At 36.1% G+C, this 246,724-nt stretch overlaps 39 protein-coding genes, 1 long non-coding RNA gene, 1 other non-coding gene and 2 pseudogenes across 50 annotated transcripts in view; 18 read left to right on the forward strand and 25 right to left on the reverse strand.

Moving 5' to 3' along the window:
- LOC105967025 (protein EARLY FLOWERING 3) overlaps nt 1-618 on the reverse strand; it is a 2,879-nt gene extending 2,261 nt beyond the window's left edge. Inside the window, exons 1-2 of the mRNA XM_088818177.1 lie at nt 287-618; nt 1-53 (exon numbers count right to left, since the gene is read on the reverse strand). The exon at nt 1-53 is cut by the window's left edge and continues 717 nt beyond it. Coding sequence (XP_088674303.1) covers nt 1-53; nt 287-481 — 248 coding nt within the window. The 5' untranslated portion in view covers nt 482-618. The remainder of the gene's footprint in view (nt 54-286) is intronic.
- A 2,216-nt stretch (nt 619-2,834) lies between these two features.
- Nucleotides 2,835-5,458, reverse strand: LOC105967066 (protein neprosin). The gene is made up of 7 exons (XM_012991629.2): nt 5,212-5,458; nt 4,992-5,078; nt 4,628-4,903; nt 4,352-4,513; nt 4,223-4,276; nt 3,989-4,135; nt 2,835-3,307 (listed from the first exon to the last, which is right to left on the reverse strand). Exons 1-7 carry the CDS (start codon nt 5,305-5,307, stop codon nt 2,927-2,929), a joined length of 1,203 nt encoding a protein of 400 aa, XP_012847083.1. The 5' UTR covers nt 5,308-5,458; the 3' UTR covers nt 2,835-2,926.
- A 989-nt stretch (nt 5,459-6,447) lies between these two features.
- LOC148770838 (uncharacterized) lies at nt 6,448-9,462 on the forward strand. Its single transcript, XR_016031210.1, has 3 exons — nt 6,448-6,697; nt 8,255-8,325; nt 9,323-9,462. It is a non-coding gene; the product is annotated as an uncharacterized LOC148770838 (long non-coding RNA).
- Nucleotides 9,463-11,141: 1,679 nt separating this feature from the next.
- On the reverse strand, nt 11,142-16,588 carry LOC105967047 (uncharacterized). Of its 2 annotated transcripts, none has more exons than XM_012991609.2 (8): nt 16,337-16,588; nt 16,118-16,213; nt 15,844-16,037; nt 15,642-15,748; nt 15,059-15,506; nt 12,566-12,899; nt 11,604-11,681; nt 11,142-11,479 (listed from the first exon to the last, which is right to left on the reverse strand). In XM_012991609.2, exons 5-8 carry the CDS (start codon nt 15,436-15,438, stop codon nt 11,429-11,431), a joined length of 843 nt encoding a protein of 280 aa, XP_012847063.2. In that variant the 5' UTR covers nt 15,439-15,506; nt 15,642-15,748; nt 15,844-16,037; nt 16,118-16,213; nt 16,337-16,588; the 3' UTR covers nt 11,142-11,428. The 2 variants fall into 2 exon arrangements, with proteins under 2 accessions (XP_012847063.2, XP_088674306.1); XM_088818180.1 differs by having other exon boundaries at nt 15,642-15,722; nt 16,337-16,482.
- A 789-nt stretch (nt 16,589-17,377) lies between these two features.
- Nucleotides 17,378-20,789, reverse strand: LOC105967045 (vacuolar-processing enzyme). Its single transcript, XM_012991607.2, has 9 exons — nt 20,455-20,789; nt 20,044-20,208; nt 19,814-19,970; nt 19,499-19,584; nt 19,201-19,400; nt 18,753-18,801; nt 18,308-18,517; nt 17,878-18,084; nt 17,378-17,778 (listed from the first exon to the last, which is right to left on the reverse strand). Exons 1-9 carry the CDS (start codon nt 20,665-20,667, stop codon nt 17,596-17,598), a joined length of 1,470 nt encoding a protein of 489 aa, XP_012847061.2. The 5' UTR covers nt 20,668-20,789; the 3' UTR covers nt 17,378-17,595.
- Nucleotides 20,790-22,661: 1,872 nt separating this feature from the next.
- LOC148770839 (small nucleolar RNA R24) lies at nt 22,662-22,753 on the reverse strand. The gene has a single exon (XR_016031472.1). It is a non-coding gene; the product is annotated as a small nucleolar RNA R24 (small nucleolar RNA).
- A 2,681-nt stretch (nt 22,754-25,434) lies between these two features.
- LOC105967046 (ferrochelatase-2, chloroplastic) lies at nt 25,435-29,074 on the forward strand. The gene is made up of 9 exons (XM_012991608.2): nt 25,435-25,721; nt 26,209-26,506; nt 26,599-26,742; nt 26,832-26,933; nt 27,049-27,152; nt 27,253-27,379; nt 27,494-27,646; nt 27,781-27,881; nt 28,473-29,074. Exons 1-9 carry the CDS (start codon nt 25,660-25,662, stop codon nt 28,792-28,794), a joined length of 1,413 nt encoding a protein of 470 aa, XP_012847062.1. The 5' UTR covers nt 25,435-25,659; the 3' UTR covers nt 28,795-29,074.
- A 355-nt stretch (nt 29,075-29,429) lies between these two features.
- Nucleotides 29,430-34,824, reverse strand: LOC105967044 (uncharacterized). Its single transcript, XM_012991606.2, has 6 exons — nt 34,309-34,824; nt 33,569-33,855; nt 33,287-33,379; nt 33,135-33,206; nt 32,866-32,982; nt 29,430-30,596 (listed from the first exon to the last, which is right to left on the reverse strand). Exons 1-6 carry the CDS (start codon nt 34,601-34,603, stop codon nt 29,595-29,597), a joined length of 1,866 nt encoding a protein of 621 aa, XP_012847060.2. The 5' UTR covers nt 34,604-34,824; the 3' UTR covers nt 29,430-29,594.
- Nucleotides 34,825-50,866: 16,042 nt separating this feature from the next.
- On the reverse strand, nt 50,867-51,847 carry LOC105967056 (abscisic acid receptor PYL2 pseudogene; annotated as a pseudogene). Its single transcript, XR_016031211.1, has one exon. The product of XR_016031211.1 is annotated as an abscisic acid receptor PYL2 pseudogene (transcript).
- An 11,155-nt stretch (nt 51,848-63,002) lies between these two features.
- Nucleotides 63,003-65,568, forward strand: LOC105967113 (calcineurin B-like protein 10). Its single transcript, XM_012991688.2, has 9 exons — nt 63,003-63,164; nt 63,279-63,459; nt 63,576-63,658; nt 64,181-64,240; nt 64,630-64,738; nt 64,858-64,910; nt 65,027-65,107; nt 65,207-65,319; nt 65,446-65,568. Exons 1-9 carry the CDS (start codon nt 63,141-63,143, stop codon nt 65,474-65,476), a joined length of 735 nt encoding a protein of 244 aa, XP_012847142.2. The 5' UTR covers nt 63,003-63,140; the 3' UTR covers nt 65,477-65,568.
- A 1,404-nt stretch (nt 65,569-66,972) lies between these two features.
- LOC105967110 (rhomboid family protein) lies at nt 66,973-69,193 on the forward strand. The gene is made up of 6 exons (XM_088818181.1): nt 66,973-67,168; nt 67,357-67,427; nt 67,533-67,585; nt 67,674-68,138; nt 68,214-68,304; nt 68,881-69,193. The coding sequence occupies exons 1-6, from the start codon at nt 67,027-67,029 to the stop codon at nt 68,965-68,967; spliced, it is 909 nt and encodes a 302-aa protein (XP_088674307.1). The 5' UTR covers nt 66,973-67,026; the 3' UTR covers nt 68,968-69,193.
- Nucleotides 69,194-69,345: 152 nt separating this feature from the next.
- Nucleotides 69,346-71,316, reverse strand: RTE1 (protein REVERSION-TO-ETHYLENE SENSITIVITY-like protein (DUF778)). The gene is made up of 3 exons (XM_012991687.2): nt 71,030-71,316; nt 70,092-70,481; nt 69,346-69,844 (listed from the first exon to the last, which is right to left on the reverse strand). Exons 2-3 carry the CDS (start codon nt 70,398-70,400, stop codon nt 69,422-69,424), a joined length of 732 nt encoding a protein of 243 aa, XP_012847141.1. The 5' UTR covers nt 70,401-70,481; nt 71,030-71,316; the 3' UTR covers nt 69,346-69,421.
- A 913-nt stretch (nt 71,317-72,229) lies between these two features.
- On the reverse strand, nt 72,230-74,041 carry LOC105967029 (YCF36, putative (DUF1230)). The gene is made up of 4 exons (XM_088818184.1): nt 73,422-74,041; nt 73,273-73,301; nt 72,655-72,711; nt 72,230-72,578 (listed from the first exon to the last, which is right to left on the reverse strand). The coding sequence occupies exons 1-4, from the start codon at nt 73,921-73,923 to the stop codon at nt 72,354-72,356; spliced, it is 813 nt and encodes a 270-aa protein (XP_088674310.1). The 5' UTR covers nt 73,924-74,041; the 3' UTR covers nt 72,230-72,353.
- Nucleotides 74,042-74,111: 70 nt separating this feature from the next.
- Nucleotides 74,112-79,900, reverse strand: LOC105967114 (putative serine/threonine-protein kinase SIS8). Of its 2 annotated transcripts, XM_088818182.1 has the most exons (13): nt 79,088-79,900; nt 77,888-78,328; nt 77,496-77,599; nt 76,495-77,312; nt 76,040-76,080; nt 75,796-75,864; nt 75,580-75,680; nt 75,391-75,469; nt 75,209-75,307; nt 75,038-75,106; nt 74,842-74,891; nt 74,568-74,744; nt 74,112-74,395 (listed from the first exon to the last, which is right to left on the reverse strand). In XM_088818182.1, exons 1-13 carry the CDS (start codon nt 79,457-79,459, stop codon nt 74,302-74,304), a joined length of 2,514 nt encoding a protein of 837 aa, XP_088674308.1. In that variant the 5' UTR covers nt 79,460-79,900; the 3' UTR covers nt 74,112-74,301. The 2 variants fall into 2 exon arrangements, with proteins under 2 accessions (XP_088674308.1, XP_088674309.1); XM_088818183.1 differs by lacking the exon at nt 74,112-74,395 and having other exon boundaries at nt 74,504-74,744; nt 79,088-79,736.
- Nucleotides 79,901-80,517: 617 nt separating this feature from the next.
- LOC105967084 (glycine dehydrogenase (decarboxylating), mitochondrial) lies at nt 80,518-86,536 on the reverse strand. Its single transcript, XM_012991644.2, has 15 exons — nt 84,985-86,536; nt 84,336-84,581; nt 84,161-84,238; nt 83,971-84,071; nt 83,684-83,879; nt 83,446-83,571; nt 82,860-83,045; nt 82,653-82,766; nt 82,198-82,350; nt 81,912-82,100; nt 81,733-81,810; nt 81,506-81,631; nt 81,298-81,396; nt 81,003-81,120; nt 80,518-80,853 (listed from the first exon to the last, which is right to left on the reverse strand). The coding sequence occupies exons 1-15, from the start codon at nt 86,176-86,178 to the stop codon at nt 80,759-80,761; spliced, it is 3,099 nt and encodes a 1,032-aa protein (XP_012847098.2). The 5' UTR covers nt 86,179-86,536; the 3' UTR covers nt 80,518-80,758.
- Nucleotides 86,537-90,429: 3,893 nt separating this feature from the next.
- LOC105967197 (bromodomain protein (DUF761)) lies at nt 90,430-92,059 on the forward strand. Its single transcript, XM_012991786.2, has one exon. It carries the CDS (start codon nt 90,846-90,848, stop codon nt 91,746-91,748), a length of 903 nt encoding a protein of 300 aa, XP_012847240.2. The 5' UTR covers nt 90,430-90,845; the 3' UTR covers nt 91,749-92,059.
- Nucleotides 92,060-93,172: 1,113 nt separating this feature from the next.
- LOC105967100 (ATP-dependent zinc metalloprotease FTSH 4, mitochondrial) lies at nt 93,173-97,105 on the reverse strand. Its single transcript, XM_012991671.2, has 7 exons — nt 96,894-97,105; nt 96,471-96,534; nt 95,863-96,135; nt 95,519-95,764; nt 95,276-95,403; nt 94,687-95,163; nt 93,173-94,201 (listed from the first exon to the last, which is right to left on the reverse strand). Exons 1-7 carry the CDS (start codon nt 96,918-96,920, stop codon nt 93,323-93,325), a joined length of 2,094 nt encoding a protein of 697 aa, XP_012847125.2. The 5' UTR covers nt 96,921-97,105; the 3' UTR covers nt 93,173-93,322.
- A 1,852-nt stretch (nt 97,106-98,957) lies between these two features.
- On the reverse strand, nt 98,958-103,564 carry LOC105967099 (ATP-dependent zinc metalloprotease FTSH 4, mitochondrial). 2 transcript variants are annotated; one of them, XM_012991670.2, is made up of 7 exons: nt 103,253-103,564; nt 102,722-102,806; nt 102,070-102,342; nt 101,473-101,718; nt 101,231-101,355; nt 100,213-100,689; nt 98,958-100,029 (listed from the first exon to the last, which is right to left on the reverse strand). In XM_012991670.2, exons 1-7 carry the CDS (start codon nt 103,277-103,279, stop codon nt 99,151-99,153), a joined length of 2,112 nt encoding a protein of 703 aa, XP_012847124.2. In that variant the 5' UTR covers nt 103,280-103,564; the 3' UTR covers nt 98,958-99,150. The 2 variants fall into 2 exon arrangements, with proteins under 2 accessions (XP_012847124.2, XP_012847123.2); XM_012991669.2 differs by having other exon boundaries at nt 101,231-101,358; nt 103,253-103,563.
- A 121-nt stretch (nt 103,565-103,685) lies between these two features.
- On the forward strand, nt 103,686-105,395 carry LOC148770840 (serine/threonine-protein phosphatase 7 long form homolog). Its single transcript, XM_088818067.1, has 3 exons — nt 103,686-103,743; nt 104,302-104,814; nt 104,898-105,395. Exons 2-3 carry the CDS (start codon nt 104,302-104,304, stop codon nt 105,393-105,395), a joined length of 1,011 nt encoding a protein of 336 aa, XP_088674193.1. The 5' UTR covers nt 103,686-103,743.
- Nucleotides 105,396-117,179: 11,784 nt separating this feature from the next.
- On the forward strand, nt 117,180-119,234 carry LOC105967101 (beta-fructofuranosidase, insoluble isoenzyme CWINV3). Its single transcript, XM_012991672.2, has 5 exons — nt 117,180-117,554; nt 117,640-117,798; nt 118,245-118,483; nt 118,565-118,652; nt 118,806-119,234. Exons 1-5 carry the CDS (start codon nt 117,213-117,215, stop codon nt 119,016-119,018), a joined length of 1,041 nt encoding a protein of 346 aa, XP_012847126.2. The 5' UTR covers nt 117,180-117,212; the 3' UTR covers nt 119,019-119,234.
- Nucleotides 119,235-119,669: 435 nt separating this feature from the next.
- LOC105967030 (ubiquitin fusion degradation protein 1 C pseudogene) lies at nt 119,670-120,521 on the reverse strand (annotated as a pseudogene).
- Nucleotides 120,522-121,383: 862 nt separating this feature from the next.
- On the forward strand, nt 121,384-122,219 carry LOC105967230 (Rubredoxin-like superfamily protein). The gene has a single exon (XM_012991830.2). It carries the CDS (start codon nt 121,514-121,516, stop codon nt 122,090-122,092), a length of 579 nt encoding a protein of 192 aa, XP_012847284.2. The 5' UTR covers nt 121,384-121,513; the 3' UTR covers nt 122,093-122,219.
- A 1,359-nt stretch (nt 122,220-123,578) lies between these two features.
- On the reverse strand, nt 123,579-124,502 carry LOC105974909 (ubiquitin fusion degradation protein 1 B). Its single transcript, XM_013000070.2, has one exon. It carries the CDS (start codon nt 124,500-124,502, stop codon nt 123,579-123,581), a length of 924 nt encoding a protein of 307 aa, XP_012855524.2.
- A 1,198-nt stretch (nt 124,503-125,700) lies between these two features.
- LOC105967032 (mechanosensitive ion channel protein 10) lies at nt 125,701-130,169 on the reverse strand. Its single transcript, XM_012991594.2, has 6 exons — nt 129,951-130,169; nt 128,070-129,514; nt 127,087-127,207; nt 126,602-126,895; nt 126,308-126,510; nt 125,701-126,144 (listed from the first exon to the last, which is right to left on the reverse strand). Exons 2-6 carry the CDS (start codon nt 129,503-129,505, stop codon nt 125,883-125,885), a joined length of 2,316 nt encoding a protein of 771 aa, XP_012847048.2. The 5' UTR covers nt 129,506-129,514; nt 129,951-130,169; the 3' UTR covers nt 125,701-125,882.
- Nucleotides 130,170-133,752: 3,583 nt separating this feature from the next.
- On the reverse strand, nt 133,753-134,994 carry LOC105967033 (protein BIG GRAIN 1-like A). The gene has a single exon (XM_088818289.1). The coding sequence runs from the start codon at nt 134,890-134,892 to the stop codon at nt 133,867-133,869; it is 1,026 nt and encodes a 341-aa protein (XP_088674415.1). The 5' UTR covers nt 134,893-134,994; the 3' UTR covers nt 133,753-133,866.
- A 2,394-nt stretch (nt 134,995-137,388) lies between these two features.
- Nucleotides 137,389-140,981, reverse strand: LOC105967193 (omega-amidase, chloroplastic). Its single transcript, XM_012991784.2, has 10 exons — nt 140,658-140,981; nt 139,987-140,103; nt 139,655-139,879; nt 139,323-139,416; nt 138,883-138,957; nt 138,604-138,682; nt 138,502-138,517; nt 138,233-138,313; nt 138,036-138,118; nt 137,389-137,935 (listed from the first exon to the last, which is right to left on the reverse strand). The coding sequence occupies exons 1-10, from the start codon at nt 140,931-140,933 to the stop codon at nt 137,857-137,859; spliced, it is 1,125 nt and encodes a 374-aa protein (XP_012847238.1). The 5' UTR covers nt 140,934-140,981; the 3' UTR covers nt 137,389-137,856.
- Nucleotides 140,982-143,295: 2,314 nt separating this feature from the next.
- LOC105967034 (nuclear transcription factor Y subunit A-3) lies at nt 143,296-145,894 on the forward strand. The gene is made up of 6 exons (XM_088818185.1): nt 143,296-143,625; nt 144,110-144,486; nt 144,577-144,665; nt 144,782-144,853; nt 144,978-145,145; nt 145,322-145,894. Exons 2-6 carry the CDS (start codon nt 144,189-144,191, stop codon nt 145,670-145,672), a joined length of 978 nt encoding a protein of 325 aa, XP_088674311.1. The 5' UTR covers nt 143,296-143,625; nt 144,110-144,188; the 3' UTR covers nt 145,673-145,894.
- Nucleotides 145,895-146,371: 477 nt separating this feature from the next.
- Nucleotides 146,372-149,017, reverse strand: LOC105967210 (uncharacterized). Its single transcript, XM_012991805.2, has one exon. The coding sequence runs from the start codon at nt 147,546-147,548 to the stop codon at nt 146,526-146,528; it is 1,023 nt and encodes a 340-aa protein (XP_012847259.1). The 5' UTR covers nt 147,549-149,017; the 3' UTR covers nt 146,372-146,525.
- Nucleotides 149,018-149,019: 2 nt separating this feature from the next.
- LOC105967266 (17.3 kDa class II heat shock protein) lies at nt 149,020-149,818 on the forward strand. Its single transcript, XM_012991869.2, has one exon. The coding sequence runs from the start codon at nt 149,198-149,200 to the stop codon at nt 149,672-149,674; it is 477 nt and encodes a 158-aa protein (XP_012847323.1). The 5' UTR covers nt 149,020-149,197; the 3' UTR covers nt 149,675-149,818.
- Nucleotides 149,819-151,016: 1,198 nt separating this feature from the next.
- Nucleotides 151,017-151,924, forward strand: LOC105967183 (putative WRKY transcription factor 51). The gene is made up of 3 exons (XM_012991771.2): nt 151,017-151,377; nt 151,503-151,644; nt 151,764-151,924. The coding sequence occupies exons 1-3, from the start codon at nt 151,119-151,121 to the stop codon at nt 151,891-151,893; spliced, it is 531 nt and encodes a 176-aa protein (XP_012847225.2). The 5' UTR covers nt 151,017-151,118; the 3' UTR covers nt 151,894-151,924.
- A 117-nt stretch (nt 151,925-152,041) lies between these two features.
- On the reverse strand, nt 152,042-155,670 carry LOC105967182 (protein PLASTID MOVEMENT IMPAIRED 1-RELATED 2). Of its 2 annotated transcripts, none has more exons than XM_012991770.2 (3): nt 155,367-155,670; nt 153,139-155,028; nt 152,042-153,054 (listed from the first exon to the last, which is right to left on the reverse strand). In XM_012991770.2, the coding sequence occupies exons 2-3, from the start codon at nt 155,001-155,003 to the stop codon at nt 152,265-152,267; spliced, it is 2,655 nt and encodes an 884-aa protein (XP_012847224.1). In that variant the 5' UTR covers nt 155,004-155,028; nt 155,367-155,670; the 3' UTR covers nt 152,042-152,264. The 2 variants fall into 2 exon arrangements, with proteins under 2 accessions (XP_012847224.1, XP_088674312.1); XM_088818186.1 differs by having other exon boundaries at nt 153,139-155,171; nt 155,367-155,554.
- Nucleotides 155,671-155,995: 325 nt separating this feature from the next.
- On the forward strand, nt 155,996-158,493 carry LOC105967133 (ran-binding protein 1 homolog b). Its single transcript, XM_012991710.2, has 4 exons — nt 155,996-156,345; nt 156,585-156,736; nt 157,161-157,286; nt 157,978-158,493. Exons 1-4 carry the CDS (start codon nt 156,176-156,178, stop codon nt 158,196-158,198), a joined length of 669 nt encoding a protein of 222 aa, XP_012847164.1. The 5' UTR covers nt 155,996-156,175; the 3' UTR covers nt 158,199-158,493.
- A 216-nt stretch (nt 158,494-158,709) lies between these two features.
- LOC105967132 (uncharacterized) lies at nt 158,710-164,726 on the reverse strand. Its single transcript, XM_088818187.1, has 14 exons — nt 164,633-164,726; nt 164,439-164,598; nt 162,694-162,868; nt 162,254-162,337; nt 161,644-161,885; nt 161,291-161,534; nt 161,098-161,177; nt 160,792-160,876; nt 160,430-160,561; nt 160,237-160,350; nt 159,980-160,030; nt 159,737-159,821; nt 159,215-159,265; nt 158,710-159,119 (listed from the first exon to the last, which is right to left on the reverse strand). The coding sequence occupies exons 2-14, from the start codon at nt 164,579-164,581 to the stop codon at nt 159,025-159,027; spliced, it is 1,581 nt and encodes a 526-aa protein (XP_088674313.1). The 5' UTR covers nt 164,582-164,598; nt 164,633-164,726; the 3' UTR covers nt 158,710-159,024.
- A 1,282-nt stretch (nt 164,727-166,008) lies between these two features.
- LOC105967241 (RNA-binding protein 2) lies at nt 166,009-168,128 on the forward strand. The gene is made up of 8 exons (XM_088818188.1): nt 166,009-166,081; nt 166,121-166,280; nt 166,602-166,723; nt 166,815-167,109; nt 167,320-167,381; nt 167,551-167,632; nt 167,788-167,906; nt 167,981-168,128. Exons 2-7 carry the CDS (start codon nt 166,214-166,216, stop codon nt 167,871-167,873), a joined length of 714 nt encoding a protein of 237 aa, XP_088674314.1. The 5' UTR covers nt 166,009-166,081; nt 166,121-166,213; the 3' UTR covers nt 167,874-167,906; nt 167,981-168,128.
- A 3,175-nt stretch (nt 168,129-171,303) lies between these two features.
- LOC105967036 (U-box domain-containing protein 52) lies at nt 171,304-174,861 on the forward strand. Of its 4 annotated transcripts, none has more exons than XM_088818189.1 (7): nt 171,304-171,779; nt 171,924-172,071; nt 172,201-172,322; nt 172,409-172,591; nt 172,659-173,013; nt 173,126-173,524; nt 173,969-174,861. In XM_088818189.1, the coding sequence occupies exons 1-7, from the start codon at nt 171,616-171,618 to the stop codon at nt 174,692-174,694; spliced, it is 2,097 nt and encodes a 698-aa protein (XP_088674315.1). In that variant the 5' UTR covers nt 171,304-171,615; the 3' UTR covers nt 174,695-174,861. The 4 variants fall into 4 exon arrangements, with proteins under 4 accessions (XP_088674315.1, XP_088674316.1, XP_088674318.1 ...); XM_088818190.1 differs by having other exon boundaries at nt 171,304-171,775; nt 171,977-172,071; XM_088818192.1 differs by having other exon boundaries at nt 171,308-171,779; nt 171,977-172,071.
- Nucleotides 174,862-176,343: 1,482 nt separating this feature from the next.
- LOC105967218 (conserved oligomeric Golgi complex subunit 8) lies at nt 176,344-180,589 on the forward strand. The gene is made up of 12 exons (XM_012991816.2): nt 176,344-176,733; nt 176,827-176,979; nt 177,366-177,514; nt 177,607-177,684; nt 177,783-177,876; nt 177,967-178,041; nt 178,153-178,449; nt 179,088-179,155; nt 179,245-179,299; nt 179,405-179,543; nt 179,843-180,027; nt 180,115-180,589. Exons 1-12 carry the CDS (start codon nt 176,593-176,595, stop codon nt 180,412-180,414), a joined length of 1,734 nt encoding a protein of 577 aa, XP_012847270.2. The 5' UTR covers nt 176,344-176,592; the 3' UTR covers nt 180,415-180,589.
- A 6,961-nt stretch (nt 180,590-187,550) lies between these two features.
- Nucleotides 187,551-190,206, forward strand: LOC105967085 (eukaryotic initiation factor 4A-2). Its single transcript, XM_012991645.2, has 5 exons — nt 187,551-187,780; nt 188,555-188,624; nt 188,696-188,802; nt 188,896-189,326; nt 189,419-190,206. Exons 2-5 carry the CDS (start codon nt 188,557-188,559, stop codon nt 190,052-190,054), a joined length of 1,242 nt encoding a protein of 413 aa, XP_012847099.1. The 5' UTR covers nt 187,551-187,780; nt 188,555-188,556; the 3' UTR covers nt 190,055-190,206.
- A 347-nt stretch (nt 190,207-190,553) lies between these two features.
- On the reverse strand, nt 190,554-192,893 carry LOC105967086 (hypersensitive-induced response protein 1). Its single transcript, XM_012991646.2, has 6 exons — nt 192,715-192,893; nt 191,997-192,194; nt 191,781-191,901; nt 191,391-191,482; nt 191,192-191,288; nt 190,554-191,095 (listed from the first exon to the last, which is right to left on the reverse strand). The coding sequence occupies exons 2-6, from the start codon at nt 192,183-192,185 to the stop codon at nt 190,731-190,733; spliced, it is 864 nt and encodes a 287-aa protein (XP_012847100.1). The 5' UTR covers nt 192,186-192,194; nt 192,715-192,893; the 3' UTR covers nt 190,554-190,730.
- Nucleotides 192,894-193,800: 907 nt separating this feature from the next.
- LOC105967087 (eukaryotic initiation factor 4A-2) lies at nt 193,801-196,605 on the forward strand. The gene is made up of 5 exons (XM_012991647.2): nt 193,801-194,069; nt 194,565-194,634; nt 194,755-194,861; nt 195,149-195,579; nt 195,678-196,605. The coding sequence occupies exons 2-5, from the start codon at nt 194,567-194,569 to the stop codon at nt 196,311-196,313; spliced, it is 1,242 nt and encodes a 413-aa protein (XP_012847101.1). The 5' UTR covers nt 193,801-194,069; nt 194,565-194,566; the 3' UTR covers nt 196,314-196,605.
- Nucleotides 196,606-197,474: 869 nt separating this feature from the next.
- Nucleotides 197,475-198,084, forward strand: LOC105967222 (uncharacterized). The gene has a single exon (XM_012991820.2). The coding sequence runs from the start codon at nt 197,605-197,607 to the stop codon at nt 197,953-197,955; it is 351 nt and encodes a 116-aa protein (XP_012847274.2). The 5' UTR covers nt 197,475-197,604; the 3' UTR covers nt 197,956-198,084.
- Nucleotides 198,085-198,353: 269 nt separating this feature from the next.
- Nucleotides 198,354-201,589, reverse strand: CLPS3 (CLP-similar protein 3). 2 transcript variants are annotated; one of them, XM_012991821.2, is made up of 10 exons: nt 201,143-201,589; nt 200,639-200,707; nt 200,414-200,506; nt 199,868-200,109; nt 199,595-199,733; nt 199,436-199,492; nt 199,212-199,346; nt 198,889-199,124; nt 198,725-198,769; nt 198,354-198,629 (listed from the first exon to the last, which is right to left on the reverse strand). In XM_012991821.2, exons 1-10 carry the CDS (start codon nt 201,356-201,358, stop codon nt 198,542-198,544), a joined length of 1,320 nt encoding a protein of 439 aa, XP_012847275.1. In that variant the 5' UTR covers nt 201,359-201,589; the 3' UTR covers nt 198,354-198,541. The 2 variants fall into 2 exon arrangements, with proteins under 2 accessions (XP_012847275.1, XP_088674319.1); XM_088818193.1 differs by having other exon boundaries at nt 199,206-199,346; nt 201,143-201,564.
- Nucleotides 201,590-205,280: 3,691 nt separating this feature from the next.
- LOG8 (Putative lysine decarboxylase family protein) lies at nt 205,281-207,508 on the reverse strand. Its single transcript, XM_012991817.2, has 7 exons — nt 206,979-207,508; nt 206,650-206,747; nt 206,530-206,560; nt 206,304-206,403; nt 206,134-206,204; nt 205,899-206,042; nt 205,281-205,557 (listed from the first exon to the last, which is right to left on the reverse strand). The coding sequence occupies exons 1-7, from the start codon at nt 207,093-207,095 to the stop codon at nt 205,468-205,470; spliced, it is 651 nt and encodes a 216-aa protein (XP_012847271.2). The 5' UTR covers nt 207,096-207,508; the 3' UTR covers nt 205,281-205,467.
- A 24,387-nt stretch (nt 207,509-231,895) lies between these two features.
- LOC148770841 (protein ETHYLENE INSENSITIVE 3-like) lies at nt 231,896-232,959 on the reverse strand. Its single transcript, XM_088818290.1, has 2 exons — nt 232,797-232,959; nt 231,896-232,615 (listed from the first exon to the last, which is right to left on the reverse strand). The coding sequence occupies exon 2, from the start codon at nt 232,497-232,499 to the stop codon at nt 231,921-231,923; it is 579 nt and encodes a 192-aa protein (XP_088674416.1). The 5' UTR covers nt 232,500-232,615; nt 232,797-232,959; the 3' UTR covers nt 231,896-231,920.
- Between the last annotated feature and the right edge of the window lie 13,765 nt (nt 232,960-246,724).

Below are 246,724 nucleotides of genomic sequence, written 5' to 3' on the forward strand. Positions count from 1 at the left end.
TCCGATTGATGTTGAGTAGGTAGCTTATTGGAGAAGAACATGTTTGCAAACTCCTGCAAGTACATTTTGCTAAGTTTAACTATCACATAGTTAATAATAGCCAATCTCGTTATCGAGAGATTTCCGAAGCAACAAATGGATAAATTTCGAAATCGGGTATTATGAAGATCATTTATCTTCGTTGATTTTAAATGAATAATAATATACGGAAATGCCAACACTATAATCTTTTTATCGGAAATATTGAAATCATATGCGGAAAAAGAAAAAAGAATCGAAAAATCACCTGTGGTCTCGGCACGGGATTTGAAGAGGGGGTAGTGAATCTCTGAGAAGGGATACTGAGTTGTTCGTAAAGAGCCATCTTGTTTCTTGGAGGTGCTTTTGGCCCTCCTTTATCTGTATCGTTTACATGTAGCCTCGGAAACATCGGCCCCATTTTCATCATTTTCTCTTCATCTTTCCCTCTCTTCATGCTCATTCTTTACTCTCTACAATCTCTCTCTCTAACAAAATCACAGAGAAATTCTCTCTCTCTCTCTCTCTCTAACAAAACCACAGAGAAATTCCAACTCTCTCTCTCTCTAACAAAATCACAGAGAAATTCCAACTCTCTCTCTCTCTGAAACAAAATCACAGAGAAATTCCAACTCTCTCTCTCTCTAACAAAATCAGAGAGAAATTCCAAATCTCTGTGTCACTCAATATAATAAATGTATGCCCAGAAAAATATCTACTTCAACTCGAACATAGAAAGCTGACAGTCCCCCCACAGAGAAAAATTCTCCACTGAAATTGATTCTTTTCCCCTTTCTCGCAAAAGACAAAGAAGAAAAGAATACACACACACAAACGATTCTTCTACAGACAGTAGCAAAAAAGCATGAGCAAGCAGAAATACCTTTGTTTTTTTCTTTTTTCAACAGGATATCAAGAGCATAATCATATACGATTGGTAGAGTAGTTGCCGTAAACAAACTAAATCATACAATTGAAAAACACAAAAAAAAAAAAAAAAAAAAAAAAAAAGAAAAAACAGAAGCAGATAGTGTAATGAAGATGGATACTTGGTAGAATTTTAGGGAAAACAAAGTGGCTTTTGGAAAGGGAAAGGGCTCAAAAGCGCAAGGTTCGTGGACCCATATTTATTTTGGATAGAACAGAACCTATGTAAGAACGGCTGTTTATTAAGGTAAATTTACGACCGACGTCCCTGAGGTAAGGTCAAATTACGAAAAAATCCTCTTATGTTTGAGTAATTACAATAATCACTCAATTATCAATCTTTTTACATGTCCACTTTTGCGGTGTCGTATTTAGTGGAATCTTTTAGATTCTGTGGAATATTCTCCAGTTTGTATCTGTTTTACCCATTCAAGCTCCATATTTTGAAACAAGATCAGATGATCATAAGATGTGTCTCTTGACTTGTTAACATCAGATTGTGTTGTGCATCAGAAACTGCATTTTTGCATACAAACTAGAGAACATTCCACGATATTTAGAAGATTCTGTTGAATTTGACACCGTAAAAGTCGATGTGAAAGAAGATTTATAGTTGAAGGATGTGGATGTAATTATCCAAACATGAAGGAGGTTTTCGTAATTTGACATTAATTTACTCTTTTTTTCTTAATAAGTATTTTTACTACAAGATGACATGGACAATAGAGTAAAATATTAGATTCTTTAAAAAGAAGCCTTTTGGGAAATGGTATTTATATAATTAAACTATTAATTTTTATTTTTTTATGAATTTAGCAGGAGAAGGGGGAAGTGATTAAAGTACAAAAAGGAGTGGCTTGTCACAATCAACTATCAGTTTACTAATCATTTTTTTAGCTCTACTTATTTCGCTTTGTCTCGTTGCCAATACAATTTAATGTAATATAATTAATTATCTTCATGGTTTTAATTTTAAAACAAACATCTTGATTCATTGAACAAGTCAAAATCCCAGATTATTAATTAAAATATATATGAGGGGACCATTCTCAACTCGATTCTATTTTTTCAAATATGAAAAGGTTTTATCTATCCTACACCCGGTGAAGGTTACACCGGGTGATTTTTCACCGTTGATCTACACACACCAATGTGGGTGTGTGTGTGTTTGTGTGTATATTAATGGTAAAGATCTACCCGGTGTATTTCACCCGGTGTAGGATCTCAAAAGCCATATGAAAATGGCTTAATAGTTAATAATAATAAGATACCATTTTTTTTTTCTTCTGATAATATTATTATGAATCGTGTATTATATAGTACAATATTGATTCTAAACTCATACAATGATACAAATTTAGGGTAAATTACGAAAATCCCGATGAACTTAGGCTAAATTACAAAAATACCCTTACTTATCCGTAATTATCAAAATCCACCAACGTTTGTTTTTATCTGACACCAACCCCCCTATGATGTGATTTTTCATGAAATCTTTTTGAGTCGAGAGGTTATTTCTGAAAAATACTGATTCTACCCTGCAGATGTGACATTTCTTTATGCTTCTTTTTAAAGACGAAGATTAACCTTAGGGGGTCCTCTATACGGAATATTTATTCTTCTTAAGTAACACATTCACAGCTTTTTAGTATTAGGGTAATTTTGTCTTCAAACTGTAGCATAAAGAAATGTCACGTCTGCAAGTGAAGAATAAACCTTTTCTCGCAAAATATTCACTGGAATAAAAAAAAATTCCATGAAAAATCGCACCGTAAGGAGGCCGGTGTAAGACGGATACAAATGTCGGGGGGTTTGGTAATTACGGATACATGGGTGCGTTTTTTTATAATTTAGCCTAAGTTCAAGGGGTTTTTCGTAATTTATCCACAAATTTATAACAAATTCAAAATATATTCTTGCAATTCAAAATTTATAAATTGTTAATGATAAAATAAATAATTAAAACAGCATCATACAAAATCTAAGGGCACCTTGGATTCTGCCCGGGCCCACCATAGAAGAACTGAGGGTCAGGCACATAATCACTAATATAGTAAGTACTATAACAATCATATTCATCTGTGAAGCTAAATACCCATTGTGGAAACCTTAAAATCATGTTGTTTTCCAGCACTCTGATCCTCTTCACGCTGCCCGACATGCCCGAAACCCAGTCGGGAAACTGCCCGCTGCCCATATCGGTAGCTGTATGAGGATGAGTTCCTACTCTTGTGCTGTATACTTCACCACCCCATTGAACCGTCTCGGCGTGCGATCTCAGCCATCCAAATAGATCGGACGGCCAGTATCCGATGTTCATCCGTTCCCCGTATTGCACCCACCAATTGCTTGTATTTGGATCCTAATTAATGCCCACCAGTTACACGTTTAGTTGAACTCGTTCGGTTATCATTAGAGTGAAAATCAGACGGATCAGATCGAAATTTTGACACTTTCGGAAAAAAACAAATTCCAATGTCGTTCTAAAAAACAATCAGAAAAATAAAAAATCGGAAGTTGGAATAAGAAAACTTGATCCAAATCAAAAATGACAATTTTGTAAAAATCCTATTTTTTTTCAGAAGTGAAAAGCAAATTCCAATTTTGTTCCAAAAACTAAAGAAATCGAAAATCGCAATGAAAAACTTGATCCAAATATCGGATTGTTTTTGGATTAGTATTCAAAAAAAATTCGTTCTAATTTCCAACCTCAGTTATCATAATACTATTAGTCAAAATAAAATACAGTCAAACAAATACTCCCTCCGTTCCTAAATTTGCGTTGTTTTTCATCTTGACACGAGTCTTAAGAATCTCAATTAATATGTCTTGATTTTAGGAAAATATATATAGATAGACCAAAATACCCTTGTTTACTAATTAACGCGGAAAGAGTGTCGGAGAGTTAATAAGGATATAATTGAAAAATATGTAATTAATGCAGCATTGGAATCATGAGATATATTACTAACCAATTAATGAAGCAAAAATAAATAAAATTAAGTCGACTAATATATATATTATAAAAATGGTAATTACATACTCTGTGGATGAATATAGTAATTTGATAAGGGAGTCCAGAGAGATTTGAAATAGGATAAATTGCAGCACCAAGAGCTAACTCATTGCTTGTCTGAACAAAACCTGGACAAGTTAAGTCAAAGCACCCTGTTTCCTTCGAAGCATCACCCTATATATATATATAACATAAATCAAACAATTAAATTTTATCAAAATATTCATAAAATAAATCATTAGTGCATAAAAAATTACTTACAGTCCAATAAACGAATAACCGAGTCTGCCGGTCTCCGTACACCCCGGGATTTACCTAGTACAAAAAAATTAATTCCGGTTTTCGTTAACAATCAGTGAAGTTTTTATTTTATATATATATATAACTTACGGCCCATCCGGATTCAATGGCTTCGAAGTTGTAATACGGGCCGCTTTTCAGAGCCACGTGAGAAGTCGAATACTCGTCGTCGGATTCGACTAGTGGGTTCCATACTTGTATATCTCCCTTTGCCCCTAAATAAGCAAACCCTTCTGTATGCAAGAATGCCAGCTGTAATAATTTCGAATAATAGTTAGATTTTATATTTCCAAAAAAAAAAACACACACACATCCACATGTGTGTGTGTGACGAGACACTTCGTGACCGTGCATGAACGGACTTACGGAGTGATTCTTGAGTTGAAGATAAACAGTTTCGTTCTCGTTTGATTTCTTGTCGTAGTGCGATTGCGAATGCATGGGGGGTTTTCTTCCGTGGTTGCGCGTTGGATGTTGCCGTTTGGAAGCAAGATTCTTCGGCATTGTATTCCTCCGAATGGGAATCGTGCCCTTTGGACAAGTTCCACTTTTGTGCCATTTCTGTGTCGTCGTCGTTGTCGCCGAATCTTGTTTCTCGCCGTCTGATGTTATTTCCATTTTTACATCATAGCTAGGTTTCAACTGTCTCAGTAAAATACATTTTTTTTCTTAAAACATTCGTTTCGACAATTTTACACGATTGTTACGTTGTCGGGAAAAAAGAAATTACCTGGATTTTGTGATCCTTTAAAGCAGGGTGATCAAAAGCTGGTTGCTTGTACATATCTATGCAATCTATAACATCTCCATCTTCACTCTTTAATAAAAAATAAAAAAAATTGATTTTTTAATTTAATAAAAAATAATGTAAAAATTTTGTTTCAGTAATTAAATATAAAACAAAATTAATTACATGTGTTAGAATAAAAAGGGTATTTATTAGCCATTACCTGAATGGTCCTAACTGTTGCATTAACCACCAATCTGCTGCTAACTATGGTCAAAATAATTTCCAATAAAAACACAATCATCCATTTGGATTTCATTTAAGTAATATATTTTTTCTTCTTACACAGGAAAACTTTGTATATATATGTATGTATATATAGTTTTGTTGAATGAAATGTAGATGTGTAAATTCTAAGTTATTTATGTGGTGAAGACAAGAATTCCCAGTAAAATGTGCTTGAAAACTGTATGCATATTTGAAACAGTTCACTCTTTGTATGACTTACTTTCCTGGTCATCTGAATCTCATTTGGACTTTTGAATTTTTTTCATGGGTCGGTTTTATCCGACAACCAACCCATTATCTGTCTGACCAGGACTAGGACTATTCTGGTAGATAATTGCTCGCCAACCGACTCGTTTTGATCGGACCGATAATTTTAACTGACTCATGTATATTTGGGTTGGGTATAGTTCTAATAAGTAGAAAAGTCGATTGCCCGATATTACCATATAATCCGTGCATGATGTAGTGTAGATCTATTTACTATAAAACTATTCGGTATATTTTACCGGATGTATCATCTACAGGCCGATGTATAAGATGACAATTGGACATATGTATTATTAGGGCTGAATTTGGATCCGGTTCTATGGATCTTATCAAATTCGGTTCGATCCACATGGATTCGGTTTGCACTAAATCAAATTTTGAAATAAACGGGATCGGATCAAGTGGACGACTTGCCCTAAATTAATTAAATACATAATACTAATAATAAATAGGGTAAATTACAACCAAACCCCCTCATGTTTGGTTAATCACAACCACCCATCAACTATAAATTTTCTTACACGTCCACCCTTGCGGTTTCAAATTTAGTGGAATCTTCGAGGTTATATGGAATATTATCACTTTTGTACTCGCTTTATCCCATTCGAACTCCATATTTTGAAGCAAAATGATCATAAGATGTGTTTTTTAGCTTGTAAATATCAGATTGTGGTGCATCAGAAACTGTATTTTTACACAAATTAGAGCACATTCCACGAAATGTAGATGATTATGTTGAATTTGACACCATAAAGGTGGAGGTGTTAGAAGATTCATAGTTGAGGGGTGTAGATGTAATTATCCAAACAACAACGTTTTTTCGTAAATTATCCATAAAAAATAATAATAATAAACTTGTCCAAAATCAAAATATAACTAACGATTTTAGTTGCCAATTGAGAATTTGCAAGTAGAACACCCGCGTACAGAATTTTGAAAAAGGGGAAAAAAGCGTGGGCATTGGGCAAATACACAGAGTGAGGAAAGCGATGATGCGAAGCATAATTTGCGAAAAATGGTGAACTGCTTGTTGATGATCACGGCGGAGATCGAGACTCGATAATCCGACGGATCTTCTTCAGCCTCGAGGCGGACCGCTGGATACGACGATCCTAATTTCACCTTCTACTTCCAAGTATTTCACCATTTTTAGGGTTAGTTTTCTCGATGCAGTATTTCATGATTGTGTAGCTTTCTGCGTTGATTTCAGCTCGTATTTGCTATAATTGATGGCGTTCCAGTTTTATTTTTAGGGTTTTTGACTTATTCAGCATCATTTTAATTTTATCTCTCTTTTCTTGGGGTAATTAGACGGGATTGGTTATTTTTTGGTTGCCATAGTTGAAAAATGTTCAATATTGCTTATTCAAATTTCAACGAGTTTTCGTGTGTTGTAAGTCGATGTTCTTGTCATTGTATTCTGATGGAGAATATGGTGTATCAGTACGTTTTCTCTATTTCGGTTTCTACGTTTCTGTTCACTTGAGGGTTTTTTTTCCCGAAAAGGGCGTTTTAAGAACATACCGACTCTCTATGTTTTGGCCTCGGTTTTGAATTATGTATGGTGACTGATGTGGTTTGGATGAATTCATTTTTCTTCGAACCTTGTTGAGGGTATTAGAGAATTCTCCTCGTCAGCTAATCATCATCGTTTATCGGTCCTTATAAATGTACCCGGGAATGCCCCTCTAGATCTCAAGTCAGCAAATGCAGGAGATAAAATAATATTAAAATGAAGGTATATTTAGTTTTTGAATGGAGAGTTGGACCTTACAACCATTTTTGTATACTCTAGGACTCGTAGAATTATTTCGTAATTAGTTCAACTTGTTTGGATTTTATGGAATTGAACTATATGACTGTTGATTTCATTAATTGGATTGGGATCAGATCCCATCACTGAATTTGTTAGTTTTGGCGAGATTTGGTGGATGAGATTTTACTGCATTGAAGCGGCATCGGAAGTGATTGTATATTTTATTGTAGTAATTATACTCCAAATGACTCTCTATGTTTCTTCTGATGTTTGATTTTGTCGCTTCATTTTCTGAACCCATACGTATTGGATTTAGTTATTGTTTTCCGTGAGTGGAGGTGCATTTTTTCTCTGAAGCAGCATTTTGTTTTTGTATCAACATATTGATTATCCAATGTGGTTTTGTTTTAAGTGAGTTAAAATTTGCTTAAATCTAAGATATTCGATTATTGTTTCTTGTTTTTTATGAGTGTGTCTTGTTACCAGCATTTCGGCTCTTTCTTTGCACTTTTCGTGTTTCTTTCTTCATGATTCGGCACTTCTTTAATTCTATTTTCTGAATTAAATGCCATTTGAAATTCACGGCTTCGTAAAATGGGTATGACCGGCCTCATCTATTTCTTCGGTTCAACTCATGTTTTGTTTACTCTCCTATTTGGGATTTCAATTTGGTTCGTTCATCAAATTTTAATTCACTGTTGCATACCATATATTCCTGGCTAGGAATATTTCATAAGAACTGAGTTTTTTGGACGTATTTAAATCAGATGTTGTTTCTGACCATATATCAAAAGGGGTTTATATGCTCAATTGTTATCTTCTTGAGCATATAAAAAAACAGGACAGGCTCCTCTGGTAACTATGAATAAAGCCAACTTGTTTCCGATCGATAATCTGGTGTAAATATCTCAGTGATCTACTTTTTGCTTCTACTTATTTTGTTGCATTTGTGCAGATCAAACGTGGAAAGGTCACCCGGAAAGAGATTTGTGTCACAGCTTGAATCAGACTGATCTTGCTCAAAGGGTTAGTCCTCATCTTTCTCTCTCTCAACTATTTATTCATTGAGTGTATCCCGTTTTTTTTAGAGCTTCGCATATTTGAGTAGTGCTTGCCTATTACTTCGTATAGATTATATATAGGATGGAAATGTTTGTCTCCACTCATAAAAATTTTGCAACAAATTTTTTTAAATTTTTTTTTTGAAAATGAGAGTCTCTATAAGAAGTAGCCGTTCGGGTCTTATTATGGACAATAGAACTGTTTATCATAAAGTATACTAATATTTATGTAGTTTTTATTATTGGTCCCTCTACTGTTATTCGACTGCAGAGGTTGTGTTCTAATCTGTAAGTCTCTAAATTTGGTTTCTAGATCAAGAGAATTATTTCCTCTCGTCTGATTTTGAAATTGGAACAAAATTTTCAATTTTCGAACAATATTTTTTCTCATTTCAAATTCCGAATTCCGAAATTCTGAATTCCAATTTTTTTTTTATTGGAATTGTGGTATTTATAAGATTCTGATTTCCAGTCCGTTTTATTCCGAAAAAATTCGGGATCCAATTTTTCTTCTTCTTCTGATATCTGTCGATTCAAATCCGAAATTATCCGATTCTGGAAGTTATTTAATTCCAATTTCCGAAACTTCGATCCCCGAATTCTTCGATATTTTCGGGACATAATTGTAATTAGTTTTTCAGTTCCAAAAAATCAGAATGTATCCGAAAGTGCCAACTCCGATTCCAATTCGATACGTCTGATTTCACTTATTCGCCAGCATGCCCGATTTTTCTCCGTCACACAACCTTTAACTCTTCTGATTTTTTTTTTTTAAATTTGAAATTGGAAATGGACATTTCACAACAAATAGAAATAGAATAAAGACATGGTTTACAACCATGTGCCACACTCATCACACAATAGAAGGTTCTCGAGAGTTGAGAACATGTCCTGCTCAACAAAACAAAAAAGTAACATGTCTTTTACACCTCAAGTTTGACCCATGTCTTTCATTCGTCCAGTTGACGTGTCGAGTCCTGATTCGTCAACTGCACGTAATCCGGAGCCAAATAACCGCACCCAACCCAACGGATACCAACAGCTGGAAAGGCGTTTTCTTTTCCGTTCTGCTAATCATTCCTTAAATCACTCACATTATTATATTCCGGAAACTCAAAAATTACTGATTTAGTAACGCCCCACTGATACGCTGTCGTATCAATCCAGCTGTATATTACTCCCCCACTCGCCAGTCTGTTTATATTCATATTCGGGCAGCTGCCCGTACAACCTAGCATCTGCCCGTAAACTCTCTTTGTATTATTGTATATAAATCCTCACTCACACAGTCTCTTAACCCTTAGCTCTGCCATTAGCTTCACCCACTTCATTCTCTCACACTCACTTGAAAAACTCCACTCCGAGTTCAGAAAGCAGCAATGGCGGTGACTCAGTCCAGATCTGTGCTTTTTGCGGCGGCGATAGTGGCGGTGCTCGCACTCATCGGAAGTGCAGCCGCGCAGGAGGCGCCGGCGCCGGCACCTGCATCATCCGCCGGAGTTGCATCACCGTCGTTCGCCGTCGGTTGTGCCTTCGCCGTGGTTTCCTTCGTCTTCGGATCTGCGCTCAGGATCTGAGGTTCCTAGGGTTCCACGTGGGAGTGTGTGTGTATAGGATGCGCGGGTATTTGTAGGTGTTTTATGGAGTTGGATTTTGTGTTTGATTTTCGTGTGTGTTTTGTGTTGAAATTTTATTTTTAGGGCATTTGAGTTGGGATAGATACATTTATTTTATCTACCGTTTTGTACTTATTTCACAATTTCATGTTCATTTTATTATATTATGGGGTTCCTTCTTCTATTATATTATGGTTTGAATTGTTTGTTTATTTCTCTTATTTCTACTTTTCATTAGTTCGCAATTTAAATTAAAAAAAAAAATACATAGTTTAGCAGTAATTCTGAACCTTTTGTGGTTCAGAGAAAAATATATTATATCTAAACTGAATTTTCTAAAGATTAATTTTCATACCTGTTATTGCGAACTTCCAATGGGTGATATTCTCCGCCTTATGCGCAGTCGAAATATATAGATCTGCGTCATCTCGACTTGCAATGCATGTGTGTTACTTTATCTGAAGACCATCTTTGATCTTGCATATTGTTTGAAATGTATAGTAACTCGAATTTAGGTACATTGCGTCTTGTTCGGCTTGCAATCTTGTTCTGCATATATGTACTGCTGCACACATTCTTGTACATTTATGTTAATTATATAAATTAGGGGGGTGATCGAATCAAGTTTAATACATAACTGATCAAATTTCTTTTAGTCGATTTTTTTGAAGTGGTTTTTTTTAGCTTGAGTTTTGATATAGATTTTATAAACTAAGGAGTAGAAGAAGTTCAAAAAGATCAATCACTTCATCAATCAGCTTCTTGTAAGTGTCAAAAGAATATATGTTGTGAATTATTCTTTGTGTAATAATAATTTCATAAAAAGAAGGAATTTTCGGTGTGGCAACGTCATTTCGGGTCTGGTCCAAACCAAATGGACTGTATCTCTTTCAAATCCACTAGGTGCATGCGCACACACATTGCACACATTAACACTAAGCACACTCACACAATGTAATGCGTGATGTGTGTGTGCGCGCAGCGTTTGTGCTTCTATGTTTGCATGAGAAGTGTATTAACTAGTGCGTGTATTCAATGTGTTTGTGTGTGTGTGTGTGTGTATTGAAGCCCAACTTATTTAGGTAGTTTGAAGTGGTGTGTATTTTATCAAGTTATTCAATTGTTTCATCCAAATTGGGCGCACAGCACACACCCGCACAAAATATTAGATTGTAAAGTCCCCGAAACGATATAATCAAAGGGTGTATACGATGCTACACCTGGTGTAATACACTGGGCGATTTTGAACAGTTGATCTATATTAATAATAACCCACTAAGCACATGCACATAGTATGTGTGTTGTTGTAGAGATCAATGGTGCAAAATGACCGAGTGTAGCATCTATAAAACCCAACACTCAAGGCTCCAACTTCCATGAAATTTTCAACCTCTCTTTTTCTTCTCTCTTTCAATTTACACACTTTTGGCTGTTTTCCTAACAATATTCCTCCTATTCCGAGTCTGATTCCATATTTCCCATAGCCTTCAACCCTCTTGGTCTCTGAGAAAAAAAATTAAGGCCAAAATTTTATATTGTGAAAAAAAAAAACCTAATATTATTATTATTATTAATATTATTATTACATAAGAAAATAGTATATCCCAAAGAAAAATGGACTCAGTACCTTCTTGGTAACCTTCTTCTCTCGGACCTCGTAACGTTCAAGTGTCAAATCACATAGCCATGCACCCGGACTTACCAGCTGTAAATGTACAATAATCAAAATCACTAAATTGATTTATTTATTTTATGTATACAATATATTTGTTTCCATGTATTATATTATTGATTTTTGTAAATTAAAGTTTATTGATTTCGTAAAGCAGCTCAATGATCCCCCCACCCACTATATATATGTAATATGATTATGACCCCAACAGAAACCTAAACAAATGTGGTGTCGTCTGTCTTGTTTATGATGATGAGCATGTGCGGTGTGCCCTCCACTAACAAAAATAAGAAACAGGAGGATATATACTTATTCCTGCCATAATTATTCGCTTCAGAAAATGCAATATCGAATCATCTTTTTTTATTCGAAAAATATATATATTTTGTGATATCCTTCCATACTAAACATATAATAAATTATTTCATTAATAGAAAATAAATTCATAAATAGCCTGTCAACCGGGTCCAGTTACACCAAATGGACACGTGTAAGTCGGATCTATTAACATCGCAGCCCCCACCACATGGCTTCACATATAATAGTTTTCCAACTTTTACTTTAATTCCACTTTTATTAAATATCACTCCATTATTGAAATTTCTCCACAAGTGGAGCCTCATAAAAGTTGCCTATGCAATGGGTTTTCGTATTAAATAAATATTGAGATAAAAAAAAAATAATAATAATAATGTCTTGAAATCATGGACGAAATATGCATGTATAAAAAGCCAAAAGCAAAAGAGAAATAAAACATATTATGACAGGAAATATTCAATTTATGCTATTTTAATTTGTAGTAGGTTATTCCTTAATCTCATTTAATTAAATATATGATTAGTAGATGCTGATTAGATACGCATTAACTTAAAGAGGAATTAAGGAGAACTGGAAAGAGAAGAAAAAAAGGAACTTACATTGAGTGTGCGTTGAACAAACTTGGCTCGCTTTTTGGGTCTTTGAGGAAGTTTCGACCCTTTAATTGCCATGAAATCCTCTTCTTTTTCTTTGTTAGTCAATGCTATCACAAACTTCGGCGGCCACACGGCGGCGATTGTTTCTCCGCCGGATGACGACCCCTCTCGGGCTATCTCCGACGACCCAGAACCACCGCTTCCGCCGCCGCTGCCGTGGTGGTTGTCATTACTATTGTTGGTCTTGTTGGGTTTCCTATCACCTCTATCCGGAGAGGTCAAACGCCTCACCACTCCATTACTATTTCCTTTCATACCAATTGAACTCTCTGGATTCCTACAAGATTTAATGACAAATACACACAACAAACAAAAGCAATCAGAATATCACATCACATCACATCCAACATTTCAAAATACAGAACTATTTAAATATGAACAAATAAAATGGACAACAGAAAATAAATAAAATTACAATAGTAAAAGATTATCATGTAATTATTTAAAAATAAATAAATAAATAAATAAAAAGAACACAGGAAAAAAAAAAAAAAAAGGGATTATCAAGTGAAATTACTGGATTACCCTTGAACTTTTGGATCACCGGATGGGCGAGTGGTGTTTGCGTAGAAAAATGGAGGAGTTGTTAGTAGGGGAGAGAAATGTGGTTCTAATAAATCCAGTCTGTTTTTATTTCTAATAGGTCAGGATATTTGACAACTGTGTGTTTGTGTGTGTGTGTGTGTGTGTGTATTTTAAACCTAACGTGTGCAACTACAGCTTAGAAAAAGAAACACTAAATATGGAGAAAACTGTGTGTATGTGTGTGTATATAAAGCTAACGTGTCCTAATCATAAATATACAAATGAGATGTGTATCTAAAACAATAACAATTCATGGGAAAGGAAGGGGTAGAGGACAAATTGGTGGCCCACATTCCCAAGTCCCCCAAAATTACTATCGCCCATCCAATCTTAAAATAAAGGGAGGTTTGATGAGTGATGGAATATTAGCCACCACAAAAACTTAAAATAGTCAATTTAATTTGTTGAAATTAACATTAACTATAAAATTACGCAATAAACTGATTAAAAAAATAGATAAGCATTTTTTTGGTTGTCAATGTAAATAATATAGAAAATAGGCCCACCCACCCACCTACTCTCTCTCTCTCTCTCTCTCTCTCTCTCTCTCTCTCTCTCTCTCTCTCTCTCTCTCTCTCTCTCTCTCTCTCTCTCTCTCAATAAAGGAGGGTAAAATACAATTATATGATGTGGAACAAACAAATAGATAATGCAAATTGGACAGCTCTCTTAGGACCCAATAAAATAAAATATATTATATGTCAAAAGAAAATCAAATAAACGCAAGAAAATAAAATTTTGTGGGGGCAAAAGTTAGATCAAAAGAAATCAAATCGTAAGATCAACAAAATGCCTAAAGAAAAGCCCACCTACCCGGAAATGCCAAAAGTAATTAGGGATGCGAATGGGGCGGCGGGTTTCGCAATCCCCGTCCTCGCCCCGTCTCAAAATCCCCATTCCCGTAAAATTCCCATCGGGTATTTCTATCCCCATGCCATGAACATTATGCGGGTACCCGTCCCACCAAAATCCCCCAAAAATTTATACATATATATTTATATTTTTCAAATCATTCTTTGTGAAAACAAGCTTAAAATAATAAAAATTTAATCAAATTTAATGAAAATAAGATTAAATGAAAAATCAATTCAAAATAATTGAACAATTAAACATATATATATTAAAATGAATTACAATCACGGGGGCGGGTAATAGTCGTCCCCGTACCCGATTTAAAATTTCGAATTAATTCCCATACCCGCCCCATATTTTTTCCGGGCGACAGATACCCAATGGGGCTTGCCAAATTGTCATCCCTAAAGGTAATAAGGAAATTAACATTTTAATTCATAGAAAGCTTCGCCCCTCGGCAAGGTGACGATTTGTTCGACCCTACACCCGTGAAAAACACCGGGTGGGTCTTCTGCTGCCACGTGTCTCTTTTTTGTATTTTATAATAGATTCCCCGCTAGGGTTTACCTTTAGGGGTTTTAGAAAAATAAAAAAAAGAACACGTGGCAGCAGAAGACCCACCCGGTGTTTTTCACCGGGTGTAGGGTCGAAGGAACCGCAAGGTGAAGCAATTGGATGCCCAAGAAACGACCCTTCTCAATTAAAAAATAGGGATGAAAAGAAAAACCAAATAAGAGAAAACACACACACACACACACACACACATCTCTATTCCACAACATTTTCAGATCATTAAAGTTGACAAAATTAATTAAAATCTTAAATATTTTTCTCAATAGCATTCGAAACATCCCCATTTTCACCTCAAAGAAATCACATTCACTTGAGCTTCTTATTTTATTTTATTTTAGCTAAAATCTTATCCCACGTGCCACTCACATGATCCAAACATTAATAAAACGATTTAAGAGAGAGAGAGAGAGAGAGAAAACACCTTACCTCAAAGTCCGATGAGATGGAGAAGCCGGACGCCGACGGAGGTTCAGATAACTACTACCACCACCGCTGCTCCTAACAACATTATTATTGTTCTGCTGATTCGGGTTCGGATCCTTACTAGCATCACAATTAAGAACCGATCTAACCACCCGCGACCTAACTACCCGACTATCTACTCGGGTCGTTGCCCGATGAACCGCTCCGGAGCGGGTCGGGTCGTCATTATTAATGACGTGGTCCTTCGTGTGGACCTTAAAGCAGCGTAGCCTTTTCCGGTTCCCCCACTGCAACCCGAAATCAGACGACGTCGTTGCAGCTGACGTGGACACGGGCGGTAACAACCCGTCTCTATTGGTGGAATGAGTATTCTTCCTCTCCATCTCCCCTTTTTTTATGCACCGTCAAAAGTGGAACGACCGTCAAATCGGGATTAACGGACGTTTGTGCTCTGTTAGATAAACTCTAGTTAAGTTTTCAGCAAAAAGTAGAACACAATAAACAAATAGAAAAAATACACCAGAAATAATTCAGATTGGGGCAAAATTGGGTTGAACGATGAAACAAACAAAATCTATTGCAGTACCTGCGGATGCGGAATTCTACAGTTTCTTCTGCAGAGACGAGCTGGATTTTCCTTCTCGCTTTCAGATTTTCCGATAAATCGCTGCAATAAAGCCGAACCGTTTGAATCTGAAATTACAGAAACGAGAAAAAAAATTATCACAGTGTAACGTTGCGAATTCAACGCTCGTTTTCTGATCTTCTCCGAATGAAGAATTAATTACCTTAATTTTTAGGCCAAACGTTCAGATTATCCTCTAAAATACGAAGAATACGCAAAAATTGCGCTGATACAGTCTTCAAACGCAGCGAATACAGCTCACGGTGGAACGAGAACAAATCACCGGTTCAACTAGGTTTCTGCATCCGATTCCGATCGTTTTATCCAGGAAACTGATCTCGATTTTCTCAGATGTACCTGGCAAAGAGAAAATTGAGGTTAATCGTGAAAAAAATGCAATAAAAACCAAAGGAAGTGGAAATTTGAACGAAGATTACCATCCTGAAATCGAATCTGAGTTCATCAATCTTTCACGATTCCGCCAGACAGAATAAAGCATCAAAAATCCTCTCAGAAGAAATTTTATAATGCGCCTGTAAATCAACGATTAAACATCGGAAATTTCACAGTTAAAATCCTGAAACTAAGAGTTTTCCTGAAGAAATAAGAGGTCGATATCGTTTGAAATTTTCCGATTCTATCATATTTCCACTCACCAAATGTTACTGGTTTCTGTTTCTTCTTATCAATTTCTCAAAATTATGAGAGAGAGAGAAAGAGAGATGAAGAGAGAGAGAGGGGGGGGGGGGATTTGTTCGTCTTTTTCTTGTGAACGATGAATTGAAAGAAAATACAAAATAAACTCTCTTCTACTCTTCGGACCACTATTTGTACCTCCATTTTTTTTCATTTTTAATCTGCTACCGTTAAAAGGTAATCGACGGTCCAAAAAGGTTCTCGTATTAGCTGTTTAAGCCGGCGTTTCTCTTGCCCCACATAAAGACCGGATTTCAATTCACGGCGTTAAGTACTCTGACGGAATCTTTTTTTCTTATTTTTTTTTCCCTCGGTTAATGTAATGGCCTTTGAAATTTAAACAACATTCTCATTTGTAACATTTTTATATATGAATAAAATTGAAATACGAAATTTAAATAATTATATAAGAAAAAATAAATAATTGGAAAATTGAAAACTGCAGGTTTGGTATTCTTTTACATGTCATACTACATTATTATGAAAGTTTGATTCTAAATATCAAATTAAATTCAAATATGTATGTTTAAATTCGTTTAGAAGATTCATAATTACAATAAAGGATAACTTCTTGAATTAGTTGGATTCACTGCACTCGGCTCTGATACCATGTTCAATGACCACCTCAATTAAAAGTTTAAATTGTTTCACTCTGATACCATGTTGAATGACCACCTCAATTAAAAGTTTAAATTGTTTCACTCTGATACCATGTTAAATGACCACATCAATTAAAAGTTTAAATTGTTAGTGAAACGTATTATTTAATATTAATATTTTCAATATAATTACACTTATATTATATTTATATATATAAGTGGTGCTTGCGGAAGTTTCTGAAAAAAAAGTATATATTTTTATTTATTTATTAAAATTTGAAATAATTAATCAATTAATAATTAAAATTTTGGATGTTAATAAATATGTCGTTAAAAATCAGATTTCCTTATATGAATGAAAAAATAAAAATAATAATAAACATGTTGAAGATATATACAGAGTTGAATCAAGTAAAAATATAAACAAGAACTATAAGAAACTTAATACATTATTATATACAGATAAGATAAACAAAATAAACAGAATTTTGCTTCTGAACTGTACACTGAAGCAGTTGTTAAATAGGAGCCCTATATTAAAGGCCAACAATCCAAGATATATAGAAACGAATCGAAACTCGATACTCTCCATAACGGAAATTTTTTATTTACCACAAATATTAAGCGCTGAAGCCTCGGTGGAGAGAGCTCCAAGAACTGGAAGGGAAACTAGAGCAGGCTTGGGCAGATACCTCAGCCATTTGTTCTATACTTACGCCTGCGTTGCATATGTTGGCAATCGAGCGCATATGTTTCATTCCGTATTGGGATAGAGAACCGCAATGAGTTTCGAATGTTCTTACCTGTAGCAGAAGTTAAGGTGCATGTTATTTTCTTAGACACGGAATTTTATGGTAAATAATTGACCTTAAAAATTAAAAAAAAATTGAATGTTATGTTACCAGAGATTTAAGGCAGGTCCAGTCATCAACAAGAGGTTTTCCAGAAGGTCGAACGGTTTTCAGCACTTGAGAGCCTTTCTGAAATCCAAAGAGGAGTTTTCCAATAAGTTTAATACTGTTGTCGATGTGAGTTCGGTGGGCCATAGCTTCGGCAAGGTCCTTTTGAGCTTCATATTTCCTAGTAGAGCCTTGAGGGGCCTTACGGAACTGCCACAAAGTATCAAGAAATGCCTTCATCAACATATATATATAACATATATACATATGTGTGGTGTGTGTGTGTGTGTGTGTGATATGTGTGACCCCCAAAAAAAAAGGGATTAAATGTACTAATATATAACCAATCAAATTGATTTGACTGGTCTATGTTTTGCTAATTTATTTAGATAAACCACTGAATAACTTATTTAGAAATAAGGGCTCAACATACCTTATCCCAAAAATGTACGAGATCAGCGTCTCGTTGATTAACAGTTTTTGAAGACGGCCGCAGAGAGTTGCTAACCACATAAGTAAAGTTATCGTTTGCAGGATTCGTACCCATATACATGAAAAGGTTATCGACACTTAGCTTCAGATCACCAAATTGCATGACATGGGAGCCATAATAAGAATTCTGATTAGCGGTTCTCTGCTTGACCTGCAAAAGCCAACGTCATGCATTCATTCCTGAAGTAAGAATTAGATTAAAACGGGAGTTTTAGGATTTGTTTTCAATCAAGACTTAGAGGACTATAATACCGTGCATGCTTGCTCATTTTAAAACAATATTAAATAGTAAGTTTAATTTGAAGCAAGACCATTGTTGAATTTCAAGCTAAGGTTCTGGTTTCTGACAGACTGCTCAATACATCATGATTTAATAAAGATCTTACCAGCTGATATTGTTGCCTCAAAGTTTCAGTCCGAAGGTTGTGTACGTCACTGTTAGAATGGCAATGAAGAATGTTAATTAGCAGAGATAAAACAAAAGGTATTTTAATCAAAACTAGATCTAAAACTGCAGTTAAGTAGCTATTTGCAATCTTATTTACGCTCATACAAAATTCCCTAATGAGCGTAAATAACGGATTAGAGAAAAAAAATTGGGACGGTCTCAAGAGTTATTGAACTAACCAAAACACCAAATAAAGCCCAAATATTAAATTAATTAATGGCATATCTTCCCAAACAAATGAAGCCTTAAGGTAATAATCTTTGACCGGTGATCAGACAAATTTCAACAGGCGACTCATTTGGTCAAAATTGTAAGAAAGATTTGCCTGAAGAACGACGAATAAAATGAGATTCATGTTAGAAACAATCACCATTCAGCATGCATACCTGTCTTCCATCCAGGCAACACTGTACAGATCACCTAAGCAGGTTTCGTATTCTGGGGGAGGACTAGGATTATCTCCTGGGCAGTAAGTTCCCCAGCTACTCTCTTCTGCATTTGATGCAGTCGTTGCATATATATTTAAGCCTTCGGGAAGAAGACCTTCAAATATACTTCCAGACTCACATGCTTCAAGGTAAAATACCTAAAAAAATATAGATCATTGGGTTTGCCTATTATAAGATATTGCTTGACAAATTAAATAATTTCACTCGGGAACTGAAAAGCCAACAATCGATTTACCAAACTCTTATATGTTCCAGACGCATGCTTTGTCTTCAAAACATTGATCAGATCATTCGCATAAAGATAAGGACTGGTAGGCATGCCTGAATATATATGTAACAATGTTACGACTAAGTCAGTCAGTTTAGATAGTATCAAGAACCGCGAAACAATAAACTCGAGATACTAGTGGCAAATGCTGACGAAAAATGTTGAACTAATATTCTTGCAAACGAACACATACTAGCATCAACTTGAAAATTGACGGCATTCTGAGAATAATGAACAGAAGGAATTTAAATATAGATAAATGTCACTAAGGAAGTCACTCACCGAGCACCCCAGGACCACCATGATCAGAATAGTACACGAATATATGATCGTTCGGGCCGCTGTCTACGACTTTCCCGCTACCTCCTTTAACTGCCGTTTTGTTTCCAAGGAGAACGGCGAAAAAGTTGTCGACGGTAACATCATCTCCAACGTAATCCTGTTCAATGAAAACTCAGCAAACAATTGCATGTTTCAAGTCAAGTTAACCAAGGGATTTGACAACAAAAAACCTTCGGAACACCCTTATATACATCCTCGCCGTGTGGACTGTTGATGATGACTCCAGGCCTCGGATTTTCTTCGTTGTTAGCAATGTCGTCGTACATGAAAACGACAATGTTTTCATCTTTCAGACCGCCTCGTTTGAGGATTTGATACGCGTGGCATACATCAGCCTATTATATAAGCACAACCTTATTATACTACAATTTAAGAGATTACAGCATAAAAATCAGCTGATAGCTAACACATTAGCAGGTTGTAAACCTGCAATATAATCATCAACATAATGAAAATACGACAATTGAAAAGCTGATGATTTCAAAAAACAACAAAAATACCAGGCGAAAAAGAAAAAAAAAAAAAAAAAAGCTGATAAATTCGATTTACAAAAGTTGGAAAAAATCGTGATTATTGGTCACCTGGTGTCGGTAATTCCAGTAACCGCTTGATCCGGCCAATAAGACAGCCCATCTGGTTCCGACGGAATCATCGCCGGCTTCACCGTTGGCCTCCTCTGATCCGGCGAAGAATCGGCGAGCTTCGGAAGGAAGCTTGATCAAATCCCGGCCATTGGCGACGGTCAGGATGGAGAGTGCAAGGAAGAAGAATGTACCAGCGGCGTAGCGAATCATCGTCACCGGTGAGAAGAAATATATTAATACGGGAAGTTAATTGAATGGATTTGGGATCAATTTGATGATGATATTTAAAAAGGGGGAAACAGAGACACTTATATATTTGCTTTATCATGCGGTTTGTGCAGTGTGCTTAATTAGTTGTACCTTTTTAGTATGGTTTGAGCTTTAATCATTGAACTAATTCTTAAATATATTAGTTCTTTAAATATTATTATAAGATTATTAAAAAAATAAAATAAAAATATTATAGTGTACATGTATATCATGAAGAGTCGTATAAACAAAATAAAAGATTCTTTTAATATGAATATAAACTAATATTTTGTACAAATAGTAGATGCAAGTATAATTTTTAAAGAACAAAAATTTATTTTGTCTGGAAAAAGTATTCGTAATTTATTTATGGGATGTGATAAATGTCGTTCGAGTTTTAATAATACCGTTACGACTTCAAATGTGATTTTGATCATTTTTAATTCCAAATCTTGCAAAACCCGAAAAATAAAATTTGTAATATCCTGAGTAAGTTTTCTAATCCAACTTGAATCACCAAAATTGAATGTCGGACGAGAAAGATATACATGAATCAATGGATATTGCCTACAACTTTGATGTATTGAGGTATTTAAAATTCAAAATGTGACTCACTAATGCATAATTTTGTCACCCGGCATCCAATCTAGCGGATTTAAGTTGGATTAGAGAGCTAACCCAAATAACTACATTTTTCGTGTTTCGAATTTTGCCAAAATCAAAATAGAAATATGTCAAAATCAGGTTCAAAGTCAAAACGACATTAGTAAAACTAAAACGACATTTAACATTTCAGTTTATAAAAATAATTATAACAATAGAATACTTCATGGATAAAATCAGGTTTGAAGTCAAAACGACATTAGTAAAACTAAAACGACATTTAACATTTCAGTTTATAAAAATAGTTATAACAATGGAATACTTCATGGATCATAAGAGATACATTATACACATCGAATGATAAAAATGAGACACTAATAGCAGAAACCGCCGAAGCACAAAAGACTAGGCTTTCGCAAAACACCGATCGACCTTCACAATCACGAACTATTATGCGGTCTCCAAATCTTTCGTACTCGGGGAATAATGGACAACCAACATTATAGCCTTCAACATGTTATGTGGAAGTTTTCGCCGACGTAGTTGTAGTCTTCAAATTGAATCGGCTGATGATGGTGTATCAATTTAGCATCGTCCACTCATCGAGAGTTTCTTGAGCGACACGTTTATTCACAATGAAATTACAAATGCGTTGCAACAGCTATCCAAGTTTACAACTACAGCGTAAGAAATCCTACACCATGTGATTTTAATCCATAAATTTACATAAACAACTACCCACTAAACATACATAGTTACTGGTGTATGTAATTTGTGTAAATCAATAGTGTCAAACCAAAATTTGATGTATTTCACCAGACATATGTTCTTCAAAATCTTGATTTACTTATACATTGAAGAGTTCGATTTATTATTGAACTAGCTTATCCAATTACAAGTGTGATTTTCATAAAGAAATTAATATAGAATTACAATTGAATTAATTGAGTCGGTACACAATCACTACTATTAGAGTAGATGTTTACAATTCAAATCATGTTTCCCTCACCTTGCAATTGACTCTCTCAATAATATTTAAAATTATACAAATAATATTTTTACATTGGGTCCATATTTTAATTCAAATGGTTAAATAATGAATATCTATTTAAATGTAAACGTTAGTTTTTTTATGATGTAAAATAATATATAAATAATAATAAGAATATCTTACATGTAAAAATAAAATTATTATGATGATACTCTAAAAGAATTTCGTAATACATATAATCTTATTTAATAATTACAAAAAATTAAATAAAATAAATCCAATTCAGGTATTCGAATACATATCAATAAAATCATTTTTTTTTGAAAAATTAAGAATTAAAAAAATTAAAAGCAGATTGTAAAAAGCTCAGAAGCCAAGCGTAACAAGAAGATTTCATCGAGTAACCACCACATAGTTGGTTACACTTACGTGTTAGCACCTCATCACCGCAATTCAAAAATCAATATTCAATCGTTTATTTAAATAAAAATCTTTAATGAATTAAATAAATATATTTACTTAAATAGATAAAATAAAAAATATATAGCTACTATTAATTTGAAGAAAAGCGAATATCAATCAGTAAAACTTCCTCCAATCGTGATAAGTAGCTTCTTATTGGCACATTGCAAAAGGTGATTTCTCTTGTAAATTAATACGAAATCCCCGTGTCTGACTTAAATGCCTTCCATTTTTTTATATTTATATATATATAATAATAAATAAAAATAAAAACAGAACCAAAAAAAACCCCTGTGATTAAAAATCAAAAATTTAACCAATTTATTGTATCACGAAACTACAGAAATCGAAATTTCGTGGATCTTCAAACGGGTCGAATAGTTTAGGCTCCAAGCGGCAGACGGGTTGCCATAGGAAATGGGCACCTGCTGCTGACTCGAAATGGAGCCATCAAACGAATATTCCCAAACACAAACCCTAATATTTTGATTTATAGATTAAAATCAAATTAAAAGATGAGATCGAAGAAGCTGAAATCGAAATTACACCGGAATTTACTGTTTAATTTATGCAGAAGATAAACGCGGCCGCCATGGATATAGACTGTGAAATAGAGTGGTGAATAATAAGCGTGGAGATGGAGGTATATATAGTGGAAATGGGAACCCTAGGGCTGAACTGAAACTTTAAACTTTTATGGGTATTTACATATGAAGGACTCTAGTTTGTCGTAATTCTATTTCGAACCACATCACTGGTTTCTAGAAGCTTTATTATCACTCAATTATTTATTTTTTTTATTTTTTTTTATAAGAAATTATTTATTTAGTTATTACACACATAAAAGTGCAGAGATTTAATTCATTTCCTAGTTTAATTATTTCAATTTTGTTTCTACTAATTTTAATGTTGGATTATTTTTATTATTTTTTGGTATTTTTATTATTTAATTTAAAAATGCAATTTGATTGGCTCTAGCTGAAAGAACTATAAGATGAAGCCCAAATTCCTTATTAATGGAGGCCAGCCCACTTAGGCTAATCAAATCTAGTTAACTCAAGCCCACATTAATTTAGTAAAGAGTATAATTACTTTTAAATCTTAAAATTTAGAGGTAACTCTTGATTTTTTTTTATTAATCACATTTTTTGAAGCTTCTTTAGAGTTTTTCTCTTGATTTGAAGGTTGATTCGATGTCGGACGGTTTTCGACGAGACCAAACTCAGGCATTCTGACGTTTGTTTGTGACGCAAATAGCAGTACACGTACAATTTAGAATTTGGGATTATCTATATCAATTTAGGCTGCGGCTATATGCAAAACTAATTCCACTTGTGCAAGACCAAATTAAAATTTTCAATGTATAAATACTATAATACCCTTATTTATTAAAAAATAAAAAATTCCAAATATGCAAGACCAAAAATTCAAAAACACAAAAAACCCTATCACAAGACCACAAAACCACAAGACCAACTCTCATCTTCTCCATCTTCCAAAACCCACAAGACCTTTCTCCTTCCTCCTCCATTAACCCACAAAACCTAGAAATTCAAAATCATCAAAACTCAACAAATCTTACAAAGATGGCAAGTATGGAGTCAGAAGACATCAAAATAGAAGATTCTACGATGGAAGAACCCAATAATGTATGCATATATGGGATTTTTTAGCTAGAATATCGATTTTCCAAAAAAAATCCCGCGCAAACGAATTCGACATGTACAGGTCGAATTTAACAGGTAAAAATCGACATTTAGATGTCGATTTTGAGGTATAAAATTCGACATTTGAATTTGTGCTATAAATTCGACATGTCAATGTCGATTTTTACCTATGAAATTCGACGCTTAAGTGTCGATTTGTAGCATAGTTTTTCGACACCTTGGTGTCGATTTTTGTTTTTTTCTCATTATTTGTATTTGGTCTTACATGAGAAAAAAAAGCCAATTTAATTTATGGGCATACTTGTCATTCCATCTTAATAAAATAGAATCTTTTGGAATCTTCCTTTAATTTGGTCTTGCACAAGTGGAATGAGTATTGCATATAGCCGCAACCATCAATTTATTGACCACAAAATAATAATAAACACTCCCACTATTTGTATTTCTCGGAGTTTGAACATAGGCCGGTTTCTCTTTCTTGTTAATCTAATGTGATTTCGAAGTGGAAATCAAAATCGGAACGACATTTTCGAAACTTAGTCGATTCTAATTCAAAATTTTATGATTTTTTTATTCTTTTTTTAAAGTTTAGAACGAAATTGATATTGAAAACCATAACCGAAAGGACATTTTTCTTATATATGAGAAACCGGAACCGAAAATCGAAAACCGAAAACTGAAATCAAAATCAACTGAATCCGAAAACTGAAAACCGAAACCAAATTTGAGCATTAGTTTTACTACTACTACTACATTGAGTCGGTAGGTTTAAACTAATAATGTATTCTTTTTTTTTTTTTATGAATTAAACTAATAATGTATTCAACCACTATTATCAATTATTATTAATTTTTTTCTACAAATTGAAATTGAATTTATAACAATTATTAAATATTAAATTAGGTTACAAGTCAATAAACAGAGAATTAGGTGAGGGGGTGTTTGGTTACATGAAAGGAGCAGCTGAGTTGAAAAAGTCCCAAGCCTCCACTGCTGAACACGTCTACCTTTTTGACCAAACTCTTTATTTTATTATTAATTTATTATTTATTATTCCTTCTCTTTCCATTTACAGAATCTCTCTCAAGCACAAAACCCTTTAAAATAGTTTTATTCTCATACAAGAAAAATCTCCCCAAATCTCCAATTCTTCAGTCTTTTTTATTTTTTATTTTAGTATTGATTGATTAATTAAGATATTGAGTTTGGAATTTTTGAAAGCTGTACGAGATGGAGGCCGCAGCGGGCTCGCGAATTGTTTCCCAGATTAATTTTAATCAGAATTCGGCATCGTAAGATCAATTTTTCGCTTCTTTGTTTTTCTTTATTGTTTGTGATTATGTATGCTATCTGTTTGTTTATATGCTTCATTAAGCTCGTCAAAGTAATCGCCATAGGGGTTTATTATGCAGTAACCGTTTTTCATTGCATATCTGAACTGGATCACGGTTCCTTTTGTTCTTTGTGTGTGTGTGTGTGTGTGTTTCAGAGGCAGGAATCTAATCGGCTCAATGGTTTCAAAAATCAAAATTGCATTTTTTTTGGGGAATTTTGTTAGGGTGGTGGTTGATTTTTTTTTTTTGTTTGCATTTTTGTGGATTTTAGAGAATAATTTCGTTTCGATAACCGATGAATTTATGTATGATTGAAGTAGGAAAGTGCTAGACTAAGGTAGATTTAATTAAGCTGAAAATTAACCCGTTATGAAACATGGTATTCATTTGCATAAACAAAAACATTTTGGTGGATTTAGTCTTATAATTTCCATATGTTTTGCAGGTTCCGTGAATCTAAATCGATGTCAACTTTGTTTAATGCATCTAAAATTTCTGTGCGTTCGAATTCAAACAACAAGACAAAAAGTATTGCGAGAGGACTGTCTCTAAACTGTTCGGTGCAAAAGGACTTTGTTGGTAGAACATTTGCCTCGACTGGAGTATGCAATTATCCAAGTGGTGTTATTGAATCAATTTCCCATACGGCAGAGGAAAAAATAGGAGTGATTCTTTTGAATCTTGGAGGGCCCGATACGCTGCAAGATGTTCAGCCTTTCTTGTTCAATTTGTTTGCTGATCCCGTATGTTTTGTCCCACTAATTCATATTATAGGATATAGTTAGTGTTATTATAAATTTTGCAGATTAATAATTATTAATTATCATTTTTCCAGGATATTATCCGGCTTCCTAGGATGTTCCGGTTCCTTCAACGCCCCTTAGCACAGCTGATTTCGACTTTGCGAGCTCCCAAAAGTAAAGAAGGCTATGCTGCCATTGGAGGCGGTTCACCTCTGCGTAAAATAACAAACGAGCAGGTATTCGTTGTTTTAATTGCATTAATTTGTTAATTATTTTACGGTGGTTATTTCATGGGCTAACATTCATTTGATTGCTTTCTCTTTAGGCAAATGCAATAAAATTGGCTCTGGAAGCTAAGGAAGTTACAGCTAGCGTCTATGTGGCAATGCGTTATTGGCACCCATTCACCGAGGAAGCAGTTCATCAGGTAATTCATAAGAATGAAACGAAGTTTTTACTTAATTAATTTGGAGAATTGTTTTTATTGCTTTGTCATTAAAGAATTTTGAACCAATCTCGTTTCTCGGTTTTTTTAATTATAGATTAAGAGAGACGGGATTACAAGGCTTGTAGTATTGCCACTTTACCCTCAATATTCTATCTCAACCACTGGATCGAGCATCAATGTCCTTCGAGACATGTTTAGGTAAAATTTCAATTGGATTCATTTCTCTATCACTAATTTCACTTTCCTCTTTCTTTTATTTTATTTAATATGCTAATATTAAATTTGGGTTCATTTTCAGGAGTGACGCATCTTTGTCAAAACTACCTGTTGCTATCATACAGTCATGGTATCAACGGCAAGGCTATATTAACTCTATGGCTGACTTAATCGAAAAGGAGTTAGAAACTCTCCCAACCCCACAAGAGGTGGGTTACTAATTCCTTATTTGATGCTCGATATGAATTATGAAGTATATTTTATCTCTATGATTTGATTTTTGTTACTGTTGATGTAATGATTACTTCTTGTTTGGTTTTCAGACCATGATATTCTTTAGCGCGCATGGAGTTCCTGTCAGTTATGTAGAGAATGCAGGTGACCCGTATAGAGATCAGATGGAAGATTGTATTTTTTTAATAATGCAAGAACTTAAATCAAGAGGAGTTAACAATGATCACACTTTGGCTTACCAGGTTGGTTATAGTTATCGGGCGCTTCTGTTTTATTTTTTTCCGTTGTTAGAAGATAAATGAGAGATGTGTTGCTAAGTATTTGCATCACTTGGTAGTGGTTCTAAGTTATTTTTTTTTTAAATTATGTGTACCAGAGCCGTGTGGGACCCGTGCAATGGTTAAAGCCGTACACCGATGAAGTTCTTGTTGAGCTTGGCCGTCAAGGGGTGAAGTCTCTCCTCGCTGTTCCAGTGAGGTATGCTTCTAGGACATACAGTCCCTCTCTCTTTCTATCTCTCTCTCTGTCTCACACACACACGCGCAGATGCACATTTTGCCCTTTACTGCCTATTCTCCTTCCTTCAAGATCCACGAATATAGATTGTTTTACCTTGCCAATGAGATATCAAAATTAGCGAATTTCAAAACTCCACCTATTCCGATCCGATAATTTTCGGATTTGAAATATTATTCCGATTTTTCTGGATTTTTGTGGTACGTAATTGGAATACATAGATAATAGATTCCACTTCTAGTTCTAAAAATATTTTTGATTCTTTCAACATCAATATTGTTATGTATTTTATATTATAGGTGACTAGTAAAATGGAAATTTCGAACCCCGCCAATTCCTATCCGAAATTTCCCAATTATATTATAGTTTTTTTCCGAACGGAATTGGAAATAGTTTTTCACTTGCGATTTTTTTTTCCACGTCTGTTGGTCATAAAGATGACATTTAAAGGCACAACGGAATCCTTTCTTACATTTTTGGTTCAAAATTTGTAATACATATGAACTTTTCCATGTATATAAACTAAAGACACGATAACTTCTGAATTTTCAGCTTTGTGAGCGAGCACATAGAGACACTAGAAGAGATTGACATGGAGTACAGAGAATTGGCACTTGAGTCGGGAATTGTTAATTGGGGCCGTGTCCCTGCTCTAAACTGCACTTCGTCTTTCATAGCTGATATGGCTGATGCAGTAATTGAAGCATTGCCTTCAGCACTGGCAATATCTAACCCCTCTGATACTACCACCTCCGAAGAAACCGACAATGACTTATTAGGTTATGTTGTCAAGATATTTTTCGGTTCGATCGTGGCATTCTTTCTGCTTTTATCACTAAAAGCTGCATCGGCATTGAGGAAGTACGTTATATGAAAAAAGACAGATTACTCTTAAGATGAGTATCGACACTGTTATACTATAGAGCCCTTTTAAAAAATGCTTTTGCAGATTACACTTTTGATGAAATGTAGAATAGAGATAGGGAGGGGGCATAATCCTTCGTGCAAGCGCTTGTTTATTTCTGGTGAAAATTGTTGGTTTTTTTTCTCTGTTTTTTTTCTTTTTCTTTGTTTTCTTCTGGAGATGTTGTATTTGAGAGTTGGTTCGATAATCTGATAGAAGATATAATGGAGGAAAATATAGAAAAAGCAAATGCAGTGTTCAATTTAGTATTGATGCATTATATGTTTATTGGTGAAATGTTATAAAATAATAGCAGCAGTTCAATACATATTCCTTATCGTGTGGCATTTTGGACTAGGGGTACCGAATACATTGTTTAAATTTGTTGAATTTTCTAACTCGTACAAATACAATTAAGTATGGATTCCCCCATAAATAGAAATGGCTATCGCATGAATCCAAGAACATTCTCCACATGTATGAGAAATTTATTAAAAACCTTACACTAATGTTCGAAGATAAGAATCTAATCACCATACGATATGAAATGCCATACAACACCAGAATTACGAGGCCCCCAAGCATAAGAAAATCGAAACAGAAAGTACAACAAAAAGCAAAAATCAAACTACAGCAAAAAACGTAACAGGAGTTACCGAACAAACAGATTCCATATCCCAAAACTAAAATACCCAAAATACTAAAACAAGCCTACAGCAAACAGCAACAGCTGTACTACCACACAGTAATACGAAATACCAAACCACTAATCAACTAGGGGGCGAAGCTTTGGCAGGACCACCAGACTGCGCAGATTGTGGCGGCGGAGTTGCATCATAACTACCATGCGCATTACCACCGGCAGCAGCACCATCGGCTGAGTAAGCTGGCGGCTGAGAATATCCACCACCATAACCGCCATACGAAGGAGGCTGCTGTTGCCCATAGCTAGGCTGAGAAGGCGGTGGTGGACCACCGTAAGGTGGTGCCCCATACCCTTGCTGATAACCTGAAGATGGCGGTCTTTGAGCACCAGAATCCGGCTGTGCATAGCCCGTCTGCGAATGAGCATAACCAGGCTGAGCATAGCCGCCACCACCACCTTGAGCAGCACTAGGCGACTGTTGAGGCTGAGCATACGCAGGCGGCTTTTGGGGCGGAGGTGCACCATAACCAGTCTGTGAAGTAGCTTGCGGTGGATAATTCTGACTAGGGACAGCTTCACCCTGTGCTCCATACGAAGCTGCTGCTGAGTGCTGCGAATCGGGTGTTGGGTTGGATACACCACTACTACCATAGGCAGAAGAATTATATCCCTGCTGGTTATCATATCCTGAAGCGGGATTGGATGGCGGCTGATTATAACCGGATTGATAACCGCCATATCCATCCTGGCCATAGCCTTGGTTGTAGGCTTGTGCCTGACCATAACCATATCCAGAAGAACCATCTGCTGGAGCAGTTTGCTGTTGTTGCTGTTGGTTGTAGTAATCATAAGCACCCGCCTGAGGAGCTTGCTGATTTTGCTGAGGAGCGGCTGATGGGTCCCACGTGGTGGGGTACCCACCAGAGGTGGGTGGTTGAGGGGGGTAACCAGAGTAGGGGGGCTGGTTCATGTTGTACTGGGGTGGCTGGGTAGGGTATGCACCGGGTTGGGTGTATCCATATCCGGATTGCTGAGGTGGCCCTTGCGGGGCCCAGTTGGTAGGTGGTCTAGCTTGATAGCCTTGCTGAGAATATCCTCCAGACATAGATTGATTTCTAGGACGATTCTGCAACAATTATTATGACAAAAATGAACCAGGAACTACTACTAACTGATATATTTCGATTTACATACAACATGATCCACATATCAAAAAAAATATAATACAGATGAGTAAGAGATACAAGATACACCTAACATATAAATCCTAATAAGCACAACTATACAACAATACATATAGCATTGCATCAAGACAAAGATTAGACGCCTACATACCGTTATTGTTGGGTCGTATTACCGGATTACTCCTGCCGAAGCAACATCCTCTCCCTATTCGAAGTGGCATGGGTACAAAAAGAAAATTGCAAAGACTAGACAACTATAGCAATAAAAACAAGACTAGAGATCCATCATATGCAAATGTACCATGTCCCGACCATAATATTCTCCATCCATCCACCCAAACCAATAACTAGCTGTCGCATCAAAATTTGCAGGCAAAAAATTGGATACGAGTCCATTATTTAAAACTGTAAACACCTATAGTCTAATAGTGATACCGAAAGGATTCAAAAGATTCAAAATCTTGAAGTGGAAAATATAGCATAAAAAGGGTCCTAATATAACAAAATTATATTCATACTACTTCCCTTCCACTTGATATCATTAATTAATCGCCAGATGGACATTTAACATGATAAGAATATACTTGTACGAGAGAGAAATTCCAATATATTGAAAGAAAAGAAGGTGGTCAAAGTTGACAAGTGCACAACGAGACGACTCCAATCAATGTTAAATAATAGAATATAAACTCATAACTGCTTATCCTAAAAGCAAACCTGAAAGTCTATAGCAAAATGATAATAAAATCTTTATTATTCTTCATGTAATAGTATACATTAATTCCTTGTCGCAATACAATTGGCACAATCTAGGTCATCATTTATCTAAATAATCACACACATCATTAAAATTGGCATATGAGCGAAAGTTCACATATTATAACACTCCCCCTTGGACTTAACACTTTGAAGTTACTCGAATTGGATGAAGCAAAATGACTCAGTTAAAAATATTATGAATAACTTGGATTTTAAGTTATGAACCGATGAATCAAGTCAAGGGTCACCCTGTTCTTTCTACGACCAACTAAGGTTAAAATTTACAAACTTTTCACTCACCGATTCTATCATGTGAACTGATGAATCCAACTTAACATTTTTACAAGGCACACTCTATCTATCTAATCTACAACAAAATTAGTGATAAATCCAAGGAAGGGTATTATAACAAATGAACTTTAGCTTGCAAATATAATAACATGTGTAATCATTTAAATTAACCAAAATTATGTCAAGTGATGGCAAGAAATTAATATATATGACCTCGTAATAAATGATGAAATATCTATTATCTTTGTAATTCACAATTGCTTTGAGTGATATCTTCTTCAAATACACATTCAGGATTATTATTTTAAATGATATAATACAATATTTTGGAAAACAGCAAGATCATTAAGTCACAATTCCTTAAAAGAGCAGATATACCCAAGATTATATACGCGTAAATATACAAATAACTGTGATATTTAAGACCTATTCTGCAATGGGACATAATTGTGTTAAAAAGTTCAAATCAAACCAGATCTCCCTGCCACGGAAATGGAGCAGCAAAAATTGGACTCCTCCATCAAGAGATTGGCTTGACTGTGGGGACAAAAGATATCTGCAAGCCTCTATATACAAAATGGCAAAATCGGGGAAGAAAAAATTTGCAGTTTTTATAAAGAGGGAATCCACCGACAAAGTGATTGGGAAAGGAGAGATAACAAGAATAACTCAGTTTGCAAATTTAATTGTTGCATTTTAAATGGGAAATAAAATATGCTGAAGAAGTTCCAATAACTAAAAGGATGAGAAGTTCTAAAATGATTAAAGAGAAAAGAGTAAATTAGTACCTCAATGGGAAGAAGCTGTAAGAAATGAAATAACATCAACAGTTCAGTTAAGTCAATACAGTATGGGGTCAATCCAGTGTATATCATTACATCTTAATGGGTGCCAAATTGCTATAACTTAATGTGGAGCCTAATTGCTACAAGTTCAAAATAATGGATGTCAAAGTATAAGAACCAATTTCCGTAAATTGAATAGTAACCAAAACAAAATAGAAAACATCTGAAACAGCACATATTCCAGAACAGATAAGATGTTGCATGAAATCAAACAAACCCAATAGAAGTAACACGTAGTAATTTTCATCCAGACAAAAAAATTATGCTAAAACCAGATAAGAACAAATGAACAAGCATGTGCAACAATTGAACAAACCTCACTGGTGACTTCCTCCACTAACTGTTTGGCGGCCTCAATTTGCTCACTGGTTCCATCAATTTGTACAGTCCTTTCTTTTGACGTATCACCAGGTGGCAGGTGCAGAGGTATAACCTGAAATATTGGAATACGTTTTTCTATTTAAAACTGCAATGACTATCACTTTTACAGAATAATGTAACCAAACATAACAAGGAAAAACACGATTGACAGAACTCTTCAGAAATCTACACAGCAGAATAGACGAGGAAAAAAGTGAGTCCAACCTGAATACGTGCTCCAGTCCTTGCTTGCATATTTTTAATGGTTTCACCTCCTTTACCGATAACAAGCCCCACCTGAAAATTGTCATCAACTAAGTGAAAACAACGTAGATAGATGACCACCAGATAGTCAATTAAACCAATACATATTTTACTTTATTGTTGGCGACCATCATCACAAACTGCTCTGATCCAGATGGTTGCCCAGTCACCCGTCGAGAAATTATGCCAGAACCACCTGCCTCAGCCTGTCCGAACAATAGCATACAGTTAATATAAGAACAACACATTAAACTGAATACAACACCATCAGAGGGGTTAAAAATATCTATAGATTTAACTCAATAAAAGCATACTACCCATGACGAACAAGTAAAAGAACTTCAGAGAGATGCATGGCAAGGGTATTGATTAGCATTGAAACTTAAATTTCGTACCTCAGAAAGAACATCATTGATCAGCTGCTCAGCCTTGGCTATTTGTTCAGGAGTACCCATGAGATCAACACCTCTAGTAGAAGAATTAGGGTCTGCATCCATGTCCCTAGTGACCTGAATCTTGGCCCCCGACTGTAGCTGGAGGTATTTGATAGTCTCCCCACCTTTGCCAATTATCACTCCGACCCTGCCATTTGGTACCTCGATTTTTTTGCTTGGACCCGGATAACCAGAGGATGGAACTTGCGGTGCAGCACTAAAACCTAAACCCATAGGTTTCTGACTACCTGCATGCAAGCAAAGTATAAACAGGTTTAGCACGTCTCGTTATACTTAACACAATTAAAACCTAAACCTAATCTGCCCTAAATATGTACACATTTAATCACAGATGGGCGTACATAATCTTGCACATAATCTTTCGTTCTACCACACTATCTATTTCGAAGGTTTAACATAGTAATCTTCGCTGTTGCACATTGGCCATTTCGTTTTTCGAGGCTCGCAATCAACATACCGACCAGTATAGTAATGATATAGAGGTTCATCAATGGTTACATGCTTGGTGCTTGTCATAAATGTTTATAACATAGATGCAAAAATTCATCAAAACCTCACTACTCTTAGTAATTACAGGGATTTAATGTAATTGTATACGCCAAGAAGTCGAATACCGTGTTTACTGAAAGTTAAAAAAACGGGGTTCAATCAAAAATTAAAAAATCCGAATAAACCCTTACCGTAATTGCTTGAATCAAATCCTCCGTCACCGCCTCCTCCGTTCTCAACCCTAGCTCTTTTCAACGGATCGGAGTTATTCAAAAGCCTCGCCGCGATCTCCTGAGCCTTCTGCTTCGCCAGCTCGATCTCGTTCATCGGAGGAGGAACGTTGTTGTACGCAGACGGAGGCGCGGACGAATCCGGCGCCGACGAGAACCCAGTGGTTCTCCGCCGCGCGGGCGAAGGTGAATCTTCGTACTTCCGTTTGTTCGACTCTCCTCCGCCTACAGATGAGTACAGTACTTCGTCAGCCATTAGTGCGAATCGAATCTGTTGGGTTGATACAGAAGCGTAGATGGGGGGTTGTGAAAAACCCTAGATTGAGAATTGGATAGAAATAGATATCGAGCTGCTATTGAGAGAGCTTTTATAGTCGGCTACTCTGAATTACCGAACTGGGTATATTTGTAATTTGAGTGGGAAATAATACGTGGAAAATAAACGTACATAAGACTTATGTGTCTCATTTTCGGTTTATTTTATTCTTCACCCGGTGAATATTTAAAAATTATTAGTTAAAATTTATTCGATAATATTTCACCCGGTGTAGCATCTCAATAATCTATGACTTACATTGTCATCCCAATTATTTAGTCAAATTCGCATAAACTCGTAATTTTTTTATAAAATCACCCACGTATAGGGAATAATTTGTTAAAATGGCTAAAATTATGGGAGTAAATGAGCTGAGCCTACTTGTGAGCTTGGCTCGATAAAAACTCAATTTTTTTAGTCCGAGCTTTCCGATGAGTCGAGTCCATGCTCATGTTTAGTTGTCCGTGAGCTCGCAAGTTTTTTTCAATTTTATTTTAAATATAATTAATATATAATTAAGTAATAAATTCATATAAATAATTTTAACTTAGTATAGGTGTAAATTAAGAGAAGCCAGAAAATATTATTATGGGCTATTAGCGTATACAATTTTAACTTTGGGGGCTAAAGTACATAAGCTAATAGATAAATTCCTGGAGGGGAGGGGGCCCCGGTCACACTGTGAGCCCGCCGCCCCCGGGAGTACGTGAGTTCGAAGGTCGACGATCTCATGAACTGAGCCCGACGAGGATCCATATGGTCGACGACTTTTGGGCTAGCCTGCTGCGCCGTGGAGAAGATGCACACCGGGCCGGCGCACTACGATTTGGATCGGTTTGGGATCATTTTCCGGCCCGGGCCAGCCCACGGTTATTTAGTTTACTTGGAGTAAATTCAAATGTAAAGGTTATTAATCACTTTTGGAAAAAAAAAAATTTTGTGTATGCAGAGTGAATGATCAAATGCCTGAACCAAGATGGGTGATCTCTATGGGAAGTTGCGCAAACGGCAACGCTTCAACTTTGCTTTGTTTTATTACATACGGAAATGATCGATTTTTCCCACAGAAAACACTAAAATTTCGATTTGATTTGTCCAACCTTCGCCCGCCAAATGTAAATCCATTTTCACAAATTTTACTTTGAACAAAAGATATTTACATATTCAAGAATCAGAGCTAGAATCTTAACAAAGAGGAGTTAATATCCAATCACCGAATATAAATCGAGAAATTCTCGATAAGCCAGTGTCATATATGTATATTGATGATGCTAAAGTATAGCTCACCGGAATAGTATAGGAAACGAGCTGGGAGAGCAAAGCTGATCAGTAGCTAGTCAACTCGATGATCCTGAGGTCCCTACAAAATAAGCACACGTGAACTAAGCCGGGGGTTGATCCGGCGGAAACCCCTCCGACGCTCAAGTCAGATGTACGGATCGTAGAGATAGTAGAGAGAATAAAACTCGTAGTTGATTGTGAATGATTAGAACGTACCTCTACGAATAAGTAAACTATCTATTTATATATCGTTCAACGGGTTGGGCTTACTTTGTTGGGCCCAAGCCTTATTTTGAATGTATTTGGGCTTTCGTGTAATGGGCCTAATTAGTAGATAAATTTGGGGGCCCATTGGGCCGGCCTATTTAGGTATATCATTAAGCCCCCCAACTCTCGATTCGAGACGGGGACTTGAGTAGAGGGATCCGGGTCGTGTCGAGAGTTAATTGCGTCGTGGATTAATTGTTTCTGTTGGTGGTGAATTAATTCCTTAATTTAACTAAGGAATAATTATATTTATTTGGCAGCGAGGTATATGTTTAAGGGTTTTAAATAATATACCAGGGCCAGATAAATAGACTCCTTCTGCGGTGGAAAGAATTAATCTTCAACTCTCGCGTAATAAATATGGGTATGTACTTTTAACTCTAGGTCTTCTTTTGTGCTATTCTTCTCTTGAGAATTATTTTTTGTGGTAGAGTAGAAATTTTTTCGCTTTTCCTCCGGATAAAAATATATCATGTCGAACCCGAGTAAGTCAAAGTCTTTGCGTATTAAACTTCGAGATCCGGTCGAAGGGGGTGAGAAAAAGTTTGGTACGGTGGGTATGGAACGCGAGAAGGTAGTAATAACAGATGCGGAATTCGGATTCGCGTCGGCTAGTAGGCGAATCGAAGCGAGAAGGAGGGTGGTGGGTAGGGTTGGTACGGCTGACGGCTCGAGCCGCGGAGCCAACCCGCCCAATCTGTGTGTGGAGCCGAGCCGAGCCGCTGTTGTGGGGGCTGGCACAATTTCCCACGATAGGAGAGAGAAGAGGGCTGTTGAGGTGGGCGCGTCTGGCACGGATTTCGAGGGACGCATGTGCGCGTCGGTGGAGGAGAGAGAAGAGGGCGCGCGCGCGTCGGTTGGTGGGTTAGGTGGACGCGCGCGCGCCATTGGTCCACCTGTCGAAGTTGAAGCGCGCGTGGCCGGGCAGAGTAGGCGACGACGCGCGCGCGCGTCTGGTGGGAGGAGTGGAACGGACGCGCGCGCGGGAGCTAGTGGGGAGGGAGCACGTGGCCCTGGGCTGGCAGGTGACGCGCGCGCGCGCGTGGATCCGGCCCTTTAGGGGCCACGCGCGCGCGTGAGGGCGCGTTAGAAGCCGGTTTTGAGCCCGGTTCGGGCGGAATCGACGGGCAAATTTCCGAGGGTGCTGATTCGCGTGTTGTTTTAAACGGGGGAAGTTTTGGTCGGCGAGAAATTATTGAATCGTGGAGCGACGATGTAGAAGCGAATGATAATGTTAGTGAGCAAGTAGATGGAGTTGTGGCTAGTAGGCGTTTTCCTCGACACCAAGTTGTTGATTTTGGAAGTGATAGTGATGATTCTAACCAATCGCCTTCGCCGAGTGAACATGCGGTGGCGAGTAGTGAAGGTGAGCCGATGGTCGAGGAGGAGGAGGAAGATGATATTCCGCTGGGTGATGTTGAGGTTGATAGTAGAAGGCAAAAGAAAAAGAAGCTAATTAATTTGGACTTAGTTGATTTTGATAGTGTGTTGACGGAAGAGCATCTGCACTCTATTCGTCGTTTATCTGGAGCGCCAAGTAATGTTGAGTTGTTGTTGCCTCAGAAGGGTGACCGTTTGTATTCGCCACCCGATGGATTTCATACGGTGTTTTTGGGTTACTTGACGTGTACCTCTCAGATTACACCGCATCCGACCTTGTTGAAGGTTTGCGAGGAGTTTAAGATAGGGTACAGTCAGTTAACGCCGACTGCAGTTCTTACGTTCGAGGCGTTTCACCATAGGTTGTCTTTAGTTGGTTTGCCTATGACCGTGAGTATGTTCAAGGCGTTATTTACGTTACATCGTCCCAATATGACGCCTTTCTTTTGTTTTCATCCTCGCGTTCCTTATCGATTCGTGAAGAGTGTGAAGTTATCTTTGGGGAAATGGAAAACCCATTTTTTTTATGTGAGGGCTCCCACTTTTGAAGTTCCTGTTGTTTGGAATCCTTCGTGCGAGAGTTTCACGATAACGGCGAATATGGCGAAAAGGATTGAAGAGTCGGGATTGTGTGACGTGGAATTTGACCCGAGGGTTTTAATACCAAAGCCGAAGGGTCAGCGCTGTATATCCTTTTGTTGCCTTGACTTGTGTTTTTTTTTTTTTTTTTTTTTTTTTTTTTTTTTTTTGTAGTTCTGTGGTAGTATATACCTCATGTCTCTTATGTGTTTGTTATCTTTTGTAGATGGGGGAATCACTTTTGCGGCACTTCAAGCTAAGGCGAATGGGACGTCGAAGAAGTCATTGAAGAAGGTACCCTCAGCGATGGGAGGTTCTTCAAGTGGTTTGCCTCGTGAGGAGGTTCATGTAGAAACTCCTCGAATAGTCGCAGATGACCGTAGTAGTGCTGGTGAAGTGGAGGGGCGTCCACCGAAGAAGGATCGTGGCAAGGGAAAGAGGGTGGATACCGAGTATGTGGCTATGCCTAAGCGTCCCCGGGTAGACCCAGAGGAGACTTATGCTTTCCATGGTGGAGGAGGGAAACAACTGTTTACTTATGGCGTGAACCGCGATGGTAAGGAATCGTACTGGGATGTATCGGACTATGATTTGCCGATGTTGAGTACCGATGGATTCGTTCGAGAGTATGACCGTGCACGGATGTCTGGTAAGGGTCCTTCTCACATGCTAGAGTTAGCTGGTGGGGACATATGTCGGGTGAGTACTTGTCTACTTAAGACAATTTTTTATGTTTTATTCCTTCTTGATTTGCGAAAAATATTGTTATTTATTATTATTTGTTTTTTTTTTTTTTTTTTTTTTTATGTAGTTGGTGGCGACTTGGAGATATCTCATGGAGCACGGTAGGAACGTGGAAGCTATGAAGGAAGAGGAGCGGGCTCGAATTCACGCGCGTGAGGATGATCTTCTAAGCCAGTTGGAAGTAGCGCGGTCCGATCTTGCTCAACGCTCGGAAGAGCTTGCTCGGAAGACAGAGGAGCTTGCGCAGAAGACAGAGGAGCTCGAGGTTATCCGAGGTGATGCGAAGGCGTATAAGGATGATGTTCACAAGTTGAACGAATGCTACGACCAGCTCAAGGAGAAATACGAAGTTGAGAAGGCGACGGGGAAGAGGTTTCTCACGACATCAGGTGGTGCGGCTTATAAGGAGTCCATCGTGGAGGAAACCAAGCTTAGTTTCCGAGGTAGTGATGAGTGTGCTGCTATGATTGAGGAGCATGCGTTGGCTGTGGTCTATAAGCCATTAGTGCGTGCTTGTCGCAAATATATTCGCGATGCGGGTGGTATCAGTGAGAAGGTGATTCGAGGGATGGAGGCTGGTATCTCGGATGGAGAGGATGATGAGGTAGATGTTGATGGGACAGGCACAGAGCTTGTGGCTGATATGGTTGCTGATGATCCCACTGTGGGGACGTCTTCCGCCCGCAGTAGGGGAGTTTAGATTTATTTGCTAGGATAGTTAAACTTATATATATATATTTTTTTTTTTTTTGTGTTTGGAGTCTTATTTTATTTTTCTCGCTAATGTAGATGGGTATGCCCTCTACTATTTCGTTTGAATTTTTTCCTTGTTCGACATTTGAAATTTGGTATCTTGAATTATTTGTTTTGACATTGTCAAGAGTTAATGCGCTGCTTATATGTATTTAAACTTAGCATTGTACGCGATGTACTTGAGGAGGGGATCAGTCTCCCAAGGTTTTTGTTAAGGGTCGTGCCCTTTGTTCGGACCGCTTGGGTCTTAAATATATTTGTCCGTGGCCACGTTTTAAAATTAACACCTCGTGAAACAAATAAAAGGACTTAGCTAATCCAGCTGGCCAGGCTATACGGATTATCTAAATCTCTCTAAGTGTTTGTAGGGTGATATTGACTTGAACTCATGGTAAGAGGTAATTTGTATAGACGTAAAGGCGTAGATAGTAAAGCAAAAAGTATTCTTTATTCAACGATAGCAAAGGAGAATTATTACATGCCTATGTGAGGCGAATGTAAGTAAATGACTAATGCGATGGGCCTACGTGAGGCAAAGGTAAATAACTACTGGTGGAGCGAGAGAGAAAAAAAAAAAAAATTTTGACTTGATAAAAATTGTTCTAAGTGATTGTACTACACTTGTTCTTCTTCTTCCACGTCTTGCTTGTACTCGTTCGTTTTGCTGTGCTGATGGTAAAATGAATTCCTTTGGCGTTTCTACGCCTGTCAAATATAATTGAGAAAAAAGAGTTTTGTCTAAGCATTTGTATTGAAGACTTAGTAATTTAAGCTGAGGGGATGCGCATTGCCGATCTACGTACCATGCTATGGGGATGTTTTTTTTTTTTTTTTTTTTTTTTTTTTTTTTTTTTTTTTTTCTTGCACTTCGAGATATGAAATCAAGTCGTGAGTTGCTGCGAGTTACTATGCGATCATGCCTGCTGGTGGAATTATTTTTTCACGTTAGTAGGATTAAATAAGATCATCCGTGTGTTGAATGCGAGTGGAAGTATAGTTACCTTTGGCGATGTGGTATGGAGTGTTCTCGCTCTTTGGGCCGTTGCTAGAGTAATATGCATCCTCTCATAATGGATCTCAATCTGTAATAAGATGGTGGGATGTGATGAGGAATTGCTGGTGAAAATAAATTTACTAGCCCCCCAGTTTAGGTGGGATGTTAACGCACCTGGTCATGTAGTAGAAAAATTTCTAACCATCTAGGAACAGCTTACAAGACGAGTTACGTGGAAGGTCGTGGAGCCTGCAGATGCAACAATTTGTAAGTAACTTTCATATAGAAAGGGTATGGATGGTGATCTTAACTGATCTGAAGTAAGGTAGATGTATACCTTAAGCGTAGAACCGCTTGAGGTTCCCTATATTCCATGTTCTGGGTATAGGGCGTCCATCAATGTTCTCGAGGCGATATGCTCCCGTGTTGACCACCTTTGTGATTTTATACGGTCCTTTCCACTTTGGGTCGAGCTTACCGATGGGATGAGAGGCTTCAGCTTTTCGGAGGACTAAATCTCCGACTTGAAAGGAGCGAGGGCGGACTTTTGAGTTATATGCCTTGGCCATGCGTGATTTATACATCTGTTGTCGGATGTATGCGATCTCACGTAACTCATCTACGAGGTCTAGGCTTCCCCGCATAGCCTCTTCATTAGCTGTTGGGTCATAGTTAGTGATTCGCCAAGATGGTTCTCCTATTTCGACAGGGGCGATAGCCTCTGTTCCGAAAGCTAGATTGAAGGGCGACTCTCCGGTTGCTGCTCGTGGGGTTGTGCGATAAGCCCAAAGTGCGTTAGGCAATTCGTCCACCCACTTCCCTTTGGCACTTCCAAGTCTTGTCTTAAGGTGTTGGAGTATGGTGCGATTCGTGACCTCCGTCTGGCCATTAGCCTGTGGATTTGCTACGGATGTGAAGAATTGTTTGATGTCTAAGCCGAGGCACCAATTCTTCACTTTGTCACCGCAAAATTGGGTTCCATTATCTGAGATAATGGAACGTGGGATTCCAAAGCGACAGACGATGTTCTTCCATAGGAATTGGATGACTTCTTCTTCTCGGATACGTGCTAAGGGTTCCGCCTCCACCCATTTGGTGAAGTAGTCCACTGCTACAATGAGGTACTTACGTCCTCCTGTGGCGGGTGGAAATGGTCCAACTAAGTCCATCCCCCATTGGGCGAAAGGGATGGGGCTGTCAATTGGTTGCAAAAATGCCGCTGGTAGGTGAGTGATATTTGCATGCTCTTGGCAGGGCCTACACTTCCGGACTAACTTCTTCGCGTCTTCATGCATCGTTGGCCAATAGTAGCCTTGCCTCAGTAGTTTGAGAGCTAAAGTTCTCCCGCTTAAGTGATTTCCGCAAATGCCTTCGTGTACTTCTCTAAGTACGTAATCCGCTGTGGTTGGGTCGAGGCACTTGAGGTAAGGAAATGAGAACCCTCGCTTGTATAATTCTTCTCCCACTATGACGAAGCGAGCGGCTCTCGTTTTTAACTTTCGTGCTTCGGTGGATTCCGCTGGAAGTTCTCCCTTCTTGAGATACTTCAGGATTGGAGTGAACCAGCATGGTTCATCCTCCTCGGTGTACTGTACTTCTGTGGGTGAAGTTATCTCTGGCTGAGGTGAGGTGAGGAGCGTCACCTTCCGACTTCCGATGCTAGCCATGGAGCTTCCAAGCCTAGCTAATTTGTCAGCATGGATATTATTGGAGCGAGGTACTTGTCTTATCTCGTAGCTCTCGAATTTAGATAAGAGAGTGTGCGCGAGAGCTAAGTATTTGGCCATGGTGTCTTCTTTAGCCTCGTAAGCTCCAAGTACTTGGTTGACGACGAGCTGAGAATCGCTTTGGATTAGGAGCTTGCGCGCTCCGGCTGCCAGGGCGAGGCGGATTCCTGCTATCAGTGCTTCGTACTCAGCGACGTTGTTCGAGGCTGTGAATTCGAAGCGTTGAGCATACTCGAATTCGTCTCCGTCGGGGTTTGTTAGTACGATGCCCGCTCCACCTCCTGTTGTAGTAGAAGATCCATCGACGCTGACGGACCAAGTAGGTAGAGAGGTGCTTTCTTCTACTGTGGTCATTTCGACTAGAAAGTCAGCCAGTATTTGCGCTTTGATAGCTGGGCGGGGTTTGAATTCTACTCCGTATTCACTTAGCTCTATAGTCCATTTTGCTAATCGTCCGGACGTTTCGGGACTCCTTAGTATTTGCTTCAGTGGATAATTGGTGAGAACCACTACTTGATGTGACTGGAAGTAAGGTCGAAGCTTTCGGGCAGCGTTGATGAGGGCGAGAGCGAGCTTCTCCATATTGGTATAGCGTTGCTCGGCTCCTTGAAGAGCGCGACTTATGTAGTATATGGGTTGGTGACCTTTTCCTCCATCTCGAATGAGGACCGCGCTGATGGCATCAGCCGAGGTAGCTAAGTATAGCATGAGTGTGTCTCCCGGCTGAGGTTTTGTGAGCAAGGGTGGTGAAGCGAGGTATGACTTTAGCTCAGTGAAGGCTTTTTGACATGCCTCATCCCACTCGAACTTTTTTCCTCCCCTTAAAATCTTGAAAAATGGGAGAGCTTTGTCCGCTGATCTTGAAATGAATCTATTCAGGGATGCCAAACAGCCGTTGAGTTGTTGAACTTTCTTGATCGATGTTGGCGGAGCCATGGAGGTGATTGCTTCGATTTTAGCGGGATTAGCTTCGATTCCTCGCTGCGAAATCATATAACCCAAAAATTTGCCTCCCCTAACTCCGAATGAACATTTGAGGGGGTTGAGCTTCATCTTATATTTTCGCAGGGTGGCGAAACACTGATCCAGATCAGTTAGGTGGTTCGAGACCTTGACACTTTTGACGAGCATGTCGTCGATATACACCTCCATATTTTTACCGATCTGATCTGCGAACATTTTGTTCACTAGACGCTGGTAGGTGGCTCCTGCGTTTTTTAACCCGAAGGGCATGACTTGATAGCAGTAGATGCCTTGGTCAGTGATGAAACTAGCCCTCTCTTGATCTTCTGGTGCCAGTAAGATCTGGTTATATCCTTGGTATGCATCGAGGAAGCTGAGGAGTTCGCACCCCGAGGTCGAATCGATGAGCTGATCGATTCTGGGTAGAGGAAATGGATCCTTAGGACAGGCTTTGTTGAGGTCAGTGAAGTCTACGCATAATCTCCATTTTCCTCCGGGTTTGGGAACGAGCACTACGTTCGATAACCATTCAGGATACTGAACTGGTCGTATATGACCCGCCTCTAGAAGTTTAGCCACTTCTGCCTTGATATGCTTGTTGTGTTCGGGTCCAAACGTTCGTTTCCTCTGTTTGACTGGCTTCATCCTCTTGTCGACGTTAAGCCGATGTAGGGCTACCTGAGGGAGAATGCCCGACAAATCTTGGGCTTTCCATGCGAACACATCTCCATTGTGTCGCAGGAAGTTGATTAGCTGTTGCTCCGTCTCAGGATTTAGATCAGATCCGATGCGCAGGAGTTTGGAATCATCTCCAGGTGTGAGCTCTATGAACTTAAGCTCTTCGACAGCCGCTAGCTTGATGCTATCGTCTGGTACACTGATGAGGATTTCTTTATTGTCCTCAATGATTGCATTGACCCACTTCCGTTTGTCGGATTTTTGGGTATCGTCTCCCTTTCCGGGCGGTTTAGGCTTCTTTGAGGGTTCTCGTAGGGCCCTTGCATAGCATTCTCGAGCGAGACGTCTATCTCCAAGCACTTCTCCCATTCCATAGGGAGTAGGGAACTTCCACTTCTGATGGTAGGAGGAAGGTACTGACTTGAATGTGTGGATGGCTGGCCTCCCTAGAATGATGTTGTAGGGTGATGGCCTGTCGACGACGAGGAACTTGATTAGTTTCGTGATTCGACAGGGGTCTTCCCCTAAAGAGACAGACAGCTCCACTTCTCCCATGGATAAGATGCCTTCTCCTGTGAATCCTTTCAGGGGTGTGGAGACGGGACTAAATCGGGCATTATCTATACCCAGCTGCTTAAAAGCGTGGAGGTACATGATGTCAGCCGAACTTCCACCGTCCACTAATATCTTCTTGACCAAGAAGTTGGCCACCGTTGTTGTTACTACCAATGCATCGACATGGTCTTCATCTGGACCTTCGAGGTCGGAGGAGTGAAGACTATGCTGTGATCAGGTCTTCGTATTTGATATATGCGTTCGGATGGAGAAGCGCGTTCTTGATTCATGCGCGCTGATCGAGCGAGTGTGCGTCTTGCATTCTGTGAATCGCCTCCCGCTGGTCCTCCGGAGATGAAGGAGATGATTCCCCGGGTAGGCTGGTTATCATTGTTATCTAGGTCACGTCGGTGACCCCCATCTTCTCGTCTTTGTTGTTGATCTCGATTGCTATCTCGGCGTGGAGGATCATCACGGCGTTTATTTCGCGGCTTATCGACGTATTCGCCTAAATGGCCCTGTTTGATCAGCCTCTCAATCGCCATTTTAAGTTGTGCACATTCCTCCGTAGTATGCCCTTTGTCTTTATGGAATCGACAATAGCGATCCGACTTTTCTCGCTTTGCATTCGGCTGCATAGGACGTGGAGGCTCCGCTAAACCCCTCTGTTCTATCACGTGAAGGATTTCAGTGAGGCGAGCGTTTAACGGAGTGAACCTATTGTAGGAAGAGGAGGGTTGGCTTGGAGGTGGAAGTGGTGGACGTCGGTCATCACGCCTCCTATTGTCCTGACGGTCATCTTCCCTTTTCCTTTTAGGGGGAGCGTGGGTGGAAGCTTCCTCTATCCTGACGTACTTTTCGGCTCGGTTTAACAACTCCTCTAGGTTGCCTGGTGGTCTTCCGGCAATAGATTCCTTGAATCTACCCGGTTTCAAGTTCTGTTGCATAATCCCTGAGAGCATGTCTTGCCCCACACTGGGGACTTCATGGACGGCTTCTACGAAACGTTTGATGTAGTTGCGGAGTGTTTCGTTATCTCTCTGCACTACAGAGAAAAGATGAGCTGGGGTCTTGGCGTATTGTTTGTTGATGGCGAATTGGTTGGTGAATCGGGTCGACAACCGAGCGAATGTGTCAATGGACCCTATGGGTAGGGAGTTGAACCAATTCATTGCCCTCTTGGAGAGAGTGGTGCGGAACATCTTGCACATCGCCGCATCCGTCGGGCCGTATAAATCCGCCATGGCACTGAATTTCTCAATATGTTCCTGTGGGTCGGTGGTCCCTTCGAATTGAGGTAACCCCGAGATCTTTACTCCTTGAGGTAATACCTCGTTGAGGATCTCTATGGTGAAGGGACTGCGTCTTGCTGGGAGAGGCATCCTCTCACCCATTTGATTATTTGGTTGGGAGAAAAGGTTTTGGCGAGATACTCGGCTGTTTACCTCGCCTTCTCCCTCATTAAAGAGAGGGATTCTTGGTGGCGATGCATTCCCCCGTAGGGGTGAGCGCCGACGTTGTTGTCTAGGCTGTGCTCCTCTGTGATTAGTAGATAGCTGCACTCGGGACCGTGGGTCCGACGTAGAGGAAGAGACGCTTATTTGATTCTGGATCGGCGGTGGGGCCACTGGTGGTACTATAGGTGGAGCTTGTGCTGGTATCGCATTGGGAGCGTTTGCTCCCATCGTGGCGATATATTGAGTTACGGCCTCCGTGGCGGCGCGAGTAGAAGCTTCCGCTATCATACGTTGGAGTGCGTCCTCGGTTATCTGAACCGTTCGAGGAGCAGGGAGTGGTGGATCGGCGAGTGGTGGGTCCCGAGGGGGGATCACCTGAACCTCGCGAGGTGGATCTGCAGTACGTGGAGGAGCTGGCTCCGTGGCACGTGGAGGAAGTTGCTCCGCGGTGCGTGGAGGAGGTGGGATGCCAGATCCTCCACGGGCGGGGAGGTTATTAGCTGTGTCGTTTTCTCTCCGAGCTGATGCCTCAGGAGGATCTTGTTGGCTACGTGATCTGGTTTGCATCGTTCCCACAGACGGCGCCAAAATGATGATGCTAAAGTATAGCTCACCGGAATAGTATAGGAAACGAGCTGGGAGAGCAAAGCTGATCAGTAGCTAGTCAACTCGATGATCCTGAGGTCCCTACAAAATAAGCACACGTGAACTAAGCCGGGGGTTGATCCGGCGGAAACCCCTCCGACGCTCAAGTCAGATGTACGGATCGTAGAGATAGTAGAGAGAATAAAACTCGTAGTTGATTGTGAATGATTAGAACGTACCTCTACGAATAAGTAAACTATCTATTTATATATCGTTGAACGGGTTGGGCTTACTTTGTTGGGCCCAAGCCTTATTTTGAATGTATTTGGGCTTTCGTGTAATGGGCCTAATTAGTAGATAAATTTGGGGGCCCATTGGGCCGGCCTATTTAGGTATATCATATATACATACACATTCGCCCATGATGGTCATTACCTTGTAACTAATCTTCCATTCTCGAAACGCATGTGAGTTCTATGGCTTCCCTGAGTTTCTGCATTATTGCTTCGACGTGCTTTTCTTCTGTTCCTCTCTGCATACATTTCCTCTATCATCGGTTTCCATACACGAACAGGAGCATTTATGATTTATGGACCAATTCGACACCTTGTAATAACAAATATGGTCTTAGATAATATATATTAAAAATAAATGAAAAATCATCAAAGCAATGTCACATTATTCACATGCTTCCTGGTAATCTATCAAGTAAATAATTAATAATGAATAAAGATAGGAAAATCGAAATTTGAAACAATAAATTTGAAAACCAAGACGGAAGTTTCCGGAAGCCCTCTTTGAGGCCTCATGATCATATAACTATTGCTTATTATCTGCTGTAGATCAGCCAACTGCTTCTCAATAAAACATTTCTCGAAGAATTATCTTCTCTCTCACTAATTAAACGGGATCCTTCAAGAATGTGGCTGTTGATTCTCTATCTAAGATTTTTGTCACGAAAGATATCGTTGTGAGTGCAAATCGAGCATGCAAATTAGGATCCAACTTTGTTGCTAAATGAAACGCATGCAGATGTCACCGTGCCTATTTTTTCTATGCATCGATTGTATCTTTCGTCGACCTGTATATTAATGAAAAATCAAGATTCAAACACAAATGAATAATAATAAAAAAAAATTATAAATATATATATATATATAAGATAAAATGTATATGTATTAATTACTATACCACTTGTAATAAATTCAGCAGACAATTTTTCGTTGCTATAACAACTTCCTTTTCTTGCATGCAAGTGGATGTTTCCATGGTCGCCGCTATAGGAATTGTTCGATGGATAGATTATCGGTTCGATATTTCCGAGTGCATAAAAAGCAAATTCGATCGGAGAGTATTTCTTGCATGGCTTGGGCGAATCTCAAAGAGTGGGTCCCGCTACTAGTGCAAGAAGGTTCCGAAGTGGCGAGGCTTAGCGACAAATACATGTTGCTAAATCTAGAGCTCGAGTCAAATGGCGGTACCGGTAGGGTTTCATTATTATAAGCATGATTAACAAAGGGATAAGCAAAAGGGACTGAATTTGTCGTTGAATTCTCTTGATTTCGAAATTAAAATTGTCGAAAGCTTCTCGAAGAATCGAAGGCGTGGTTAAATTTGGTTGAATAATAAAACCAATAAAAAGAAAATAGAGCATGCATTATGTATTATTGTATACTCTTTGATTCTGCACTTCCACTCTCTCTCTCTCTCTCTCTCTCTCTCTCTCTCTCTCTCTCACACACACACACACACACACAGAGCACACATTTCATTATTTCTGGCTATCCAGAAATAATGATCATCTCAAATAAAATATCTAATTCATTCTGTAAAAAAAGAAAAACAGATATGCTTGAAGAAACTGAAGGATAGATCTTTGAAGAATTTTTTATCTCAGTGCATGTATTTACAATAATGCCACTGCACATATATATTATAAGGCCTCCTTAATTACTTGGGCGTTGGGCCGTAATATGACCCAATAAAATTTTATAAGTTGAATGGATCCAACTTCAAGAAAATATATCTAATAAAATAATAATATTCTTATGAAATTCAAGCAATTTCACTTTTAGCCCATACAAGTTTTTTCCTTACAATTTCAACCCAAAATTCATTCAAAATTGAAATGCATGCGCAGTCAACTAGTTAAAACCTGAAAATTAAATCAAGGTACTTGATATTCGATTTTGCCACGTGACACGATGGTTATGTATGAAAACATTGTAGAATTTAAATGTTGCTTGAGCTTAATACAAGCGGTAATTAAGGAAGAATTTTTTTATGGTTATTAATTATTTTCTTAGATGGTTTTTCGCAAAAGCTTATTTTTAAGCAAAATTTGGTTATTACGAGTCGTTTAGTTGGTTTTAAGTGTTTATTCCTAAAAACATTGTGTATTTGTAAATACATTGAAAAATCAACTTAAATTGCAAAAAAAAAAAAAAAAAAAAAAAAAGGTCAAATAGAGGTTTTAAAATTACAGCTTAAGATCGGCTTATTTTAAAAGAAACAAAAAACTCATAATCTATTTCAAAAAATGTTGTTATTTTAACATAAAAAGATATGAGAAAGAGAAAAGAAGAAAAAGTCAAGGCTCGTTCCCTAATCCCTACGCAATTATGCATGGGATTTGAGAAAACTATGTCAGCAACAATTTATGCACCAAGTGTTTATAAACAAGTTGTCATTGATTTGGTATAGTAGCCAATTAATACGAGCAAGTATATGACCTCATACGGAATGGGGCATCAATACTTTAATTTAATTTTAATTTAAGTTAGTTTGAGAATAAATCGAATTTTAATGGATGTTATTTAGTAAAATTCTTACTTTATCTAAACAACACTTCAAATTTCAAAATAAACGTATGGACTAAACATTACTTCTTCTGCTCCACAATATATGTCACATTTGAAAAATCATTTCTCCATATAATTATCTGTCACTCTAAATTTCAAACTCTACATTAATTACTTAATTTTCTGTTTATACGCATATTAGCTGATTTATGTTTGTTATTATAACACAAGATCGTTTTAGTTTAATAATATACATTCTCCTGAAATCAAGATACATTTAGTGAGATTTCTAATCCTTGTGCAGATCTAAAAATCGACGATTAAATAGGGAATCGAGTAACCAGCACATAGAAGTTATAGAAGTTCATAAAGAATAAATAATGATCCAAATATTAAATTGAAGATCCACCCACAAATGAATTGTTATTGTTTGGATGAGATTTATTGAGAGAATATATAATTCCCAAAAGGGATTATATTTTGGATGAACAAAAGTGTGAGCAAAAAAAGTAAATTTTTTTTTTATATATGTATGGTGGATAAGAGGCCTCTCATTGTCACATGATCCATAATGCAAACTCACAAGTCTCTCTACATACACATCTCTCTTTCTTTGCCATTGAGTTGACATTAATTTTGATGCCACACCCATTAATGTTTATTGCAACTTGCTCACCACCAACTTGCACTATATCTATATTTAATTAATATATATTATAATATATATAAAATTAAATAAATACTTACATGTATATATCTCATCTATATATATATATGCACTTTAACCTCTATTTTCCTCTCCTTTTTCACACACATAAAAGTAAAGGCTCGTGATTTTTTGAATCACAAAGTTCCATAGCTATCTTCCTCTCTTTCTATCTTTCACACACACACACACACTTACACAATAAAGTCTGTGAAGCTTCATGATTTTTCACATCAAATGTGTGTGTGTGTGTGTGTGTGTGTGTGTGTGTGTGTGTGTGTGTGTGTGTGTGTGTATCCGTGTGCATGCAATGAATTAGTCGCCACCTTTTTTTATATATATTGGAGTACACGAATGGTGATAAGGTATATATGCCTTTTCATAATTGATAACATTAAACTCACATAGTTCATGTCACAATATATATATATATATATATATATATATATATATATATATATATATATATATATATATATATATATATATATATAGAGAGAGAGAGAGAGAGAGAGAGAGAGAGAGAGAGAGAGAGTAAAAATCTGCAATTTCAATTGAGCCCACAAAAAGATGAAACCAAACACATCACTCTCACCCAAAAAATGCTATAATTCCAAGATTCACCACATGCAGAATAATCAAATGAAAACAAATTAATTAAACACTGGAAAAAGTGTTTATGAGGACCACACTTATCCAATATTAGCCAATCACCCATGTAAATAAAATAATTAAAAAAAAAATTAAAATCAAATTTGATTACTAATTATTAAAGAAATTCAATATCAGCCACGAATTAAAAGGAAACACTAAAATTAAAAATATATGATCAATAGAAATTACCGCCACCACTAATTAATAATCACCATTATTAAAGATGTTTGTACCTTGGGCATTGTAGTTTGTACCACTATTACAGATTCGCCGAGTCTCAAAGGTCAAAGAGACGAACAATCAAGAATGACTGAATACATTCACCCCCCAAAACCAAATTTTCATTTCGATTTAATTTTCATTTCATTTCATTCGTGCCCATGCAAATTTGCTACCGCCACTACACCGAGTTTCTGGAGATTCAGTTTCACCACCGTGTCAGTAAACATTTTCGTATCTTCCCCGGTGTTGCCCTCCGGTATATCCACGATATACGATTCCACCACCACCGTGTAAACCGTTCCTCCGCCGTCTTTGACCAGCTCGTTGACCGAGGTCACCGACCGGTAGTTGCTCAGGCGGTGCTCGCCGCCGACGACCCGGAAGCTGAGGACGTGGCGCTCGTCGTCGAGGATCTCCAGCCGCTCGGTGGAGGTGGTGGCGGGGAGGCCGGAGACCACCGTCAGCTCGCGGATGCTGCCCACGCCGCCGTCGCCGACGAGGCGGCAGCTCTTGATGAAGTGCTTGTAGGCCTGGGGGTTGTCGAAGCGGCGGACCAGCGGCCACACCGACTCCGCCGGCGCGTCGATCCGCTGCGTGATGAGGGAGGTGCACGTGTTGGGCAATGCGTCGAACAGGTGGTGGGTGCGGATCACGTGCTCCAGCTGCGCGTGTTCCTCCGCCGTCAGACCGCCGTGTGGGATTTGAGATTTGTCGTCCATTTCTTTTTCTTTTTTTTTTTTTTTTTTAAATTCAAGAAATCAAGAAAATGATGAAAACGAAAGACAATAAAATTTTCTTTTGACTGAAGAAGATAGAAAATGCAGAAATAGAGTAGATGGAAAAATTTAAAGGTTTTTATATATCTATATATAATAAATAGTAAATAAAAAAATATTTATTTATTTATTTATTGAAAATGGTTTTAAAATAGAGAAATTAGTAAAGAATTAAAAATATTATTTTTATATGACGTGATCGTGACTGTTGTAACAGACAAATGAAATTATATATATCATACAATGTACCATGACATATTTAAAAAGTTGTTAATCAGTATATATCAACTGTATAAATGAAATTATCAAATTGTATTATTATTTATTTTATTATAATATATAAAGAATGAATATAAGGCTTAATTCCACTTTGCACCCTTGAAATATACCATTTTGGCACTTTGCACCCTCGAAAAATAATAATAGCACTTTGCACCCTCAAAACACAATAAATCATTCACAATGCACCCTCAATTGAATAATAAAAGCAATTTTATTTTTCATTGGTGTTTTTCTTTTTGGGGTACAAAATAAAAAAAATTGTTGTTTTCTTGAACCTCAAACCTAATTTCGAGCGGACAAAGTGCGAAAAATAAAAATTACACCGGATTATTTAAAAAAAAACTACATTATCTTACAAAAGAAAAATAAAAAAAATAATCTTTTATCACTAAATTATTCGATTGTGGATCTTTTATGTCACTGTTTGTAAAACATTAGGTGAAAATATTTGGAAGAAAAAATAATTTTCAGATAACTTGATAACGTAATAGCTGAATGATTTTTTTTCGTAAAATATTTTATTTTGATAAAACAATATAATTTTTAAATATGTTGATGGAATGTATTTTTATTTTTGAACTTTATAGTTTCAAAATGATTGATGAATAAAAAAAATATTTGACATTTGGCATCCTAAAAAAATATCACTACAAATATTAAATTTATATTTTTTAGCTTTAAAAAATCATTTGGGGTGCATTATGCATGATTTATTGTATTTCGAGGGTGCAAAGTGCTATTAATTTATTTCGAGGGTGCAAAGTGCCAAAATGGTATATTTCAAGGGTGCAGAGTGGAATTAAGCCATGAATATAATAAGAAACCAAAAAGAAAATATGGATGAATCTGTGGGCTCAAGTTTAGTAAAGTAGCCCAGTTGTAAAATTAGTGTTATTTTATTTGGGTTCATCATTCAAAATTGACCCAATGAGTCTAACAAGTCTTTCGGGCCGGGCTTTCACTAATTAACATCCTTTAATGAATCTATGAAAAATTAATCTAATGAAAATTCAATTGTACTTTGAACTATGCGTTTTAATAAATAAGATAAACTATGATAAAATAATATATGTCCTAGTCGACTCTAAAATTTAGTAAATTTACCGAACATGAAGTATAGTTCAATTACCGACGAAACGAGACCTTAAGACAATAATTCTTTATTTTTAGTTTCTACAACAAAATTGTAGAGCCTACATCTGATTAAATACATGATGTAGTAGAGTATATATCATAACATACACTGATGTGTATTTATATTTGATAGATAGTTATTTATACAAATCTATGGTTTAAAACCACATTTGGTATTTCACCTGGTATAGGGTCTCATTTGGTATTTCACCTGGTATAGGGTCTCGCAACTTTTCTACCACTTTCACCAATTTTTGTTTATTTTTTTCAAGAGATTAATAAAAGTAAGAAAAAGTAAGAAAAAAGGAAAAGGTGATTTAGTTGTAATAGATTTGAAAGTATTAATAACTGACAGAAGCAATGTCTTGTTGTGCAGAAATAGGGAGTGAGTACTGACTGTCTTAGATGGGAATATGATGATGACCACGTTGCCAGTTTCTTTTATTATATATATATATATATATATATATATATATATATATATATACAAAAAGACAAAAATGGTTGCAAATCTAAGCAAAAACGTTTTTACATGTAAAATTCTCTGATATATAATTATGTATATATATATATATAACAGAATTTTACATGTAAAAACGTTTTTGCTTAGATTTGTAACCATTTTTGGCATTTTGTATGTAATTCGTTGCATACTACGTTTCCCCCTTGATCTTAGCAATACTTTTTTAGAGGGTTGTTGGCCGAAAACCTACACGCAAGTGCACGTATCGTACAAGTAATATAGTGGACTAAAAGTCCGGATATCGAACCCATAGGGAATATTTAATTATCTAATCCTAGACGCTAAATTCTACCAATTATTATCAAGCCCACCCTACACAGTCGAATTTTAGAGAGGATTAACTAAATTAAACTAAATTAAAAAACAAGCAAAAACAAGAAAGCAATTTAAAACGAAGATTTAATCAAAATAAACAAGCCTAGGATTTTATTTTTCCCCCTATGTGATTATTACTCCCCCAATTCCTTCAGTTATGCAAGCAATTAACCCGGATTATTAACCTGAGATGCTAAAATAATCATAACCCGCTTCCGCGTATATTACGATTCTAATACTCTAGATTCAATTACTATATTCCTATGCAATTAATTCTAGAACACATCATTAAGCACAAATCTCAATAATGACTACCTAAGAGATTAACTATATTCTTATGTTAATACCACAAATGTTCTTCTACCACAGTTCTAATTATTAACCCGATCTTCCGATTCATGCGATTAACAATAACATAAAAGCAATAAAGTGGCCAGTTTCATGAACTTAATAAAACAAGTAGAAGAAATAATCCGGAATTAAAACTTGCATAAAATCATAGAAAATGGTTCATAAATCCCACATAGGGTTCCAAATAAAATCCTAGAAACAAGTAATTTAGCTACTCATGATTAAAGCAAAAACGCAAATAAAATAAATCATAGACGATAAATCTTTGCTTGGAGTCTTCGAATTCTTCGTCTTCGTTATTGCTTTGTTGCTCTTGAAATTGCGTAAAAATATCCCTAATTGTGTGCTTGGCTTGGTCTTATATAGGGTGAAGAACTTGGGGAAGAAGGCAGTTTCCTTGTGCAATTAAAATTCCTTTACTGCGCAACTTCGGAGTCTCGGACGGGGGTCTCACAATTTGAACTAAAACTGGGACGGGGTCTCAGCTTTAAATCTTCTGAATTTTGATATTTTCACTTTTGACCCATATTTTCGCCAAAATTGCAGTTTTGACCCCATACTTTTCCAATTCTTCAATTTGTACCTAAAATACAATAAATCAACTTTTTAAGCACCAATTATCGTTAAAACACACCAAAAGCTCAAATAAAAAGATACGATAAAGTGTAAAAATATACACTTAACACACCCCCAAACTTGAACTTTTGCTTGTCCTCAAGCAAAATTTACCAATAAGCAAATAACTCAACGATAACATCTCATCACATAGATCAATGACCAACTTCACGTTTTTAGAACTTGTAATTATAATGACAATTCTTAGGCATTCGCAAGCTCAAAATTCAACAACACTTAGTAACTCACCATTACCAAAAACCACAATTCATACAATTGCTTCAAGCATCAAATATTTGCAAATTAAAGATAGAAAAAATTTATACTTACATGCATATGCTTGACTCCAAATACTCACCAAATTATTCTACTCTACTAATATCGAATATTAAGCTATTGGGATTATTGGGGCTTTGTGGCTTTCAATTGTTAGGCTCTTTGGTTCGAGGTAGGAAATATGAGTATGTGTGGCTATTCTTCTTGAATTTAGGTGATTACGCCAAAATTTGAAAGATAGGCGTTTGAAACAATGTATTCACCTCTACGGACTTTAATAAACTCGATTCTCAAAAGTTCAAAAGTCTCCACTTTTGCTTTTGAGGCAATGGATCGAGTTTTCAAAAATAATTCAACAACTAGTCATTATTTCTCCCTTCTAGTCTCTTCTTCTTCTTCTTCTTCTTCTTTCTCTCTCTTTTTTTTTTTTTTTTTTTTTTTTTTTTTTTTTTTTTTTTTATATATAGAAGCAAAGATATTTGTCTTCTTCTTTTTTTTTTTCTTTCTTTCTTTCTTTTTTTTTTCGAAGAAGAAGAAGAAGGACCTTATAAAAATTTTCGACCGAACTCCAAGGGGTAATTTTCTCAAGAATCTCCACCTATTCTACCTTACACATTGGCTAAAAGAAAGAACACCTTTTCTCCGAGGCTCAAATCAAGGTTCTAAGGAAAATTTCGATAAAAGGGTCGGCTTGAAAGGCTCAAACGGTTCAAAGAAGGCCCAAATCATATCCCAAATCACTCACTACTCAATACTTCGTATCATAAATTTCCTAAGGTGAGTCTTAAAACCGAACATAGCATGATCTAGCACAAATTAATTCCAAATTTAAAATACAAAACATTCAACAAAAGCAATGCACAAAATGTGATTCCTAGCAATAATTCGCTTCTAAGTCCCGTTGAATCGAAAGCTAAACAAACATCAAATCCTTATCACATAAAACAAGCAATCTCATCATCAAACATTGATCATCTCTCATCATCATAAATCATCGATGCATTCGACTCAAGCAAATTATTTTTTTATTATTTTTTTTTTATATTCCGGAAAAAACGATAAAAGCAATAAAAACAAATAAAACCTAATGCATGCAAACTAAAACAAATAAGCACAAAAACATGTTTTTCACCCCCAAACTTAAAATTTTCGTTGCCCGCAACGAAATTAGCACAAAGTTTAAGGATAGAAAACACCTGATTTAGTCGGAATCGTCGTCATCGGGGTATGAGAATTGGCGGCAAGGCAAAACGAATTTTTTTTTTTATTAATTTTTTTTTTTTTTTTTTCTGGTTGTGGGACGGCCGTCCCACATTTTAGGCCATTTTTCGGACGGCCGTCCCACAGACAGAGCTGCAGAATGCGGCCTTCTGTTTCCCGGACTGCCGTCTGGGATTTTGCTTGCGATTTCGGACCGCCGTCTGGACCCCCTGACCATGTTTTCGACCCTGAAAATTAAAATTCAAATAAATTAATTAGAATGCATGCCTATGACGATAAAAACGAAACGAAAAATTAAAGAAAAACTACGAAAAACAATAAAGCTCGGGTTGCCTCCCGAGAAGCGCTAAGTTTAAAGTCTTCAGCCGGACTTTGCTTCTTTATTTTCAAGCAAAAGTGACCGAGGTCACTTGGCATTCTTCACTCTCTTCCCAATACGTTTTGAGCCGGCTCCGCTTCACATTGAACGTACGATTTGAATCGCGCTCCTTTATTTTGACCACCTCGTGAGCAAGAATTTCTTGGACAATAAACGGCCGCGACCACTTTGATTTGCGCTTCCTTGGAAATAACCAAAGACGGGATTTGCACAATATTAACACCAATTGTCCTTTGTGCAATTCCTTTTTGATTTTCTCCTTACGACCACAATAGCTTGACTCATCCTTCTCTCGTGACTTGCTCGAGCCTTTGGGTGGCAACATCTTCCTTGCATTCTCATCGTCGTTAAGACCTCGACTCGCATGACTTTCTCTCGGAGGATTTAAAAGTGAGTCCATGAAATAAAATTGCTCCGTCCGATTCCCGTTTCCGCCATCATCTCCTGCACTCAAAGATGCTTTCCCATTGTCCAAGATCGAAACATCAAACTTTTCATTATTTGTAAAATCCATAAGCTCAATAGCAAAACAATCATTATTATCACATGGATTTTTATTAGCGCTAAAAACATTGAATTTGATTGTTTGATCATGAACAGTCATTGTAAGATCACCACTCGCACAATCAATTAGCGTCTTCGACGTGGCTAAAAACGGTCTCCCTACGATAAGAGGTATCTCCCTATCTTCATCTATATCTAGTATAACGAAATCAACAGGGAAGATAAATTTATTGACTTTCACTAGCACATTCTCTAAAATACCTTTTGGGTAAACTAAAGATCTATCGGCTAATTGAAGAGTTATAGCCGTCGGTTCAATTTCTCCTAACCCAAGATTTTTAAAAGAAGAGTATGGCATAAGATTAATGCTAGCACCTAAATCAATGAGCGATCTAAAATTTTTACCTCTTATAGTACAAGGAATAGTAAACTTACCTGGATCGCCGAGTTTTTGTGGAAGAGGCCGAGTAAGAATTGCACTAATTTGCTCCGTGAGTTGGATCATCTCGTTCCCTTGCAATTTCTTACTTTTCTTCACGAGGTCCTTGAGGAACTTCACCCACTTTGGCATCTTTTGAAGTGCTTCAATGAAAGGAATATTTATGTGAATTTCCTTCAACTTGTCCAAAAATCTTTGATATTCGGCATCGAGCTTCTTCATTATAAACTTTTGAGGATAAGGAATTGGAGGGGCTTGTGAAGGCACCGTTGATGGTGGCTCTTCATGAGTTGATTCTTTTTCCTCATTTACTTTCGGCTTCTCGATTACCGTGTTTCTCTTCTCTTTTCGTGGGGCTTCCTCCAATTGCTTCCCGTTCTTCAAGGTGACTGTTTGGCACGTCTCGACCTCGATCTTTTTCGTTAGCAATCGTTGTGGATATGGGATTGGTTCTACCCATTCGGCTACAGTGACTTGCGGCTTGACTTGACTTTCTTCCTTTTTCTCGATCTTGAAATCGATAGCTTGGCACGTCTTGAAATTTTGCTTTCGAGGATCTTCCGTATTCGATGGCAATGCTCCCGCCGGACGTTTCTCTTGATTCACAACGAATTGAGCGAATTGATTCTCCAAATTCCGCAGCGAGGCTTGGGTAGCGGTCATGAATTGGGCCAATATCTCATCCGTGTTTGATTTTTGGGCCGGTGGATTGTTGCCTTGATAGCTTTGTTGAGGAGGGGCTTGATTTTGAAATTGACCTTGAGGTCTTTGATACCCTTGGCCTTGTTGATTTCCTCCATATTGCCCTTGTGATTTCCACCCTTGATTTTGGAATTGGCGAGGCGCATTGTTGACGTAGTTGAGCGACTCCACATCTTGTTGGCATTGGAGCGTGTAGTGATTTCCACCGCAAATTTCGCAACATGGAGACTCAACGGCTTGGACTTGTTGTGGTGGACTTGCTTTGATGTGCTGTAGAAGGAGTTGATTTTGTTGAGCAATTTGGGTCACTTGAGCTTGAAGGTGATAAACGCATCGGGTATTGATTGACTCATAAAATTACCTCCGGTTAATGCATCTAAGACGGTTCGTGCATTCTCGTTAATCCCTTGGTAAAAGATGTGGATTTGCCGCCATTGTTCGACTCCATGTGTTGGACATTGCCGCAAAAGAGTTTTAAATCTCTCCCATGCCTCGTATAATTGCTCGCCTTGCTCTTGGACAAAATTGTGAATTTCTCGTCAGATTCTCTCGTCCTTCTCGGGTGAGCTATAGACTTTCATGAAAAGGTTGAGGAGTTGAGGCCACGACGAGATAGAGTGGGGGGCTTGGGACATCAACCACTGGCGAGCTCTTCCTTGTAGGGAGTGCTTGAAGAGAATTAATTGAAGCGCCTCTTGGGAAACGCCGTTTTGACGGTGGGAATTACAGGTATCTAGAAAATTGACAATGTGAAGATGGGGATCTTCACCTGCCAACCCACTAAATAGCCCGTTATTTTGGAGCATCGTCAAAAGGCCTTGCTTGATCTCAAAATTGTGCGCCTCAATGGGTGGATATTGGATGCTCGGGCGGAATCCGTCTAGAGTTGGGATTATGTAGTCTTGAAGTGCCCGTGGACGAACTGCTGGTTGTGCTGGAAGTTGAGGGGGTGGGTCTTGGACTTGGTTTCCGTTGGCTTCGAGTAAATTGCCCGCGGCCCTGCGTTCTTCGTCCTCCATTATATTGTTTTCGCGTTGAAGTCTCCTAGCCGCTCGAAAAGTACGTTCGATTTCGGGATCAAACGGTTCTCTAGCAAGATCGAGTCTTTTACGCATACACAGTACCTAAAACAAAAAAAATAAAATAATAAATAAATAAATAAATAAATAAATAAAACAAAACAAAAATTAAATGGGTGAATCGTGAAAATTGTTCAAATCTAGAGTTAGAATAAAAATAAATAATTAAAATATTCCCCGGCAACGGCGCCAAAAACTTGTTGGCCGAAAACCTACACGCAAGTGCACGTATCGTACAAGTAATATAGTAGACTAAAAGTCCGGATATCGAACCCACAGGGAATATTTAATTATCCAATCCTAGACGCTAAATTCTACCAATTATTATCAAGCTTAGAGAGGATTAACTAAATTAAACTAAATTAAAAAGCAAGCAAAAACAAGAAAGCAATTTAAAACGAAGATTTAATCAAAATAAACAAGCCTAGGATTTTATTCTTCCCCGTATGTGATTATTACTCCCCCAATTCCTTCAGTTATGCAAGCAATTAACCCGGATTATTAACCTGAGATGCTAAAATAATCATAACCCGCTTCCGCGTGTATTACGATTCTAATACTCTAGATTCAATTACTATATTCCTATGCAATTAATTCTAGAACACATCATTAAGCACAAATCTCAATAATGACTACCTAAGAGATTAACTATATTCTTATGTTAATACCACAAAGGTTCTTCTACCACAGTTCTAATTATTAACCCGATCTTCCGATTCATGCGATTAACAATAACATAAAAGCAATAAAGTGACCAGTTTCATGAACTTAATAAAACAAGTAGAAGAAATAATCCGGAATTAAAACTTGCATAAAATCATAGAAAATGGTTCATAAATCCCACATAGGTTTCCAAATAAAATCCTAGAAACAAGTAATTTAGCTACTCATGATTAAAGCAAAAACGCAAATAAAATAAATCATAGACGATAAATCTTTGCTTGGAGTCTTCGAATTCTTCGTCTTCGTTATTGCTTTGTTGCTCTTGAAATTGCGTAAAAAGATCCCTAATTGTGTGCTTGGTTTGGTCTTATATAGAGTGAAGAACTTGGGGAAGAAGGCAGTTTCCTTGTGCAATTAAAATTCCTTTACTGCGCAACTTCGGAGTCTCGGACGGGGGTCTCACAATTTGAACTAAAACTGGGACGGGGTCTCAGCTTTAAATCTTCAGAATTTTGATATTTTCACTTTTGACCCATATTTTTGCCAAAATTGCAGTTTTGACCCCATACTTTTCCAATTCTTCAATTTGTACCTAAAATACAATAAATCAACTTTTTAAGCACCAATTATCGTTAAAACACACCAAAAGCTCAAATAAAAAGATACGATAAAGTGTAAAAATATACACTTAACAAGGGTCTTAAATATCTACAATTTTTTGTCACATAAAAATATGTATATAGATAAATAAAAATTAATTTAGTGACTATTAAATAATTGATAAATTATCAATTATTAATCTAAAGAGTTTAGAAGACAATTATTTCGTACAACTACATGAATCGTATCGCTAAGACATAAAACGGACATTTAGAATTCTTCGAGCTTGTTTTGCAATTATCTACATTCTCTCTTCTCGTTAATATTCACACATTCTCTTCTCTCAGTTCTCTCTCCTCATTAGTAATATAAACTATTAGATGACAAAAATGCGTAAGAAATACACAATTTAGTTGAATAGATGAATTATCGTTATGCATGTGTGTCGAATATCTATTTATTGTCAGGAAAATGATAAAACAACTACATAGATGTTAATTTGTGAGTGTATAATTGATAATTCTATTGATGTTGGTAAATTTGTTGAAATTGAATATATTATTTAAATAAAAATATTGATTGATAAAGTATTGAATTAAATATGATGTGAATTTTGATGAGAAGTTTATAATGTTGAATAAACAATTTCAAAAGTATTGTTTTATTTTAATAAATTGTAGTCTTCGATGGACAAGAGAATGATCTATTGTTAATTATTATATGTAAGTATATATATAAGATGATGCATCTTAAATTGACTTTGATTACTTGAATAATAATTAATATATATATTTTATTTAATTTTGAACTTGAAAAAATGTATGTAATTTGTGTGACTCGTTAGAGTTGCAAGCCCAATAAAATCAATACATTTTTTGGGCCGCATTAGTTGGAGGCCCACGAACGGGCTCAAATATTCAAATTTAAACATCCAATGTTTTTTCGTATTCTCATTCTCTTTTCTTTGATTACGAAATGTTTTTCCTACTAAGTTGAGCGTCGGAGTTTCTCCCCGGGATTTCAGGTGAACGAAGCAGTTTTCCGACAATTGAGGATCAGTGAAAATGTTTGAGAATCATCCAATACAGTGAATAACACTAGTACACTTTTCTCTCGGCGAGTATCTCCCTCAAACCTTAATTCCGACGAAAACATCTCTTTAAGAGACTTTCTTCAATGGTCTAAAACAGATCATTTTCACTAGAAACTCGACCGCCTGCAAATCACGCGCAATCACCTTAAAACAAATAAACGTCCTCACACACACGTGTTTTTTTTTTAATTTATATATTTCAATAAAAAATATTGATAGAAAAACAAACAAGGTTCTCCGAAAAAAATGGCTTTTATCACTATTGATGCTAAAATACATACCTAATCTTCAAGATGAGATTCAAGTTGTTGCCCATATATATATGCTTTGTCTTTTAGACACTTGTGCCTATGATGCCCTATTTAAATGGAAAGATATTTGTTACAGTCAAATATGTATTGGATATTTTGATGGAGTGTAACATCAAACAAATCCATTCAATATAAGTTAATTATTTTCTCTTTTTTCAAATAATAACCTAATTACCCTAAATATTTAAAAAAACAACTAAACTTTTTAGGTAAATTACACCTACACCCCTTAGGTATGTTAAAATAAATTTAAGGTGTATGTGATATTGGTAATTACAGCCACACCCCTAAAACATTTACCGGAACCAAGATTTCATGTCTTTGGGACCAATACGCACTATATTTGTTTCCTGCGGGGCCGTTAATGCTACCACAGACAAAAATTTATATATCTTACATAAAATAATTAGGATTTAAGAAATGTTAGGAGAACAATGTCACTCCCTAACTTTATGTTGTTTCCACCACTGTCCGAAAACCAATAGTATGTTAAAATCCTAACTGAATAACTTATCCAATTCATTATTCCGTTAGGGTTTCTAACAATGTTTAAGGGAAATGATTGTAATTACCGATACTACAGGAACCTTAAAATTATTTAACATACTTCAGGGGTGTAGGTGTAATTTACCCAATTTTTAATTAGTTATGTAAATACCCGCTAAAAGTTCCCCTAACGCTTTAACGGCTATATATTTGCAATTTAATTCACCACTCTTACTTTCATTTCCATCTCACACACCAACAACACGCAGTACTTGCGAAAATTCAACAATATATAATTCGCGAAATATATATAAAAAAAGGCGGCAAAATTGAAGAGTCGATCGAACGTGATCTACTTTTTGCTTCGATCAGATATTCTGAAATGGATCCAACCAACAAATCGTTGGTAAATCATTTTTATTTATTTTTTCTAATTTTTGCATTAAAATATATGCGCAGTGGTGTGTATGTGTCAATTTTGTTGATTTTTTTGATATTATTTATTATCTCCGGCGAGAAGCTGGGATGTAGGGCTTTGAAATTCTCGGAGAAACTCTGCGCTGCTGTATTTCCCGTTATATCGATAATCGACGCTTTGATTTTTACCTTCTCCGGTTGTTTTGAATACCAAAATCCGTGCCGGAGCAAGGAATCGCATTACGGAAACAACGAAATCGTTCGACTCTCGCAGGAATCACACTGTATTGATCACTATTTATTTCAGCTACCATTTTTCGGGGTTTTACGATTTTCCTTTTTTTTTTAATAATAAAAAATAAATTAATTCGGAGATTGTTTTTTGTGGTTTCTGCTGTAGTTACTGTGAATGAAGTGGAGGCGTTGTATGATTTGTTTAAGAAGTTGAGCAGTTCGATTTTCGACGATGGATTTGTACATAAGGTATCGACTCCTAATTACTGTTAATCTATTTCTCAGATGATTTAAAATATCGTTTATTTAATTTTGAACCTCGGCTCAAGTTCGATTAGACTAAAATTGTTCGAGTGTGAATTGTTTTAATGATCAACATACAGTAGTATCTCGATAAATTAATAACCTCGTTTAAATAATATGTTTTCCCGGTCCCAACTCGAAGGCAACGTGTTAAAAAATATTTCGGTAAATTAATACTTCGCTAAATTAATAGGATTTGGCTAGTCCTAACTGTATTAACTTATAGAGGTTTAACTGTAATTTACACCTCTAATCTGATCATTAGCCAGTGTTTGAATAGCTAATGATCTTAATTACGAGTTGATTCCGTAAGCCAACAAGTAGTATTGGTTTGATACCACTTTTTTTATAAAGAATGTGCTTGAGTTAATCCAGTTTCAGAATTTTCCGTAAACCGATTGACAATTTTGCCTGGGGATTGTACATTCTCGTATAACGATCATAATTTGCTTAGTTTTGTTCACGCAGGAAGAGCTTCAGCTGGCGTTATTTCGAACATCATGTGGTCAGAATTTTTTCTTGGATCGGGTAACCACCGTTCTAGTATTCTAGTCCGCTCGTGATTTTCGGCACTCGATATTTGACTATATGTTGACTGAGATGGTTACCTAGAGAGTACATGTGAAGAGATGAAAATGTATAAATTACAAGAAAGCCCCTGTTGTTAAGAGGCCAAGTTAATACTCTCTGTTGTGGCTTATAGAAAATGACCGGAAATCAATCAATTAGAGTTAAAACTTAACTAACTTCGGTATCGAGGAACTAAGCTACGTATAATTCATAACAACGACTCTGCATTATGCTGAAAATCGGGGCTTAAGTAACTGTCGAACTCAAATGTATATTTACTATTATTTATCTCATTAAAGTTATTCTCGAAACACAAATTTCTCGTAAACGTCTGCTTTTGCCCACAGGTTTTTGATATTTTTGACAAAAAAAGAACGGGAGTTATTGATTTGGAAGAATTTGTTCACTCCCTCAGTATATTCCATCCGAATGCCCCTATGGAAGACAAAATCGAATGTAAGAAGTTGTCGCGAAGATTGTTTAAAAATACTTTAATCTGCGATCATTTTTTTTTCTTTCTTTCAAGAAAGTGTTAAAATTCAATTCTGTATGTGACGCTTTTCGTTGTTTTGCAGTTGCATTCAAGCTTTATGATCTGAGACAAACCGGGTCGATCGGGCGAGAAGAAGTTAGCATCGTTCTTTATATATTTTTCAAAGACGACGAAATGTTATTTTCTTACAATTAATATCTTCTAGTAGATATTATTATTAAGTTAATAAAGAAGGGTTTTTGGTGTTTTAGGTGAAGCAGATGGTGATTGCATTACTAATCGAATTTGATATGAAACTAACTGATGAACTCCTGGACCAAATTATTGAAAAGGTACGACTTTTGTGTGAATTCAGTACTATTTTTTTTTCTTCTCGTATTAAAATTCTAAATTGATGGAGTAAATATATATGTTAAAATTGTGCAACACAGACATTTATGGATGCTGATGCTGATAGAGATGGTAAAATTAATGAACAAGATTGGAACGCTTTTGTCGCTCGACATCCATCGATTTTGAGGAACATGACTTTACCTTATTTGAAGTATGCATTTTCTTTGCTTATATATATCAGTTGAGTATTTGGGCATAAGTAAATAACACTCTCTCTCTCTCTCTCTCTCTCTCTCTCTCTCTCTCTCTCTCTCTCTCTCTCTCAATGCCTGCGCAGGTTTGCTCAAGTAAAACTAGGAATGACCTGAAATGTGTGTCACTTGGCAATAAAGTAGATGAAGATATTAACAAGTCTGTCCCAATGTTGCAATGTAATAAATTTTGTAATATATATATATATATATATATATATATATATATATATATATATATATATATATATATATATATATATTTATATATATATATTGTTTCAAGATGTGAGTGTGACAGTCTAGTGTCGATCAAGGATCAGAGATTATTCGGAGAAATCCTTAAATAATAGTAAGAAACTGCAAAAAAAAGCGACCAAACAATCCAAATCAGTAAAAAAGAGAGTATTATTTCTAATTTGAGTTTTGAATTAATTTACACAAAAACCAAAAAAATGTATTTATAGTTTTTTTTAAGTTACATAAACATGGATTCCTTGGGTTGGAGGGTTTGGTCGTGTAAATATGATTGGTAAAGATTCTAGAATGCTTTCTAATTACCTCCACTTGTAGATATTTTGTAGGAATTATTTTGAGTGTTTTAAAGAATAACTCATATCCTTTCAATCGAATTGATTCCCTCAGTCCATTCAAGAGATGACTTGGTATAAATAAAGATAGTCTTCAATATTTTTTCCTACAAGAATGTAATCCCATAAAGTTGTCATTGAAGAGGTAACTTAATATAAATAAGGCTAGTCTTCAATACTTTCTCCTACCAGATCATGGAATCACAAAAAGTTCAATCAAACAATCAAACAAAAGAAATAAAATAACAGAGATAGGCAAATAAATCACTTAAAAAGTGACAAAGAACAGCATGATGAAATCCAGAAAGCTAAAATAAAGGAAATGAAAATAAAAGAACAGAGATATGCAAATAAATCAATTAAAAAATAAAATACGTGTTATCTTATTCATGTCCATAAATGGCCTACAAACCATAATAAAATTTCAGTACGCAATAAATTTCATTGCGTTCCTCGTACCGAATTAGCAATTAGTTTTATAAATAACTGAATTATCAAAATTTTATTATATTAATAAATTGTAGTCTAAAAATAAAATATTATAGTATAAGTATTTACATTACATATTTATAAATAAAAATAAAAATAGCATAATTTTGAAAACAAAAATTGAATTACCGGCTAGGACTGACGGGATGAACCCAAACATTTTGTTCTCTTAAATGTTGAACGACATTAACTCTTCTAATATCATTACTTTTAATTTAGGGTAAATTACGAAACCGCTTAGGCTAAATAACGAAAAACACCTCATATGTAATAATCAAAATCCCCTCTGATTAACTGTTGATCGAGTTTTTAATAGAAAATGTGTACAATCTATATCTGAAATTGTGTAAAGTCTATACCATAAAATAAAATAAAAAATCCGTGAAAAGTCACATTATAAAGGGTTCGTGTAAGACGGAAACAAAACTCAGGGTTTTTAGTTAATTACGAATAGATGGAGGCGATTTTTGTAATTTAATCTAAGTTTAGGGGTTTTCATAATTTACCCTTTAATTTATTCTTTTCCTTTATAGTTCTGCACTTCACGTTTCAAAGATTATACTTACACATATACATACATACACAAACATGGCGGACAAACCAAGCAGAGGGCTAGTATTGTATGGGGACGGGTTAGCCCGATTGATTGGCCCGGCCCAAACCAACCTCCATGGTTTCGCTTCTCGGGCCTCCTGTGGTTTCTTAGCTCTTCATCACCCCCCTCCTTCAGGTAATTTCATACTGTCTCCTCGGATATACTATTTATTCAGATTGCTGAATTTTTTTTTTCTTCTGCAGATTTAGAATTGGAAAATAGAAATTGAAAAAAAAAATTCAAAATCGGTTAAATTAAATTCATATAGTATATATTCTATTGCCGATTTTGTTCTTCAAATTTACTTGGAAATTAGATTGCAGAAAATGAGGAAACAAGGATAATTCGTGAGTTCGCGGAGATACTCGATTCGAACGAAGCGTATGGAAATACGGTGAGACCGATCGGTTTTTTATTTGTTCGATTTCGATGTCGAACATTACAATGTCATTTGTAATGAAGCTAACACCTCCCTGTAATAATAATAATGCCCCTTCAGGATGTGGAAAACACACACGAAGAGAAGCTTGTGTTCCCAACTGTAGCCGAGAGGTTTTGTTTTAACCTAATTAGGGTTTGATGAACTCGAATAATTCTGTAAATATAAAACACTAATTACCGATGATTTGAGCTTGCGCAGATTTATGGGAATGAAAGCAGCTATAATAACCGACGATTTGAGCTTGAAATCGTTTGGAGGTACACTTGGCTTCAAAGTGTTAAACTGGAACGAGTTAACTCGCGACGGCGATTTAGCTTCTGAACTGCTGAAATTGCTTGGATTTGAAGGAGGGAAGACGTTAGAAACGAACATGTTTGATTTAATCTTTGTTCATATTGGAGCTGGCGCAAAAACGAATGGTCTCAAAGACATAGAACTGTCGAACAAATTGGTTGGCGATTTATTGAACGTGGTGCTGTCTGAATCTGAGGTCGGTTCTCGATTGCACATGTCGGTTATTATGAGCTATGGTGCTATAGTGGGAGATGACGATTTGAAACTTTCGGTTTTTGATAATAAACTCGAGAATGGAAGTGAATTTTCAGGGGTTTTTCCGCGTCAAAGTTACACGATGAAAGGAGGAAAACCGAGGGAAAATGTTAGGTAGGAGTTGGCATTGATCTTTTACGGTTATTGAATGCGTATCGTATTATAGGTCTAATCAATTTCGTTTTGCAGGAATTACTGCCCAATGCTACTTGCCCAGTATCAGAGTGCTGTGACTCGTATGGATACGGTGGAATCGTTTTCTTACAGAGATTTTTTTGAGGTAAATATCGAAATTATTTTAGAGACCCTTTTTTTCTGGTTCTATCGTATGTTTGGTTGTTGTTTAAGGTAACTTTCACATGCTTAAATCTCATTGTATATGTTCTATAGGCACATTGTGATTTCTGTAAGAGCTAATTTGGCTTAAGTTCGGCATTCTTGAATTTATTGAAGTAGATAATATCCGATTATTCCGGTCTTCTCTCTATAAACAAGATATTTCGACATCTCTAAGAAAAATTGAATAAGCCTATGACTAAGATTAATGTAGCTCATAAACCAAGTGGCAGTTATAGCATCGTGATGTAGTGCATTGAGTAGTTTATCATGTCACGCTGTCTCGTTCGTACGATGAAAATATATCATAGAAATTGTGTTTGATTGAATACTTTTCTTTCCAAGTAAATCATGTTTTATTGATTGCATATGCTGACATCCCGATTATTAGTTCTTGTAATTTGGTTATGGACAATGACCCTTGCGGTTAAGTTTCGATAATTATATCTCTTACCAGGTATTTATGAGCTATTTTTTTCATTATTATCGAGTTTTGAGAGAGAATTTTTTATTGTTGCAGAATGGTGGAAACCTGGTTATACCAGCAGATAGGTTCTTACATGAAGTAGCGTTCAAGCTTTGGAAGGCGCCCAAGTACGGGGCATAAGATTTGCCTAATAAAATGCAACTGAAATACAATAAAATCGAGTTTGAGCTCTGAAGATATAAACAAGATTATCAGTTCATTTCTTATCTTCTTACAACACTAATCTTAATTCTTACAGTGGGTTCCTCCAACAACTTTGTAGCAGTTAACATTATCAACGCCATAAAACGGCTACACTTCTGTGCGGTTTATTTCTCGTGTGTAATAATCAACATAAACTCGTTTGGGCTAAAACACGTGAAAGCTTCGGCTGAAGCAATTTAGCATTATTTGTTCGATGCAGCAGCTAAATCGTAACATGGTATACGATTGAAATGAACCCAAGTCATCCTCACAATTTGAAATTCAAGACGATTTTTTCCAAAAAAAATCGCATACATAGCTTTCTTTTAGGACCAATTATTTCGAATAGAGTTTCATAATGTTCGTTCGTGGAAAAAAGCACATGAAACATCTAACATTCTAATACGTTCGTAAAAACATAAGTACCCATCAAAAACCATCCAACAAGCATGAACGAAAACGAAAACAATCCAATTAAAAAAGGCCATCCAACCATAAAAACACCGAAGCAGATCATAACAAAGAAAGGCAAAAACGATCTCAAGACAGAAAAGGCGTCGACCCAATTCCCCTTGAACAGTATTAGAGCTGCGACATTGACCATGTTCCAATTCATTGACCCCTCGTAACAGAGCCTATTCAGACAGTTAGCGACAAACGAGTGGCAGTTGCATGTGAATAGGTTGTAAGATTTGTGCTCAAAATGTCGTGTGCTCGATTGAACCGCATCGTCCCATGTTATTGCGGTCCCGTATTCAGCATGTGCGTAGCGTTGCTTGCATTTATGCCCAACGAGATTTGGAGGGAAACAACACTGTTTATAAAATAAAAGTAAGAATTAAAAAAAAAAAATTGAAGGACTTTTCTTCTCAATTCGAAATACAAATAACTCAACTCCGAAAATTACTGAGATTATGCAACATATGTGACAAATGTCAACCACTTCGATTTAAAAGAGAGGCATGAACGTAATCAAATGTTTGCATGCAGACCATTTAAAATAAAACCGAAAAATTATCGAGCAAAACGAATTACTCTACGGGACCCACAGTTAAGATTACCTTGTTTCGATCCAATTGAAGGTATCTTGCAACAGAACCAAAAGCAAAATCATCAACATTAACAAGATTCGAACCGGAGAAATCTAAAATGGTGCCGTCTTCTCTGCATATTCCAACATGTCCGATGAAAGGCGCTAACCACGAAACTATAGGGAGTGGGGTCCACACAACACAACACGGGAAGTTCGGCTTCTTAGGATCTACTTCATTCAACGGCCACAATTCGTGCAGAATATTTTCGGCAGAAATTTTGTTCTCAACTTCTTGGGAAAGGTTAAGTTCCACCAGAGAAATGTTTTCCGAAGGCATATTGATATTCGGGTAATCACAATTTTGCAGTCCCGGTTATTTGCTCGTCGGAAAATATTCTCCGGTGAAGAAAGATTAGCTCTGCAGGATAAATATAGAACTTTCCCTTAAATATATAAACGAGTTTCGCCTAACAAATTACATATAATCTTGAAAATATAATTCACCATTTGGGGAAATAAAATTAAGAAACCACAAACTAAATCTCATCCGAATTTCCCCTGTTCGGACGTACATACATTCGAAACCGGAAATTAACCCGAAAAAAAAAATTGAAAAAAAAAAAAAATTCAATTGATCAAGGAAATCTCGAGCTGGGATTCACCAAAGATTAGAGAAAAAAACAGTTATACAACTACCATATCCTTTAAGAAGAAATCCTTTTGTTATTGTAAAAGAATTCATTTTTCTCCCCCAAACAAGTCCTTAGGGTTTAGATCAAAAAAATAATCCATGGTAGCTAAAATGCTTTAAAACCCAGAAAAAAAAACAAATAAATAAGCAAGACAATCAAAGACAAGATTAACTTTATAAACTGAAACTGCATTCAATAATGTAACCCTAGATTATAAATTTCAAAACGGGCAGCTCAATAAACAGGATGAAATTAAGAATAAAGCTAAACTTACCTGTAAAAAAATCAGAAATTGAACATCAAAATGCTCTTCGATTTTACTGAGAATCTGAGCTCGGGAAAGAAATAGGAGAGAGAATTTGTCAATGTTCTTTGATTTTTTTTTTTTTTGTTGGGTTTGAATATTAGAGTGATGAGAGAGAAAGAAATGAGGGATTTCTTCGTCGGGAGGGGAAAGGAGTAAAGAGCAAGACTTGTAGAGGGGAAGATGCATGAACCTCGAACAGTGAAACTTCAACTGTTTCTCTCTCCTCTCTCATTTGTGGGGCCTATTTCTCCAATATTAGGTAATTAGATATTACGGTAAATTACAACTATTATAAGGTATGATTAAATTACGAAAACAATCTTTTGTTTGGGTAATTATAACCAGCCCCCTTAATTATAAATCTTCTTGCACATCCATCCTTGCGGTGTCAAATTTAGTAAAATCTTATTGATTATATAGAATATTACCCCTTTTGTACCTATTATATCCCATTCGAGCTTCACATTTTGAAGCAAAACAATTATATGATGTGTTTTTTGGCTAGATATATCAGATTGTTGTGCATCAGAAACTGCATTTTTGTACAAAATAAGTACATAAACTAGAGAACATTCCACAAAATCTAGAAGATTCTGTTGAATTTAACACCATCAATGGACGTGTAAGAAAATTCATAATTGAGGTGCAGTTGTAATTATCCAAACATGAAAGATTTTTTCATAATTTAACCGTACTTTAGGGGTGGTTGTAATTTACTCTAGATATTACTTTATTTGTTCTTCTCATTCAAGTGATATGAAGTTGAAATTAATTAATTAATTCAATTCGGTATGGGTTACAACTTGAAATATTCAATGTTGAACAAAAATGTATTGTTTCATTCATATATGTTAGTGCGTGGGGAAGAATCTCGCATCTAAATTTATTCTAGCAATACAACAAATATGTTATTTCCCTCCAAATTCTACTTCTTTTGATTGTCGGAGAGTTCATCGGGCGTTGGATCCAAAGTCGGCGGCGGTGGAACAGTGAACGGAAGAATATTAAAGACAAATGTTTGAGAAGAGACTCTTTATTAATTGTAAGAACGTAACCCATATGAGGGTCCATCGTTCGAATGACGTGTACACTTCACCGCGTGTAACACATACTAGACGTGAAAATAAGACTACCGAATTTTTCCTTACTTATCGACCATCGTGCAACTTTCGACATAAAATTCAAGATAAAATGAAATATTAATGTGAAGTTACATCTTAGTATAAGGGCTGTACAAAGGAAGATCACATTTAATTTTCAATAAAAGTATAATATATATATGTGTATAAAATTAAGGATCAAGGACAGATTCACCACAAAATGCATCAGGTTCAAAGTTTCTAGCAGATTCGTCACTGTAAACTCCAGGTACAGCTCTACCACCGGGCTCTTGTGGTGCCGGAATATACGACGATTTTCGGGTGCTTTCGTAATTAAATAGGATAGTTGTCCACATAAGCAATGATATTCCAAGTACCACTAGTGTGTTCTTTAGTCTACTTAGAACAGGCTTCACCTGTTGTAATAAATAATAATAATAATTGAGAAATCACAAATTACATGATTGTGTGTGTGTGTGTAAAAAGACTTACAGAAAATGAACCAAGAAGCCTGTCCCGTGCCAAAACTTCTGGAGTCTTCACCCATATCTGTAAATGAAGTTGTAAAATCAAATTCAAACTATGTGAATCCTTTTTTCTTTTTCTTTTTTTTTTTTTTAAATTTTAATAACTCTGCATTTAATTAAACATAAAAAAACATATGGATGCGATAAATGTCGTTCGAACTTTAATATACCATTTCAACTTCAAACGTGATTTTGATCATTTTTAATTCCAAATTTTGCAAAACCCGAAAAATAGAGATTGTAGTATTATGAGTTACTTTTCTAATCCAACTTGAATCACCAAAATTGGATGTCGGACGAGAAATATATACATGAATCAATGGATACTGCCCACAACTTTGATGTATTGATGTATCTAAAATTCAAAATGCGACTCATTCATGCATAACTTTGTCACACGACATCCAATTTAGCGGATTTAAGTTGTCTTAGAAAGCTAACCCAAAGGACTACAATTTTCGTGTTTCGAATGTTGCAAAAATCAAAATAGAAATATGTCAAAATCAGGTTCGAAGAAACGACATTAGTAAAATTAAAACAACATTTAACATTTCAGAAAAATATAATAGTTGAGAAAAATTACCTGGCCATCATACCATCCTGTCTCTTCATCTGTTAAACCCAGCAAAAATAAATAAATTATTATTATTATTATTATAATAATTACATAAATACATATTATAATTAGTTGTAATAAATAAAATATTATATATAAGTTAAATAGGAGATTACATTCAACAGTGGCACTTAGGAGGCGATTGCCAACATAAGCCCAGCCCAAATACATTCTGACAACAGCAAGAATCACAAACACAAGCCCAGTTGCAGCAGAGCCCAAAGCAAGTATAACGGGCTCTGATTTCGGGCCAATTGACCCGAACAAGGAAACAGGAAGGCCCACCAACAGACCAAAGCAGGCCCCACTCACTACCAATCTCGAACAGTACGATACGACGTCGCCTGAAGCCCATGAGAAGGGGAAAGAATCGGAGAGTGATTGGTACTCGTTGATTGGCTGTTGGTCGAATGGAACTGGGCAGTCTGTTTCTCTAGGGGTGTCACTGTCATTCTTGAAAGATGAGAAGGGTATTTTGGGGAAGTGGGTTTGTGTCTGTGTTTTGATTCTAAAGGTTAGTTGGTAGTTTGTGAGTGTGGAGGGGAAGGAGAGAGGTGGTGGTGATGAATATGATGAGAGTGGTTTTAGAGAGAGAAACAATAAGGTGCTGCTGCTCATTTTCTTTGTTTTTCCCTTTTATTTATTTATTGCAAGGTTTTTGATTGGCTGGTTTGGGTTTAGGATATTCTGCAAAACACCGTTTGCTTATTATATATGGCTGTGGTTTTTGGTGTCCGGGTCAAGAAAGAAATAGATAATATCAAAATTATTTAATAATATATAATAATAATAATTTACTAATGAGGTACTGAATTGGCTGTGCATTGAGTTCCCACTTTGAATGAACCAACACTTTCCAATTCAATATAACCTAACCTTACCTTCCCTGTGTAGTAGTAGTAATCATAACATTGCCTCCAAACAAAATTTCAACCTCTCTTTCAACTTTTGCTATACTCAATAATCTAACTCTCACTTGCCAACGACTGCTCGGTTTTACAGCTCTATGCAGTTACTATTCACAGTGAGGCAGTTTAGGCACTTGAGACGCGTAATTATCTGCGCAAAAGACGGCCGTGCCTGTGGGTCCCTGCACAAGACACGAACATGCCTCCACGTTAATATTAATCAACGAGTCCATGTACATATATATTGAAAACCAAGAAACAAATGTATGTATGTGTGCGTGTGCGCGCGCCCGTGTGTGTGTGTGTGTGTGTGTGTGTGTGTGTGTGTGTGTGTGTGTGTGTGTTAGATCTTACGTATTCCAACAGTCGGTTATTAAATCTGAGACCAATGGATCAACGATGGGTGGTATTTCGAGGCGTCTATTCTGGAATCCAACAGCTCCAACGACCTGCATTGAGTTCATTTCTGTCCATGGTACCTGGAGAGTTGCTAGCTCCCACAGTATCACTCCGAAACTATATACATCAGATCTGTGAATTCAAATACATTGTTACTCTTATAACCATAATAATATTCAAGACATAACATTAGACAATAATCGACATAGGCAGACCATTATTAACTCACTTCTCATTGGATGGTTCACTTCTTAGAACCTCTGGAGCCATCCACTCAGCCTGCACATTGGAGAACGATAACCAGTAAATCTTCCATCATATCATAATTTTCCATTTTATTTTTCCCAATAATAAATGGTAAAAAAGAACAACAAAAAAAGAAAAAAAAAAACTATGGAAGTAATTGGCTTCACAGGCATATTTACCGTTCCAGCAGCAGACTTCGAAGATAGAAAAGTATGGTGCTGCAAACGTGACATTCCAAAATCACAAACCTAGCGTATTATCCAAGAAACAAGGAAATTAATTAGAGGAGAGAGAAATTGGAAATTAAGTATGTCTGGATTTGTAGTAACAAGGAAAGAATGGGGGCGTACCTTAACAACCCAATTTTTATCGACAAGGAGATTCAGAGTCTTCAGATCTCTATGCACAATGATAGGATGGCTACTATGCAAATAATTCATCCCCTTAGCCTACAAAAGGTTGACACATTAGCATATGTCAAAACAATCTAATAGCAGAAGCAATTTGGAGTGTTGATTAATCAAATAAATACCACATCAAGGGCCATTTTTATTCTTAGTTTTTCATCTAGTTGGATATTTGGACGATGCAGCAGTTTATATAAACTACCCCTGCAAGAAAGACAGGGATTATAGAAACCATGATCAAACTTTAACATGAGGTGCAAAATATGCTAATGGAGCCAAAACCATCAAATAGTTAGCTATTTTAAGAAATAAACCTGGGAAGAAATTCTGTCAGTATGGACATATTCGGGGGGTGGGTCACTGCGCCCATGAAAAGAACAACATTTGGATGTCTTAACCTTAGCATGATTTCAACCTACAGGCAACAACACGAGCAAAGAGTTTCAAACCAAATATTTTAAAGAATATAAAACCTTCCTAACACGTAAAGTATCACATGTAACACGAAATGCTTAAAAATTAGCATTTACCTCACACTTAAACTGTGCAAGTGCATTGTCTGAGATATCTTGTTTCATAAACTTCTTTACTGCAACTTCCTGTCATGAAATGTACTAGTAATATTAAGTGAATTTACCTCAAAATACCTAAATCGCCTTCAAATATTAAGTGAATTTACCCCAAAAAAGAAAAATCACTTTTAGTAATATCCTTGTAGTTTTTTCATTAAGACATGTATTAACTACATATCTGGCAACTGAAAGTGTAACTCACCGTGCCATTCCATTCTGCTCGGTAGACCTCACCGTATGACCCTGCAAAATGTACAAGAAAATTTTAAGTATTCAGTTTGAGAAGAATGCATGCAAAGATTATACTCTTAGAAACAGAAGTATTATCACATATTTTATATCATACTCTAGCATATGAGTCTGTTGGCATAAGGTATATGCAAAGCTATGTGACTGATGCATATTCAAATAAGATGCAAGTGATCCTTAATCAAAAGCTATCTATGTCTTTGATGCACCGTTAATTAAAGAGTAGATTTCCCAACGAATTTCTATAATGAAGCTTCTCGCTTACTAAAAGATACACCTAACAACTGAATATAATTTACAGAGAAGGATAACAACAAAATGTAAACAAGCACAGACATCTTGCTCCATTCTCAAAATGAACCTCAACTTTCAGTAAGGGAGAACGAATCTAATCCAGCAGACTCTTACCTATACCAATGCGTTCGCCAATTTGAAGATCCTCCCATAAAATTTCGGCAACTCCATTCAGCACAGGATTGTGAATCTTACTAGCGTTATACTTGTCAGTGCAGGACATTAGAGTAGCTTCTGTATTTTGAGAAAATTCAACAAGTGCTCTACCAACAGCTGTTTGGCCATTTGAGATCACTTCATCATTTCTATCGTTGCCTAGGGCATTTTCTTTTCCTGGAATGCTGAGAGACGATTTATGTCCTTCCAACTCCAGTTTAAACAGATGTGCTCCCAATCCATCAGCTGAACGCTTTCTGCTACTGCTACACGATAACTGCAATCCAGTAACGGGGACAAGTGAGTGCTCATTAGACAAGTACATATCTGGATGGCACTGATCAACTGCACAGTTCTTCAAAGACAAAATGTCGAGTTCTCTAGCAAATTCTGGTTCCTTGGCGGCCCTAGTAGCATAATTGGAAGCATCTTCAATATGTGAGTTCAATCGAGTTGATTTTTTCTTGCCAGTTGATGGAAGGTAAAGATCACTGACTTCATGCTCCGATAATTCTGTCTGGATATTCCCTGTTATTCTCCTGACTTTTCTATTTGAGTCGTTGGCAATGGAAGATGATTCTGAACTTGAATTGGAAGTTTCACTAGGAGAAAATAATCTATTTCTAGCTCCTTGGCTTGTACATGAATTTTTTTCACTCCCTGCAACAGTAGCAATACTCTTTGCGTCAACCCCAGAATTTTGATGATGACCACCACTTGGTGCCTCGGCAGGAATAAGTGTGCCAGGAGAACCCATTAGATCAATAATGTACTCACTGCATCAATTGAAAATTTACTATTATTCTCAACAATGAGAGACCTAGATAACCAAATAATGTTTTATAACAAACACCAATTCTACAAAGAAAAAATATGAAATACCAAACCAGATTAATATGATGAAAATATTTATTATGTAGAAAATGGCAAGATGTAGCTTGCATAACGGCAGTTAGTACCTTCCATCATCCAATTTAACCAAGTTCACAGCTCCTTCGTCGGTGCCAGTGTAATAACTCCCTTTGACTAGCTTACACGGAAGGTTGATCCTGTCGGCAAGTACCTAGACACCAACATTTGGATGGTCAGAATTATATTCTTCTTTATTCAATGCAAATATGTACAGATTTTAGAAGAAAACAACACAACAAGGCATTCAAGTCTAAATGTAATATAATGCATAAAAAATGTTGTACAAATCATATATTTAGATACTATTTCATCCACAAAAGTTGCTCTGCCCCCCTACAGAATTTAGGATGGGAAAATGCACTCTCGCCAGATAAGGCAAGATATGGAACTTAAAGGTGAAAACCAATGATATATACTAGAAAGCAAATATTCTTGCTACCTTAAAGAGAAGGGCACGGTGGCGCGAATGCCCAATATCAAGAAAGCCTAGGGGAAGAGCGATCGTATTTAAATATATTCTCAGCTCATGATTCCTTGCCCTCCACCTCCTGAACATTTCTTCGACATCACTAACAGGGCCTCCCATTCTTTCAACAATAAGGTTAGCAAGTTTTTGAACTAGAAAACTCGTATTAATGGCTGTACCCAAAGTGTGGCATTCCATGGACATAACGTTAACTTTTTCCTCTAGTTGCTGGAGTTGCACATCAACCGAACGATTGACCAAAACAACCTCACAATCAGTACTGTCCAAGGCAGAAATTGCCTCAAGTTCTGTTAGTGATGGCATTTTTGTTTGGACCAGCCGATTTGAGTCTATTCCACAAACATCAAAGAACCCGTCAATTACTTTCTCATCATAATTTACAACATTACAGCTCTGCATCACAAAAACAAAGAAGAAGAATTTAATCAATTAACCCCCCACAAGAAAAGAAAATCTAGTGCACAAAACAACCAAGAGGACCAAGCCTATAATATCCACAAGCATATTCGCTTTTGAACTACATGTTAGTTGCAGATGTGATGGTGGTCAGTTTATTTTGTTATTTACTATTTAAGGGTAATAAGCAATTATTACTAGTGAATGCAATCAACAACTAAAAAGACTTGCACCGAAAGTATTATCCACCGCCTACAAGAGAAGGAAACAAAATATGCATGCATTTCGAAATCTTGACACGTCGTGAATCTCCAACCGACACATGGATAACTAAATAAAAATAAAATCATAATTCACTCAATTCAAACGGTGTACATGGTGGAAAAAATAAATTAAACTAGCATGTTTATGATGGCATAATGTCTATCAAATGCCTAATTTAGCACGACTTAGTAATGACAGGAGGACTAACTGGAAATTGTCCACTGTTACAGACTGCTAATGCAATGTTTCTCCACCGCCTAATTTTAAGTGCTATTGAGCAACATATAATCAATGCATCAATGGCCTGCCTAAACATCTTTGCCACAGATTATGTTATGCATATAAAACTCCAGCAATTCTCACTGCTGCAACACATAAATTAAACATTTAAACTGAATAGTTCATTATAACTTAAATCAACGACAGAGGCAATTAAATCAAAACCTAAAAAAAACATCAAAAAATATGAATAATTCAAGGAAGATGTTTGACCGAATATCGGAGCGACAAAAATTCGGCAAGGTTTTGAGAAGGCGAGCAGCCGAGGCTAATCTGCTTGGCAGCATTGATCTGAGCTGTTTCCGAGTCAACGTAATTTTGACCCGGATCCGAAACGCTAATTGCCAGCGCCAATTGCATTTGAAACTCCTCCTCGATGAAATTGAAATTGCTAGCATTCGAACTCTCATTCCCCGATGAAACCGCCGTTTCCGGCAAATCCGGCGGCGGTGAAGTGGAGGTCAATGGCTGGGACGGCGGTGCCGGAGGAGCGGAATCGATTACCGGCGGCGGCGGGGGCGGCCTCCCATGGTGGTGGTGATCGCCAATATGAAGCTTCCGCAAAAAGTGTTTCACCTTCGACATTTTCCTTGCCTCTCATCGATCGGGCAAAACAAAAACTGATAATTTACAGAAATATACAGAAGAACGAAACAAAAATCGGAGAAAATTGATTGTACTATTGGGGTAGGGTTTTGGATTATCGGAAAATTGGGGTTAAAGTTGGCACTGGTGGGTGGAGAGTGGGGAGAGAAGCGGTTTTAAGCTGCGCACTAAGGTAGTCTTCATCGGCAAGGTTTAGATATATATACTATAATACTACTGTGAATGAATTAACTGTTGCGTGCTTCCCTCCAAGTTTAATTTAATGCATTAATAAATCATTTATATATTACTTTACTATTTTGTATTTTACTTTTTGGATTTTATTGCCACATCATTGCAATAAAATAAGGAAAAAATGGTTAAAATTGTAAAAAAATATTTTGTATAACTAATAGTCCGTTCGAATATTCTGAATTTGCTAAAAGTGTTTCGGGCAACTTAGTTAGACTGTTTAGATTGAAAATACACAGCTCTGATTAGACGATTACAGTGCTTAGATTAAAAATAGACAGTCACTGCAAAAAGAACAATTTAATTGTAGAATTTGTATTGAAAATAGACAGTTTAAACTAAAAATTAGGATCGAGACCGATAAAAATAACCATTTCCAGCGACATAGTTTGTGGAAATTGGGCGATCGGCGAATTGTGCAAAATATATATTGATTTGATTATTGAAAATTGGCGGGTATTGGGCAGCGACTAAGACGGCTTATGAGATCCTACATCAGGTGAAATTCACCATATGAATTTAAACCACAGATCTACATCAATAACTACCACTAAGCACATTTAAACATTGGTGTTTGTGTGTTGTGTCTGTATGTGTATATCTATAGTTTAAAACTACATGGTGTATTTCATCGGATGTAGGTTCTACAAAACCCGACTAAAACGACCTAAGACAGTAACCAATTTTTTATTTTTATATTTCTATAAAACAGCTCAAACATTAAACTTCAAAGCTAATAATCTTCACAATTATTAAATTTTAGACATAAATATATAGGATTAAAAAAAATCTAAACTAGAAGAAAATAAAGTAGCCAAGTTGCAATCAGCAACAATGGGTTATTTCGCGATCATCATTTCATCATTCATAATTCAAATGGCGGGAAAGAAGATATAAATAATAAGAGTAAATCGCGTTTAAAAAAGAAAAAAAGAACAAAGTACTTGTGGAACATAAAATACTTTCTTATGTTTTATGTACAACAAGATGAACGAAAGGTACTACTTGTATCAATCACCATTTTGCGAATAAACGGCCGGAGTTCTCTCACGCGGTGGCGGCAGCCGCCTCCTCAGCCATCTGAGACACCGAGAGGAGGGTGCAGATCAGGTTGCGATCTCCATACACATTGTCAACACGCCCTGAGAATATATCACCAAAAAAAAATTGTTATATAATTACTTTATATAATTATAATAAAAAAAACAATCTTATTTTCCCAACAAAAGAAAGAAATAAATAGAGCATATAATTAATTTGCATTAAATATTAAAATGTGTCGTATACGAACCTGTGGTAGGCCAGAACTTGGCGGTCTTGAGCCAAGCAGCAGGGTAAGCGGCATATTCCCGTGAATACGGTTTTGTCCAAGCATCGGCCATAAGGAGCGATGGTGGATGAGGAGCACCCTAGTAATAAACATAAATAAAATGCAATCAATAAACCCGAACGGAAAAAAAAATCACTAAAATCGAAATATAGTATCCACGGTTCAATAATAATAATAATAATAATAATAATAATAATAATAATAATAATAATAATAATAATAATAATAATAATAATAATAATAATAATAATAATACCTTGAGAACATTGTTGTTGATGTCGGCTTTGCCGTTCTCGATCAATGCAATTTCTTCTCTGATAGATATAAGTGCATCACAAAACCTGTCTAGCTCCGCCTGCAAAAATTAAAGATTAAAATACGAAGCGAAATTCAGAACCGTATGGAGAAATAAAATATAGTATATTTGTGTGTGGAATTTGAGTTTGAATTTGAATTTGATTTACCTTGCTTTCACTTTCAGTTGGTTCGATCATAAGAGTACCAGGAACGGGCCATGACATGGTTGGCCCGTGGAATCCATAGTCCATTAGACGTTTTGCCACGTCTTCAGCCTCGATTCCAGCAGTAGTCTACACCAAAATTGACATTTTAAGAAATTGTATTTATTATTATTTTTTCGAAAGTAAAAAAAAAAAAGATTGCATAAATGATTTTTAAAAGTTGGACAAACCTTAAACCCTCTCAAATCTATGATGAACTCATGGGCGCATGTCCCGTTCACACCCCAGAAAAGAACCGGGTAATGCTTCTATTGATCATAAAATTCACAAGAAATTATGAAAGGGTTAAATACGAAAATACGAAAATACGAAAAAATATAGATAAAGATAGAGTTGAAAGAAAAAAGACCTCCAAACGCTTAGCCATATAATTTGCATTCAAAATAGCAATCTTGGAAGCATCGGTTAATCCCTTTGACCCCATCATAGCTATGTAGGTATATGAAATAGGCAAAATGAGAGCGGAGCCCCACGGTGCAGCAGAAATAGTACCAAGGGGTTCGGCATTTTCAGGTGCGGGTATTCCTCCAGTGGACACCTGCAATAAATCGAAAAAAAAAAGACAATACGGAAATTATTATATATTTTTTTAATTAATATATCTAGAAAAGAATTTGAATTTGATTTATACATACCACGGGATGTGATGGTAGAAATGGTGCAAGATGTTTCTTCACACCAATTGGTCCCATACCGGGCCCACCTCCACCGTGTGGGATACAGAATGTTTTGTGGAGATTGAGATGGCATACATCTGCTCCGATAAATCCTGGGCTTGTCAGACCAACCTGTAATAAGCAGAAAATGTTATTTACAGTTTTGCACTTATAAACGAACATTTTGAAAAGAAAAAAAAAATTAAGACTGATGAATATCTTATATTTGTAAGTCATGATTTACAATCCTTGGATTAAATAGGATTGTGTAATAATAGGGGCTGAGGTTGGATTAAATATCATTCATATGCTTGATTATATTCCGGGCCCGCCTCCAATCACATTTGATAACCCTCGATTATATTATCTATCAAGTCCCATCCTTATTCCCGAACGAGGCCTTACATGATGTACTATTGTAGTAAAACTTGTACCTGAGCATTCATGTTAGCTCCATCCATGTAAACTTGTCCACCATTGTCGTGAATTATTTTGCAGATCTCGTCAATCCCCTCCTCGTAAACTCCGTGAGTCGATGGATACGTTACCTAGAAATTCACAGGAATATTTATTGAATAAAAAAGGAATAAATGAAATGGAATATTCAGACAAGAGTAGTAATTATTATTAAAAAACCGTACCATAAGTGCAGATAAGTTGTCCTTATTTGCTTCTGCAGCCTTCTTCAACTCCGCAATGTTAATATTTCCCTTTGCATCCGTTCCAACAGCCACAATTTTCATCCCACACATAGCTGCACTTGCGGGGTTCGTTCCGTGTGCCGAGACTGGGATAATGCATACATTTCGGTGGTGGTCCCCTCTTGACTATATTAGAAAGTTCACCATAAATCAACGCCACTAACTAAAATATCAATAGTAAGTGTCACTTTAGACTAGAGTTTCAAGGCATAATAATTATTTTTTTCCAAATTTACCCCGACATTACTGATAGATTAATGAAGTGCGAAAGAAAAAATGAAAAGCCACAGGGGTAATTTGGTCAAATAAGGATTTATTTTTTCCAAAAAAATTCAAGAATGTGTAATAACTTTCTTAATTTGTGTATCTATCTTAAACAGCACTTAAAAAATAAACGGAGGGAGTACATAACTTCACACCTAATAAGAACCCTTGTAGCAAAAGAGCCTCGGTTTTGATGTCACCGAGATAATATATTTTATTAGCGTTTATTAAGTTAATCTAAACTTAATTGATGTAAAATTACCATGTGATACGCTCGAATAACCATAAGCCCAGCATATTCTCCAGCAGCACCAGCATTTGGTTGAAGAGAGAAAGAATCGAAGCCAGTGATAGTACACAACATATCACCCAAGTTCTTGAACATTTCCTTTTATAATAAAAAAACCGTCATTAGTTCAATAACGTAATTGTTTACCAAATAAATAGAAAGAATTTATTTCAATTTCAAATAGTATATTTAAAAAAATAAAAAAGAAAACCTGAAAGCCAGCAGCTTGTTCAGTAGGGGCAAAAGGGTGAATATCCGCAAAAGCGGGCCATGTCACTGGCATCATTTCTGTTGTGGCATTCAACTTCATCGTACAAGATCCCAGTGGAATCATACTGTGGCACAAAGAAAGATCCTTCGATTGAAGCTTGGAAATGTACCTAAGAAGCTCATGCTCGGTGTGGAACCTGCAAAAATCAGTTACATTTACCGATTTACCCTTATAAGGAATAAATAACTTGAAATAATTCGCATTTTTTGTAATGAAATTTTTCGTACGAGTTGAATATTTGGTGAGTCAGATACGGGCTCTCCCTCACGAGTCCCGAAGGAATCAAACTTTCAACTTCCGATGCAAGAGATTCAGCAGTAAATGTCACCTGATTGACATAATGCTCAACTTATTATATTATGTATAAAATTGAAATTTAAAAAAAAAAAATCAAATAAATAAAATACTTGTACTTACCGGCTTACCACCTGCAAAGACTTCGAAAAGCTTGTCCACATCTTCCAAAGTGGTGGTTTCATCGAAAGCGACAGTTATCTGTGGTATAAAAAGGGTGTGATTATTATTTATTTCATTATTTCCACATTATTGCAACTTATATCGATATAGAAATAGATAGATAAATAATGCTTACGGTATTCTTGTCGACAATACGCAAGTTGATTCCGTGTTTGTTAGCAACATCTGCAATAGCTTTTGCGTCTCCGCATTTGATTTTCACAGTGTCGAAGAAAGGAAGGCTCTGAACTTCTACGGTACCGAGCTTTTTTAATCCAACGGATAATGTTCCAGCCAAACCATGTACCCTTTGGGCTATGGTTTTAAGCCCTTCTGGTCCGTGATAAACAGCGTACATGGCAGCCATGTTTGCAAGCAACGCCTGCATATAACAGAAAAAAAAAAAGGCATTTGTTTAATTATTTAATCTTCGAAATTGGAAAACGCCCGCAAATTTGATCAAAGAGGAAGACAAAATTTTATTTATTTTCCCCCCACGATTACTATTGACTGCTTACTTTTGAATTCATGAAAGATTCTTGGATTTGAATGATAGATTACACACTAAGGTTGTGATATAAGAGCATCTCCAGCAAGAAAAACGTATAATTTAAAGCTAAAACACTGTGAAATAGTTCAAATTCAACTTTTTAGCACTAAATTACACGTTTTCCTCGCTTAAATATAGCAGCTAGAGCAGTTCATTGAGTTCTCATAAATCTCCTTAACATAAAACAAATGAATCAATAATACACAATTGATAATAATAATAATGATAAACTCACCTGAGCAGTACAAATGTTGCTGGTCGCCTTATCCCTACGAATATGCTGCTCCCTCGTCTGCATCGCCATACGAAGAGCCGGCTTTCCCGACGAATCAACACTCATACCAATAATCCTTCCAGGCATCATCCTCTTATACTCCTGTGAAGTAGCCAAGAAAGCGGCATGCGGGCCCCCATACCCCATCGGAACACCGAACCTCTGAGCGGACCCCACCACAATATCCGCCCCCAATTCGCCAGGTGGCTTCAGCATCGTCAAAGCCAACAAATCCGAAGCCATCACCACCTTCACACCATTAGCATGAGCGTTCTTGATGAACTCGCCGTAGTCCAAAACCTCACCCTCTGTACCAGGGTACTGCACTAAAACGCCACAAACATCGCCCGATTTGTAATCGATGTCCTTAACATCGGACACGACTACTTTGAGATCGAATCCGTCCGCTCGGGTTTTGCAGATGTCGATTGTCTGCGGGTGGCAGTTGCTTGCTATGATGAATGTCTTCTTCTTGCCTTTAAGGATGTTGTTGCACATGGCCATGGCTTCGGCTGCGGCTGTGCCTTCGTCGAGGAGGGAGGCGTTCGACATGGGCAAGGCGGTGAGATCCGTGATCATGGTTTGGTAGTTGAGCAGGGATTCGAGCCTGCCCTGTGAAATCTCGGCCTGGTACGGTGTGTACTGTGTGTACCACCCTGGATTCTCCATGATGTTTCGCAGGATGACAGGTGGCACGTACGTGTTGTAGTAACCCATGCCAATGTAGGATTTGAAGACCTTGTTTTTGGAGGCTAAATCGGACATGTGGGCGAGCATCTGTGCTTCGGTGAGGCCTTCGCCGAAAATGGGGAGATCCATTTTGTCGATGCGGATGGATTTGGGGACGGTGGCGTCGATTAGCTCGTCTAGGGTTTTGAAGCCGACGAATTCCGCCATCTTCGACTGGTCCTCCGGCGTGGCGGAGTTGTGGCGGCGGGGGAAGGTGTCGCTGGGCTTCAGGGCGGCGACGGAGATGGATCGGGCGCCGAGGAATTGCGATAGGGTTTTGGAATTGGTGGTCCTGCCCTGCTGCTGTACGGCGCTCGGAGATAACGAGGAGACATACCTTGAGGATTTGTAGAGTGGCTGCTGCTTGGATTCCGAAAACAGCCGCCGGAGAATTGCTCTGTTCGCCAATTTTCTCGCGCGCTCCATTTTTGATTTATTTGGGAAGAGAGGAAATTGCGAACACCCCAGAGAGAAGGGGATGAATGCAGAGAAGATGAAGTGTTTGAGGAAATGCTTCAGTGAGTTTGAGATTTGTATAATACAGTTATAAAGATTTCATTTTTAATTTACTGTTGTGATAGCCGAAGGAAGTGGGTGGTGGTAATGGGTTGTTGAGATCACTCTCTCTACTCTCTTACACAAATATATATACTATTTTTTATTAATATTAAAATATATATTTATTTATTGTATTGAGGGTAATTATTTGAAAAAAAATAAAAATATTAAATTTGTGGCCTAGCTAATTGATTTAGCAAGAAAAAAATAAATTAAATTATTAAATATGTGTGTAATTTACATCTCTCGTATAAGCCCTTACACTATACTGCACTCGTTTTGGTTATTATTATTATTAGATCTTATTGATAAAACAGTAGAGGCTAATAATATGTTCGATTGACAAGATTCGCAATTAAATGCTATTATTTCATTAAATTAATGGTACATTTTCCGAGGAATTAATTTTGTAAGAATGTGACTGAACATGGAAAAAGCCTATTTTATCCTTAAAACTACGTGTTAATTTTATTCAAATAAAATGTTTTATAAACAAATAAGAATTTAACAGATTTAATATAAAATATAATTTAAAGAATGGAAGATCTTATTAATTAAATAATTAATTAGTCTCGTTTAATCCAAATTAATCCGATATATGTAACCAAACGAGCAATAACTCCAACTCACCATATGATTGGTTGCAGTTAAAATCAGTTTTTTTCCTAAATTTATTTTTCATTTTTTTTTTTTGGGGGTAATTTAATAATGCAATTGTGACCATGTATATGAGATCAGGCTATGCAGCACCAACTTGAGATAAAGGACATGGATTTTGGGTGTCACGTGCAAATCTTGAAACTATGTAAGCCAATGGTTTTTTGGTAAAAATCTAATCTTTTTCTGCAGAAATATGAGATAAATAGGGTAAATTTGAAGAGAAAAGATATGTATGGAAGGGAATGAATGGGAAAGGATTGAGATTTAGTGGATCAAATTTAATGGATTTGGCACAAAAAAGGATTAAAAAATAAATATAAATAAAAGAAAATATGTTGTATTGTATGATTGGGGAAATTGTGATGTGTAGAGAATGATGGTGCATGGCATATTCTCTTTCACATTTAGCTTATCTTAGTTCCACACCTCACATAAATAAAATAAAAAGGATTAACACAATTTGAGTTTCATTATCTTGGAAAATATAAGTTAGAATCTAAGATATTTTTAATATTTTTTATGCTAGTGTAATTGAGATTATGAATGTAAATGAGCTGAGGCGGTTCGCAAGACTCTGTTTTTCTGATGAACTAAATTAGAGCTCATTTTTTATTATTCAGAAGCTCATATTTAGTAGCTACCATGCGATTAATTTTTTAGGCAGCGTGTGTTTAAGGATGTTACTGGAGAAATAACATTTAATCTCGAGTTTTAATCATTACGTTAATTATCGATATCGGATTACTAGTTACTATCTTCTATTAAATTTGTTAATTTATGTGCTGAACATGACTGGTTAAAGTAGGACTGCCAATTCGATATAGGTAACCAAACGAGACCTTAAATAATATTGTGATTATATAAAAGATTAATACAAATATAAATAATATTTTGTACAAGGTTGGTTGGTAGCTTTCGAGGGGGCTAAAGGAATCATGAATGAGTGAGTTTGGTGAATCTTTTGCATTCAATAAACTTTAAATTCAATCCAAGGGCCTTGGAGTTGATGGGGATGTTTACCTTATGCAATCTGGACCGTTGATCAAAATCTTCTGTGATTCTGTGGCAAATGAATCAACGGCCACTGATTTTTCCTCTCAGCTTCTATGTTTGTGAAAGTTAAAAATGCGTAGTGTATAATTCTTTTCTATTATTGGAAGACAAACTGATTTTTAATTATATTTTTTTGACATAAACTGATTTTTAATTTTAATTTACCTTTTTTTTTAAATAAAAGAACCCATAGCTGACCGCATAGGTGCTCTTTAGAAACGGGTTTTTCTATACTACATCCGGTGAAGACTATGGGGGTGATTTTTTACCCTTGATCAACACAAACCAATATTGATGTGTGTTTGTGTGTATATGAATGGTATAGATCTACTCAGTATATTCCACCCGAGCGTTGGCAAGATGATTCGAAATTTGGTCAATTGATACAAGCTCACTTGCTCCAACCGCTAAGCCATCGACTGCGAGACGTTCTTCCACCTTAGAGCTATGATGCACAAAAACTTCAGTGCAGACGCTTTTTCACATTTCGGAAATCGAAACGACATGACACGTGGCAAAAACGTCTCGGGGCCGTTCCTATAAATACATATAAGTTTCGATAACATTTCTAGTAATGCTAAAAAATAAAAATAAATTCTTTTCTACCGGGAAAAATCCAAAATTTGTTTTAAACGAAAAATCGGAATGGCCTACGTTTGAAAAAAATATGATAGATTGAGCCCATTATCTTAAAAAAGAAAACAAAAAGAGCCCATTAAGTAGATTGGGCCTTTACATTTAGTTTTTGATCCTTGCACAGATTTGTAGCCCAAGCCTATTTACACCATGTACCTACTTCGGCAAATCTAAGTGGGCAGCTTCAACAACTAAGTTAGTGGTCAAATTTTGGTCAAATTATTGCAATTATTATAGATCAATAACTCAAATTCGGGTAAATTACGATCACCACCCCTGATGTGAGGCTAAATTACAAAAAAAGTCTATTATTTGGTAATTAAAATCATCCATCAACTATGAATCTTGTTACACGTTCACCCTTATGGTGTTATATTCAACATAATTTACTAGATTCCGTGGAATGTGCTATAATTTGCACTCGTTTTGTGCAAAAGTACAGCTTCTGATGCTTATGATGCAACACAATCTGATATTTACAAGCCAAGAGACACGTCTTATGATCATCTTGTTTCAAAATGTGGAGCTCGATTGAGATCAAACGGATACAAACTGGAGAATATTCTACATTGTCTAGAAAATTTCTTTAAATTTGACACCGCAAACATGAACGTGTAAGAAGATTTATAATAAATAGGATGATTGTAATTATCCAAATGGAAGATGATTTTTCGTAATTTGACATTATCTCAAGTGGTGACTTTAATATCATGCACTCATTCGTATTAATCTTAGGTATTCGCACTCAATTTATACCTCAATAATTCTACTTAAGTGAATGAATACTTCATCATTTCATATATACATTAATAAATACAATCTATAACATAATAAATGTAACAAACATAATATTTATTGATTAGATGAAATATTTTTTTTTTTATAATAATTTATGTGTGCTGCTGATGCTATTTCAAGAAACATAGTACAAACGGTTCTTTGTATTGAGCATCAAACCATTCCTAATATTGCCAAACACCAAGCCAGGATCTGAGGATAAAGCCTTCTGCCAATTGCACACCAATTTTCTGTTACTAATAATTATAATTTCACCCCCAATCATTATTAATTAGAAAAAAAATAAATTTAAAAATAATTAAAGAAAAATAAAAATATATAGTCTTGCAAATGTGTAAAAAGTTGATAATTAAAAATCAACAGAGACCAGCCAACAAGTCTGTCCACAACTTTGCTTCATCAGTGCTGGTTCTGCTCTGCTGTCTGCATCAACCACACTCTTATTAAAAAAATCCATTTTTAACTTTATTACATTTACCCTCTCTCTCTCTCTCTCTCTCTCTCTCTCTCTCTCTCTCTCTCTCTCTCTCTTCTTGAGTTTTGACACGTCTCCCATTAAGATTCATACTTAAAATATCCCAACAATTATTATAACCATCAAATCAGAAATCTTGTTTGGTGTTATCTATTAAATCTGTTTTCTTTTCCTTTCAATTTTTTCCCCTACAAAAAAATTGTTACATATTAGTACGAGATTACAAAAAAATCTACTCATGTTTAAATAATTACAATCACCATATTAAATATGAATTTTCTTACACTTACATTTTTTGGGTGTTAATTTAGTGAATTTTTTTAGATTATGTACATATTCTCCAGTTTGTATCCGTTTTACTCCATTCGAGCTCTACATTTTAAAACAACATAATCATAAAATGTGTCTATTGGCTTGTAAATATCAAATTGTGGTGCATAAAAAACCTATATTTTTGCACAAAGCAAGTACAAGCCACAGAACATTCCACATAATCTAGAAAATTATATTGAATTTGACATCATAAGAATAACCGTGTAAAAAATTCATAGTTGACGAGTGGTTGTAATTACCCAAACATACAGGGTTTTTCCGTAATTACCTAAAAATAAATAAGATAATTTTGAATTTGGTGAAATTGGTTGTGGAGCTGTGGAGCATTAAATATACACAAATGTAAAATTAAATCTATCCCAAATGGCCTCAGAATCTAAAAAAGGCACCACTTTTACCATCTATCTCCCATGTGCAGTCTTTATGATAAATCACCAGTCAAATGCACCCCAAAATAAATACTTCCTTTTACTTTTTATCATCTTCCATTCTTGAAACTAAAAAAAAAATTAGAAAAAAATCACACACCCTCCATCTCTCTCTCCTCTTCTCTCTCTCTTCTTTCTCTCTCTAGAGCAGAATGTTTGAAGAGTCTGCATCTGAAATACCTACTTCAATATGGGCATCAATGAGCAACTGGTTCACACCAACTGTTCTATTTCTGCTGCTAAACATTGTGATACTCACCATTTTTTTCACCTCAACTTTTGCAAACCAGATACACAACCAAAATCAAAACCAAAATCAGAACCAAAACCAAAACGACACGTCACCAAAGATTGCCAGATCGCCTTCACTGCTGCAGCGCATCAAATCAGCTAATTTATACCCTCACCACACATCTCACAGAACCCAAGATTCCGACACCCTCTTCAACCTTAACCACTCCCAAAACCCCGACACGCAGTCCCACTACTTCTTCGAAGAAACCCACGAGTTGAATCATCAAGAAATCGAAACCCAGTTCGTCTTCGAGCAGAAAGATCCGATCTTGAACGGTTTCAACCCGGCCCACGAGTTGAATCATCAAGAAATCGAAACCCAGTTCGTTTTCGAGCAAAAAGATCCGATCTTGGACGGTTTCAACCCGGCCCACGAAGAGAAAGTTCAAGAAGAAGAAGATGAGATGCAGAGTATGGAGGAGGTTTTCAGTCAGGTGACAGGCGGTCACTTTAGCAGGACCAAATCGGACACCGAGCCAACCGCCGGCGAGTTGCCGACCAAGCTGCCGGCGAGGATGAGGAAGTCGGCGAGTATGAAGTCTCCGTTCGGGCATTTCGAGGAGGAGAGCATAGTGGAGGTGCGGCGGCCGGCCACCGTGAGGGAGAAGGGGAATGCTAAAGTGACCGACGGTGACGAAGAGGTGGACGCGAAAGCTGACGATTTCATCAACAAGTTTAAGCAGCAGCTGAAGCTGCAGAGGGTGGACTCCATTATCAGGTACAAGGACATGATTGGGAGGGGGAGTGGTGGAGGGAGGTAAAAACGCTATTGTGGGTCTTTTCAGGGACTGTTTTGTAATTTTTGGTATTTTTAGGGAAATACTGAAATAGTTGGATTATTAAGGGGTTGTTTTGCAATAAGTTTTGGTGGTGATTCCGGCTATAATATGGTGGTCGGTTAGATAGGATTAATGTGTAATCTTATGCCGCCCTCCTCCGCCCCATGTGTTAGGTTGGACCTTTTTGGCCATGTTTTGCTTTTGGATGGGCATTTTAGTCATTTTAATGTTGTTGCATTCATGTGTAAATTTCAATGATAGTAGTAGAATGGGGAGGGATTAATTTTCACTTATTGTCCTATTTTTCCCTCTAAATAGGATTTTCCTATTTGTTAAGGCTCTATTTGATGTTACACCCGTAGAATACACTGGGTGATTATTCACTGTCGATCCGCGTATAATCACGCACATCCTTGTGTACGTGTGTTATCAATGATTAAAAATTACCTGATATTTTTCATTGGTCATTGACCATTTTATCTTTAACAAGTTTTCAAGCATTTCAATGTTATTTTATTTTGATTGTATCATGATTAATGAAGAACAAAAGATGGCATGGTGAAGTGATTAGTCATGTAACTTGGGAATCTAAGGTATTAATTAGTGTGTGGGTCCATCTTCAATTATGTCTAATTATCATCTTCATTATGCTTAATTAGTGGGGGTTTCACTAACAAAAATATACAAGTGGGGCTGGATTATGTGAATTATTAAATAGGCCAAAATTCACTTTACACCCCTCGATTACGAAATAACAAAACCATGTTAACGATGGGCGGTGGCGTACTTAACATGTTACAACGTTTGTCAGATTAATCTTTATATATAAAAGAAAGAAATGTAAGTGCACCCATAAATAACTCTAGTGACACTTTTGTAATTATATTTTTGGGTAAATTACACTCACATGCTAAAATAACTTTAAGGTCTATGTGGCATCGATAATTACACTCACCCTTGAAACAGAGTTAGAAATTCTAATTGGATAATGCATTGGATAAGTTATTCCGATAGAGTTCTAACGGACTATTAGTTTCAGGAAATGGTGGAGACAACAAAGAGCTATGGATGATTTACGAAATATTGGAGGGAGCCATGTCCCCTAACTCTATGTTGTCTCTATCATTAGCTAAAAGCAATAGTCCGTTAGAACTCAATCGGAATAATGTATCCAATGCATTATCCATTTGAGTTTCTAACTATGTTTCAGGGGTGAGTGTAATTATCAATACCACATGGACCTTAAAGTTATTTTACCATACCCCAAGGGTGTGAGTGTAATTTACCCTATATTTCTTTTAATTATTTTTCCTCTAATTTTTTAATTATAAATTTTCAAAATCAAAATTAAACATTAATCTCTTAGTATTTTTCAACCCTACATCTCTAATAAATAACTCCTGTAATTATAAATAGACTTTATTAGTGAATGAACCAAAATTTGCCTAGCACAACTTCATCTCAAGAAAAAAAAAAATTAATACTACCCATTAGCAAAGTGTATATAATCTGCATGTAAAACAAACTAACCTTATAAATATCACAAAAATGGCCGGTCAAGATCCAATGGGGGCAGGCACCTCCTTCCCCTTCGCCACAGCCGTTGCAGCCGCCACAGCAGCCTCCGCCGCAGCATTCGGCGGCGGGGGGTGGGCAATAATCTGCTGCTTCTCAGGCTGCTGTGTTTCCCTCTGCGCAAGAAGCGCCTTAATCTGACTCCCCGTGAGAGTTTCCTTCTCGAGCAAGGCATTCGCAAGCGCATGCAGCTCATTATTATGCACCGTCAAAATTGTTTTTGCATTATTATAAGCAGTCTCCAAAAACTCCCTAACTTCTTGCTCGATAAGCAAACGAGTCTCCGTGCTCATGCTCTTACTATTGTCATCGTAGTTGTGGGCCACCACACCCACATTTTTACTCATCCCATATTTCGTAACCATTGCTCGAGCAAGGCTGGTTGCTTGCTGCAAATCGTTCGACGCTCCAGAAGTGACTTCCGGTTCGCCGAAGATTAGCTCTTCGGCGACCCGCCCGCCCATACAAACATTTAAACGGGCGAGCATTTGCTTACGAGATATACTCGTTTCGTCTTTATCTGGTAATTGGGAGACCATACCTAGGGCCATGCCACGTGGCACAATGGTGGCCTTGTGGACCGGGAGGGCCCCGTCGGTGTGGATTGCCACGAGGGCGTGGCCGGCCTCGTGGTAGGCGGTCAGCTTGCGGGACTCCGGGGAGATAACGGCGGACTTGCGCTCGCTGCCCATCATTATTTTGTCCTTTGCGTGCTCGAGGTCTTCCATTGTGACCGATTTGGAGCCGTCCATGGCGGCTTTGAGGGCAGCCACATTGACTAGGTTCGCCAGGTCAGCGCCGGAGAAACCGGGTGTTCCCCGAGCGATGATTGAGAGATCCACGTCTTCTGCTTTGAGAACCTGCAAAGGGCGGCGTGGAAATATTAGTAAAAAAATGGATTGTTCATGCAGAAAGCTATTATGTTTCTTTGTATTTTGATATGAAACAATTTATTCAAATTATTTAAAAAAAAAATTAAACTGGTACATTCAAACTTCAATTGTGAATGGTTTACATCCAATGCTCTAAAATACTTCAGATATCATGACATTATAGGCCTCGTTAGGCTGGTAAGATTAGCCATCATTAATTAAATAATCAGACTTTTAGGGCCCAGACTACCTTAAGATAAGGTATGATAACATAATATTTCTGGGTCGACCCGGGGAATTATTGTGTTTACCAAACATCAAAACAAAGTCAAAATATTTAGTTAATCATGGCTAAATCTCCCCAACCCAGCAGTTTGTAAGGCTAATCTTATCTTGAGTACCAAACGAGGTCTTAGGCTACTCAAATGTAATAAACAAATATATTTGTCCAAAGATACGAAGCAGCAAATTACCTTCGACATGTGGACTTCCAAAATCTGCCTCCTCCCTTCAACATCGGGATTCGGAACAACAATATGCCGATCGAACCTTCCGGGTCTCACGAGCGCCTTATCAAGCAACTCGGGAAAATTAGTTGCTGCAATGACGATAATACCCTCATTCTGTTTGAACCCGTCGAGTTCCACAAGCAGCTGATTTAAAGTCAGCTTCATATACTGCTGATCTTTAGGGTTTCGGCTTCCTCCTATAGCATCAATCTCGTCTATAAATAATATACAGGGCGAACTCTTTTTGGCAGCGGCAAAGAGGATTCTCACTCTACGCGCACCAACGCCGACAAACATTTCCTCGAATTCACTGCCACTGCACGAGAAGAAAGGTACACCTGCTTCTCCGGCAATGGCTCTTGCTAACATTGTTTTTCCGGTGCCAGGTGGACCCACTAGAAGAACGCCTTTCGGAAGCTTGCCACCTAGGCGAGTAAATCGCTGAATTTTTTTTACAAGATTTGTATCGTGAGAATCCACGTATACCTTATCGTTTTCTCTTTCTTTAGTGTGTTTCCATGAGATAGAAAAGATAATAAAATAATAGACTTACCTTCGGATCACGAAGGTAGTGAACAATTTCCTCCAGCTCAGCTTTTGCCTCGTCAACTCCCTTCACGTCACTAAATTTCGTATTAGGTTCCATACTGGGCCGCACTTCCTCGCGTAAAGCAGGCCGTGCTAAGAGAAGGCAACGGAGATTTAAGTAAAACTCTCCTTATTCAGTCAAACATTTCAACTGAATCACATCACACTGCATAAAGAGCAGAAAACTACTGAAAGATACGTCATTTACCTTGACCAATTCCCCTATCCTCCATTATTGCCCAAACACCTGAAATTAAGAGGAGGGTCGAACCCCAAGCACGAATAGTACGCCATAACTGCACCTTGAAATTCCCCTTGTCGGCAGAAGCCATGTGTATAGGAGCACTTGCAGTACCAAGAACTCCATCTTTTGAAGATTTTCCAACATTTTTAAGAGCTGCAAATGCTCTGATACTTTCTTCCTCCGCGTGTGAGCTAGCAGCTCCACACATTCCTGTAACAAGTCCAAACGTTAGTATAGATTAACAAACATAATCTTGTTTTCGGGAATAATTTCGAAAATCGGGCCAAGTATTTGCCTTATCTACTCACCAATGTGCAATGTCTTGAGAAGCTCACTTTCATCAAGGCGGTCAACCTTAACTAAAGCCTTGACATATTCAGCAAGAGCTGATTGGTTGTAATGTAGTGAAGGATGACTTTCGAACAATCTTATCACTGCTTCCGGATCATTCCGGTAATAGAGCTCCTTGAGATATGCAGCATCGCTCGTTCGGTCATTATAGCGCGGTCTACGAGATAGACCACCGAAATATCTTGATCCACCGAGGGGTCTTGTCCCGACAGTACTTGGAAGCCTGTGGGCTAAAGAAGAAAAAAAACTGAAGATTAAGGTGATGCTGCAGAAGAACACGAAAAGTATAACTGAACAAAAACCTGCTGCAAATAAAAAACTCGTCGTACTTTTATCCTAAACCTAGCATTATGGTAACATGAAAAATCTCCGAGTGCAAGCAATGTACCCAGAAGACACGAAGAACAATAAAAAATTTCATCATAAAAGAAAGTTTGATGATTATGCATCGAACATCTATCACCATTAAATCATGTTTCCGTTGAACAATAATACGTCATCAACTAACAAATCAAGGAAAAAAGCCGATAAGGCGGCGTGCTCGGGGTTAACGAAAAATGCATACCGTCTCTTCTAGCATATGATGGTGAATAACTTAATTGCCTCAACTGTGAGTCCTTCCTTCTGACCTACAACCCCACACCATAACCATTAATTCAGAGAGGCTTACGATCAATAACCATTTCGATGAAATACGATACGCAAGCCTAATAAACCCTAATTTCGCTGATCATTAAATAAATAAATTATAAACAAAAAAAAAAAAAAAAAAAAAAAAAACAATGTTTGATCTTCAATTACAGTCAAGACAAGCAGAATTAACCGATAAAATTATCCCCTCCAACAATCCACAAAAAAGAATTATACTAATTTTATTTTTTTGAGTGAGAACTAATTAAGCAAACGTAGACGCTGCTGCATTGCAGTGATGAACTAATCTCGTACAGTACGGTATTGTGTATTAATCGATGAAGGTTTTGTAACTCACCTCACTGAGAAGACGCCTCAAAGCCATATTTTTCTCCAGTATCTGTATATGTTTCTCTGCATCTGCAAATTTTGGGAATTCGTCAAGGAGAGAGAGAGAGAGAGAGAAGAGGGGAGGGGAGAGAGAAAGCTCTGGACCCGACCCAGGGACCCGTGGGGTGGAACCGGTTTTGCATGTTCGCCCGAAAATGCTTAAAATGAGGTCAAACTTCCTAACCATTGGGTCAAATCAATTTATTGAAATATATATATTGAAAAAACATACAATGTAAAATGATAATAATTGTTATATATGTTGAATAAATTATTAATTGACACAACTATTATTACTAAATAATATTAAAATAAATTACTAACAAATGTAATATTATAAATTTTGAAAAATATCAAGAATCGCGGTTCAATATCCTCACACATCTGTGATTAATTATCATATTTAATATTATAAATATTAATAATCTCAACTATTTAAAAAATGTAAAAATTAGCTCAATTAAACATAAATAAATACATGATTTAAATCAAACTCACTTATACTATTATTGATAATGTTAGGGAAAAAAAAAAGAACAAATAGATTATCATTCATTTTCAATTAGTTTTCCTACTTTCACTGAGAAAAAATATTTTTCTTACTTTAAAATAAAACTATACACGATGATTAAGAAGTAGAATCAAAATATGAAATGTTTTTTACGGTTTGAAAATTACTATTTACGGTTCATAACAAAAAACATTTTATCTCACTAAAATCCCAAAACCTCCCAAACTGCAAATAACAAAAAAAAAAAAATCGAAAATTCGAAATCAAGCTTGAAGAAGGGTTGGGCTTCGATTTTTGTAGGTAATTTTGACTATTTTATGTGTAATATGCATTGGGTAGGTCGATTACGGAACCAATTTCATGTTAAAAAACCCTACAAACCGATTTGTAGGGCTTTTTTTTTTCGCAAAAACATGTTGGAACGCCCAAGATGGGCGTCCAAGGCGTGGGCGTTCGTACACGCCTTGGGCGCCCATCATGGGCGTTCAATTAAAAAAAAAAAATAAATAAATAAATTTTGCACTGGACGCCCAACTCGGGCGCCCAAATGCAGCTTGCACGCCCAACTTGGGCGTGCACTGCATGAATGGGCGCCCAAGTTGGGCTTTTACGTGTTTTGGGGGGATTTTTGGGTTTTTTTGGGAAGTTTTTGGATTTTAGGGAGATAAAATATTTTTTGTTATAAACCGTAAATAGCAATTTTCAAACCGTAAAAAGCAAGTCCCATCAAAATACTATTGTGAATTTTCTTTTAATATTTAGTTTAATTAAATATTAAGATTTCAATTGATTAAGCTTAAGTCCTTTCAATTAGCCTTAATTATGACGAGAATGTATTAATCGAATTATCAATTTATAATTAATGTTTAATATCTTTTTAACTGAATTCTATCATCAAAAAAGAATAAAATTCAATTTATAAAAAACTTAAGAATCAATCTTTTTTTTTTTTTTTTTTAGAAGAAAAAGCTTGCAATTTTATTCAACGTGCTTTTCAGCAGATATAATGTTACATATTGTAACAGGAAGATCCTCAAGAGCATAATTTCCCATATTTGACAAAGCTGCTATTTCATGAGCCACTTGATTTGCCTCTCTGAAGATGTGTTGTATCTGAAAATGCTCGAACCACTCCCTCTTCCGCTTAATATCCTCAATAATATTCCCGTACGGAGCTTCGGAAATTGCAGGTTCACAAACTGCGCAAATAACCTCCATCGAGTCACCTTCAATTACAATTCTTCTCCAATTATTTGTTCGAGCCATTTCAAACTTAAGAATCAATCTTTTACATTAACAATTTATTCAAATAGTTCAATCGAATTTCCTTTTTTTCATTTAAAAAAAAGTAAAAATACAAATTGAAAAATCCAATTCGGACCTGGGTCCCCTGACCCGTCGGGACCCACCCGTACCTGGCCCCGCCTCGTCATTAACTGTATATTATTAATCATTGACTGACTAGTTCGACATAAACAAAAAAAAAAAAAAAAACAAAAAAAGTTCTAACCGATCTTTTAAGGTCACATAAATTACAAGCAAAATAAAAAAAAATTGCAAGTGAACTCACTGACGTTTATTTCTACAAACTTCTATTCATATATAAACTTACACAAAATAATACTCCCCATTGGCAAAGTATATTATAATCTTAAAACAGGCTTCTTCTGCATGTAAAACAAACTTACCTTATACACATCACAAAAACCGCCCGTCAAGATCCAACGGGGGCAGCCACCCCCTTCCCCTTCGCCACGGCCGTTGCAGCCGCCACAGCAGCAGCCGCAGCAGCATTCGGCGGTGGGGGGTGGGCAATAATCTGCTGCTTCTCGGGCTGCTGTGTTTCCCTCTGCGCAAGAAGGGCCTTAATCTGACTCCCCGTGAGAGTCTCCTTCTCGAGCAAAGCATTCGCGAGCGCATGAAGCTCCTTATTGTGCACCGTCAAAATCGTCTTTGCATTATTATACGCAGTCTCCAACAACTCCCTCACTTCTTGCTCGATAAGCAAACGAGTCTCCGTGCTCATGCTCTTACCATTGTCATCGTAGTTGTGGGCCACCACACCCACATTTTTACTCATACCATATTTAGTAACCATCGCTCGAGCAAGGCTGGTGGCTTGCTGGAGGTCGTTCGACGCTCCAGAAGTCACTTCCGGTTCACCGAAGATTAACTCTTCAGCGACCCGCCCGCCCATACAAACATTCAAACGGGCGAGCATTTGTTTACGAGATATACTCGTTTCGTCTTTATCTGGCAACTGGGAGACCATACCTAGAGCCATGCCACGCGGCACAATGGTGGCCTTGTGAACTGGAAGGGCGCCGTCGGTGTGGATTGCCACGAGGGCGTGGCCGCCCTCGTGGTAGGCGGTGAGCTTGCGGGACTCGGGGGAGATTACAGCGGACTTGCGCTCGCTGCCCATCATTATTTTGTCCTTTGCGTGCTCGAGGTCTTCCATATTGACCGATTTGGAGCCGTCCATTGCGGCTTTGAGGGCAGCAACATTAACTAGGTTTGCCAGGTCAGCGCCGGAGAAGCCGGGTGTTCCTCGAGCGATGATTGAGAGATCCACGTCCTCTGCTTTGAGAACCTGCAAAAGGTTGCGTGGTGATATGAAGTTACACTAGATTGTCTAATGGACCTCCCATGATCCAACAATACAACTAGATTTCTATTAATCTTATATTGAAAGCCAAACGAGGCCTTAAGCTACTCAAATAGTCAAATAATAAACAAAGATATTTGTCCGAAGATAAGAGAAGCAACAAATTACCTTCGACATGTGGACTTCCAATATCTGCCTCCTCCCTTCAACATCAGGATTCGGAACAACAATATGCCGATCGAACCTTCCGGGTCTCACGAGCGCCTTATCAAGCGACTCGGGAAAATTAGTTGCTGCAATTACGATAATACCCTCGTTCTGTTTAAATCCATCGAGTTCCACAAGCAACTGATTTAAAGTCATCTTCATATACTGCTGATCTTTAGGATTACGGCTTCCTCCTATGGCATCAATCTCGTCTATAAATATTATACAGGGTGACCTCTTTTTAGCTGCAGCAAAGAGATCTCTCACTCTACGTGCTCCAACACCGACAAACATTTCTTCAAATTCACTGCCGCTGCATGAGAAGAAAGGTACACCTGCCTCTCCAGCTATGGCTCTTGCTAACATAGTTTTTCCAGTGCCAGGTGGACCAACTAGAAGAACACCTTTTGGAAGCTTGCCACCTAGGCGAGTAAATCGCTACGATTTTTACAAGATGAGTGTCGTGAGAATCAAAGTATATTGATAACTTCATAGAATCTGTCTATCCCGTTAAAGCTTTGTTTGGCCACCTTTTGGGCTACAATTCTGTTTTATTATGGGGACGAAAGTAAAAGTTTTGTTTTTAATTTTTTTTGTGTTTTGAGAAGAGACAAATACATGTCTTAGTGTTGGGGGAAATGTAAGAGATTTTTGTAAGTCTAATTTGAAGAGACTAATATACATAAATTATTTTTTTTTGGGAAGAGCAAAAACGGGACCAAACAAAGCCTAAACAACAAATTTGGTTATTATGGATAAAAATGCAAAAAACAAACATAACAAGTGAAATCAAGAAATAAATCTCATTAAACATTATGGATCGAATAATTATCTATTAAGAGCCCGCTTAGCTAAGCTTATTTTAAACAACCGATAAACTCTTACATCTGATAAGTTGTTGCGTCTTATTTTTAGAGATAATTTTTGAAGTGTTTGGATAGAAAAGATTATAAAATAATAGACTCCATTGTGTAGTTACCTTAGGATCACGAAGGTAGTGAACAATTTCCTCCAGCTCAGACTTTGCCTCGTCAACTCCCTTCACATCACTAAATTTCGTATTAGATTCCATACTCGGTTGCACTTCTTCGTGTAAACCAAGCCCTGCTAAGAGAAGGCAATGAAGATTAAGTATAATTCTTCTTATTCGGCCAGATATTTCAACTGAATCGTATCGCACTTCATAAAGAGACGAAAAGAACAGAAAGGTATGTCATTTACCTTTACCAATTCCTCTATCCTCGATCAATGCCCCAACACCTGAAATTAAGAGGAAAGCCAAACCCAAAGCACGAACCGTGCGCCATAACTGCTCCTTGAAATTCCCACCTTCGGCAGATACCATGTGTATAGGAGCACTTGCAGTACCAAGAACTCCATCTTTCGAAGATTTTCCGACATTTCTAATAGCTGCGAATGCTCCGATACTTTCTTCCTCCGCATGTGAGCTAGCAGTTCCAGACATTCCTGTAATAAGTCCAGACGTTAATACATATTTATATTTAAGGAATCCAAACCAAAAAACTAGATTTTATTTTCATTTTTTTCAAGGAAACATGTCTTGAAAGAAAAGAATTTGAGAATGAGGTAATGTAGATTCGTACTGTTGCAAGAACCAAATCATGTCTAAAGATATCGGAGGAATTGGAAGGTATTTTGGAAGAAGGAATGTTATCGTGGCAGTGAAACCATGTTCGAAGGATAGAGGAATTTTTGAAAAAAAGTTCCCAAAAATTTTTGAAGTCCAATTTTGAAATGTTTAACAAACATATTCTTATTTTGGGGAAGAATTTCGAAATCGGCAACAAACATACTCACCTCTGTGCAATGTCTTGAGCAGCTCACTTTCATCGAGGCGATCAACCTTAACCAAAGCCTTGACATATTCAGCAAGAGCTGATGGGTTGGAATGTAGTGAAGGTTGACTTTCGAACAATCTTATCACTGCTTCCGGATCATTCCGGTAATAGAGCTCCTTAAGATATGCAGCATCGCTCGTCCGGTCACTATCGCGCAATCTACGAGATAGACCACCAAAATATCTTGATCCTCCGAGGGGTTTTGTTCCAACAGTACTTGGAAGCCTGTGGGCTAAATAATAAAAAGACCGAAGATTAAGGTGATGCTGTAGAAGAATATAAAAAGTATATAATTGAATAAAAACTGCTGCAAACAGAAAAGTTTAAATCAATGAATCCAATATAAGAAATTTAGGTCTGCCAAACGATTGAAGTTATAACATATACAATATTTTTGTTCGAACTAGATTAAAACATTAAAAGTTCAAACAAGAAAGCTTCATGATTATGAATTGGACATCTATACACCATTTGATCGTGTTCCATCGAACATACGGAAAATATATATATACATCAGCAAAATAATTCATCAACCAACGAAACAAGGAAAAAGCCCAACTGTGAAAACTTAGTCAAGGAAAAAACCGTGGCAGTCAATGAAAGGTGCATACCAGCTCCTCTAGCATATGGTGAAACTCGATAAGATTGAGCAGCCAGATAGCTTAACTGCTTCAACTGTGATTCCTGCCTTTTGACCTACAATAATCCGCAAATCATAATAAACCACAAACACTGATAGAGTATCGAATTTTGAAGGCTTACAGTCAAAAAGCATATTAATGAAATTTTAATGAGAAAAGGAGTTTATAACAATGCAATCTTCTAATCCATAACCTAATAAACCCTGATTTTCGCTGATTATTAAAAAAAAAAAAAAAAAAAAAAAAAAAAAAAACTATCTTTCATCTTCAATTAGAGTCAAAACCAGCAGAATTAACCCATATACTTGTCCCTTCAACAATCCCCAAATAATTGTATTAATTTATTTAACAGTAAGAACTAAATAACTCCAAAATTAGGGCTTTTGCAAACGATAAACATTGCATTGCACAGTAATAATCTCGCGAAAAATCCCAAATCACTACAGGGAAACAAAATATACACATGCGATTGTATTAATCGATGAAGGTGTTGTAACTCACCTCACCGAGAAGACGCCTCAAAGCCATATTTTTCTCCAGTGGCACAAAAAATTAGGGTAAAAAATTAGTAAAGAAAGATCTTTCGGTCAATTAAAATAGCCTGTGTATAAAACTATTTGTATATGTTACTATGCATCTGCAAATTTTGGGAATTTCTGAGGGCAAAAGGGAGAAGGTCGTCTGGGGAAGACGGAGGAGAGAGATTAGAGAGAGAAAGCTCTGGACAGAGAATAGAGATTTTTCAGTTTTCGTTCGGGAATAATTAATTACTTAAAAATGAATTTTGGACGAAAAATAAATAAATTAAATATATGAAAATAAATATACATATCCTAAATTTTTTATCTGAAATGATTTGTGCAGGCTAAAATTAAACAGTCAGGCACATTTTTTACCATTTTTCAAAAAACAAAAAGTAAAAAACTAAAAAACTCTCTCTACCCTTTCGATTTTCTTTCGCAAAGCCCGTGCAAATCGTCAACAGATCGGAGGTAATTTTTACGTTTTTACGATCCTCTTGTTATGTAGATTACGAATCCGAAAAAAAAAACGAAAAAAATCGATCTTGGCCACGCTCGTCTGAATTTACACGAGCGCATCCACTGCGCTCGTGTAAATTCAGACGAGCGTGAATTTAATTTTTTTTTTTTTTTTTTTTTATAAATTTATTTGTTTTTAAAAATACATCCGATTTTTGCTCGTGTGAATTTACACGAGCGCATCCACTGCGCTCGTGTAAATTCACACGAGTGTTTAATTTTTTTATTTTTTTTTATATTTTTTTTTTAAAATACATCCATTTTTGCTTGCTCGCGTGGATTTACACGAGCGCATCCACTGCGCTCGTGTAAATCCACGCGAGCATTTTTAAATTTTTTTTTTTTATAAATTAATTAGTTGAATTAAAGTTGTGCTCGTGCAAAAACATGCGAGCACTGTTGAAATGCTCGCATGTTTTTGCACGAGCACAACAATTTTTTTTTTTTTTTTTTTTTTTAATTTTTTTTTTATTATATGAAATATTAATAAAGTGCTTATTTAAAATGTAGATGGCAGGAGGCCGGGGGAAAAGTCTTATGAGTCAAGTTGCCGGTAAAGGCAAGAGCTTAATGAAAGCCTTGAGCGGGAAGGGGGACAATCCGGAAGATCCGGATCGCATTGGAGACCGAGATGTCCTTGCTTCCGCCCGTAGAAGAAAACAGTTAGCTCGAGAAGCAGTGTTACAGCGGGAAGAAGAGAGACTGAGACGAGAAGCTGTTGCAGCTGGAGCCGGACCCTGTGGACCTACACGCGATCTCCAGCTAGCTCGTAGTACATTGCCACATGCCGACGACGATAATGACCACAACAACAATCCCGATAATATGGATACTGACGAGGAGATGGAGGAAGATGATGAGCCAGCAGATGTATTTCAGGATCGTAGAGGTGGTCGTGCCTTACCCTTTCCGCAGCTGCCTGGTCCGGCGTACTTGGAGGGTCCGTGCGAGGGAGGGCCAGAAAATTACGAGTTTATGCGATGGTTCAAGTCGCATATAGCGATGTACATTTGGGAAGGATATGTAAGTTTTTCTGTCAACACGTGCTTTACATAATTCTTATATTATTCATTTTTTTAGCTAACAATACATGCAATATTTTTCAGGAGCGCCGTGAAACTACACGGTGCGAGTCGAGGACCAAAGCACTCGAGGACTACCGCGGCCCGCAGGATAACACGATGATTGCGAGGCTCGAGGCAACAGGTCTTTACCACTTACGAGACTGTTTTCTGAAGAGGATGAACAAGAACCTCATGCTAGCTTTCGTGGAGAGGTGGCAGCCGGAGACGAACAGTTTCCACATGCCATGGGGCGAGATGACGATCACGCTCCACGATGTCGCTTTCATCCTGGCGTTGCGGCTGGACGGACCAGCAGTGTCTGAAATTCGCCCGGTAGAAGAGTGCTCACAGAGTCTTGCATCTGTATTGGGTGTCGGTCTGATGGACACCAATGAGATGTTTCGAAACAAGGGAGTTGGTTGGGTTAAGGTGAGAGATCAGTTGACCCTTCCCTCCGCCACAGACGACAAGAAGATGAAGGGCTACTTGATGTTTCTGCTTGAGTCTGTTTTGTTTGTAGACAAACAGCGTCTAACATGAAGCCGTGGTGGATCCATTTTACCAACGATCTCGATAATGTCGGCAAGTATTCGTGGGCTTCGGCATGCTTAGCAAACATGTACCGCCAATTAGGTATTGCCACCCGCGCTGGGATGAACAGTCTCTGTGGATGTGTTATTCTCCTTCTGGTACGTGTACCTTTATTAGTAATTATTTATTTATTTAAACTTCTATGTAGGTAATATCAACAACGTTTCATTGGTTTTTGTTTGCAGTGCTGGATCTTTGAGTATTTCCCCTGCTTTCGACCACCTCTTTCCCGTTCATATGCCGAGTTTGAGCCTCGATGCAGAAGGTGGGCCCATGGTGGAGGCAATAAAACCACGCTGCAGGAATACCAGAAAATACTCGACGCCATGACCGAAAGAGATGTGAGTAATAATTTTTCTAATTATGTCTATAGTAGAGTTACGGATTTTTCTAATTAGTTTAAAATATGCTTAGGTTTGTTGGACCCCGTATGGTACCGGTGCACATTACTTGCATCCTCGGAGCATGTATTACGGCACGATACAGTTCATGGATATAGTGGAGCCGTACATGCCCGACCGAGCGTTGCGGCAGTTTGGAAGAGTCCAGACTATTCATTTCCCGATAATTGAATCGAACTTGCCACATAACCGCGGCTTGTTTGGCGCGGGATACAAAGTCACTTTCCGCGCTCCTGGCGGCTTGTAGCAGAACGAGTACGCCAACTTCATTGACCTGTCGCAATACCCTGAAGCCTGGCCGCCGCAAACAGTTGCCTAGGAGTACATGAAGTGGTACATCGAGCGGACGCACCGGTTCATTAGCAAAAGAGGCATTTCATATCTACATGAAGGTAATTGTAATTTAGTCAACTCTTATATATATATATATATATATATATATATATATATATATATAATATAATAAATGTAATTCACATTTAAATAATTATTACCTGTTAGTCTTGTACGTGCAATCCATCAGGATGACGTATGGAAATAACTGCAAAAGCTTTATTGAATCAGGGTGCGCAAACATAACGTCTTGCACTGCATCACCAGCTGGATTTGTTCGATGCCATTTGTTGTATCCACTCTCACTTAGTTCGTGCCACAGATGTTGTATAACTGTTTTTCCTTTCATTTCCTCTCGTCTAATTTTCTGAGATTCATTGTACACATCTCTCAAGGCCGCAGCCGTATCCGGATTCATCTGTCTCAGATGATGCAAAATTTCCTTCGGCTTCACATGGCTCTTTTTCAGTATCTTTGTCACTTCTCGTTGCTCTTCACTCAGGCGACTTAGCGAACGTAGTCCTTGTGGATATTTATGAGGAAAATGATTGTGATTGCCATTTTTGATGGTAAGGCGCCATAATCCATCACGACCCTCTTTACCCCATAGCGCAAAAGGGCATTTACACTTTATTGAACCGGACTTCCGGCTTGTTTTGACCTCTGCATTTTTTCCTCGACTCTTATAGGCTCTCTTACAAGTCAAATATTGTCGGCCCTCGTGGTAAGACTGTCGCCTAATCTCATGTCCTTGACTGATGGCCATATTCATCGCCCACTCGACTAGTGCATCTTTACTATCAAATGCAGTCGAAATTGTGAAAAATTCACTGAAATCATGTAGCTCGAATGTTTCAATATCTTCATCCACATCTATGTATACTTCATGTTTTTATGTTAATGTGGTTAGCAAATTATAAAACTAAAGAATAAAACTCAAAAAAAAAAATAAAAAATAATTTGTGTTGCTCGTGTGATTTCACACGAATAGAGACGTTCTGCTCGTGTGATTTCACACGAGCAAACCTTCTCTACTCGTGTGAAATCACACGAGCGGGCTAAAAAAAAAAAAAAATTGTTCATGTGCTCGTGTGAATTTACGCGAGCACTTGGCAAGTGCTCGCGTAAATTCACACGAGCACATGAATAAAAAATAAAATTCATCTCCTCGTGTGAATTTACACGAGCACTTGCCAAGTGCTCGCGTAAATTCACACGAGCATATACGATTGTGGGAAAAAAACGAAAAACTTACATTCGGGTCTAAGTTGTTTGGATCCATCGCAAAAATTGTTGAATATCTGAAATTTTTCACTTTGAATGTTGAGTTTTATATTTTATAGGAATTGGTAGGAATAGTACAAAAGGTAAATAGTTATGGTAAAAAGGTAAAAAATCATGGTAAAAAAGTGCCTGAATGTTTAATTTGGCCTGCGTATATCATTACCCATTTTATATATATATATATATATATATATATATATATATATATATATATATATATATATATGTTTATGTAGCATATTTATAAATGTACCCTCTATAATTTTAATATTTATATATTTCCCTCGGCCTCCCGTATTTGTATTTCCGGATTTTCAAATATTATGTTTTCTCTTGCACTAAAAGGCGAAATCCCTCGCCCCCAGGGCCCCCATCCCTTGGTCCGACAAGTATTTGATGGAGGAATGTAAATCATAGTAACTCAACGGCTCGTTAAGGTAGCGAACCCGGACCCGATGCCCACAAGGAACCAACTCATTGGAGTTGAAATTATGAATGTATCCTTATGTTTTCTCGTATCGTCGTTTCTGTGTATGCTGCATAAAAAAATATAGTAATCAGACTCGAGGGCAAAAAAAGCCTACATTGATATTTACATTGCTTCTATCTTGGACCGGCCCAAATTGGATCATGGGTTAATTATTCACTTTAATATATGTAACGGGCCACATAAACGGCGACACGACGAAATAGGGAAACGGATATGGGATATCTCATTTTCTAAAAAGTTGGATACGGCAATGTGGGAAAATGTGTAGTTATTGAAAACATAAGGATACATCCATAATTTCTAAAAAATATTATAACATTTAGTTTATATACTTACCATTAGTTACATATTTGTATCCACAGGTTATATATAACTAGTAACCGTGCCCGTGCGTTGCACGGGGTCGCATTCAAGAAAAGAAAATAAAGTAATTGTTTAAAAAAATAATAGTACAAATTGTAGTTAAAAATCGATCAAATAATTTTAAAATATATCCGTAAAATTTAAATTACAATACTATTATCTTATTTTATGTAGCATATATTTTTCATCCTACAATGAATATAAATATACATACATACACGTCTGGTGTCAATATATAAAATATATGTTAAATGATAAATAATACAAATTTAACAAAGGGGGGACGGGTATTTCAAATTCCAATTGTTTCTCACTTCAATACCGGCTAAATAATAAATAGGTAATGACATTTATACATTTAATGAAATTACTATCTCACAAACATAGAAAATCTCATTTTTCTTTCTTTTAATATCACACACACAAACTCCTCACACCTCTCTATTTCTTTTTCACAACCATTCATCCCACACATGTTTCTTCTTCTTCTTCCTCCTACTTCTGATTCTTCTTCTTCTTCCTACTCCTCCTCCTCCTGCTTCTCATTATTTTTCTCATTCTTCATTTTCTTTTATTTTCCTTATCCTTCCCCTTCTCCAGCTTCTCCTCCTCCTCCTCCTCCCCCTTCTGTTTCTTCTTCTTTGTTGCTCCTACTTCTTTTTCTTCTCCTTCTCCTCATCCTCCTCCTCCTTCTCCCCCTTCTGCTTCTTCTTCTTTGTTGTTCCTACTTCTTCTTCTTCTCCTTCTCCTTCTCCTCCTCCTCATCCTCCTCCTCCTCCTCATCCTCCTCGTTCTTCTCCTCCTCCTTCTCCTCCTTCCTCTACTTCGTCTGCTCCTCCTGCTTCTTCTCCTCCTCCTCCTCCTCCTTCCTCTACTTCGTCTGCTTCTCCTGCTTCTTCTCCTTCTGCTGCTCATCCTCCTCCTTCTGCTTAATTCTCCTCTTCCTCCTCCTCCTTCCTCTTCTTCACCCTGCATCCTCTTCTTCTTCTTCTTCTTCCCGCTTCTTCTTCATGTTTCTTCCTTATTCTTCTCCTCCTCTTTTTCCTCATTTTCTTCCTCATCTTCTTTTTCTCCATCTTCCACTTCTTCCTCTTCATCCTCTTTCTCCTCCTCCTCTTCGTCATCCTCATCTTCTTTCGTGTAGTTAACTCAATGGTCCCGTTGTGACTGCAGTCCACATAATTGCGGATGATTCCATTGCCAATTGGTGAGCTTCCGTGTGTTGAAGTCTTGTTAGAACATCAATTATTTCATAGGTCTTCTTCTGATCGGCAAAAAAATTCAGTTTAAAGGGCGGTGGGGATAATGATTGTTTTTTGTGGAAACGTTTATTATCCCATGCACCCTAAAATAATGCATAAAGTTAAAGCTCATATGCAAATACATTATAATTAATTAAACAAATGTGAAGTATCAACGATGTTCGTAAAATTTGGAGCCAGAATACACACGTTAACTCTCAACATCATCAAATGTGTATGGAATGAAAATACAATAAAAATCACAGTGAAGACTATACAAAGAGAAGCCAACGGTAGCAAAATATAATTTCGAGAGACAATATAGTTGAGTGATATGAACCAACATAAAATAAATCATTGAGAAATCATTATATGCATACAATTCGAAACCACCCAGATAAACTTGAGCAGTTGATAAAAACAATAAAAAATAAAAGTTCAAACAAAAAACTGCTGGAAACGTGGAATGGGATGTGGACTAAACACTTGTTATTAGTTACCAACGATAAAAGGCTGTAGATATCGAACAAGGAGTCTTGTTTTGTTTATGAAACGTGGCAAAAAACACGGCACAACCCTAGTTTAATTTCTTTTATTCTGAAAGAAAAATATTAAAAAAACCTCACACCAATAATCAAATCTGTGAAATCGCAAGGGAGTGGATTATATATTCAGTGTGTAGAAGTTAAAGATGAAGGTCCCGTTTTTGTTTTATTGTTGTAGAGGTTAACGCAAATGTAGGTTTGAAAAGAGAAGTTGTTGTGAGATTACAAATCGTGTGTTGCAGTTCACATGCACACACCATGTATTCAATTTTGGTTTTTTTTTTTTTTCGGATGTTTAGAGAAAAAAAAACTACCACAAAATCCATAAGAAAAAAATACCATTAAAAAAATGTTAAATGACTAAAATGCTCCTAGATTTAGGTTTAAGCTTTAGTTCAAAATGTCTTTCTTTTATAAATAAGATTTTAAACCCAAGAGTATATATAGATGATGATAGCTTTTTCCGCAGCTTGTAGAGTTCCTTAAGCTCTTCTTTCTCAAACATGAGTATCTATTTCCTCCATGATTTGGTCTTCATCAACATGCTCAAACCATGTTGGAAAGTAGATGTACGTTGCACGGGGTCCATTAAAAAAAAGAAGATAGTAATTATTTATTGACAATAAAAATTGAAAAAATATCCATTAAACATTATTAAAATATTTAGCTTTGAAATTTAAATTAAAGTGCTATTACCTTATTTTACTTGTGATGATGCTAAAATATAGCTCACCTAGGGTGGTGTAGAAAATGAGCTGGGAGAGCAAAGCAGATCAGTAGCTTGACAACTTGATGATCCTGAGGTACCTGCGATCATAGAACACATAAGCTAAGCCGGGGGTTGATCCGGCGGAAACCCCTCCGACGCTCAAGTCAGACGTGATGATCATAGAAATAGTCCAGAGAATACCATTAGTAGTATTGCTCAGATAATAGGACGTACCTTATCGAATGAGTTCAAATGTGTATTTATAGCTTAGTTGAGATTGTCGGGCCCAAACCTTGCTTGAAGGTGATTGGGCCTCGGTGATAGTAGTCTTCGATATTGGGCTCGTGGCCCGGTAGATAAATAATTTGTAGGCCCATTGGGTTGGGCCAATTAGGCATATCATTAAGCCCCCCACTCTCGAGTCGATGTGGGGGCCATGTTGAAATGAGTTCTCAATCGTGTCGAGAGTGAAAATTGTAGTGTTCGTTCTTTGGCATATGGCCTGATGGTGTGCGAAAATGAATTGGAGCGTGTGTCGGAGGGGCGTGAATGCGCGTTGGCGCGTAGCGCGACCAAGTTGTCGCTATGTAAGTTATTTGAGTCGTCGGTGTTGTCCCGCGACGATGTAGTAGCGAATTGTCTCCTCGTGGGAGTTGTCTCGTCGCGGGGTAATATAGTTGATCGAGTTATCTCCTCGTGGGAGTTGTTTCGCGATAATGTGGTAGCACGGATCAAGTAATCTCCTCGTGGGAGTTGTCTCGTCGTGGGGTAATAGAGTTGATCGAGTTATCTCCTCGTGGGAGTTGTCTCGTGAAAATGTAGTAGCACGGAGCTAGTATTCTCCTCGTGGGAGTTGTTATTTATTGACATTGTCAATGTTTTGACGCGTTGCTTGTATGTGTTTACATATAGCCTTGTGCGTGATGTACTTGAGGAGGGGATCAGGCTCTCAAGAGTTTTTTTATGGGGATCGTGCCCCTTGTTAGACCTCGTGGGTCGTAAGTATGTTTGGACCGTGGCCACGTTTTAATGAAGGACCCATCGAAAACAAGTAGATAAATTTTGAGTAATCAAGCTGGCCAGGCTATATAGATTCTCATAATATCTCTAAGTGTTTCTAAGGTTGGATTTGTAGTGCCGAGCGAGTTGGCTCCTCGTGGGAGTTGTCTCGATGCGGGTTGTAGTGCTGAGGGAGTTGGCTCCTCGTGGGAGTTGCCTCGCAACGGGTTGTAGGACCGAGCTAGTTAATTCCTCATGGGAGTTGTCTCGCTGCGGGTTGGTAGTACCGAGCGAGTTGTCTCCTCGTGGGAGTTGTCTCGCTGCTAGTTGTATGACCGAGCGAGTTGTCTCCTCGTGGGAGTAGTTCCGAGCGAGTTGGCTCCTCGCGGGAGTTGTCTCGCAAGCCCCCCACTCTCGAGACGATGAGGGAGCCAAGTCGAAAAGGGTACCGGATCGTGTCGAGAGTAGATCGGTGTTGTAGTGTTCCGTTAACTGTTGGCGTGACGTGGAGAAATAATTTTTTTTTTTTTATTTTCCATTTGATAGCGAACGCAATTTGGTAGGTGCGTTAAAGAGCTCGCGCAATTTGGTGGAACGCGTTGAAATTCTCGTGCGATTTGATGAAGCGAGTCAAAATCTACGCGCAATTTGGTGGAGGGCGGTGAAAGTTCCGTGCGATTTAATGGGAGCGCGCAGTCCAAGGGCGCCTTGGGAAAGCGCGCGCGCGTGCTTGCAAGCGCTGCCATTAATTTCTTTTTTTTTTTTTTTTTTTTTCCTGGCTGCTGACGCGCGCGCGCGTGCTGTGCACGCGCGGCCCCCTCTTCTTTTTTTTTTTTTTTTTTTTCTACTGGCTGCTGACGCGCGCGCGTCAGCGCGTGAACACCACGCGCGCGTGCTGTGCACGCGCGCGCCCCTCTTCTTTTTTTTTTTTTTTTTTTTTTTTTTTTTTTTTTCTGAGGTGGCGCGCGGCTCGGCTCTCGGGCGTGGCTTGGCTGCCCTTCTTCAAATTTTTATTTTTTATTCTCTTTTTTCTTCTTCTTCTTCTTTCTTCTTTCTTCTCATCTTCTTCTTTTTTCTTCTTCTTTGATTTTTTTTTTTTGTTCTCATCTTCTTCTTTTTTCTTCTTCTTTGATTTTTTTTTTTTGTTCTCATCTTCTTCTTGTTTCTTCTTCTTTGATTTTTTTTTATTTATTTTTTTCTTCATCTTCTTCTGGGGTTTCGCGTGCGCGATTTTACCCCCCTTTTTTTTATTTGGTTGATATTCACCCCCTTGGGATGTTCTATTTTTTGAGTAGGGAGATTATCCTCGTTCCTTGAGATGGGATGTGCACCCCCTTGGGGATGTTCTATTTTTTGAGTAGGGAGATTATCCTCGTTCCTTGAGATGAGATGTGCACCCCCTTGGGGATGTTCTATTTTTTGAGTAGGGAGATTCTACTCGTCTCTTGAGATGTGATGTGAACCCACTTAGGGTCATGCCCAACCTTAGGATGGGGATAACTGCCCACTGTAGGATGAGGCGCTCGAGACCTATGGTCTGAGGTGGATGCGCACGGTTGTGCCATTGGTTCGCGCGTACGCGTCAGACCATTTTTCCTGTTTTTGAAGTAGGGACGTGAAACACTTGATGGGATGTGAAACCCCTTGGGGTTGAAAGGTAAGTGGATGTACCACCCTTGAGATGAGATGCCCAACTTTAGGATGGGATAGCCCCCCATTTAGGATGAGGCGATCACGAACCACTGGGGTGAGATGCCCTACCTTGGCGATTTATGGTGCCAGTGATTCAGTGGCAGCACGAGTTGAATCTTCCGTGATCATACGCTGAATGTCTTCTTCGGTTATCTGAACCGTTCGAGAAGTAAGTAGAAATTGATCATGTTGAGGACCCAGTGGGGCCTCAGGAGGAGGAGCGTTGGCTCCTACTATGACGATGTATGGTGCCACTGCTTCAGTGGTAGCACAAGTTGAAGCTTCCGCGATTATACGTTGAAGGTCCTTATCGGTTATCTGAGCCGTTAGAGGAGCAAGTAGAAGTTGATCTTGTTGAAGGTTCGGCGATCATATGCTGAAGGTCCTCTTCGGTTATCTGAACCGTTCGAGGGGGGCGGAAGTAGACCCCTAGAGAGTCGATGATCCATGGCGAATGAAATGTTTTGGGGGCACTATGAACCTCCAGGGAGTCGATAACCCTTGGCGAACGAAATATTTTGGGGGCAAATGTAAGCCCCCAGGGAGTCGATAACCCTTGGCGAGCGAAATATTTTGGGGGCAGATGTAAGCCCCCAGGGAGTCGATAACCCTTGGCGAGCGAAATGTTTTGGGGGCAGATGTGAGCCCCCAGGGAGTCGATAACCCTTGGCGAGCGAAATGTTTTGGGGGCAGATGTGAGCCCCCAGGGAGTCGATAACCCTTTCTAGTGTTGAAGGGCCTCCTCGGTTATTTGAACCATTCGAGGAGCAGGGAGTGGTGGATCGGCGAGTGGTGGGTCCCGAGGGGGGATCACCTGAACCTCGCGAGGCGGATCCATGGGATGGGGAGGAGGTGGCAAGCCAGAGCCTCCACGAGGTGGGAGGTCGTTAGCTGTGTCATTTTCTCTCCGAGCAGACGCCTCAGGAGGATCTTGTTGGCTACGTGATCTGGTTTGCATCGTTCCCACAGACGGCGCCAAAATGATGATGCTAAAATATAGCTCACCTAGGGTGGTGTAGAAAATGAGCTGGGAGAGCAAAGCAGATCAGTAGCTTGACAACTTGATGATCCTGAGGTACCTGCGATCATAGAACACATAAGCTAAGCCGGGGGTTGATCCGGCGGAAACCCCTCCGACGCTCAAGTCAGACGTGATGATCATAGAAATAGTCCAGAGAATACCATTAGTAGTATTGCTCAGATAATAGGACGTACCTTATCGAATGAGTTCAAATGTGTATTTATAGCTTAGTTGAGATTGTCGGGCCCAAACCTTGCTTGAAGGTGATTGGGCCTCGGTGATAGTAGTCTTCGATATTGGGCTCGTGGCCCGGTAGATAAATAATTTGTAGGCCCATTGGGTTGGGCCAATTAGGCATATCAACTTGTTACATAAATTTACTCACATTAGCTACTCCTACTATAGCATCTATTATTCCACCCTTTAATAAATGTATAAATTTCGAGTGTTAATAAATTAATTAAAATTATGTTAAACAATCAACAATTCAAATTTAACAAATGAAACATTACCTGCCAACACTATACGTGTAAAATATAACTAAACATATTTTTTTGAAACATTAATTTATATAACACAAAACAGAAATATGTAAAAAAACACATAATGAAAGCAAAACATGCGAGATACGGTGTGGGAGTCTTTCTTAGGTTTTTTTCTTTTTCTTTTTCTTTTAAATGTTTCTATCAGATTACATAAACTATTAAAAATATATACCTGAAAATAATAAAGAAACAAAAACAGAATATGAAAACAACAATCTGCATATATATAGAAAAAATAAACTTCAGTGTTCTTGTTATTAAATGGTGGGTAAATAATTATATTTTACACCGCTGAAGACCTAGTCACAAAACAAATTAAACCTTTGGAATAGAAAAATTACAAACAACAGGCAAGCATATAAAAGAATTATAGATGTTTGTATAGTAATTGTCGAAAACATAATTTATTTAAATAGATACAAAATTTGCTGCTGCAGCCGCACATTATTCTATAAAGCAGCAAATAAGTTTTTTCAATACATACAAAATTTGGACTTTGAAACATTAACAGAAAATCTAAAAACACGAAAAACTCACATACCAAAAAACACAAAAGAATGTGATCATCTCCATTTGATCATGTTTGAGTGACAGTGTAACGAAGAAATTCACTGAAGGATCTGAGATGTTCCCAGAAGCCGAATCGGGATACACCCAAAGAAAGCCGACTCTTTAGGGAAAATGGGGTAGAATAATGTATGCCAGGTTCCTGATGGTTAGCTGAATAATATATTTCCACAAAGATAACATTTGATACGAAAATGGGGCATTTAATTGTGTTGACTTCTTTCTCTCATCATCTTCCTAAAATCCTCCATTGGAATAGACACTTTTTGAAACCAAACTATTGCCTTCTAATACAGGGTAATTATCATTAACCATGTGGTCTGCATACCGAACCACGTGAAATTTGACTTACAAAGCGCCGACAATATAAGAACGTAATGCAGAAACAGTCAGGAAAAACATCGAGAAATGGGCGACATACCTAAAGCAAATATGCAAGTACAGCAACAGAAAATTTCTTGAGCAGCTATTCGAACCAATTGATCGAGATCCACAGAGTTTATTGCTAAATACTGTTTGTTTATTGCTGCAAGTTGCATTGGCTTTACTGATAAATCTCAGGAGGGAAATTAAAAAAAAAAACATAATAAAATAATAAATAGAAATATATTTTCACTATCTCCATTGAACTACTATTCTGCAATTTTTTTCTTTTACAGAAATGGAGAGATCTGTGATAAGGGTAGTGTTATTACATATTATTTTGACAAGTTATGGAGTTCGATCAGTACGAGGTTCTTACAAACATAGAAACATCCAAGAAGAAGAACAACCCAATCAAGAACAGCCTTACAGAACTGGGTTCCATTTTCAACCCCCAAAGAACTGGATAAATGGTATGTATTCTCTTTTTTTTTTTTCTTTAATTCCCTCACACAATTTTTTTATTTTATTATTCACATAATTTTTTTCTTGATTTTGTTGCTATTTATACTAAAATAGAAATCGTGTTTATTTTTTGGCTGCTGGCATTTCTGTTGATGGAAATTAAATGACGATTCTTTGCCTATGAACACTTGAAGATCCAAATGGTAAAGTTTCCCACAATTTATTTATTGCAAAATGGTAGGTTATGTTAAATTAAGAAATAACCCCTTCATGTTTGGGTAATTACAATTATTCCCCTCAACTATGAATCTTCTTACACGTCCACGTTACGATGTCAAATTCAACATATTTTTTTAGATTCTACGGAATGCTCTTTAGATTATACTCGTTTTGTGCAAAAAATGATGTTTTTGTTGCAGCACAATCTGATATTTACAAGCCAAGAGACACGTATTACGATTATCTTGTTTCAAAAGGAGGAACTCGAATAGGGTAAAACGGATAGAAACTGGAGAATAATCCACATAATCTAGAAGATTCTACTAAATTTGACACTGCAAGTATGGACGTGTAAGAAGATTCGTAATCGAGGGGTGGTTGTAATTACCCAAACATGAGGGAGGTTTTCGTAATTTGACCTTACTTCAGAGGTGAGGTTTTTGAAACTCATTTTTCTGGGACTCTTCGCAAATTGTATCTCCTAAAGCATAGGAGTGATAAGCCGTTGCATTTTTCGGAAAAAACTAAAATGTGGGAGTGTCCCGATTTTTATCCGGTTATTAATGGCGGAAAAAACGGGGTCGATACTTCTGTGATTAATGGTGTTGGTGTTAGGCATGTTTTGAAGGCGAGTTTTAGCGACCATGATTATTATGTGATTGGGAATTACGACGAGAAGGGAGATGGATTTAGTGTTCTTGATGATGTGGATTTTATGGATGACGAAATGCAGTTGAGATACGATTACGGTGTTTTTTACGCGTCGAAAACATTTTACGACGAGGCGAGAAAACGGAGGGTTTTGTGGGGGTGGGTGATGGAGGCCGATAGTCAATCTGATGATGTTGGAAAAGGATGGTCCGGTCTTCAGGTAAATAATCTAATAAGTTCTTGATTTTCGAAAAAAAATATTATTTCTTTATTTATTTTTTTGTTTCTTGTAATAATCTTTGCAGTCGATGCCGAGGAGTATATTGTTGGATAAAAATGGGAAGCAATTGATACAGTGGCCTATTGAAGAAGTTGAAGAGCTTCGTGGTAAAAAAGTTGCTTTAGAGAATAAAGAGCTTACGAGTGGGACAATATTCGAAATTTCGGGACTCACAGCTTCACAGGTGATTAATTACCTCGTAATCTTGGTTCATACATATATATACATCTAAGGCTTTGTTTGGTTGTAAGTATATGTCATGATTAATTAAATATCGGGTCTCGTTCGGTGCTTGGTTAATCCAATATCGTTTTTCCTACCACCCTTCATCTTGACTAATTTGGTTGGGGAGATTAGCTATGATTAAATAAATAATTGGACTTTGTTTGATGTTTGGTAAACTCAATTATTTTCCGGGTCGACCCGGTTTTTCATTTTTATCTTGGCCTATCTTGCCCTTCTAGGAAGATTATCTATTGGACCTCTCGTCGTCTGTTTTCATTTGATTATTTAATCTTATCTTGGCTATTTTTATCTTAGGAGCCAAACGGGGCCTTACTTACGCCTTAATGAGATTGCAATTATCTTATCTCGACGAATTCTGATTCATGTGCTTTATATATGTAATAGGCTGATGTAGAGGTATCATTCCGTTTACCAAATTTAAAGGGTGTTGATTCGATTGACGAAAAATCGTTCGATCCTCAACTTCTCTGCAGACAAATGGATGCATCGGTTAAAGGTGTTTTCGGTCCGTTCGGTTTGCTAGTTTTGGCTTCGGAGGATTTAACAGAAAAAACCGCCGTATTTTTTCGGATACTCAAACGTAATGAAAAGTATGTTGTGCTTATGTGCAGCGATCAAAGCAGGTATAATAAATACACACATGTTTAGATTTCTCGATCCACGGCCGAGATTTATCGAATGATCACTTAAATATTTTCCAACAGATCTTCGATAAAAACACACGTGAAAGATGCAATCTTTGGGTCGTTTCTTGACGTAGATCCTAATCAAGAGATTTCACTACGAACCCTGGTATGTGGCTTATGAGTTCATTTCGTTACTTTTACGAAACATTTTAACACACCCACATGTATACGTGTTTCCACATTTACCGACCGAAACGAAGACTTATTATACACGAAAACTGAAAACTGAAAACTATATACACTGTTGCCATATGTGCAGATAGACCATTCGATAGTCGAGAGTTTTGGCGGGAAAGGAAAGAGTTGCATTACGGCTAGAGTATATCCGAAGTTGGCCGTTTCCGAAAACTCCCACGTTTACGCATTTAACAATGGCACGACGAGTGTTACTATCTCGAGGCTTAGTGGCTGGAGTATGAAGAAAGCTCAAATTGCAGAGCTTCATAAAAGAAGAAAGCCCACATTCACTTGAGAGGAAAAAAAAAAAAAAAGAAAAAAAAAACACCACAAAGTCGCGTGTGTAACACGCGCTATATTCTTTATTGGGCTTTCCTGTGTTTATTCAGTTAGTTTGACTAAGAAACAGACTATTGGTAATTTTGGCCCAAGATTATGTAATTGTTCAAGGCCCATAAATGATGAAAAAAAATAATAATAATTACTTGTCAAAGTTACGAGTTTTCGTCGATTTCACATTCTTCCTTCATGTTTCAGAAACACAACATTTTTAGTCATTTTCGATTATTTTCGGTTAGTATTAACGGAATCAATCGTGTGACCATCATCACTGTCTTAAGTGACCGACTAACAGTAAATTGACGAAAATGACCGAAAATATTAAACTATTGACATATAAGGGACCAAATTTGTTTTCTTGTGAACACCGATGACTAAATATGAAATTCGTGCAAACTTGAGGAATGAAAACTGTAATTTCCCCCCTTAATTTATCACTATTATCAGGATGAAGGCTGAACAAGAAAAATAATAATTATAAATAAACATTATATATAGGAAAAATAATTTAATGAAAATAGAGGGAGTATAATTAAATAAAGAAATCAACTTTTATTTAGCTTTTGCTTACTACAATAAAAAAACATATAATAATTAAAAAAGAAAATCAAAATAACAGTCCTCCAAGAACACAACTCTTGCCCGTGAAGGGTTTGAACTCTTTTTTCACTCCCTCTTTCCCGCTTCTTTTCTTCTCCTCTTCCATCGCAATCTCCGACAACAATTTCGCCACCACCGCCACCGTAGTCTTCCCACCCAATCGCCGCCCCTCTCCGGTAAAGGGCCTAAACCCCTTCCCTTCTTCTCTCTCCTTATCTTCAACACGACCAACTTTCTCGATCGAACGACAACCGTCCGATCGAGGCTCCACGTAATCCAACGGCGGCGCGAATTCCACCTCACAATCAGTATCAATCAACGTAATCACATCACCCGGACTCACCTCCAAGACATCAAAATAGAAATCCACGTGATTGTACTTTATCACGATCGTACTCCCACGCCCCAAGCACGTGAATTCCCTAAGCACCTTTTCCAAAACAACCCTCGGGTCCGCAAGCTCGGTGAACGCCGTCTTGTGGGGCCGCAGCTTCATGTAGTGCCCTTTCGATACATTGGATGCGTTGCTCACGACGATGGATTCGCCCTCTTGAATGTTCAGATTATGCATCGTCCACTCTGGCAAATAGACGTTCCCTTCTTCCGCATCGAATTCCATCACCCCCGAGTAGGAGATTGCGTTGGTTTTGTAACTTTGGAGCTTGAAAACTTGAGGGTATTGGATTCTATTGTAGAGAATTAGCGAAAACGACGATGGCGGTAAGATGATCTTATCGCCGGTTTCGAGATGCGAATTTTTGTATCGCTTGATCGGAAAGCAACGGAGTACTTCTTGGAAAAGAGGTCGGGGTTTGGGACTTGATTCCCATTGGCTATTATTGGATGATTTCCACGCCATTGTTGAATGTTCTTGAAATAAATTGAATAAATTGAATTCCCAAAAGGAAGACGAATAAATAATGGTGTGTTTATGTGAAGGGATCTCGCATGTTTATATAGGGGATAGTTCTAGTTTGAGTTCAATTAGGGAGGTGTTATTTTTCGAAATAAAACTACTACTACTACTATGAAAAGATTTTAAGTTGTCTATAAAATAATGATTCTCTACAATAATTATATATATATATATATATATATATATATATATATATATATATATATATATATATATATATATATATATATATATATATATATATATATATATATATATATATATATATATATATATATATATATATACACACTCACACATATTAGTGTTCGAAAAATCAACGAGAAGGCTGATTAATCGGCCGTCGAGACGGAGGCGGACCCAAACCTTTACGATTTTGGTGTAAATGTTTGAAAAATCGATATTTAACATATGAGACGGTTTGAGCTTTTCTGAGGCATTTTAAAGCTAGTCAAACCTATGGATAAATTTGAACAAAAAAAAAAAACCTTATGGATAAAAATCGGCCAAAAATCACTATTTCAAAATTCAAACAGACTGTTCTACAACAAAATAGCCAAATCGACAGCGTCGCTCTACGAATCGACGGACATATAATCATGTTCTACAAACAAATTATATAGAAATATACTACACTAAATTTGAAAAACGATCTATTTTGTCGCCGATTAATTACCACCTTGCCGATTCAGTAACCAGTTCTAACCCGACTCGTGCTTTTTCGAAAATACATTTCTTAATAAATACCTTGATATATATATATATATATAAAGATTTGTAACCAAGCAATAATATAAATTGAGGATAAGAAGGTATATAGTAGCATGAAATTCCAATTTGAATTACATGGGCAATTTGGAGCCACACATACAAACACACTTCCTTTTACCCTCTGCAAAAATGCAAGCTAACAAAAACACATAACAAACACGATAATGGCTTCCTCCTCCGCCGCAACCACCACCACCGCATTCTTCATACCTCTCTCCACTCCTCGCCGCCTCTCCGTCACTAAAATCCAACCTACATTCCTCAAAAAACCCCTCCACCACCGCCCAATCAGAACCCTAACCGCCACCGCCCCCATCAAATCAGTCGACGTCTCCAAAGAGGAGGAGCAGCCGCTGTCATTACCGGAGGAGGAATCTCCGGCGCCGGAGGCGGAGAATACAATCGACAAGAGGAGGCTGGAGGAGAAGTTCGCCGTGGTGAACACGGGGGTGTACGAGTGCAGATCATGCGGCTACAATTACAACCAATCGAGCGGCGATCCGTCTTATCCGATCCCGCCGGGGCTCCCCTTCGACAGACTCCCCGAGGATTGGCGGTGCCCCACGTGCGGCGCGTCGCAGAGCTTTTTCCAGAGTAAGAGTTTGGAGATCGCCGGCTTTGCCGCGAATCAGCAGTTTGGATTGGGCGGCAACACGCTCACCTCCGGCCAGAAGGCTTTGCTTATCTACGGCGGCTTGCTGTTAGGGTTTGCTCTTTTCCTGTCTGGCTATTTTCTTCAATAGTTGATTTTCATTGTTAACAGATGCTGCCATGGCAAATTTTCTTCATTGTGTTATATAAAAATGGATGCAATTTTTCATTTGTTCAGTGTTTGTATATTTCTGGAGATGAGTAATTTCTGACTATTTTTACCTTTTTGTAGTTATATATATTGTGTTGCAAATTCAACTAGTATATACTTGCAAGATTCATAGCAAGCAAAATCGGGGGTAATTTTTTTATTAATGTAATTCGGTTATTTATCGAACCAAATCGTATATTCAGTTCGGTAAACGGTATGAAATGTTGGCGTACCGAAATTTCGGTTCGGTTTTACCTATTTAACATCCCTATATTTACCTCTGGAGGGGTATTTTCGTTTCGTAAGATAATACATAGTTGAGGGAGGTGGCTGTAATTACCCAAACATAAAGGGGGTTTTCGTAATTTACCCATAATTATATATACATATATATGTCTAAAATGTTATATCTACGATGTGGCGAGAAAAGAAACGAAGAATGTGGGGTTTGGTGATCGAGGGTGATAGTATAGGCATCTGATGTCGATAAAGGATGATCGGGTAAGTATTGGTTGTTCTTATTATCCTTAAATCGGACAAAATTATATAAAGCTATACTTAATACTGACGGAAGAGTGCGCTTCCTTTTTGTTTGTTTGTTTCTTGTAATGATCTTTGCAGTCGGATTTCAAGAAGATCGAGTATCGGGATGTGTTCGAAGAAGTTGCAGGAATCGCAGCTTCATTACTCACAAGTAATCACTTCTGAAATCTCGATTTTATATATCTTTGTATTGTATCTTGGTCTTTGTTAGATTGCACGGATATGTTCGTGATTAGTAGAATTACCGGGTTTTATTTGGTGTTTGATTAATGCAATAACTTCATCTCTTATCATCTTTTAATTTATCTCGACTTGTTTATGAAACTGTTTATTGAACCTCCTAGTTCAACTATACAACCGGGCCCCACTGCGGGAACAAAACGAGGCCGTTTATACTATCTAAAATCCGTATCATCCGTTTGGTTTGCTAGTCGTGTGCTTATATGCAGCGATAACTGATCAAAGCAGGTATATGGTATTTACGTATGTATATTCACCGCTGTTGGTGTGTGTTTGTGCATGTACGATGCGATTGAACGAAAAATACGATTTCTCAAGTTGTTTATTGCAAATGGCTACATAATTACTAATCCAATTGAATTATTATGTGCTTCTTTTACCTTGTGCAGATACACCTGTGGATATTAATGAGTTTTGGACCTCAATTATTAAAACTAATTAATATTTTTTTTTCAATTAACTTAATTTTTATTAGAAAAAAAAAATTAAATCTACCATACAGGTGCCAAAAATAATATACTAATCACGACAAAGAATTGAAATAAAAAATCAATCTTGATAAACCAAATCAACTTGCTAGAAAGAGATATAGAACACAATCATCCTACTAAAGAAGTAAATACAAATAAATAAATAAAAATAAGTCAAAATTGCGGTACTCCGAGAACACGACTCTTGCCTGTGAAGGTTTTGAACTCTTCTTTTACTTCCTCTTTCCCGCTTCTTTTCTTCTTCTCGCCGATCACCACTTCCGACAACAATTCCACCACTGCCGCCACCGGATTCTTCCCATCCAGACGCCGCCCCTTTCCGGTAAAGGGCCTAAACTCCTTTCCTTCCTCCTCCTTTGGCTCTTTACCACGGTCAATTTTCTTGATTGAATCTCCACCGTCCGATTGAGGCTCCACATAATCCAACGGCGGCGCGAATTCCACCTCACAGTCAGTATCAATCAACGTAATAACATCACCCGGATTCACATCCAAAACGTCAAAGTAGAAATCCACTCGATTATACTTGATGGCGATCGTGCTCCCCTTGCACAAACACGTGAACTCCCTGAGCACCTTTTCCAAAACTGCCCTCGGGTCGCTCAGCTCGGTGAACGCCTTTGTGTGAGGCTGGAGTTTCATGTAAAACCCTTTCAATACGTTGGACGCGTTGCTCACAACTATATTATCTCCCTCTTCGATTCCAAGATTCTGAAACATCCACCCTGGCAGATATACGTTGCCTTCTTCCGCGTCGAATTCCAGTACGCCGCTGTATGATGGAACCGCGGCCTCTTTGAAACTCTGGAGCTTGAAAACTAACGGGAATTTGATCCTCTGTTCGTAGATTTGGTAGAGTGACGAAGAGGGCAATATTATTTTATCGCCAACTTCGTGATTAGGGTTCTTGTATGCCTTGATCGGAAAGCAACGGAGTACTTCTTGGAAAAGAGGTCGGGGTTCTGGATTCGATTCCCACTCGCTATTATCGTACGATGATGGATTCGATTCCCACTCGCTATTATCGTACGATGATTCCCGCTCGCTATTATCGGACGATGATTCCGATTCCGACATTGTTGTTTTTTTTCTTGAAGAAGAGGAACAAACTGAAAATATAATATTCGAAAAGAAAATAGGAACAAGAACAAGAAGAAGATGGATTAATCTGATTTTGTGTTTAGGGTGTTTAGGTATTAGTGTATATTTATAAGGGGGGATTCTTGTAACGTAAGGAATTGGTGTTGTATTTGGATTATAAGGAATCTAGTTTGTATCCTATAAGGAAAATATATTTCCTTATATACAAACTACTTGTATATAAATATATTTCCTTAATTGATGTTTTATTTCTCAATTTAATAATGAAATTTAAAAAACAAATACAGATAATTACGATTTTAGAGATCTACACCCAATAATTACGGCCACACCTGAATTATGATCAAATTATGAAACCCCCCTCATGTTTAAGTAATTACAGCAACCCCATCAACTTTATATTATCTTACGAAAATACCCCACCATAGGTAATTTTAGGATGTTAAATCGGTAAAACTGAACCAAAATTTTGGTACACCAACATTTCATACTGTTTACCGAACTGAATATACGATTTGGTTCGGTAATAACCGAATTACATAAATTTTAGGATAAATTACAACAATCCCTGAGGTATGGTCAATTTACGAAAAAACCCTCTTGTTTGAATAATTATATCTACCCTCTCAACTATGTTTTTTTCTTACATCTCCACCCTTTATGGTATGAAATACAACATAATCATCTAGATTTCGTGGAATGTGCTCTAGTTTGTACTCGTTTTGTGTAACAATACAGTTTCTAATGCACCACAATCTGGTATATATACAAGCCAAAAAACACATATTATGATCATCTTGCTTCAAAATGTGGAGTTCGAATGGGATAAAACAGGTACAAAAGTGATAGTATTCCATATAATCTCAAAGATTTCACTAAATTTAAAATTGCAAGGATGGACGTGTAAGAAGATTTATAATTAATGGGTGGTTATAATTACTCAAACAAAAGGGTTTTTTTTTGTAATTTAACCATACCTCAGAAGGTGGTTGTAATTTACCCTAAATTTTATGCAAAAATATTTAAAAGGAGGGTGGTTGTAATTACCCAAACAAGAAGTATTTTTTTTTCGTAATTTGGCCATACCTCATTGGGTGACCGTAACTTGCCCTATGGGGAATATAAAGGTTGTTTACGGCCACAATAACCCGTTACAGCCATGCACGTAGACAAGTTTTCAACCATAAAAAAACTAATACGACAAAACAAAATAAACTCCGACATAGTAATACATCGAGATCGTGGCACCATCGTTGATGTCTGAGAACAAATTTAAAATCATCGAACGACCGCTTACTACTTTTGCATGATACTACGAAACTTTGAGTTCAATGAGAAAAATAAATAAAATAAAAATCATTTGCTGGTAATTTCTGATGTTTTCGGTTCAATTAAATGGACTTGTTGAGGAAGAAGATCGTATACGATACTCAACTCTTCGAAAATCCTTTTCATCTCCAGCACGAATTCCGATCTTCGTCTGCTCTTTTCTTTGTAGTCTTGGAAATTCATCGTGTGGTTGATAAATACGGCCATCTTTATTTTGTTTATGTTTTCGATTTCCTTCACCACGAAACTGTGATTCGGATGCCAATTCTGCGGATTTTTCTCCAAGTACCTACAATTTTCAAAATGCATTATATATATAGTATCACACGCAACACAAACGAATAAGTAACCGATTTCCCAATTTACATACAAGGGAATAATATAACTTTATTTTCCTTCATATTTTTTTATAACCACTAAAAAGACACGATGAAACGTAAAACATAACTTACTTTTTGATTTTCTCTTTAAGGCTCCCGATTTTCTCGACTGGGGTCTTGAAATCAATGCAGAACTCGAGATTGTCGCCCATATCCGGACTTCGATAGAAATTGCTAATAGGTTTGGTAGACAAAACGGAATTCGGATAAAATACTTTCTCATTATCCGATTTGAGAAACACAGTCGTCAGTATATTCATCTCTTCGACAACCATCTGCAATTATCCCAAAAAAAAAAAATATTGAAAAAAAATGAAATCGAGAAAATTAAGAAGCAAAAGTATAATTAGTGAAAGTTAATAATACCTGAGTACCGTCGATAACGCAGCGATCTCCAACGTCGAAAGGGTGCATCACAAATACGAAGATAATAGCTTCGAATATTGTCTTGCATGTGTTTCCGAAAACAAAGACAGCTAAAACGAGCTGTGACGAGAAAAATACGAGAACTTTTGTGGTTGCTATTCCAGTTATGAGAAACCATATTATTACGATTATAATAAATAAAACCACCGTAACAAGCTTGTTTAATTGCTTTACAGCTGTTTTTGTGTCGTTGAGCGCATGTGCTAGTGATTTTCGGCTTTTGTAAACCTTCACCTGTATAAATGTTTTTTAAGTATAAAATGTAGAGAAAATATTAATGCAATTAATGCAAAATATATATATACATATATATATATATATATATATATATATATATATATATATATATATATATATATATATATATATATATATATATATATATTGAATCTTAATATTACATATGAATCGGTAATATGACATACCACCCATTCGGTTAACGTTTTTCTGTCAATCTGCCCGGTTTCAGCCACATCGATCATAGGAAATACAAACTCAACCTCTTCTTTTATCATGAATCTCCGGAAGTCATATTCGTCAATGTACCTGCCAAAGAAACGATCATAATTCAAATTAGTGACTATCGGGGTGGAAATCAAGTGGACGTACCGAATCGGGGTTTGAGCTTTTGAATTTTTTTATTTTTTTTCGGAAGTGAAAAACTAATTCCAATTTTGTTCCAAAAAAATCAGAAAAATCGGTATTTTGAAACTGGAATCAGCGGAATTCGGAATTTCCAATTTTTTAAGTCTCCTATAATATAAAATACATAATAAAAATACATATCAATTTTCACATTACAAGTATAATTTTTGGATATATTTTCGGAAATGAAACTAATTCCAATTTTGTTCCAAAAAAATCAGAAAAACGGTATTTTGAAATTGGAATCAGCGAAATTCGGAATTTCCAATTTGATTAAGTCACCTATAATATAAAATACATAATAATTTTTACATTTACAAGTATAATTTTTGGATATATTTTCGGAAATGAAAATTGGACCGGAAATTGGAATCCCAAAACAAAGTCAGAAAAAACGGAATTTCAAAAATTGTAAGTAAAAAACTTGTTCCAAAATCGGCAAATTTTGGATCAGAATTTCTTAAAATGTAAAATACATAACAATATTGATATAATTAGTATAATTTCCAGAAAGCAAAAAAACCTCATAATGGTTGAAACATTTTCGGAAAAAAAAATATCGGATCGGAAATCGGAATCTAATACGTACTCCAATTCCGTTAAAAAAAACCCGTAAAAATCGGACATCGGAAATCGGAATGAAACATATCATTCCAAAAATAGAAATATTCAGATCAAAATCGACAGAATTCAAAAGATCGCTTTCCGATTTCCACCCTAAGCAAACAATAAAACGAAAAATCGATCGATTTTTTTTACTCACTTGCACCCAGGCTGCGCAACATTCCTAAACAAGTGATAAGCAGCCGCAATCGCCTCTTCCTCGTTCGTAATCTCCTTATCAGCCACTTCATTACCACCGTCATAAACACTCTCGTCGATCGCATTCGAGAGCGTCGTAAGTCCCGAATTAGAAATAACATCAACCAACATTTTCATCGTCCACGCAGAAACCTTCTCTTGTTTCATCCGATGTAGTTTATTTATATCGATCACTTCTTTCTCCTTCTCCTTCTTTTCTTTCCCCTCTTTACCCTTCTTCCCCACACGAAAACTTATCTGACTCACATTACTATTCGTCTTGCCGAACATTTGCGCCGACTCCATAACCGGCGGGCCCGAGAGGGTCAGCAGAATATACTGATGGAATATACTTTCTTGGATTCTGTCGAAGAACGTGTTCACGTGGAACGAAGACGCCAGAATCTTTAAAAGCAGAGTCTTTAATAGCCACAGGAACGAGCCGATGAGGAACGTGGCGATTGTCCACGTTATGAAATTCAATATACGCGTTGTGTCTTTTGACGGTTTTACCCTTTCTTGGAATAGCAAAACCCACGTGCCTAAAACCACGCACAGCCAAATGCAGACCTGGACGCTCTTTTTCAGACCGTAGACGAAATAAAGAACCTTCTTTTTGAGCAAGTAGTTTAGCTCGATTAGCAAAACGACGAAATGCATTAGCCATTTAGTAACCAACAAGCCACTAAAAGTCACCAAAACAAGAACGCACCATTTCCAAACACGAAGACCCCAAGGCCTCAATTCTTGCAAGGTATGAACGGTCAAACTCGCTATCAAACAGCCAAGAATGCATAGAAATAGCAACCACTCGATTAAAACCTTGGTTTTCACTTTCCTATACTTGAGCTTTTTCCTACTACTTACTTTCTTGTATATTTCCTCGTCTTCATCGACTCCTCCAATTAAGGGTGTTCTTGGAGTTATCGATATAGTTCTATTAATATCTTTATTACTACTATCGAGTAGAATATTAGGCGAGCCTCGACTAGATAGCACATGCCCTTCGACTAAATTCTTGTTTTCCTCGAAAAGCTTACTATCAATTGACACGGATTGTTCGCCGAATCTTGATTTTGGCTTTGAGTAAAGCGACCTCGAGAACGATTTTCTCCGATTTAGGGTTTCGCTTTTGGGGATTTTGGGAGGCTTGTTGGAGCTTGGACCTATTCTCATAGTTTCAGGGGATTTTAGCGGACTGAAAGTCGACTCGTGCGATATTTTGGGAGGAGAATCGGATGAAAGATTGAATTTTGGGTCCTTTGCAACATTTGTGATTGGAGATTTCGAATCCTTTTCATCTTCGGATATGTGGACGATAAAATCACCGGGCGATTTCTGATTCTCGATCATGCTTATTTCTCCGCTACTCTTTCGAGGTTTATCGTTCCCATCCATTGCTTAAACCTACCCAAAAATCAAATGTCATAACAACCAATTTATCATACATGTGCCCTTGTAATTTCTTGAAAATGTAATACAAATCTGCAGAACTTAAATAAAACATCATAATTAAATCTTATAATTATTGGATAAAACAAAACTTAAATAAAATAAAATAAAAAATAAAAAACCCAGTTGTATTTTTCTATTTTCTTGAGGAATAAAGCCATGTTTGCACTTATTGTCTACAAAATATCCACACTTGAGCTACACACACACACACACACACACACACACACACACACACACACACACCACAGATGGGTAGAAATTTGACACACATTCATCAACTAACAACCATAGATTGTAGATATAGCTTAGTTTGTTTCTTCATAACTGAGTTTAATTGTAATAACAGATCAGAAAAAAGAAAAAAAAAAAAAAGAGGTTGCTTCATTACCGGAGATGGAGTTGTCGACGGCACTAAATCTGCAAAAAAGGTGTGAACCCTGTGTGTGTGTGTGTGTGTGTGTGAGAGAGAGAGAGAGAGAGAGAGAGAGAGAAGTGAGCTTCTGCGGTGGAGCAGAGAGGAGGGTTTCAGACAGGAGGAAAAAGCTGAAAGGAAGGACTGAAATATTTGAATATGGAAAGGCGTGCTTTATTAAAATAATTACTAAAATAGGCAGTGAACAAAAATTATGTTAATTAAATAATTAAATGCTTTGTCCAATAAAAAAAAGGTATTAATTAAATGAAAATGAAACCTCTCAATCTCAACCATTATGATTCAAAACACAGATGTTTTTCTTTTTTTAAATAACTAGTAATTGTACCCGTGCGATGCACGGGACAACAAATTACATTGTTTTGATGTTGTAAGAATATAAACAAACGTTTGATGTATCGTATGATCAAAATTCTATTATACTGGAACATTATTAAGTATACTACACAAAAATTAAGAAACAAAAATAAATATAAACAATAAATTAAATATCGCATACAAACAATAAGTCTTGAAGGTCGACTTCCAATAGCTTGTGGCTCCGCCCATTTTTGGTTAATTTTCTCAAATCATCCATTTCAATAACATGTCCAATAACATATAAAATGAAATAATTGTTACATAAAATTTGAAAACTTTGGTATAAATTAATGAAACACATAATTTAACAAAATGAAATTACCTATAAGCCATGATGGAAAGAAATGTAAACTAATTGCCACACAGTCAATAGGATGAAGAAGAATATAAGAAACAAAATCTAAAGTCGGGTTACCAAAAGAAGAAGCCTTAGGTAGGGAAGAAATAAAATTCAAATGTTGCAGACATTCTGTAAAACGATGTCACAAAATCCGCTAGGGATGAAAATTAGATTTATTTACCCTTTTCTGTAAAAATCGAAAATCAGATTATTATAAATAATATCTAGGAGAATTTGATGAAAATCGATAATAATATTTAAATAAAAAATCAAAAAATAATATTTAGGAGATAAAAATCAAAAATAAAATTTAAAATAATAGTTAGGAGATAAAAATTTGATAAAAATCGAAAATAATATTTCAAATAATGTTAATGAGATAAAAGTTGATAAAATACGAAAATAATAATTAGAATAATATTTAGGAGATAAAATATGATTAAAATCAAAATTATTATTTAAAATAATATTTAGGAGATAAAAATTTGATAAAAATCGAAAATAATATTTAGGAGACAATAATCTGATAAAAAACAAAATTAATATTTAGGAGATAAAAAACTAATAAAAACATGATAAAACTCGAAAAAAATATTTAAAATATTATTTAGGAGATATAAATTTGATAAAATTCGAAAATAATATTTAGGAGATAAAAATCTGCTTAACGTTGAAAATTATATTTAAAATTATAGTTAGGAGATATGAATTTGATAAAATTAAAAAAATATTATTTATAATAATATTTAGGAGATAAAAATTTGATAAAAATAAAAAATAATATATAGGAGACAAAAATCTGATAAAAATAAAAAAATAATATTTAAAATAATATTTAGGGGATACATATATGATAAAATTCGAAAATAATATTTAAAATAATATTAAGGGGATAAAAATTTGATAAAAGTTGAAAAAAAATTACAAATATGACATTAGGGTTTCTTAGGGTTGCCCTAGCGTTTCTTTCTTTTATATATAAGATATAAAGTAGAAATTAAAAACTTGCAAATCTATGAACAGTTTATATCAGACAATGTTGATATTATGAACCTTTTTAATTATAAAAAAAAAAGATATTATGAACCTTTTTCTCTTATCAAAAAATAAAAATAATAAAAAGATATGAAACTTTTTCTTTTGTAACATCATACAACAAAACCACAACAGTCAAATCAAGAAAATTCGAGAAAAAAGCCATAATACATCAATCATTATTCAATAATTTAATTATTTTATTTAAATAATAATTTATTTATGTTTAATCTTGGTGATTATTTCAATAATTTAACAATTTTTAAGTTTATCGAATTTTGTGAGTTTTATGTACAAATTTACAGAGGTTTAATTGAAAATATGGCTTGATTTCATTTTACATCCTCAAAATACATCGTTCTGACACTTTACACCGATAAAAATAATTTATGACACTTTGCACCCTCAAGATTTTGAGGCTGCAGCCATAAATTATTTTCGAGAGTGCAAATTACAAAAATTGTATATCTTGAAGGTGCAATGTGGAATTAAGCCCGTAAATATTAATAATTCAGTAAAAATGGGTTAAATAGTGGGGTAAAATTTCCTGCAATAATGAAAAAGCCCAATGGTTTTTCCGAAGTGGGCCCCAAATCTTTTATGATCAAAGTTGAATTTTACTGAACAGTCCTTATCTCCAATATTACACAGTAATAATACCAAAAAAATAAGGACAAAATGCACTTAACCCCCTACAATTTTTTTATTTTTGCACTTTTCCCCCTAAAAGTTCAAAAGCAAGATAATCACCCTTCAAAATATTATTTTGGTGGGCATTGTGCAAAAAAAAAATCTAAAGGGCAAATATACAAAAAAATAATGTTTTTAAGGGGTAACGTGCAACAAAAACAACAGATAAAGGGGCTATGTGCAACAAAAATACTCAATTAATATGAATAATCCATCAAAATTTTGACATGGGGGCAATGTGCAACAAGAATAACATTTTGAAGGGAACATTCACTTTTTAAAAATTTGAGGGGTGAAGTGCAAAAAATAGATTTTTTTAGGGGAAATGTGCAATTTTCCCAATAAAATTTCTATATTTATTTTGTGAAAAAAATCATGAAATTTTATTTTAGTGTTGAATAAATATTATTTTTACAGTCAATAAGTTATGATTAAAGGAATAAAAAATTAGAAGGTTCAAAATTTTATAATTAGGGTTTTTCGAAAAAAAAAATTATAATTATGGGGGTTTTATTCTAATTCTTCATCATAATTAAGCTATATATACAATTGTGCATTATTGATGTGGAATATTAAAATATATTAATATTAATTAATGGAGCTTCCAACTAATCTATTATTAATTTATTGATTAAAAATTAAAGTAATTATTAATCTGAAGGCAGGAAGAACCTTCATAAATAAATATTCTTAAACACAACAAACTATTGTACGTTAATAATACATAGATTCCTTTTTGCTAATCATTTCATCATGCGACTTCAAATATCCTTTTTTTAGTTATTATTTCTTTAAAATAATTTAGTACTTCTTTAGTAACATGCATGCTTCTAAGTTCACACGTACTTTTAATTAATTAATTAATTATATATATATATATATGAAACATGCTCAAGTATTTAAATTTGCATTTCCTTTTTTTTTTTTTCATTGTAGGGGCGGAAATTGGAACATAATTTCTTAATTTCGTCGATTCTAATCTAAATATTTTCATTCCAAATTCTAAAATTCATTCTTCTTTTCAATTTTTTAGGGAATGAAATTGGCGAACATATTAGATTCTGATTTCCGATTTCCGTTTCGATTTTAATTTCCAAAAGTTTGAATTATTTTTTCAAAAAATTACATTTAGAATATCAATATTATTATATATTTTATACTATAAATGGCTTAACTTTTGAAAACTTTGAATTCCACCCATACTATTCCAAAATTTTCAATTTTGGAAAAAAAAAAGAATTTATTCCAATTTTCGATATTTCCAACATTCTAGAACGGAATTGGAATTAGTTCTTCATTTTCGATTCGAAAAAAAAAATGTTAATTCCAATCAGGTCCTTCCAATATGTGGAAGAAAAAAAAATACAAACTTTAATGAATAAAAATGTCACAAATTATTAAAGAAAAAACAAAACAAATCTTCAAATATTCCTATTCCTTGTTTGGCTAATTACAAAACAAACCAGCAGCAACAGCACGATTATTGTCAAAATAAGTAGTTTCATAAACCGGAAGTTCTTGACAAAAAATATTAGTATTCCCAAACAAAACCAAATGATCCAGCTCGAATAAATCGGAACTCGAATCACTAACTCCATCTTCGTCGTCAATTTCTTCGAACATGGAAAAATCACTCCTCCTTTGATTAATATTCCGATTTCTAGCCAATGCATTTGGCGGCAAAGGTGGCCTTCCGTATAATTTTCGATCATTATCGTATACGATACTCTTGGGCCGACACGGCGAATCTTGATCCTCCGAAACGGGACGACCAACGGGATGAAATCTGACCGTCGGTTGATTAATCCCAATTTCATTATTTCTCATAATTGATGATGAATGCTTGCTCAACCGCGACGAAGGAGAAGTAGTCGACGACGACGGCGTAGACGATGACGTCACCTTTGAAGACTGCTGCTTCGGATCTTGTTTTTTGGTTTTTTTATTATTAGAATTCAAATTGGTGAAGAGTGAGTTGATGAAATTCGTTAGCCTCTTCCCGGGTGAAATCGGCTGCTTCATTTTCTTCAATTTGGTGTATACTTTCAGTGCCCTCGATTTTGACTTGGTCAAATGATGGCTATCTTCTTCCATGAATTGGGGATTAGGTTTACAATTAGGGTTTGTGCTGTACGGACGATTGGAAACCTCGGATTTTGCTGTGGAGTCAAATGAGAGATCTTTGTCGTTGTTTCGAGCCAAACAACCCCTTGAAAATCTCGCTGCTGCTGTTTGTTCGTGGTGATTTCCGGTGCTGCTTCTTCTGCCGCCATTGTTGGACCTTAAACCAGTGGCTGGTTTTTCTCTGTGGGAGCCAGGATTTATTTCTGCGCCGGCTTTTTCAGCATTTCCGCCGCCGTCGATTGAGCGGTAGATTTCGTCGAGGAGTGTGGAGGAAAACGACGGCGTATTCCGGTGGCATTTTTTAGGTTTGTGATTCTCCTCTCTGGATGGTTTTGCTCTGCAATACATTGTACGGATTGAGCAATGGCGTTTAGGAGAGAGAGAGAGAGAGAGAGAGAGAGAGAGAGAGAGAGAGAGAGAGAGAGAGAAGTTCTGTAGGAGAGAGAAAGTTGGAGAAGGCTTGAGATTTTGAATGTAGAGAGAGAGAGGGGGAATATATAAAGGGGTTGGAGATTAGGGCGTGTTTGGAGGGGTCTAATTTAAGCTAATGCCAAACTTTGCTAAATCAGTACTGTAGTATTATTATTAGGGTTAATGACACTTAGCCCCCAAATTATTATGCATTTTGCACGTTATCCCCTGGACTAAAAAAAATTGCACATGGCTTCCTGAACTCGTTATTTTGCAGCACGTTGCCATAAATTGTACATTTTCAGGTCAATTTGGGCGGAAGTCGCAACAGGTGAGTTCCATGAGAGAATTTTAAGGGCTTAATGGTCATTTTTCCTAGGGTTATGTGCAGTGAGAAAGGCATATGTGTTTTAGTATTGAAATGACCATTTAGCCCTTAAAATTCTCACATTGAACTCACGTGTTACGACTTCCGATCAAATTGGCCTTAAAATTTGCAATGTGTGGCAATATGCTAAACAATAACGAGTTCAGGAGGCTATGTGCAATTTTTTTAGTCCGGGGTAACGTGCAAAATGCGCAATAGTTTGGGGGCAAAGTGCCATTAACCCTTATTATTATGCATAAATCAGCAAAATCAAAATTATTATTTTCATTTGAAAAAAAAAAGTACATATAACGTGGAAATTAAAGTGTAGATAGTTATTATTGTACACTAGTACATATTTATTTTATTGGGATTTATTTATTTGTGAAAGTGGGAGTTTAGTGGGAAGCAATTACATAATCACTTGTGTTTAAATGTACCAATACTTGTAATAACCTAATAATTCTAAAAGTCTAATGACTTTTGGAAATCAATAATTGGGAAATTTTAAACGTCAAACAATTTAATGTGTAATTTAGGTCACTATTTAATTGTTGTGGGTGGTGATTGGATTATAATATTATATTATTGACCTTAATTGTTAATTAGTTAATGATATAAAGATTTGTGTAATCAAGATTTTATTTTACTCGATTATATGTTTTGATGATGGCTTTTCTTTATACAAGAAAACACTTCACATTGTACGATTAATGCTCTAATTGTCATTTTTCTTATATTTTCTTTTGCAATTTGTACATAAAATATTGGGGGATTTTAGCACTTACTATCCTTGTGTAATCTCTAATTCTATAAAAAAAAACCATATGTTAAAAAATATTAGCAAAAAACCCCCTATAAAATTTAGTTAAGGTCAATAATGTTCTCGAAAGCCATTCACGCGCTATACTCGCGAACATATTTTTTGACGTGAAAAAATCCAAATACCTTTTAAATTAAAACTATATATATTAATTTGATTTATATTTCTTATTTTTCTGGGTTTTCTTCTTATGTGGAGATAATATTTTTTTTTTCAAAATTAAAATAGTATTAAACAATACAAGGGAGATTTCGTCTTTTCATCTAAGCAACAACTAAATTTGATATGGGGCGCGATCAGGGCCGGCCCTGGGGTGGGGCGAGCAGGGCCCACGCCCAGGGCCCAATGGCTAGAGGGGCCCAATTTTATATATTATATATATTTTTTATATATAAAAATTTATTGTTTTATTATTAAAAAAAACATATTCTTTTATTTAAAAAAAGATCTTCTGTTATTATTTTTAAATTTAGTATTAAAGTAGACATAAAATTTTAATATTTTATTTAGTCAAACAAAAATTTATTACATATTTCTCTAACATTTGTTTTAAAAAAAAAAAATCGGGGGCGTTGCTCTTGAATTCCCGTATTATTAGTTATACAAATTTTATTCTCGCCCAGGGCCCCCGAATATGCCGGACCGGCCCTGGGCGCGATGTGCAAAATAAAACACAACTTATGAGGTTATGTGCGTATTCTACACCAGGAGGGTTTTTTCGCACATTCGAAATAACACAAGGGAATTTGTGCTAATAGCTCAAAATATTGTCATAAACAACATATATTTCATTAATTGGATGACACAATCCAATACTAAAAAATTGTATCTTCTTTGTTTCTTCCTCAATCAAGAATCATATGTAGGTAGTGTCACATTTATTTTTTAAGTATTCGCATGTATTATTATATTTCAATTGTTTGGATAATTCATCTATGAATCATTCAATTGTTTTAAAATAGGCGGTTGCACATGCTCTTACCAACTTATTCACTAACTTCCCTGCGTATTTAAGATATTCAAATAGGTTGGCTCTACGGATTTCTTCGTTACCAAAAAAAAAAAAAATTGAAACAGGAGATCAAACATTTTCTATAAATATTAATTAGGAAATGCATTATCTTGTAGTAACAAAAAGCTATTTTTGCTATATAGAGTGTTTTGCTAAATTTATAAACTGATAAAAAAGTTTCTAAGATGTTTACAAGCTTATCAGATATAAGAATTTATGAGATGTTTAAAATAAGTTTAACCAAACGAGCTCTCAATTGATATACATTGGTGAAAATTAGGTATTGGCCCCCCAATGTTCCTTAATAATTAATGGAAAGCTAATCATATTTATTGTTTAAGCAAGATCATAAATTCCGTAAGAAAAACTTTTAGTACGGAAAAGAGGAAAACCCATGAACTCGTGGTTTGGGCACGTTTTTAAATCAGTGGTCTGCCACTCATATGGTGCACGTGCATCACAGCTTTCACTTTCATGGTTGTACTGTCATTTGTCACGTGCGGTGTCATTATTACTCATTGCTCGGTTTTTTTCATCAACCATTTAAGAGACACTGAATATTTGGCTCTGCTGCCGAAGAAACAAAGAATTTATAGAAATTCAAAATCGGAAAACCAAGAGGGAAAAAGACAATTATATCCCTGGATTCGATTCGTTGAACTCGATTATTAATAGAGGTTCTTTCGAATGCATTATTATTTATTCGGAGTTCAATCTTTGGACATCTACCAGCTGGTAAAGATCGCCTCGTCTTTGCTTCTCTAATGGAAGGTTTGTTCTGTACGTAGTAAGTAACAAACAAACATAAATATATATATACATACACGAAATTCAGATTCAAAAAGAAGAAAAGGGGATTATGTCGTTAGTTTTTTCACCTCCTAAGTTCAATCTGCGAATAATCAATTTCTGATATGATTATTGCCTCGTCATGTTCGGTTGTGGCCAGCACTTCTCCAAACTGTCGGAAAAAAAAAAACGAATTTAGTTTTTACTACTTTTTTTATATTTAAGTTTATTTTAATATATCATTTTGTTTTTGTGAATATTTTTTTTTGTTAATGCATTGACTTACAGGGCCGACGAGTGTAGAATGACCCCAAGCAACATATCCAGCATCAGCATCTCGAGCAGGCGAACAAGTTGCTACGTATAACTGTCAAAATTATTGTCAGAAAAAAAGAAAAAAAAAATTGCAAGGGATACCATCTTGAGAATTTTAAAAAGAAATATATATATTTTCTTTAAATTCCGTTTTACCAAACCAACATCGGAAATAGATTCAAAACAATCAGAGATTGACAGCCATTAAATCAAAAGGGAAGATGAAATAATCGAAGATACCTGATTGTCCACAGCCCTGCAGATAAGTGTGAAGAGTATTAGATTATAAAATTAGATAAAATTCAGAAAAGATTACGTCTCGTAATTTAATCAAAAAATTACCGTGCCCGTTGTAGTAATTCCCAGTGCAGAGGTCCTGTAGTCATGTTGAATGCTCCAGGATAGCAAATCAATTGAGCACCTACAAAAATGACATTTTTACCCCCCAAAAAATCGTGAAATAAGAATTAATATCAAAAGCCAGTGAGCTGAATCTTTTGTCCTTGTTGCATGAAATCATTAATGTGTAGAAAATGATCACGCAATTATATTTAGAAGATAGATATAACTTCTTGGGTACACAGAAATAAATAAATAACGATATTTTAGTAGCGGACGAACCTCTTGCTGCATAAAGCATAGCCAGTTCTTGAAATCGAATGTCGTAGCAGATACCTATTCCAATTCGACCAACCTCTGCACGAAACAAATATCATTCGTTATCAAAAAAAGATGACATACACTATAATCAACACTTTGACGAGACAATTAAGTACAAAAATATGTTGATGCACAATTTTACACAGAAAAAAAAATTAAATAAAAAATATATCCAGAAAAAAGGAAAAAAAAAATCCATTCTTTATCCGTTCCTTTCGATTAAATACTGAGCACATACGACACATTGCAGGACTAAATACCCATTTTCAGTTAACTTTTTCATCGTGTATTTATAAAGATGTTATAAAGATAATATCTTGAGGTACGAAACTCTTTTTTCTGATGCCAAAATCGCACACATTTCCAATTAAAATATTAAATCGATCTAATGAATCGCATACCTGTGTCTACTGTAGTGGGAGTTTCTCCAGCTGTAAGAGTCTTCGATTCCTTGAACGTAATCTTCCCAGGAATATCGATATCAAAAAGATGTATCTGTTATTATCAAGTGTATTTACAAATAAGTACCGGTTGCCACATAATCACAGAAAAATTATATTACCCATGCAATCATACTTGTAAAAACCGTCAACAAAAAACGCTACATTTTATGTATGAAATATTGAAATTCTGTTGTCAAGCTATAAAATCCCGATTTCAATTTTTTTTTTCAGTGAATATTTCGATTGGATATTCGACAAAAGCAAGACTTATCAAGAAAATCAATAATCACCTTACGATGTTTAGCTTTCAGGTTTCCATCGGGTCCGAATACACAGCACGTGTTATACAATTTCCCGCCACTTTTTTCCGGAATCGAACCTCCGATTATCGTAATTTTAAGAAGACGCGCAACTTCAGACAACATTGCTGTCGATGGAGATGCATCGAAACCGGAATCAATATCCTCAGCATACACTGGAAAACTATCATTCGAGTATGGACTATTCCATATTTCCTGACAGAAAGAAAGCCCGTAAAAAGAAAATGTCTCATATCATTCACCGTCTTATTACACACTACAGTATGAGAAACAAGAAAACAGGTTGTTATGAGTTGACTCACGGGCAACACAACAAGCTTTGCGCCCTTCGCGGCAGCTTCCTCTAATGCAGTACGAGTATGTAAAATGTTCCTTAGCTTGTCGGCAGTTACTCTCAATTGGCATAATCCAATTTTAAACTAAACAAACACCAATTACAGTGGGCAACAATCCACTTTTAAATTTTCCATATACATAAATATATAAATAAAAAAATAAAAAATAAAAAATCCAAAATTAAATTAAATTTCTACATAAAAATTCACATATAAGAAAGAACCCTAATGTAGAACAACAAATCAAAATCCCCAATTGCAGTAAATAAACAACAATCAAGCTCAGGATTAGGGTAAATAAACAACAATCAAGCTCAGAAATAGGGTAAATAAACAACAATCAAGCTCGGAATTAGGGTAAATAAGCAACAATCAAGCTCAGAATTAGGGTAAGTAAGCAACAATCAAGCTCAGAATTAGGGTAAATAAACAACAATCAAGCTCGGAATTAGGGTAAATAAGCAACAATCAAGCTCAGAATTAGGGTAAGTAAGCAACAATCAAGCTCAGAATTAGGGTAAATAAACAACAATCAAGCTCAGAATTAGGTGAAATTACACACCCATACTCCCAAAATGATACGCAGATTATTAAAAAAAAAATAAAAAATCAGGTAAGATGTAGAGAGCGATGATGACCTTAGTGATGGGAGGAGTAGGCGATTGGATCGCTGGAGGAACCCGAGCTTTTTCCGGGTAGAAAGAGGAAGACATTGACGAAATTGAAGCAAATGGAGTAAGTGTAGTACGGGGGGTTGAATTGGGGGAGAGAGTTGTGCTTTGAGTGATTGTACGTTGAAGGAGGAGGTGAAATCGACGGTGGGGAAGGAACGAGGGTGTACGGAAGCGAGTAGCAGAGGATTGGAGAGTTAGAGAAGGAACTGTTGAGGAGAAGAAGAAGACTCTTGCTCTCATTTCTTTACCATCTCTTTCTTTACCACACTACTCCCTCCGTCCCAATTTAAATGTCTTTTTGGGTTGTTTTGCACATATTAAGAAAATCAATAAATGTGCATAGATTATAGTAAGAAAACAGATAAAATTACTAAATTATCCTCAACATTAATTGATTCTTAACTAATTAATTATGAGTGATTAAGGGTAAAATTGAAAATAATGCAATTAATGCTTTATTGAAAATCTAAAATGACAAATAATTTGGGACAAAAAAAACTCTCAAAAAAGACATATAATATGGGACAGAGGGAGTACCAAACAAGAAAACACAGAGCTTGGATATTAGAATAGGACGAAACTGTCTGATTTTGCTATTTTCTGGGGCAAAAAAGTATAAACAAATAAAATAAAGGGTAAATTACGGTCAACCCTTGAGGTAATGTCATATTACAAAAAAAAAAAAAAAAAAAAACCTCTTTTGTTTAGGTAATTACAACAATTTCTACACGTCTACAGTGTCAAATTTAGTGGAATATTGTAGATTATGTGGAATATTCTCTAATTTGTACCCGTTTTATCTCATTCGAGCTCCATATTGTGAAACAAGATGATCATAATGTGTGTTTTTTGTCTTGTATATATCAGATTGTGGTGCATTATAAACTGCATTTTTGCATAAAACGAGTACAAATTAGAGAACATTCCACATAATCTAGAAGATTCGGTTGAATTTTAACATCATAAGGTTGGATGTGTAAAAAAATTCATACTTGAGGTGGCTAATTACCTAAAGAAGAAGAGTTTTTTTGGTAATTTAAAACCTTACCTCAGAGGTAAGATATTTAACCAACTATTAAAATAGTAAAAGATAATAGATATATATATCTACATTAAAAAAATATTATAAACACATAAAATTTATTACTTTTAAATTTTAAGTTAAATTACTCATTTCAAAATAGATATAAATTCAAGTTTCAACATCCTATTATAAAATAGGACACAAAATATAATTGCTCATTAAATAACATCATCTAAGGTGGTGTTTGTCTAGGCTTATAAGATGTTAAAGAGCTTATAAGCTCTTCTAATATGTTAGGTAATTTTTTTAAAAAGATCTTTAAAATTCAAAATATAAGTTGTTGAAGTTTTTTAAAATGTACATTTACCCCAACTGCCTATTTAGTTAAGATCTTATAATGAGTAAAAATATCTTGTAAGAGTATTATCTAAATACTTGAAAAAAATAATTCTAAAAATAAAACGTAACAACTTATCAACTCTTAAAACAACTTACCAGATGTAAGAGTATGTAACAGTTTATCAGCTGTTTAAAATAAACTTTAGCGAAATGGGCCTTAAGTTCAATTTCGAATACCTAATTTGTAAAAATATTCGATCACTCATAAATTTAAAGATTAATGTCACTTAAATCGTCCTCATCCGCCAATTTTAAAGGATTGCCTTTATCATTATCAATCGCAAAATTCAGTAAAAAAACGCCTTGATGAATCGCAAAATTAAAATCGCAAGAATCTATAGAAATTGAATTAGGGTTATGATATTGTAAGGATTGGTGAAGAGATTGAAGAGAAAAGTGTGAATTAAGGTTGGGGTATTAAAGAAATTTGTTCAAATCCATTTTTCAGAGCAGCTGAATGCGTTTCTTCTTTCTTTTCGTTTTTTTTAATCGTCGACTAGTATCGTAAATATCGTATCGTATCGTGATACGACGATACGATACGATATCTCGCGGTATTGAACGGTATTTATCAATAACCGATACAGAACCCGAGTTGTATTGTTTTGATTGGAACCGTACCGTATACCATGGTGGAAAGAAATGGCTCATTTAACTAAAATTCTTTTACCAATATTTATCATGCTTTTTTTTATATATAGATATTTATATATATCAAGTCATCATATACATAAAGTAGAGTTAAAAGAGAAAAAAAAAATTGTATTTTTTTGGGATAAAATGAAAATAAATATTTAAATTTAAACCATGTTGTTTTGCTTAGTGATGTCATGGATGATGTCAATTTCATTGTCCAAGTCTTTTTGTATAATAACTTTCTTCCTGAAGAGCTGACAAAGCTGGTCTTATTAAACATATTTATTTTTTGTATTCTTCTTTTTGCCTTTTTCAATTATTTTAATTATTTCTTTTTATCCTTAAAATCATATTAATAAATCTTTTATTCTGTATGAAGATTAATTCACCTGTTGATGTCAACTATTCTTGAAAATAATATAACTAAAGGGTCAACTTTTTTCTGATTGGAGCACTTCACATCTTTGATAAATAAATTAAAAATTAAAAAAAAAAATTGCTTTTGACCTGTCACAAAGTAATAGTGCATTATCACAATCATAGGGGTAATGGGTTGGTATATATAATTAAAAATCTGGGTTTAAATTTTAATTATATTTTTTTATTATCCACAATTAAAGATTGCCCATTTTCAAGAATCCAGAAGTAACTGAATCTTGGCCGCTAGCCACTTTATTTAATTATTTATTAATTAATGATTTTCCAGTTAACAAATAGAATAATTAACAAGTTGGCCGGTTTTTCTTCTTCTCTTATAGATGAGTTTTGAGCTGAGAAATAATTTTACTTACAGCTTCTGTAAGCATAACAATCCAACAAACCAAACATGGGTTTTTGTCTGAATCTATCCAAGCAACTCTATAATCTCTTTAGGTAATCTCTTTTCCTTTGGTTTTTTAGTATGGTCTTTTCATTTTTTGTAATGATTTATTTATTTTTTGTAATTGGAAATATGATATTTCTAATTTCTGCAAAGTAGTAATTTTTATGGTAATAATATGTTTTATGAGTTTTTAGTTGCCCTTGTCAACTTTTGTAAATAAGAAGAATCTTTATTGTAGTTGTTTCATTTGATCTTGATTGACCTATTTGAGTTAAGGTTTGATGTTATGGTATATTTGATTTACCGGGGGGCCGTGGCCCCCCGACCGTTTCGAACATGTTATGTAGAAATTTTGTTGTTCCTTGATTAGTCATTTTCTTGTATTTGGGTGTCGAATTCAGGTTAGTGATTGCTTAGGGTATGAATTTGTTTATTTTACCATTACATGTATAAAGAATCGAAGTTATCGATTCGTTTCGTATTAGAAGAAAATAATTGATTCGTTTCGTCTTTTTTTTTTTTCTGCAAAACCAGGTAAATATTTGATCAAGAATAGCGTTCGACTTGGGTTGACTAAAACGAGTTGGACAAAAAATAAAAAAACATTTATAAGATGCAAATGTTTTCGGACAAAGAATCGGGGCGAAACACGGCGGATTCGTATAAGGCCTTGTTTGGCAGTCACTTGCCTATGTCGTTCACAAACAAAGAACCGGCGTTTTCTCTTTCAAAGAGTGTCTCGAACGAGACGGCAACCACAGCAGAAGGTGATTATCATGTGAAGTTATCTGAGTCGACTCGGTATCAAGAACACGATTCCTCGTCAACTCTTTCGTCTGGACAGTCTCGTCATGAGGCAGCCACTTCAGCAAAAAACAACTTTCACATGCAAAATTCGACGTTTCGGCCTGGTAATAAATTGGTAGTATAATAAAACTCTGTTGTATTGTAAAGGCTTACGAATTTATTTTGCTAAGTCGATGACAAGTTATTGTACATAGGTTCGTTCGATTGTACGAGGCCGTTTTTGCTGTACGGAAATCAAGATTTCGCCGGGCATCATGTTCAAACAGAACATCATCAATCATTGGTTAGTTATCGGCTGTTTGTGAACACTTCTGTAAATATTTTTCTTAATGTGAAAATAAGAACGAAACGGCGCACGATTTTTATTTTATTTAATTTTTTTTATATGTTTGTTTGCAGGGTTACATTTCTTACCCTTTGGGTGGATCTTGTTACGGTAGGACTGGAGCTGCTTACGAACCAAATGCCGTTGTAAGTACCGAAACCATTATTTTTTCTTAATATTTTATAATTGTCCGATTTCGAAACTTTCGTACTTATATTCATAAGCCGAGAGTGTTCGTTGAATTCATTTTTCGGAAATTAATATTACCAGGTTTATTCTCAAATGATCGGTGTCGCACCACAAAGAATTGTGCTTCCTCTCGATTGCACCGAAGGTATCCCCGTTTATGTAAATGCAAAACAATACCATGCCATTCTCAGGCGTCGACAAATTCGAGCCAAACTCGTGGCTCAAAACAAGTTGGCCAAATCTAAAAAGGTACTTAGAATACCAATGTTGCATTAGTTACCTTTTCTTCTTTCCAAATTTGCCTTTATTGCTCTTTAAATCAAACGTTAATCGTCGCAACTTGATAGAGGAATTAATTAAAAGGGTAATTTAGTCTTATTACATATATATTTTTCCTAAAAATGTATCTTCAATTAATAATGTAGCCATATCTCCACGAGTCTCGTCACCGGCATGCATTGAAGAGGGCTCGTGGCTCCGGTGGACGTTTCTTGAACACGAAAAACATGCAACAACAAAATCCTACTTCATCCATCCAAACGAATCACAACAACCTATGCGAGAGCGACACCTGGCAAATCTCCGTCGCATCTGGCTCTGATGAAGACGTCCCTAACATCTTCAACAACGACGGCGACTTTTTCCAGCAACTCGATTCGAAATCAAGTGGGGCCTGCTCGCATTTGGCGGGGACCGACGACAGGCTCGTGTTACTATCCATGGACATACGAGCGCGCACAGATCAGCACTGTCACGTGATTGGTTGTGCTCTCTAACCTAACCGGCAGTTCATCCTTGGCTATTTCTGTTACTGCTTCATTTCCGGTACCGAAACTTGATCGATGGAGCATAATCATGCTCTCGACTTTCTCAATTTCGTAAAATATGTCTTCCTAAAACGGAACTCGAAATCTGAAATGTACCTTTTGTGTTTAGATTTTGGGTTAAGCTTTGCTTATTTGTCTTCTTTTGTTGAATACTAAAGGTTTGTCTTTTCATCTCTGATCTATGTATTTAATGGCCCTATTTGGTTGGTAAGATAAGATTAGTCAAATTAAGATTAAATGATATAATGAAACCTAATTATCTTATTGGAGCTTGCAACATCCAACAAAAAAAACTCATTAGAAGGCAAGATAAGTCATGATTATATAATTTTGGTGGGTCGACCCGCAATTTATTGAGGATACCAAACATCAAATTAAGTCCAATTATTTAGTTAATCATGGTTTATCTTGGCAACCAAACGGGGCCTATGAATATTCGCTCAGACAAAACATTCAAGAATCACACCCAAGATCATAGTTTTAAGATCGGGTTTCGATTATATTAGGGTTTCCATTCATAAGCTACGAAAGATCTCGAAATGAAGATTGAAATCGACATCCCAAAAGACATGAAACTGAAAATGATGGTTGTGGGCTTTAATTTCAAGATTGAATCCCCACAACTTTTAGCAGAGACAACCTAGTACATAATCAAAGAAGCTAACATCCATTTCAAGACATATTTACATCAATATATACACTCTGGCGTGGAGCCATACTAAAAGATAAAACTATGCAAACAAAAAAAAAAAAAAAAAAACAGGGGGTTGAAAAATATAGAAAACCATTTCTTGACCCCTCTTCAGAAAGAAAAGCTGTCTCGATTCTTAGTCGAGAGCCGTTTGAGAAACTCGTAAGTCGTAATCATAGTAGTTGCAGACATAGACATAGAAGCCCACCTCGGACCGAGCCCTCTATAACAAGCACCCAATCCACCTTCCTTCACCAAATTCCTCACCGTCTCCACAACCGTCAACGATCCACCTCGCGCACCCTCTCCATCCAAAACCTGCAGCCTCGTCTTAATCGTATCCAGCGGCATTGTCACTAACGCAGAAGCTCCGCTCGCCATTACCGCACTCACCGCCTGAACCCCCATCACCGCCTTCCCATCCGGCCTATAACCACCACCACCACCGTTTTTTTTACAGAAATAACAACCAACGCCGCCCCAAATTACTCTATGCACCACCGAGTAAGAAGCCCACCAAACCGCATTCGAAGGTGCGTAAGTCAGTATCGAAATCCCAAATCCCCTGTACAATCCTTTCAAGCCATCGGCTTTTACAATTTTCCGAAAAGCATCGATCCCACCATTGTACTTCTTCAATCCAACGGTGCAGGAGCTTCCTTGAACCATTAGTCGCTGGCTAACGACGTCGATTGGTGTCCACACCAATTGAGCAGCCATCGCAGCATTCAATCCAGCTGCAGCATTCGCAACAGCACAAGCGGAAGCTTCCGAAAACCCTAACCGAGCAGTGGCGAGATTTCCGACATTGCTCTTGGTGACTTCTAGGGCACCCATGTAGAGCGCACGTGCCGGAATCGTTCCCATTAGCGAAGTCCCGAAGCCTCTGTAGAATCCTCTGCAACCCTCGGCACGGAAAATAGAGGACGCCATCTTCAGGCACGACGTGTCGTTGCTCAACATCACCTGCTGACGTGTCTTCAGAACGACGATTGGGTATAGAGCGCCGGAGACGCCGGAGAAGAGGGCGGCGCCGAGGAAGAAGAACTTTGATTTGTCTAGCATCTCCCAATCTACGTCGGCGGGGAGATGGATTTCAGCCGCTGAATCTTCCTCCGCCGCGGCTAAACTCATCTTCGCCAGTTTTAAAGCTCTTCTTTTTTTTAGAAAAAACTCAAATCTCCAAACAGTACCAGATTTATCTATCTATCTATCTATATATCTATATATGTATCTATCTATACATACAGAATAAGAAAAACACAGACGCACACACAAAATCTGGCGAACATCGGAGTAATCAAATGGATTCAGCTAAGCAAAAAAAACAAAATCAAAATCAAAACCATTAATTTAGTTTCTTTTTCCGTTTGCGCAAACAGATTAGAGAACGGAAGTGAGTGAGAATGAAGAGATCCAGCATTTCATCACCGGAGAATCTGAGCGCCGATCACTGATTACAAATTTTAGGTTTCATTTTCAGATAAGAAAGATCTGTATAATTATATATATATAAATAGGATGAAGGAGGTGAGAATTGAAGAAACAGAGTTGAGGAGTAACTGAAAAAGGGTGGAAAAAGGGTTGCGCACACTCAGTGTGTGTAGGGTTAGTGGATTTAGGCACAGTTTGTTCGAGGGTTTTGCGGATCAGATGGAGGTGGACACGTGTCGGTTACCCTTTCGAGAACTTTTACTTATTGGCGCTGAGATTGTGACCGGCTGCGGGCTGATTGATTTCACAGAAAACTATGGGTTTTTTCGACATTTTTTTATGGGCACTGAAATATCAATAGTGATTTGAGGATTTTGTTTTTTATATTTTGGAAAATAATATAATAATAAAAACAAGTAACTTTTTAAAAGAAAATTATTATATTTTTTTAAAGTTATACCACGCATATATTTTATTAAATGTACAACAAGCACGTTGGATAGAGGTTGGACTGGAAATCAAACCAAATTATTCGATACTCAATTCGATATTGTTTGTTAAAAGCTCAATGAACTCGGTTTGTTAACGTAGTAAAACAATATTAAGCTCAAGCCCAATTCGTGTCTGGGTTGACTAAACTTCATTTGAATTTAACTTGACTCTTTATCAAACCAAACTCAAACACAATTTAAAAAATTCAATAACAATTTAAACAGGTTTGAAAACAACTATCTATTCGATTCGACTAGACTCGTTTATACCCCTGGATAGAGGCTTAAAATTGGGCTCCGGCACATCTAGCCCAATATTTGAATTTCACTTAAATAAAATATAACGAATGCCACATCGAAAAAATAGTAAAATAAATAAATATGATTCTTACACATTCATTTATAATAATTCACCATCTTCACACATTTATTTATAAATAAATAATCACATATTTTGATTATTGATTATGTTTGAAAATAAAAATAAAAATTAAATTATATATTAAATTAATTATTTATGGGTCCTTTACTTTGTATTAGGATAGTGGGCTTCGAATAATAAAAGCCCAGCCAACCGTGGTCCATTTATTTAACTTTACTATTGAATATTAAATTTTAGGCCCATCATAAATATTAATCTTCTATTTTAAGTCCCTTTTCTTTTTAAAACTACTTACCAGAACCTCCTGGAATATTCTACCTTCTCCTTCCATTTCCCTCCAGAAACTTCCAGTCTTCTTCTTCTTCAATCCTCCACCGCCAATCAACCCTATAAATTTCAAACCCCAACAAATCTCATCTTCATTAGACAATTCAAGCAAAAAACAATTTGAAGAATTCATAATTCAAAAGAGAACAATGGATATCAGATTTCTAGGGTTCGACGCGCCGATCCTCCACGCACTGCAAAGCATGATAGATCCAGAGGATTCCGACGGCGGAAAATCGGTCGGCGCACCCACCAGATCCTACGTCCGCGACGCCAGGGCAATGGCGGCGACGCCGGCGGACATCAAGGAGTACGCGACCTCGTACGCATTCGTGATCGACATGCCGGGGCTGAAATCCGGCGACATTAGGGTTCAGGTGGAGGACGGAAACGTGCTCCTGATCAGCGGCGAGCGGAAGAGGGGGGAGGAGGAGAAGGAGGGGGCGAAATACGTGAGGATGGAGCGGCGGATCGGGAAATTCATGCGGAAATTCGTGTTGCCGGAGAACGCCGACACTGATAAGATCGCGGCGGTTTGTCAGGACGGCGTGCTGACTGTGACGGTGGAGAAGCTGCCGCCGCCGCAGCCGAAGAAGCCGAGGACGATCGAGGTTCAGATTGCTTGATGAGTGTGGAAAGTGTTTCTCTGTTTTTTCTGAGTGTTTGATTTGAATATTTTGATGATGTATGCTTCAGCTTTCAGATTTCCTAATGTTTGAAAATTTTCTCTCTCTAGTTTGAATAAATTTCGTTTTAAATACATTGAGTAAGCAATTATCTGGAGTGAATGGGATTAATTACAAAATTATTATATTGGATTTAATTGAGAAAAGCAAAAGGTTTAACCTTACCTTAACTTTAATCAACATATTGGGCTTAATGAATTATGAGGTTGTATATTGGCCCGTGTGCAGTAAGTCGGCCCGAGCCCAATCACCTGGATATCGAAATAGCTATTCGGGTCAAACTGGATCCGGAGTCGATAGACTAGATTAGTGTATACTGCAGTATAATCAAATTTCGCTCGATACCGCCATAGAATACATACCGCCATAGAATACATATCCGATACGTTACAATATTGAGGCGGATTTGTACGATTTTGATTTTGAGCACATTTATGGGTGATTTGTGCGAGTTTCAACATATATTGGGGGTGACTGTGATTCTCAGCATTTGGGAGTGTAAGTGATTCTCAGCACGTTTCTAATAAAATCGCCCTTTTTTTTTATTAATGCAAAACCGCAACAAAAGGCTTCGATAAAAGCAGTTTATATTAGCAAATAAAAGCAGTTTATATTTGCAAATGTAATAAAATCGACACTAGCATTTCTAAAAACTATGACTTTTGTCCTAGTCAAGTTGAAACTTGACTTTGAAAAATTAATTTTTACATGTTTATCGTATTATTACTATAATGTGGTATATATTTTGTACTATTTCCAATAGTTAGTCAAATATGTTACGCGATGATAAATGATACAGTACGATAGATAGATGAAAAACCATACCGCGATATAGTCCGATATGATAACCATTGACTAGATATAATAACAAAATTATAATGCATATACGAGTTATGCAAATATAAATCGAATTTATAATCTTATAGTAAATTTATATTAATCTCATCGATCCAAAAAATAATGAAGGGGTTAGTCTAAAGCACGAGAGTAGGACTGCTGGTGGTAGACTTCACACAACAGCAAACAGAAGAATCATAAAAGTCTACGCACAAGTCAACATGCTCCCACCATTTTTTATCTCCCATTTATTATTATTATTATTACTACAATTTATTTATTAATATTTAATTATTTATAGAATGAGTTAGGGGTTGTTTGGGACCCCCAACTCAATTCCTTAGCCACCACTTAATAAGCCAAAAAGAAAAAAAAATAAGCAGCAGCAGCAGCAGCAACTATGAAGCTTCTTTCCACACAACAGGAAGCTCACTAAGTAGTAAGAACAACTGAGCTATCAAACAATAACAGAACACACACACACACACACACACACTAAATATATATATATATATACGCATTATATAACGTATGTACAATTATACGAATGCAAACACATTTGATGATCATGGCTGATAATTACACCAACACAAACTTACCGTACGAAACCGACTTCGAGGTTTCCGATTTCCTCGAATTCAACGACTGGATCGAGGAGGGCCCACCATTATCGTTTCCTTCGATATCTGCAGATTATAACATTCCTCAAAATCCAAATTATGCGAGTAACGAAATAATGATGAACTCGGGTGCAAGTGGAATCAGCAGTAGCAGCAGCAGCAGCATTCATGAAGGGAATATCACTAGTAAGCAAACCTTGCTCATACATCTCTGAATTTCAATGTGTAATTTATTTATTTATTATTTATTATATATATATGAGATTGATTTAATTATAATGAAAATATGTTGTATTTGTGGTTATAATCAGGAGATAGTGGGAGTGGAAGGGAGAAGAAAGAAATCAGAGAGAAAGTTGCTTTCAAAACTAAGTCAGAGATTGAAGTACTTAATGATGGCTTCAAGTGGAGAAAATATGGCAAGAAGATGGTCAAAAATAGCCCAAATCCAAGGTACACACACACACACACACACACACACGTGTATATAAATTCAATTTGAGGATCTACAAGAATTATGAAATAACAACAGCATGAGAATAATTATGCAATTATTGTGATGTAACGAACAGGAACTACTATAAGTGCTCGATCGAAGGGTGCTCAGTGAAAAAGAGAGTCGAGAGAGACAAAGATGATCCAACTTACGTGGTAACGACCTACGAGGGCATCCACAATCATCAAGGTCCACCTCAGCTGTGATATATCAAAACTCAAAAAAAATAAAATTAAATCACTATTATGTAGCTATAATTCTCAGTGAAGTATTTCAAGGTCTCGGGACTGTGAGAGTGTAGACAGATTTCACAGCTGAAAATGGGATTTTCCAGCTAGATGTACGATAAAGAAATTTCTAGGACAAAAAGCTATTTCCAATACCATTCCAACAAAAAAATATAAATCGATACGTACGATTTATACAAAAGAGTTCTATACATTGAATCTATCTTTAGCCACTTTATACATTTTCGGTTAAATAAAGACATATATAGCATATATATATATATAAATCAAAAGGGATAATAATAAACATGCCTGTTCTGTTTGTTTCTCTTGGCCACTTTGATACGTACTCAGTCGGAAAAAATAATATCGGGATTTCTTATATGAACATTTAGTGCAACCCGATCATCCCATGCAACCGCTTCACCTTCAATAGGACACGATATGCTCCACAAAACATCCTCACTCAACGCCTTTCTTGTTGAGGATTTTAAAACGAGATTCTTGTTGGACTTGGTCAAACCACTAGAAATCAGCCACCTGGCACCCGATTGACGTTGTCTGCTAGTTCCCCAAATGTGTGTATTATTACCACCAGGTACAACATTCAATCCAGCAAGATGAACTTCCAAGACTTTGAACATCGGTTCATATATCTTGTCTTCATTTTTTTTGTAATCGGTTCCATCTAGAACCTTGTCTGCTTGAATCAGAGCGAGCATAGCGGGACCCACGGTCTCGTAATCACGAGAGGGATCTCTAAGCTGCATTTTGAAGCACATTACGAAGTTTTTACGAAAAATGCCATTATCGAGGGACCTACCAGAATCGAGCCTCAGCCACTCTTTCAACGACAGGGTGTACTTCATTAATTCATCCATATCCATAACCGGAAAGTCTGAAGCTGTTTCGATACTGAAGTTACTAGAAGGTTCCGGAACCTTCCCTAAAGAATCGGAGTTTCGGGCGAGCTTGATACTAATGCTTGAAGGTGCCTCTTGATCTGGAATGCCACACTGAATCTTTAACCCTTCAATTAGAAGCCCTTCAATGTTTGTTATCGCCATCGGAATAAGATCTTCAGTAGATACATAATCAGAATTTCTCTCCTCGGAATCAAAACCCTGCTCCAAAGCCCATCTTAAAAAAAATAAAAAATAAAATCAAATTAATCGAAAGAAACATTGTGCCAGCATATTCGAATTCTTGAAATTATTATCAGACCTATTAGAATAGTGTGATTCAGATTCAGACAAAACTTGCTGCATTGTCTTCCCCGTGACATCTTCCAATGGCATCAATTCATTTGTCTGAACACACATCTTTTCGACTCCTTCAGATGCCCAACATTTTAGCACATCCATTACGGTAAATCCCATTTTAGAGGGTAATACAACAGGAGCAGAAACCTGCACGATTAATCTTGCACCATTGTTTCCGTTTCTGAAAAGCAACGGATTCATCGACCTCAATAAACCACCATCCTTTGTCCGAATAATGGGGCCCACACCTTCTTCGATACAAGGCAATTTTAAAGGCTCTTCTGCAGGAAGATATACCGGACTCCCAAATCCGCCTGAACTAATACGTGGAGAATACTGGAAGGCCTTTTCGTTCAAACCCCATTCTTGCATTAAGACTTCTGTTTCTAAATTCTCGAGCCTTTCGGCGTTTTTTCTGTTGCTTATAAAAGATGGGTTTAGGCTAACGTAATTAGTTTCAACTGCTTGGATAGCAAACGACAAATCGAAGTCATCTTTATGCTCTTTCTGCAAATCAATGTCTTCTTGATTATGGTCGAAGCTTAACATGTTGAGAAAATCGTTTTCTATAGATTCTGCAATAAGTTCTTCGAATGTTGATTCGGGATCATCAGTTGCAGATTCTTGTTCATCTTGTTTATCTACGTCGAGATTTGATTTCCATTCCACATACTCGTTTAAAGCAGTTTCCTCTTCGCCCTCGAAAATTTCGGCAACATCAATGGTTTCTATTACAGGATTCTCAAATCTGTGACTTTTAATTTTTTCTATTTTAATCTGATCTTTCGTAAATACTTCTTCGATTCCTTGATCAATTACATCAAATTCGATCTCATTAAACTCATGTCGAGTTTCTCCACATGCAGAATCGGGTGATGAATCAAACTCCATCATATTATCCATTTTTCCCTCGTTAAGTTTCCTATACAATAAAGTAACCGAGTGCGAAAGCTCTCCCTCAAGACATTTTACATTCGCAGACGGAGAATCGTGATACGACGACCCTTTACTTGAAATGGCTGTAACACAATCAAGATTATGATTTTGTCCACGTTCCTTCAAAATATCAGGAACTTCCACAAAATAACCTGGCTCGAACGAATCACCATCCAAAATCGAGAACCCAAAACTAACATTTAGCATTGCGCCTTTCGCCTTGCCTGTGAGCTTAAAGCTCGTAGTCCACTTTCCTGTGCTACTTTTACCCTCCTCTAACTCCTCCATTGTTAATGGCAGCAACCTGCTTAAATCAATCCAGTGTTTCCCAATATCAAGAACCGGTGCCTCTATCACGGATGGATAAATCGAGAAAAGCTTTGGCTCGTATTTTGCTGAGCTGTGGGGCCCATTTCTGCCACCGTACACGTTACACCGGTACATGAGAGTCTCTTCGAACTCAGCCATTCCCAAACAAACACGAGAAGTGCGAGTTTTCGACATGTCAGCTCTTCGTTTCCATGTTACACAGATGTCAAGATTGTTGAAATTCGGGGGCAGCCCTTCGATTGCATGGACATGCAGAAAGAAACAGCAATTGAAACGGTGGTTACGTAAGTGGGCCAGTGCCTTTAAAGGCTTCCAATTCCATATTGACGATTTTTTATTGTCCTTTTGTGACGAATCTTGAATAATGACGTTGGATTTGGGTTCCGAAATGTCGGTTTTATTATCAGCCACGTTTCTGGGGTGGTCGAGAGACGAATTAAATGTCTTCCGTGGCATTTTGTGCAAATAAAGGGCTTTGCTGATTTCTTCTATATCACGCAATAAAACCCCACATCCAAAATCTCCGTCATCGCCTTTCGTGGGTTTTACTTCGGATGCCATGCCCTTCACTCCCAAAGCAAAATCTCTAAAAATATAAAACATACACTCTATCAAAATCTCTAAAATGATTTAGCAAAAGAAGCTGTCTAAATTAGTAGTACTGCGTAGAATGTTATTTTCCTTCGATTTACTAGCTTACATACTTCATCACTTCGGTTTGGGTATAATCTATCAACAGCAAAAAAGTAAAGTTAATTCCTCTAACGTGATTTATTTCACCCAATTAAAATCTCAGATATACAACGTGCGCATATAAATCATACAACAACTACACATCTCTACAGAAAAATTATATCGATCATTATAAAATCAGCCGAAGCAAAAAAAAAAAGAAAAAAAAAAACAGAAAATCTTAGAACTTACAGAGATTCAGTCAGGAAAAAGGAGCTGCTGTTGACTGATAATCCTGTTGATCGCTGAGCTTCAGTTTTTTGATTTGGTTAGGGATTAGGGATAGAGTAATTAGCTGGCGCTGATTTGGAGTTTGGCCGGAATATTCCCTACTTGGGGTTGAGTCTCCGAAATGAATTTTGTTTTGTCTTATGTGTTTTGGGGAAGTTTGGATTAGGTATACCCCTATTTTGGTTCTTCTAATTGGAGATTAATTAATTAATTGAATTGTATACTAATTAATAACTAATAACTAATTCAATTTGATTTAATTTGTACCTCTTCAATAACTAATTTGCATTGATTTGTATTTGGTCACTCATGTTCACTAAAAATGCACATTTGGTCCGCATGTTTCAGGAATTCAATACTGTCAGTCATTTTCATTAATACTAACGAAACCAAGTGTGTGCCCACATTTACATAGTTGAAATACATGATTGTAATTACTCAAATATAATGATTTTTTTCGTAATCTGACCTTACTTTAAGGTGATCATAATTTAAACAAAAAAAATATAAAAACACAAAATTAAATATTTATTTAGGAAGTGTAAGTAAATATAAATTACATATACAATAAAGAAAATAATGTGAGGCCTAGGCCCATGAAAACCTACATACACTCTTTAATGGGCTTTGTCGAAACCCTTAAAATGGCGATTTCCGGCTACATTTCAGCAAACCCCTACGCTCCCCCAACCCATTTTCATCACTGCTGAAGAAACCCTAACCCTACCTCAGATCTCGTCACTCTCTCCATTTCAACTCCGTTTACAGTGATGTCAACCTCAACTGAGCCGACGGTGACGAAAAGAGACGAAGAGGAGGATGAAGACTCTAAGCCGGCCGCCGACGACGAGGATACCGGAGCTCAGATTGCCCCGATCGTCAAACTCCAAGAAGTTGCAGTCACCACCGGCGAAGAAAACGAAGATGTTCTCCTCGATTTGTAAGCTTTTTTTATTTCTCGCCTATTTTTATTTCATTTCGGCCGATTAATTGTTTATATTTTAGGGTTTGATTAGGATTGGTGCGATAGCAACTATAATTGATGGGAAAAGTTTTTATCTTTTGCTGATGTAATGCCGATTTCTTGATTTTTTGTGCTTTTTGATTATTGAATTGGTAATTGCGCCGGGTGTACTGAATACTATTTGATGTTGAATTGATTGTTATTGCTGTTGATAGGAAAGCGAAGTTGTATAGATTTGACAAGGAAGGTAATCAATGGAAGGAACGAGGAGCCGGTACCGTAAAACTGCTAAAGCACAAGGAGAGTGCCAAAGTTCGGCTGGTCATGAGGCAGAACAAGACCCTTAAGATCTGTGCCAACCATCTTGGTCAGTAAATTATACACATTGTTGTGAATTTGTATGTATTATTTACTTTATGTTGCGGTGATATGTATCTCTTAGGCCTTGTTTGGTTGGCGTGATTAGCCATGATTAATTATATAAATATGTAAAGGGACTTTGTTTGATGTTGGTGTCCCCAATAACTTGTCGGGTCGACCTGCAAATATTATGTTATCATGCTTTATCTTGCCTTTCAGGCATGTTTTTTTATTTTATCCTGGCTAATCTTTTCTTAGCAATGAAACGAGGACTTAGTGATGTTATGTGGTTCGATAAGTTGGATTGGATGTGGGTTGAAATTATTGTTGTTGAATTGTATTATGTGTGATGTTTTGCTCAAAGATTTTTTATATCGGATACTGAGGTGGTGTTTTTGGCTGAAATTTGAGTTTATTGTTTGTTAATATAGTGCTATCGACAATGTCTGTACAAGAGCATCAAGGCAATGAGAAGTCTTGTGTGTGGCATGCTGCTGATTTTTCTGATGGAGAGCTCAAGGATGAAACTTTCTGTATTCGATTTGCTTCTGTTGAGAGTAAGTTTATTCTTTCTAATCTCATTTTTTAATTTCTGAAATGCAATATTTCTGCATTGATATGTGATTGCTTGTTTTGTATCATGAAAAACTTGAAGCATATATACACTGACAAATTGTTTAAATTGGTTAAATCTGAGGAGCTTGCTCCCTTGTCATTAACACGTCAGATTAGTTATTTGCATACTTAGACTCCTGGTTGAAAAATGATCTTACTTGTATGATTTGATGCCCTTTGCTACTTCAATATAGTTTGGCTGGTAGTTGCTTCGTGTAATATTTCTGTTCATGAAGAATTCAGTTTGGTGATTTGGGTGTTGAAGTCCATGAAATAGAGTTTCGACATAGTTCACGAAGTAGAGTTTTGATCTATAACGGGTTTTTTTCATAGCTGCCTCGATACATTTTTTTAGTGGTGTTTCGCCAAGAAAATCCATAAATATCCTTGGCTGTTGTGATATTTATCTAGTGTTTTTTTTTTTTTTTTTTTTATTGTTTATTCACATCATGAGATAAGTGACCGAACAAATTGTCTAAATCAGTATTAGATATCATAATTTCCATATTTATGTAAAGTTGCAACCACTCGTTGCATGCTACCCCAAAATCATGTTGTAGTAAAAAAACATTTTCTTATTGTAACATTGGATATGTATGAATAATTATATCTGTCTTATCTTATTAATTACAGATTGCAAAAGTTTCAAAGATAAGATTGAGGAAATAGCTGAATCTCAGTCAAAGGAGAGCGGCGATAGTGAAGAAGCCGACACTGCTGCCAGTCTTATTGAAAAGTTGAGCGTTGAGGAGAAAGCCAAGGATGAGAAATCAGAGCCCAAAGAAGTGCTTTCTTCTTCGGAAGATAAGAAGGAAACCATTGAGAAACCGGTAAAACCTGTGTCCGACGAGTGAGGTCTTTTCTTTTAATTGTGATCTGTGTTTTTTTGTCGAGAGAGTTGAAAGCTTGAGTTGGTCAGTGAATTAAACCTTAGCACCTGATACAATAGTTTTGAAGCATAGTGTATTTTGTGATTTGGTTTGTTTGCTATTTCCCGGTGGGTCAGTTGTTCAGTCGGTCGGTGGATCAGTCGGTGTGTTTAGTGTGGGTAATATTGAAACTTTTCGTTTTATCACTATTGAGAGATTGTATTTCAAAATTCTAAATAGGGTGCATTACCCTAGCATATATGATGTTTATCTTTGTCCATATCCATTGTTTAAAGCTTAATTTATATCTATATTGATTTTCCTTGCAATATTATGTTTGATTATATGACAATAACAAATAGAAATTCTTTATGCTGTTACTATGGTGTAAGGTTGGATTTGACCTATTCATTCTGCACATAACTACTTGTACCTGCATTTGACATATTTAACCGAATTTAGCTCGTAAAAAGCTTACTACATAATTAATCATTAGTTAAAGATGACGAAAACCAATTGAAATTGAAATCGTTGGGAGTATCTAATTACCAGAAACTGCCACAAGAGAAAGCCAAGTTATGTTGCAAACCTGGGCAGCCGGGTAAGACAATCTCACACAACCTAGTCTAGTTTTTCTATTACACACACTGTACATTTTAATGATGGTTCAGCTGAATATAATACTTAAAGGCAGCCATCGAGAATCTTTATTGCAAATAAATACCGACTGACTGAATAAGGGCGAAAAACCTACAAATATACAGGCATATACGCCACCATTCTTCAACAGCATCTCCGAATTACCCAGGTATTAAGGAGACATTATTACATCATCCATTGATGTCATCATTTGTACATCTGTTTCGTCTGCAGTTCTGTTTCTCATCTGATTTCCCATGGAATCACCTAGCATACAAATTTTATATTATATTAGTTGACAAAGCAACAACGTAAATAACCCAGACTTCCGTTTTTTTTTTTTTTGAACTTTTATGCCTTACCAAATATTGAGTCAATTGAAGGTCGGCTAGGCGATGAACTCCTCGTAGGATCTGCATTGTTGCAAATTGCTACATTAAACTCAGGGAATGGTTATGAAGTGCTACATTCACCATTAACGGCAACATTTACATAGTGAACTGTTTTTGTTCGAGAATCAATGACTGAAGAAACATGATAGTGAATTGTTTCAGAATTTAGATAAATGGATAAGCAAAGAACTTCATCAACAAATCCTACTGCAACTATTAAACCAAGATGTTCCAATTATTACATGCAGTTAATCTGGTTTAATATCTATCCACCGTCAAATAGGTTGTTCTAAGGTCAGGATTCATCAAACTGACTGTATTTTACTTTAAGCACGCAGCTTCTTTAGGATATTTGATGTGATGTGCCGTATTATGACGCTAACTGCAAATTTAGCAGTGTTTCTAAAAGCAAAATACATATATATGTCGGAGGAGAGAGGCTTGGGTAGGAAAATAGTGTCACATTACTAGAATGTAAAGCAAATTCATTACCTGATTTATTGCGCAGTGCCTTGATAGCATCAAAGTTCTTGTATGTATAGCCCACAAAACTCAAATCTTTAGGAGTTAAAAGCAGCTGTTTGATGCAACACGAGGACTATGTTATTACCTCGTTCACCATATTCATTAAACATATGAGAACTAAAAATGAAAAACATTCAATCTCCCGACGACGAGCATTTAGGGGAACTTGTAACGTATATAACTTGAAATTATGTAGAGGTGAAGAAAAACCTTTCGTGAGGGTCCTGAGCTAGACCTTGACTGTGGTGGTGGAGGATTCAACTGTTCAACAAATGATATAATTTCATTAGTAAGGCTTATTCAGAGAAGCAACACTAAAAAAGAACACAGAGTGACACTTAGCATATAAATACGAGACATTAGAAGATGAAAATCATGCATGAACGCAGGCACAAGTGCAATGAGAATGATTCCTAGTGGGATTTTGCTTGGATTCACATAATAAAAGTAGAGAAATCAGAGCGTACTTCATCAAACTTCATAAAGTTCTGGGTATCCAGCTCCCCGTTAACCTCTGGTTTGAAAGCCGCTTCCATTTCATACAGTTTATCCCATTCAACATCGACGAACCAAGGATGGACCTGTACATATTCATATATAAATGGAAGAGAAGAAGAGAAGAGTACACCGAAGTCGAAACTCATTTTAGCCAAATCATACCTTTATCTGATCTGCTCCTCCGGTTCCCAGTCTGTTTTCCACATCACAGAGCAATCTACAGATGAGATCTTTTGCCTCGGAGCTGAGTTTACTATCTACAGGAAATCTCAGGTGATTACGCCAGTGAACAATCTGTCAATCGTTAGTAAACTTTATCAGAAGACAATTGCTTCAATGGTGAATCTGCAGCTAAATAAGGAAAGCAGGGGGCTTACTCCACTGTAACATTTCCACTGACCGAATGATGAATTAAGTCATAGACATAGATTACACTCACTATATGGCCAGTATTTGTTCGAAGCAAAAGAAATTGAACTGGAAGAAGAAGAAAAAATACGGTATACTATATCCAAAGCATGTACCTTTCTGCAAGTGGTCATAGGATCGTCAGAGTAAAATGGAGGGTACCCAACAAGCATTTCATACATGATTGCGCCCAGTGACCACCTGCATTCATACACAGTAATGAAGGAGGCAAGCAATATACAATTTAGAACAATATCCATTTCATTTGGCCCTCCAAGTAATGCAGTACAGAAAATGCAGCTATTCCGACTATAATAGATTAACTGCATATTTTCCAATAAGTAGTGGCAAGTTCACACGTGAATGGCGAAATATAAAATGTACTCTGGGTTTGGGAAGGGGTGGTTAGGAATTGAACTGACCAGTCACACTCCATGCCATATCCCTTCTTTAACAGCACTTCAGGAGCAATATAGTCGGGCGTACCCACAGTTGAAAACGCCTAAAATCATAGAAGTAAAAATGGAATTCATGCAAATAGTAAAGCAATTTATCAATGCCCAATATTTATTCAGTGGTAATTGGAAGAAAAAAAACCGATGCATGATCTCTCACCAGCTTTCTCCTATTCATTTGCCAGTGCTGAAGTTGTTCAAGAGGACTTCTCCAGCTGCTACTATTTGCAGCATCAGGAAACCGGCTATCAACATCCATTGGTTCCCTTATATTTTCATCATCCATTGCCTCGTTTTCGTTTACTGTAGATAAAGTCCTACAATCTAGTGGTTTGCAAAGACCAAAATCTGAGAGCTTCATGTGACCATTCTTATCGAGGAGAAGGTTATCAGGTTTGATATCCCTAAAAGGAAAAAAAGAATGAGGTGAAGTTGATAGGATAAGCAACCTCTTTTCTGCATGAAAATTTGGAATCAAATGCAAGATTTTTTCAAATGGTAGATCATACACACCTATGAATATAATTATGTTTGTGAATTGACTCAATTGCGAGCACGCTTTGAGCAATGTAAAACTTGGCCATTTTTTCAGAAAGTGTGTCTTCTCTCATTAGCAGTGTCATCATGTCACCACCGGGGAGATATTCCATGATGAGATATAAATACTCGGTGTCTTGAAAAGAGTAGTACAGTTTAACTATACAGTGGCAGGCAACTTCTGCCAATAGGTTCCTCTCTGCTCTCACATGTTCCACCTATGGATCAGAACATTTTGTTAGATGTAAAGAGCTGCTTAATCCCAATCACTTCGCAAAAATACTGGGTGTAGATGCATCAGATTTCATACATAAAAGCAGTAAAAATCGAGATCAACAGGATCATTAAATTCTGCAATTTATAAGCATCCTAGTAATATTCATGAGAACCATAAATTTCACGAACACTAAGCTTGTGATATGACAGTAAAAGAGATGAATGCATGAACTATTAAAAGGAGTTTCATCATTCATGGGCCGTACATGCGACATGCTTAGACTGGATAAATTTTAACTGCCTAGCTTCAGGTTCTGATAACTTTTTATAAGGGATTAGACGATTAGTATTCCTTGTTTGATATGCTTACCTGTCCTCTTGAAAGCATTTCAGATTTCTTCAACTTCTTCATGGCATAAATATGCCCTGATTTTTTCTCCCGGCATAACCGGACCTGAAGCGTTAAATTTATTCAGTCAAGATAAAGCAGTGTATATAAACCAAATATTGATGAAATTTTCCATTTATGAGAGTAACTGCATTTATTGGGGGTGGGGAATCTGAAATAATTCATGCAAGGACTTGTTACATTACAATCATTTTCATACTACAAATTGGCACGAAAAACTGCATTTGTATTATTGAGAGTCTAAAATTAATCGAAGGCAGGCTTGTCTTGACACGTGTGTGTGTGTGTGTGTGTGTGTGTGTGTGTCTATATATATATATATATATATATATATATATATATATATATATATATATATATATATATATATATATATATATATGCAATTACGCGCAACTGACCTCCCCAAAGGCTCCACGCCCGATGATGGCAAGAAGCTCAAAATCATCTACACAGATCTTGTTTCTTCTCAGTCTCATAAATTCCGTCTCCTCTCGTTCTAAATCTTTGATTAGATTTACCTGCTCCTCTTTGGGCACATCTGAAGACGCCAACTTTCTTTCTAGTACCCACCGCCTGGATTGAAGTTTAATAAGAGTTTAGATAAAAAAAATCTTTAACATTAACAAACAATCTAAACTCGCGGTGTAAGCGTTTAACCAAATACATCGTTATGAAGTTGATTTTACGTTACTAAGTTACGCGCGTCTCATTATAACCGATACACTTTCATCTACTGTTATAGTGTGTTAGGTTAGTTATACAGTTAGCTGGGAACAAAATTAATGAAAGATGAGAGAACTTGTAAAAACGAGTAACAAAGACACGATTTGTTAGCGGAAAACATCAGAAAAGGTCAGCTGGCGGACTAGACAGGTGGCAGCTCACCATTGGATAAATGAGGAAAAACGGTTAGAAGTCGAACGAGAAGAGTTAGTTAGCAATATTAGCTATAAATAGAGATATGAGCTGTAATCGAGATTCATTCCAGATATTTTATTTCCTTTTCTCACAACACAGGAGCACGTCGCTATCGATTCTTCCCCGCCGTTCTACATCGTCGAGCTGAGTTAGGGTTCCGGCGAGTGCAGTGACAGAGAGAGGTAAGTGAGGGCTTGGGGTTTTAACGTCTACCAAGCCCACTCAATTTATATTACTTCATCCATTATACACCTAATTTTAGTTGAAACCTATGAAAATACTTTAAATTTTTTTTTAACACAAATACACCAAATTTTAGACAACGCGGTCACAACGTAATCGATTAGGGCTTTTAGGGATTTTTTAGCTTTTCAGATTTAGCATTCTCTAATCTCTTTCACATAACAAATTTAAGGGTACACATACGAAATCCCCAGAGTACAAACTTATTTTATATTTTTTTTTTTGAAGATATTTTCCTTTCCAATTACTTGCATTAATTTTATAATCGTAAAGTTAATGCTACGTAAACGATATATGACATGCAGTTGCTAAAGTAAATGCTCAGTGACGCAACATTTTCCGGGTAAAATTCAAACAGATCCAAATCATAGTCGACATCGTCTATCACTGCGTTGTGTGGCCGGAATAAACAGTAACAAATGACACCCTTGATCTCCTCAAGAACACTTCCACTGTTCTCTTCATCACCATGTTTTCTATCACTAGGTTTATGATTTCTGGTTTATTTCAAGCCATGAGTTCTATTACGAACCCTAGACTTTTGAGATATATTTACATCAATTCATAACACACGATGAATTGAGAATCTTAATCATCAAATATTTCCGATTGGCAATTAATCCGCTTCAGAAATTGAGTTGAGTTGCACTCAGATATCACCGAGAAGGAAATTCTTCCAATTATGACAGTATTAAATATTAATCACAAAAACCACGCAAATTTACCACAGCTAACAACTCAACTGTTGGCGATCAACCAAAATCAAAATTGACTACCAAAACCTAAAACCCAGTGAATATACTAAACAAAAACCATCGGAAACACTACATCGGGCAATAGATCTTGCAAACCACGCAGTTAATCGTCACTCGAGCTAATTAATTCGGGAATAATAAACAGCATTTCCAAGTTTTTTAAGAAAAAAGTTGCAGATTAATACAAAAAACATGGCTCTCGTTTATACATCTGCATAGGCACATACCTTTCTTTCCTTTCCTGTATGCTTTTCATCTGATTTTTGTAGTGATTCTCGATGAACTGCTTCGCAGCGGCAACCTTTTCCATCGTTAAACTTGAACCTAGAACTTCTTCTTCGCCGCCGTTGTTATTGCTGTCTTCCTCCATTCTTTCGTCTGCAACTGCTCTCTCTCTCTCTCTCTCTCTCTCTCTCTCTCTCTCTCTCTCTCTCTCTCTGTCTCTCACTCTCTATCTCTCTTAGACTGCTCTCTCTCTCTCTCTCTCTCTCTCTCTCTCTCTCTCTCTCTCTCTCTCTCTCTCTCTATATATATATATATATCTCTATCTCCGTCTGCTTTCTCTCTCTAGATTTCCGCTAAATTTCCGTTTCGGTCTGAGTAAAATGTCAGTACGTATTTATACGTTTAATTTATATGTAAGTGGTTGCTTTGTGGTGTGTGTAGTGTGTGTAATTTATGTCCCGCATAATCCCGTTGGCGTCCGGCGTCGTTTTCTGCATCAGCGCATCTTGGGCCCGGATCCACTACTTCACATTCTTTTTGAGCTCCCTGGTCAACTATTTTTAATTATATATAATATACTAATATTTTGTATGTTTTCTTTTTTTCCTGGATATTTCTATTTCACCTATTTATTTTTTAGTTCAATAATTATTATTTTTATATAGAAATACATTCACGGGGCACACATAGTCTTTACACTAGTCATGTACAAAATTTGTATTGTATTATTTTTTCGGTTTTACTTGAAATTATAATTAAAAAAAGTTCACCGTTCTTAATTAACTGTCTGCTTTTTAGCTTTGCACAAGTATTGAGAGAGTCAATACATGTGTCTTGATTTTAGGAAAAATATATTAAAGATACCAAAATGACCTTAATCATTTAATGATGTGATAAATGATAATTAATACTTTAAATTGAATTAATAAGATGAAAATAGAAAACAAAATACAGTACTAAGAATTTAAAGTAACAAATAGTATAAAGAAAAAAAAATACTTTAAAAAACGAGACATTTATTATGAAATATTGAAACTCTATATAAAAGTTATCTTGAACTTTATCAAATTAATTAATGAAGATTTTGACTTTTTTTATTACATAATAAATACAATATGCAGTTTTCAAAAAGTAAGGATAACTTTAGTAGAATTAATAAGACTATATTATTATAATACCTATTATATTTGTAAAATATATATCTCTAAAATTTTAAAATGATAAAGAAGTTCGCAAATACAATGTGAAAAAAAAAAACATTTCAATTTGTCAATAGTGTTTGTGTTGCATGAGAGCTAAATTATTTAAACTTTTATTTGAATACATTTGTATTAGAAAGTACAAATGTGGCAAGGTACAACCAATTTCTTTATATTGAAAAGTACAAGTTAATAGAAGAGAGAGTACACGAAGATTGGTTGTAGGGAATAAAAACCAGCTCACAAGGTTCGGATCCGGTGCAAACGACACTTCTGCCCTAAACTGGATCTCACTTGCCAGCTGGCAGATCATTTTCTTTTTAATAATTTTTTGTTTTGTAGGCTTTAACTTTTCATTAATTAATTGCATTATATTAACAATTAAAAGATTAAAATATTATATGAAGTGCACCTGTGACCTGTGCAGTGTGCACAGATTAAAATATTTTTAATTAAACCATTTCATAAACGTTCTCTGTTTTTCCTTTTGGGTTGCAGACGAAATCATTAAACCCTAAATAGAGGAAGAAGAAGAATTGAATTGATTATTCCACCAATTCATAAATTCATCCATTTCAATGGGGGATCCTTACTGGAGATACGGCGCCGCTGCCTCCGCCGCTCCTTCGTCGTCCTCCGGCAGAGGTTCGTCTGCGTTCCTTAATAGTGTACCCGGAAATTTTACTACGTCTTGTTTTTTTTCAGTTATTAATTAGCTTAGATTCAGTAGTTTATTCACATGAAGATATGTGAATTTCAGTAATTTTATTTATTTACGAAGAGGAGAAGAGCATTGTTATGTAGAACAAAGGCAAAACCCAGAGAAATTATATATTTTTTTTTCCTGTAGAAAAGGAGAATTATGACAATTGGAGCAATTGAATGCAGTTTTGCCTTATGTCTCAATCTATTATAATTGATTTTTATTCGTCTCGTTTTTGTAGTAATATTGTTCGTATGCAACAGGAAGCATACCGCAGGCGAGCTTTCCAGGATATTTGTCGACCGAAGCGTCAACATTGACCAACTATAACCCTTACAGCTCCATCGATTTGCGGGCTCCTCCCTTGGATTTTCTACAAAAAGATGTATGTATTATCACGTATCGATCTTCCAGACATCTCTGTAGTTAATTAATTATACAAATCATAAAACGATGGCCGTTTTTTTGGTATTTAGATCGTACCATCACGCGGTGGGGCATATCGTGTAGATGACATTCATTCCGAACCAGGTGTCAGTGGATTGATTGGTGGATCTAGCTTTAGGGATTATCCGTCTTCTTTCGACGATCCGAATTTGTTAGTTCGCCAAAGAGATGTTGTTTCAGGCACTAGTTCCGGCGTACCTGATGTGAGTTACGGAAGACCTAATTCAATGTTGAGGACCGACGGCCCACCCGTTTCGGCTGGAGAGTCGAATGTTTTGTTTGTTGATGGTCTTCCAACCGACTCTACTAGACGAGAAATCGGACGTATCCTTGCTAGTTTAGTTACCTTCATGCAATTTCTTGATTTTTGTGGGATATATATTTATTAAAGAGGATGTTATTCATCTATATAAATTAAAAACAGAGTTAACTAATTGATACTTGATTAAATCGGAAAGGTGTAAAGATCTCATTCTGTGTCTTCGGCTCGCAGCAAATGTAAATTCGCAGGAGTATTCCTTGACTTTCTAATAGATCTTTTTCGGCCATTTATTGGGTTTAGGGAACTTAGAGTTGTTCATAAGGAGCCGAGACGTGTAAGTTTTTACTTGGTTCTTTAGTTATGCTGCCATCAGAATGAGTTTCGTTTTACGTTACATCGTATTAAAAGTTAACCTGTTTCTGGTATTGTGGCCATCAGAATGAGTTCGTTTTTTTTTGTTGCTTTTTTTCTTTATTGGCTCAACCGAAAATTCTCTTACACAGCGTGGAGACAAGGCCATGGTTCTGTGCTTCGTCGAGTTCACCGACGCAAAGTGTGCTGTTACTGCAATGGAAGCCCTTCAAGGTTGGATCTTCATCTCCCCGTCTAATGTTCTATAATACATGCCTTGGATTATTTAATGGGATTTTTTAATCATTTAATATAATCTATTGGATCTTCATCTCCCCGTCTAAGCATTTTTTTTTTAGTCTCGTGTTGATTTTAGTGTGCACATGCAGGTTACAAGTTCGATGACAGAAAACCAGAATCCCCTCTCCTTAGGATCCACTTTGCACATTTCCCTTTTCGCCTTCCAACTGATTGAGACAACCGACGAACTCAGGTGTCTGCTGTAATGGTGAGACAAAGCCCCTATGTGCTAACAAGTATTATCTATTTTTGCAATGATAAAAATGCAAATTTGTTTTTTAGGTAAAGAAAAGCCGATTCCGATATCGAAAGTATACGGTGTGGGGGTAGTTGTACACTTGGTTATTAAGGTGAGGAAGTTAAAGTATGGTTTGGAATTGTATATGTTGTCTATGCATGCTATATAATGGACCAATTCAAAGTTAAGAAATTGAGAGCAATATACAAATTCCAAGCAAATAAGCAATAAAATAAAATAAAATAAATATCAAATTTCTATTGCAATCTTAAAATACATTACTTTGGTTAGCAACAACAATGGAAAAAATAATAAAAATAAATTATTTAAACCACCTAGCCATTTCTAACTGCCGTAAGAACTACACTACCACTTGTATATAGTTTCTCTGTATGACTATGATTTCAGCTACAACACACAATCCTCTCCATGTACATAAAATCTACTAACACCACAAAGAATTGTACAACAGTCCAATATTTTCTTCAAACGCTCTACGATAGAAACGAGGTACCGGCATGATTATGATGCAATAAGTTATGCGCGATCGTATCCCTTGCCTTCATAGCATTCGCGGACCTCAACCCAATCTCTGGAACCATCTCGTCATCCACGACCTCAAACCTAACAGCATCCTCCACATCGTCTCCCCTCATCTCGCATATATTATGCAACACGCAACAAGCACCGAGCACAACGGGCAAGTCTTGAAGCTTCACCTCGGTCCTTTTCTGCAGACAACCCCACCTCGATTTCAACCTCTCGAACGCACCCCTCGCGCAATTCCGTACCTCCCCGATCTTCTCGTTGAATGCGTGTTGCGTCCAGGTCAGATGCTGGTGCGTATAAGGCACCAGCACCCAGTCTGTCAACGGGTATCCGGATCCGCCAACGATCCAGGCCCCGTTGTAGAAGCCCGCATTGGCTCGTTGGAAAAGGGTCGATTTCTCCAAGACTTGGTCGTCTGGCATCGAACCGGGGTAGCCTATGCATACATCGGTGAAGACCCCGTTTGGATCAACCACCCCTTGAACGGTTATCGAATACGAAGTCTTTTGGTTTCTATCCGTGTGTCGCTTGTTGAAATAAGCCGCCACGCTATTTTTCGGGGCGATTATTGGTATGTGGGTCGTATACATTGATCCGACTATGTTGGGTATACCGGAAATCGATTCGAATTTGTCCTTTACTCGACTCAATTGTTCTTCGTCGGGCCATTTTAGGTATTTCGGCATTAAAACAGTTTTTATCGCGGAGCAAACTTCGAGGACGAGCTTATGGCATGTGGATATGCCTAATCCGAATTTCTTGGAAACGAGGCGGAGCGGCTCGCCGGTGGCTAGCCGCCACAGGCAGACGGCGACTCGTTGTCTGACGGGGACCGCATCTCTCAGCATAGTGTTTTCTTTAGCAACAACAGAGCTCAATTCGTTGCATATGAAATCAAATGTGTCTTTCCCCATTCTGAACGCCTTTTTGAAATCCTCATCCGGAAAATTAGGGCTTTGGCATTGGTCCCACCAATCTCTAGACCTGTTTTTCACCCAGAGCCGTCGCTGTGTCCCGGCTCCAGCGGCGGCTGCCGGAGAGTTGTCAGGCACGGCGGAATTTTTGTCGTCGGAGAATGAATCGGCGGCCACGGACATTGCGGCGGCGGCGGCGGCGGCGAAGGAATTCGCCTTTGACTTTCTCCGGCGGGCAGCTTCGGCGTGTTCTGAATCTCTGTGGAAATCCTGAAGCTCGGAGTAGTAATCAATCATCACGCGTTTTTTCCTGGTGTCGATTTCTTCGAATCGGAGGATTTCTTCCTGATTGGCTCTCTCCTCCTCTTCGAGATCGATTTTCTCTTGGTCCTCGAGCAAAACCAGACAAGTTACGATCTCGTTCACCCCCATTTTAACGGTCGCTTGTTTTCCGTCAACTTCCGTAACGCCGTCGCTCGTGTTCTCTTCTCTCCGTCTTCTCTTCCTCTGTTTGCTTTCGCTCATCTTCTTCTTCTACAAATCGTGTGTTGAAAACGAAAACGAAAACGAAAGCTTCGTATAAAAAAAGTTTTGAGCTGATTGGTTGAATGCGTGTGAACGCAAATGTGAAAGCATGAAAATTGTCTAACTTTACAAAATCGGGGTTTTCAAAACTGGGCTCAGCTTTACGTATATATATAGATACAGATAAGAGAGAGAGAGAGAGATGGTAGAGAGAGAAACAGAAGGTTTTGTTAAAGACGGTGATGAAAGAGTTGAGAATTAGACTACGCGTTTTGTATATGTATATGTATATGTATATATGTTTTGTCTTTTTCATATATTTTTTAATTTGATTTTGTTTTTCTCTATTTGAAAAAAAATAATATTACGATTTGTTTTTTGATTTTGTAGTGATATAAAAATTAAAAATTAATTTGAGCTTAGCTAGTCAAATCATGATGGATTTTGATAATTGTTTAATTAATGCTTATTGTCTGGTTTGGTTGGTGTGATTATTATATCAGAAATTATAACCTTATTTGATGTTTGATTATACTAATTAACTTTTTTTGATTCATTTGCAATTGTGGAAAAATAGATGAGTTTTAATTTGATTATTGAGATATTGTTTATTTGATTATACACGTAACCAAGTCTTTAAGCACCAAAAAATTGATGAAAAAATATAGGGTAAATTACACACACCCCCCTGAGGTAAGCTTAAATAACTGTAAGGTCCCTGTGGTATTGATAATTACACTTAGCCCCCTGAAACGTAGTCAGAAACTCTAACGGGATAATGAATTGGATATGTTATTCCGATAGGGTTCTAACGGACTATTGGTTTCAGAAAGTGGTGAAGACAACAAAGAGCTATGGGGTAACATGGCTCCCCGAACATTCCCGAACATTTCTTAAATCACCCATAGCTCTTTGTTGTCTCCACCACTTTCTGAAACCAATAGTCCGTTAGAACCCTATCGGAATAACGTATCCAATTCATTATCCCATTAGAGTTTCTGACTACGTTTCAGGGGGCTGAGTGTAATTATCGATACCACAGGGACCTTACAGTTATTTAAGCTTACCTCAGGGGGGTGTGTGTAATTTACCCAAAAATATAAGTTGAAGTGTAAAGTCCACACTCAACTAGGGGGTCCTAATTAATTTGAATTATAATATTTTTTTTTTACAAATTCACTTTGTTTAAACAGAAGGGGTGACGTAATTTACCCATTATATTAATTACGATTATTACATTAAATTTGTTTCTATTTATTAGCTAGTCGGAACTATTATTAGTGGATGAATCAACACCATACAGAAAAAAAAAATTAAAAAAAAAAAAGAGTGGCTAGATTTGGAGAAAGGTAAAAATAGTAAAAACATGTATTATACTTGCACATAGGTATAACAACAAGGAAATATCTAGTTCGGATGAAATTAAGGTTGTCCCTTTAATTTCATTTTTGTTTTTTTTTTTTCATGACAAAATTTTATTTGCAAAGAAGGTGGTGATCGATCATTGCGGTGGCGATCACGGTGGCGATGGCGGCGGTCATGGTGTTGCACTACTAGCGGCGGCAATCATCATCAACCCCCATTGTACCCACCCACCACCACCTTCCGCACGTTGTCGTTTCGTCAAAACAATATAAATAGACAACGTATATATACATACATATAGATACAAAAAAAAAAAAAACAAAAAAATGGCACCCCATATTCATCACGACGGCAACCCAACGGTTGTGGCCGTTGACAAAGACAAGCACAGCTCCTCCGCCGTTCGATGGGCCGTCGAACATCTTCTTGTCACCAACACAACTCTCATTCTTGTCCACGTCAAGACCAAACACATGCATAATCATCGTAGGTACCCTTTCTTTTTCCATATATCCATTTTTCTATCTAATATAAATTTATATATATAAATTTTGATCATGCAAGAATATATAAAAAATAAAAATAAAAATACATCCAATCCCATTTGATTTCCCTTTTTTGTCAATCATCACAGAATAAGAAGAAGATTCATGAATAATTTTATGTTCTCATGCCGTGTAAATGCAGACGGATCGAGCGCTGCGGGCCCAGCCCCCGAGGCTAACGATGATTCAATCGACGAAATCTTCACACATTTTCGCGCCTTTTGTGCTCGTAAAAGGGTAATTAATCCATTAACTCTCTCTCTCTCTCTCTCTCTCTCGAGCTATCTCTCTCTCTCTAGAGATCTCTTCATTTGATTCACTCACTGGTTAAATAATAAATTAATTTACAATATGTTTAATTTGCAGATAGTAATGCAAGTTGTAATACTAGAAGGCGCAGACGTGCATAGCACGCTTTTAGACTACATTAACAGCCACTGTATCACCAATGTAGTTCTTGGTGCATCTTCAAGAACTCTTATGACAAGGTTACACACACACACACACACACACACACACAAATAGTTTGCATTTTATTTATGTATATATTTATTTAATTTGGACAAGCACGCAGGAAATTTTGGACACATGATGTACCGACAATAATAAACAAAGCCGCACCCGATTTTTGCACCGTTTACGTAATTTCGAAAGGCAAGACACAATCTATACGACCGGCGGCACGACAAATTTCAGCCAGTTCGACTCCTCCTCGAGTTCCGTCTCCACTTCAGTCACCTGATCATCCATCTCTCAGGTAATTCATTAATTAATATTCAAGAACTAATTAATTTAATTAAAATAAATATATATAATTATGACAGAGGAAATCCAGCAAAGGGGCATAGATTAAGTGGTAGTTCTGAGATGATAAAGCATGAGAATTCAAATCTAAGTGATAATGGTTCAATGGACTACTATCAATCTTCACTTGTTAGTGATGGTGGTTACGAGACCTCGAATAAGTGGTCGAAAAATTCGTCGTACGATTGGACCGACGTCTCGAGTAGAGACTCGAGGTTTTCGTCGAGTTCGAGCTCAATGGACACTGATTTAACCGAGTCGGAAATCAGCTTCGGATCAACGGCAAACGTCACAAAATCGAACAATTCTGACAATAATAATAGCGTCACGCGACAAGTAGCCAATAATCACATGGCGAACTCGTCGTCTAATTCAGTAAGTGTATATATATACAGTGAAACCTCTATAAATTAATACAGTCAGGACTAACAGAAAAATTCTATTAATTCAGCGAAATATTAAATTATTGAACTACTAATTAATTCAGGGAAAAGATGGATTGGAGCAGGCGAAGATGGCAGAGGAGGCGGCGCTTGCTCTAGTAGAAATCGAGAGAGCGAAATGCAGGGCAGCCATTGAAGCAGCAGAGAAAGCTCAGAAACTTGCGGTGAAAGAAACGCAGAGAAGGAAGCATGCAGAGCTTAAAGCCAGAAGAGAGACTATAGAAAAGATTCAAGCCCTCGATAACTTGTCGAAAAACGACATTCGTTATCGAAAATACACTTTCGAGGAGATTGAAGTAGCCACTAATAAATTCTCGAGGTCCATGAAAATCGGAGAAGGGGGTTACGGCCCCGTTTTTAAAGGAAAACTCGATCACACGAGGGTAGCCATTAAAGTTCTTAGGGCTGATGCTGCACAAGGGAGAAAACAGTTCCAACAAGAGGTATATTTTATACTCCCTTGTTTTTAACATTATTTCTCATTTCGAATTCTGATTGTTTGGATTTCGATTTTCCATTCGGTTTTAATTTCTGAAAATATCTACGACGAAAATTTCGATTTTCCGGAAAATTTCGCTTATAATATCAAAATTGTGTTCTATATTTTAGATGATTAAATAAAATGGAAATACCGATTCCGATATGAAAGTTTTTGATTTTGGAACAAGTTTTTACTTTTCAATTTCCGATTTTTCAAACGGAATCGGAATTAGTTTTTCACTTCTGAAAAAATTGAAGTTTTATCCGAAAGTGCTAATTCCTATCTAATTCGTCCGATTCCCACCTCTAGATAACACCGTACCGAACAAGAAAATTTCTCCAAAAACGACACTTAATTCAAAACAAAATTAAAGAATAAACACATTTTCGAATTTATATATGTGAAGGTTGAAGTCCTAAGTTTCATGAGACATCCAAACATGGTCCTACTAATGGGTGCATGCCCCGAGTACGGTTGCCTAGTCTACGAGTACATGAACAACGGTAGCTTAGAGGATCGCCTCTACCGAAAGGGGAACACACCCCCCATACCGTGGGGCCTACGTTTCAAAATCGCCGCCGACATAGCGACGGGCCTACTCTTCCTCCACCAAGCGAAGCCCGAGCCCTTAGTCCACCGTGACCTCAAGCCCGCAAACATATTACTAGACCGCCACTACACATGCAAGATCAGCGACGTGGGCCTGGCCCGCCTGGTCCCACCGTCGGTCGCCGACAGCGTCACGCAGTACCACATGACGTCAGCGGCCGGGACTTTTTGCTACATAGACCCCGAGTATCAACAAACGGGCAAATTGGGGACGAAGTCGGATATTTACTCTCTAGGGGTAATGCTGCTTCAGATAATTACGGCTAGGCCGCCGATGGGGCTGACTCATCAAGTCGAGAAGGCGATGGAGAAGGGGCAGTTTGGGGATTTGCTCGATCCGACGGTGTCGGATTGGCCGGTCGACGAGGCGTTTGGGTACGCGAAGCTGGCGCTTCAGTGTGCCGAGTTGAGGAAGAAAGATAGGCCTGATCTTGCCAAGGTTATATTGCCTGAGCTTAGTAGGCTAAAAGAACTTGGAATGGAGTATGTGTTGAACCATAAGAATAACTCTTCATTGAATTAATCAATTGGAAATCTGTAAATTGGAAAAAAAATGAAAAAAAAAAAATTTATGTTCAATTTTAGGTATATATGTATGTGGGGGTTGTTGCTAGTGATATATGATGGTTTAATTTGTTGTGTAATCATTTTGATAGAATATGAAGCAAGTATTTTAATTTGTGAGTAAAACTGTATATATTCATGCTATTTTCTGCAGTCTCTACCCATATTTCAATTGACAATTTATATATATAATCAATTATATAAGTTGCACTGAGTAAACTTATGCACTCCCGTAAAATAACTTGCAAATTATACGAGTGACGTAAATCACAATAGGCTAACCAAGCTTGACCTAGTGAGTAGTGACTGTTGGCTAGTGGATTCGAACTTTGGTCAAATAAGACTAGATCAGTTGCTCCAACCGTTAAGCCATAGTTTAGGAGAGTGAAGAACAATGGTGCTTATAATAAAGGTTGATTCTTGATTGTGTTGAGAGAAAAGCACTTAAAAAAAGTTGGGGAATTGATTGTGGGTGGAGAAAAGGACAATGAAAAGCTGGAAATGGATTGTGGCTGGAGAAAAGCACAACACAATATAACTTTTTTTAATGTAATAATTAAAATGAATTTGTAATAAGTTTTCCTTAAAACATGCATGCATGCATAGGGATTTTAATGTTGTTTATCCAAATTAAATAGAATATATTCAAACTATTGAAGCATATATAAAAGACATGATTCTAGATTCTAGGTGTCTCTATATATAAAATCCATATATAGTACTCTTCAATATTAATGAACCACAAGAAAACATATTCAAGAATTCTTGCATTGCATTATTAATGGCAATAAAATGTACACTACTACTTTTTATGTTCATCTTATTATTCATTACTACTAATTCACAATCTCAAGAAGGCCAAAGCGGCGGCGGCGTTCCGCCGGCAGATTTGCTATGCATTAGCGACTGCGAGACGTGCCCCGTCATTTGCTCTCCTCCACCATCGCCGCCGTCACCAGCTACTCCAAAATCTTCCCCCCCACCGCTGCCGCCACCAGTACACCACCAGTCGCCGCCGCAACCATACTACATTGATCTTCCCTCACCGTTGGCGCCGTCTTCATCGCCACCAGAAGCCAAATCTCCACCTCCTCCACCGTCGTATATTTCGTGGGGCGGCGGCGCCGGTGCTCCTCCACCACCTCCATCGGTTTATGTGTATAATCCGGGCACGACGGTGCCACCGGTGATGGGGCAGCAGAATTACTCTTACCCTTACTATTATTTCTATACTTCGGAAGCTTCTTGTTATGTTCGGCCACTTCGTTGGGGCTTTATTCTTTTGTTTTTGTTCATTTTGCACCCAACTTTTGTATGAATTTAATTAGGTCATCTTTTTTCTCAATGTATTTAGATTAACTAATGATTAATGAAAAAATTTCATCTAAAAAAATAAGGGCAAATACCATTATTTATTCTTCGATCCTGAACTGTGTAGCACGGACGCGGAAACAACGATACGGGGAAACGACATGTTCAATAAACTGGGATACTAGAACTTAGGAGAAACGAGTAAATATTAAAAGTATAGGGGTATATATATAAATATGCTATATAAACATATACAAAATTTTCTATACATATAATTTTTTTAATATATTTCCATACAAATATATTCAAAATAAATATTCTTATCAACTATGAATTGGCAATTAATCATTATTATTCTCACATATGTTTCTAATTTTTCAGAAATTGCAAAATTGTTCATAAGGTTTATCACAATTGCAAATTTCCTCCCTAAAACTTTACGAATATCATATAGATCCAAAAGAGAAAATCTCATTTTAACTAGACAAAAACCCACTGCAACAGATCTCTATAGTAAACACCGATCCAACTCTGATGCTCTAAGAAATGACGGCAATGGCGTCGCCACGAGCTCCGGCGAATGACGACTATACGACGGCGATGTTGAATCTTCTCCCGCTCGCCTCCGCCGCCCAGCAGCCATATGTCTCCGAACTTCTCTCGTTCACTCTCGATCGCCTCCATAAGGTTTTGCACAATCTTAATTTGCTAATTACACCTCCAGGCTTTGCAATTTGAATAATATTTATTAAATTTTATTTTTTGTTTCTGATACCTAAGGAACCGGAATTGTTGAGAGTGGATGCGGAGAGAATACGGCGGCAGATGCAGGAGGTGGCGGTGGGCAATTACCGTGCTTTCATTGCGGCGGCGGATGCATTGCTCGAGATCCGGGAGGAGGTTTCTTCTATCGACAAACATCTCGAGTCTCTGGTATTTTCCTTTGTGAATTGTTGATTTTGATTTGAAATTTGAAGGTTCTAAATTGAGTAATAAAAGTCATTTTGGGCATCTTCAATAATGCTGGTTCTGAAACATGCGAAATCATGGTAGAAAAAACTGAATTGTATTTGTGAATTTGAATGTTCATTCTGTTCGTTTATGAAGCAAAAGGATTAATCGGAGCTTGTTTTAATATTTATACCTCCTATGAATTTAGAGGGGTGTTTGAGTTTAGAAACTCTAGATAGTGTTGGAGTTGGACACATGAATGCTGGTATAAGTTTACTGCCTTTTGTTTCTGCGTCGTGCTCGTATTATCAATGCGAGCACAATGACAAACTGATGGAGATTACCTACATACTTTTCCTCTTCTGCAGATAGCTGAAATTCCAAAGCTAACGTCTGGTTGCACTGAATTTGTCGATTCGGCAGAACATACTCTGGAGAAAAGGAAGATGAATCAAACATTACTGGCAAATCATAGTACTTTGCTTGATTTGCTTGAAATCCCTCAGCTCATGGACACGTATATCCCCAATCTTATGGTGAACTTGTAATTTTATCTTTGATATTCTCGATGTTACCTGTTAACTATAGTTAATTTTTGGTTTGATACAGATGCGTAAGGAACGGAAATTTTGACGAAGCACTTGATTTAGAAGCATTTGTAGCAAAACTTACTACAATGCACCCAAAGTGAGTTCCTTCTGTAAGCAGCACAAGTTTGTTCCATTTGTCCAGCTAATTGAAGCATTTATTTGAGGCACTATTTCTTATTTTCTCTATCAAAAAAGAATTCCCTTGATTCAGGCTCTAGCTGCAGAAGTTCGGCAGACCACTCAGTCTCTTCTTTATCAGCTTCTCCAGAAACTTCGATCTAACATTCAGGTACCATGTTTTATACTTTTACTTTAAATGAAGCATGTATAGTTCCGAGCAAATAGAATTCAGATGTGAATTATTTTTAATTTCTGGCAGTTGCCCGAGTGCCTTCGAATCATTGGGTATTTACGCCGAATAGGAGTTTTCACCGAGTATGAAATGCGACTACAGGTAATATGATCAACGTTTACGTTATCTGTGTGTTATGGTCCTTGGTCAAGGGTTATTTTTACTTTTCTATGATTGTTAGTTTCTGATCAAGGATCCTTTTCCATTCATCAGTTTTTGAGATGCCGCGAAGCCTGGCTTACTGGAATACTGGATGATTTAGACCAGAGAAATCCCTATGAATATTTGAAACGGATGGTAAATTGTTACAGAATGCATCTTTTTGATGTTGTTAACCAGTACCGAGCCATATTTGCTGATGACACATCAGGAAATGAAGAAAATTATGATGGAGGCCTTCTATTTGACTGGGCCATGCATCATATTACCTCGCACTTGAAGACCCTTAAAATCATGCTTCCTAAGATAACCGAAGGTGGATCTTTGTCAAACATTCTGGATCAATGCATGGTAAGATTTTGTTATTGTTCTTTGTCACTAGTGTTGCTCCTTTCTATTGCCTCTCCACCCCCAACCCAAATGTCGGCCCAAACAAAAGTAGATAAATATAGCGTATAATCATAAAGAAATTAAGAAAAGCAAAAATGTTAAACATCAAAGCTAGGCTATGTATTTCCCTATCATCATTTGTGAAAAGTTCTTCGTGAAGATAATATACAGCATACGCATACAGTAGTCGTTTGTTGCTTATCCTATGGTTGGAAGCAGATGAATGCTTGATGATCATTGATATTGTAGGATCTGTAGGAACTTGGATCCCTGTTAACACCATTCTGTTGTCAGAACAAGAACCCAATTCAAAAATTTGAAAGTTGTTCCACTCATTGGAAAATATACCAACTAAAATCAATTTGGATTACTAAAATCAATTTCGAAAAGAAATATAAAGAAAGAATGGGGGAAAAGAAAGTCAGGAAAGGAACTATAATTTTACCATTCCTTGTACACATATGTCTTCTGACACTGAACAAGATACCTCTGCATTAGAAGTTGCTCATTTGGTTCAAAGCTTCATGTCAGTAGTTTTGTATGAAAAAATGACGTGTGTACTGTTTTATACGATTTTTTTCCTCATCTGTATTCTACAGTATTGTGCTATGGGCCTTGGTTGGGTTGGTCTGGATTTCCGAGGACTGCTTCCCCCTCTTTTTCAAGAGTAAATATACATTCATCCCCTTTTGTTCCTTTACATACTTTGGCTGGCATTAGTAAACCTCTCATCTGGATATTTTCATTTCACAACAGAGCAGTGCTTAGTTTGTTTTCCAAGAATATGAGTACAGCTGTTGAAAATTTCCAGGTATAATTTCCATTACATAATAGTGGCTGGCATAGCATGTTTACAATTTGGATTACTATAATCTTTCCACGACGGACAGTATGTCAAATGTTTTAATTAATCCAGATAGTGTTGGATTCTCATCGGTGGGTCCCGTTGCCAGCAGTTGGCTTCCCTGCTACTAGTTTGGGTGAAGAAAGTACCGATGATGTTTCGCCTCCTTCAAATCTTATGGAGCATCCACCCCTTGCTGTTTTTATCAATGGTAAAGCTGAAAGTTCATTTCACTTGTTCGCAGTGTTTAACTTAGATTGTTCCTAAGGTTCTGATTGAATCAAGTAAAAACAATTTCCTCGTCTAATCGGAGGGTAAAATGAAAATATTTATTCCATCCAAAGCAAACACATTTTCCTAAAAAAAGTTTTTCTTGGATTTTCATATTTATGTTTTTCTTTCAAACCCCATTATATTTATCCCAGTCACAATCTAAAAGTATTTCCGTTTAATTTGGTAAAGTCGACAATAATTTAGTGTTTGTTTAATTTTCATCTTCGGTCATGGCAGGTGTATCTGCAGCAATGAACGAATTACGCCCTTGTGCTCCATTAAGTTTGAAGCATGTTCTTGCTCAGGAATTAGTCAAGAGTTTACAGGCGGTTTCCGATTCTCTACTAAGATACAGTACAACTAGGATTCTCAAAGACAGCGAATCCATCCTTTTCACTAAACTCTGCCAAGCATTCATTGAGGTAAAAAAAAACTTCGATCAAAAAACTGTTTTAAGAGTTTTTCGTTAGCTTCAGATAATAATTTGCACCTTTATTCATATTCTGCAGACTGTTTTTCCACATTGTGCTACGTTCTTTGGTCGTTGTTACCTTGGTGGAGCTGCTCTTATCTCAGATGCGAAAAACTTATTTGTTGGAATCGACAGATTATTAGCAAAACAAGCACCAAAAACTATTCATTATGCTGGAGCCAATAAAACATCAGAGAATGGGGTTCATCATACTATTGTACAAACTGCAAGCGCTAGCCTTGGCGAAAAAGAACAAAATTATACGAGCCCACAAAAGGCAAATCCAGCTGTAAATGAAGAAATTCAAGAATCAACAATATTACAAAACGATTTGTGATCATTCCTTTTTTTTTTTTTTGGTCCGCTTCTATTGTATCGGTTGAAGTTTAGTTATGGCCTCATAGATGTTACATCGAGTTAATTACAATGGATATCATATCATTGTAGATTCATACACATTAAAATGTCTGCAAAATTTACGGAGGAGTAGAATAAAATACATCGTTGTAAAAGATAGGTGGTGCTTTGGCTGCGACGACATTTATCTTCCAACTAACTGAGTATATATGTATTATATATAACTTGTATACTGTTACAAAGATTTGTGTGTAATAGATCACACTGCATGCGTAAAATGAAACCCGTCCTTCCGTTTACATCTAAATACGCAAATTATATACATATCACAACAAATTACTTAATGTGTCATAACTCTGAAGATCAATTCAAGATGAGAACTCCCTTGATTCATTCTATGGATCCCTGCCTGGAGATATATACCTAAGCAATTACCTGAAATTCAAAACTGCAGTTGAAATCTTTCGATATCATAATTCTGTGATCGAAACCTAAATCATTAGACTCAACACACACACACACACACACACACACACACACACACACACACACACACACACACACACACACACACACACGTATATTAACTAGCGTGATTCATCAACCTTTCGTAATAATTTTCATTGATGAGAAATCATAATCCAACTTCGAAAATGGATGATACTATTAATAAACTTTATCGAGTAGTTGGAGGGAGAGGAGTGATAGGTTAAGTGCTCCAAGTCAGAAAAACACCCCAAATAATATGTAAGAATTTAACAAACCATCTCTATTCATATGCAACCTTAAATAAATCGTATCGGTTGCATGTGGTTCCATGATTCATAAATAAATATAATATGAAAAAAGTATATAAACAAATATATGCAGCATAGATTAAAGATTGACAAGAAAGGATTATATGACCTAATGATACTAGATAAATGAAACTTGAAACCCTAATTAATTAATTACAAAAAAAATTCCTTTGCAACGTCTTATTAGCTCCGATTAGTAGTTGATCCCTGTAATATCCATTGAAATACATATACAACAAAAAATAAAAACCTTAGTACATAAATTAAAAAAAGGAAACATTTGATTCAGATTAAAAACTAATATATATATTGGAGAGAGATTGATTTTCTTTTCTATAAGAAACAATTCAATGAAAACCACATAGACAAATTAAAGACAACACTCAAAACCAAGAAATACAATTGCATAAGAGCCACCTAGTCAAAGACAATCATATCACTTAGCCAAAGACAATGTATACTCAAACGAGAGAGAGAGAGAGAGAGAGAGAGAGAGAGAGAGAGAGAGAGAGAGAGAGAGAGAGACTATGTAACATCAACAATTTTTTGTGCACTAAAAGTGGAGGAAGACTTGTATAAAGCATAGAGACAGAATCAAGTGGCATTTGTTGAACCCCTCGTGGTGTTTCGATAAACCGATCAAAATGACAAATAGTGAATACACCATACATATATACATACATATAAATATATGGCCTTAGAAAGGAAATTCAACACTTTTCAAGAAAAATAAGAACAAAACCTCTAGATTTTCTTATAAATTTAAATGGATATATGTAGGAAAATTAGAATCATAACCTTCCACAAGGCCTCTATCACAACATGACCTAAATAGAAGATCAGCTTATAAAAGAGTCAAATTTGGGAGCTTTTATTTCAGTTTTGCCACAATAACCTCTAGATCTAAAATTACTTATTAAAAAAAACCCTAGATCTAAAATCATTCCCATCTCTCAAGAAACCCTAAAATCAAGTGATGAACCCTAAAACCATGTTATTTCACTAAAAATAACATAAAGTTTAAGGGGATTCACAAAAAAACAGCAGATCAGAAGATCTATTTGTGTGTGTGTGTGTGTGTGTGTGTGAGAGAGAGAGAGAGAGAGAGAGTGGCGGGGTGACAGAGAGAGGGTGAGCACGCATAGCTTCAAGCATGGTGAGAAATCAAAGATTCATGCAAGAAAACACCATGTGTGCTCACTCTCTTCTGTCACCTCCCTTACCCCTTTTAATAATAATATCCATCCAAACAAACACTATCACTTTCCCATATCACTGGACAACATACACAAACACACCTCTCATCTCTCTCTCTCTCTCTATATATATATATATATACATAAAGAACAGAAAGAAAGAAGGGTGTGTTTTCTTTTTTGGTGATGAACAGAAAGAACCCTAATTTGGGAAAGAAACCCTAAAATAAAGAGAGAGAGAGAGTAGAGTATAGTGGGGGAACTGTTCCATAAGAAAAGGAGTACTGCTTTTGATTTGATGTGTGGAAGAAGTGATGGTGGTATTGTCTCTTTATATAGCAATTCTAAAAGGGTTTTTAACGGTGGAAGAATAGATGTGGTTTTATCTTTTTATGGGCCTGCCCCCACACACTCTCTCTCTCCCTCTCTCTCTCACTTATTTTATTTCCAAACTCTCCTCAAACATCTCTCTCTCTTCTCTCTCTCACACTTATTTTATTTTCAAACTCTCCTCAAACATCTCACTCTCTCTCTCTCTCTCTTTCTTTCTTTCTCTCACACACACACACTAACACACACATTTTGTGTGTGTTATCTTCTTCCAAGACTATGCAAAACCGAAAAGTTTTTTTTCTTTTTTAAACAGGAAAAATTCAAGTACACCTACCGATGCATTATATTTTCTTGTAATTCTAAATCTTTTTAACGGCCAATGGCAATTATCTCTTTCTGTTTTTTCTTTATTTGGGATGATGATCATTTTCAGACCACCTTGCTATCTATCTTCTCTGCACTGCAGTGACAGTGTGGTCAACTCAACTCATTGAATGTTTTTATGGGGGGTTGAGAAATTGTTTTTGAATCTTGTTTATCTTTCCAAGGTGGAACAAATAGAAAGCCTTTCCCATATTCAATTCAATAATGGATTTTTTTTTAAAGAATTCCCAATTTTTTAAATATTTCATTCTACTATTCTAGTCATAGTTCCAAGTACTTAATTGATGGGGGCTTAATTAATTGTCCAATGAGGCAAGAATAAAGATCGTCTCATTCATTACAACTGTTAAGCGTACTAAATAGTCCTACATAGGGTATGTATAAGTGGTAGATGTGACTATATTCGATCCAATTTTATAAATAGGGGTGGAAAACCTACATCGTGATGTTGATTGAAAATAGGTCCACCAACCAACAACGAGCTCGTTTAGGGTAGTTAAGAGCAACCATGGAGTGACCTAGATTGCAGTAAGAGGAAGCAGATCGCTTTCACTAGGTAAATTGAGTTTTGGAAGCAAGTCGCGTTACCTTGCATGTGCATCGTGGCTTGATAAGACATATGTCCCACCAGATCTATCCCCATGGGATCGGAGGTATAAATACAAGCGTGAAACACAAGGAAAAGCATGTTCCTTCTCTCCCTATGAAACATTCGATACACTATTATTTATCTCGGTGAGAGATATATATTGTTTTACACTCTACTCGACTGACTTGATCATCGAAACGCTAACGTCGTAAATAGTTTCCCGACAGTTTTTTTACAGGTCTCGTAAGGCAATTGGACTCTTTCTCAGACGGACTTTCTTTTTTCTTGGACTTCTCGTTATCCTGAGACCCGTTTCATTTCATTGTTATTACTATTAGGGCAATTTTGGGCATCATTATAAATGGAAGTAGCTAGTCATTCAACAAAATGCATATATGAAGAATAGAATAGGAGAAAGAGAAAATTAAGACATAATAGAAAACCCCATTGGTTATGGGTTGATTTGCATTGAATACATGTAGAGAAATATTACAAGGTAATAGAATTTAATTAGGTAACTAATCATAACTAATCTAGGTACGTAACTGAATATATTAAAAGAGTTCTATAATATCAAATAATATGATATACTCTAGCAATGTTTTCCTCCTATGAATTCATGCTTTGATTATGTTGTATACACGAGTACAAGGTGTTAATAAAGCTAACAAATTACAAAACTATTTCACCTACACCATATAACTATGGTTTAGGCATAAAAAAAAAAAACATATGTTTTTATTTTGGCAACATAAATAATTAAAAATTCCAAGTTTTGATTTGGGTTTTCTTGTGCGTCACTATGGAAATAAATGGATGGGGCATCGAATCTTTAATTTTTTCAGAAAATGGGATATAATTACTTTTTTGAGTTGATGAATTAAACAAGTGTTAAGGATGATTAAATCTGCCGACGTCAATTATATTACCTTTTTAATTTATATATAATAATTTAGTGGATATATAGGTGAACTTATTTTTCAACAGCATCAAAGATATGTTAAAAGACTTTTACAACCAAACAAAATGATAAAGTGCTTCTTGATTCACTCTTTTCTCGTTATTTCCTCACCTCTCATAAGATAGACGAATTGAAATCAACCACTACTATCTCAATGCATTCACTATATTAAATTTCCATAAAGACTTCATTTTTTTTTTCGGGGTGAAAATATAATTAATACATTCTTTGAGATCTAATTATCAAATTGACAAATATACTACTCCCCCAGCTCGTTCAGGCGGTGGATGTGACTACATTAGGCCCAATATTATAAATAAAGAGGGAAAACATATGTGTCAACACGATATGGACTAGGGAGATGTATACTTACGGCGTAATCAGAAGACATACTATTTTCACTGAACTGGCCTAGTAGGTCGCATGGAGCAATATAGTTCGTGCCCCTCAGCAGACAAGCACAACTTGTCGTCGTCACACTACTACCACGTGTGATCTGACCAAAGACATAACGGGGGACCCACCATCCAATTATTCTTAGTTCTTACGACATGTATAAATACAGTCTTGGAAGTACACAAGAAAAAAGACGCTGATCTCCTCGGTATTCTAATTAATAATAGTATACACATTATTCCTATTATACTTTCTCTAATTAAGTAAACCTATTTCTTTAAAATTGCGACTGACATGATATTGTTGGAGTGCTAGAAAATCGATCTATATCGACACTGATTTTAATTTTTGCAGATCTCTGCAGGAACCACGTGGACTTGTTCTTACGTACTAAGATTTCTCAGACTCATTCCACTTCTTCAATTCGTGATTCAGCCAATCTAGATCATTACAATGAGAAGGCAAGTAAGTATCAATGTATAGTAATACAGATTCCAGGGGTATGGGGACTAAAATATAAAAATGAAATCTTTATAGAAAGATAATAAAGGGAAAAAAATAAAGATAAAGCTACTGTAGTTGATCCAATGGAATGTGAACAGACGATTAGTGGTGTAAACCCACGCGTACATCTTATACGGCGCCCAAAGCACCCCATATTATTATTTTTTTAATTAATTATTTATTATTTTAATTATTATTTAGTAAGAGTATAAAACAAAATCGAATAAAGTAATATATGCAAAGAAGAATCAATCGACAAATACATGTTCGAATTAATGGGTACAAAGGCGTACTTTGCGGGTTACTCACATTCTCATTTCATATACATTCACATTCTCAATATTAATTATTCTCTTTAATTAATTATTAATTATTAATATTAATATATTATCATTTTGCAAATTGATGTCATGCTCCAACATGGTTGCTTTCTTCAAAGCAATTCTACTTTATCCTTTTTTTTAATTTTTTTACTAACCATAACATGCACATAATTATGATTCTATGAGATTAAGTCAATCACTCTTGATTAATTAGCATATATCTTAATTAAAGTTTACTTTTTTCTTTCAATGTTAAAAAAAAAAAAGTTAATAAGGCCTTACCGCGGTATTAGGAAACCCGCGGCAAAATTATAATTAATTATGCCTTTCGGTAGTATTACAGTTTTCGGGAGCGGCGCCTCTTTTTCTGCACTGTCACAAAGGACGCGTCAAAGGGTCTATGAGATGTTGCACCTGATGAAAAATATCAGATGATCAGCGTCATAGATCTATACAAATAACTATTCATTAAACACACATACATATTAGTGTGTTATGTGTACATCAATCGTGCATGATTATCCGATATATATAGTTCACTGAGTTTAGCGTCTACAAAACCGCCTCAAGGTGAATTAAAAAAAAAAAATCAAACTTTATTAAATCTTGAAAATGTCAAAAATTCTATTCTATTTATTTGACTAAGTTAAGCCATGGTTTCAAAGTTAAGTGAGAGAGTACTTAAAGAAAACAATTATATTCTTTTTTTTAATTAATTGATGTCATAAATCAAAAGAATCTTATACAATAGAATAATTGAACAGTGTGGTTTGCATGATGAACAGTAGTTGTTTCTAGGCGGCTAGCTAACATGGGGTTCATTAGCCAATTAATCCTCATGATTAATTTAATTATATTAATTAGCTCATATAATTGTACTTTCAAATTTAGGTTCAATTTGCTGATCCCATGATGACCTGGCGTTGGATTATTAAAATCTTTCCTTTTATGGAAGTTTATCAGTTGTTGACGTGGCATTGGGAACCCCGCCACTTTCCCTTCTAGTTGTAGTTTTTTTATTATTATTAATTTATTTTTATATTAAATCTTCAATTTTGTAAATAAATATTAGTTAATATGTGAGGAGGATCAAGAATGATGATTGAGGTAAGTTTGATCACGAATTTTAATTGAATGCAACAAAAATCGAGAGGATTAAAATCTCATTGAACTTCATTCAAGATTTGTTCGTTAAATTGATTAGCCGAGTTCAAACAATTTTTTTGATCGTTCGATCTAATCGAGTATCTAGCAATTCGATTTAATTTCCGACTTTGACAATCAACGTTAAAATGTTAAAACACTATCTACTCGGTGAAATCAAACCTCAGTTAGTAGAACTGTAGGGTTCGAATCGTGCCCTCCCTTTTTTTCCCAGTTTGTAATATGATTCGAATTTTGAAAAAAAAAAAAAAAACATTATATAGTCGTTGGGCTTGAAAATAATTAATTTAGGTTTTCACAAAGTTGATAATTTTTAAATAAGCCCAATTATTATGGGCTCATTCATTGATCTAACAAGCCCAATAATATTTATTTATTTATTTATAATTTGGTCCAAATTGCGGCTATTAATAAACTCTAGGCCCAAATAGACCTATTTTAACGACGTCGTTTAGGCGATTGAAGAGGCAGGGGTAAAAGAGTAAATGACTAGGAAGGAGACAAAAGATGTCGTGGGCTCAACTCAAAATCCCTAAAAACACAGCAGCGTAGTTTTTTTCATTACAGTTTTTACATTATTTCTCCTGAACTCCGCGGCGTAGATCCGAGGAGTTTCGGGAAATCATCGCAGATTAAATCTCGCTTTCTCTCACTAAGTTTTTTCATCCTCCGATCAGTACTAATCCAGTTTTTTATCAGGTAACTTAATCGGAACTGCGTTTTTGAGCTGTAATTTTTTTTTTTTTTTTTTTGTGTACGTGTTTTTACGTATGCAGCATCATATATTTGTAGGGTTTAGGTGAAGTAATTACGATTTTACTTTGTTCCTTGAACAGAGACGAGTGATTTTGCTTTTTTCGTGTATTTTGTTAGTTCAGGTGTTTTATGAAGAAAATTCGTTTATTTTATGTTGTTAATTCAGCTTGTTTTGTTGTGCTTTCGTTGTAGAACTTTCAATTTTTTGTTGTTGATGGAGTTGATGTTAAAAAAAACTGTGCTAAAAATTCGTTCTTTAAAGCTATAGATGTATGTGCGCACACAAATAGCTTTTGAAATTGACAGCATCTGAAGCTCAATAAACTACTTTGGCTTTTACGGTGTCCGGTGTATCGGAATATATGTTTTCAAGTGTACTTGTGTCGAGTGTTCTGGTGGTTTGTTGTCTGGTTTCCGAGTGTTCTCGACTACTCGTCTGTATATTTATATATTTATTCTGTTTCAATCTGTTGTGGATGATGGGTCTTTCGTTCGCTAACGAATTCGCTTTTTTGCTTAATGATTTTCTTGACAACATTAGATATTTTGAGTCTAGGGTCGACTATAGTTCCTATTACGTTGCTGATGTTATGGACGTTCGTGACGTTAAGGAGTATTGACATGTGCTAATCTGTATTACATTGCAGCGTTTCTCGTTTCAATTTCGAGATTCCAATACCTTATATTGTTATCATTGTTTGTTTTCTATTTCTTCAGTCATGGCTGCAGCAGCACCTGAAGGTTCTCAATTCGACGCCCGCCAGTTCGATGCGAAAATGAACGAGATGTAAGTTCTCCTTTCTGCTACTACTACTTCATTTCCGTACTATTGTCATTGACCTAAGTCGATTGCTACAGACTTGGGGCTGAAGGTGATGAATTTTTCACAAGCTACGACGAAGTGTACGACAGTTTCGACGCCATGGGCTTGCAGGAAAATCTCCTTAGAGGCATTTACGCCTATGGTACATACGCAACCAATTTTCTTTATAGACAGTACAAGAGTCAAGATTGTTAGCATGCTTATAAAGTTAAACATATTTGCTTCGTTTTTTAAGGTTTTGAGAAACCGTCGGCAATTCAGCAAAGAGGGATTGTCCCATTCTGTAAAGGGCTGGATGTGATTCAACAGGCTCAATCTGGTACCGGAAAAACTGCTACCTTTTGCTCTGGAGTTTTGCAGCAGCTCGACTATAGCCTAGTTGAATGCCAGGCTCTGGTTCTTGCACCAACCCGTGAGCTGGCACAACAGATTGAGAAGGTTATGCGGGCCCTAGGTGATTACCTTGGTGTTAAGGTTCACGCTTGTGTAGGTGGTACCGTTGTTCGTGAAGATCAGCGTATTCTTTCAAGTGGGGTCCACGTCGTGGTTGGTACACCTGGACGTGTGTTTGACATGTTGAGAAGGCAATCGCTCCGCGCTGATTACATCAAAATGTTTGTGCTCGACGAAGCTGATGAGATGCTCTCCAGAGGGTTCAAGGATCAGGTTTTCCTCTTAGCTTTTGTACTTTACTTTTTTCGTGCTTTCACTTTCACTTATCGTAAAGTGATTTCAACTGTATGCCGTTACTCTTTCAGATATACGATATCTTCCAGCTGCTGCCACCCAAGATTCAAGTGGGAGTGTTCTCCGCCACTATGCCGCCAGAGGCCCTCGAAATCACGAGGAAGTTCATGGCTAAGCCCGTTCGTATTCTCGTGAAGCGTGACGAGTTAACCCTCGAGGGTATCAAGCAGTTTTACGTTAACGTAGACAAAGAGGACTGGAAACTTGAAACCCTATGCGACCTCTATGAAACACTCGCCATCACACAGAGTGTCATCTTTATCAACACGAGGCGCAAAGTTGACTGGTTGACCGATAAAATGCGAAGCCGTGATCACACAGTGTCGGCCACTCACGGTGACATGGACCAGAACACGAGGGATATTATTATGAGGGAATTTCGATCAGGTTCTTCGAGGGTTTTAATCACCACTGATCTTTTGGCACGTGGAATAGATGTGCAGCAAGTCTCGCTTGTGATCAATTACGATCTGCCAACTCAGCCTGAAAACTACTTGCATCGTATTGGTCGAAGTGGAAGGTTCGGGAGAAAGGGTGTTGCTATAAACTTTGTCACTAAAGATGACGAGCGCATGCTTTTCGATATACAGAAGTTTTATAATGTTGTGGTTGAGGAGCTTCCGGCTAATGTTGCTGATCTACTCTGATGGGTTTTATTTTCTCCTTTTTTTCGGCTTGTCGTTTTGTTTGTATTTGTATAATTATCTGAAAAATATCTGCAGATTTTGATGTTTGTTGAACTTCTCTTTTTGTTGGATTTTTAATTGTTTTATGTATGTGAAGAGAGTCTTTTTATGCATCCTTGGGTTTGATTTATTTATCCTGGGAGATGATACTACAGGAGTGTGACACTATATGGTTCTTGTGTTCGTATTATATATTGGCCTGTTGTGTAAATAAATTATATTCAAAAAATAGATAATAACTGTTAGTGTAAATTACGGCCACCCTCAAGGTAAGGTCAAATTACGATTGAGAGGTGGTTGTTAATTACCCAACATAAAGGATTTTGTCGTAATTTAACATTACCTTAGGGCGCAAATTACCCCGACTGTAATTTAGGTATATAATTCTGTTATGACACGAATTTTCGCATAACCGTATCGAAATATATAGAAAGAAAGACGGAAATTGAACGAAGAGAAGTAAAAGAGGAGAACAAAAGAAAACCTAGCTTCATCAACATATGCAGACAATCCAATCACACAATCTCACTAGCCTAATTATAAACAAAAATAACTCCAACCCTTAAAAGTAAACTAGTTACACAAAAGCCATCTCGAAAATAAAGTCCGAAAGCAAATTTCTCCTAAAAGTCTCTGACTACTGATCAACAACACTCTGACCTTGAAGAAGACCCTCGCGAATCTGCGAGGTGATGTCTTTAACAGCACCAGGTCCATGTGGGATAAAAACGGCACTAGTCTTTGATGAAGCTCCGATTTCCTTCATTGTGTCAAAGTACTGAGTCACGAGAACCATGTCCATTACATCCTTTGCACTTGTACCGGGTACATTCTCCGAGAATGCCAGCACACTGTCTCGAAGCCCATCCACAATCGCTTGCCTCTGTCGAGCAATACCAAGTCCAGACAGGTACTTTGACTCTGCTTCGCCCTCGGCTTTCTTGATTTGGAGAATCTTCTCTGCTTCGGCCTTCTCGTTTGTAGCTACCCTCATCCTAGCAGCTGTTATATATAAAATGAACCGTTTAGTGGGAGTTTGAAAAAAAAAAACGAAAGAACATTTGTATAAGATGTAACGAGTTTTAAGAAATTACTTGCCTGCGTTGATTTCGTTCATGGCTCGTTTGACATGAACGTCTGGTTCAATGTCAACAATTAGGGTCTGGACGATTTCGAACCCGTAAGCAGACATGGCCTACACATGCAGCAAAGGCAAATCAATAAATTTAATAAAAAAACCTTCGAACGGATTAGATATTGAATCCTTATGGTAACATGATTTTTGAGTAATAAGTACCTTTTCGAGTTCTTCCTCCACAGCTTTGGCTATTTCATTCTTTTGTTCAAAGACAGAATCCAATAACAATCTCGGCACACTGGCTCTGATGACTATAAAAGAAAATGAAAAGGGGCAAAAAGTCATACTTATGTCGGATAAACGGCTGATTTATTGCATTAATATCCAAAAAAAGGTAATATTTAATAATCAAGCATCCAAAACTACTTAGGCCCATAGTCGAATACGTGCTCGAACCAAGTGACTCACAGAGCAAGAGGGAAAAAAACAATAATCAATATCAAAATCATGATGCACATCCCACAGTTTTGTTAGCAAGTATGATACGAAAAGAAAAAACACGAAAGAAAATCTGCGTTACATCTTTTTCAATGTGGAATAAAATCATACCATCAAAAACATACGACTGGATCTGTGCCTTTGTGTTAGTGAGCTTATAAAATGCATCAGACGCATTTTGTGCCACAGCTCGGTATTGGATGGAAGCCACCACAGTAACGAAAACATTGTCCTGAAAACAGGGTATAAGTTAGCCAAATGATCATTTATAAAGAACTGATAGTAAAAATATCGGAAAATTGTAGCAGATAGAATTTGGGAAGCAACCTTAGTTTTTGTTTCACAACGAACATCTAGCTGCTGCACACGAAGTGAAAGGGTACCGGCCATCTGGTAACCGAAACACCATGGCAAGCAGTGACAGCCAGGATCAAGAACAGAATCAAATTTACCAAAATGTTCCTTCATAGCAACGGTTGACTGGTCAACTTGAACACAGCAGAGTGCTTGACCCATTGTTAAGACCTACAGCATAATAATCTTATGAATGAATGTAAAATTAATATATATGCAATACTATCAAGAGTAAATTGATTCATTAAATTCAAATTAGACCCTCTGTTACAGTCAACCCTTAATAGAAGCTAAAAATTAGGGTTAGTAAAATCTATAACAGTTTCTTAATGGCGCCAAAACAAGCTAAAAAATACAGAAGCACGTCGCAGAAAACGAATCAGTGAAAACCAGAAATTAGGGTTCGTAATTATGCACACGGTCGAAAATTCTATAAAATTTGGGAAATGAACAAACGCAGATCACAAATTCACAATAGCAGAACTTAAGATCACTACTTAATTATCTCATCTACTACAAAAATTGAAAGGAAGGAATCCAAATCATCACACACACACACACACCAGATAACACAAACACCTACGTGAAATTCCCCCCTAAAAAAACCGCAGAAAATTACGCAACGCCTACAAATATGAAACAACAGAACACACACCAAAAACAAAGATTATAAGGATGTGAGGAAACCCACCTCTGAAGAAAGGGTTTCTGATGCCGCTAGTTAGAGAGAGAAAGTAGAGAGAGAGAGAGAGAGTGATATTGAGAAGAAGGTGACAGACACGAATATGCAGACGTCGATTTTATAGGTGAAAAATAGTGACAAAATAAAGCTAATTTCTTTTCTTCTTCTTTTTTTCTTTATTAGGGACTAACTAATAATTTCGAAACTGAATTTGTTTTCTTAACCAAAAATAATAAACGCGGTTTTCGACGTGTAACATAATTATTTACCATTTTTTTTTTCTTTTTTAGAATTTTAATTAATTAAATTACTATGCGTGTTGGAAATCATAATCGACCATGAAATCGGACCACCATCTCGGTTACGGTTGGGTGGGACTGAACCGGTTCAATCGGGTTTCTGGTTTTCTTTATAAAATATTATGATTTAATTAATTTTAAAGTTTTTAAAATACTATTTTCTTTATACTTTTAATTTTTTTTTCATTTACTCTTTTCATGACCGCTCTTGATCGGATTTAGCCACCTACAACTAACTCAATGAAGGTCTGCTCAGATTCAACCACAAACAACAAATTTTGCGGTGGTTTAAATTGTCTTAACTAAAACCTGTATTCCTTGTCTACTTCGTCGATTTATGAGTTTCGATCATTTGACTCGATTTTTAATTTATTTCGATGTAGAGGTCAGATCAAACTACCTTCATGTTCACGATCAAACCGGTCCGATCGACCAATTGAGTAAACATTGGTTAGTAGTATATCAATATTTTAGAACACTCATACATATTTTCGATTTTTGAAGTACTCTTTATTAAAGGGGCTAATTAAAAAAAAAAAAAACCAGCAGAATATAACAATAGTACATTGTTGGTTACAAAAAGTGGTCAAAAAATAACCATCGTTAATTATACTATATATTTTATTAAATAACCTTAATAAATAATTATTAATTTTTACATAATTAAACTCGATTATTCAACTTTATTTTATTGTGTGTTGGTCCTTGGACAATGTTTCAGCTTCAGTTATGGGCCTTTATAGCCCACCGAATCTTTATTTTACTTTATTTACACAACGGCCCAAACTACCAAAATATCCAGAGACGACGCCGTTTGGAGAAGGGTAAAATCGTAAATGAAGGAAAGGAGATAGAGAATCCCAAACCCCTAAAAACACAGGGAATTTCTCAATCTCTTATTATTGTTGCCTTTTCTCTCTCTCTCTCTCTCTCTCTCTCTCTCATCTGAACTCCGCGGCGTAGATCCGAGGAGTTTCAGATAAACACCGCCGCTAAATCAAAGCTAAACCGCTCTCTTACGTACTTTTTCTTCCTCAGATCTTCGTTCGAGTTGAGTTTTTTCAGGTAACTTTATCAGAACTTCGGACCTATAGCTTTAATTTTTTTTTTTAAATCTATATGTGTGTAGGAATTAGTTTTATATATTTGTTTTTGTAGACATGATTTTGATTGGTGGTTTTATTTAGAGGATCTGTTTATTTTATGTTGTTGCTAAACTTATATTTTTTGGACTATAAAATTAGTTTAATTTTCTGTGTTTTTTGTTATGCGACGTAGTTTTGGGAAGTACCTTTTTTTCATGTTGATTTTGTTGTTTGTTTGCTTTAGAACTTCCAGATTTTGCTGTTTCCATGGTTGTTGTTGAACTTCACTTGTGACTTAGTGAATAAATCAGCTAAAAATTGGTGATTTACGGGTTTATGTGTGTTTCGTGGCTTTCTGAAGTTCAATGATATATTGATGAATACAGAACAACTATGTGAAGATTTGCGTGAATCCTACTGTTTTAACTGTGGGCATCTTGTTTCGTTTGTTTATCTTTGTTTTCTATTTCCACAGTCATGGCTGACAAAGTACCCGAGGGTTCCAATTTCGATGCTCGCCAGTTTGATGCAAAGATGGATGAGATGTAAGTTCTCCCTTTTGCTTGTAATGTTCTGCAATCTGAGTTCTTTATGAATTTTTGTTTGTTATTACTTTATTACCGTACTTTAGTATTTTTCTAAGTGACTTGAACATATTGTTACAGACTTGGTGCTGAAGGCGAGGAATTTTTCACTAGCTATGACGAGGTGTATGACAGTTTTGATGCCATGGGCTTGCAGGAAAATCTTCTTAGGGGCATCTATGCATATGGTATATACCCAATCTTTTATATTGCATTTTTTGTATTAAATCATCATGAATTCTTGATGTTTTCCTGCATTCATCTCCGTTGTTATATGCCTTCTCGTTTTCATCCCATCTGATGCACTTCGGTCATATAGTCATGTGAAAAATAAGATGTCGGCATGGACACAACATAATGCCTTCTAGTTAATCACATCTTCTGTTGTTGACTATCACAATAAGTTATTTTAGTACCAATCTTTTTGTGGTTCTTGCGAGAGAGTGAAAGAACTTGTTTTTTTGTTGTTTTAAAGGTTTTGAGAAGCCCTCTGCAATCCAGCAAAGAGGGATTGTTCCCTTCTGCAAGGGACTGGACGTGATCCAACAAGCTCAATCTGGTACTGGAAAAACTGCAACCTTTTGCTCTGGAGTTTTGCAGCAGCTCGACTATACTCTAGTTGAATGCCAGGCCCTTGTTCTGGCACCAACTCGCGAGCTTGCACAGCAGATTGAGAAAGTTATGAGGGCACTAGGTGATTATCTTGGTGTTAAGGTTCACGCCTGCGTTGGAGGTACCAGTGTTCGTGAAGATCAGAGGATTCTTTCAAGTGGGGTCCACGTCGTGGTTGGTACACCTGGACGTGTGTTTGACATGTTAAGAAGGCAATCACTCCGCTCTGATTACATCAAGATGTTTGTGCTGGATGAAGCTGATGAAATGCTCTCCAGAGGTTTCAAGGATCAGGTTCTTCCTCTTAGCTTTTGCGCTCTGCTTTTTTTGTTGCTTTAATCAATTTCACTTATTGTAAATTGATTTAAACTATGTGCCGTTTGTTCTTTCAGATATACGATATCTTCCAGCTGCTGCCACCCAAGATTCAAGTCGGAGTGTTCTCCGCCACTATGCCACCAGAGGCTCTTGAAATCACCAGGAAGTTCATGGCTAAGCCCGTTCGTATTCTCGTGAAGCGTGACGAGTTAACCCTCGAGGGTATCAAGCAGTTCTACGTTAACGTAGACAAAGAAGACTGGAAACTCGAAACCCTATGCGATCTCTACGAAACACTCGCCATCACTCAGAGCGTCATCTTTGTCAACACGAGGCGCAAGGTTGACTGGTTGACCGATAAAATGAGGGGCCGTGACCACACTGTATCTGCCACCCATGGTGACATGGACCAAAACACGAGGGATATAATCATGCGTGAATTCAGGTCCGGTTCTTCGAGGGTTTTGATCACAACTGATCTGTTGGCACGTGGAATAGATGTGCAGCAAGTCTCTCTTGTGATCAATTACGATCTGCCAACTCAGCCTGAGAACTACTTGCATCGTATTGGTCGGAGTGGAAGGTTTGGGAGAAAGGGTGTTGCTATAAACTTTGTCACTAAAGATGACGAGCGCATGCTTTTCGACATACAGAAGTTTTACAATGTTGTGGTTGAGGAGCTTCCAGCTAATGTTGCCGATCTACTCTGATGTGGGCTGATTTCACCGAGGTTAATGTTTCTTTGTTTTTTGAGTAAGTTATTTGCGTTATTTATCTAGGTTAGTTTAACGTGTAATTGACTTGGTAATTTGGGAGATGGGAGTGCCGTTATTTGCAGAGAGGGCTTTCATCTTCCAATATATGATTGCACTGAAGAAACTACAAGTTTTTGGTTTGTTCGTTTTTTTGTTGTATCTGTCGAAAAAAACTGCAGATTTCGATTTTTATTTGGACTACATAGAGGGTATTTTTACTAGCTTTAATATTATTATTGTTTTGATATTGATGGTTTGTTGGAATTTATTGTTATTTAGTTTTACATTTCTATTCTTGATTTGTTTGTGGTGCAGGCAAAATAGCAAATACAACCCTTCAGTTGTACCAAGGGTTTAAGATATTATCAAATTAAATTTTTATTATTTAAATAAAAACGTGTGAACTTAATAAAGTTATATGTTTGTAAATTTATTGTCCAAGCTGAAGATGTTAATCCTTTGCCAGCAAACAATACAAACCAAATTGTTTATAGGGTAATTTATGAAAAAAAACCTGAACCTAGATTAAACTACAAAAAACACCTCCATCTATCTGTAATTATCAAAATTTCTCCAAAAGACAGGATTTTTCGTTCTTGGACTAAATTACAAAAAAAACGAACATCAGGGTTTTTTCGATATTTCATGATGTAATATTGATGCCATGAATTATGGTGTCAAATAATGATTCGAGATTCCCAAACGGAATCTTGATTGCTTCACAACAATGGTTTCATATTTTAACTATTTTACTATGCTTAATTTGTACCTTTTTATACCTCCTCAATCCAAGATATTTGTATATTAATCAAGAAATAGTTTCTTAAACTAACATAAATTCATAATTATATTCCAAAATTAATTTGAAATTGACTATTTTAAGCTCGTTTATTTTAAAAAGAATCCATCTAATGATTTTAAATATTTTTTCCAAAGTCAAATTATATTTTTAATATATAGAGACTGATTCTCATGATTATAGTAGTGCATTGTCAAAGTCAACCCTAGTTATGATTATGGGCACGTATTATGTTCCAAAAAATAATTAAATTCAGATTATAAATTTGGAATTTGATTCAAATTTCCAATATAAATTAATAAATATAAATTCTCAAATTACTAATATAGAAAAATAGGAAGTCGTGCTGCTTGACTAGTCCAACCTTGGGTTTTCTCAAGAACTTAATCATACATTACAAACACAGACAAAACATTTTCATAATTGAAGAATCAAAACAAAAAAAAAATGTCAGATTACAAATCAAACTCTCGCAATGAGAGAAATATGCAAATAGAGCCTTACTATGGGACTGCTACAAGGTCAAATAGTTCTTCCACCTCATACTCATACGCAGCACCACCACCACCACCATCTCCGCCGGTGGTGCCGCCGCCGCGGAAACTGAAGAAAGGGAAGAGCACCGGTGGGTCGACTTCAAAATCATGGAGTTTAAATGATCCAGAGGTGCAGAGGAAGAAGAGGGTTGCTAGCTATAAAGTCTACTCTGTTGAAGGAAAAGTCAAAGGTTCTTTTAGGAAGAGTTTTAGATGGCTTAAAGACAGGTACACACAGGTTGTTTATGGATGGTGGGACTAAATTTGAGGGTTGTTATATATTTCTTGATTTTTCTTCGGAAAAATTTAATTTCGATTTTTTTTTTGAGGTTTACGGTTACGTTGGATTTAAATCTGCATCATTTATTTTATTTTTTCGGATTAATTTTGCGATATACACAGTGCAAGATTAGCAAAAGATTGCAAAATCATGTGTCGAAGATCAGAATTCGCCGCGTGTTTTCTCGTTGCTGTTTGAATAATAATACTCTGGTTTTATGCATTGCTTATGATGCATGTGTTTGTAATTTGTTTGTAACCTTTGATGGCAATGGTAGATGGGTGTTTTTTTGGTAATTTATTACGATATATTTACACATTGTCGAATACGCATTTATCTACGTGTGCAAAATATACGTAATTAAGACTTACACACCGTTATTTTATATAAGTCGACGATTGTCATTATAATTATAGAAATAACATAGTTAAAAACTGAAATATTATCCATAAACCATACATGTGCAAAAATACCTTAATTTCACACTAAACTATTGAAAAAAACAGTTTTACGACTTGTCTTAAGTAATAATTGTACAAGAGAACTTGAAAACCGAGACACGCTTTCTTCAAGGTTCATACCATGTGAGGCTACCCATGATCAAATACTTACCCGGAAGATTTCCGGCAGACGGAGCGAGGTATGTGATTTTCTTGCTGCCAATGTAAGAGAATTCAAACAAGATTGCGTTTATTAGCACCAAAAATTGCAATTTTACTGTTTCGTTAAAGAACAAAGTTCAGTTTCGAACCTTTCAAAGTTGATGTCGGTAATCCAGATGAACCCAGCAACATTACTAGCAATTCGAGAAAGAAAAGAAATACGACGTGAGAATGAATAACTAAATAGAAGTGTTAAAAGGAAACCAATCTCAGACGAATAATACAGATTATTTAAATGAAAAAGTTGCTATACCTGGAAATAATTTCATCAGGTTCTTTAGCAAACGAGACGGCTAAAACTAGATGCAACAAATCTTGGTTAACAGTAACAGGAATCAATCTTGTGGGATCTGCAGCCGGTTCTGCACCAACTGGCAGAGCAGAGCGGGGGGCCTGGGGTCCGCCACCCACTCGATAAATGTACAGATCACTGAAACTTACGATGTTAGAATGTGGCGAAAGGTCATTTGCTAGTCCGTAAAAATATTCCTGCAGTAAAAAAGTAAATAATAAATAAATAAATAAAACTCGATCGTGACATCGAATGTAAGTAGTACGAACAGAAGCCACATTTACACGTATTCTAAATGCCCTGGATTTCTGCCGGACTTTGGCATTCCTAGAGACAACACCACCAGATTTCTGAAGTTTCACCACATCTACGTTAGCTTTGTTTTTCAGAACATCTTTAAGCATGCTCCAGAGTTTTTCCTTGCACGATCAATCAAGAAGATTAATATTTCTAAAAAAATATTTATCGCAATTCGTTCAAGAACAATGGCAAGGAACAAAATAGATACCTGACCCAAAACAAGAACAACTGTGGCATTCAACGTGTCAATTGCATGCAGCAGCAGCTGTCGGGAGGAGAAAAGAAAAAAAACACAGAAAGAATAAAGAAAGAGAGTAAATGAGAAAATCCAGCGATAAAAAAATAATACCAAATTGAAAAAAAATACCTCATAACCAACACCTTCGATCCACCCCATTGTATTAATGACCATGCCCGCAGCTCTAGATTCAACATTTCCTGTAAACTGCTTTTCCAGAGTTTGAGATAGCTCCTTAACCAACACCTTGTAAAGTTCTACATTGGCACTGTTAAGGATCAAACAGAAACGGCGTAAACACTTATGTTTGGGTGTGTTTGGGGAGAGATGGATTATCACGGAAAACAAAAAACAATTAGAATGAAATCGAGAACTGGAAAACAGAGATCTCAATTCCGTTACCTAGGAGTGACATGGCCATGGAAGTAAACTAGAGGCATATCAAGAGGAATTCCTTCGACGGGGTCAATAGGCAGTTCTATCGGTGTAGCGGATATGCATCCAGGTATCGTTATAGATCCTTGGCCAATGTCTAAATCTACAAAAGTAGGTTTCCATCCCTGTTTAGCTGCCCAACTAAGAAGCATCCTTGACAACGTACTCTTTCCAGAATCAGTAGGTCCCACAACAATAACCCTTGGTCCCTGAATAAAGTGACTGGAACCGTCAATTCTACTTATACATCAAAAGTAAGATGTTTTTTCAATAAAATAAACGAAAAAGAAAACGAGGACAGATCACATTGATACTCTTCTTCCTATCCGCCCTGTCAACTTCTTCACAAGAGATATGTTTTCGCAACTACGGTGAGTTGTTGAGTGAATATGCAAATATCAGGAGAGACACACCAAAAGAATACTAAATTATCCCAGAAGAATATATACGATGTAAAAATTAGATCAGTAAAATTTATCCTTGTTAATAGGTTTAGTCATAAGATAACAGTACCTGAGAATCATCAGAATCACTCGGTGAAGCTCTGGCGCGATTTCTTCTAGCATCGAGCACAGCATGTACATTGACATAGCTGATCATGGGTGTCTAGTGAATATACCGAAGATTAGCTAAATCGCTACTAAAATAGCAGTAAAGCAAGACATCTGTGTGTGTGTGTGTGTGTGTGTGTGTGTGTGTGATCATCACATTCTACGTGTTAGAGAACGACAAGAATACCTCGTCTGCTGTATAATCAGTTTCTGTTGTACCATCGATTTCAATTGTTGCACCATACCAAGTAAAAACCTGATGCATCCAATCGAACTCCCAATCAGAACTATGAATTAGCCCTTTACGAGTAAATATAAAGCAAAATCTCAACCTTCAACACACTACACTCATATCTAGGTTAATGGAAGTAAATTCCTCGTAATTTTTTCTGAAATTTAATTACTTTCCCTTCACACGCATAAACTAACAAATGCCTCTCATAATTACATTCCTTCGAGAATTTCCTTCACATTTGATTCAAACACATATAGAAAAATGTTTCTCGTAATTACATTCCTTCAAGATTTTCCTTCAATTTATTGATTGAAATACAAAAAAAAAAAAAAAAAAAAAGTAGTGTCTCTTAACTCAAATCCAAAGAAATAGTTCAAACATAAACAATCCAAATATATAAATCTTAAAACATATCAAACACTTGCAAGTAAAAGAACAAAGTCTAGGTATGCATACAGCAAATTTGAGCCGGGGAGGAAAATTCAACCAAATCTCCGGCGGAATTTCGGTTCCATAAATCTCGGCGGTACCGTTGAGCACGCGGAGGCGAAGCGGAGAATCAGGACTGACTTCAACTCTCAATTCACATTCTTTGTCCAGCTTCACCTGCCTAACTGTTTTAGAGCCACTCGGTGGCGCCGTCGGAGCAAGGGCGGGGCCGCCATAAGCCATATCGAGCTCTTTCAATGGATCGACTAAACAAAAAATAAATTAATTAAGAAAGAGATTAGACTAAAAATCTTCTGTTCATGTATATCACTGCTGGAAATATCGGCGGCGGCGGCGGCGGCGGCGGGGAAATTGAAGTGGCGAGCGGGAGGTGGAGAGCCGTTTGGGGTTTTTGATTTTCTCGTCTTCGATTCCTTTTCCCCTCTTTTATTTTCCATTTTTCTTCTTTCTTTTTAAACTCTTCATACTTCCCATTCGGCTCTACAGTTTCTTCTATTTCACATAACCCCCTAGAGAACTATAGAATTGCTCCAGGGTCCTCAAAGGTTCGGAGGATTTAGATTTAGAATGTTGAATTTAGATATGATGATGCTAATTATTTAGATCACTTGGGGTAGGGTAGAAAACGAGCTAGGAGAGCAAAGCGGATCAATAGCTTAGCAATTTGATGATCCTGAGGTCCCTGCGAAATGAGCACACGTGAACTAAGTCGGGGTTGATCCGGCAGAAACCCCTACGGATTGTGAAGATGGTAGAGAGAATAAAACTCTAGATTGCTTGTGAATCATAGAACTTACCTTAAGGAATGAGTTCAAACCTTTATTTATAGCTTAGTTGAGATTGTTGGGCCCAAACCTTACTTGGGCCTCGGTGATAGTGGTCTTCAATATTGGGCTCATGGCCTAGTAGGTAAATAATTTGTAGGCCCACTGGGTTGGCCCAATTAGGCATATCATTAAGCCCCCCACTCTCGAGTCGATGTGGGGGCCATGTCGGAATGGATTCCAGATCGTGTCGAGAGTAGAAATTGTAGTAGTCGCTCGTTGGCGTATGGAGCTGATGGTGTGCGAAAACGTGTTGGAGCATGTGTCGGAGGGGCGCGAAGGCGCGTTGGCGCGTAGCGCAACCAAGTTGTCGTGATATTAGTTACTTGAGTCGTCGGTGTTGTCCCGCGACGATGTAGTAGCGCGGATCGAGTTATCTCCTCGTGGGAGTTGTTATTTATTGACGTTGTCAATGGTTTGACGCGTTGCTTGTATGTGTTTACATATAGCCTTGTGCGTGATGTACTTGATGAGTGGATCAGACTCTCAAGATTTGTTGATGGGGATCGTGACCCTTGTTAGACCTCGTGGGTCGTAAGTATGTTTGGATCGTGGCCACGTTTTAATGAAGGACCCGTCGAAAATAAATAGATAAATTTGAGTAATCAAGCTGGCCAGGCTCTATAGATTCTCATAATATCTCCAAGTGTTTCTAGGGTTGCAATCGTGCTAACTTGAGCTTGCGATTATGTAGTGAATTGTGAGCGAGTTGTGTCTTCGAGAGAGTTGTCTTGCAGCGAAGTTGTAGGAGCATTGGATGACGCGCGACTGAGGAGCGTGCGGATTGAGGTTGCTCTGAGCGAGTTGTCTCCTCGTGAGAGTTGTCTCGCAGCGAGTCTTATTATCGAGCGAGGTGGTTGCACGTGGGAGTTGCCTTGTAACGGATTTGTAGTATCGAGCGTGTTGGTTCCTCGTGGGAGTTGTCTCGCTGCGGGTTGTGGTACTGAACGAGTTGGCTCCTCGTGAGAGTTGTCTCGCTGCGGGTTCGTAGTACCGAGCGAGTTGGCTCCTCGTGGGAGTTGCCTCGCTGCGGGTTGTAGTACCGATGGAGTTGGCTCCTCGTGAGAGTTGCCTCGCAGCGGGTTGTAGGACGGAGCGAGTGGTCTCCTCGTTTAGGAGTTATCTCGCTATGGGTTCGTAGACCCGAGGGAGTTGACTCCTCGTGGGAGTTGTCTCGCAACGGGTTATAGGACCGAACGAGCTATCTCCTCGTGGGAGTTATCTCGCTGACCGAGCGAGTTGTCTCCTCGTGGGAGTTGTCTCGCTGCGGGTTGTAGGAGCGAGCGAGTTGTCTCATAGTGGGAGTTGTCTCGCAACGAATTTGTAATGCCGAGCGAGTTGGCTCCTCGTGGGAGTTGTCTCACATCGAGTCTTATTACCGAACGAGGTGGCTCCTCGTGGGAGTTGCCTTGCAACGTGTTCGTAGTGCAGAGCGAGTTGGCTCCTCGTGGGAGTTGTCTCGCATTAGAGAGTTCAGATTGCAATTGTGGGCATTCTGAGTGAGGATTTTGTATGTGCACCTTAGTTTCCTTTGTATTCTTTGTGGGAAATTAATATAAAGGTTGGGCATTGCCCGTAAACGTGCTTGTGTGTTTGTTTTCCGCTGCATACTCTTGTTCTCGTTTACGTTGGCTTAAAAAGGACTTGTGTTTGTGCGTTTTGTTCGAAGAGAATCGAGAGGAAGGCTGACTGATTTGGTGGGCAAATCAGGCCGCACGGGCGAAAATTTCTTGAGCAAAGAAACCCCTGTGACAGTACTACAAATTTTACTCTCGACACGATCGAGAACCCATTTCGACATGGCCCCCACATCGAATCGAGAGTAGGGGGCTTAATGATATGCCTGATTGGGCCAACTCAATGTGCCTATAATTTGTTTACCTAATGGGCTACGAACCCAATATTTAAGACCACTATCACCGATATATGCCCAATCACCTTGAAGTAAGGTTTGAACTCATTCCTTAAGGTACGTCCTATTAACTGAACAATACTATAACATGTATTCTCTGGACTATTTCTATGATCAGCACGTCTGACTTGAGCGTCGGAGGGGTTTCCGCCGGATCAACCCCCGGCCTAGTTCACGTATTCTGTGATCGCAGGTATCTCAAGGTCATCAAGCTCGTGAGCCAGTGATCCACTCTGCTCTTCCAGCTCATCCTACTTCAACTATCTAAGGTGATCTATCTCTAGCATCTTCAAGATACATTTATATCCTTGGGCTTTGAGGTACGATTAGGGGTAAAAATTGGAATAAAATTTTCTATTTTCGTCGGTTCTAATCTGAATACATAATTTTTGCATTTCAGACTTCCAAAATTTCTATCTCCAAGTTTTTTTCCAAACACTAAAAAACTGATAATCACTTTGGAAAAACATTTGCAAACGCCACCTTAAAATTATATAAAAATAATCTGAAAATTAAAGTTGTAACAAATTTATTTTACCATGCCAAATTATGAAGAAAAAATGTGAATTTTAATGTGGGCTTTGATGTAGACTTTGACCATTATGGGCCTATTTGACTAACCTGGGCCTTATTGCATACTTGATTGGGCTGATTAAGCTCCTTAACTTGAGCTAGTTTGGGCCTTACATCCCATCAAGTCGATTCTAGGAATTGCACTAACTTACCACCCTCGGAATCAGTTGACTTATACCCACGCAGGCAAAATGATACTGAAAACTTGTCTTATTGCGCAGAGGTTCGCGGTTCAAATAATTTATTCGCACTACGCACGTACCACATACTAGCGAGTCCAGCAAAAAAGAACTACTCTTGATAAGCTCGACCTAGAAAATTATGACAGCAAACTAATTACGTCGTGTCACTCTTTCATGCTCTTTGAAAGTACTTGAAGAAGCACATGAAAGATGCTAAAATATCTGTCTCTGTCACATCGAAAACTTATTTGAATTGTCTCTATTTAATGTTTGACAGATGTTTGTGTTATTACCCTTTTGTTTGCACAAAAGAAGGAATGTACGATATGCCGCTTCTTTCAAATGCGCCTCTGTTAAAAAACAATTGTCAGAAATATTCCAAACACGTTTTTAATGTTAATTACAAATTTCTGTTTCTTTCCATTTAACAACTCTACCTATATATGGGTGGACCCCTTCAAACTTTCCACAATTCTAACTCTTTTTTTTTGACCTTTCACCAAAAGAAAGGTTGTTGTAAGGTACAATGGGAGGGCCCCTTCACCGTACCGAGGCATTTTACGTATTTTTCGGATCGAAAATCGTCATCCAATTTTTTTTTTTTTTTTTTTTTTTTTTTTTTTTTTTTTTTAACTTGAATAAACGAGGGAGAGTAAATCGACAAACTGTATGTAATCACTCGAAAATAGTGGTGTAGTCATGCAAAAGAAGAATTCAAAATCACAATGTAACAGCCTCAATCAACACACTTAGCAATCGGAATTAATCGCATCGAATAATCTATCTGATGAAACGGCCTACCACGAAATAAAAAATTCAAAAAAAAAATAAAAAATCCCATCATGTCTTTCGTTCGGTTGGATAAGTACCTAGTTGCTCCATCTGCCAGCTTTCGTGCGGGGCTACATTATCATCAAACGGCGCGTATTCCTGCATAATTTAAAATATCAAGAAAATTAGTTGCCGTTTTTTTCACTTCCTCGGAGGATTAACTAGGTGGAATAATGTCTTGTCAACTGCATTTCAAGAAAGCTTCGATGGTGTTACGGTCTTATATTAATTGCATTTGAAGAAACCTCGTATTAGTACTACTACTATTTGGACAACCTTAAACTTCGGCGAAACTCGAAAGCAACATATGTAATATAGATCGATTAGAAAATTTTCAAAAACCCTATTCAGCCAAATTATAGCATAACAAACTCCCAAAATACGAAAGAAAAAGAACATACATTTTAATCGCACTCGGAATTAATAATTCGATAAATTACCTCCATTTTGGTTAAAAGCTCGTTCGCAGTAGGAGCTGAAAGAACAATGTGCCTAGCACTTGGCTTTATGAAGCCTTCTTCGACACCCTTATCGAATAATGTGAGCAAAGAGTCGTAATACCCGTCGATATTGAGCAAACCAACCTATCGATATTAATCGTTAAATATCCAAAAAAACAAAACAAAAATAACAAAACTTCTTACAACCTTAAAAAAAAAAGGACAGATGCATCACCGGTTTTTTGTGGATTCCTAATTGCGCCCAAGTTATCATCTCTAACAACTCTTCCATAGTTCCATATCCTCCTGAAAAAAAATCGAAAAATATAGATACAACAAAGCTATATAAATTAGTACAAGAATTATACAAACTCATCAAGAACACATTTTTATTTTATTCTTTACCAGGAAGTGCAATAAACGCCTCGGCCACACGAGCCATTTCAGCTTTACGCTCATGCATATCAGAAACGACCTTCACTTCTCCAACGGGTTCACCGGATATCTGCCGATTGAAATCATAAATAATATCATTTTTTTTTTCTTTTCGAAAAAAACGAAACAAATCCCATTATTTGGAACTAGCATTACTCAAATCCTATTAGGTATCAATTAAATTTCACATATATACCTCAATGGGAACAAGAGCTTTGGGAATTACTCTGCATGTGAAAACAAAAGGAATCGAAATTAACGAATAGGATATTATCGAAAACATCGAATATTTTATTTTTCGATCGAATTTTCTTACCCAAGAACATGGCAACCACCATCATAAACTCTCTGGGAAATTAATCCCATTAGCCCAACACTTCCACCTCCATAAACTAAGTCTATCTTCCTATTCACCTACAATAATCATCACAATTTTTACCATAAAAAATAATAAAAAACCAACACAACAAACCAATCTCAACCCACAAAATCTTCAGACAAAGTATATATAAATCAGGTCAATCCTTGAAATAAACCAAAATTCAATATTTCAATCAAAGATTGACTTTTTTTTTTGATAAATTCAAAGATTGACTTTTTATTATCAAGAAAAATGAAAAAAAAAATAAATAAATAAAAACAAACCAGTTCATTTCCCAAATGAATAGCAGCATCGCTGAAGACTTTTCTGTGGCCAGGGTGGCTTCCACAGAATACACAGATTTTCTTGAATTTGCTAACCCTCCTCGAATTGCTCTCCATTTTGCCTCAATTTTTTTCTTATTTACCCAAAAGAAGAATAAAAATACAATCTTTTTCACCTGTATGAATGGAAGTAAATGTGAAAAATATAATATATATTATCAACTGTATAAACCCATATGTGAAAAGAGATGAAATAGAAAAACGACACAGGTAATCTGAATATTTCTTGATTTAAATTAATAAATCAACTGCGCAAATCAGAAGGAATTTAGTGTGTGTGTGTGTGTTTTTCTGCAAAACATTAGCAGCCCACATACTCCAATTGTCGGCTTCCAATTTTTGATTAAAGATTTGTGTGTGTGTGTGTGTGTGTGTGTGTGTGTGTGAATGGAGTATAAATTATTGAATAAATAAATGAAAAGATCCGATTTTGGAAAAGCACTTGATACATTGCACTTACTACTTTGATTACTTCCTTTAATCTATTCAATAATAACGCTTTTAGCTCTAATCTTGTATTTTTATTATCTGTATTTGATATTCAAATTTGTCCATTAGTGTTTGCAAAAAAATATTTAAAATTAAAAAGTTGATGATTATAAGTTAAGTTCAATGATATTGAATGGTGTTAATAAAATTGAAATGACATTTAATATTTCAGCTTCAAAAATGGCACTTGATTCGGGATAAAATGATCAAAATTGTTCATATTGGAATTAATCATACACAAAGCCTCTATTGGAATTAGGATTAAGCTTGTAATTAAAAAAAGGGGCCGGATGTATGCAAGCCTATTTTTTTATTAGTTCAAACCCACATAAAGCGGTTTATTAGTTCAAACTCGTAAATTAATCTAATCTTATTACATCAAGACCAAAGAGGATGAATATAGCCTTATCCACAAATAATACCCAAATACATACAAACTCTATTTTTAATTTGTTCAAGACCAAAAAATTTAAAAACAAAAATAAAAAGAAACAAAAGACTCACAACTGCCTGCCAGATCGCCGCAACGCCGACCAACGAGGCTTCCACCGCCCCAACGACGACCAGCGACGCATCCATCGCCCCACCACCAACAAGTAAATTCGTTTTACTAAACTTTTGTTTATAAATTCTAAAACATTAATCGATTCTTCATAAATATGCATGAATGAATATTAATCTATGTTTATTTCTTGTTGGGTTGCAATGCTTTAGTCGATTTTGGAAAACAAATGAGATTGAAATTAATTGTTTTTGTGTGTTTTTGTTGGTTTTCCAAATCGGTTTACTCAGACCGATTTTGTACATGAAAATCGGCGTCGTAATGCCGATTTTTATTAACAAAAATGGCGACACAACGTCGACTTTACAAGTAAAAATCGGCGTTGTAATGCCGATTTTTTTATTTTTTTAATATTTTGTATTTTTTATTTGATTTTGAATTTCATTAAAAGTAAATTGGTATTTTTATATTGGAGGTCTTGAACTGATAAAAAAATGAGCTTGTAAATATCCGCCGTATAAAAGAACGAGAGCAAAAATTAAAATGTGCAGGTTTTGTAGACCAAAGTCAATCTAATTATTATAGATATTTATATGTTTTTATTATTCGTTAATTTTGTTAAATTAAATTATTATATTTGAAAAAGTAGTGCTTATTATAACTACTCAAATATAGTTATAATTCGTTTATTATTATTGGTCCCACTAGTATGATTTTGGGATTGTTAGAACCGTGAAAAAATATTAATAATTCTTTTTTGTTTTTAATAAAAGAAAAGATTTAAAAACGTAACAAAATATAAATTAATACTTGATAAATTAATAAGTTTGCTTAAATAATAATTTCTCCCAATCCCATTTTGATGTTAACATACTGAATAATTAATTCAATAATTTAATATTTTGCTAAAATTAATAGAATTTGTTAGTTCTGACCTATTAATTTATAGAAATTGAACTGTGCAATTTTTTTTTCATATCCTTCAATTTGTGGAGACAAAAATAATCATAATAGTGTTTTGCAATAGCAACTTGTGCTATATAGTAAGTTCCACTTTCATCTACTTGTGTTATCTTTTCATATTTTAGTTCAAAGTTTTAATTCTTAGATAAATAAATAGGTTCAACGTTTTAAGCCATGTTTGGCTTCTTTATGAAAGCAATAATATACTCCTTCAAATGAAATTGTGTCTTATTTATTTACTTTTATTTTGTTTGGAATCACGTCTAATGTTATTTTTATTGCAGAAAAAGACTTTAATTATTATCCACAATCTTTACTAGTGGTTTTATTGCATTGGGATCCTTGTATTTATCCTATTTACAAACCGAAAAAGCCCATCATATACTTTTTATTGGCAAATTTTCTTTTCGCAATGTTCGATTTCGTTCTCATTTCAATTTTATTCGTTATTATTCGTTTATTATTATATTTGAAATTTTGGTTCGATGGGCCAGGCCTTATGTGCTAACTCATGAGTCATGCCAACAAACCTAAGGGCCCAAACGGCTCCCACGAACCCCGACTGTTTAATTCAAATTTGAAAAAATAGAATTATTAATATATATATATATATATATATATATATATATATATATATATATATATATAAGCCTTTATAGCAAATATATTATGGGCTAACAACAAAATAGCGGCACTAATTAAAAAATAGATATTCAATTTTTTTGTTTTTTAAATATTTATAGCTCATTCAAACGTATTTGCAAATTATTGAAATTATTCCTAATTTATTGAAATTCAATTAGCTCCAATTTTACGATTTACATCACAATTTAGCTCAATTTCATCAATTAACCAATTTTGATCATAATTTCAATTTTGACCTACCACAACAGGAGACCGCCGGTAAGCCGTCGTTGACCACCGGTGTCCGAAGTTATTTTTTTTTTCTTAAAAAAAATATTTTTAATTAATATTACTATCTTTGCTGCTAAATTACTGTCTCCAACAATTATTTAACTATCGCATACAACAATTTAACAGTTAATTAACTTTTTTTTTTCTTACAAAATATTGTAATTATTATGTCTTTGTTGTTAAATTATTGTATCCAACGGTTATTTAACTGTCGAAGACAGTAATTTAACTGTTAATTGACTTTTTTTTCTTAAAAAAATATTTTAATTAATATTACTTTCTTGGCTGCTAAATTACTGTCTTCAACGGTTATTTAACTGTTAATTGACTTTTTTTTCTTATAAAAAATATTTTAATTAATATTACTGTCTTGACTACTAAATTAGTGTCTCCAGCAGTTATTTAACTGTCTGAGAGACAATAATTTAACTGTTAATTGACTTTTTTTTCTTAAACAAATATTTTAATTAATATTACTGTTTTTGCTGCTAAATTACTGTCTCCAGCAATTATTTAACTGTCGGAGACAGTAATTTAATTGTTAATTGACTTCTTTTTATTTCTTTTAATTTTGTTTTTTATTCAAAAAATGACTATTTTAATTAATATTATTGTCTTGGCTGCTACCAACAGTAATTCAACTGCCTGAGACAGTAATATTATGAATATTATTTTCCCGAACAGTAATATTACTAATATTATTATTATCCAAAACATTAATATTATTGCATAAGACAATAATATTACGGGTATGGGACACTAATATTACTGTTCGTGAAAATAATATTCATAATATTACCGTCCCAAATATTATTGTCTGAGCCAATAATTTATCAGCCAAGACAGTAATATTAATTAAAATATTTTTTTTAGGGTAAATCACAAAAAGGCCCATGACAAGGGCACTTAATTAAAAGAGGAACATCCAACTTTTTTGTCTTTCAAATAAATCCAGCTCATTCAAACTTATTTGCAAATAAGAAAAATCATTTTATATAGACCAAAATTACCCTCAATTCATTGAAACCCAATTCAACTCCAACTTCATGATTTACACCCCACCCCAATTTCATCAATTAACCAATTTTAACCATAATTTCAATTTTGACCCCAATTTTGTCCCGCCACCACCGGAGAACGCCGTTGACTTTTTTTTTTTTTGTGAAAAACGTTTTTTTTCCCTGAATTTGCCCCAGGTCTCCGGCGTTGACTTTTTATTTTTATTTTTATTTTTTTTATTTTTATAATTTTGTTTTTTATTAAAAAAAATATTTTAATTAATATAATTGTCTTGGCTGCTAAATTACTGTCTCCGACAGTTAAATAACTGTCGGAGAAAGTTATTTAACTGTTAATTGATTTTTTTTTTCTTCAAAAATATTTTAATTAATATTACTGTATTTGTTGCTAAATTACTGTCACTAGCAGTTATTTAACTGTCGGAGACAATAGTTTAACTGTAAATTGACTTTTTTATTCTTAAAAAAATATTCTTAATTAATATTACTGTATTCGTTGCTAAATTACTGTCTCTAGTAGTTATTTAACTATCGGAGACAGTAATTTAAATGTTAATTGACTTTTTTATTCTTAAAAAAATATTTTTAGTTAATATTACTGTATACGTTGCTAAATTACTGTCTCCAGCAGTTATATAACTGTCGGAGACAGTAATTTAACTGTTAATTGATCAAAAGACATGCATCTGGGGCCATAAAATTGATCAATGCTTGTGACCAGGGCTTTGTTGAACCACGACCGGTACCACAACCACTAATTATGAAAAATGTTAATAAAAAGCTTATAGCCCTTTGTAGTATAATCATAGCTTTAACCTTAATTTTAATTTTGACCCCAATTTTGACCCGCCACCACCGGAGACCGCCGGTCGCCGCCGTTGACCGCCAGAACCCGCCGGAGCCCGCCGTTGACTTTTCTTTTTTATTTTATTATTTTTTTTCTTTTTTAAATTTTTTTTTTCCTGAAATATTTTTCCGGCCGGTCAACTGCCGTTGACCGCCGGATCTCCAGCGTTGACTTTTTTTTTTTTTTTTTTAATAATTTTGTTTTTTCTTACAAAAAATATTTTAATTAATATTACTGTCTTGGCCGCTAAATTACTATCTCCGATAGTTATTTAACTGTCGCAGACAGTAATTTAACTTTTAACTGACTTTTTTTTTTTTTTATTCAAAAATATTTTAATTAATATTTCTATATTCGTTGCTAAATTTACTGTCTCCAGCAGTTATTTAACTGTCGGAGACAGTAATTTAACTGTTAATTGACTTTTTTATTCTTAAAAAAAATATTTTTAATTAATATTACTGTATTTGTTGCAAAATTACTGTCTCCGGCAGTTATTTAACTGTCGGGGACAGTAATTTAACTGTTAATTGACTTTTTTTTTCCTTAAAAAAATTTATTTTAATTAATATTATTGCCTTGGATGTTAAATTACTGTCTCCAACAGTAATTTAACTGTCTTAGACAATAATATTAGTAATATTACTGTTCGGAAAAATAATATTCATAATATTACTGTCCCAAATAGTAATATTACTGTCTAAGACAGTAATTTAGCAGCCAAGACAATAATATTAATTAAAATATTTTTTTCTAAGAAAAAAAATTCAAAAAAAAAAAGAAAAAAAAAGTCAACGCCGGAATCTGGCTGGAAAAAAAAATTATTTTCTGACAAAAAATTATTTTCTGACAAAAAAAGTTTTGGGGGTTAATGTGATATATTTGTTTAAATTCGGGGTTAATGTGTAATATTAAGGAAGTTAGAGTATAATGGGTGGAATTGATAAAATTATATTATTGATGGTATTTTAGACTAAAAACATGGGGATGAGCTTAATTAAGAGACTTTTTTTTTTGTGGACCAAAATGCATTTAAGTCCCATGTGATGGGCTTTTTTGCCATTTGCCCATTCATATGTGTATATATAGCAAGGTTCTAAAAGGCGGTTATCGGGTACGTGGCGGTTAGGGACCGCCACACGATAAATCGGCGCGGCGGTGATTTATCGGAGATAAATCGGAAATATATCGGTTTTTAAATTTAGTGTAATATATTTCTAAATATTATTTGTAAATACTCAAAATATATATAAAAGAATATTTAAACCTAATTCTATCCTATCATTCATATGTTATTATATAATTCTAATTACTCAATAAATAACAAAAAAATTAAAAACAATAAGATCATAATATAATAAAAGATTCTTACGAAATACAAATACCATGCAAGTTTTTCGCATCAACAATTAATATAAACACAACAAAGCATAAATTGCGGGGTAGTACATGGTTTGGTTTTAGAAGTTGAAAGAATTGGAGAAAAACAAAAAATCAAAACATATTTTCATTTTAATTTTAATTTAAAAAAAAAAAAAAAAAACCGATTTGTTGACCGATATATCGGTTTGACCCGCCAAAAAACCGCCGCAAACCGCCTCGCCGTAAAAAACCGATATTCCAAACCGCCTCAACAAAATCGTAAAGGTTTATAATCGATACCGATATGGCGGCAGATATATCGACCGTCACGACCGATATTTAGAACACTGATATATAGTGAATAAATTAATTAAACCCTACCTTAAAAATAAATGAAGCCTTTATAGCAAATATATTATGGGTTAACGGCAAAAAAACCAATGACAAGGGCACTTAATAAAAAAATAGACATCCAACTTTTTTGTTTTTTAAATATTTACAGCTCATTCAAACGTATTTGCAAATAAGGAAAACCCTTTTATATATACCAAAGTTATCCCAAATGGATAAAAAATATACTATGAAGGGAATTTTAAACTAAAGACATGGGGATGAGTTTTTTTGAAAGATTGTTTTATTTGTGGACCAATGTGCATTAAGTAGTCCCCTGTCATGTCCATTTTTACCATTTGCCTATATATTATTTATAGATAGTAAAATTAATTGTTTCTTAACTTCAAATAAAAATGGAAAGTTGAAATATAAAAACAAATACATATTTAAACCACATAAGTTGTACGCTAGTGATTATATCATCAAACACAAGTAAAAAAGAAACATCATAATTCATAAACATGAGAGTACTTCTTCACACTATCAGTACTTTATTCTTGATAATCTCCTCCATACTACTATTATCGTCTTCAATAAACAATGACACACTCACATACGCAGCGAAACCAAACACAAAAGTAATAACAAATGAATTCATCAACAACATTTGCTCGAAATCATTGGATCCAACCCTATGTATGGATGTCTTGAAAAACCAAATTGGGCATCCTCTTGACAAGACAACACTTTCAACCATAGCCGTAATACCAATTACTTTGGCCGAGTCTTGTACCAGAGAAGCAATAAGTATTACGAGTAGATCGTGGTATCCTGGCCGTCCTACCCGACAAAAAGATCTGTTTTTAAGGTGTTACATGGGATATGGAAATGTCATGGTACATATCCAAGAAGCAAGGAAATATGCGATAAAAAATAATAAGAGTAAAGTCAAAAGACATGCATCTGGGGCCATAAAACTGATCAATGCTTGTGACCAAAGCTTTGTTGAACCACGACCGATACCACAACCACTAATTATGAAAAATGTTAATAAAAAGCTTATAGCCCTTTGTACTATAATCATAGCTTTAATTGATTAATTGAAAATTGTAGTGAGATAGTACTCCTAATGAGCACCAAAATATGTTAATCAATATATATGTAATAGAATGAATGATATATGTGAATTATTAAAATTAAAATGTGAAGATTATTTATTCCAAACTCAACTCTTGTAATCAATCATAAATTCTAATTTTACTCGTGGGTATTAAATTTGATTTTTATGCTTAAAAACACTATTATATGCTAAAAAGTTCTCTATAGCTCAATTCACTTGGTAAAATAATTCTGAATTTTTTGTTTTTTTAAATTGGGCCGTGTTTTAGTACCGTTTAGATTTAAAGAAAAAAATAGGTCAACTTTTCAGCCCAATAAAATATTTGTTTGTGATTTACCTTCATATTCGCTGAAAATCTTTTGTGCGCACAACATTGCTCGTAATTTCAGTTATTTCGTCCGATTCTGAGTTGATAAATATCTTTATAACAAATCTACTTTTAACCTGGACATTGCGGCGTACAATTGCCTATGCCACCCTAATATTAACACTAATATTACACTAACAACAACTACTACTACTACTAATACTAAAACCAACATTGATAATACTAATACCAGTGTTCTAAAAATCGGCCGAGGCGGCCGATTAATCGGTCGCCGAGGCGGAGACGGTCCAAAACCTTTACGATTTTAGTGTAAAAGTTTGAAAAATCGGTTTTTTGCCTGTGAGGCGGTTTGAGGCGGTCCGAGGCGGTTTGAGGCGGTCAAACCTTTAAGGCGGGTCAAACGTTGGTGGCAAAAATTGGCAAAAAATGGGTCAAAAATCGGTTTTTTTTTTAATTTAAAATAAAAGTTGGGATTTTAATAAAAAAAATATGAGTTTATGCTTTATTTTGTTTATGTTAATTATTATTGTTAAAGAACTATTGATGTATGCCAATAATGTATGTACATTAAAAAAAAAGGCATTTCTATTTATGTTTTATAAGGATATTTATTCATTATGATTTTATTATTATTAAACTTTTATTATGTTATTAAAATATATACATGATCGAGATATAACTATGTTTAAATATTTTTTTATCTATGTTTTAAGTATTTATATATAATATATATTATATTAAATTTTAAAAACTGATTTATTTCCGATTTATCACCGATTAGTCACCGCCGCACCAATTAATCGTTAATCGGTCCTTGACCGCCTCCGACCCGATTACCGCTTTTTACAACATTGACTAATACCAATACTAATATTAATACTAAAACCAACACTAATAATACTAATATTAATACGAATCCTAATATTAATACGATGATTAATACTAATAGTCTAATACTATTATTAATATCAACACTAATATTAATAATAATAATAATACGCCACTTCTAATACGAATATTTAATGTTTAAACTAATACACCAATACTAATAAGAAAACTAATTCTAATACTAATACTAATGCTAATGCTAATGCTAATGTTAATGCTAATACGCCAAGACTAATATGAATTTGAATACTAATAATGATAATAATAATAATAATAATGATAATAATATTGATGTTGGTATTGATACTGATACTAATATTAATATTGAACTGATACTGATATTAATATTGATACGAATATTAATACACATACTGATACACATAGACATATTGATACTGATACCGATACCGACTGATACTAATACTATTATTAATACTAATACCAATACTAATACCAATACTAATACTAATATTAATATTCATACCAATAGTGTTGGGTGCTAAATACCTAACACGCAAGTGCACGTATCGCAAACAAGTAGTAAAAGTGGACTCGTGAGAGTCGGATGTCGATCCCACATGGAATACTCAAATTACCTAATCCTAAGTACCAAATTCTAACAACTATGATTTTTATCCAGCCTACGCAAGGTTGTCAAATTTAATCAACTAAATATATTAAACTAATTAGGAAAGCAAATAAACAAGAGATAATATCAATATAAAAACGGATCTAGGATTTTGTCTTCCCCCTATGCAAGAATTGCTCACCCAAAACCCCTCAATTATGAAATATATGGTTCATGATTATTAACCCGAGACACTAATTTACTCATAACCCGCTGTCGCGTGTATTATGAGTCTATTATTCATAAACGGTTCACTATATGTCTATGCAAACAAATTATGAATAAAACATTAACTAACAAGTCTCGTAAATGGCTACCTAAGGTGATATCTGTATGTCTACGACACCACATGCAATTGACACACTCATTCGGTGAAAACTACTCGAAGGTTCCTATACTTACCGTCTAATTATCAAAATAGCTCTGTCGAGTCAATCCCAATAATCACAGATAAAGCACATAAATTGATCAAGTTCATGCACTAACAATCATAACAAGTATAAGAAATAATCATAAAATCATAATTGCATAATCTCAAGAAAACGGGTTCACCATCCCCACATAGGGTTCCAACAAAATCCTAGATTAAAAACTTAGCTACTCGTAATTCTTATGATAAGCAAAATAGAATAAATAAAATAAATAAGAAAAACTATGCTTGAGTCTTCGTTGATCTTCGTTCTTCGTGTTTTGTGGTGTAAAATTTCGTGCTTATGGTGTAGAGACATGTTGCTTTTATAGGCTTTTCTTGATAAGGAAGTAGTAGAAACCTAATAGGAATCAATTTCCGCCACTTTCCCCCATCAGGAATTGTTCTTCGATTTTCGCCATGTTGGAGTCCGAATTTTGGAATATTTTGTAAATAAGAATTGTAGCCCTTGAAATTATCTTTCCAATGCCGCCAAATTCACCTAATTCGGAGTTCGTATGAGAGAGATATGCTCGAAATCGTGGACACTGTCAAAGTTGTGGCGAGATTCCTTCTTCCAATTTGATTTGTTTCCTTATTTGCAACTTTTTCCTTTCTTTTTGATCTTTTTTCCTTCATTGACACCTAATTCTCGTTTTTCACATATAAAACACAAAATCAATCAATTAAATCACAAATATAATAAAATCTAATCAAAAGATCCACGTAAAGTAAACGTATTGAGTGTAAAATCTACACTCAACAAATAGTCATATCAGTACTCATACCAATAATCATATAGATATCGATATTGATACATATATTGATAATGATATTGATACTCATACTCATACTCATACTCATACTCATACTGATGTTGTTATTGATAATGATACTAATACTGACACTGATACTAATACTAATATCATACTAATATTAATACTAATACTAATACTAATACTTATACTAATATTAATACTAATACTAATATTAATGCTACTACTAATACTAAAACTAATACTAATATTAATATTAATATGGATATTAATACTAATACTAATACTAATATTGATACTGATAGTACTGTCATTAATACTAATACTAATACTAATACTAATACTAATACTAATACTGATGTTGATAGTGATACTAATATTGATGCTCATACTAATACTAATATTGATGTTAATATTGATACTAATACTAATAATAATACTAATACTAATACTAATACTAATACTAATACTAATACTAATACTAATACTAATACTAATACTAATACTAATACTAATACTAATACTAATACTAATACTAATACTAATACTAATACTAATACTAATACTAATACTGATAATGATATTGATAGTGATATTGATATCGATAGTGATATTGATACTATTAATGATACTGATACTGATTTATACTGATACTTATATTGATACTGATACTGATACGGATACTGATACTGATATTTATACCCATACTTATACTCGTACTCATAGTCATACCCATACTCATACTCATACTCATACTCATACTCATATTCATATTCATACTCACACTCATACTCATACTCATACTCATACTCATACTCATACTCATAGTGATATTGATACTGTTATTAAAACTGATACTAATATTGATATTGATATTAATACTGATACTAATACTGATATTGATATTGATACTAATACTAATATTGATACTAATACTAATACTAATACTAATATTAATACTCATACTCATAGAGATCTTCTTCAAATTTCAGTTTGCAATCTCAACAATTCCTTAATCGAGACCTACTTCATAAAAATCAATTTTGTAATATTGTACGTCGATTTCTTTTCATTGGAATATCAAACCATTTTGTTTTAGGGAAAGAGATAATTTCTTAATGTCCTCGCTGGTTTGACAACATCCATTTCACATATGTATATTTTACTATATATTTCGCACATTATTTTTAATGTGTTTTTCCTTCCCTGATCAATGTAGAATTTTTGCTATATAGTTTGTATATTTCTCTAGTTAATATTGGTTTTTCTGCAAAAGCATTACTTCTAAATTCTAATATGCTTGCACAAATAATTATTCCTATTTCAAAACATACAAAATCAAATATTGTCACAAATACATCTAGGCACAATATTACTAATATATCATAATATTGGAATTACAGTGAATGAAGAAGGGTGAATCTAATGCCATGTACATAAAGATTCAAAAGATTAATAGCACAAAATTATTATGAACGTACAAACTAATAATATTTTACGTAAATATTAAAAAAATGATAAAAATAAAAGAATTATTATGATACGTACAAATTAATATTGTAACATGAAAATATAAAAACTAAAGAAGATTTATTTAAATATATTCAATAAATCATATACGAATCTCTATTACAAATAACGAAATACATACATGAGTTACTTTAGTATTTTTTTATTACATTATCACCTTCATTAAACTCAACTTCTTTTTCATTGAAACTAAACTTACAATTATTGAATGCATAATCAAAGATGGAAAACCAAAAGTAAAAGTTTTTAAAATCCATCCATATAATATATCTAAATCATATCTTTGCATTCTACACAACACCACAATGCTTCTCTCTTGCGGACGTCGCCGCATATAACACACACGATGTTATCCATGGATCTGAAAATTAAAAGGAAAGCAAAACAATGACTCGTTAGATTATTATACATACGCATACATAATAAACGTATAATGTAATAAACATTTGACGATAAATAAAATTTTCCAAAGCGAGCATGCACATAGCACAATACTGATCGCATTATGAAATTACAAAACATAAAGATGAAAGAAAAATGTTTTAAGGTGAGGACCTTGGTTATAGCATGATCATAATAAAACGTGTTGATAAAGAATGAGATAAATGAGTTTGTGTTGATGGTATTTATACTTAATTTTCACATACTAAATAAGTTAATAAAATAACTTTAAGCAAACAATATATTTTAGTATTTTTTGTGTTACTCGGTTGAAACAAATCAAACAAATTCAAACAATCAGAATTAATAAGAATCCGAAATTATTGAGATGCATAATAAATAAATGCGATTGTTAGGGTTACTAAAAAAATATTTAAATCACATGTATTGATTTGATAATAACATTAAATAGTAATGTATAAAACAAAATCAGAAATAACATAGCAAAGGAAACATAACAAAAATAACCAAACAATCAAATCAATTAATCTACCTCGTAAAAATTGGCTAATGGATATAACAAAGTCAAATTAAAGATATGAAATCATGGCTTTTAAAATATTACCACATTTACGTGTTTATTAGATACAAAATATTATGCTTATAATTTATTTAGCATAATATATACATTGATTTGATACAGTAATAAATACAAACCTAAATAATATCAATTTGTATATAACAAAGGCAAACATAACAAAAAATAAATAAATAAAAAAAATCAAGTGATCAATCATATCCTTAAAATTAATACTTTTAATAAGAATATCAAACAAATCAAATCAAGTCATTAATCCTTAAAATCAATACTTTTCATAAGAATATCAAACAAATCAAATCAAATTATTATATTATGTTAATGTAAGACATTATTTTTTTCTCTAAAGTATAAGTTGATATGCAAAATAATTATTACAAATACTTATGTTACAACATTATCGGAAAAAAAAATCATAATGAAAGATGCGAGGAAAATTAAATAAATAAAGTAATTTATATAATTAAAAATTATTAAAATAATTAATTCATAAATAAATGTAATACAAAATAAAAATCTAGTTAATAATGCATTTTATTAACTAAATAATTCATTAAATACTTAATGGAATAATATTGAAATATATTACTTATATATATACCAAATATTAAATTATTTATGACAATTTAAATATATTTCATTCCATTAATTGACGTACTACTATTTCATTAATATCTGTATAATTTTCTAAGATTGAGTATCTAAAAAGGACAACTCGATACTACATTTTATTCCATTAATTGACATATTACCATTCCATTAATATGATACTGCATTAATAAAATAAATTAATGTAAAATTATAAAACAATATAATTACTATAATGAATTAGTGATGATATATTAGTACTCAACATTTCAATGTAGTTAAGTGAAACAAATCAAGAAAAAAGACGAAAACAATAAGTTTCCAAAACAAAAAAACGAACAGGTGATCCAACTTTACACAAATTAAAAAATGAAATATATAAAATTTTAAATAGCGAAATTGCGTATATAACCATATACTAAATGATCTTGATGAAACAATATTAAAAATAATTACAGACATATATAAAGAATAGAAAATTGTTAATTGCATATCATGTTTTACATTTATCACTTCGATGACGGTCTTTTAAGGAATGAAAAAAATGAGTATCTTTTCTCGCACAATTCATATGAGATTCACGAAATTCTTTCTATTACTTGGGACGCAACCGATGTCGTCATAGATAGCACATAGGTCGATGTTATCCATAATATCTACAAAAATAACATAAACAAATAACAAATAACATGTTAGACTAAATACATGTATATGTGTAAATAACCATTAGACACATTCATTATATTAAAATAATGAAATAAAAAACATGTAAAACTATGAATATATGAACAACAAAAAAATACAACATTTCAAAATTTAAATGTTATTTAGTTATTAATATTTATAAAATTAAATTAATACATATACATTAAGTTGGCAAAATATTTAAACAAAAAAAAATCCATGTATGGTGATTACTTAATTTATTGGTATATTCATTTGAGTTATTAATGATTTGTAAAAATAATAATAATAATAATTATTATTATTATTTTTGAATATTATTATTAAAAAAACTAAATTCGAAAATATATATCATAAAAAATGAGTGTTCTATTTTTTCTAAAAAAAACGTTCGAAAAATATATTTCGGAAAATTAAATTAAAACGTGAGATAAAAACAATTAATTAACCGTGTAAAAATAATTCAATATAATTATGATTATTTCGCTATAAAAAAAATAGTGTGTAAAATATGATATAAAAAATAGAATACTCGTTAAAAAATTGAGTGCGAAAATTAAAATTATAAAAAATATAATATTTTTATAAATGATAGGCAATTAAATTCCTGAAATATTATATATAAATATGTGGTAATTATTAAATGATTGTGTAAATGTGAAATAGGAAAAAACTTAAAAACATACCTAAATAAAAATATCACCTAATCAATTGAAGAATCCACCTCATCAATTGAACTCCAACTAAGCAATTTTGATAAATGACATCATCATTTACCACATGTCAATCATTGAGGGCATAGATCCTCTTTTTATATTATATATAGATATCACTAGCCACTTGAATGATGTCATTCTTAATTAAATTCCGTATAATATAACCTCGATTGCAAATAAATAAGGTCGTGACTGCTTACAAACCGGAAGTGATAAATATTATTTTGATTTTAAAAGTGATTCTGACCACTCCTCTAGTAGGAATTTGTCAAAATTTGTAATCCTTTGACTTTCAAATATTATTGAATAAGTAAAATTGGGTTTCCACTCACATATATAATATACATGAATACAAATGGACCCTTAAAAATAAATTAAGTATAGATAAACTTGAGCATTGAACGCATAGATAAGTCTTATTTATAGATAATACAATTCATTATTGCTTCTTTACTTCAAATAAAAATGGAAATTTTAAAATTTGAAAACAAATACATATTTAAACCACATAAGTTGCACACTAGTCGTTATATCATCAAATCGAATTTAAATAAATAATCATAATCCATAAAAATGAGAGTACTTCACCCTATCAGTACTTTATTCTTGATAATTTCCTCCATACTACTATCATCGTCTTCAATAAACAATAACACTCTCACGTACGCAGCAAAACCAGATAAAAAAGTAATAACAAAGGAATTCCTTAACAACATTTGCTCGAAATCATTGGATCCGACCCGATGTATGGATGTCTTCAAAAACCAAATTGGTCATCCTCTTGACAAGACAACATTTTTGACCCTAGCCATAATACCAATCACTTTGGCTCAGTATTGTGCCAAAGAAGCACAACAAATAACTGATAAGTTGTGGTATCCTGGCCCTCCTAATCGTCCAAAAGATCTATATTTATGGTGTAGATTAGAATATGGAAATGTCTTAGTATATCTCCAAAATGCAAAGAAATACATGAAGAAAAACAACAAAAGTAAAGTCAAAAGCTACGCATCAAAGGGCATCAAATCGGTTAATATTTGTGACCAAAGCTTTGCAGAACCAAAACCAAAACCAACACCAAAACCACCGAGTCTAGAAAATGTTAATAAAAGGCTTATAGCCCTTTGTAGTATAATCATGGCTTTATGCTAATTAATATATATTAATTGTATATGCCAATAAGTATAAAGATTTTATAAAATAGTATTAAGTATAGCATAATTATTGATATATATGGATAATTTTAAGATAAAAATATATGTTGGGTTATTAATTATCATTTTGGTTTAAGTTTTTTTTTTCTCTGTTCTTTTTCTTTACTTTTTTTTTTCTCATAAAAAAACGTGCTATTTTCCTTTGCCTAAGAAATTTTAAAAATTACTATTTGATCCAAAACTTTGGGTTATTTATATTTAAATACAATTGGATTTACGTTTATTTTTATAAGAATTTCCTTTATATATGTTTATTTAATAATATTTATACTTAATATTATAAAAAAAATAATTCTAATTGGTACTTTACGTTTCTAATTATTCTTCAGCCCCAACATAATTATTTATCTCAATTTTGACCAAAAAATAGTGTTTTTTGTTAGATGTTAACAGACATGTGACCGGGTGGACGAAAAGTACTTTAAATCGAAACTTTTGATGTGAATTGTGTTCACATTAGAACAACCGGAACCAAAAGTAAAATCGGACGAACCATGAGGAACGAAAAAGTATAATTATCCCTCATATCTTATATATAAAAGAGTAGGTAGACAAAAATTGTCCTTTGATTTGAATTTTGTTCATTTTGTAACAACGAGGACCAAAAATGGAATCTAGTGAAACACAAGTGGCTTATAATTCCTATATAAAAAATTAGATTTAACCGGTGCACAATTATATATAATTGGTTGCATGTTTCACGTAGCATCTACAAAACTCTTCATTACCCAAATAAAATTAAAGTTCATAAATCGTGTTGTTGCCAATGTGCCATGTGAGTTTACTTTCTCGTAAACATCAACTAAATAATAGGTCAAAAGTATAATATTTTAGATTTATGTCACATCCAAGTTCCAACTTTAACTTTTTTATTTTATTTAATGTGTAAATATTATAGTACTTCATTTTAAAGCCTTACGATCTAATTAAGGCCATTTTTTTATAGGAATATATGATGGATTTGATGAACGTACAGTTAATTGCATGCTATTTGTGAAGTCCATATGTTATATAAGAATTATTAGTGAGTAAACACCTTCATTCTTGCAATGGAAGTGACACGTACTCCATCAAATTTATATTGGGTAAATTACAACTACCCCTGAGGTAGGGTGAAATTACGAAAAAACCTCTTTTGTTTAGATAATTACATTTATCTCATCAACTATAAATTTTCTCACACATCTACTCTTATGGTGTCAAATTCAACATAATCATCTAGATTATTTGGTATTTGCTCTAGTTTGTACTCGTTTTGTGTAAACATACAGTTTCTGATGCACCACAATCTAATATACACAAGCCAAAAAAACACATTTTATAATCATCTTGCTTCAAAATGTGGAGCTAGTTTGGCATAAAACGAGTACAAAAGTGATAATATTCAATATAATCAAGAAGATTCCACTAAATTTGAAACCATAAGGATGGGCGTGTAAGAAGATTTATAGTTAAAGGATTGCTGTAATATTCCAAACATAAGCGAGTTTTCGTAATTTTACCATAGCTTAATGGTGAGGATGGTTGTAATTTATCCTTTAATTTATATGTCTTGAACTTGGAGTATTTGGGTCAATGATCATGGTCATGGAAATAGTACAGTACTCCCGCATTTACAATTATGATATGTTGTCTCATGTCTGGTGTTGTTTCTTGGCCCGGATACCCATGCTTCTTATGAAAAATTGACATAAAAAAAACATAGAAAACGCAAAAGTAAAAGTAAAGAATAATAATAATAATTAAAGATGAGAGAAAATAACCCTACAAATTGGTAAATGAGAAACATAAGATACTTTACTTTATTTTTGCATATCAAGTTTGTACTATAAATAAAACCCGACTGCAAGTCTGCAACAACAATCATATAAACCAACCAAAACATAAGTTATATATATCGTATAATAATCTTACGTCCACATAACGTATATATTTAAATGGCAACCCGAACTTTGTTAGTGGGTAATGAAATATCATCAGTTGTAGAGCAAGCCGCCTCCTCTCAGCCGTCACCGCAAGATGCCTCCTCCCCTCAGCCGCATAAAGCCTCCCTCTCTAAGGCGGAGAAACCCTCCTCCAGTCAGCCGCCATCTTCAAGTGTGGAGGAAGCCACCGCCTCTCAGCCGCCATCAAGTGTGGACGAAGCATCATCCTCTAAGCCGCCTCAAGAAGCCTCTCCGTCGCCATACGTGGGTATTGAGATATCACCAAGTGTGGTATCAAATAGGCAAACAATATTGCACAGAGTGCCACACCATGTGCGAGAAAACAAGATGCATATCTATGATCCCATGGTTCTTTCCATCGGCCCATATCACCACGGCCGGTCGTCAGGGTTTCAAGAGACCGAACAACTCAAGGAGAAGATCGTTGATTTGACGTTGAACTCAAATGACAGAGATTTGTTCCGTCGCAAAATCCTCGAGCGAATTGATGAGGTCAGATACTTCTACGGTGGAATTTCGACACATGAGTTCGATGATGATGCATTGGCTCAAATGATGCTTCGCGACGCTTGCTGCGTCTTGCACATTATCAAGTTCGATGTAAAAGAGGTCGACTTATTAGTTCTTCGGCTGGGACGTACAACAGTTGTGTCCATGCTTCGTGATTTCCTAATGTTGGAGAATCAGATCCCGTTTTGGATAATCAAGCTCCTAATCGACTTAGCAATTGAGGATGGGGATACACTGCTATGCACATTCTTGAGTGATAGCAATTTTGCGGACTATAGACTCACAGAAGTTCCATGGAAAGAAGGAGAAGAACCTTTGCACCTGCCCATCGCATTACTCTTGTCAAAGAGGAGATCGGTGCTGATAGTAGATCCCAAAATATCGACCGGCAAAATAACTATAGTCGAAGAGTTGCTTTTAAAATTCAAAGTAGCCCACGCCAGTGACTGAACTTAAAACAAAGGGCATCCACTTCAGTCCGAGCTCTAATTGCTTAAAAGACATCAGGTTCAATTCTAACTTCTTATATGGGGAGCTTTGTCTTCCTATTCTTCATGTCATTAGCAATTCAAAAGTGTTCTTCTCCAACACTATAGCCTTCGAAATGTCCTCGGAATCCAATACTGACTATGCCGTGGCATCGTATATTACTTTCATGAAAACATTAATTGAGAATACAGAGGATGTTAGCGAGCTAAAAAAGAAGGGCATATTATTCAGTACTTTGGCGAACGATAATGAACTGGTTCAAATGTTCAAAGAGATTGACGGTCTAGATGATTATGGGTCGACAGCTCTTCTCGACGTGCAAATGAAAATTAACAAACATTGTTCTATCAAGACTAACACGTGGATGACGGAGCTAATTTACAAATACTTCCGTAGTCCATGGACTGTTATTGCGCTCTTCGTTGCCACCTTTCTTGTGGTCCTTACTATTCTCCAAACTTACTACACCATGCGTCCACCAAAATAAAATTTGGTTGCTCTATGTGCGTACTTACTGTACTATGCATCAGGTTATTTTGATAGGGGATTTACACTCGACCCTTACTGGATTCTTCAAGTTGGTGGTTCTTCGACTGGTATTGTTATTGTTTTTATTGTTCTTGGTTTTTTTTTTATCGATGATTTTCCTCACCTCTTTTTTTTTTTTTTTTTTTATCGATGATTGTTGTTGTTGTTTTTTTTTTTTTTTTTTTTTATCGATGACTGTTCATGGGTTGAATCGGTTGAATATCGACCCGACCCAATCAACCGACTATTGCGTTCTTTCTCCACTTTTGTTTAGAGAATAAAGTGTGTTTGCCATTATTTTTTTGTGAGTGGTCTGTTGTTATTGAGAAATGAAGGATTTTCTGATGTTGAGTAATTTTTTAGCCTTAGTTTATGCAGAAAGTTGAATTGTTGTATGAATTTATTATTATGACAATGTTTATATGTGAAGGTTGTTTAAATAAATCACCATTTCAATTTCAGATTTTAGTGAAGAGGGAACTGAAAGAACCAAATAAAGCTTTAATTATTTATTAAACTTTTGAATATTTATAAAAAAAAATAATATCCTAATATATGATATAAAATTAGATTATATTTATATGAAAAGGCTCTATTTAAATTTTATTCAGTATAATTTTTTTAATAAATATAAAGATTTAATGAAAAAATATTAACTTGCATTGATCTTGAGTGTAGAATAATAACACTTGTATTTCGTAAAGTATTAGTATCTTTTTATTTATTTAGTTTTTTTTGGGTAAATTGCACTTTACCCCCTGTATTTTGGCTGGATATCATTTAACCCCCTTGTACTCTCAATTGCATCGATTTGCCCCCTTGTACTTTGGTTCGATATCACTTTACCCACTTCTACTCTCAATTCATCGATTTGCCCCCTTGTACTTTGACTCGATATGACTTTACCCACTTCTACTCTCTATTGCATCGATTTGCCCCATGTACTTGAAAAATTGTCTCAATGTGGCCATCGCCGTTAGTTTTCAGACCTTTGACCTTAACACCGTTTGATCTAAGTTTGAAAATTACAAAAAAACCACCCCTCCCAGTTTAAATAATTATTAATAAAAAAAAATTGTGGCTGGCGTCGTGGACTAGTTTTAAAATTATATCGATTACAAAAAAACCACCCCTCCTAGTTTTAAAATAATTATTTAAAACGGAGGGGTGACATTTTAGTAATTTTCAGACTTCAATCGAACGGTGTTAGGGTCAAAGGTCTGAAAACTAACGGCGAGGGCCACATTGAGACAATTTTTTAAGTATAGTGGGCAAATCAATGCAATTGAGAGTAGAAGTGTTTAAAGTGATATCGAGCCAAAATACAAGGGGTAAAATGATGAATTGAGAGTAGAAGAGGGTAAAGTGATATTAAACCAAAGTACAAGGGATAAAATTGATGCAATTGAGAGTACAAGGGGATAAAGTGATATCCAGTCAAAGTACAAGAGGGGAAAGTGGGTGTCTTAAGAAACCAAACTGGGCATCATCTTGACAAGACAACACTTTAAACCTTAGTCACAATACCAATCACTTTGGTCGAGTCTTGTACCAGAGAAGCAGAAATTATTAACGGTAAATTGTGGTTTTCCGACCAAAAGATCTGTATTTCATGGTACATTTCCAAGAAGCAAGAATAAATTCAAACGACATGCATTTGGGGCCATCAAATTATTAAAATATATATGTAATAGAATGAATGATATATGTGAATTATTAAAATTAAAATGTGAAGATTATTTATTCCAAACTCAACTCTTGTAATCAATCATAGATTCTAATTTTACTCGTGGGTATTAAATTTGACATTATTATATGCTAAAAAGGTCTCTATAGCTCAATTCACTTGGTAAAACAATTCTGAATTTTTTTAAAAAAAATTTGGGGCTTTTTTTAGTACCGTTTAGATTTAAAGAAAAAAAATAGGTCAACTTTTCAGTCCAATAAAATATTAGAAAAATATAAATGGGCTTCTGTGTATTGACTTGGTTCTCAGCCTGACTTTCAAATATTATTATCTAATTAAAATTTTAATATTAAACATTGATTAACTAATACAACAGATTAAGAGGCTGTTTGGGTAAGCTTATAATATATTTTAGAGCTTATAAGCTCTTCTAAAGTGTTTGATTATATTTAAAAAAAAATCTTATCTTTTTCTTAAATAAGTTGTTAGAGAGCAAATAAGATTTTTTTTAAAAAGTATATCTACCCCACCTTGTTAGAGAGTAATTTTTTCTTTGCAGACGTTTAGTCGATCATTTATTGTTGTTCGTTACTTTTATGCTTCTTATTTCGTGGATTTTAGTGTATATCTCTTGATATTGGATTATGATGTTTATTATGCATGCTCTTTTGATTTTTTTTTTTTGGTTTTTTTCTTCTACCCACACATGTTCTTGAACAATTTAACTTACGAGTGTGTTGTCATTTAAAATCATTTGTTAAATTTACAATCATTTTCTTTTAAGCTATTTACCTGTGATTATTTCAGTTTTATAAGCTGCATAGAAACACAATTTTTTTCGCTCATGAAAATGTAATCCTAATATTTGGTTAACAATAAATATTTTGTTGTGCAAATTTCTTTTATTGTTATTTTTTTTATTATTAATCTTTTTACTGCATGGAATGTTTTGGAAAAATTGTGCTAATTATTTATGTTAACTAAATAACTATGAATCCAAATATCATTTTATGATGAGATTAAGAATTTCATCTTAGTTGGGGCAATATGGACCGCGTCTAACGCGGTGTGGCTCACCTAATATATATATGGGTTTATTAGGGAAAACCCCCTTGTTCATATTTTCTAATGAGGTAGATCCAATTTTTTTTCCCCTTTTTGAGATACACCCAATTTTGCCAACTTGGCAAAATATATTATATAATTTCCCTTTAATACCCCTGTTTTATTATTAAACGGCATTTATTTCCTTTAATACGTGATTTGAGATTTGCTGATACGTTGCCTAAAATCACGGAATAAATTTACGTGAGATCATTGGCCGTTATATCAAATCGTGTACAATATTTTTTGAAGATTCTCTTCATTGTTCCAGCGGGTTTTATCGTCATTGAAGATTTCTGCACCGTCGTGGAAATAGGATCGATTTTTGAGCGTTTGTTGTTGGACGTTGTTAAGCGGGTATGAATGCGTTATTCGTTTTTATTTTTTGCTCAATATCCATGATTGTCGTGTACGGTGGTTAGAAATTTTTAAGAGTTGTGTTGATACTTAATTCTATTAAGTAGAACGTTTTTTAACAAAATTATTCCGTCATATATATCGTTTTTCTTGGCCGATGATGTTTGTTTGGAAGAGGATTGACAGAGTTAGAAGAGGATGGTTCACGCAGATCGGACCAGAGTTGTTTTATATGAGCTTCGTAGTTGGTTTATGCAATAATCGGAATAATTGTCCGCTTTGGTCGAGTTCATGTTTTTATCCCGATCGACAGTTGGTTTATTTGTTTATAACAGTCGATTTAAGTGTGCTGGGTAGTACATTAAAATATAGTTCGTAGTCTTTTTTAATTTAGCGTATGAATTTTGCATTTTAAGTTTATTTTTGATGATATTAATGTATTATCATTCAAATGTATTTGCAGTCTATTTAATTATTTTTTAGTATTCTGCATTTTTAATTTTGTTTCATGATTTTAGGTTTTTTCGATGGCGAATTTCGTACGGATTTTGTTGAGGTTTGGTGGGTTGATTGCTATAAAGAGGTGTTTACGATGTAATGGCTCGGTAACTTCGGTTAAGTGTTAAACCGTTGTAATACAGTAGTATACTATTATGAATACCGTATGATACTACCATTATCATTTTATTATACTATTATGAGATTATTAATGTACTAGATCTTTTTAACTCGACATATTGGTTTGATTGTGTTATGATGTGTTTTATGTATTTTATCAAAACCCTTGATTGAAATTATGAGATTATTAATGTACTATTTTATTGGTTATGTGGAATACTTTACGTTGGTGTTGTTCTCAATGTTCTTGTCATTTCAGTGGTATATTGTTTGTAACACAATTTCATATCAATATTATAACCGTAATATACTATCATAGCAGATTAATGTACTATATTGAAATTATTAATATACTATGTGGTTGAATAATACGGGATCCATAGTCTATTAACGAGATCCATAGTCGAATTAGATCAATAAGATAGTCTATTACTTGATATAAGGAAAATTACCCTAATTGATTAGTATAACAAACATATTATTCAGTTTCCATATATATTATTATTTTTTCATATATATTATTATTTACCCTAATCGTTTTCATATAATAAGGAAAATTACCCTAATTGATTAGTATTTCAAACAAACATATTATTCAGTTTCCATATATATTATTATTTTTTCGAATAGTCAATTAATTAAACCCATAGTCGAATTAGATACATGGGATAGTCTATTAAAAGATATGAGACAGTCTATTAATTTAAAAAAGGTAAAGTAACGGGATTTGTGGGATTTGATTGAGGGTAATTATGTAATTACGAAAAGTTTGGGCTTTTATCAAAATGGCAAATTTAAATTTGGGTCTACCCCTATTATTTGAATGTTTAAGGGGGTTATATCTAATAGACCCTATATATATATACTAGCATTTCCCCCCGTGCGATGCACGGGATAGCATTTCAAATGAAAATGATGATTAATTTAATACATGATAATTACAATTATAATAAAATTTATTAGTGATATCAAAAAAAACATCAACATTTATACGAATTTAATAATACAAACCATTAAAAAACTATACAAACTTAATTGTCAATCATTAAATAAAGAGTAAAAAACAGTTTCCCCCCTAAACTATAGCCCGTTTTGCACTTTACCCCCCAAACAAAATTTTTTTGCACGTTTTTACCTAAACTACGGTTTTCGTTGCACGGTGCCTTTAAAAAGGGAATATTCAGGGCATTTTTGCCGGAATCCCACACACGTGACTTTCACGTGATTTTTCCAAGGGCAAAAATGTCTTTTCATAAAGAAATTAACCTGGGTTTGATTTCCCCTTTTCTCTCCTTTTTTTTTTTTTCCCTGCAATTGCCTCACATCTCCTCTTCTCTTCTTCTCCGTTACAACTTACAATACCTTTCTTTTCCCCGTTTTTTTTTTGTTGGTCTCGTTTTTGCCGGCGACGAAGTTCTCCGACTGGTACTTCGAAATGGCGGCGGGGCTGTTCCGGTCGAAGCGGACCTTCTCCTTCCACCACTCGCGGAGGTTGTCGGAGGAGCCGCTGACCGGCTTGCCCTTCTCCGGTATGATGTCGTACACGAACCCTTGCGCCTTCATTTTAAGCATGTACTTCAGGATCCCGTCTTGGGCCCGGGACATTTTTTTCCGGCGGGCCTGCTCTTGGGACTGCCTCTGTTTTGCTAAATCCAGGGCCGAGCCGCCACCGCCACCGCCGCTGTCTTTGCCCCTGTTCGATTCCTTAAGCCTTTTCAGCCGCATCTTGTCCCGCCACATTCTTCTCTCAAGCTCGTCCATGTCGATGTCATCGTCGGTGTAGTCTTCGTCGCCGGCGAGGTCTTGCTGCTGACCTGGCGGCTCCGAAGATTGGAGAGGACACGTGTCCGGCTCTTTGACGATGGGCGCCGCAGACGAGAAGAAATCGAAATCGAAATCGCCACAAAAACCCAAGTCATCGAACATCATCATCTTATCAAGATCCTATAATTAAATTATATCGATCACCGGAATTTTCTTCACACTATATATATACACTTCGAAAGTGTTGAAATTTACTTAATTGCCATTTTCTTCACCACCATCACCTGCAGAGATGAAACAGTACTGATAAATTAAAGCTGCTAACCACGGAGAGAAAAAGCCAGATCCGAACATATTATAATGGAGAAAATTCAAAACATAACATCCCAGAAAAATCTAAACTCAGATTACCAAAATCCACTGGAAGAAAAAATAAATAAATCAATCAATTTAATGCATAATTACCAGTAATCTGATATTGAAGAATAATTAGGTAAAAATCTATGGATTCTTTTTCCTTTTTTTCTTGTCTTCTCATATCCCAGTAAAAGACCAGCACAATTAAAAAAATGAAAAAAAAAGGGGAAAGAAAATTATCGTAAGAGATTGAAGAAAGGAAGAGGAGATGTCAGGAAATTGGAGAAAAGAAAAGAGAGAGAAAAGGGGGAAATCAAACCCAGGTTAATTTCTTTATGAAAAGACATTTTTGCCCTTGGAAAAATCACGTGAAAGTCACGTGTGTGAGATTCCGGCAAAAATGCCCTGAATATTCCCTTTTTAAGGCACCGTGCAACGAAAACCGTAGTTTAGGTAAGAACGTGCAAAAAAAATTTGTTTAGGGGGTAAAGTGCAAAACGGGCTATAGTTTAGGGGGCAAACTGCTTTTTACTCTTAAATAAATGAAGCATGTTTTTTATTAGAAAAAATATGTTGGAAAATAATAATAATAATAATAATAATAATAATAATAATAATAATAATAATAATAATAATAATAATAATAATAATAATAATAATAATAATAATAATAATAATAATAATAATAATAAAATATAGATGTAGTGGATTATGATTGTGTTAGCCGAGATTTGGTGTTAAAATAATTAGAAAAAAAAAGCTGCAAAATAGGAGATAAAATAAATATATTTACACATAAATTAATTTATTTTTACAAATATGTCATTAGGGTTTCTTAAGTTACCTTAGCGTTTCTTTCTTATATATATATATATATATATATATATATATATATATATATATATATATATATATATATATATATATATATATATATATATTTATATATATATATATCATTTTGTTTAAGTTTTTTTTCTCGGTTCTTTTTCTTTACTTTTCCTTTTCTCATAAAAAAACGTGTTATTTTCTTTTGTCTAAGAAATTTCAAAAATTGCAATTTGATCCAAAGCTTTGGATTATTTATATTTAAATACAATTGGATTTACGTTTATTTGTATAAGAATTTCCTTTATATATGTTTATTTAATATATTTATTCTTAATATTATTTAAAAAATAATTATAAATAGTACTTTACGTCTCTAATTATTTTTCAGCCCCAAAATAATTATTTATTTCAATTTTAACTACAAAATAGTGTTTTTTTATTAGATGTGAACATTCAGGTGACCGAGTGTACGAAAAGTACTAACGGTTTAACTTTTGATGTGAAATGTGTTCACCTTAGAACAACGAAAACCAAAAGTAAAATCGGACGAAACATGAGAAACGGAAAGTATAATTATCCCTCATTTCTTATATAAAATAGTAGGTGGACGAAAACTAAAATTGGAATCTAGTGAAACACGATCGGCAAAAAGTATAATAATCTCTCATTTCCAGTATAAAAAATCAGGTTTAACGAGTGTACAAAAATAATTGGTTCCATGCTTCATTACCCAAATTAAAAAAAAAGTTCATAAATCGAGTTGTTGCTAATGTTCCATGTGAGTTTACTCTCTCGTAACTAATAATAGGTCAAAAGTTTAATATTTTAGATTTATGTCACATCCTTAACTTGAATTTCTAATTAATTTTTTTAAAAATTATCAAAATTAAAACAAACACGTGAAGAATCCTACCTTATTGTTATTTATTCTTATTGTTACTTATGTAACTATTTAATTTTAATATTTTTTATGTACTAATTTTTTAACTATAATTTTCAACAATTATTAATCTCCTATTTTTCATCAATATATCTCAAATCTTAAGAGAAAAAGTTAGAAATTAATCAATTATCTGTTAAATCTTAGTCTATTTATTTGGATTATAAATCTTAATATGTAAGATTTAAAAAAACTAATGTTATATAAAATATGAATAATACTACATTTTATTATATTTCTTATTATGTATTAAATTGATTATTTTTTTTTATTTTTTTACTATTTAAATATATTCACGTGCACCGCACGGGGGAAAAATGCTAGTAATATATAAACTGAGAATACACAATCAAGACTTTTGCATCTTCAATTTTGATCCAACATTTTTTCATTTCTTTCATTTTCGGGCTTCTTTCCATAATTATTATTGTATTCCAATTTATGACTATAAAACATTGTGTTAATATACAGAATGTCATAAAACTTTATTTTAAATGATGAAACAATTTATCCATTTTAGGAATTTCATGTTTTGTTGTAATTTTTGCCAACCACGAAAAATATTTTTAAAATACCAATTGTTATTAAAATAATCAATATCTATATAATATATAAAAGTTGAATTCCACACCTAATTGATTGACATTTGTCAATTTCAATTGGTGACATGTATTCAATTTTTTCCCATGTGGCAAATTCATTGGTAAAAATAAATCATCAAAAAACATGTCACCATTTTCCAAAGTTAAAAATATATTTTATTATTTTATTATATATTTATATCATACCATTTATAAAATGCTCAAAATATACCAACTTATTTGGACACTCTAAATAGATTTATTTTTTAATTTAATTTTAATAGTAATTAATTTAATTTCAATTCAATTTAAAATCTTCACTAATTATAATTGTATGATTTATGGTGTTACGAAAACTTTGTATTTTAATTCATAAACTTGGATTTATATAAAAAAATATATTGCAGAATAAATCATTTGATATTACACATTTTACATGAACATGACTAGAGAATATGTTTATCTTTTCTACTATAATTTAATATTATATTCGTAATTGCCAAAATTTCCGTGAGGTTTGTTTTCGTATTACATCGACCCCTTACGGTATGATTTTTCACGGAAGTTTTTTTATTATGTGGAATATTTCCCGAAAATGCAGATTCTACCCTGCACACGACATTTGTTTATGGTAATTTTTAAAAATAAAAATTACTCCGAGAGGGACTTTACACGAAGTATTTAAATAACATCTTCACAACTTTTTAGTATTACAATTACCTCACTAAGGCTAATTTTCATATTTAAAAAGTAAGATAAAAGAAAAGTCATGTCTGCAAGGGTAGAATCCACAATTTTTGGGATATTACATGGAATAAAAAAGATTCCGTAAAAAATCACACCATAAGGGGGTCGTGTAAGACATAAACAAACATCTGGGGGATTTTGGTAATTATCGATAAGTGGGGTTGATTTCCGTAATTTAGTCTAAGTTCATGAGGATATTCGTAATTTATCCTATTAGCAACGATTATCGTTATTTTCACGTCTTAACGTTTGATTATACCATTATATTATTTTAAATAATTTTAATGTTTGTTTGATAATATAATTAAATATTAATTTCTAATATATTTAATATGTGTTTCTTGATGTTTCAGGTACCACACATAAGGAATTTGATATAAAAGTTGCGAGATTGAATATAATTTTTTGATACAAAATAATAGATAATTGCAAAAATATTGATGCAAAATCATAATTAGGATTGTGATTAGTATTAGTATTAGAATTAAGATTATAATTAATATTCTTTGAATTAGTATTAGTATTAATACTAGGATTAAGATTCGGATTAATATAGTATTATAATTAATATTAGGATTGTGATTATGATTATAATTAATGTTAGTATTAGAATTATAATTAAGATTAAGATTATTGATTCGTACTACAATTAGTGACATGTATTAGTATTATAATTAGCATTAGGATTATGATTATAGTTAGAATTATAATTAGAAATAACATTAACATAGCATTAGTATTATTAGTAATAAAATTATTAGGATTATAATTAATGTTAGAAATAGGTTTATGATTAGAATTATGATTAGGATTATAATTATGATTAGTGTTCTGAATAGGATTAGGAATAGGATAAGGATTTGAATAATATTAGTATTACAATTATAATCAGCATAAGCATATCCAGATTAACATCAACATTAAAATTAGTATTAGCATTAGAATATGTACATTAGCATTAACATTAACAATATTAACATATTAGTACTAGTAATAGAATTAATATTAGTATTAGTATTAGTATTAGTATTAGTATTAGTAATAGTACTATTAGTATAAATATTAGTGTTAATATTAGTTTTATTATTAGTATTAATATTAATATTAATATTAGTCTAAATATCAGTATTAATATCAATATTATTATCGGTATCATTACCGGTATTGGCATTAGTACCGGCATCAGTATCGATATCGGTATCGATATCGGTATAAGTATCAGTATCAATATCAGTATCATTATCGGTATCAGTATCAGTATCATTATCTGTATCAATATCAGTTTCAGTATTCGAATATGTATCAGTATCAGTATCAAAATTTGTATCAATAACAGTATCAATATGAGTATAAGTATCAATATCAACATGTGTATCAATATCAGTATCAATATGAGTATCAGTATCAATATCAATTAAATATCAGTATCAATATCGATATTAGTATCACTATCAGTATTAGTATCAGTATCAATATCAATATTAGTATGAGTATCAGTATGATTGTGAGTATTTATATGAGTATGAGTATCAATATTAGTATTAGTATTACTATGAGTATCAATATGAGTATCGGTATTAGTATGAGTATCAATATCAATATTAGTATTAGTATTAGTATTAGTATTAGTATTAATATTGCTATGAGTATCAATATTAGTGCGAATATCAGTATCAGTATTAGTATTAATATTATTATTAATATAATATTACTATGAGTATCAATATGAGTATAAGTATTAGTATTAGTATCAGAATTATTATTGTTATTAGTATCAGTATTAGTCTTAGTATTAGTATTAGTATTACTATTAGTATTAATATTAATATCAATATCACTATTAGTATCACTATAAGTATCAGTATTATTATTAGTATTAATATCATTAGTAGAAGTCTTATTCTTTGTATTAGTATTAGTATTAGTATCAATATGAATATTACTATTAGTATTAGTGATGAAGCTAAAGTGTAGCTCACCTAGGGTAGTATAGAAAACGAGCTGGGAGAGCAAAGCTGATCAGTAGCTAGTCGACTCGATGCTCCTGAGGTCCCTGCGAAAAGAGCACACGTGAACTAAGCCGGGGGTTGATCCGGCGGAAACCCCTCCGACGCTCAAGTCAGATGTACGGATCGTAGAGAGAGTAGAGAGAATAAAACTCGAGGTTAATCGTCAATAATGAGAACGTACCTTTACAAATGAATAAAACACCTATTTATATCTCGGTGATTGGGTTGGGCTTATTTTGTTGGGCCCAAGCCTTACTTTGAAGGTATTTGGGCTTTCGTGTAGTGGGCCTAATTTGTAGATATATTTGAGGGCCCATTGGGCCGGCCCATTTAGGTATATCATTAAGCCCCCCAACTCTCGATTCGAGATGGGGACTTGTGCAGAGGAATCCGGGTCGTGTCGAGAGTTAATTTCGTCGGGGATTGAATTTTTTCCGTTGGCGGTGAATTAATTCCTTAATTTAAATAAGGGATACTTGTATTTATTTGGCAGCGTGGTATATATTTAAGGGTTTTAAATAATATACCAGGTCCAAATAAATAGACTTCTTGTGCGGTAGAAAGAGATAAACTTCCTCTCCTGCGTAATAAGTATGGGTATGTATCTTTTCTTCTAAGTCTTCTTCTGTGTTATTCTTCTCTTGAGAATTTTCTTTTTTGCGGTAGAGTAGAAATTTTTTGTTTCTTGATTGTTTTGTCGGTGAGAATTATTTTCTCATGTCGGATTCGGGTAATTCGAAATCTTTGCGAATTAAACTTCGAGATCCGGTTGAAGGGGGCAAGAAAACTTTTGGTACAGTAGGCATGGAACGCGAGAAACTTGTGGTATCGAGTGCGAAAATCGGATCTACATCCGGAGGTGCACGAATTAATGGGGAGGTGGGTATAGGAGGCGACTTGGATGCAGCTGTCGGCTCAAGCCGTGCCACGAGCCGCCCCAAAACCGGTGAGAGGAGTTCTCTTGTGGAGCGTGGGGAGCCAAGCCGGAGCCGTGAGCCGTCGGCTTGTCTTGGGAAGGAGAAGAGGACAGAAGTAGCTGGCGATCCACGTGGGCCAATGGAGGAGGGACGCGCGCGCGCGTCGGGCACGGTGGCCGAGGCACGCGCGCGCGCGTCAGGGCTGGGGGTAGAAGAACGCGCGCGCGCGTCGGGCGTGGGGAGACGCGCGCGCGCGGTTGGTGCGTGTGCGGCAGACACAAGTGGAGCAGGGGGAGAGGTGGGGGCGGCTGCGGACGCGCGCGCGCTGACCAATAAAGGCGCGCGTACGCGCGCGTCGTTGGGGGAGAGTGCAGGTGATGAGGCGCGCGCGGTAGCCAATGGGGGCGCGCGTGCGCGCGCGTCTCGTGGGGAAATAGCTGCGCGTGAGCGCGCGTACGAGGGCAGTTTTCACGCGCGTGAGGGCGCGTCGGCTGGAGCGACGCGCGCGCGTGAGAGCGCGTCATCCGAGGGGACGCGCGCGCGTGAGGGCGCGTCTTGAAATATTTTTCGGCGTAGTTTTTTCGATCAAGTCGGGCAACAGGAGGAGCAAATTGATGTCGAAGGTAGCGTGAATGTTCGGAGTGCCGAGAGGCGAGAAATCATTGAATCTTGGAGTGACGATGTAGAAACAAGTATTCACGTTAGTGAGCAAGTGGATGGAGTTGTGGCTAGTAGGCGTTATTCTCGACGTCAAATCGTGGATTTTGGGAGCGATAGTGATGATTCTAACCACGTTCCTTTGGTGAGTGATCATGCGGTGCCAAGTAGTGAAGTTGAGCTGACGGATGAAGAGGAGGTGGAAGATGATATTCCGCCAGGTGATGTTGAGGTTGATAAGAGGAGGCAAAAGAAAAAGAAGCTAATTAATTTGGACTTAGTTGATTTTGATAGTGTATTGACGGAAGAGCAATTGCATTCTATTCGTCGTTTATCTGGAGCGCCGAGAAATGTCGAGTTGTTGTTGCCTCAGAAGGGCGATCGTTTGCATTCGCCACCTGATGGGTTTCATACGGTGTTTTTGGCGTATTTGACGTGTACATCTCAGATTACCCCGCATCCGACCTTGTTGAAGGTATGTGAGGAATTCAAGATAGGGTACAGTCAGTTAACTCCGGCTGTAGTTCTTATGTTCGAGGCGTTTCACCATAGGGTGTCTCTAGTGGGTTTGCCTATGACCGTGAGTTTGTTTAAGGCGTTATTTACGTTACATCGGCCAAATCAGATGCCTTTCTTTTGTTTTCATCCTCGCGTTCCTTACCAATTCGTGAAGAGTGTGAAGTTATCTGTGGGGAAATGGAAGACCCATTTTTTTTATGTGAGGGCTCCCACTTTGACGTTCCCGTAGTTTGGAATCCTACGTGCGAGAGTTTCACGATAACTGCGAATATGGCTAAAAGGATTGAAGAGTCGGGATTGTGTGATGTGGAATTTGACCCGAGGGTTTTGATACGAAAGGCGAAGGGTCAGCACCGTATATCTTTTTGTTGCCTTGACTTGTGTGTTTTTTTTTTTTTTTTTATATAGTTGTGTACACCTCATGTCTCTTATGTGCTTGTTATTTTTGTAGATGGGGGAATCACCTTTGCGGCACTTCAAGCTAAGGCGAATGGGACGTCGAAGAAGGCATCGAAGAAGGTACCCTCTACGTTGGGAGGTTCTTCAAGTGGTTTGCCTCGTGAGGAGGTTCATGTGGGAGCTTCTCGAGTAGTCACAGATGACCGTAGCAGTGCTGGTGAAGTGGAGGGGCGTCCCCCGACGAGGGATCGGGGAAAGGGTAAGAGGGTGGATACCGAGTATGTGGCTGTGCCTAAGCGTCCACGGGTAGACCCAGAGGAGACTTATGCTTTCCATGGTGGGGGAGGGAAACAACTGTTTACTTATGGCGTGAACCGCGATGGTAAGGAGTCGTTCTGGGATGTGTCGGACTATGATTTGCCGATGTTGAGTACCGAGGGATTCGTTCGGGAGTATGATCGTGCTCGGATGTCTGGTAAGGGTCCTTCTCACATGCTAGAGTTAGCTGGTGGAGACATATGTCGGGTGAGTACTTGTCTACTTAAAATTTTTTTTTTTTTTTTTTTTTTTTTGACTTGTGGAAAATAATTTTTTTTTGTTTTTTATATATATATAGTTGGTAGCGACTTGGAGATATCTCATGGAGCATGGTAGGAATGCGGAAGCATTGAAGGAAGAGGAGAGGGCTCGAGGTCAAGCGCGTGAGGATGAGCTTCTAAGCCAATTGGAGATAGCGCGGTTCGATCTTGCTCAACGCTCGGAAGAGTAGGCTCGGAGGACAGCGGAGCTTGCCGAGAAGACAGAGGAGCTCGAGGTCATCCGAGGTGATGTGCAGGCGTATAAGGATGATGTTCACAAGTTGAACGAATGCTACGACCAGCTCAAGGAGAAATACGATGTCGAGAAGACGACGGGGAAAAGGTTCCTCACGACATCAGGTGGTGCAGCTTACAAGGAGTCCATTGTGGAGGAGACCAAGGTTAATTTCCGAGGTAGCGATGAGTGTGCTGCTATGGTTGAGGAGCATGCGTTGGCTGTGGTTTATAAGCCATTAGTGCGTGCTTGTCGCAAATATCTGCGTGATGCGGGTGGGATCAGCGAGGAAGTGATTCGTGGAATGGAAGCTGGCATATCCGATGAAGAGGAGGATGAGGTAGATGTTAATGGGACGGGCACAGAGGTCGTGAACGACATGGTTGCGGATGACTCCACTGTGGGTACGTCGTCCGCTCGCGGTAGGGGAGCTTAGACTTAGTTGCTAGGATAGTTATCCTTCTCCCCCCCTTTTATTTTTTCTATTATGTTCCCTTTTTTTTTATGGATTACTTAGTTTGTTTTTATCGCTGATGTAGATGGGTATGTCCACTACTATTTCATTTGACTGTCTTCTTTGTTTGACTTTGAAATTTAAAATTTCGATTTATTTATTTTGACATTGTCAAGAATTACTGCGTTGCTTATATGCATTTGCATTTAGCATTGTACGCGATGAACTTGAGGAGGGGATCAGTCTCCCAAGGTTTTTGTTAAGGGTCGTGCCCTTTGTTTGGACCGCTTGGGTCTTAAATATATTTGTCCGTGGCCACGTTTTAAAATGAACACCTCGTTAAACAAGTGAAGGGACTTAGATAATCCAGCTGGCCAAGCTATATGGATTTTCTAAGTCTCTCTAAGTGTTTGTAAGGTTGTTTTGAATTTGACTCTTGGCAAGAGGTAACTCGTGTAGATGTGATAGCACAAAGAGTAAAGCAAAAAGAGTTGATTTATTCAATGATAGCAAAGTTGCGTTGTTACAAGCCTATATGAGGCGAATGTGAATAAATAGCTAATGGGATATGCCTACGTGAGGCGAAGGGAAATAAATGCTGCTAAAATAAATAAATTGATGATAACAATTTTTTGTGAGTGGTTGTATTACACTTGTTCCTCTTCCACGTCTTCCTTATACTCGTTCGTTTTACTGTGCTGATGGTAGATTAACTTCTTTGGCGTCTTTATGCCTGTCGAGTACAATTGAGAAAAAGGAGAATTTATTTAATCACTTGTATTGATGATTTAGTAATTGAAGTTATGGTGATGTGTATTGCTTCTTTCACGTACCCTACAACGGGAGTCGATTTTGCTTTCTCGCCCTCCGAGATATGAAATGAACTCGTGAATTGCCGCGGGTTGTTATGCGATCACGCCTGCTAGTGGAATTACTTTTTCATGTTAGTAAAAGTAAATAAGATCTTCCGTATGTTGAATTCTAGTGGATGTATAATTATTACCCTTGACGATGTGGTATAGAGTATCTTCGCTCTTTGGGGCATTGATTGAGTAATGTGTATCCTCCCGTAACAGGTTCTCGACCTGTGAGAAGATGATGGGATGTAATTATGAGTCGCTGATGTAAGTAAAAATTACTAGCCCCCCAGTTTAGGTGGGACGTTCACGTACCTCGTTATGTGGTGTCAAATTTCCCACCATGTAGAAGCAGCATTACAAAACAAGTGACGTGGAAGGTTGTGGAGCCTGCATGGGTGGCAATTCGTAAGTAACTTTCATATAGAAGAAATATGGGTGATGTCTTCAACTTATCTGAAGTAAGGTAGGTGTATACCTCAGGCGTAGAACTGTTTGAGGTTCCCTATATTCCATGTTCTGGGTATAGGGTGTCCGTCAGTGTTCTCGAGGCGGTATGCTCCCGTGTTGACCACTTTTGTGATTTTATATGGTCCTTCCCACTTTGGGTCGAGCTTGCCAATGGGGTGAGATGCTTCAGCTTTCCGGAGAACTAAATCTCCGACTTGGAAGGAGCGAGGGCGGACCTTGGAGTTATATGCCTTGGCCATGCGTGATTTATACATCTGTTGCCGGATGTATGCGACTTCACGTAATTCATCTACGAGGTCGAGGCTTCCCCGCATAGCCTCCTCATTAGCTGTTGGATCATAGTTGGTGATTCGCCAAGATGGTTCCCCGATTTCGACGGGTGCGATAGCCTCTGTTCCGAAAGCTAGATTGAAGGGCGATTCTCCGGTTGCTGCTCGTGGGGTTGTGCGATACGCCCATAGCGCGTTAGGCAATTCGTCCACCCACTTCCCTTTGGCACTTCCAAGCCTTGTCTTGAGGTGTTGGAGTATAGTGCGATTCGTGACCTCCGTCTGGCCATTAGCTTGTGGATTTGCTACGGATGTGAAGAACTGCTTGATGTCTAGGCCGAGGCACCAATTTTTTACTTTGTCACCGCAGAATTGGGTCCCATTATCCGAGATGATGGAACGTGGGATTCCGAAGCGACAGACGATGTTTTTCCATAGGAATTGAATGACTTCTTCCTCTCGGATACGTGCTAAGGGTTCAGCCTCCACCCATTTGGTGAAGTAGTCCACTGCTACAATGAGGTATTTGCGTCCTCCTGTGGCGGGCGGGAATGGTCCAACTAAATCCATCCCCCATTGGGCGAAAGTGATGGGGCTGTCAATTGGTTGCATTAACGCTGCTGGCATGTGAGTGATATTGGCATGCTCTTGGCAGGGCTTACACCTCCGGACTAATCTTTTCGCATCTTCATGCATCGTCGGCCAATAGTAGCCCTGCCTCAGTAGTTTGAGAGCTAAGGTCCTCCCGCTCAAGTGATTGCCGCAGATGCCTTCATGTACTTCTCTAAGTACGTAATCTGCTGTGGTCGGGTCGAGGCACTTGAGGTAAGGGAATGAGAACCCTCGTTTGTATAACTCTTCTCCCACTATGACGAAGCGAGCGGCTCTCGTTTTTAATTTTCGTGCTTCGGTGGAATCCGCTGGAAGTTCTCCCTTCTTGAGATACTTCAGGATTGGAGTGAACCAGCATGGTTCATCCTCCTCGGTGTACTGTACTTCAGTGGGTGAAGTTATCTCTGGCTGAGGTGAGGTGAGGAGCGTCACCTTCCGACTTCCGATGCTAGCCATGGAGCTTCCAAGCCTAGCTAATTTGTCAGCATGGACGTTATTGGAGCGAGGTACTTGTCTTATCTCGTAGCTCTCGAATTTAGATAAGAGAGTGTGCGCGAGAGCTAAGTATTTGGCCATAGTGTCGTCTTTGGCCTCATACACTCCGAGTACTTGTTTAACGACGAGCTGAGAGTCGCTTTGGATTAGGAGCTTGCGCGCTCCGGCTGCTAGGGCGAGGCGGATTCCCGCTATCAATGCTTCGTATTCAGCAACGTTGTTTGAGGCTATGAATTCGAATCGTTGAGCGTATTCAAACTCATCTCCATCTGGGCTCGTTAGTACGATACCCGCTCCCCCTCCTGTGGTAGTGGAAGATCCGTCGACGTTGACAGACCAAGTAGGTATAGAAGTGCTTTCTTGTATGGAAGTCATTTCGACTAGAAAATCTGCCAATACTTGCGCTTTGATAGCTGGGCGGGGTTTAAATTCCACTCCATATTCACTTAGCTCTATTGCCCATTTTGCTAATCGTCCGGATGTTTCGGGACTTCTTAGTATTTGCTTCAGAGGGTAATTGGTGAGAACCACCACCTGATGTGACTGGAAGTAAGGTCGAAGCTTCCGAGCTGCGTTGATGAGGGCGAGAGCGAGTTTCTCCATGTTGGTGTAGCGTTGTTCGGCTCCTTGGAGGGCGCGACTTATGTAGTATATGGGTTGGTGGCCCTTTTCTCCATCTCGGATGGGGACTGCGCTGACGGCATTAGCTGAGGTAGCTAAGTACAGTAGGAGGGTGTCTCCGGGCTGAGGTTTTGTGAGCAAGGGTGGGGATGCTAAGTACGACTTCAGCTCAACGAATGCCTTTTGACATGCCTCATCCCACTCGAACTTTTTTCCTCCCCTTAAAATCTTGAAAAAGGGGAGAGCCTTGTCCGCTGACCTTGAAATGAATCTGTTAAGGGATGCTAAACAGCCGTTGAGCTGTTGAACTTTCTTGATTGACGTCGGCGGAGCCATGGAGGTGATTGCTTCGATTTTCGCGGGGTTAGCTTCGATTCCTCGCTGCGAAATCATATATCCCAAAAATTTACCTCCCCGAACTCCGAATGAACATTTGAGGGGGTTGAGCTTCATCTTATATTTTCGCAGGGTGGCGAAACACTGATCCAGATCCGTTAGGTGGTCCGAGACCTTAGCACTTTTGACGAGCATGTCGTCGATGTACACCTCCATATTTTTACCAATCTGATCTGCGAACATCTTGTTCACTAGACGCTGGTAGGTGGCTCCTGCGTTTTTTAATCCGAAGGGCATGACTTGATAGCAGTAGATGCCTTGGTCAGTGATGAAACTAGCTCTCTCTTGATCTTCTGGCGCAAGTAAGATCTGGTTGTACCCTTGGTATGCGTCGAGGAAGCTGAGGAGCTCGCATCCCGAGGTCGAATCGATGAGTTGATCGATCCTAGGTAGAGGAAAAGGGTCCTTAGGACAAGCTTTGTTGAGGTCGGTGAAGTCTACGCATAGTCTCCACTTGCCACCTGGTTTTGGAACGAGTACTACGTTCGACAGCCATTCAGGATACTGGACTGGTCGTATGTGGCCCGCTTCAAGGAGTTTTGCCACTTCCGCTTTGATATGCTTGTTGCGCTCAGGACCAAATGTCCTTTTCCTCTGTTTGGCTGGCTTCATCCTCTTGTCGACGTTAAGCCGATGTAGGGCTACCTGTGGGGGAATGCCTGACAAATCTTGGGCTTTCCATGCGAACACATCTCCATTGTGTCGCAGGAAGTTGATTAGCTGCTGCTCTGTCTTAGGATCTAAATCGGATCCGATGCGTAGGAGTTTGGAATTATCTCCAGGTGTGAGCTCTATGAGCTTAAGCTCTTCGACAGCCGCTAGCTTGATACTATCGTCTGGTACACTGATGAGGATTTCTTTATTGTCCTCAATGATCGCATTGACCCACTTCCGTTTGTCGGATTTTTGGGTATCGTCTCCCTTTCCGGGTGGTTTAGGCTTCTTTGAGGGTTCTCGTAGGGCCCTTGCATAGCATTCTCGAGCGAGACGTCTATCTCCAAGTACTTCCCCCATTCCATAGGGAGTAGGGAACTTCCACTTCTGATGATAGGAGGAAGGCACTGACTTGAATGTGTGGATGGCTGGCCTCCCCAGAATGATGTTGTAGGGTGATGGTCTGTCGACGACGAGGAACTTGATTAGTTTCGTGATTCGACAGGGGTCTTCCCCTAAAGAGACGGGCAGCTCTACTTCTCCCATGGATAAAATGCCTTCTCCTGTGAATCCTTTCAGGGGTGTGGAGACGGGATTAAATCGGGCATTATCTATGCCTAGCTGCTTAAAAGCGTGGAGGTACATGATGTCAGCTGAGCTTCCACCATCCACTAATATCTTCTTGACCAAGAAATTGGCCACCGTTGTTGTTACTACCAATGCATCAACATGGTCTTCATCTGGACCTTCGAGGTCGGAGGAGTTGAAGACTATGCTGGGATCAGGTCTTCGTA

This window comes from Erythranthe guttata, chromosome 5, assembly GCF_056151865.1.
Source record: "Erythranthe guttata isolate IM_541 chromosome 5, IM_541, whole genome shotgun sequence".
NCBI classification, from domain to species: Eukaryota; Viridiplantae; Streptophyta; class Magnoliopsida; order Lamiales; family Phrymaceae; genus Erythranthe; species Erythranthe guttata.

Bases quoted from the DNA above. Each gene is read 5' to 3' on its own strand.
- LOC105967046 (XM_012991608.2), top strand. From the start codon at position 25,660: ATGGAGGCCGCAGCGGGCTCGCGAATTGTTTCCCAGATTAATTTTAAT. The intron at 26,743-26,831 runs GTATTCGTTGTT...CTTTCTCTTTAG, and splicing joins GTAAAATAACAAACGAGCAG to GCAAATGCAATAAAATTGGC. The intron at 26,934-27,048 runs GTAATTCATAAG...TTTTAATTATAG, and splicing joins CCGAGGAAGCAGTTCATCAG to ATTAAGAGAGACGGGATTAC.
- LOC105967114 (XM_088818182.1), bottom strand. From the start codon at position 79,459: ATGTCGAAGGTGAAACACTTTTTGCGGAAGCTTCATATTGGCGATCAC. The intron at 78,329-79,087 runs GTCAAACATCTT...TTTGTGATGCAG, and splicing joins TTTTGTCGCTCCGATATTCG to AGCTGTAATGTTGTAAATTA. The intron at 75,470-75,579 runs GTTTATTTCTTA...TCTTTCTTGCAG, and splicing joins CTGACAGAATTTCTTCCCAG to GGGTAGTTTATATAAACTGC.
- LOC105967193 (XM_012991784.2), bottom strand. From the start codon at position 140,933: ATGAGAGCAAGAGTCTTCTTCTTCTCCTCAACAGTTCCTTCTCTAACT. The intron at 139,417-139,654 runs GTGATTATTGAT...TGATAATAACAG, and splicing joins TGAAAGCTAAACATCGTAAG to ATACATCTTTTTGATATCGA. The intron at 138,683-138,882 runs GTTCGTCCGCTA...TCATTTTTGTAG, and splicing joins TATGCTTTATGCAGCAAGAG to GTGCTCAATTGATTTGCTAT.
- LOC105967218 (XM_012991816.2), top strand. From the start codon at position 176,593: ATGACGGCAATGGCGTCGCCACGAGCTCCGGCGAATGACGACTATACG. The intron at 176,734-176,826 runs GTTTTGCACAAT...CTGATACCTAAG, and splicing joins CTCTCGATCGCCTCCATAAG to GAACCGGAATTGTTGAGAGT. The intron at 177,515-177,606 runs GTATATCCCCAA...GGTTTGATACAG, and splicing joins ATCCCTCAGCTCATGGACAC to ATGCGTAAGGAACGGAAATT.
- LOC148770840 (XM_088818067.1), top strand. From the start codon at position 104,302: ATGGCAGGAGGCCGGGGGAAAAGTCTTATGAGTCAAGTTGCCGGTAAA. The intron at 104,815-104,897 runs GTAAGTTTTTCT...AATATTTTTCAG, and splicing joins TGTACATTTGGGAAGGATAT to GAGCGCCGTGAAACTACACG.
- LOC105967110 (XM_088818181.1), top strand. From the start codon at position 67,027: ATGGCGGACAAACCAAGCAGAGGGCTAGTATTGTATGGGGACGGGTTA. The intron at 67,169-67,356 runs GTAATTTCATAC...ATTAGATTGCAG, and splicing joins TCATCACCCCCCTCCTTCAG to AAAATGAGGAAACAAGGATA. The intron at 68,305-68,880 runs GTAAATATCGAA...TTATTGTTGCAG, and splicing joins CTTACAGAGATTTTTTTGAG to AATGGTGGAAACCTGGTTAT.
- LOC105967132 (XM_088818187.1), bottom strand. From the start codon at position 164,581: ATGGAGGAAGACAGCAATAACAACGGCGGCGAAGAAGAAGTTCTAGGT. The intron at 160,877-161,097 runs GTCAGTTCAATT...GTATGAATGCAG, and splicing joins TATGGCATGGAGTGTGACTG to GTGGTCACTGGGCGCAATCA. The intron at 160,351-160,429 runs GTATGATTTGGC...GAATATGTACAG, and splicing joins GAGGAGCAGATCAGATAAAG to GTCCATCCTTGGTTCGTCGA.
- LOC105967034 (XM_088818185.1), top strand. From the start codon at position 144,189: ATGCAAATGTTTTCGGACAAAGAATCGGGGCGAAACACGGCGGATTCG. The intron at 144,487-144,576 runs GTAATAAATTGG...TATTGTACATAG, and splicing joins AAATTCGACGTTTCGGCCTG to GTTCGTTCGATTGTACGAGG. The intron at 145,146-145,321 runs GTACTTAGAATA...TTAATAATGTAG, and splicing joins AGTTGGCCAAATCTAAAAAG to CCATATCTCCACGAGTCTCG.
- LOC105967241 (XM_088818188.1), top strand. From the start codon at position 166,214: ATGGGGGATCCTTACTGGAGATACGGCGCCGCTGCCTCCGCCGCTCCT. The intron at 166,724-166,814 runs GTATGTATTATC...TTTGGTATTTAG, and splicing joins TGGATTTTCTACAAAAAGAT to ATCGTACCATCACGCGGTGG. The intron at 167,382-167,550 runs GTAAGTTTTTAC...TCTCTTACACAG, and splicing joins TTCATAAGGAGCCGAGACGT to CGTGGAGACAAGGCCATGGT.
- LOC105967086 (XM_012991646.2), bottom strand. From the start codon at position 192,185: ATGGGTCAAGCACTCTGCTGTGTTCAAGTTGACCAGTCAACCGTTGCT. The intron at 191,902-191,996 runs GTTGCTTCCCAA...CCCTGTTTTCAG, and splicing joins GTTGTGAAACAAAAACTAAG to GACAATGTTTTCGTTACTGT. The intron at 191,096-191,191 runs GCAAGTAATTTC...TATATATAACAG, and splicing joins CATGAACGAAATCAACGCAG to CTGCTAGGATGAGGGTAGCT.
- LOC105967085 (XM_012991645.2), top strand. From the start codon at position 188,557: ATGGCTGCAGCAGCACCTGAAGGTTCTCAATTCGACGCCCGCCAGTTC. The intron at 188,803-188,895 runs GTACATACGCAA...TCGTTTTTTAAG, and splicing joins TAGAGGCATTTACGCCTATG to GTTTTGAGAAACCGTCGGCA. The intron at 189,327-189,418 runs GTTTTCCTCTTA...TTACTCTTTCAG, and splicing joins CCAGAGGGTTCAAGGATCAG to ATATACGATATCTTCCAGCT.
- LOC105967182 (XM_088818186.1), bottom strand. From the start codon at position 155,045: ATGTTTTATATTTTTAGAGATTTTGCTTTGGGAGTGAAGGGCATGGCA. The intron at 153,055-153,138 runs GTCTGATAATAA...ATTTTTTTTAAG, and splicing joins GAATCACACTATTCTAATAG to ATGGGCTTTGGAGCAGGGTT.
- LOC105967087 (XM_012991647.2), top strand. From the start codon at position 194,567: ATGGCTGACAAAGTACCCGAGGGTTCCAATTTCGATGCTCGCCAGTTT. The intron at 194,635-194,754 runs GTAAGTTCTCCC...ATATTGTTACAG, and splicing joins GATGCAAAGATGGATGAGAT to ACTTGGTGCTGAAGGCGAGG. The intron at 195,580-195,677 runs GTTCTTCCTCTT...TTGTTCTTTCAG, and splicing joins CCAGAGGTTTCAAGGATCAG to ATATACGATATCTTCCAGCT.
- LOC105967033 (XM_088818289.1), bottom strand. From the start codon at position 134,892: ATGTATTGCAGAGCAAAACCATCCAGAGAGGAGAATCACAAACCTAAA.
- LOC105967230 (XM_012991830.2), top strand. From the start codon at position 121,514: ATGGCTTCCTCCTCCGCCGCAACCACCACCACCGCATTCTTCATACCT.
- LOC105967032 (XM_012991594.2), bottom strand. From the start codon at position 129,505: ATGGATGGGAACGATAAACCTCGAAAGAGTAGCGGAGAAATAAGCATG. The intron at 126,896-127,086 runs GTATGTCATATT...ACATTTATACAG, and splicing joins AAACGTTAACCGAATGGGTG to GTGAAGGTTTACAAAAGCCG. The intron at 126,145-126,307 runs GTAAGTTATGTT...TGAAAATTGTAG, and splicing joins CTTAAAGAGAAAATCAAAAA to GTACTTGGAGAAAAATCCGC.
- LOC105967113 (XM_012991688.2), top strand. From the start codon at position 63,141: ATGGATCCAACCAACAAATCGTTG. The intron at 63,460-63,575 runs GTATTGATCACT...TTTCTGCTGTAG, and splicing joins ACTCTCGCAGGAATCACACT to TTACTGTGAATGAAGTGGAG. The intron at 65,320-65,445 runs GTATGCATTTTC...ATGCCTGCGCAG, and splicing joins ATGACTTTACCTTATTTGAA to GTTTGCTCAAGTAAAACTAG.
- LOC105967197 (XM_012991786.2), top strand. From the start codon at position 90,846: ATGTTTGAAGAGTCTGCATCTGAAATACCTACTTCAATATGGGCATCA.
- RTE1 (XM_012991687.2), bottom strand. From the start codon at position 70,400: ATGCCTTCGGAAAACATTTCTCTGGTGGAACTTAACCTTTCCCAAGAA. The intron at 69,845-70,091 runs GTAATCTTAACT...TTTTATAAACAG, and splicing joins TTCAATTGGATCGAAACAAG to TGTTGTTTCCCTCCAAATCT.
- LOC148770841 (XM_088818290.1), bottom strand. From the start codon at position 232,499: ATGATGATGTTCGATGACTTGGGTTTTTGTGGCGATTTCGATTTCGAT.
- LOC105967100 (XM_012991671.2), bottom strand. From the start codon at position 96,920: ATGGCTTTGAGGCGTCTTCTCAGTGAG. The intron at 96,136-96,470 runs GTATGCATTTTT...TTTCTTCTTTAG, and splicing joins ATCATATGCTAGAAGAGACG to CCCACAGGCTTCCAAGTACT. The intron at 94,202-94,686 runs GTAATTTGCTGC...CGCCCTTTGCAG, and splicing joins TGGAAGTCCACATGTCGAAG to GTTCTCAAAGCAGAAGACGT.
- LOC105967029 (XM_088818184.1), bottom strand. From the start codon at position 73,923: ATGAGCAGCAGCACCTTATTGTTTCTCTCTCTAAAACCACTCTCATCA. The intron at 72,712-73,272 runs GTAATTTTTCTC...CTTCATTTACAG, and splicing joins CAGGATGGTATGATGGCCAG to ATATGGGTGAAGACTCCAGA. The intron at 72,579-72,654 runs GTAAGTCTTTTT...TTATTACAACAG, and splicing joins GGCTTCTTGGTTCATTTTCT to GTGAAGCCTGTTCTAAGTAG.
- LOC105967183 (XM_012991771.2), top strand. From the start codon at position 151,119: ATGCAAACACATTTGATGATCATGGCTGATAATTACACCAACACAAAC. The intron at 151,378-151,502 runs GTAAGCAAACCT...GGTTATAATCAG, and splicing joins TCATGAAGGGAATATCACTA to GAGATAGTGGGAGTGGAAGG. The intron at 151,645-151,763 runs GTACACACACAC...TGTAACGAACAG, and splicing joins AAAAATAGCCCAAATCCAAG to GAACTACTATAAGTGCTCGA.
- LOC105967222 (XM_012991820.2), top strand. From the start codon at position 197,605: ATGTCAGATTACAAATCAAACTCTCGCAATGAGAGAAATATGCAAATA.
- LOC105967210 (XM_012991805.2), bottom strand. From the start codon at position 147,548: ATGAGTTTAGCCGCGGCGGAGGAAGATTCAGCGGCTGAAATCCATCTC.
- LOC105967266 (XM_012991869.2), top strand. From the start codon at position 149,198: ATGGATATCAGATTTCTAGGGTTCGACGCGCCGATCCTCCACGCACTG.
- LOC105974909 (XM_013000070.2), bottom strand. From the start codon at position 124,502: ATGTCGGAATCGGAATCATCGTCCGATAATAGCGAGCGGGAATCATCG.
- CLPS3 (XM_088818193.1), bottom strand. From the start codon at position 201,358: ATGGCTTATGGCGGCCCCGCCCTTGCTCCGACGGCGCCACCGAGTGGC. The intron at 200,110-200,413 runs GTACTGTTATCT...CACTTTATTCAG, and splicing joins GTGATTCTGATGATTCTCAG to GGACCAAGGGTTATTGTTGT. The intron at 199,493-199,594 runs GTATTTTTTTTC...TCCTCCCGACAG, and splicing joins TCGAAGGTGTTGGTTATGAG to CTGCTGCTGCATGCAATTGA.
- LOC105967099 (XM_012991669.2), bottom strand. From the start codon at position 103,279: ATGGCTTTGAGGCGTCTTCTCGGTGAG. The intron at 102,807-103,252 runs GTGAGTTACAAC...GGATTATTGTAG, and splicing joins TGAGGCGTCTTCTCGGTGAG to GTCAAAAGGCAGGAATCACA. The intron at 101,719-102,069 runs GTGAGTATGTTT...GACTTATTACAG, and splicing joins GCTCAAGACATTGCACAGAG to GAATGTCTGGAACTGCTAGC.
- LOC105967045 (XM_012991607.2), bottom strand. From the start codon at position 20,667: ATGATTCGCTACGCCGCTGGTACATTCTTCTTCCTTGCACTCTCCATC. The intron at 18,802-19,200 runs GTATGCATGCTG...CCATTCTAACAG, and splicing joins GTTGCCTGGATGGAAGACAG to TGACGTACACAACCTTCGGA. The intron at 18,085-18,307 runs GTATGTTGAGCC...ACTTTGTGGCAG, and splicing joins TCGTACATTTTTGGGATAAG to TTCCGTAAGGCCCCTCAAGG.
- LOG8 (XM_012991817.2), bottom strand. From the start codon at position 207,095: ATGGAGAGCAATTCGAGGAGGGTTAGCAAATTCAAGAAAATCTGTGTA. The intron at 206,748-206,978 runs GTTTGTTTTTAT...TGATTATTGTAG, and splicing joins TTCATTTGGGAAATGAACTG to GTGAATAGGAAGATAGACTT. The intron at 206,404-206,529 runs GTATATATGTGA...TTCAATCGGCAG, and splicing joins AAGCTCTTGTTCCCATTGAG to ATATCCGGTGAACCCGTTGG.
- LOC105967084 (XM_012991644.2), bottom strand. From the start codon at position 86,178: ATGGAGCGCGCGAGAAAATTGGCGAACAGAGCAATTCTCCGGCGGCTG. The intron at 84,072-84,160 runs GTAAGTACAAGT...TATGTCAATCAG, and splicing joins TCTTTGCAGGTGGTAAGCCG to GTGACATTTACTGCTGAATC. The intron at 83,572-83,683 runs GTTTTCTTTTTT...TTATTATAAAAG, and splicing joins AACAAGCTGCTGGCTTTCAG to GAAATGTTCAAGAACTTGGG.
- LOC105967101 (XM_012991672.2), top strand. From the start codon at position 117,213: ATGTGGGAGTGTCCCGATTTTTATCCGGTTATTAATGGCGGAAAAAAC. The intron at 118,484-118,564 runs GTATAATAAATA...ATTTTCCAACAG, and splicing joins ATGTGCAGCGATCAAAGCAG to ATCTTCGATAAAAACACACG. The intron at 118,653-118,805 runs GTATGTGGCTTA...CCATATGTGCAG, and splicing joins AGATTTCACTACGAACCCTG to ATAGACCATTCGATAGTCGA.
- LOC105967133 (XM_012991710.2), top strand. From the start codon at position 156,176: ATGTCAACCTCAACTGAGCCGACGGTGACGAAAAGAGACGAAGAGGAG. The intron at 156,346-156,584 runs GTAAGCTTTTTT...TGCTGTTGATAG, and splicing joins GAAGATGTTCTCCTCGATTT to GAAAGCGAAGTTGTATAGAT. The intron at 157,287-157,977 runs GTAAGTTTATTC...TATTAATTACAG, and splicing joins TCGATTTGCTTCTGTTGAGA to ATTGCAAAAGTTTCAAAGAT.
- LOC105967036 (XM_088818189.1), top strand. From the start codon at position 171,616: ATGGCACCCCATATTCATCACGACGGCAACCCAACGGTTGTGGCCGTT. The intron at 172,323-172,408 runs GTTACACACACA...ACAAGCACGCAG, and splicing joins TCAAGAACTCTTATGACAAG to GAAATTTTGGACACATGATG. The intron at 173,014-173,125 runs GTAAGTGTATAT...TAATTAATTCAG, and splicing joins CGAACTCGTCGTCTAATTCA to GGAAAAGATGGATTGGAGCA.
- LOC105967047 (XM_012991609.2), bottom strand. From the start codon at position 15,438: ATGGAGAGGAAGAATACTCATTCCACCAATAGAGACGGGTTGTTACCG. The intron at 12,900-15,058 runs GTAAGGTGTTTT...TAAATCTTGTAG, and splicing joins CCATCTCATCGGACTTTGAG to GAATCCAGAGAGTTCAATTG. The intron at 11,480-11,603 runs GTACTGAGTCCA...TTTTTTTCTCAG, and splicing joins AGAAGAAGGTTACCAAGAAG to AGACCAAGAGGGTTGAAGGC.
- LOC105967044 (XM_012991606.2), bottom strand. From the start codon at position 34,603: ATGGCTGACGAAGTACTGTACTCATCTGTAGGCGGAGGAGAGTCGAAC. The intron at 33,207-33,286 runs GTAAAATATGTA...GACAATTTTCAG, and splicing joins TGATGGTCGCCAACAATAAA to GTGGGGCTTGTTATCGGTAA. The intron at 30,597-32,865 runs GTTTGTTCAATT...TAATTGTTGCAG, and splicing joins TGGAGGAAGTCACCAGTGAG to AATCGTCCTAGAAATCAATC.
- LOC105967066 (XM_012991629.2), bottom strand. From the start codon at position 5,307: ATGAAATCCAAATGGATGATTGTGTTTTTATTGGAAATTATTTTGACC. The intron at 4,136-4,222 runs GTAAGTAATTTT...ATATATATATAG, and splicing joins GGTTATTCGTTTATTGGACT to GGTGATGCTTCGAAGGAAAC. The intron at 3,308-3,988 runs GTATGTAATTAC...GGCATTAATTAG, and splicing joins TTACTATATTCATCCACAGA to GATCCAAATACAAGCAATTG.